General features: G+C 50.3%; 3 protein-coding genes and 2 long non-coding RNA genes across 11 annotated transcripts; 3 read left to right on the top strand and 2 right to left on the bottom strand.

The window, feature by feature from the left end:
• Positions 1-12524: 12524 nt before the first annotated feature.
• On the bottom strand, positions 12525-17722 carry LOC140708595 (uncharacterized). Its single transcript, XR_012088730.1, has 2 exons — positions 17259-17722; positions 12525-15045 (listed from the first exon to the last, which is right to left on the bottom strand). It is a non-coding gene; the product is annotated as an uncharacterized lncRNA (long non-coding RNA).
• Positions 17723-17859: 137 nt separating this feature from the next.
• PITPNM3 (PITPNM family member 3) lies at positions 17860-124298 on the top strand. The gene is made up of 20 exons (XM_008010041.3): positions 17860-18031; positions 37305-37400; positions 50307-50414; positions 71262-71309; positions 91081-91157; positions 91615-91850; positions 96677-96866; positions 97302-97424; positions 98183-98367; positions 100809-100981; positions 102590-102760; positions 104039-104233; positions 104985-105133; positions 107055-107171; positions 110623-110739; positions 111077-111225; positions 111514-111663; positions 113772-113955; positions 117583-117711; positions 120012-124298. The coding sequence occupies exons 1-20, from the start codon at positions 18010-18012 to the stop codon at positions 120315-120317; spliced, it is 2925 nt and encodes a 974-aa protein (XP_008008232.3). The 5' UTR covers positions 17860-18009; the 3' UTR covers positions 120318-124298.
• Positions 124299-124498: 200 nt separating this feature from the next.
• PIMREG (PICALM interacting mitotic regulator) lies at positions 124499-131142 on the bottom strand. 2 transcript variants are annotated; one of them, XM_037987385.2, is made up of 6 exons: positions 130997-131142; positions 130112-130440; positions 127758-128053; positions 126152-126247; positions 125486-125530; positions 124499-125196 (listed from the first exon to the last, which is right to left on the bottom strand). In XM_037987385.2, the coding sequence occupies exons 2-5, from the start codon at positions 130403-130405 to the stop codon at positions 125500-125502; spliced, it is 717 nt and encodes a 238-aa protein (XP_037843313.1). In that variant the 5' UTR covers positions 130406-130440; positions 130997-131142; the 3' UTR covers positions 124499-125196; positions 125486-125499. The 2 variants fall into 2 exon arrangements, with proteins under 2 accessions (XP_037843313.1, XP_072860746.1); XM_073004645.1 differs by having other exon boundaries at positions 124499-125207; positions 130997-131133.
• An 8637-nt stretch (positions 131143-139779) lies between these two features.
• AIPL1 (AIP like 1 HSP90 co-chaperone) lies at positions 139780-149611 on the top strand. 6 transcript variants are annotated; one of them, XM_073005528.1, is made up of 6 exons: positions 139780-139875; positions 140856-140969; positions 146402-146590; positions 147850-148026; positions 148151-148292; positions 149076-149611. In XM_073005528.1, the coding sequence occupies exons 1-6, from the start codon at positions 139780-139782 to the stop codon at positions 149408-149410; spliced, it is 1053 nt and encodes a 350-aa protein (XP_072861629.1). In that variant the 3' UTR covers positions 149411-149611. The 6 variants fall into 6 exon arrangements, with proteins under 6 accessions (XP_072861629.1, XP_072861628.1, XP_072861630.1 ...); XM_073005527.1 differs by having other exon boundaries at positions 140826-140969; XM_073005529.1 differs by having other exon boundaries at positions 140790-140969; positions 148223-148292.
• Positions 149612-158575: 8964 nt separating this feature from the next.
• Positions 158576-178543, top strand: LOC140708745 (uncharacterized). The gene is made up of 3 exons (XR_012088962.1): positions 158576-159158; positions 159303-159357; positions 177742-178543. It is a non-coding gene; the product is annotated as an uncharacterized lncRNA (long non-coding RNA).
• The last annotated feature ends 48046 nt before the right edge of the window (positions 178544-226589 follow it).

The raw sequence follows: 226589 nt of genomic DNA, 5'->3' as shown, positions 1-226589 counted from the left end.
CCTTTCCCTATCCCCACTCAACGTGTGCTGGACACAGTCCTCTGGAGCAGTCCCTTTCCTCACACTTCCTGCTGCAGCCCATGTCCTGAAAGACCGAGCCCAGGCTTTGCCTTGTTTCAGGATCTTCCCACTCTCTCTCCTGCTCCTCCCACCAGGCGGATCTGCCCTTCTCTGACTCATGGGTGGGGCTTCAACCAGCCCCAGTGTCCAGGTGTCGACTTTATATCCCTAGCCCATCGCAAACATCCGCAGCCAGAGCATTCTCCAAAGACACAAAAATATACTGCAGGAAATAAACATTTTTATTTGAAAATGGAAGCTAAATCCTTAGAATATAAAAGTTCCCATTTATCGCCTCAGAGCCAGCCCAGACATCTAGAATTTTTGTTCTTCATGAACAAGGGCTGACCGTACATCATTCTGTAATTCCCTTCAGCTTTCTCCCCAACTATTCATGTACCATTTTCAGAAGCAGAAACACACGAGTTCAGTGTTTTTGTGTTGCATAGGCCATTCCCAATGTACAGAGACATGAAAATACACTCCGAGCACTCCACCGCCACAGCTTGGCCACATGAGATTTCTGTCTCTGTGCTTACTTCTAGACCGTTTAGCTCCTTGAGGGCAGGGACCCTGCCTAGCTTGTAGTTCGTGCTCAGTAAATTCTTATGAATTAATGAAAGGTGAAGGGCAGACTGATTGATTTTATACAGGGGGGTCTGTCACATATAGTCCACAGAAATCTATGTTGTCCTTTTGTGATCCCGAGATAGAATGCCATTGAGAACTATAATTCCATCTTAGAGGTACTGCTGCCATTGCAATTCCAGCTCAGATGGCAAGAACTTGCTTCCTCCTCCTAGAGCAGGGGATGGGCCTCAACCTAAGGCTGCTCCTGACCTTGAGTGAGCCTTGGCCAGAGTGCTCCTGGGGACTAGGCTGGGGCAGCCCAGGGACTAGAGAAGAAGACAGGAGGATGTGCATGGGAGCCCCTTTCCTCTCATGTTCTGTTACTATTTCAGCACTGTGATCCCTTCTCCCTCTGCCCGCTGGTGCTAGGGTTTGGAGGAGAGATGGTGAGGAGAGAAGGGCTCTCCTCTCTCCACTTCCTCCCTGGGCTCACGCTTCCTGCTTTCCTGAAGGTGGTCTGAGTGTGTGTGTGTTGGGGGAGTGGGGGAGGTGGAGGCATGAACTGTACTGTGGCTAGTGGGTCTGAAAGACTGGAGGAAGGGCCTGAGGGAAGCCCCAGGGCCAACAGCAAGGGGAAGGGTCCAAGTCAGAAAGTCCCCCGCGCTCTCTGTGGCAGTGTAGGTTTCCATCATGCTTCTGTGTTTGTGAGAGGAGCTCTCTTTATTTTGGTCACGTGAGACAGTAGTGAGAATTCCCTGCAGAGCCTGTAAATCAGGGGTGTCCGCATCATCATGGGCTTGTTATCACCATGGAAGTGCCCTCTGGAAGGGGCCGGCCTGTGAAAGCGCTCCCGGTTCTCTGGGCTCTTGGAGAGCTGCAGAAGGGCAGTGGCCTTGCCCCACTCAGTCCGTTCGTTCAGGAGCCGAGATCTCAGATCTGTTTCCACACTGGCATGTTGACTGAGCCCAATAACCTGGGCCTGGATTGGAGGGGCTTCCGCCTGACATCCTGTGTACTTCCTATCAGTCCTCAGGAAGGGCCCCAGGAAACCCCAGATAGGGACCCTAGGCTGGTTGTCAGGCCCAAGTGAACTCAGGCAATAGACCCAGTAGGGTCCTTCCCCGACCTGGAGTGCACAGCTGGCTTCCAGAGTCAGGGCTCCCCTCCCAGTTCAGCTCCAGTGCTGGTTCCCCTCTTGCCAGCCTGCCCGGGGCCTTGCTCCGCCCTCGCCAGTCTTCTCCCCAAGCCTGCACCTGCCTTCCCAGATGACCCTTTTATCCTTTATCTGCTGCTCTCCCTGGAGTCCCCTTGGCTGTTCTTGTCCTCATATACCTGGAAATCCTTTCCTTAAACCAGACCTCCAGTCTTTTACTGTCTTCCCTGGCTCGCTTTCCATCCACCCAACTGGACTTCTGCCTGTGGCCTGGAGTTAGGTCCATGCGTTCCCACCACCGAGGCTGCCTCCCAGCCCCCAACCTCGTCACGGCTGGCTACTCCCCTTGGGGAGTCGAAGCCACTCGCATACGCTGTCGTCTCTCTCCCTGGTGGTGTCATTTATTCCCCATGACACTCTGGGTCTCATAGTTTTATCCCTCCCTCCACTCATTCCAACACCTCAAAATCCTTTCTGGAGAACCTTCAAAGGTCTTACCCAGTCATTTCTGGAGCATCTTTACACTATCTCAGGTGAGAAGCCGTCCACCTCCATGTCCTCATCTCTAAAACCCCTTCTGGTCACTGCTAGCCCTTTGCTTTCACTGCAGCCCTCCACCCTGTCCCCTTTTAGCCTCCCCACTTGGGATCTCTCATCTTGTGTTGCTCTGTGGCCTCCTCCACCCCCACCCTTCCTCTCTGCCTCCCTCCCTGAATTTAGTCATGCATTGCCCTTCTGCTCTGCTTGGCTCCCCCAGAATCTCCCACCCGCACATCGTCCCTCTGTCTTCACTGTGGGTCTTGGCCAGGTCAGCCTGAGGCCTCTCACTCCTGGGCTGCGGAGCCCTGCAGAAGGTCACTGGGCCTGTGTCCCAGAAGCCCACAGCACATTCCCGCCACCTGCCACAGGGAGGCCCCCAGCGCTCCAAGAGAGCTCTGTCCATGCCTGGCAACTCTTGTGGACTGGGGAGAATTCTAGGGAGACTTTCAGCTCTGAAATGCTGTGATCACGAGGGGCAGGAGCATTCAGATCCCAGACATGTGGGCTCTGCCGTCTGCCCCACAGCCCCAGAGTTCCCTAAGCCTGAGCTGAATTTGACCGAGGAAGCCTTCAGCAGATACTTGTTTCTCAAGTGCACATGGGAAGCAGGGAGTCCAGGGAGCCACGGAGATCAAACTGGCCACCAAACTTGTGCAGCCACCATCCTATATGGCCCTAAAGACCTCCGGGGGGAGAGTGGCCTCTCCAGGACCAGGCTCAGTAAGAGATGTGACTTTTCTTAACCATAATTAGCCAACGCACTGCTTCTGGAGACTTACTAAAGGTCAAGAGAAGTTCCCCGAATGCTTTGAACAACAGCTCACCTATTAGCTGGCACTTTTGAATGTATAAAATGCGTTTACGTATATTCTTTCCTTACGTCACTGTAACCACTCCTGTTTTGTAGACCAACAGTAATTCGGCTCATTAAGAACTGGAGCCACTCCTGTGTGATTTTCATGCCTTGGTTTCCTAATAGGTGAAATGGGGATGAAAAAATAGTACCCACCCAAGGTTTTGGTGAGGATTAAGGGAAATACCCATGAAACCACTTAGAATAGCGCTGGGCAGACAGTAAGTGCTCAATAAATGTTACCTATTAGACTCCCCACTGAGAACCTCCTAAGAGGGACCCTTTCAGCTTGTTCGCACAGGCTTGGTTCCGAAGTGTGTCCCTGGCTTTCTTCCACCCATTGCGCGCTCTCTCCTGCTCACAATCCTGGGCCTCTCCTCGTCTCGCCTGTCACACTGGACACTCGGCAACACTTTTCCTGGCCTGGCCTTTGGCTGCCCTGAGTCACACACACACACACACCTGGCTTCCCCCTCCAGCTGGTCTGCCTGGGCTGCCTCAGATGGACGCCCTTGCTCTAGGGCTTCCGGTGCCACCAGAACTTTCTGAACTGGACCACGTCCTTATGGGGTAGTTGAAGTATTAGCCCCATTTTACAGATGAAGAAACTGAGGTTTGTAGAAATTAAAGGGCTTGCTCCATGTCACGCAGACACGGGGACAGGGCCAGAACTCAACCTGGATCCTTTGACTTCAAGTCTAGTAGCCTTTCCATTCTGCCACACAGTTTGATCTTTCTGCCAAGTAGATGATTCTTAGATGGCCTAGGAAATCTTAGCAGATGTCAAACATAAGGGCAGTCTCCAATTTTTAAAAAATCAGCAAATATTTTCTGTGGTCCCGCTCTTCGCCAGGCATGATGGTACTTAGTTCTGGGCGTATAAAGAGGACTGACATATCTGTCTTCACTTTCTTTTTTTTTGAGATGGAGTCTCACTCTGTCCCCCAGGCTGGAGTGCAGTGGTGTGATCTCAGCTTATTGCAACCTCTGCCTCCCTGATTCAAGCGATTCTCCGGCCTCAGCCTCCTGTGTATCAGGGATTACAGGCGTCTACCACACCCTTGCTTCACTTTCTAACACGGCCCCGCACAGTGACCAGGTCAGAACTGAGCTGTAGGCTCAGTTTCCAGCCACTCCATCAGGGTCTGCTTTCCTGAGCCCCTACACTCCTGCTGGGCTAGAAACCCTGCCCACAGAGTAGCGATCACCCCACTGCTTGGGTGCTATGTCCTAGGTGCTTTATTTACATCACCTCATCTGAATCTCACACTAGTATTGAGATACAGAGTATCATCCCATTTTACAGATGAAACGGAAACCAAGCAACGTGCAGATTTTCCCTTCTGGAAAGCGGTTGTCACCGGGTCTCATGACAGATTTGATATTCTTCCCAGCATACTGCAGTGCTGCTCCCTGGGCCCTGGCATCCAGCCTGCTGCTGGCCAGGCCCTCCCGTCTCAGAGTCTCCTGCCAGGAGCTGGGGCTTTGCTCTGAAGGCACAAGTCAACTAGCGGCTGCATGCTGTGCTGTGGTCTCACCTGTGGCCTTGCCCACCTGGGCCAGGTGACTGTGAACTGGATGTGCCAGTACCAGCCCTAGCCTGGGCTGTCTCTGGGCCGGCTGTGCCCATGCAGTGCTGTTCCCCAGATGACTTTCTGCGGCACCCAGGCCAGCCTCCGCAAAGCCAGCATCCCCAGTGCTCCTGTCTGGTTTCCTCCCCTGCCTCCCAAAGGCAGCATTTTCAAGCAGCCTCTCCCCATGTGGTGGCAAAATGGGCCCAGCAGCCTCAGCCTGATGTTCTTTCTATTTAGCAATCACAGTAGAAAAGAAGAACCTGTGATCCCCAAGAGGGCCAGCCAATGCCCCTGGGTTACTGCTCTCTGCCTCTGATTGGCCCAACTTGAGTAGCAAGCCCATTTTCCAACGAATCCCTATGTTCTGATTGGTCACATGGGAGTCATATGTCCACCCCCGGAAAAGGGGACGGATCAGCATCATCTTAGCTACTGAACATGGGGCAGGCAGCTCCACCGAGGAAGATGGGGACCCTGTACCTGAAGCGGAGGGAGTTGACGCTGGACAGGCACAAACTGCCACTGCACATATAAAAAGCAGCGTGCCTGGTCATAGACAGTTTTCAATTTGCATTACCGTTCATTTAAGTTTCACTACACACTACAGAAATGCAGAGAGGCCGGGTGCGGTGGCTCACACCTGTCATCCCAGTACTTTGGGAGGCCGAGGCGGACGGATTACTTGAGGTCAGGAGTTTGAGACCAGCCTGGCCAACATGGTGAAACCCCGTCTCTACTAAAAATACAAAAATTAGCCTGGCATGGTGGTACACACCTGTAGTCCCAGCTACTCAGGAGGCTGAGGCAAGAGAATCACTTGAATCTGGGAGGTGGAGGTTGCAGTGAGTTGAGATCGTGTCACTGCACTCCAGCCTGGGTGACAGAGTGAGACTCTGTCTCAAAAAAACAAAAAAAGAGAAAGAAAAGAAATGCAAAGAGAGTTTAGACAGAGACCTTTTCAAAGCAGAATACAAACAAAGCGGGAGGAGAGGGAAGCTAGCGTACTGTGGTTGTACATTGAAAGGGGCGAGTCACTGTAACTGAGGGTTGTGGTTTTGATGGTCTTCATGGAGGAGGTGACATTTGAAGTAGGCCTTGAAAGATAGTTGATGCTCTTTCAAAGCATGAAGTCTTGAAAGTGGAGGACATATGTGTGAACACAGTGTGATGAGACAGCAGAGGTGCTGGTGGGATTTACCAGAGCTGATAGGTCCACACAGCCATCTCAGCCCTACACAGGTGAGCAGGAGAGCACCCTGTACCCGAGGAGGCCGAATGCATTGGAGGCAGTGAGGAGTGGCCTCAACAGCTCATTACTCCACCAGGCAAAGAATTTTGTTCAGCTTCAAGAAGATGCTCTTGAGTAGGAATAGAAAACTTCCCCCATCCTGTCCTCCCTCCCTCCCTTTGAAAGCAAGACTTACCTCGGATTGCCCTTGCTCACGCTTTCTAATCTTTATTCTGTTTCTAAATGGGGGAGTCTACCGGGAGCCCCAGGCCCTTGCCAAGTGCTCCATCTGTATTTAATCAATCCCTCCTCTGAAATCCAATCCGTCATAAATTCCAGCCGCACAATAAATGTGCAGAGAGGTCTGCAGGCATGGGCTTTTATAGTCAAAGAGAAGCAGCATTGGTGCCCAAACGATTGAATCAAGAACAATGGGACTCCGAGAGAGGTGCGTGCAGGAGGGGCAAATACCGGAGGGCGAGCGGCTGTGCCCGAGAGCCTGCTGTTCTTGGCCTGAGTGTGTGCCCTCCCAGCAAGCCGGGCACGTCCTCTGCCGGCCTCCCAGCAAGCCGGGCACGTCCTCTGCCCGCCTCCCCACCTTTATTAGCTCTTGGTAATGGATTTTATATCTGCTCAGTGTGATGAAGGAGTCTTGGCAGTTCTCAAAGACCTACAGAATCTCCTCCCGGCCCTCCAATGAGAAGCCGGCAGCCTTCGTCACCCTTGTAGGTGGCTCTCTGGCCAACATTTACTTTAAGGTCAAAAAGAAATCCCAGGCATGGGATTTGAAACAGATGAGGGGCCGATCGGGCGGCCGGGTCTTTGTGAGGACAATCCGGGCAGGGCCTGGGGGCCTGGGCTCTTTCTGTCCATGTTGATCGTGGTCTAACCTCTGGAGGAGCAAGTAGTGGACTCCCCATTCCGGGCTGGGGCCTCGGGCTGGCATGCATCCCTTGTGACCTGCAGCGTGTGTGACAGAGGCCGCCTGGGCATGAGTGGGGGGAGCTGCTGGCTTGGCTGCCAAAGCTTTTAATTAACTCAGATAATTGTTCACAGCTTTAGGCATGACCAAGCCCCAGGCTCCTCACAGTGACTTAGGGGGCCTGTTTCCCATCCGAACAAAGGAATTGACTAAAACTGGAGTTCTTGCTATTTTGAAGGGTCAGGACCCCTTTAAAAACCTGGACAATGCTGTGGACCCTTTCCTCAATAAAGACACACACACAGGGCCCGGGCGCGGTGGCTCACGCCTGTAATCCCAGCACTTCGGGAGCCCGAGGCGGGTGGATCACCTGAGGTCGGGAGCTCGAGACCAGCCTGGCCAACATGGTGAAACCCCGTCTCTACTAAAAATACAAAAATTAGCCTGGCATGGTGGCAAAAGCCTGTAGTCCCAGCTACTCAGGAGGCTGAGGTAGGAGAATGACTTGAACCCGGGAGGCGGAGGTTGCAGTGGGCCGAGATCGCACCATTGTACTCCAGCCGGGGCAACAGAGCGAGACTCCATCTCAAAAAAAAAAAACAACAAAAAACAAAAACAACTATCTGGAACAGTCCATGTAGATAGCAGTGTCCTCGTCACAATGCACTTTCCAATCTCGGAGGCAGGCAGAGAAGGATTTACTACCCCTTTTTCTGTGAATGAGAGCAAAAACCCAAAGTGGAAACAGGTCTCACAGGAAATCAGGAGCAAAACTGGGATTAGACCTAAGGTCCTCTGATTCCCAGTCTGGTGCTCATTCGGCTGCATCACTGTTTCCTCTTGCTTTTTTAGCCTGTGTTCCCTTTTGATGCATGAAAAAACCCCAAACGAACCAAAACAGAAACCCTCATCCCCCCACCCCAGGAATGTCCAATAACTCTTCCCCAGCGTGTGTGGAGGGGAGCAGAAATCCACTTCCCCAAGTGGAGCCTCGCTGCATCTCAGGCTCAGAAGGCTTTTGTTAAGTATTACTTTCTACGGCTTGAAATAGAATGTCAAGAAATAGAACTCTGAAAATCATGGTTGTTCTTACTTCCCAAGTATGAAATACTGCAATGTCGAAACATTGAAAAGCACACAGCCTGCGGCAGCCCCGACAAAAAAGCACTACGGGAGGACCAGCAGCAGCCTCTTCCTCCCTGGGAAGGGGGGAGGGATCGATATGGGAGACCCCCCCAACCCCTTCTGTGCAGTTTCCTGCAGAGGATGTTCTCACATCCTCATGCCGGGAGGAGCCATCACAGCTGGCCAAAAAGTCCCTCACTCACACACCCCTAAATAAAGGCAGCTGCACCCTTCTGGAAGTTTCTGGAACCCTTAACTTTGGCCAGGGTCTCGGGGTGAGTTCTGGGGGAATTCCTGGGTAGGCATGATGACACAGCCCCTACTGTTGAAGTCATTTGGAATTCATGATGCAATCCCTCACGAGAATTGTCCAACCCTCAGAAGTCTATTGCACTCTCCATGCCCTTGGAATATGGTTATGTGGATACAGAGCCCTGCCTCCCAAGACAGGACCCTCCAATCCTTGTCTCCCACACCTGGAAGCTGGGGCATGCATGTCCCAGGTTTGCCTAATCATGCTTGGTTGGAATGAATGATTCAAAACTGATGTTTCTTTAGAACCCATTCATTCAGGGGCTGGTGTCTACAGTGAAGAGAATGGCCATCAGACTGAAGTCCTTCTGCTAAAAGGTGACTGCTGTGCTTTCTAGAAAATTCTTGGCCTTCTCCAGCAGCCTCAGTTCCCATCTGCTTTTCTTTTTTGTTGTTGTTGTTTTTGAGACAGAGTCTTGCTCTGTTGTCCAGGCTGGAATGCAGTGGCGTGATCTCTGCCCACTGCAACCTCTGCCGCCCAGGTTCAAGCGATTCTCTGGCCTCAGCCTCCCGGGTAGCTGGGGCTATAGGCATGCACCACCACACCCAGCTAATCTTTGGTTTTTTTGTTTTGTAAAGATGGGGTTTCACCATGTTGGCCAGGCTGGTCTCGAACTCCTGACCTTAAGTGATCCGCTCACCTCGGGCTCACAAAGTTCTGGGATTATAGGCCTGAGCCACTGCACCCAGCCCCATCTGCTTTTCTAGCCTATCCCTGCAGGCTCCTCTGATTCTCTGAGACCCTGATAGCCTGCCAATAAACTCCCTTTCTGCTTCGGAGAGACTGGGTCTGTGTCTGTTACTTACAAAGGGAAGCAACCGGTGTTGTATACACATTGTCCGGACCTTCTATGACATCTGCAAGCAGCTGCGGTCTGTGTACCCGCTACATGCTGTTCCTTCTCTTGACAGTGACGGCTGGAAGGGAATGATCCTCAGGGGGACAGAGAGAGAGAGAAAAGACTTACCGACACAAGCCAGGGACAGCTGCCTACATCTCCATGGGAGGGTGGGAGGAGGGAGCCTTGCATTAAGAGCCTGAACCCTCTTTCAGTCCCAGTTGTACCACCAAACGCCCGGTTTTTGACCTCCCCACCCCCATTACCCAGCACTGAGCTTCCCCGTCAGTACAGTGAGGTGCTGGGGTTGGAGCCCGTGAGCAGGTTCGGGGAGGCCTTCCTCTGTGCCAGGTTCCAAGTCCAGGAAATCCTTCCAGCTATTCTGCTTCCTCATCTGCACAAAGGAAGCCCCCACCCATTTGAGACTCCCTCCCCAGGTGCTCTGAACCTGAAAACAGAGAGCAGTTGTGAGCCCCTCCCGGTCCATCACTTTCTCGACCCCTTACACCTCTCTCCCTCTCTCTCCCTTATAAATTGCATGACTGAAGGTCAGGGCTTCCCAGGAATACTTTCCTTTCCGCCTTTGCCTTCCTGCCTTTAGAAATCGATTTACATAAAACCACCAGAGTGGATTTCTGGAACTGCCTCTTCATTCACCAGCGGCCCTTCTGGGCCGAGATGTTTCCTTGATGGACTGTGTCCTTCAGCCGGTAATTTAATCGGCACCTGCTTGGTGCAACGTCTCCCACTGTGGTTTACCAGGAGCAGCCCAGAAAGGGAGGTTTCCATCTTCATGAAAGGCTGTGATGCCTGGAGTCCCCAGAGTGTCCTTTCACTCAGCGTGTAATCTAGTATATCTTTAATAAGTGGAGTCAATTCAGTTTCAAAACCCTTGTAAAATTCAGCCTTTTAGTCATTCTGACCAGAAGCATTCAAATTGCAATATGAATAGATAGCCCCCGCAGCCCTGAGAGATCTGCCCGGGATACTAAGTTGGCAGCCACAGAGGAAGGAAGCATTGATAGCCTCAGGAGGCCCTGCCCAGGCCAAGGCAGCTGCCTCTGGGCCCTGGAGAATCCTGCCAACTCAGCTCCTCCCTTGCCGCCTCTACTTGCCAGGGCACCTCGTACAGGGATTAGGAAAACCATAGGATCGTAGCCAAGCCGCAAAGGCTCTGGGACACCGGTGAGTCTAGCAGGCTCGCCGTGTAGACAAGGAGGGGCTTGCTTTGGAGAATTGCCTGAGGTTGCACCAGCTCTTAGTGGTAGAGCCTCAGCCTCTTGGTTTTCTGTGTCTGGTTTTTGTCTTATTTTTTCCTGTCTTCTTCTTCTCTCGTGGCTAAGGCAGGAGTGTGGACGTTAGAGGGACTGGGTTTCAATACCTGCTCTACCATTTATTAGCTGTGTGACCTAAATACTTGCTCTTCCACTTATTAGCTGTGAGGCCTCCCTAAGCCTGTTTCCTTATCTGTAAAATGGGAATGGTTCTAAGAAACCCCCGCTCCTAATGTTGCTATAAGGATTCAAAGAGGAAACACATGAAAAGCACTTGAAACACTTCCAGGCACATAATAGTCACTCAGTGAATAGATATTCCTGTTATTCTTCTGGCTGGTATTTTTCTTAGCATGCTGCTGTACAGCAGGAGAGAAGTAGAGCCGGCAGGAAGAGCTTCCCAGCTGGTAAAGTTAAAGAACTGGAATGGCCTAATAAGTGAAAGGTTTCTCCCCTACAAGCTTTAAACCAGAAGAGGTCTGAAGCTTTTTACAAAGTCCGGAATTGGGGAGAAGGAGGGAAGGACAGAATGACCCTTTGTTGTTGTTGTTTTGTTTTTGTTTTTTGAGACAGAGTCTTGCTCTGTCACCCAGGCGGGAGTGCAGTGCTGTGATCTCAGCTCACTGCAACCTCCACCTCCTAGGTTCAAGCGATTCTCCTGCCTCAGCCTCCCAAGTAGCTGGGATTACAGGTGTCTGCCACCATGCCCAGATAATTTTTGTATTTTTAGTAGAGATGGGGTTTCACCATGTTGGCCAGGCTGGTCTCGAACTCCTGACCTCGTGATCCACCCGCCTCCGCCTCCCAAAGTTCTGGGATTGAGCCACAGTGCCCAGCCATCATCTATTATATCATTGTTTTACATGATCTGATTGTGTTTTTTGTCCAACACTGTTGTGTTAGTAGTAATCGGGCAGCTTTCCCCCCTTTATCTGTCTGCCTTATCATCTACCACTGTATTTGATTTTCTGAGTTTTGGAATCTGTCAGAAACAAACAATATTGTGTGTGAGGCTGGGGCAGGGGAGGGGCACAGCTGAGGTCAGCGCCTCTGGATTTGCTTGCTCCTGGGCCCCCGGCGCTGGTGGGAATTCGCAGGAATGCAGACACAAAGAGCCCATCCTGCAGAGAGGTTGAGATTTTCACCCAGTTTCTAATTTTAATTTGGTCTAAGTGTAACTTGAAGACAACTGGGCTTGCTTGGGGCCAATCTCAAGCCTTGACAGCAAACAAGCGCAAAACGCAGATCCAACTGCGAAAGCTTCGTGAGCGAGAAAAATGGTTGCTGACCTTTTTGGGGGCAGATAGGAGGGGTCCACAGCAGAACCTATTGGGCAGCCTGGTGAAGCTCTTTCTCCATAATTCCTCTCCTTACAGCAGCTGGTAGATCTCTCCTTGCCTCTACCCTACCACCCCTCAGCCTCTCTAGATCCCCTCTCCAAAATCCCACCTACCAGCACACCCCATTCAATAAGGCAAAAGAAAGCTACACAGCAACTGAGAAAACGCAATCTAGGCTTGGGCCTCAACTTGTTTCAACACCTCATATAAAAATCTGGGCCGGACGCAGTGGCTCACGCCTGCAATCCCAGCACTTTGGGAGGCTGAGGTGGGTGGATCACTTGAGGTCAGGAGTTCAAGACCAGCCTGGCCAACACAGTGAAATCCCGTCTCTACTAAAAATACAAAAATTAGCTGGGTGTGGTGGCGGGCGCCTGTAATCTCAGCTACATGGGAGGCTGAGGCAGGAGAATTGCTTGAACCTGAGAGGCGGAGGTTGCAGTGAGCTGAGATAGGGCCACTGTACTCCAGCCTGGGTGACAGTGCAAAACTCCGTCCAAAAAAAAAAAAAAAAAAAATAGATGGTGACTTTCTCTGGGTGACAGAGCGAGACTCTGTCTCAAATTAAAAATAATAAATAAATAATCTGATGAAGTCCAATTCGACAGATTCTGCAGATGTCTCCAGACATGTTTTGAAAACACAGTGGACACCTCCATGCCAAGAGCAGCTCGGTCGGGGAGACCCTAACCCAGCAGTGCTAGAGGAATTAAATAAAGGCACACACACAGAAATACAGAGTGTGGAGTGGGAAATCAGGGGTCTCACAGCCTTCAGAGCTGAGAGCCTCAAACAGAGATTTACCCACTTATTTATTGACAGCAAGCCAGAGATAAGCACTGTTTCTATAGATTATAGATTACCTAAAGGTATTCCTTACAGGAAACAAAGGGATGGGCCAAAATAAAGGGATGGGTTGGGCTAGTTATCTGCAGCAGGAGCATGTCCTTAAGGTACAGATTGCTCATGCTATTGTTTGTGGCTTAAGAACGCCTTTAAGCGGTTTTCCGCCCTGGGCCAGGTGTTCCTTGAGGTGGGCAGATCACTTGAGGTCAGGAGTTCAAGACCAACCTGCCCCAATGTGGTGAAACCCTGTCTCTACTAAAAATACAAATATTAGCTGGGCATGTATTCCCCAGCTACCCGAGAGGCTGGGGCAGGAGAATTGCTTGAACCCCAGAGGCGGAGGTTGTAGTGAGCCACAATTGTGCCCCTGCACTCCAACCTGGGTGACAGAGTGGGACTCCATCTCAAAGAAAAGTAAAAAAAAACAAAACAAAAAAACAAAAAGCACATACTAGATAAGCCACAGCCACCAGCAGGTAGAAGGAAAAGGAGGAGGAGGAGGAGGAGGAAGAGGAACAGGAGGGGAGGAGGGAGGAGGAGGAAGAGAGGGGAGGAGGCGAGGAGGAGGAGGGGGAGAAAGAAGAGGAGGAAGAGGAGGGGAGGAGGGGGAGAAAGAGGAGGAGGAAGAGGAGAGGAGGAAGAGGAAGAGGAGGGGAGGAGGAGGAGAAGAACGAGGAAGGGAGGAGGGGAGGGGGAAGAGGAAGAGGAGGAAAAGGGCAGGAGGAGGAGGAGAAGGAGGAAGAGGAGGGGAAGAGGCAGAGCAAGGAGGAGAAGGAAGAGGAGGGGATGAGGAGGAGGAGGAGGAGAAGGAAGAGGAGAGGAAAAGGAGGGGAGGAGGAAGAGGGAATGAGGAGGAGGAAAAGGAGGAGGGGAGGAGGAAGAAGAGGATGAGGGGGAGGAAGGAAGAGGAGGAGAAAGGAAGAGGAAGAGGAGGAAGAGGAGGAGGAGGAAGAGGAGGAGGAGAAGGAGGAGGAGGAGAAGGAGGAGAATGAGGAGGAGGAGGAAGAGGAGAAGGAGAATGAGGAGGAGAAAAAGGAAGAGGAGGAGGAGGAAGAGGAGGAGGAGGAAGAAGAAGAGGAGGAGGAGGAGGAGGAAGAGGAGGAGGAGGAAGAAGAAGAGGAGGAGGAGGAGAAGGAGGAAGAGGAGGAGGAGAAGGGGGAGGATGAGAAGGAGGAGAAGAGTAGTAGTTCTGGATGGAAGGGCATGTTCCACTCAGTGTTCTGGATGCTGGGTGGAACTGGGGGCATCCTGGGGCAAGAAGGAGTTGGTGAGAAGAAACCAGCTACTCTCAGAGCGATTCTGGAAGGCTCCAAGGAAGAGCAACTGTGTCTGGGACTACTTGTGTGATTGGAGGTGGTTCCTGTGGCAGCAGACAGCAACCATGAGACTTTACAAAGCATAGGAACCAGAAAGGAGGGGGTGAAGAAGGGTGCAGGGTCAGGCTGGGAGCACCTCAGGAGGAGGTGCTTCCAGTGGTCCAGGTGAGACATAGTGATGTGATATTGACCGGGGAGTGGGACTCAAGGATAGAAGGGGCTGTGGAAATTCTGAAGTGGGAGTGAACACTCCTAGCTGGGTGTTTGTGTTTGGCCTAGGAGGATGGCCTCTCTTGCTTGTCCGTGTTTATCTCATCCTCTTGGCTTTGGCCCGTGGTCCCAGCTCATCAAGGCCATGGTGAATGACTTTGGCCCATGGTCCCAGCTCATCAAGGCCATGGTGAATGACTTTGGCCCGTGGTCCCAGCTCATCAAGGCCATGGTGAATGACTTTGGCCCATGGTCCCAGCTCGTCAAGGCCATGGTGAATGGCCGTGCTTCTGTCCAGTCTACATGAGCAGCATCCTTCTTATGCAGCTTATTCTCTGTTGTGAGCACTTTTGCTGAGATGCTTGACATGGCTCAAGTCCTGGAGGGAGGTGGAGGCCCCATCCACTGGAGTCCATCAGGGAGTGGACCGGGGTAAGCCGCTGGACCAGGCTATCATCCTGCTCCTGACTCCCTTTGTTGTTTACAAAGTTACCATCAGAGAGCTGGGCAGCAGCTGTGCCCCAACCCAGACCCAGACGGCACGGCAATGTCCAACTCCACTGGTCGTTATAACTGTGTCCAAATAGGAAATGAGCTTTGCCTGGCATGACTGGCTTTCAGGGGGGCCATGCTGGCTCCTAAGAACTGTCACTTAGCTTTCCAAGTGCTGACACCAGCTGTCCAGGCTGGATAGCCAGGCCTGGGGTCTGTCATGTCGAGGAATTGTCTTGCAGCCAGCTCCCACTTCCTACCTGCCTGGAGCTTTCCAACCTGTTCACATCTCTGCACACGTCCTCCACGGCCATTGACAGGATGGGCCCCCGCTCACTTTTACTGGTTCTCTGGGTTAAAATGCTGGCCTGGGCCCGGGAGCAGCTGGCCACTGTGAAGGCAGGAGCAGAACAAGCTGTGGTCAGAGGAAAGGGCCTGGGTGCCAGGTCTCAGAGAAGGGATTCGGTCTGGACTCCTGGCGCAGTAACTCTGGTCACTGGGAGCTGGGAGGCCCTGGAGGCCCTGGCTAGCTCCTGCCTCTCTTTCTTCCGGGCAGCAGAGGTCAGCGTGGCTAAATTGCTAGTTATCCCTTTCTTCAATTAAGGACAATTCTTCTGACGCAGGAAGTTAACTCCCACCAGTTAATCTAATGGCCTTGAGTTCTGATGTGTTTGCTCTGTCAGAAGGCTGGGCTGGAACTTCCTTGGCAGCTGGTAACAGTCAGTGCCTTCAGGAGCTGCCTTGGGGGCAGACAGAGGCTGGGGTGAAGGTTTAAAGAGGGGAACCATGGATCTGGGCCTCTGAGTGGTGGTTTTCGGGGGACAGACCTGGCTCACTGTCTTCCCATCTGAGAAGTGGGGTGTGGAGTGGTCTGGAGATTTCTGAAACTCCCATCAACTTGGCACCTCCCCTTAACCACTCCACCCAGGCCCTCCTGGGTGACTAGTTTAGGGTTTGTGAGGACTAAGTGGTGGGAGGGGAAGGGGTCTGGGTGCCCACCCAGGAAGCATCTGTCAGCAGGTGTTTGCCCGTGTCTGTGTGTACGAGTGTGCCTATACACACCCATGCATGCTTCCCTGAGCACACACAAGCAGACACGCATACATCCCATGCACACATACCCAGGCACACACACAAACACGACGTGAAGCTGTGCCCAGAAGCAGGAGGGCCCCTGATGCCCTCTGGTCACTGCTGCTGCTGTGAGCCAGGGCTAGGGAGGAGCTCAGGCCCGGGCGTGTCCCCTCTGTGGCAGGCACATTGCTTCTTCTGCAGTCAGTGTTCTGTCTCCTGCATGACCACTCACGCCTCCAGACCAGGTGGCCAAGCCTGGACATTGTCCAGGCTATCAGGCCTCTGAAGTGCCTCCTGCTTCAGGGAAGGGTGAGGCTAGTGAGGCCCATCAGACAAAGCACAGGGGCCTGAAATTGAATCCCCCATGACCGCAAGCACCGAACTTTCTCAGCCCTCCACTTCCTTATGTGTACACTGAGCATAATGCAGTGCAGCTGAGAGAGTACATGAGGGTAAATACCACCTGTCCAATCAATAGTCCTTGCTATTCTCATCCCCACTCCCATCCCCGTAATGGGGAAAGGCTGAAGAGTCCATTCTTGCTCTCCCAGCTGGTGACCAATGGCAGGTGCCGGTGAACAGCGTTGGATCCAGGAGCCCAGAGCTTCGGAAATTCCACATCTATTGGAGGTGGTGCTGGCATCTGGCTCTAGGATCCAGAGCTCTTGGAACTCTTGGGTTTCCTGGGAGGTGAACCCTGACAAACCTGGATGGTTGTTCTCCCTGGGCGAAGCCGTACTAGGGGGTTTGGGTAGAGGGCCCTGGGAAGCCCTGGTTTTGTCGGGTGAGGTGTCAGAAGGCAGAGCAGAACTCATGGATGGGACATGTGGGATACAGATTTCAGCTCAAGCGAGTAAGAACATTCTTAAGGCCAGCACTGGCCAAAAATAAAATAATAATAATAATAATAAAATAAAAAATGTAAAAAAGAAGAACTCTCACTTAAGATACTGAGCTTCCTGTCCTTGGAGGTAACCAACCAGGAGCTGAAGGACTGCTTAGCAGGAATCCTGTGAATGGAGTCCTAGAGGAGGAGACTCCAGAGGAGGAGAGGAGGCTCTGGACTAAGAGCTCCCATCTAACCCCATGTGTGCCCTGTTTCCACAGAGGAGTTTGCGCGACCCTGGAGCCTGGACCATGGATGAAATTCTCCAGTTGACCTTTTCCCTGTTAAGTGGAGTGGGACAGGGTGGGTTGGGTGCCTGGCTATATAGATGGTAACTGGGCTTCAGCCTTACCAGTTTCCCGGGGGAGGCAGGGCACCGTCTCAGTGGAAGGTTGCTACCTCTCAGGCACGGCCAAATACGATTGGCCATCTCCTGCCCTCTGTTGGGGCTGGACTATGGATCCCTGCTGCCCCTAAGCAGAGGTCATAACCCAAATCTCCGCGGCCCACGAGGCCTGTCCACTAGCATCTCTGCATCCCGGTTTGGGAAGTGGAAGGCGGGTACTGCTCACCACCAGGCCACTGGGGTCCACAAAGCCTGCCCCAGCCTGGAACCCAGGTGGATGTGCAAGTGTTTTACTTACCCCTTGAGGGTTAAAATCACGGGAATCCCTTCTCTTTTGAGGTTAGGTCAGACGCTATAAATGATTCAGAGCCCCTGGAGTGGGGGCTGATGGAGGGGGTCCCTCTCTTGTCTCTGATCCCACAGCGACTTTCCTCTTGGCTTCGTGGGAGCCTCCCTGGGTCCCTGTCCTCCTTCCTCTCCCCGTTCCCTCTGTCCCTCTCTCCTGGAGCCGGGCTCTGGGTCTCTGGTCTCCTCTGAATTTCTCTCTCTCTCCCTCTCCCTCGGCGGCGTTCCGGCCCTAGGAGCGTCTCTCTCCAGCGCTGTCTCAGTCTCTGCGCCCCTCTCCCAGTCCAGGGCCCCGTCTCTGTCCGGCCCGCAGTGTCTCGGGCTGTCTCCGCGTCTCTGCGCCCCTGGGCTGCCGCCCTTCGCGCGCTGCGGTGGCCGCGCGGGCCGGAGCGGAGCGGGCTGGAGCGCGGCGGCCGCGGCCCGGGGCGGGGGTGCGGGCCCGCGGGGGCGGCGTTGGGCGCCTTCCTTCGTCAGTCCCTCCCCGGCGGCGCGGGGGGTGGGGGGGGCGCGGCCGCCGCTCGGCGCCTTTAAGGGAGCGGGAGGGAGCGGCGAGGCGGCGGCGGCTGCGGTGGCGGCAGCCGAGGCGAGCGGGGCGGGGGCGCGGGCGCGGCGCTCGGAGTCCGTTCGGGGCCGGAGGCGGCCGGGGCCCGGCCCGGGAGGCGCGAGGAGCGCGGGCAGCGCCGCCGGAGCCCGCCGCCCGGGACATGGCTAAGGCGGGCCGTGCAGGTGAGGGCGGGCGCGGGGAGGGCAGGGCCGGGGCCCGGGGGAGGGACTCGCGCGTCTCGAGGAGGGGCCGCCGGCCCAGGTGAGCCCCTCACGCAGGTGGACGGAGGTCCTGGGAGGGCGGAGGGGGCGGTGGCGGGGCCGGACCTCCTGCGCGTGGAGAGGGGGCTGTGCGCGCCCCCGGTCCTTCCTGCGCCCCCGGTCGCCTCACGGGACACCGCGTCCCCCTCTCCACGGCCCCGCCGGAAAGGGCCAGGTCTGCGGTGCCCCGGGCCAGTCCCGCCGTTGGGAGCCCTCTGCACCCTCCGGAGGCCCCGGGCAGACCCGTGCTCCCCCACCGAAGGGGATGTCCCGCGGCCGCCGCTTCGTCCCACACCCCCAACGCAAACCGGGACGCGCCCCCTGGTCCTGCAGCTCTCTCCATCCAGGACGCCACAACCCCCCGCCCCAGCCCCCGTCACCAGCTCAGTCCAGAGACCCAGATTCCTTCTCGGGAAGAAGGGGAGCCCCGCGCCGCCCCGGCAGCTGGCCGCCCCGCCCCCTCCCCCATCGACCCTGGGACCCAAAGCCTCGGCTGTGGAGGCCTCTTCTGGGGTCCCGTGGGCTCTGCCCTCCCCCAGGCTCAGAAGGTGTAGCCCGTGGTTTGAGGGAGCTGGCATTAGTCATTCGTTCATTCATCCAGCCCGACGTTCATTCACTAGCATCTGCTCTGTGCCAGACCCTGAGCTGGGCACCGGGGCTCAGGCGGACTCAGCCCCCCTGCTGCGCCCATGCTGGGGAGACCCAGGCCCGTGACTCATCGGGCACACTCTGGGCCCGATGGTGCCTTGGGAAGCGGGTGGAGGACAGCTGTGCCCACAGGGCCGGCCATACAGTAGGCGGCAGCAAGCCTGGTCTCGGCAGTGCCTCTTGTGAGGCTGGTGTATGAGAATCTACCGTGAACTCACACCCAACCCGTGACGGTGGCAGGTGCCATGCTGTCCCCCAGGACCAGGTTCGACGGTGAAGGAATGGGTGTGAATTCACCCGTATGCACACTGGGTGTGAACACCACCAGGCTGTGTGTCAATCCACCCCCACGCACGAAAGCTGCCTGGGACCCTGGGCTGGGGACCCGTCTCCCTGTGCAGGCAGAGTCTGTAAGATTTAGGTGCCTGAGAATGCACTCCCGTTCTGTCCCCAGGGAGTCACCCCTGTCGGGGTGGGGCCGGTTGTGTGAGACACAGCCAGTATGGAACACAGCTAAACAGCCTTCTCACTCCCCTCCCTTTTCCCCTCCTGAGGGAGGCACTGTGAGATGACGCCAGGGAGGCTGAAAAAGGCTTCTTGCCTCCCTCTTCCCTCCACCATGCCTGGGTCCTCACCCACCCCGAATCCTTAAAATGGCCCCTAGCAGGGCGTGTGTTCCGTCTGCTGCCCTACCCTCTGTGTGTGTGTGTGTGTGTGTGTGTGTGTGCGCGCGCGCGCGCGCACGCACCTGGACGCCGTGAGCACAGGTCACCTGCCAGGACACTGTCTTCACAACAGCAGTGAACAGTTCTATGTACTGCTTGTTCTATGTACTAGGCAGGGTGCTAAGCTCATTACTGCACTGTGATCCTGGGAGCAAGGAATTGCGACTCTCCTCCTTTTAAAACATCTAGAAACAGATACTCAGAGAAATAGCAGTCTCAAGGTGGCTCAGAGGGTCTGAGCAGAGCCTGGACTCACAGCCAGGTCTATTGGACTTGAAGGACTCTCTCCGTCACTGCCCTGATAGGTGACCCCCTTACCAAGTGGGGGTACCAGTCTCAGTCCCTCTGCCTGAGCCCATGGGTCCTTTGGTCCCTGGGCTGACAGTCTGTGGGAACTGGTTCCAGTGACAGGTGGAAAAACTGCCCCGCTCTGAGCATCGATGCCTCGTGCTGTTCTAACATTTTTTTTTTTTTCTGCTGCAATTTCACGCTTGGCCCTTTCCCTCGAGGCAACACAGATTCACCACGTCTGTGGATCCAGTGCCTGGGCTCCTGCCCCCCACACTCAGCAGTCACCCCAAGGAGTCTGGTTACCTCTCTCTTCTCAGCTGTCCCAGGCTCCTCTGCATTTTGTAAATGTCCCTTCTCTTTTTCTTTCTTTTTCTTCTTCTTTTTTTTTTTTTTTTTTTTTTTGACACAGAGTCTCGGTCTGTCTCCCAGGCTGGAGGGCAGTGGCTTGATCTCGGCTCACTGCAACCTCCGCCTCCCAGGCTGAAGCGATTCTCCTGCCTCAGCCTCCTGAGTAACTGGTATTACAGATACCTACCACCACACCCGGCTAATTTTTGTGTTTTTAGTAGAGACGGGGTTTCACCATGTTGGCCAGGCTGGTTTTGAACTCCTGACCTCAAATGATCCGCCCACCTTAGCCTCCCAAAGTGATGGGATTACAAGTGTGAGCCACTGTGCCCGGCCTCCCTTCTCTTCTTGAGGCTCCTAAGCCTATCGAATCGAAAACAACACACAGTAATGTGGCCATGAGAATCACATATTCCCCATTGGCAACATCTGTGAAGAACAGATTGGTGAGCTTCAGAACAGAGGGATCCCTTGGAGGTCAGGAACCCGTCTCTTTCTTCACAGCTGGGGAAACTGAGGCCCAAGCAGACCATGTAACAGAGAGAGGGGTGGCTGTTCAGTACCACCTGCCTCGGATGGGCAGACTGATGGGCAGGAATGATCAGGCCTTCACTCTGGGGGGTGACATGGGAACAAAGGGCAGCTAAAGGCCAGGAGTGGAGGCTGTGGCACCTGACCTGTGAGTGAGGTGTGTGAGGGGTCTGCACCGTGACCTTCCAGGTGTTCCCTCTAAAATCTGGCCAGTAGATCACCCACGGAGAGAAAAGACAGAGGTTTGGGCCCCAGGGCTGCCATGGTACCTGACTTTAGGTCATCACATGTGGTCTAGTGAATAATACCCCTGGAGTTGTGCAGTGCACAGCCTGAGCAGCAGGTCATGGCTGTGCCAGATTTGTGACACGGCTTGTGTCAGACAAGAGCTAAAGGGAGGCAGTGAAAGGACTTTCACACTGCCAGGAAAATCCAGGTACAAGAGAAATTGTTATCAGGGCCCAGAGAGGATGAGATAAATCTTGAGAAGATGAATCCAGATGGGTTCCAGTTCTCAATCTCTAGGGGAGGTTTCAGTTACACAGACAGGCATCATTTATGGTGGCCCCAGTCTAGCCAGCGACAGGGAGGTGGGGGCAGGGGTGGGGAGGATTCAGAAGCTCTGTGTAGGAAGGGATAATTTACAGTACAGAGCTCCCCATGGAGCAGAGAGGCCAGTGGGTGGCTTGAGACAATGAAGGCTGGGTTTCTCTGGGAGATGGGCCCTAAAGGCTAGCAGAGTTTGGATAGAAAGGTGGCCAGGGGGCTGGGCGCGGTGGCTCACACCTGTAATCCCAGAACTTTGGGAGGTCAAGGTGGGGGGATCACGAGGTCAAGAGATTGAGACCATCCTGGCTAACACGGTGAAACCCAGTGTCTACTAAAAACACAAAAACAAAATTAGCCGGGCATGGTGGCGGGCGCCTCTAGTCCCAGCCACTCGAGAGGCTGAGGTGAGAGAATGGCGTGAACCCAGGAGTCAGAGCTTGCAGTGAGCCAAGATCGTGCCACTGCACTCCAGCCTGGGCAACAGAGCAAGACTCCATCTCAAAAAGAAAAGAAAAGGAAGGTGGCCAGGGGCTGGCATCCGGGTGGGGGTAATGGCTTGAACAAAGGCTAGGAGGATGGAAGGGAGGAGGCACATGTGTAAATGTGGAAGGACTGCTATGGGTAGGCGTGGAGGGTGGGCAGGAAGGGCCCAAGAGTAAAGAAATCTGGCTGGCTGGAGTGGAAGAGTGCAGAGGGCCAAAAGGAACTCCAAAGAGCATGAAGACAGGAGTGCCGGGGTGCGACTTGGGTGTTTCGACAGATCCCTCTGGCTGGGACGCGAGGGCTCCTGGGAAGCTGGAGAGAGGCCAGCCGGGTGGAGCTGCCTTTGTTGGGAAGGGTTGGTTCTGATGCCTGCCAGCCACACTGCCCCTCCCTTCCTGTCTACCTCCCTGTGCCCCTCCCCTCTGCACCCCAACAGGCTGCCCCTCTCTCCCACTGGGAGAATGCGAGTTTTGGGGTGGGGGCAGGTCCTCAGGGTAGGCAGGAGCAGAGTGAGCAGCCTAGAGGGTCTTGGCACCTCTCAGGCTGGGCCAGGAATGTCTGCAGAGAAAGAGCCGAGGCCACGGGGCTGGGCCTCCCGGGCCGGAGGAACCAGTTTATTCTCCTCTCAGGTGTTAGCCTCTGCTCTGAGGGGTATAGCTGGCAGGCTTCCGTGTGGCAAACCGAGTAATTTGAGTCAGTAAAGTACCGATCCTACAGTGTTCGGATGGGAGCGAACATTTCATACTCATGTTCCAAGTCCTCCTTAACAATGGGTCGCTGAGGGCCCGTGAGGGGTAGGTATTTGGCCAACGTCACAGAAGAAGGTGACGACAGAGCCTGGGTTTCCAGAGTGTGGACTTTGCTCTGCTGAGTCAGCCTCCTTTGGGGTCCTCCTGGAGTGGGGCGTGTGCTGTCACATCCTCCCAAAGCTAGACCTTCTCCTGAGCTCTTTACTCTGTGGCTCCCAGGGGCAGGGACTAGTGGCTGGGAGGAAACATCTGGAAGCTTGGAAAGGGGACTAGTGCAGATTTTTTTTTAAACATTTTTTAATACTTTTTTTTTTTTTCGTAGAAACGGGGGTCTCATCATGTTGCCCAGGCTGGTCTCAAACTCTGGGCCTCAAGTAATCCTTCCTGCTTTGACTTCCCAGAATGCTGGGATTACAGGCGTGAGCCATCTCAACTGGACAACGCTGGGATTCTTAAATCTTTGGGGAGGTGCCAGGGGATTTGAGGCTTGACTCTGAGAAACTCCCAGCCTAGGGCACTGATTGCTTTACTGTGTATCTTGGGACGGGCATTGCATTCTGCAAGGAGATGGTAAACTCACTTTCTCTGGTCCCCAGTGGGAAGGCTATGGTCAAACCATACGCCAGTGTCCAGACTCCAGGCTTTTCAAAAGCTTTCTTTTGCAGTCTGGTGTGTGCTAGAGCTCGGATGTACCTCATGTTCTTGTGCAAATACGCCGGCCTCTGTGAAGTCACCTGTCACAGCAGCAGACCCGGCAGGTCCTAGCCTGAGATGTGTGTTGCCTCTCAGTTCTGGCTGTGGTGTCCTTGTTTGAGCCAAGGATGGTGCAGCTCAAACAGAGAGGTTCCGCCTCAAGCCTGTGACCCTGGGCCTGGAACCCCTTATCTCCCATTTGAGGCCTCTATGACTTGACCTGTGTTTGGAAGTCCCGTGTGGCAGGACACAGAATACGAGGACATGGCTGGACAGTGTCCCTGCCCCAGCCACTTGCCTGGGCCATGTCTGGGTCAGACTGGCCAGAAGCTGTGATGTTTTCTCACGTACATCTTCATATGAGACTTCACGGCTGGAGGTGGCCTGGTGATCTCTCAGTTCTACCTGTTAAGCAGGTTGGGAGACAGAGACCAGACCCTTTCGTTCAAGGGTCCTTTTCTGAGGTCTGACATCCTTTCCCCTTCAAGGACAGAGAGAGTGAACTTTCAGAGACCACGGAGGTTTTAGGGATTGGGGACTTCCTGGTAGGACCCAGCTGCCTTCCAGGAATTCTGAGATCCTAGGATCGGGAGTTTGCATGCTGGGACCGACGTGGCTCAGATCTTATAGCAGCTCTCAGCATGCTTTTCTGTCCAATGGCTCAACAGCATCTCTGAGGTAGAGCCAATGTTATTCTCATTTTATGAATGAGAAACTGAGGCCCAGAAGGGTGAACTGTCTAGTTCTAGAATCACACATAAAGTTAGAGGCAAAGCTGGAATTAGAGCTTATGTCTCTTCTACTGCTGGAGTCAGTATTCGTGGGAGCTGACTTGTCTAACAGAGCAGAGCCCTGGCTCTGGCACTGGTTGACCTTGAACTGCCCTCTTTGGGCCTGAGTTTCCTTATCTGTAAAAGTGAAAGGGAAGAGTTTGGGGGTCAGGGTGAGCTTCAGGCTCTTTCCAGCTCCATCCCTGCTCTCTACTTTTTGGTGGCCTCCCTGGCTGTGGGTTTTACTGTGCCTTGAAGAGGCCTTGCCCCTTCTCAACTCTGACCTTGCATTGATCCTCCCAGACTTGAGGGTCAGTGAATCAATGGGGAGCTGAGGACGTGGACGTGGAGAGCACGTGCCTCCTGGCAGCCAGGTCTGCAGCCAGGAGCCTGGAAGCGGGTGGCCAGGGTCCCCAGGGGAAGGACTTGGTGTGGGAGGGGGGAGGAGAGAATGCATAACAAATGAGTTTGGAAATCAAATGAGATCTGAGCTCCCCACCCACTCCCTCAAATCTCTGTCTACTCTCTCTCTTTTGAAATTCCTGTTTTCTAAAGAGAAAGAAAATGCTAAATTGCACCCCCTTTTGCAAACGGAATAGAGGCTTAGTGAGTCACTCCGGAGGTAAATGCCACCTCCAGGGTCCCACGTGTGCCTGTGGAGGCCTGCACAGCTGTGTGGCCACCAGCCCCCACTGGGTACGTGTGTGGCGAGGGTAGACAGGGGGCAGGAGCCTCCTGTCTGTCCACGACTCTGGAGTGGGAGCTGGGTCCCAGCACTGGGGCCCCACCCAGCCAACCTGCTTCCTCCAGGCTCTCCCAGGGCTGGATTTGTGAGGCTCACACGTTCATGGGGCCACAGCTCAGACTGGGCCAGGCTGGAAGCCTCTGTGGTCACTGTCAGTGCTCGATTTGAGGCTAGAGATGGGGTGCAGGGTGTGGCATGTTGGGGTTCAGTCTGTGGCTGGAGTTGGCACAGTGTGAGTGAATTTGGGACTCCATGGGGTGTAGTCTGTGTGGCCAGGGCTGCGGGGCTTTGCATCTGCCTCTGGAAAGCAGGCGTCTCGGGTTTTGTGAAGCTGCTCTCTCTAGGTGTCTTGGTGAAACTCTTCTCCAGGGCTGGTGAGCAAGACAGCTTGGAGCGAACCACCTACCAGGGGAAGGTTCCTGGGGGTGCTGGGAGCCTCGTCTCTCTCTGGGAGGGTCAGCCTGTTTGTTAGAAGACCTGGGACATGGGAGGCGAGCGAGGAGGTGTTCCTCTTCCCAGATGACCCATTCTTCTGGAAGGAGGGGAAGTAGCCGTCTGTTAGCTGGTAGCAGGGATGCCAAACAAGGGTTGAAAGCAAAAATAGAAACGCGTTGGGCTCTGTCTGGGAGGGGCGTTGAGTTCTGGTGGATCTGAGAGGCCTCTTCTGAGCTGTCTGCTGCTGACACCGTGTTTGCTTGGCTCTGGGTGTTTGCAGAGCACGTCACGTCCTGCGCTCCTGCCCTCCTCGGGGAGACACCTAGGTGTGCAGGATGTGGGACTGTGAGCTCTCGGGGCTGGCAGCTGGAAGGCTTTCACTTGTTCTAGAGTCTGTCTTTCAGAGATTCTGAGTGTCTGTGGCCGCGCCTCACTCATGCACCACTGACCTTTTCTGATTGTTCTGGGTCGGTCCAGATGATCACCCTCAACAGAACTCCTTTTGGCCCTGATGTTGCCCCTGTGGGTTCCTTCTCTTCCCCTTGCTCCTACTTCCTGCCCCCCATGAGGCTAGTCCCAGCCGAGCAACTCTGGAATCATCCCTTGTGGTAAAAAGAGCTATTTTCAGCTTTCCCATTACTGCCCAGTTCGGGTGTGTGTGTGTGTTTATCCCTCGCAGCCTCTGTGTTTCCTTCTTGCATAGTATAATCTGGAGCAGCGATGAGAGCTCCGCCTCTGGGGCTCTGGCTGGCAATTCCTGGCACTGTGCTTTGGCACCAAATGGAGGGGCCTGGGGGCAGAGGCAACCTTGGGCCCCATCTTTGCTCAGTTGCAGTTCAGGAATGGCAGGTGGTATGAGTTGAATCACCTGCAGGGGGTCACCTTGGCTCTTGCTGGCATGGGTGGGGAGCTGCTACCTTCCTACTATTTGCTCCAGGTTAATGGCAGCCTCTAATGCGCTTCTCAAAAAGCTGGCCGTTTCATTGAGGTGGTGGTCTTTGAAAGAGACCCCAGACGGGCGCGGTGGCTCACGCCTGTAATCCCAGCACTTTGGGAGGCCGGGGCAGGCACATCTCCTGAGGTCGGGAGTTTGAGACCAATCTGACCAACATGGAGAAACCCTGTCTCTACTAAAAATACAAAATTAGCCGGGCGTGGTGGCACATGCCTGTAATCCCAGCTACTCAGGAGGCTGAGGCAGGAGAATTGCTTGAACCCGGGAGGTGGAGGTTGCGGTGAGCCGATATCGCGCCATTGTACTCCAGCCTGGGCGACAAGAGTGAAACTCAGTTAAAAAAAAAAAAAAAAACAAGCCGGGCGCGGTGGCTCAAACCTGTAATCCCAGCACTTTGGGAGGCCGAGACGGGCGGATCACGAGGTCAGGAGATCGAGACCATCCTGGCTAACACGGTGAAACCCCGTCTCTACTAAAAATACAAAAAAAAAAAAAACTAGCCGGGCGAGGTGGCGGGCGCCTGTAGTCCCAGCTACTCCGGAGGCTGAGGCAGGAGAATGGCGTAAACCCAGGAGGCGGAGCTTGCAGTGAGCTGAGATCCGGCCACTGCACTCCAGCCCGGGCTACAGAGCAAGACTCCGTCTCAAAAACAAAAACAAAAACAAAAACAAAAAACAAAAAACAAAGAGACCCCAAGCGTCCTTTGAGGAGTCTGGTTCCAACCTGGCCTCCCGTTGCCTGGGTAGGTGCCTGGACCTTGAGGCCCTGTTCTCAGCTCTCTGCAAGGGGGTCCTGGGATGAGCAGAAGGATTGCCACCCGCTGTCCTGTCTTTCGGGCTGCCTTCCTGGGGAGCCTGCAGGTGGCAGAGCCTGTCGTGGCACAGTGGCAGGTGCTATGGGGAACTCGTTTTAGAGGGAGGAGAGAGCCTCCTCCTAATGGAACAAGAGTCTGGCGGGACATAGGGGGGACAGCTGGGCCTTGGGAGGATTGTTCGAAATAATTCAGAACTGTTGGGAGCCTAATTGGCAGAGCAAATGAAAGTACAATAGATAGCCAAAGCTATTAATCACTAATTATCTCCTAAATAAGGTAATTAATGGGTATTTAAGTGGCATATTTATGACATACCAGCAGGTCTTCAAAAAGCACATTTTCCCCAGAGCAACTGGTTTGGCCAACTGTGCCCTGCTTGGAGACCCCCCTTACCCCTAGAAACAGGCGGCGTGACAGGAGGCACATCAGTTGTCTTCTCTGAGCTTCAGTTTTCTCATCTGTCAACAAAAATCCTGAGTCCTTTCTTACCGACCTCCCTGGGCTATCATGATGACAACAGGCAGCGGAGGCTGTGGAAATCCCAGGCAACCGTTTGCAATGCCGTGCAGAATTTTTCTTTTTTTTTTTTTGAGACGGAGTCTTGCTCTGTCACCCAGGCTGCTCTGTCTGTCACCCAGGCTGGAGTGCAGTGGCGCGACCTCAGCTCACTGCAACCTCCACCTCCCTGGTTCAAGCAATTCTCCCTGACTCAGCCTCCCGAGTAGCTAGGATTACAGGCATGCACCACCACGCCTGGCTAATTTTTGTATTTTTTAGTAGAGATGGGGTTTCGCCCTGTTGGCCAGGTTGGTCTCCAACTCCTGACTTCAGGTGATCCCCCTGCCTCCGCCTCCCAAAGTGCTGGGATTACAGGCGTGAGCCGCCGCGGCCGCCCTGTACAGACTTTAGAGTGAACATATCTTTCACGTTATTTGATACAAGTCCTTGATTGTGCTGGGTGCCGTTCCGTGGCCAGGGTCAGGGCTTGGTCTGTGGCTAGTAGTGTTGTTGGTCTGTGACTGAGTCAAGCTGGGTCTGTGGTCAGGTTCGTGGTGTGGTTTGAGACAGGAGTTGTGGCACGGCCTGTGGCCATGGTCATAACTCAGTCTATGGCCAAACCGAAAGTCGAGGCTGTGGTTGAGGTTGAGGTTTGGGCCACGGCTCGTCTCAGACCTGAGCTGCCCTCAGGACAATTCTACAACCTGAAGTCAGCCTCGGTCTTTAAGCGCGTTCCTGGTGGATGGCTGGACCCGCCAGGTTGCCCTGGAAGCTGGATTTCTTCCTGGCTTCTCCAGGATGTTGGCTCCAGATGCTGCGTACTCGGGGCGGAGAGGCCCTTCCAGGGCTCCTGGCATGTCCCCTGAAACAGACGAGCACATGAGCTCATCAGTGGCACATATAGCAGTTTGGGAGATAGTTAGGACATGTTTCTATAGCAACCAACCCCCAACCAGCACTGGTTTCCTTCAATAATGCCTTTTTCTGGAAGCAGCTTCTCCTGGCCTCTCATCTCTCCCTGGACAGCCCTACTTCAAGGCTGAGGATGGGCTGGCTGGCCCTGGACTGGTCTGGTCTCCAAATTCACCCTGATCCAGAGAGGAAGCCTGAGGACATTCCCTCAGGGATGCTCCCCTGAGAGGGGGCCTTGCTAAGATCTCCCCTCTGCTGGGCCACACTGAGCATGACAAGAGCCTTCCCCGTGCCCAGCCCTGACCTGGCAAAAGATAGGAGCCTAGAGAGGATTCCTACCAGGTGTCTGCCCAGGGGAAACCCGCAGCCCAGTGGAGCAGGCAGGCCTGGACCCAGTCTGTAAATAGGGACTCTGAGGGACACAGATGCTGGACATGAAGGACACACAAGGAGACAGGCGCCCAGGCTGGCCTCAGGAGCCAAGAAAGACTTCCAGCTGATGCTTCAGCATCACTAGGAATTGGGGGTGGAATGGGGAGATAGAAGACATTTCAGGCTTCAGGACCTGCAGGAGGAAAGGCCTGGGGAGGAAGAGGAGCATGGCGTGAAGGCCCTCCTGGTGGTAATGTGCTGCTGAAGCCCAGGATGCTGGAAGGAGAGGCTGGGAGGGGAGAGCAAGTCCTGGCCAGCAGTAGTTCAAGTTTAGGGGGCAGACAAGGCAAGCCCCAGGGAGCTGCGATGGGAGGGAGGAGAGAGGGACTGGCCCCATGAGTGTGGGCAGGGGCAAGCATTTCCAGCCTTTGGGAAGTGGAGAGGCTCCCATTCCAGGGGCCTGAGAAGAAGGAGAGGGGCCTGCCCTTGGAAGCTACCACGGATGAAAGAACCAAAGAAAAGCTCTTGGAGAATCACGGTTTATTATTTTATTTAACACACCCTTTTCTAGCACTGATGGAGTCTCAGGCACTCTGCTGAACCTTTTAAAGTGTTTGTTCATGTAATCCTCACTGTGACACTATGTAAGCATGATTATCCTCCCCATTTTACAGAGCAGGAAACTGAGGCACAGAAGGTTTCCTGTCGTTTAGTAAGATCACGAATCGGTAAGTGGCAGAACTGGGGCTGGAAGCAGTCAGGTGGCAGCGGGACAGTGGTTCCCTTGAGGGAGGAGGAGGCAGACCGGAGGTGGGGCTTGACAGTCACCTGCCTGTCCGCGGGAGCCTCGGCCAGGCTGTGGGAAGCACTGCACTCCACGTTCTGCGTTTGGACCCCAGGGACCCCAGGGCAGAGCTGAGAGCACTGAAGTGTGATTCTAAGTGTGTGTGTGTCTGTGTGTGTGTGTATCTGTGTGTGTTTGTGGGTGTGTGTGTATCTGTGTGTGTGTATGTCTGTGTGTGTGTCTGTGTGTGTGTCTGTGTGTGTGTGTATCTGTGTGTGTGTATGTGTGTGTGTGTGTCTGTGTGTGTGTATCTGTGTGTGTCTGTGGGTGTGTGTGTATCTGTGTGTATGTATGTCTGTGTGTGTGTCTGTGTGTATCTGTGTGTGCGCGTATCTGTGTGTGTCTGTGTGTGTGTGTGTGTCTGTGTGTGTATCTGTGTGTGTTTGTGGGTGTGTGTATCTGTGTGTGTTTGTGTGTGTGTGTGTATCTGTGTGTGTATGTCTGTGTGTGTCTGAGTGTGTATCTGTGTGTGTGTATCTGTGTGTGTGTGTGTCTGTGTATGTATCTGTGTGTGTGTGTGTCTGTGTGTGTGTATCTGTGTGTGTCTGTGTGTCTGTGTGTGTATCTGTGTGTGTGTATCTGTGTGTGTGTATCTGTGTGTGTGTCTGTGTGTGTATCTGTGTGTGTGTGTGTCTGTGTCTGTGTATCTGTGTGTGTATCTGTGTGTGTCTGTGTGTGTGTATCTGTGTGTCTGTGTGTGTGTCTCTGTGTGTATCTGTGTGTGTGTGTCTGTGTGTGTGTCTCTGTGTGTATCTGTGTGCGTGTGTGTCTGTATCTGTGTGTGTGTGTGTCTGTGTATCTGTGTGTGTGTGTCTGTGTATCTGTGTGTGTATCTGTGTGTGTGTCTGTGTGTGTGTGTGTATATCTGTGTACGTGTGTGTGTGTGTCTGTATCTGTGTGTGTGTGTGTGTGTCTGTGTATCTGTGTGTGTATCTGTGTGGGTATCTGTGTGTGTGTATCTGTGTGTGTGTGTATCTGTGTGTGTGTGTCTGTGTGTGTCTCTGTGTGTATCTGTGTGTGTGTGTATCTGTGTGCGTGTGTGTCTGTGTGTGTGTGTCTGTATCTGTGTGTGTGTGTGTGTGTGTGGCTGCATGAGCCACATGTGTGTTCTGGGCTCTATGTGTCTACAGGGCTCTCACTGCCGGTGGGACATCCCAAGGCCTGATTATTTTCACCTGCATCAGCTACCAGGAGTTCGACCCTGATGCTTGTGCTTGTAGAACCTGCTGTTCTCGTGTAAGAGAGTGTGTGTGTGTGTGTGTGTGTGTGAGAGAGAGAGAGAGAGAGAGACCATTCAAATGAGCCTCAGCCCTGCCGCCAGGCACTGCTCTCACTCTTGGCTCCTCTCCTTTTCTGTTTTTTATTTTATTTTTATTTTTTTGAGACAGAGGCTCACTCTGCCCCAGGCTGGAGGGCAGTGGCATGATGATGGCTCAATGCAGCCTCCACCTCCTGGGCTCAAGTGATCCTCCCACGTCAGCCTCCTGAGTACCTGGGACTATAGGCACATGCCACCCTGCCAGGCTTATTTTTTTATTTTGATTTTTTTGTACAGATGGGGTCTCACTTTGTTGACCTGGCTGGTCTCAAACTCTTGGGCTCAAGCCATCCTCTTGCCTTGGCCTCCCAAAGTGCTGGGATTACAAGTGTGTGGCACCATGCCTGGCCTCCCTCTCCTCTTCTGAGGCACAGATTGCTTAAGTCCATCCAGCACTGGCAGGCTGCAGTTTCTGATATAGCCATAGGCAGGGCTGGGCCTGGAAGCTGTGGCCACAGGCCAGTAGGTACAGGTGCCGGCCCAGCGTTGTGCACCCACCAGGGCCTCGCTCAGGGGCACCTGTTCCTCCCTGGAGGTCTGGAAATTGCACATGTTATCTGAATGTCCCTGGAGACACAACTGCCAGCGGACACCCATGTGCCCTCCTTTGCCCTGATGCTCCTTACCCTTGAGGAGAAAGTTCTAGATCCAGCTTTGCCTGGAAAGGGCTCCATTGTTTTGGCCTATATCTCTCCCTTCCTCCCACCTGCCCCAGCCTGGCCAACCCTGCCAACCCCTTCCCTGGAGGCTCGTCTTGGCTTCCCCTCCCCCAGAAACCCTCTGGGCACCCTCGCTGGTCCCTGCTTCTGGGAGGTGCAGTTCCCACTTGCCACGGGACAGACACTGCGGGTGTGGAATTTCGCACGGGCCAGGCCGCCTGCTCCTTTGTTCCTCCCGTGCTCTGTGCAGGGAGCAGTATAGGTCTGTGCCCCCAGGGCTGGCACTTCTGAGGGCAGAGACTGTTCCAGTTCAGCTCTGTCCCCTACTCCTTCCTCCTGGGCACCATCTGGCCCAAGGTCTGGCCCAGGAAGCATCGGCCAATACCTTTGTTCTGCATCTTACAGTCAGGGCGTTCCTCACTGTGAACCGTCTTCCCCTCAGACAGAGTTCCTGAGCACGGGGGTGGCATCTTCTTTCACCTGAGGACTCTGCCCCTGCGCTGGGGCTGCCTTGGGGTCCCTGATGTAGAGGAGAACACATAGGAGATGCCTATCCATCTGTCTGCCTGTGTGTCTCTCTGTCTGCCTATTCCTATGTCCCTGTGTGGGAAAGATGGCCAGGAGGAGCTGTCGACCTGAGCGGGGTCTTTGGCTGCACCCATGCTAGGGAGATCCAGACGCATGACAAGCTCCCGGAGACCACTCTGGACCTGAGGTGGGGGGTATCGGGGCCAGGAGAGGGAGTGGGGATGGCTTCTAGCAGCCCCTCCCACTGAGCGGCCCAACTCGGAGCTGTGCTGGCATTGCTGGGGTGAAGGGTCATTTGTTTCTCTCTAAATTGCTAGAGGAAGAGTTGGGATATTCCCCTTCTCTTTAATCCTGACTTCACATTTTAAATAAATGTGGGGCTGGGTGCGGTGGCTCACACCTGTAACCCCAGCACTTTGGGAGACCGAGGTGAGCAGATCGCTTGAGCTCGGGAGTCCAAGACCAACCTGGGCAACGTGGCAAGACCCTGTCTCAATTAAAAAACAAAAAGTAAAAATAAATCAATGTGGTAGTGAAGGTGGATGGAAGGAGGGTCTTCAGGAGGAGGTGGGCTGGGCCTTGGAGGACACAGATAGAGCTCTGAGGCCTTGGGGAGGGCCCCTGGCAGCTGCCTGGAAGCCCCTCAGGTGACTTACTTTGCCTCAATCCTTGGTCCCGTAGCTGATAAGGCCACCATTTCCAAATGACATCTGGGGGCTGATGTCATTTAAATATCCTAACAGTGGGGTGAGGATTATGATGCTCATTTTCCAGATGAGAAAAGCGAGGCTCAGTGAAGTTAACTTGCTTCAGGTCCTAGATTAGCAAGTGGTAACACTGCACCCAGATTTGTGTCGTTCCAAAGCCCGTGTTTTAACCTCTACTAAATTTTCACCCGCGGCTGGAGCTGGAGTACTTTGTGTGTGAGGGAGAGAGGGAGAGAATTCTGGGAGTGGGCATGCATGCATGATTCTTAGGAACAGTATTAGGAAGGGGGGTGGCAGGTAGGTAGGCTCCAAGGAATGCAGGCAGACACACACACAACAGCCACGCAGACACAGGGACAGATGCTCGTGTAACACTGGACACCTCTACATAGGAATGTAGACATCCATTTAGATTTTTCCCACAGACACAAGATGCCCAGACACTGATTTGTAGAGCTGATGTGCAGATGATTCTAGAACTGGGACAGCTGAGCCCCCCAGGACTGGGGCCCCCATGAGGAGCCAGTGGCAGGCCTCTGGCCTCTTGCCCAGCTGGCCAGCAGCAGGTGGAAGGGTTGCTATTTCCAAGAGAGCAGGCAATGGAGAGAGGAGGAGACTGAGGTCCCCCACCCTGAGCTCTTCCGCAGAGGAAATGCCTTCCTGAAACATCCCTGAGGCTCCGTTTCCTTAGCTGTAAGGTGGGGATTCATTGTATCTACTTTGCTAGGCTTGGTTAGGATGACCTTAGCTAACGTCTGAAAAGCAGCTAGCAGACTGCCTGGCACGCTGTACTCACCAAGCAAATCATTTTTATTCATTTACTTGTTTGTCAGACACTTCCTGGCCCTCTTCTGTGTGGGAGCTTTGTGCTGGACCCAGAAAATGCAGAGAAGCGTAGGGCAAGGACCCGCCTCAAGGACGCTGCTTCTGAGCCTTTCCCTGTTCCGGGGTCATCATGCCCATCTGCTCTGACTCTCAGGAACCTGCGTGGCCTCTAGCACATCTGACTTGTGGTCCTCTCCCCCAGGAGACTTTGTGACCGTCTTTGGCAACTGTATTCCCTTCCTCTGGAAGTTTGCAGGTGACAAAGGTTGGGCAGTGGGAGGAGCCTTAAAACTCACCGGTTCCAAGCTTCCGTCCATGACAGGTCCTACCCTACCTGGTCAGGCTCCATTTCCCCTATTCCCGTCCCCCTTCAATCATTGAACCCAGCCACATGGATTTCTTTCTACCCCTTGGACACACCAAGCTCATGTAGGAATTTCTTTACCCTTGCAGTTCTTTCATCTAAGAAGGCTCTTATCCATGGATTCTGCACGGTCCATCCCACACATGTGTGTGCATGAGCAGATGTGCATACACACAGACACACACACACACACAGACACCCACACACACACATGCTTAGCATGTCTGGGTTTTCTCATTATTCAGGCCTCTGCTCACCTGACACCCTTTCCACAAAGGTCTTTCCCTCTAACCCCTCCTGAGACACTGCCCATTGCTCTTCTCCTTGTTGGAAATATGACCTTTGTTGTTTTCCAAAAAATCTGCGTGCTGGAGGAAGAGATGCAGGGAACAGTTCCCATGTTCCATCTTAACTTATCTGTTTTTACAGGTTCTTTTTATACAAGTGTGTATAACTGAGGTTCCCCACACCCTAGCACCTTTCCAGAAGTTTGTTGGGCAGCCCCTGCTGGTGGGGGGGAAGACCTTGTATACAGTATACATTTAAAAACCAAGGTGGGGCCAGGCACGGTGGCTCACACCTGTAATCCCAGCACTTTGGGAAGCCGAGGCGGGTGGATCACCTGAGGTCAGGAGTTTGAGACCAGCCTGGCCAACATGGTAAACCCTGTCTCTACTAAAAATGCAAAAATTAGCCGGGCATGGTGGCAGGCACCTGTAATCCCAGCTACTCGGGAGGATGAGGCAGGAGAATCTCTTGAACCCGGGAGGTGGAGGGTGCAGTGAGCCGAGATCGCACCATTGCATTCCAGCCTAGCCGAAAATCGCAAAACTCTGTTTCAAAAACAAAATAAAACAAAACACCAAGGCAGGTATGCATTTTGAAAGCAAGTAGAATAATAGTAAACAAGATAAAATATGCATTTGAAAAGAAATCTAAATGTATATTTTAACCACAAAAGAGAGTCACAATAATAAACGGGAGACATCGCGTTAGTTCAGCATTTATAACTACAATAGGTGACAAAGTTCTTTTGATGTCTGAGGCTGTTTCCCCACCATTTTCTCTGTGCGGAGGTAGAGATCCACACGTTCAAGCCTGTCTATTCTTTAGGCTGTAATTACCACATAAGAGACACTTGAGGAAGGAGGACGTAGTGTAGGAAGGGAGAGGTTTTAGGTTGAAATTATCTGGGTTGTTTATTTGACCCAGGCTGGCTTTTCCTTCCCCGCCTACAGAAGGTAAACTTTGTAAGCGTCCAATCCTGTCCTTTCATTTCCCACAGTGTTCCCGTACCCACCGTAGGGTCTGTGGAATGAGAGGCCCCCTTTGATGCCCACCAGCCCCTTCCTTTTCTGCTCACCTGTAGCTGGGAGAACCTGCTCCCTCAAATGGAGCTAACTGGCCTCCCTGTAGCTTTTCCCTCTGCCCCAGACCTCCCCCTGGGACCTCTGCACATGTCATCAGAGAGAATGCCTCTGTCTTTGTTCTCAGATGGATCCAAATCATGCATGTATAAGGCCACGGCATAGAGGAGCTTGCTGTTCAAACTCAGGAACCAAATGGATCCAGATACATCCTCAATTGACTCCGTTGCTACTTAAACTCTTGCTTCTTACTATCTAAAACTCAGGAGCTGAACAGATGGGGATAATAGGACTTTCCTGACTATCCAAATTCTTACTTCTTAGGAACAGAAAAGATTTGGATAGCAAGGGAGGTTTGTATATTAATATAGCATGTTCACATAGTATGCAAATATAGTAGATATGATAGATTTTATACCTTTAGTATCTGTCGATTGAGAAAACACACCGTTAATATAATTCAGGAGTAATTTTAAGTGATTGTAGTTTTTGAATCACGGAAATTTTTACATACATTTGCTTTATATCTAAGTATTTTGTGTGTGCTATTTTAAATGGCATTGTCATTTTCAAATTTCAGTTCATTTCTTGTACCTAGGAATGCAATTGACTTTTGCATGTCGATCTTGTATCCTACAATCCTGCTATACTCAGTTGTTGGTTCTGGTGGTTTTTATTAGCATAGATTTTGTAGGCTTTTTGTTTTCTGCATAGACAATCATGTCATCTGTGAATAAACACAATTTTATTTCTTCCTTTCCAATCTATATCCCTTTCATTTCTTTTTTCTTGTCTTATTGCAATAGCTAGAATGTCCTCCATATACCTTTGGAAAATAGTCCCGTATCCATGTTAGGAACACACAGTTGTGGTACATCTGGACTCTTGCAGTAAATCCAGGGCCCAAGGGTGGGACATCGGCTCACACTGGTGGAGGCAGAGATTCAGAAGCTTAGGGAATCAGCCTTGTACCTAGAGGTGACCACTGAGTTGGTGCTCACCATAACCTCTGACCTTTTGATGTCTCAGAATGTGCTTCTCACTGGGCTCCAAGCCATGACGCACAAACTGGGTATGTGTTTGGGAGTTTGTAGTGGGCCAGGCAGGAATGACAGGCAGGAGGGCTGTGTCCCTGGATGGCCTGGGCTGGCCCTCTCCCTTCAGGAACAGTTTATGCTCTGGGGTCTGGAATCAGGGCAAGGAACAGTGCCAGCATCCTGCAGGGTAGGGGGTGTGGTGAACTGGGACTGTAGCAGGTATCTCTAAGGACTGCACCATCAGGCTCACCTGGCAGTGGCTGGGGAGGATGTCTACCCCCGCTTGTTTATTGACAGCTACTGCTGGCTGGGTGGACTCCTCCAATATCAGTCAGAGTAGAAGAGTTTCAAAGGACAGTCTCTGCCAGGATTTTCATTGTGCAGATGGGAAAACGGAGGCAGGGGCATTGCTGATACAAGAACGCAGGTCTCTGAGGGACAGGATGTGTGTGCCTGGTAGCCAGGGCCAGTGAAATGTGAGCAGAAGTGTGCGATTTCTGGGCAGAAGCATTTAAGACTGGTGAGATTTTCTGAGCCCTTCTCCCCTGCTTGGCTAGAACCTGATGTCTTCTTTTGGACTGGTGACATTACAAAGTGGTGGCACCTTTGAGTGACCACGATGATCAGAGCTCTCTTCCAACCTGTGTGTGAGTGAGAAATGAACCACTGCTGTTTAAACGTCTGAGCTCATTTGTTAATACAGCAGAGCTTCCCCTGTGCTGACTGAGACACTGCTTGGCAAAGTCACCTTGGCAAAGGCTCTTAACTACCACCAGCCTCGGTGTTAGGACGTGCAAAATGGGCACACTCATTCCTGCTCTGCTGTGCTTACTCAGAGAAGCTTTTGAGCTTCAATGACAGCACAGGAGAGGGAGGTCTCTATGAGGTCTGAGGCCTCGGAGGGAGAGGGCGCAGCTGTGCAGGATGCTAACTGGCCTTTAGTCCGGAGGGGAAGGGGGTCCTGGGTCACCTCCCTCGTACCGGGGCACCATCTCAGGCTTAGTCAACAGATGTGTTCCCTTTAACAGGTGGCCCTCCCCCGGGCGGCGGTGCCCCCTGGCACCTTCGAAATGTCCTCAGTGACTCCGTGGAGAGCTCCGATGATGAATTCTTTGATGCCAGAGGTGAGTGAACACCAATCTCACATCACTGGCTGGGTGACCTTCCTAGAAGCCTCAATAAGAGGATCCTGTTTGGGGGTTCGCATCCCTCCCCACTCAGATGTGGTATCTGCAGCTCCACACTCCGTACTTACCCATCCTGTGCGTGTGCCGAGAGCAGGGGCTCGGCCTTCGCCTGTTTGCTGTTTGAAATATTTGCTGAACCTCTAACATGTGCCAGGAACTCTGCTAGGTGCCAGGGATCCTGTGGCAGTCAGTTGCCATGTTGCTGCTCTCATCAAACTTATAGCCTCACAGGAGAGGCAGACATCCAAGAACAGGACAGGAAAATACAATGACGAATGGGGAGCATCGCCACTAAGTAGAAGTGCCACCGCTAAGTAGAAGTGCCAGCTGTTGTAAGAGAGAACAGTCAGGCCAGGCGTGGTGGCTCACGCCTGTAATCGCAGCACTTTGGGAGGCCAAGGCAGGTGGATCACCTGAGGTCAGGAGTTCAAGACCAGACCAGCCTGGCCAACATGTGTGTTCCCTTAACAGATGGCCCTGTGAAACCCTGTCTCTACTAAACATATTTTAAAAATTAGCTGGATGTAGTGGTGGGCGCCTGTAGTCCCAGCTACTTGGGAGACTGAGGCAGGACAATTGCTTGAACCCAGGAGATGGAGGTTGCAGTGAGCCGACACGGTGCCACTGAACTCCAGCCTGGGTGACAGAGTGAGACTCTGTTTCAAAAAAAAAAAAAAAAAAAAAGAGAAGAGAAAAGAGACGTTAGAGGGGCACCTAATTTAACATGGTGAGAAAGTTGTTAACACTCTCTCTGCAGAGCTAAGGAGGAAGGCATTGACAAGGTGAAGAGAGGAAGAAAGAACCTTCCAGACAAAGGGCACAGCCAGTGTGATGGCCCTGAAGTAGGAGAGACAGGAACATTCCAGGAACTGGAGGAAGGCCGAGGGTCTAGGAGGTGGCAGGCAGTGGGGAGGGGGCTGAGAGGAGATGCTGCATGCACCTGTGAGCCGGTGCAACTTAAGGTCAACCTCGGCCGGGGGGCGGGGGCTCACACTTGTAATCCTAACACTTTGAGAGGCCGAGGTGGGTGGATCACTTAAAGTCAGGAGTTCAAAACCAGCCTGGCCAACATGGTGAAACCCCATCTGTACTAAAAATACAAAACATTAGTCAGGTGTGGTGGTGGGCGCCTGTAATCCCAGCTACTGGGGAGGCTGAGGCAGGAGAATCGCTTGAACCCAGGAGGCAGGGGTTGCAGTGAGCTGAGATCGTGCCACTGTACTCCAGTCTGGGGGACAGAGCAAGACTCTGTCTCAGACAAAAAAAAAAAAAAAAAAAAAATGAGCCTCATATAAGCAGGGAGGGTCAGAGTGTTCGAAAGACTGTTGCCAGTGTTCAGGTGAGAGACAAGAAAAGTGGGGAAATGACCTCTGCATCTCATCATGGCCAATCCACGACATAGCAAGGGGCATTGTTGACACTGGGATTGAAAAAAGGGGGCATCCGATGGGGTGGGCATTTCAGGCAGAGATCAGCCGGCAGGTGCCGGGGCATGGGAAGGTGGAGTCGGTCTGGAATTGAGCAGAGAAGGCAAACGGGGTCTTGAAAGAGAAACAGACGACATGCTGGGAAGACATCCATGCCCAGAGCAGGCACTTGGGATGTGGTCTCAGCCGTGCCGTCGACTAGTTCTGTGACCTTGGCGGGTCTTTCATCTTCTCCGGGCCTCAGTTTCCCTATCAGCTCTGTGCCTCCAACAATGGAGAAGACTCAGTTTGGGTGATTTTTAGGAAGCGTGGCTGGGAGGTGGGGAGCTGTTCTGACTTGAGCCCCCCCCGATTCTTGGCTCTGGGCGGGGAACCCCTTCCCTGATGCCAGCCCTAAACCAGCCCATTTGGGGCCTGTCTCCCATGGGCGTCTGATTAGAGTGGCTGCCGGGGCTGAATTTCTCCATAGCAACTAACCCACAGTGAGACAACAACGGCTTCAATATTTTGATGCTTGGAAGACTTTCATTTAAAACATTTCTGCAGTTCATCAGGGCTCTGCGTTCCCAGCTGACGACAGAGGCATCTGTGGGTGGCACGAGGGTCAGCTCCATCCCTTCGGGCCCTGCTCACCTGCCGTCCGTGAGAGCAGCTGCAGTGCTTCTCACGCTGACGGCTGGCTCCCTGACCCCTCAGTTGTCTCCATCCTCTCCCTCCCATCTCACGGCTCGTTCTGCTGTGACATTGGCCCCACTTCTCACTCCTCCCGTGTTGGTGGCCCTGCGTTTTCTTTCTCATCATCCCCTTTGTGTGTGTGTGTGTGTTTTTTTTTTTGTTTTGTTTTTGTTTTTGTTTTTGAGATGGAGTCTTGCTTTGTAGCCCAGGTGGGAGTGCAATGGAACGATCTTGGCTCACTACAACTTCCCCCTCCCGGGTTCCAGCCTGCCTCAGCCTCCCAAGTAGCTGGCTTACAGGCGTGTGCCACCACGTCCAGCTAATTTTTTTTTTTTTTTTTGTATTTTCAGTAGAGACGGGGTTTCACTATGTTGGCCAGGCTGGTCTTAAACTCCTGACCTCAAGTGATCTGCCCGCCTCGGCCTCCCAAAGTGCTGGGATTACAGGCATGAGCCACCACGCCTGGCTAATTTTTTTTTTTTTTTTTTTTTTTAGTAGAGATTGGGTTTCACCATGTTGGCCAGGCTGGTGTCGAATTCCTGACCTCAAGTGATCTGCCTGCCTTGGCCTCCCAAAGTGCTGGGATTACAGGTGTGAGCCACTGCACCCGGCCACTTCCTTCTTTTCTTCTCCCTTTCTTTCAGGATATCAGACTCTCCCCTGTCTTTCCCCATCTTCTGCCTCTCCATACACGCTACAGGACCTCGTATATCTCTGCAGCCTCCCTCCCATCTGCCCTCTTCCAGAGCATCTGCATTCCTAAGCCACAGGATCCGCCCCACAGGCTGCTGGGATCCTCTTTAGTTCTGATTTGCCGACTCCTGACCTCCTTTCCATTCTTCCCTGGACCACCGCCTTTGTGTGTTTCCTTGGCACAAGGCAGTGAGAGGTGAAACCATCCTTTCTCTCTCTCCCAGGGGTCTGGTCCAGCACAGCCCAGCTCAGCCAGTGCTCGGTGTCTGGGGCCAGGTCATGGGCTTCTGAGCATCCCCTGAGGGGGAGGGGCTGCTTCCCTGCCCACTGCTCTCCAGCCCAGGCTGCACCCTGACCCTGACCCTGGGTGTGGTCTCTGTCTTCCACTTGAGCAGGGCCTGGCACCCTGTGGCCTCAACATTTCCAACTCTATAGTTGTGGTGAGGCCAACACCATTAAACCCAGCCTGACTCAGTCATCCTGCACCAAAGCCTTCAAAGCTCGCTGGGTTTCCCCCATGAGTCCCTCAGATGACTCCTTGGATGCCATGGATGTCTAGTCCCATGGTTCCTGCACGCGTGGAGGTCTTCACAGGTGACCTTCTCTGTGCCTCTCCGCAGAGACCAGCTGGGCAGTGGGTGTCACAGTCTCATGGCTGCCTGGGCAGCCTTCTGGCCCTGAGAGCTCCTGCATTTGTACTCCCTCCTCTGCCCATAACCCCCATTATGATCCCCCACCCCAGCCCACCTCAACGGATACAAAAATGACCAGCGGAATGAGAAACCCAACGGCGTCTACACTGGAAGAAACTGCATTGCTAGGTACCAGTGCTGACCGGGCCTGGGAACATTGTATCTCCCTCCTCAGTGCACTAATGGGGAAACTGAGGCCACAGCACAGAAGGGACCCCCCCCCTCAGATCACACATCAAGGTGGGAGTGCAGGGGCTGGAACCAGGGGTTCAGCGTCCAGGTCAGCCCTTTCCCTTTGACGTGTTATGAATATTGGGACCATCCTACTTCCCTTGTGGCCATCAGCCCAACCCATTGGCCCAGCACTGGGGTTCACTGGGAGAGGTCCTGGAGCTCATGGTCTGGGAGCAGAGGGGAGTTCTGGGTTCTGGGGGTCTCTGGTTGTGTATGGAAGGCGTGGGAGGGATTAGGGAACAGTCAGGCAGGAGTATTGAGCTCTCTGGATCCATAACAGCTCCTCGGCAGGGTGCCAGCTCCTCTGGCTAAGGTGGCAGGTCTGGGGCTCAGGAGTGAGTAGGTGCTGCAGGGTGGGGTATGGCGTCCAGGCTCCCAGATTCAAAAGAAGTGTCACTCCCTCTGCTGCCAAGACAGGATATCTGGGGGACCATGGCCCAGCGGTACCGAGGTTGGAAGATGCAGAGTAAGGGAAAACCCAGAGCAGCCAGAAGGGGATGTGGCCTCCAACCCATTACAAGCCAGAGCTGGGAGGCTCCTCAAGGTTTCTGAATCCAACACCTCTGACTCACTTTACAAGCTGGGAAATGGAGACTGGGCAACCTTGTTCAGGGCCACACAAGGAGGCAGAGCGGGAGCTAGAATTCAGCCTCATTCATTCACTCTTTCAACAGTATTCATGGCGCATCTGTCCATCAAGTGCCAGGTGCTCTTTTGGGTGTGGGGGATACAGGAGCAACCTAGTCCTGCCCCAGCCAGTGGAGCTTATAGCCCAGTGGTGGTGGTAGGTGACAAATAGAAAGACAATACACAAGCAAATACATTCTATTAAGAACTACCGTAGGCTGGGCACAATGGCTCACGCCTGTAATCCCAGCACTTTGGGAGGCCAAGGCAGGTGGATCACGAGTTCAGGAGTTCGAGACCAGCCTGGCCAACGTGGTGAAGGACCCCCTCTACTAAAGATACAAAAAAGTAGCTGGGCGTGGTGGCCCACACCTGTAATCCCAGTTACTTGGGAGACTGAGGTAGGAGAATCGCTTGAACCCAGGAGGCAGAGGTTGCAGTGAGCCGAGATCATGACATTGCACTCCAGCCTGGGTGACAGGACAAGACTCCGTCTGAAACAAAAAAAAAGAATTACCATAAATAAAATAACACAAAGGAATAAATGCTGCACCGTATCAGATATATACATGGCAAGTAAGCACGTGAAAAGATGCTCCATGTCATTCATCATTAGGGAATTATGTCATTATTGTAAATCAAAATCAAAACTGCAATGAGATACCACTACCTACTTATTAGAATGACTGATTAAAATAACTTACAAGGGGCCGGCTCATGCCTGTAATCCCAGTAATTTGGGAGGCTGAGGCGGGAGGATCACCTGAGGTCAGGAGTTCGAGACCAGCCTGATCAACATGGAGAAACCCTGTCTCTACTGAAAATACAAAATGAACTGGGCATGGTGGAGCATGCCTGTAATCCCAGCTACTCGGGAAGCTGAGGCAGGAGAATCACTTGAACCTGGGAGGCGGAGGTTGTGATGAGCTGAGATCGTGCCATTGTACTCCAGCCTGGGCAACAAGAGTGAAACTCCATCTCAAAATAATAATAATAATAGCTTACCAAGATGTGGAGGCACTGAGACTTTCAAACTCGACTGGCGGGAATGTACGATGATACAATCATTTGGGAAAATCTATTGCAGCTGCTTAAGAAGCGAATCATACTTCACTACCATGTGACCCAACCCTTCTGCTCCTTGGCATTTCCCCAAGAAAAAGAAAGCATTTTTCCACCTGAGGACTTGCTCATGAATGTTCCCAGCAGCTTGATGGATTATAGCCCCACACTGAAAATGCCCAAATGGGCATCAGTGAGTGAACAAATTGTGGTACAGTTGAGAAGGAATGGATCATGGATATATGCAACAATATGGATAAATCTCAGAATAATCATGCCAAGTGAAAGAAGTCAGACTGAAGCAGAGTACATCCTGTATGGTTCCATTTATACACCAGTCTAGGACATGAAAACCAATCTGTGGTGCCAGGAGCAGATCAGTGGTCGCCTGGGGATGGGGAGTTGGGGGAGGAGGGATAAACAGGGGCAGGAGAGAACTTCTAGAGGGGATGGGTCCTTGTTCACTAGCTTGGTTGGGGTGACGGTTTGACAGGTATGTACATACGTCAAAACTTACCCAGCTATGTGCTTTAAAGGTGTGTAGTTGATGGAATGTCAATTATGCCTCAGTAATGCTGTTTAAAAAATGGAGACTGTCCCCACCATATAACATAAAAGGATGCGATAGAGTGGGTGGCTGTCGGAGGCTCCCTGGGGTGTGGCCCTGAGATGAGAGCTGAGTGATGAGAAATGCACCACCTGCGAGTCTCGGGGGAAGAGTGTGCTGGACAGTGGGAACAGCCAGCGCAAAGTGATGGGAGGAGTGAGCTTGGCATCTTTTTTTTTTTTTTTTTTGAGACGGAGTTTCATTCTTGTCGCCCAGGTTGGACTGCAGTGGCACAGTCTCAGCTCACTGCAACCTCCGCCTCTCAGGTTCAAGTGATTCTCCTGCCTCAGCCTCCCAAGTAGCTGGGATTACAGGCATGCACCACCATGCCCAGCTAATTTTTTAAAAAATATTTTTAGTAGAGATGGGGTTTCACCGTGCTGGCCAGGCTGGTCTTGAACTCCTGACCTCAGGTGATCTGCCTGCCTCAGCCTCCCAGCTTGCTGGGATCACAGGCATGAGCCACTGCGCTCAAGCTTGGTGTCTTTGAGCAACAGCAGGAAGGCTGGTGTGGCCGGAGTGAGCCAGGGAGGCACTGGCTCAGTGTTCACTGTGGGTTCACAGCCCCAGCAAGGAGAGAGAGGGCGGACTAGACCCAGTAACCCGTATTGTGGAAGGCAGTGGGTGTCCTCTGGACATGCTTTCCTGGCCAGGCTCAGGGTTGGCCCTGGGTACCTCTGTCCCATTCCCAGAGAAGGCCAGAGATGCAGAACTCAAAATCTGTAGTGCAGGATGGATCCTCAGAATGGAACCATGCCTGGACTTTGACTGAGCTCCTTATTGTGAGGGATGAAGATTGCTGGGTGACAGGTAGTCCGGCCAGAAGCCATGGGTAAGAAAAGCTTCATGGACCAAGGAGGATGGGTTGACCTGTTAGAGCAGCTCAGGTTTCCCAGGGTTCCTGGCTATGAAACGCTAAGTTCTAGAGAGAAAATGAAACTGTCTTTTGAGGTCTTCATCCCTGAAGGGACGCAAGGTTGGGGCTAGAGCAGTCACTGTGGCATTGGGTGAGTTTATTTGGGATTTGGCTGGATATACCAAGCCTAGCTCACTTTATGTTCTGTTTTTATAGCAAAATGTATGTCTTCATTTAGAAAATATCAGCTGCATCCTTCACTTTAACCTTCTGCCTAGATGGAAAGAACACTCCAATTAGAGCCAGCAAACATCTAGGTACAAACAGAGGTGGCTTCATGAAATTAACTGCCAGGAGATAGTGTTACTGGAAGTCCTTTTAATTGGCAGGATGTGGATTCTTAGCCCAGCCCTTCCTCTGAGGTTCTGCGTGGCCGTGGGCCAGTGGCACAGCTCTGCACCTGTGAAATGAGGATGCTGGGCTTCACCTCGAAGGATCTGTCAGTGAGGCTCCCCATGGCCTTCCAAGGCTCTGTTGGCTATGGTGTCCAGGTCCGTTCCCTCACTTGAATGGGAAATACTTCTTTTCTTTTGGTTTCCCCACCCACTCCAGCATCTAAATAGCCCTCCCTCCATGACTATGCATAAGCAGGCCAGGCCCTGACAGCTGCAGAGACAAAAGTGCCATCAGGGCCAGGAATGGGGTGGGTATGGTGGTGGTGGTGGTGGTGGTGGTGGTGGTGGTGGTGGTGGAGCTAGGGTTTACTGTCAGGGCACGTCTGGCACTGGGTAGCTGGATCAAGAGCAAAGCACAAGACTGTCTCCCTCGGCAGGGCTAAGGGAACTCTCTGATCTAGAAGCTGGGGGAGTCCTCCTTTCTGCATTTACCCCCCTGTCTGTTGCGTCCTTGGTTTCTTGCTGGGCACTGAGGTGCCCAGCCTGGCTGGTCCTCCCCTCCCCCACTCCCCAAAGTGGGAGGCTGGGGCCTAAGGAGCTGGGCTCTGTGTTGCGGAATCTGCTTGTGCCTCCAACTCCTGGTTTCCCATAGCAACTGGCAGAGGAAGGTCGTGCAGGGCTAAATCATCCCATTTTACAGACAGAGTCTCCAAGTCAGGGTCAGGTCTCACAGAGAATGGGGGGCACATGCCAAGCCTTTGATCTGAGCTTTCCCTGTGATCACTTAGCCTCCCGGGGGTTTCCAACCCCAAGGGTGAGAGAGGGGGGAGTGGAAGAAAATGCTATGTGTCCTCTGGGCGTAGAGGACCAGGCTTCCGTGGTGCTTGTGTCACTGACTGGCTGCCATCTGATCTTAGGCAAGTCTTGGGTCTCTGAGCCTCAAGTTCCTCATCTATAGAATGGCAGGGGTAGAAGTGTTGTCTCCTGGAGGGAGTGGAAGGATGTCACTGTGGGAAGCGGCATGATTATTCCTGGGCCAAGGAGGCATCACAGAAGCAAACCACAGGTGTGCCGTGGGCCCCCACTCTCCCCCTACCTTTCCCCCCATTGGGGGAGGGGAAGTGGAAAACAAAACACCATGGAACCAGGCCCAACACTTCTAGGGATGAGCTGTTCGGGGACTGCCCCTCACAAGGAAGAGGGAGTTGTGGTATTGACTATGGGGGGCCATGGTGGCACGTGATGGGCAGTGCAAGGTGAATGTGAGCAATCTTGTGACCCAGAGCCCCAAGCAATGCATATCTAGGTCCTTGGAAAAATCCATGTTGTGGGCCTGATGATGGGCGGTACTGGATGGGTCGTCTGCAGAACGTGACCAAGCCCTCGGCTCCATGAGCTGGAGGTGAAGCCTTCCTGGCATGAGAAAAGGAAATTTTTTTTTTTTTTTTTTTTTTTTTTTGAGATGGAGTCTCACTCTGTCACCAGGCTGGAATGCAGTGGTGCGATCTCAGCTCACTGCAACCTCTGCCACCCGGGTTCAAGTGGTTCTTCCACCTCAGCTTCCCGAGTTGCTGAGATTATAGGCACCCACCACTATGTCCAGCTAATTTTTTGTATTTTTAGTAGAGATGGGGTTTTACCATGTTGGTCAGGCTGGTCTCAAACTCCTGACCTCGTGATTCGCCTGCCTCGGCCTCACAAGTGCTGGGATTACAGGTGTGAGTCACTGCACCCGGCGAAGACAAGGAGATTTTTTACTCTGGAGTCCTGTCAACAGTAGAAACAGAAGCTCCGGGGTAAGAAGAAAGGCTTTCCTTATAGCATTGGAGGTTGTGCTTACAGGAGTATAACCAGGTTTTGGCCAGGGTCAGAGTCAATCTGTGGTCAAGGCCAGGGCTATGGTAACAGTGGATGAGGCTCAGCCCGGAGCTTAGTCAGAGCTGGGTCAGGTCTCAGCAGGGTGAAGTACATGTTAAAACCATGTCCGCAGCAGAGATCACCAGGACAAGAATTAGCATTCAAGAGACAGTCACCAGAAGGTGAAAAGCAAAATCAACCAGGGCATTTATACAAATGAGCACGGTGTGGCTCCACAGGTCCTGTTGGAGGCTTGTCCTACAATGTGGGAAGCAGAGCAAAGACTTCAAGCTGAGCCCTGCAACTCCCCTCTTTGCCTGAATGGCTCCAAAAGGAGATATTGCTGCTGCTGCTTCCGTGTGTGTGTGTGTGTGTGTGTGCGTGTGTGTTCTTATTGCTTCTCAGGGGACAAGCCCATTGTTGCCGGAGTGAAGACGTAAAGGTTGAGTGTGGGAGAGAAAGCATGTTGGGGAGTTGGGAGGGTGCACAGAGCAGCGGAGAGACAGGGATGGGCGGAGGGGCAGGGAGTGTGAGAATGCCAGAGAAGGTACGAGAAAGCAGAGAGTGAGAGGGAGCAGGAGGGAGAGAGGGCCACACACACATGCACACACATGCATATATGCACACATTCACACATGCATGTACACAGTCACACATGCATGTACACATATGCACACAGTGTACATATGCACTCACATGCACACACATGCACATATGCACACACTCACACATGCACATGCACACGTGCACACACACATAGCAAGAGAGAACAGGGAGGGGAGGGAGAATACCCTTAGGGAGCAGGGGGCTGGAGAGATCCTGAGGACAGGGACCCAGGGAGACAAAAGAGAAATCCATAGAGAATGAGAGAGATCAAGAAAGAAACATACCCGGTCCAATAGAGTGAGACCCAGAGAAAGGAAAGAGAGAAAAGTGCTGGGGTGAGAAGAGAGCAAGGCAATGCATTCGTGTTCCACCCAGAGAGAGGTACAGATGTGGCAGGCAGCACGGGGGAGCCAGGGAGAGGCCAAGAGAACTCCAAGGACCAAGAGAGACACAGACCCATAGAAAGGGGTCCAGAGAGCTCAGATCTGAGTGAGTCAGGGCCAGATGTAAAGCGTGAGAGAAGCATGCTGAGACTCTGGGAGAGAAAGACATATTTGATCGGAAACAGACAAAAACCCAAGAGCCAAAGATGGAGCAGAGTTATACTGGTGATTAGGAGAAAAGGGGAAAGAGGCCCGGGCCGTGCAGGAGTAGGCATGCTCAGACCTCCAGAGCCCTGGGAGACCCCACAGGGTTCCACTAGCCTTGCATGCACCACTGGGGCAGGACTTACGGCACCGTAGAAGAAATGGGAGCTAGGATATGCTGAGCGCCTGCTGCATACCTGCCTCTCCCAGCTCATGTCAGAGGTATTTCTATCATCTTTTTCACAAAACTGGATTCCAGCAGGGGGGAGGTCGTGTCTCACCCTGCACACAGTAGGTGCTCAGGAATCTATTCACCATAGATTGAATACTAGAATGAACAAACGGATAGCTCCATGCGTGAGTAACTGAACCAGGAGATGAAGAACTCAAGGTGGTAATCAGACTGATCCTGATTACCTGACTGTGGAGCTGGGCTAGCATGTCACAGGGGCCGACAACAGCAGGAGTGGAACCAAGAGTGAGCGTAGGGCATAACACCGTGCTCCTGCTGCTGCTGCTGGTGGTGATGGTGATGATGACACCATCGTGCAATAGCATCTCAGCCTGTGCTTTTACGGTGTGGGGGGCACTCTTATAAACACCTTACCTGCATCATCTCACTTAATCCTCACCACAATCCGATGGCATAGGGACTACAATGATATCATTTTTTAGATGAGGAAACTGTAGTTGTATTGCTAGCAGATGGTGGGTCCAGGATCGAAAGCAATCTGTCTAACACCAGAATTGAGCTCTTAACTTCTTCATAATTCTGCTTCCCGAAGAATAATATGACCTTATGTCTGTTTCCAGCACCTCAAATTGTGTTGTATTTTCAAATTTGTTGTATTATTTGTCCTCACAGCAGCTTGCTAGACAGAGCTATAGAGCCAGAGTCGTTATTGTTGTTTAAAAGATAGGAAAACAGACACAGTGGTGGAGGGTGTGGAAAAGCACACAGCTCACATGCAGCAGGATCTGCACTGGAACCTGGTCAGGGCTCTGCCCAGTACGGAATAAACCAGTTCCCAGATGGAACACGCCAGGCTCAGGAAATTGTCCGAATGTGTGTGGTGCCTGGCTGGAGTGTGCGCAGCCAATACAGGATGTCCAGGGCAGGCTATCAGGATGGCAGGATTTCAGGACTCTTGAAACAGTATACCTGGTTTTGAATCCTGACTCTAGCCAGTGACCTTGGGCAAGAATTCCTCAGCTACTCTGTTCCTCAGTTTCCTTGTCTATAAAATGGGGATAACAATAATTGTACCTTTTTTGTATTGTTATGAGAATTGAGTTAATATTTGTAAAGCACTTATACTAATCTCAGTGTGTGGTAACGGTTAGATAATTGTTGTTAAGTCAATCAAATAGATGCATAAAATAAGACAGGAGGAGATGTCCTAACAAGAACTGGGGGTCTGGTCAACTGAGCTCTAGAGTGAATCAGAACTCTGGACAGCTCCCAAAGCTTCAGATCCACCATATTGATTCCTTCTGTTGGTAAAGTTCTTTGGCAGTGAAATGGATCTCAACCCTTTGTTCTTAATTATCATAAGGTTGGAGATTGTCCTCAACACCCTTTGATGTCTGTTCTGTGAGGGAGGGCACAAAGGTCTTCACCAGAAAGGCACATCTGTTTTTGGGCAAAGTGTGGGGAGGACAGCACACGTGCCTAAGGGATTGTCTTTGAAGAAATGTCCCTTTGTAGGATGAGGGACGGTACCAGATGTGTGTATGCGATGTGTGGGACCCAGGGCCTTGTTTTCAGTGTGGTTATAGAATCTTGCCCCACTGGTTTCTCCCAGAGGAATCACTATGCTCAGACAAGGAAAGAACAAGGATAGAGACAGGGTTGAGGGGAGGAGTGCGAGAGAAGGGAGGCTTTAAGAGGGACATAAAGTTCAGATGGGGGCTAAAGGTTCCATACAGCTCAAAGCTTCCTTAGAACCAGAAGGTTTCTTCTCCTCCAGTTACTCCACGCAAATCCTTATCCACTCAACTCCTGGTGGTAAGTTACTTCTCATGTGATGACATCACCATGATGGCTGTCATCTGTGAGCACCTGCTCTGCACCAAGACCTTTACATCCATTATCTCATTTAATCCTCACAACACCTCTGTGGCCAGATCCATTTTACTGATGGGAAAATCGAGGGTCAGAGAAGTCAGTAATTTAAGGAAAAACTGCTTGCAAGTGACAAGGTTTTGCTCTTTCTTCCCAAACACACTGACTTTCAAGAGATACTGCCCTCAGTGCTAGGAATGGTACTTTTTATGGGGTTTCAGGCTTTTTGTTACTTTCTTTTGCTGTAGCACATGGAGGTCCAGTAGGGTACAACAGTACCTTCTTGCAATGGCAAATCTCTGAAAGTCTTGTAACTGTCTAGCTACAGTACCTAGTTGAGGTACACCTCAACTCAAGGAAGAAATAGGATAAGAGAAGATATCTCTCAGACATAAGCTCCTGATAAGGCTACCTATCCCTAGCTGCACCTGCTCATGCTCACCACTGCTTCTTCCCACAGAGGAGGTGGCTGAAGGGAAGAATGCCATCCTCATTGGGATGAGCCAGTGGAACTCCAATGACCTTGTGGAGCAGATCGAGACCATGGGGAAACTGGACGAGCATCAAGGTGAGATTATGCTTCTCTCATGACCAGGATGTGCACATAGGTGTGTTGCAGGGTGGGGTGTAGGGCTGGCAACTGGGGCTGGGACTTGGGTCTTCTGTGAAGAGTCCATCTGCCTTGGTTCCTCCTTCATAGCATCCCTGAGATTCTGCCACCTACAGGAACTCTCATGGGGACTTCCATGGGGTTTTCTGTGGCAGAACAGCTCCAGGGTACTTCAAAAGATCTTCCTTTGTCCATAGAATGACCACCCCAGTGGCACGGGTGGTAAATGGCAGGTGCCTGGGTCCAAGCTCCTTGGACTGCCAGGTCTTTGGTACTGGAATCTGCTGAGTAAGGAGGGTGACAGTTGGAGAAGCCTTTGAGCAGGACAGGAGCTGAGGTCTAAGGGGAAAGAGAAGGACAGCAGTGAGAATCAGGATTTCCTCTGGCTGAGCTGTTGAAGAAGGAGTATATGGCTGGGGATTAATCCGGGAGGCTTTCTTTGGAGAAGAGTTTTGACCAGGAGTTTGATCAGCCTACAAAGCAGGCTGATTCTTTTTGGCATCCATCTATCCATCTGCTTGGCTATTGTTCATCACTAACAGGCTCGTTGAGCACCTACTGTGTATAAGTGCTTGGCAGGAGCAACCAAAGGTGATTCATCTGAGACCTCTGTCTTGTGATGTGTGACACTGTATAAATCAAGATATATGCATCAGGCTTAAGCTGAGGGCTGTTAGCTCAGAAGGGAGAGGCATGACTTTCAGGAGGCAGGAGAGGGGATCCAGGAAGGGCTCCTGACAGTGAAGCAATGGGGCAAGGCTTTAAAATGCAAATGGACAGCGTGGCTGAAGAGGTCATAAACTCTGAGCTAATATATGGGAAACTGAACCTCAGAGATCTTCAGTTGAGGGCTGTATTTGATTAATGTTACAATGGAGTGAGAAGCAGAGCCAGGGCTAGAACCACATCTGGGATGCAGGGTGCTAACCTCTGTACCTGTTACCCTCAGGTTGGTTTCTTCCATCCCTCCTTCCCCACCCCACATACCACTCCTCCTACTTTATTTCTTCCTCATCTTCTCTTCTCCTTCCTCTCTTGCTCCTGTCATTTGCAGTTGTGCTCTGGCCCAGAGTTGCCAAGTGGGCAAGGCCATGCTCTTAGGAGGTGTTCAGTGAGATGGTCCTGGTCCAGCTCACAAGAATGGCTGCCTTGGTGGCAGCTGTCTTGGTGGTGACCATCTTACCCTGTCCCTGTTCCTTTTCTCATCCCCATCCCTGCCCCCTTGGTTCAGAGCTCTTCTCATGCCAAAGCACTCATCCTGAGAAATGGGCAGGTTTGGTGTGGTCATCCCATCTAACCAACAAAGAACCCAGGCTCAGAGGAGCCACATCTTGTCCGAGGTCCCCCAAACTGGTGGCAACATTAGGCTCAGATTCCTGGCCTTCTGATTCCCAGTCCAGGGCTTCACCTCCCTGACTGGACTAAGGCTTGGCACAGTTCTGGGCCCTAACAAAGTCAGGCTCAAGGAACCATGAGTCTGAAAGGAAAGGTGCCCTGTACCACTGTCCCATCCATGAGAAGGGGCGGGAGGCTCTGAGTCTGGCCCCCAAGGGCAATCCAGAGACAACGTGCCAGTCTTCATAGCCATGTATCTGCCAATGGGTCCTTTGCTGCTCTTTCCTTCATCCTGAGAACCCAGAGGGGGCCTAGAAGGGGTCATGGATTCTACGTCCTGCCCCACAACAGTGCTTGTAGCCTTGAAAAGACAAATCTGGATTGGTACCACCCATTTGGCCATCCCCTTCCCATCCCTCACCCCCACTTGTCTGCTAAAGAGTGTATGACTCAGACCCAATGTGAACTAAGGGCTTTCGTGTGAGCAAGAGGCAGAGTGAGTTGGGAGCGCACGGGAGGGCAGGGGATGAGGAGGCATAGCAGGAAGTCCAGGAGAGAGGCAGAAGCTGCAGTGTTGGAGTTAGAGAAGCCTGGGTTTGAACTTCAGCCATGCCACTCCACGACTTTGTGGTCCGGAAAAGTCACATCACCTCTCTGGGCTTCCGTTTCTTCATCTGCAGAGTGGAGGACTAGTAAAAAAGCTGCGATGATTAAATGAAACGATATTTGCAAAGTGCTTTCGATAGCAGGTCATTCTTATAATGATGGAAGGGGGAGAAGCATGGCCAGTCTTGCACAAGTGGCAGCCCTCACAAATGCTTCCTGATGCTCAGGCACGATTGAATGAAGGGCAGTGCTTGCCTGAGTCCGAGGGTTGGTGGTGTTTCTTCCCAGTACAGAATGGGGAGCGGGAAGAAGAGAGGAAAGACGGTAAGAGGAAGAGGAAGCCAGCTGGATTTCCAGCTCCTTCCGAGTCCCGTTCTCATGCGGATTCATAATGTGAATTCCCACAACACGACAGAACACACACATTCATTTCAATAGTCATTTATGGAGCCATCACAGGAGCTCGACCCTGTGCCCAGTGTAGGGGGAACAGAGACAAGCAGGATGGCCTTGTCACTCCTTAGAAGCTTACAGCAGAGTGGAAGCGACAGATCAGAGCCAGGGGTTACTATACAGTAAGACAGGCTGGGTCCAGGCTCTGAGAGGCTCTGGGAAGTGTCTTGGGGAAAGGCAGATCCGTGAACGCTTCCTGGAAAGGAATGCAATCGAAATTGGTGGCATAGACAGAACGGATCCTCCTGTCTTCTTCAAGTTTCCTGCCCTTAGACACAGGGCTCATTCCAGGCACCCGCCGGCCTCATGCTGGACACTCTGGTCAGTCACACTGCCTCCATGGGGCTCCAGCCACCTCGATGACAACTCCCTGCTGTATCTCCAGCCAGGACCTTTCTTCTGGGCCCCACCCTCACATTTTTGGTAACCTCCTGCTAACCTCTACCCGGATGTCCTAAAGACTCCTTATGCTCCACACATTCCCAAGGGAGCCGACCTTCTTCCTTTTAAGCCTGAATTCTGTTTTGTATTTCACCTTTTCTCTCCCTCACCATTTAAGTCATATATTTCATCAGCACTTTCAGACTGCTCTCATCCCTCCAGTTCTCAAGGGTGCTAATTCTGCTGTGTGTGTGTGTGTGTGTGTGTGTACGCTAAATGTACCTCATGGGTTTTGTTTCTCATTTGTGATTTTGAACTCATCTTGGTCACACGTACCTCTCTCTTCTTTTTGGGGGTAGTCTTGTGTGCCCTAGGTTGGGAAAATGTCCTCATAAAGACCGGCCTTGTTTTCTTTCCTGCTGGGCCTGAGTGTTTCACTAATCTTGAATATTTTATAGGCTAAATTTATAGTTTCGAGTTTCCATTCTACATGGGTGGTGTAAATTTAGACCCTACACCCAGAAGTGGCACAGGCTTAGGGTTTTAATTACTCATGTGTGAATTTTCTCTCTCACTGTCTGTGAATGGTTTCTTTGCCGCTTCCGCAAAGAAGGTTCTTTTTTTAAGTTCCTGTAAGGATGGAATGGCCCTTCAAGGGTCCCTGCTGTAAAGTGGGTGCCACATCAGCTCCTTGCCATCCACAGGCTGAGGTCAGGTTGGTGGAGTTCACAGTGTGGTTTTTAGGCTCTGATCCCGGAGCCTCTTTCTTTATTCATCTGACTCATGGGATTCACGGATCTCCTCTATCTCAGCTTCTGCTTTCGTCTCTGGATTCCTTTTTTTGTTTCTGGCACTGTGTATCATACATTTTTTATTTTAAGCTTGGTTATATATTTATCTTTTTGGCAATATATGGCCCAGTATATATGTATATATGTATATATGTATATGTGTGTATATATATATATTTTTTTTTTATGGAAAGGGATCCTTTAGCATGAGCTGAACACCCAGAAGCATGTTGTTATTACTATTATTTTACAATTGTTCAAATATTATTATTTGTTATACTGTTATTATTTTTGCAATTGTTTGTCTTATTTTTGTGTAACATTTCTTATTGTAGTAAAATATGCATAACATAAAAGTTACCATTTTAACAATTTTTTTTTTTTTTTAAATGGAGTCTTGCTTTGTCGCCCAGGCTAGAGTGCAATGGCACAATCTCGACTCACTGCAACCTCCGCCTCCCGAGTTCAAGCGATTCTCCTGCCTCAGCCTCCCGAGTAGCTGGGATTACAGGCGCCCACCACCATGCCCAGCTAATTTTTGTATTTTTAGTAGAGACAGGGTTTTGCCATGTTGGCCAGGCTGGTCTTGAACTCCTGACCTCAAGTGATCCACCTGCCTCGGCCTCCCAAAGTGCTGGGATTACAGGCGTGAGCCACCACACCCGGCCCATTTTAGCAATTCTTAAGTGTACAGGTCAGTGGCATTACGTCCATTCACATTGCCCTGCAGCCATCACCACCAACCATCGCCAGAACTTGGTCATCCTCCACAACTGAAACTCTGTGCCCGTCAAAGACCAACTCCCCATTCTCCTTTCCCCAGCCCTTGGTAAACACCATTCTACTTTCTGTCTCCATGAATTTGACTTCTCTAGGTACCCTACATATGTGGGATCATTCAGTATTTGTCCTTCTGTGCCTGGCCGATTTCACTTAGCATAATGCTGTCAAGGTTCATTCATGTTGCAACATGAATCAGTACTTTATTCCATTCTGGGGCTGAGTAACTTTCCCTTGTATGGATATACCACATTTTGTTTATCCATTCATCTGATGATGGACGTTTAGGTTGCTTCCACGTTTTAGCTACCATGAATAATGCTTCTACAAACATGATAAATATTCATTTGATTTCTTAAATGTATCCTTACCGGAAAAAATCAAATGCAACAAATAAAACCAAAGTCTCCTTTAGTTATTCCTTCAATTACAGACCTCCTTGCAGAGTTGAACAATGTGGAGGGTATCTCTCTAGAGGTCGATGGTATTAGACATTAGTGCTGCAACTTACCTCTTCCCTCACATTTAACAGAAGATCTTGGAGAGCTTTTCGTATGAGTATATATAGATTCACTTCATTATCTTTACCTATACTATAGTATTCTCTACCATAGTTGTACCATAATTTATTTAACCATTCTGCAGTGATAGGCATTGGAATGTTTCATTATTGTAAGAATGCTTTATGGGTTTAAAGTATAAGCATTCAAAATTGCAATAGGTATTGTCAAACGGTTTACCAAAAAAGGGTGCAAATGTATATTTGCACACCAACCATGGATTAAGTTAGCCATTTCCCCACAATGTGTTACCAGATTTGATATTATCAAACTTCCACATTTTATCTAATGGCCGGGTGAAAATGTTTTCTTGTCTTGCTTTGTCTTTACCTGGTTTCCAGTGAGATTGAACATCTTTTCATAAATGTGTTGACTGATCCTATTTTATTTTCTCTAAATTTCTTAAACACCATTTTTGCCCATATGCTATTGGATTGTTTATCTTTTTTATTGGATTTTAGGAGATCTTCATATATATATTCTGGATGTAAATTACTAGTCTGCTATGTATTTGAAATATTGCTACTTCGCTGACATTTCTTGTTGGTTTTAGTAGTTTGTCGCTTGATTCTCTTGGGTTTTTCCTAGTTAGAGCATCACATCATTTAGAAATCTTTTCTTTCTTTCTTTCTTTTTTTTTTTTTTTTTTTTTGGAGAGAGTCTTGCTCTGTCACCCAGGTTGGAGTGCAGTGGTGTGATCTTGGCTCACTGCAACCTCTGCCTCCTGGGTTCAAGCGATTCTCCTACCTCAGCCTCCCGAATAGCTGGGATTACAGGCGCCCGCCACCATGGCCGGCTACTTTTTGTGTTTTTAGTAGAGATGGGGTTTCACCATGTTGGCCAGGCTGGTCTCAAACTCCTGACCTCAAGTGATCTGCCCGCCTCGGCCTCCCAAAATGCTAGGATGACAGGTGTGAGCCACTGCACCCAGCCTTGTTTACAAATCTTAACAGTTATATTTTTTGCCAGCATTTACTCTCCGGTCTTATTTTTCCTTTTAAATTGCATTGCATGGGATCTCCAGGTCAACGTAGAGTGACAGAAGTGGTCGCAGGCTTTCTGGTTGGACTCAGTACTTCCTGACTGAAGTGCTGTGATGGAAACGTTCCAGTGTTTCGCCAGTAAGCATGACCCTCGCCCTAGGATTCCAGAAATACCCCTCATGAAGTTGAAAGCAATTAACTTCGAAAGTTATGACTTCTTTCTCATTCCCCTCATTGTTCCTTTGTACTTTGTATTTTTCCCCTTCCCTCCATCCTTCTCTCTTTCTCTCTCTCTCTCTCTCTCTCTCTCAATCTTAGTAAGTTTTGCCAAAGGCTTACCTATTTCAAAGGTCTTTTCAAAGAAATAGCTCTTACTTTTATTAATCAGTTCTATTGTCTACCATTTTCTCTAGTTTTATAAATTAACATTGCTTTTATTTCATTATTTCCTCCAGATTTATGTGATTTGTGCTTTTCTAATTCTAGAGATAAGAGCTTTTTAATCCTATTTTTAAAATGACACACACACAGTTCCCTTCCAAGAGAGGTTCCTAGCAAGGTTACTTTTTTTTTTTTTTTTTTTGCTTTTTTACCCATTACCTTTTTTTGGTAAAATTTACAAAAGTAAGCTTTTTTTGGGGGGGATAATCTTTTCCTTAAAAGGGGACCCCAAAATTGTATAACCTTCAGTCCCCAGAAAAGCTGCATCCAGCCATATTGGCCACGTTACACAGGGTTAGGATAAGTAGCCCTCTCGCTGTCCGTCATGTCTGCAGAGTTCAAAACCTCCACGTTTCTCCTCTTTACACAAAGAACTGTTGAGAGCCATGTACAAGAATCCTGACAAATAGATTTTTTTCTTGTTAATTAGCAATTTTATTCCACTATGATCAGACCATGTGACCCTAAAGTGATATCTTTTTGAAATTCTTTCTTGTCTAAACCACAGTCTTGTGTGTGTGTGTGAACGTTCCTTATGAGTTAAAAAATAGATACATTATCTACACCGTATATGTTGGGTTACAAATTCTCTATAAAATTTAAGCTATTATCAATACAGTTTTCTCCTTCCCTTTTTCCTGTTTTTTATTGACACAATCAAATTTCTTATATATCTCCTTTTTCTGCAGTTCTAGAAACCTACAGTTTTCACACACATTTGAAAACTGGTATTTTTGGCCAGGCGCAGTGGCTCATGCCGGTAATCCCAATACTTTGGGAGGCTGAGGTGGGAGGATCGCTTGAGCCCAGGAGTTTGGGACCAGCCTGGGAAAGAAAGTGACCCCCGCCTCTGCAAAGAATTAAACAATTAGCTGGGGGGGGGGGGTGGCATGCACCTGTGTTCCCAGCTCTTCTGGAGGCTGAGGTGAGAGGGTCGCTTGAACCCAGGAGGTTGAGGCTGCAGTGAGCCATGCTTGCTCTACTGAAACACAGCCTGGGTGATAGAATGAGCCCCTGTCTCAAAAAATAAATAAGTAAATAAAAATAAAAACTGGCATTTTCTACCAGAGTTTGGATTAAGTCAGTAGCTCTATCTATCCCATGGCTGAACAGGGAAGGACGTTGGTACCTTTCTTCTTCCTTCTCTTCCTAACTCCCCAGCTCCCATGGCCCCTGTCCGTTTGGTTTCATGTTGTCAATTCTTATTTCAACTTAATGATAAGTTTTGCTGTTTTACTTTTGGGGAGGGTTTTGTTTTCTCATCATGGCGGCTTTAGCAGTGACAACTCCTCCCCCACCTCCTCCTCCTTCTCATTCTTTTTGGGTTAAGTATTTTGAGCTACGATTTATATTCAGTAAAATTCGCCCTTTATAGCATATAGCTCTCACTGCTACTTCCTCAATTCCCTGACTTCCTCTTGGATTTACTTTCTTTTTTCACCAGCATGTCTCTGCTAGTAATTCTTTCAGGTAGGAACTGTGGATAGCAGTTTTCTAGGTCCTTACATTGCTAAACATGTCTTTATTTTGCTTGCTCATTTGAATGCAAGCTTATCTGCCTCCGTAATCACATTCCCAACTATCTCCGCAGCTATTCCTCCATGGCCTTCTTGAATTTAGTGATGTTGCTGAGAAGTCTGAGATCAATTTGATTCTCATTCCTTTGCGGGTAATACGGTTTTTACTCTTCCTGAAGATTTAAGTTTTTAAAATTGTTTTCTTTCTTGCTTTTTTAATAGAGACAGGGTTTCACCATGTTGCCCAGACTGGTCTCGAACTCCTGGCCTCAAGTGATCAGCCCACCTCAGCCTCCCAAAGTGCTGGGATTACCGGCGTTCGCCACTGTGCCCAGCCTTTCGGTTTTTAAGTCTTTCTTCCTTGTATTCTGAAATTTCAAGCCATGTTTCTGAGGAGGTGTTTGTCGTGGGGGTGTTTGTTGGTCATGTTGCACCTGGTTGTACCCCTTCCCTACTGTGAAGCCCTCTTTTCATTGTTTCTTTAAGTATCTCTTTCTCTGTTTTATCCTTCCAGAGACTTTTCTAACCACATGTTACCTTGTTCTTCTTATTCATATTTCTTGGTCCTTCGTGCATTCTGAGAATAGGCCTTGGCTCTAACCAACAACTTACCCATTTTCTCTTCATCAGTCTCCATTCTGCAGGTCAGCTCTTCTGTATTGTGTTTTGTTTTTAGAGATTGGGTCTCATTCTCCTGCCTCAGCCTTCTGAGTAGTTGGGACCACAGGCTTGCACTACCACACCTGCCTAATTTTTTGTAGAGATAGGCTCTCGCTGTGTTGTCCTGGTTGGTCTTGCTCAAGCGATCCTCCCACCTCAGCCTCTCAAAGTGCTAGGATTACAGGCGTATGTCACTGTGCCAGGCCTGGGGTTGGTTTGTTTATTTTTTAAAATCATCTTTTCATTTTCATGTGCTCTGATTGATTCTTTTGATTAGCAATGTGATCTTAATTCATGGAAGCATGGGCTGATGCTACATTTGTAAAAGTCTCCATCTGCATGTTTTAGAACATTTCGGAGTTTTCTGGTGGGTTAGAGATGGGTGGGAATAACTGCACACTTAAGACTGGATTAGTCAGCCAAAGATCATAGGTGAGATTATAACACAGAGCAGGAGACATCTTGATTCGAATGATCTAAGGAGGCACACAGCTGCCATTAACACTATTCAAGTGAAGCAGGCCTTGCCAAATTCTTTTTTAAAAACTGAGATATAAATCCCATACCATAAAACCCACCTTTTTGTAAAATGTCCAATTCAGTGGTTTTGGTATATTCATGAAGGGATGCAACCATCACCATTATCTAGCTCAATAATATTTTTTCTTTTCTTTTCTTTCTTTTTGTTTTTATGAGATGGAGTCTCACTCTGTTGCTCAGGCTGGAGTGCAGTGGCACGACCTCGGCTCACTGCAACCTCTGCCAGCAGGTTCAAGCGATTCTCCGTCCTCAGCCTCCTAAGCAGCTGGGATTACAGGTGCCCGCCATCAGGTCTGGCTAATTTTTGTATTTTTTAAGTAGAGACAGGGTTTCACTATGTTGGCCAGGCTGGTCTTGAACTCCTGACCTCAAGTGATCTGCCCACCTCAGTCTCACAAAGTGCTGGGATTACAGGCATGAGACACCGTGCCCAGCCCAAGAACATTTTCATTTCTGAAAAAAAAAGCCCCATACCCATTAGCAGTCATTCCCCATTCCCCTTCCCCCAGCCCTTGGTATTTCATATAAATGGAATCAAACAATATGTAGCGTTTTGTGTGTGACTACTTTCCCTTAGCGTAATGTTTTTGAGATTCATCCATGTTGTAGCATCATGAGTCAGTGCTTCATTTCATTTTATGGCTAAGTATTACTCCGTTGTATGGATATGCCATGTCTCATTTATCCCAGTTGATGGACATGTGAGTTGTTTCTACTTTTTGGCTATTACGAATAATGCTGCTCTAAGTATTCATATGCAAGTTTTTGTGTGGATATGTTTTCGATTATCTTGCTGATATACATAGGAGTGGAATTGCCATATCATATGGTAATTCTGTTTAACTTTTTGAAGAACTGCCAAATTCGTTTCCAAAGTAGCTGCCCCACTTTACATTTCCACCAGTAATGTAAAAAGGTTCCAATTTCTCTGCATCCTTGCCAACCCTTGATACTGGCTGCCTTTTTGGATATGGCCATCCTAGTAGGTGTGAAGTGATGTCTCATTGTGGTTTTGATCTTCATTTCTCTAATGACTAATGATGTTGAGTATCTTTTCATGTGCTTATTCATCGTTTGTTTATCTCCTTTGGGGAAATGTCTACTGAAATCTTTTGCCAATTTAAAATTTGGGTTATTTGTCTTTTTATTGTTGAGTTGTAAGGGTTCTTTAATGAATTCTGGACACCAGACCCTTTTCAGATATGCTTTCTCCCATTTTGTGGGTTAACTTTATACTTTTTTTTTTATAATGTCTTTTGGAGTATAAAATCTTAAAATTTTGATGAAGTTCAGTTTATCTACTTTTTCTTTTATTGTCTGTGCTTTTGGTGCCATATCTAAGAAACCATTGCCCAATCCAAGGTCATGAAGATTTACCCCCATGTTTTCTTTGTAAAGTTTTATAGTTTTAACTCTTATATTTAGGTCTTTGATCCACTTTGGATTAATTTTTGTGTATGGTGTGAGGTAGGAGTTCTTTTGAGCGTGATTAACTAGTTTTCCCAGCACCATTTATTGAAAAGACTCTCTCTCATCCATTGAATTGTTTAGGCAGATTTGTCAAAAGTTAATTGATCATAGACAGATGGGTTTATTTCTGGACTCCGAGTGCTATTCCACTCATGTGTATATGTTAGTATGCCACACAGTCTTGATTACTGTACACCTGCAGTAAGTTTGAAATCAGGAAGTGGGGGTCCACTAGCTTTGTTCTTCTTTTGCAAGATTATTTAGCTATTCTGTGTTTCTTGCACTTCCATATGAATTTTAGGTCAATTTCTGCAAAAATGCCAGTGGGGATTTTGATAGGGATTGTGTTGACTCTGTAGATCAATTTGAGGAGATTGTCATCTTAACAATATCAGTTCCAATCCATGAACGTGAGAAGTCTTTACATTTATGTAAGTCTTCTTTAATTTCTTTCAATGATGTTTTAAAGTTTTCAGTGTACAAGTCTTGCACTTGTTTTGTTAAATTTATTCCTAAGTATTTTAGTCTTTTCGATGCTAATGTAACTGGAATTGTTTTCTTAATTTCATTTTCAGACCATTTATTGCAAGTGTATGGAAATATAATTGAGTTTTGTATATTGATTCTCTATCTTGCAACCTTGCTGAACTCATTTATTAGTTTTATTTTGGAGGGGATTCTTTAGTATTTTCTATGCATAGGATTACATCATCTTTGAATAGGTAGTTGAACTTTTCCCTTTCCAATCTGGATAGCTTTTATTTCCTTTTCTTGTCTAATTTCCCTAACTAGAGTCTCCAACATAATATTGAACAGAAGTAATGACAGCAGACATCTTGTTTTATTCCTGATCTTAGGGGGAAGGTTTTCAGTCTTTTACCATTAAATATGATGTTAACTATGAATCTTTCGTTGTTGTCCTTCATCTAGTTGATGAAGTTCCCTCCTATTTCTAGTTTGTTGAATGTATTTTTTACCATAAAAAGGTGTTGGATTTTGCTGGATTTTTTTTTTTTTTTGCAGACATATATTGAGATGCTTATATGGTTTTTGTCTTTTAGTCTGTCAACATGGTATGTTACATTGATTGATTTTCACATCCTGAATAACTTTGCATTCCTGTGATAAATTCCACTCAGTCCTTGAGAAATCTTGTTATCTCACTATTCTTTTACGCTTGGGGTTTATATATCTCTTCCAGGATAATGTATACTAACAATCTATGAGCTGTTATTTAAGGAATGATTTACAATCTAGGTTCTTCTTGTTCTTAAGACAAACTTAGTGTCAGCAAGGTCACGTTCTTGTTGACAGGAAGGAAGCAGTCACTGCCTGGGTATCCCTGATCAATTTCTCTGCCTCTAGCTTTCCAGAGAGCTATTTTTTCCTACCATTCACCCCCTGACTCTGGTTTATGACCTTGTATCTAGATACATGCTTCTCAAAGAGTGGCCCCTGGACCAACAGCATTAACATCTCTTGGCAACTGGTTAGAAATGTGACTTTGGGGGTCATATTTCTAGACCCCTAGACCTACTGAATCAGCCAAATTCTAGGAGCAAGGCTCAGAATCCACATTTTAACTAGTCCTGTGATTCTGATGCATACTAAAATTTGAGAGCCACTAATGACCGTGACACTAAGTGGGTTTAAGGACTCCACAGGTCCAATTCCCTCTTCCCTTCAGTCACTGAGTTGGATATCTTCCTTCCACATTGTTGGTTTTTATCTAATATTTAGTAATATTTGTGCATAAGCCAGTTTGTGTTTGCAGTTCCCTGTCAGCCCATCTCTGAGTGATAGGAATATGTGTGTTTAATGAAACCTGCTGTTGTCGAATGATTGGGGAAGGTAGAAAATGTCGCTGGTGTGAGTTGAACAGTTGCTTCTGCTTTATTCCTCTTGGGTATTTTCAGCTTTCCATGGTGTCCTGTCCTTCAAACAGTCATCCTTTCTCACACTTGGGGACAGATGCTTTGCTTGGCATAAGCAGGGGTTGGGGGAGGACCAAGACACCTGGCTCCTCTACTATGGAAGCCCAGATGATCGATCACAAGAGGTTTCTTTGCTTCTGTATATTTCACCCATGAGCCTGCTGTTCCTTCTGTGCTGCCTCCATCACTGGCCACAGATCTTTGTTTTTTGAGATGGAGTCTTGCTCTGTCGCCCAGGCTGGAGCGCAGTGGTGTGATAATTCCTTGCAACGTCAGCCTCCTGGGTTCAAGTGATTCTCCTGCCTCCCACGGCTAATTTTTAAAATATTTTTATTAGAGACAGTGTTTCACTATGTTGGCCAGGCTGGTCTCAAACTCCTGACCTCATGATCCACCCACCTCGGCCTGCCTAAGTGCTGGGATTACAGGTGTGAGCCACCGCGCCCCGCCAAGCCACAGACCTTCCTTTGCAGGCTTGAGCTTATGGGTTTTCTTTCTCCTGGGCTAGCCTTATGGGCATTTGTCCTTTGCAGTCACACAGGGCTCCACACACTTGATTTTCTACTCTACTGTTGCCATCTTGAAATTTTTAATTAGGTTGAACAAAGGGACCCACAATTTTCATTTTATACTGGACCCTGAAAATTATGTAACCAGTCCTGCCTCCTTCCTTAGATCTCTCTGCCTTTTAACTTTTGCGGATGCCACACATTTTCTGGTCTGCTAAGGATACTTCTTATTTTACAGTGCTACTAAAGATTAATTCACAGAAAAATGCTTGATGTCATTTTCTAGGGATCTGGAGGAGGAGAAAAAGACTAGATCATGTAGTCAGTTTACCATCTTTATCCAATCCTACCACGATGCTTCTAAAATAGAAATCCAGTCCTATCATTCTGCCACGAAATTGGCAAGTAGGTCTTTGTTGCATGCAGTATGAAGTATAGATCCCCCAGCCTGGCACAGAAGGCCATCCACAATGTGGTTCCAGCCTTCCTTCTAACAATCATAAATTTCCAGAGTTAGCGAGTTTCCTATCACTACAGGAATCAAAGCCCTGGAAGAGCTACCATGAGAGACATAAAGGGGCTGTCAAATTGTTGCTGAACCCAATAATTCCAAGGTTATCTCTGATTCTGATATTCATGGCTTCCTGGTCATCCCTCCCCTCCTCTTCTACCCCCTACTGTATCCTAGTCAAATGGCCAGGGGGCTGCTTGCAGAGAGATCCCTGAACTCACGTGGAGCTCGTCAGCTTCCTGCCTTTGCCCCAGCTCTTCCCCTGACTTCATCTCTAGCTCCCACAATCCCAGGCACTGCCTCTGGGAAGCCTCCTTGATACTCCAGCCTCTCCCAGACCACTGTCCTCATGCCCAGCACAGCTGAGTTGATCTCTTATCTATAGCACGGACCATTCTACTGACAGCTGTGCTTTTCTGGGTGTGTCCCTTTCCTCTCTGTGTGAGCCCCAAGCGGTGAGGGGCTCATTGTGCATTCATACGTTCCTTCCCTCACTTATGCATGCAGTGCACAGGAATGGACACTTACTCTGTGTCAGACCCTGTGCTGGTCACCGCAGGGGACACACAGATGACTCAGAAGTAGACTCAGAATTGACTGGCTCCCAGACGGGGTTGGGTCAGTGACAGTCCAGTGAGCTAATTGCTCTGACAAGATGGGGAGCAAGGCACAGAGGGCTCAAAGAGGAGGTAGCGCTGGAGCTGCTGCATGAGGAACTAAGGAGGCTTTGCTGGGGTTGGGACAGACCAGTGAGGGCAGAAGGAGCTGCAGGGACAAAGGTGCAGAGGGAGGTGAGGGAAGCAGGGAGAGTTGGAGAATTTGTCCTGACTGAGGTTGGACAAGCTATGAGGTTGTCATTCCTTAAATGACAGCTCGTAGATTGTTAGTATAAATTGTCCTGGAAGAGATATAAAAACCTCAAGCATAAAAGAACAGTGAAATGACAAGATCTGTCAAGGACTAAGTGGAATTTAGGTGTGCGAAGTTATTATGTGAAAATCAATCAATGCAACATAACATATTGATGAAATAAAAGACATGGAAAAGACGTAGAATAAAAGGTATGGGAAGCAGGGAGATTTAGGGGAGTTTGTCCTGACTGAGGTTGGGGTGTGAAGCATTGGGCTGGGGGTGAGGTGCGGAGCTAGGGGATGGTAAAAAGCGGTGGGAGGTCTTGGAGAAGAGGCAGGGGTGGAAAAGCTGGAGATGAAGACCTCGAATGCCAGGCTGAAGAGTTGGCTGCCTTCTCGGGAGTGTCCCTGTGGATCGACTGAATGGTTTAAGCAGGGGGGAGCGAAGAGCCACTTTTTAGAAAGATTATTCCAGAAGCCAATGTGGAGGAGAACAGGAGGGACCAGGGAATGAGTGTAAGGGCTTATGCTGGGCCAGGTGAGGGGTAATGAGCGTGAGTCTCAACCTGCAGCTCACCACGCTCCGTGCTGGGAATGGTCTGAGCAGGGAGGAGCGTGCAGGTCTTCCCTCCTCAGCCAGCCTTCATGAGCAAAGTCACCAGTCTGGCCCGGAGCCTGGCCAGGGCTCCCAGTGCTGAGTAAGGGGAGAGCCCAGGGCAAATGGCGGCTTTAGCAGCTCCTGTCCCTGTTCCACAGGGGCTGTCCCTGACACTTTCTGGTTTATCAGGAGAATTCCCAGTTCTTTATTCTCCAAGGCCCCATCTGGCTGAACCACTCTCCCCGCAGCCACCAACTCTCCAGTTTGGTGCAGGAAGGCTCTCCTGTTTCAGAAGTTTGCCGAAAGGGCTTCTGTTCTTGGCCACACATTTTGCTTCTCTTGCTCTCGGGGAACTCACGATTTGTTGGAAGGGGATTGGAAGAAGAGATATAAAATTACTCAGGAAACCATTCGCGGGACTTAGGAGTCTCTTCTCAGAAGAGATGACGTGACTCAGCCTTCCAGGGCTGTGTGAGTTCAGGACAGGCAAGATTCCTGGGGCCCAGAGCTTGGGGTGCGCGACAAAACCCCGGCCTTCCCAGTCCTTAGCCCTCTCCACGTAGCCCATCCTGTCTGCGGGAGTTTCTGGCAGCTCCTCCGCTGGAAACAAGCTCCAGCAGAGGCAAAGCTGTCGGGCCCATGAGCCCTGCAAAGCTCCAGGCTAAGTGGGGTCTCATTTAGGCGGCAGCTGAGCCAGCTGCACAGTTGGTTAATCACCCTCGTCCTGGGAGCCTGCTAAATCAGGAAGCCAGGTTCAAGCCGGCTCCTCCCTCGCTGGCGGTTTCCAGGGAAGATGGAGCCGGCTTGGACTGGGTAGGCAAGGGCGGCTTCCTGCTGTCCGGGCCCCACACTTACCTCGTCAAACAGCAGGTTTGTTCCTGACCCCATCGGTGTCTTCAACAGCCCTGGGATCCCCGGGATGCCTGGCTCAGGCTGCGCTGCAGGAAAGATGAAGCCCAAAGCAAACACCAGCCAGTCCCCAAGCCTCTGGACGCGTCCTCTCTGTGCCCCTTGTAAATGTCCCCTTCTCTGCTTCCCACCTCCCCACCCCTCAGACCCTGACTGTGGCAGCCTTCGCCTGTCCCATGCCTTCCTCCTCCAGGAAGCACTACCCAGGCTGCCTGAGCCGCCCTGGGAAGCCCCTGCTCTAGGAAGCCCCCCACCAATAGAGGGCATGGTGAAATTGTGGGAAGAGCCCTTGCCAGTACTGGGGTGTCCGAGGGACCAGATCCCAGCGTTGGGGAAGTGATTTTATCTTGCTGAGGCTCAGCAGCCTTATCGCACAGGCGTGGAATCCAACGATTTTGTGTGCGGGAAAGCACTAGGCAAGCCAGAAAGCACCTGCGTGCCCAGGCACAGCCTTCACGGCGGGCTTTGAGGAGACCCAGAGCTTGGCCCCGACCTCCTTTCTGACATTTTCCCTCTTCTTACCCATGTGAAGCCTGTGCACTGGCGTTTCCAGGACACTCACCTCATGGCCTCGTCTCACCTGGGTCCTTGAGCTTCTTCCGGCCCCTGAACTCTGCATTCCCAGCAACCCCAGCTGCATCCTCAGCATCCCCAGCAACCCCAACTCTCATCCTTGCCCACCTCCCCAGCTTGCCCACCTCCCCACCTCTGGACATCCTGCCCAGGCTAAGTCATATTTCCACCCTGGTAATGAAAGTATTGGATGGTCTGGAGAACTCGTAAATTGTTTCTGTGAGTACCAGCGCCGGGCCTGGCGTGAGAATGTGGAGGTCATGACTCAGACCTGGCCCCTCCCTGCGCTGGAGTCCTCCCCTCCTCCAGGGCCTGACACATAGTAGATGCCCGAGAAATGCCAGAAGCGTCTGTGTTACAGTCAGGCTCAGGGCCGGCGCTCCAGAGGGCTGCAGGTATTGGGTTTGCTGTTCTGAAGTCTGAATAGTGTTATCTTCAAGTTTGTTTGTTTGTTTGTTTGTTTGAAACGGAGTCTCGCTCTGTTGCCCAGGCTGGAGTGCAGTGGCACTATCTCGGCTCACTGCTACCTCTGCCTCCTGGGTTCAAGTGATTCTCCTGCCTCAGCCTCCCGAGTAGCTGAGATTACAGGCGTGCGCCACCACACTCAGCTAATTTTTGTATTTTTAGTAGAGACGGGGTTTCACCATGTTGGCTAGGCTGGTATCGAACTCCTGACCTCAGGTGATCCGCCCACTTTGGCCTCCCAAAGTGCTAGGATTACAGTCGTGAACCACCGTGCCCGGCCAAGTTTGTGTTTTGTAAGTGAAGTCTGATGGGACAGTGCATACGTGCAGGGGTACTTGGTGGGCAATTCTCACATGGTTCTGCCTCCTGCTGCCTTGAAGCCTCCTGGGATCTTGGCCTCCGACTCTCCTGACCTCTGGCTTCTCAGCCCCACCCCCACCCAGCTTTCTTCTCCCTACCCCTGCCCGTGAACAGCCGCTGGCCTCCCTGCATGCCAGAGCCTGGGTGTAGGCAGGGCTGAGGTTAGGTGCTCATACTCCAGCATGTCTTGTGGTGAGGCAGCTATCCCCACCCTGGGCTGGCAGTGCCATAGAGCATTCCAAGGGTGATTCAGAGGGGAATAAACCTCTCACTCACCTAGTGCATTTCAGGTTGCAAGACTCTTGTCTACCCTGGATGGGGCCAGCAGGCCTGTGGGAGGGGCACATGCTTGGCTCCACTTTCCAACTGTCACTCACAGCATGGTTTGTTAGCCAACAGGAGGGGGATCCTGGGTGCTGGTGGGGCCTGTGTGTGTATGCCAAGCTAAGGAGCAGGGGCCCTGGGGCCTGGGAGGGCCTGCACTCATCCCTCGAGTATCCCTGGGCATGAGGAAATAATAGTAGCAAATAGAAAACACCGGCTGGGCACGGTGGCTCATGCCTGTCATCCCAGCCCTTTGGGAGGCTGGAGTGGGCGGATCACCAGGTCAAGAGACTGAGACCATCTTGGCCAACGTGGTGAAACCTCATCTCTACTAAAAATACAAAAATTAGCTCGGCGTGGTGGTGAGTGCCTGTTGTCCCAGCTACTCAGGAGGCTGAGGCAGGAGAATCGCTTGAACCAGGAGGCGGAGGTTGCAGTGAGCCGAGATGGCGCCACTGCACTCCAGCCTGGTGACAGAGCGAGACTGCGTTAAAAAAAAAAAAAAAAAAAAAAAAAAGAGAGAGAGAGAAAGAAAGAGCGAAAGAAAGAAAACACCATAATAGGTTTTAGAGCATCCTCAGGGAAAAGGAAAAATGTTATATTTTAGTACCTTTAGCAACATTTTTTTTTTTTTCTGTTTGAAAAAGGGACCCTGCATTTCCTTTTTGCATGGGGTCTTCCTCATTCTACAGCTGCTTTTAGGTGGAGTGTGATAGAAAAAGCAGGAGGTTTGGATTTGGAAAAGCTGCAAGCCCCTTCACCTCTTCAGGCCTTGGTTTTCTTATCTGTAAATGGTCTTCCTTCCCAGGGCCGTGCTCTCTCACACCCCCGCTTTGCCTTGAACTTGGCATTCCATAAACGTGATCTTGCTGGCTGGTTTGGAATGCCAAGCCTTTTCCTCTACTGTCAAAACTGAAATCTCTCCTCTGGCACGGGCTTCCTTGGGGTCCTCAGTCAGAATGAATCTTTCCGTGTCCCTCTGTCTCTGCCGGTCTTGCCTGTCATTGCAGCCAGCGATGCGCTGCCCTGCACGGAGGTGTTCTTGCTCCTTCCTCACCCTGACTTCCTCATCTCTGCATCCCCCCTAGTAGGGGGCTTGGCCCATAGGAGGTGCTTTTTCGAATGCATGTCTCCATTTCTCTGCTAGGCCCCAGTTCTGCTGGGTGCTCAAAGTTGACTTTCTTTAGGGGCAGCAAAGTGTGATGGGCCCTAGCTGGCGCTCAGACATGGTGCGGGCCTTCGCTCCCTGACCTGTGTATCGGACCCGGGGTCATTCCTTGTTCCTGTCCACATCTGTGCTGCTCTTACACCTGGGAAACAGTCTGTGCCCATCCTGTTGTGCTGTGTGGGGACTGCTCTATGATGGCATCCAGGTCTCTGTTCTCTATCTGGGCCCTTCTTGGGCCTAGGTTTCGTCACGGCCCCTGGGTCTGGGGAGTGCTGTGAGCTGGCATCTAGCATTAACCATTGATTCTGTCTGTCTGGCTCCACCTGGGATCATGATGAAGACAAAAGGGACAAGGTCTTGAATCAATTGTTAGAGGTAAACAAGTAAAAAACCAAGAATCAGAATCATCCTCACTTATTGAACACCTGTTATGTGCCTGACTGTGTTCTGAAGGTTTTACATATATATACATATATATATGTATATATATGTGTGTGTATATATATGTATGTATGTATGTATGTATGTATTGTCTTCTTTTTTGGAAACGGAGTCTCATTCTGTCACCCAGGCTGGAGTGCAGGGGCGTGATTTCGGCTCACTGCAACCTCCACCTCCTGAGTTCAAGCGATTCTCCTGCCTCAGCCTCCCGAGTGGCTTCGGAATTATAGACATGCGCCACCACACCCGGCTAATTTTTGTATTTTAGTAGAGACAGGGTTCCACCATGTTGCCGGGCTGGTCTTAAATCCCTGACCTCAGGTGATCTGCCCACCTCCATCTCCCAAAGTGCTGGGATTACAGGCATGAACCACCGTGCCCAGCAGGCTTTACGTATATTAATCATTTAATATCCACAGTAACCCTCCGAGGCAAGTACCAGTACTGTCCCCATTTTATAGATTGGAAGACTGAGGCATATACAGGTTGCGTAACTTGCCCAAGGGTGCGTGGTTCGTAAGTGAAGAAGCTGGCATTTGAATCCAGGTATCCAGTCATAATTCAGTGTCACTCAAGGGCATTCAGGACTTGGAGATTCTTAGCGAGCACTGGATCCCTGCTATCATGTAGGAATGAACCCAGAGAGGGAGAGTGCTGGACCCTAGGAGACACAGTAGGCCAGAGGGAGCCTAAAACGGGGTCAGCCTCCCGATTCCAGCTGGACGCTCTTCCCACTGTTTACCCCTGCCTGCTTTCGAGAGGGCCCGGGGGCCATGATCCCAGGATTCAGGGGACATGGGCCATGAAGGTGGCCCTGGCAGGCAGAGGGCTGCAGAAACAGGGTGATGGATTCCGATGGACACACCTGGAGAAGTTTCATGTGAGAGGCAGGCACAGGGTCAGGAGAGGAGTCATCCACCAGGCCCTGGAGTGTGGGCTGCGGAGATGGAGTAGGTTCTTAGACTGGAGTTGCCCTTCAGTTCTGCAGGGGAGGAAATGAGGTAGCTTTGCATGGGGAAGGATTCTCGAGTCCCTTGGGGAGACCAGGAGGTGACTTCACTTTGTGCCTTGGAACCCTTCCTCAGAGAACTGGGGCCCTAGAGGAAGCCGCAGACACATTTTGGGAGGGGCCGCAGGCTTCTAGGGAAGCTTTGGGCATAGGCGGTGTGCAGTGTTTGGGAGTGGCCACAGAAGACATCTGGGAGGCAGTGGGATACGCAGATCTAGAGCTAAGGAGAGAGGCCTGGGCCAGAGGCAGAGCCCTGGCAGTGGTTTGTGGGCTTGGAGTTCAGTGTGGACCCTCGGAGGAGAGAGTGAGTATAGAGAGGCAGGCGGCTCCTGGGAAGCCGCTGCTTTGTAGAGAAGGGAGGAGAGGAGGGGCTGGGGGACAAGACAGAGGTGGAAAGGCCTGAGGAGGCAGAGGAGCCAGGCTGTGCTCTCCCCAGAAATGGCATCAGGTGTGGCATGAAGGGCCAAGGGCTAGGTCAGGGCATGGCAAAGCAGGGCATAAAGTGGTGGGAGATACCTCCGCCCATCCCAAGCTCTCAAGTGAGGGCCAGAGGCAGCTCCAAGCAGCCTCCCTGGGAACCACAGTGCCTGGCAACAGTGACAAGGATCTGCTCACGTTTCTTTTCTTTTTCTGCAGGAGAAGGGACCGCACCGTGCACATCCAGCATCCTCCAGGAGAAGCAGCGTGAGTCAAGCCTGACCCCGTGGGGTCATTTCTTCCCCTTGGATGGGTCCAAGCTCGTTGAGCCTGGGTCCCCTCTCATCCATTCAGAGTCGGGTAGGGTGGCAGGATCCCTGCCATCTTGCCTGCAGGCAGGACCAGAGAGCCTGAGGTCACTCAGCCTGAGTTTGGGCCACTCTCTAACCCATGAACTGAGCCCCTCGGATTCCTGAGTTCCTGTCGCTGGGCAGCTCAGGCCAGCTCACGTCTCCCTCTCTGGGGAATCCACAGGGCCAGAGGGAGGGGTGCGAGGCTGGTGGGTTGGGAGCATGAGCTCAGCAGAGCAGATGAGATCATGGCATGAGGACAGAGAGGAGGATGGGAATGGGGAACATGGCCCCTGTGTCCATCACCTTTGGGTGACACAACTTCCAGGAACCACGGATGGTGTCATGGTGACTGACATGACTGAGTGAGGTTCAGAGACACCTCATTCCTGGATGTGCCTGGGGTAATGATCCTCAGTATTGCTCCGTGAAGAGGCCACCTCTCTGCAGAGCTCGTGGCCCTGTGGCTGAGTCCCTGTCCTCTGTGTTATACAGGCGTCTCCAGGTTTCCTTCCCCCTGTGTTTTCTCAGAGAGATGAGCACAGCATTGGACCCAGGAAAGACTTGGTCGAGATGTGGCCATTTGCTGACATAGTGACCTCAGGATGTCTTCCTTGGACATTCTGGGAGGACTCAGTGGCCAATGTCTGGGCCAAATGTCTTTGTTGTTGGCAGTATTGACTTCCACATGCGGCTGGGTCAGGAGAGGAGTCCATGTGTGTTTGGGGTGGTGTTGTACTCAGAACTTTCCTGACTTCTCTCTCCTGCTCCTTTGCTCTATAGTTGCAGCTTTGGGGGGCTCAGTCCACTCTGCCCACCACTTCCTCAGGCTCAGGCCTGCGGCCGCTCTGCAAACTCTTCCATCCTTCAGTTGCTGTCCTGAGGTGGAGGCGCCTACGACACCAGCCTTCCTATGGCCTGGAACCCAGCCTTGAGTGGGTACACAGGCATCCCCTGCCAGAGAAACTTTCTCTTATTGTTTTTGAGACAGAGTCTTGCTCTGTTGCCTAGGCTGGAGTGCAGTGGCATGATCTCGGCTCACCACAGCCTCTGCCTCCCAGGTTCAAGCGATTATCCTGCCTCAACCTCTTGAGTAGCTGGGATTATAGGCACCCGCCACCATGGCCAGCTATTTTTAGTAGAGACGGGGTTTTGCCATGTATTTTTTACCATGTATTTTTAGTAGAGACGGGGTTTTGCCATGTTGGCCAGGCTGGTCTTGAACTCCTGACCTCAGGTGATCTGCCTGCCTCAGCCTCCCAAAGTGCTGGGATTACAGACATGAGCCATTGCACCTTACCTGGAGAATATTTTTCTGCTTCGAATAATCAATGGCAATTTCATAGACAAAGCCCTTCAGGGGCCGGTAGGTGTGAATATCTTTGTCAGGGGCACCCCAAAGCCCAGGCCATAAGGGCATCAGGCCATGGAAAGGACAGGGCAGAGACAACGGCAGTTCTCTTTCCCGAGCCCTTGTAGGGGTGTAAGGAACTGAGCTCAGCACAAGGGAACTGTGTTAAAATATATCTGCGGGTCTTTAATGTATAGAGGTGAAAAAGAAGATGTTCAGCACAGATTTTGAGAGATGGGGCCATGCCACGCCACGCAAGGCCATGGGGGAAGCACTGGGTTTGGTCAGGAGACAGAAGGGCCAGGAAGCCCACTCAAGGCTGGGTTCCAGGCCATAGAAAGGCTGATATCATAGGCGCCTCCACCTCAGAACAGCAGCTGAGGTATGGAAGAGCTTGCAAAGTGGCTGCAGGCCTGAGCCCGGGGAGGTGGTGGGCAGAGTGGACTGGGCCTCCCAAAGTTGCAAGGCCCAGAGCCCTTGTTGCGTTTTCTGCTGGAAAGACAAGGCAGAGCAGGAGAACTACATAGGGCCGGCTGATTTGCATGTCGAGGGCTCTGGGCTCTGGGCTGTAGGGCTGGTGTCCCGTTGTCTGGTAGCTGGCCCTGGATTGATTTAGGGCCAGGGAAGTATTGGTTTGGCGGGTGAGAGTTAGACAGAGAAGGTGGTTGGGGATATGGGTTTGGGACTGGTCCGTTTGCCTATGAAAGGCGCCCTCAAAGGGAGTGGTTATTACCTCTAGGAATTAGCCAGCCCTGGGAGGGGCAGTCTCTTCCTGGCCAGCAAGGCCCCTGAGATGCCAAAACATTGTAAAATAACAAGCATGCTGAACACAGGGGTGTCACCACATTCCCCAGGAATGCAGGAGAGGAAAGGAACCCATCATCTCCCCTTCTGAGCACCTGGCCAGAGGAGACAGCGGCAGCCCCGAAGCACAAGCAGCCGCCCGACGCGGGGCTTGTCTCCGGGATGCCAAACCACAGCTCTGTTTTCCACAGACACAATTGAATTGACGAGATGTTTAGTGACCTCTGAACCTGACTGAAGAAAAATGTGTGTTTAAATAGTTAGAATTCTATTGCTGAAGGCTGTCATCAAATTCTGCTCCTTCTGAATGTTCTTCTCAGGCCGGGCACGGTGGCTCATACCTGTAATCCCAGCACTTTGGGAGGCTGAGGTGGGTGGATCACCTGAGGTCGGGAGATCGAGACCTGCCTGGCCAATATAGCGAAACCCCGTCTCTACTAAAAATACAAAAGTTAGCCAGGTGTGATGGTGCATGCCTGAAATCCCAGCTACTGGGGAGGCTGAGGCAGGAGAATCGCTTGAACCTGGGAGGCGGAGGTTGCAGTGAGCCAAGATCGTGCCATTGAATTCCAGCCTGGGTGACAGAGCAACACTCCATCTCAAAAAAAAAAAGTGTTCTTATTTAGCAAAGAATGACAGCGTACGTGCAGGTGCATTCTGGAGCTCAAATGATACCTTGGAGGTCGTCTAGGTTGGGGATGCCCAAATGAGCCTAAGATTTTCAGCAGTGAGAAAAACAATAATACTGAACTGTGTTTTTCTATCGCGTTGAGCGTATTCAATTGAGAGGACTCCTTTTCATAGAATTCTACAATTACTTCCTGCCTAGTTTTGGCATTAAAATGCTTTTTATTTTATGAAATGATGGTGATGATCGATGGTAATGTGTTTGTTTATTTTTAAGGCAAAATTGGCAGAAGAAAAATCTGTGACCTGAATTAAAAAAAGAAGAATCGCAATGGCTTGCATTTATAATGGTGCTTTTCCACATAAAACGTACTTGCATGCAAATTATCTTCTTTAATAGTTCCACTGGGTTTTTGAAAACTCACTAAAAACAAGTTGCGAGGTGGTGAAAGTTGCCCTGGCACCAGGAGTCAGAACATCCTGGGACTGGTGTGATGGTATCTGGGGTTGCAGGGTGGTAGGGCCTGGGTTTGACACTCAGCTTCTCTCGTTTAGTAGCTGTGACATTTTGGACAAGTTACTTGATGTCTCTGAGCCTCAGTTTACTCAGTTGTGGAAAGATGAACATACTATCATGCTGGGCGCAGTGGCTCATGCCTGTAATCCCAACACTTCGGGAGACCAAGGCGGGCGGATTGCCTGAGCTCAGGAGTTCAAGACCAGCCTGGACAGCATGGTGAAGCCCCATCTCTACTAAAATACAAAAAATTAGCCGGGCATGGCAGCGTGTGCCTATAATCCCAGCTACTTGGGAGGCTGAGGCAGGAGAATCGCTTGAACCCAGGAGGTGGAAGTTGCAGTGAGCCGAGATTGTGCCACTGCACTCCAGCCTGGCAACAGAGTGAGACTGCGTCTCAAAAATAAAATAAAATAAAATAAAAATAAATAAAGAAAAGAAAAGATGGCCATACCATCTACTTCTTAGAGTTGCTGAGGGCACCAGAGATGGTATCTGTGAGATACTAGGATCCGTGCAGGGTGGATAGAAAGTACTGATGGTTCTCACTTGTTACTGAACGGATGTGCCTTGGAAGCTGGAACACCTGGTGCCCATGTGATGATGAATCTTATCAAGTGGGGCTCAGTCTTGCTGGCACTCTGCTGGTCCCGCGGCTGCCTCAGTTGCCATTGTCGCAGCAGTGTTTCCCCAAGCGTTGAAGTCCCCAGAGAGGAGGACACGAGCCGGCCAGAGAGCATGGGGCCTCCTGGGTTGCGAGCGTGGGGAGGGAGGCCGCCATGGGCCTCTCAGGGCATTTGCAGGTGTAAGGTTGCAAGGGCTCGTCTGCAGTGGCTATGCAGGGAGGGTTGTCCTGGACACTTTCTCCTTTGCGGCTGCCAGGCAGCCCCAGCCTTCACTGTGCAGTTGGACAGGCGACCTGGCAGCCTGCTGTCACTGGTGCGAGCCTGCTATTTGAAACCAAACTAGAGGAAGCCAAGGGAGCCATTGTGTGTGGGGGATCGGTGGGGGCCAGAGAAGAGAGAGGGCCTTGAACTTGGGGGAGGAGACCTGAGTGACCCTCTGCCGAGTTGCTGTGCAGTCTCCGCTCCTGCCTGGGGCCTGTCTGTCTGTACATGGAGTCCCTCCTGGGTCTGACATTCTCAGCGTCTTCTGTTGCCGCTTCTCTGTCCCCTGGCTTCCTCTGTCTGTGCCTCTTTCTGTTTCCGCCTTGTTCGTGCTGCTCCATTAGTTAGCACAGTGACCATTTCCAGAGTGCTTCCACCACACCTGCCATGGTGCTGGCTGTAGGGACTCAGAGATCTTATGTGTTTCCATGGAACCTCACTCCTTCTGTGCTTCCATCCAGTGTGCATGGCACCATCCTCCATGAATCCAAGCCAGAAACCTTCTAGACTTCTCTCTCTCTCTGTCATCATCCACTGTCAAATCAGCCTCTCCTAGTGTCATTCAACCTCCAGCAGTGCTATGAGACCCACCCACTCCGCTCTGTCCCCATCCCTTCTCTAGTTGAGGCCCTGTCTTCTTTCTCCTGGACCATTGCATCCTCCTGTGCACTGGCCTCCCTGCCTCCTTACCTCCCTGCCTCCCTGCCTCCCTGCTTCCCATCTCACCCACTCTGGTCCTCCCTTCAGAGTGTCAGAGAGACCTTTGGAGGAGGAAAGCCTGGTCCTCACAGCCCCTGCTTCCCCTCCCGTGGCTCCTCTCCAATGAAACGTGAATCTTGCCCCCATATGACCTTACCTGCCCATTTTCTCCTCTTCCTGTCAGCTCTCCCCCTTCCCTTCCACCCCGACTCTGGGAGGGGCGTGGACTCTCTAAGCACAGTTTTCTTGTGGGCTAATTGGGAAGCCTGAGCAGCCCATCCATCTCTGTAGAGGGGACAGAGGCAATTCCTCTGCACCAAATGGTGGGAAGGACCAGGGTCCCTCTGTACCCCTCACTGTTGGCCTCTGCCCTGTGGCCCCATTCATGGCAGCCGGGGTCGCTCATGCTGAATCCAGCAAGCCCAGCCCCCCCGTCCTGCTGCCATATGCCACCACCATAGAAGAGGCAGAGGGTAGGGCTATTGTCTCAAAGGGGCAGTAACTTGCCTTCCTCTGTCTGCACCCCCATCCAGGAACGTCTGGTGGGAGGAGGCATGACATTCTCCCAGGAGACCTGCCGCTGCCTCACCCTCTCCATGCCTCTCCCTTCCAGTCTCAGCAGCTCCACGAGGTGCAGGGCTCTGCAGTGCACAGGGCGGGAAAAGTGAGAGTGGAGAGGAGGCTCCCTCTGTCCCACCCCCACGCAGGATGGGTTGAGGGGCAGATTCTACAGCAGGAAGACCTGTCCATTGTGGCCCTCAAAGTTGGACCCGGCATGTGTGGATGACAACAGCCACCTGACACATGGGACCCAAAGCCATGCTGTTGCCTCATGGCTTTTCCAGGGCCAGTGCCTGGCATTAGCTGCAGGGGTGGGGACAGCAGGCAGCTGTCCCACGTGCAGGGAGGGTCTTCCCACAGCCACGTCCACACATTGGAGCAGATGCTCTGTGGGGCTGTGAACTTCCTCTCGTCGCCAGAAAAAGACCTGACAATGGTCACCGAGTCCCAGCTTTCCTCTCATCCGCAGAAAAAGACCTGGCAATGGTCACCGAGTCCCAGCTTTCCTCTCATCCGCAGAAAAAGACCTGGCAATGGTCACCGAGTCCCAACCTTCCTCTCATCCCCAGAAAAGGAAGTGGCAATGGTCACCAACTCCCAACCTTCCTCTCGTCCCCAGAAAAGGACCTGGCAATGGTCACCGAGTCCCAACCTTCCTCTCATCCCCAGAAAAGAAACTGGCAATGGTTCACAGAGTCCCAACCTTCTTCTCGTCCCCAGAAAAGGACCTGGCAATGGTCACTGAGTCCCAATCCTAGCGCCAGTCTGACCCTTTATCTTCATCCTCTGCTGAGCCTCTCTCCTGGCCACCACCTGAGCCCCAGTGTATCCCCAGCTGGGTCCTAACTCCAGCCCCTGGTCCTGGACTGAGCTTGGGTCCTCAGCTCAGACATAGAGAGATGTAGATGGCTCAGCTCACCTCTCCCCATCGTGAGCATGTGGTTTGATGTCACACCCCGCTGCCTAGGGTCAGTGACCAGAGGAACAGCTCTGAATGCCCTGACCAGCCACCAAAGGGCTTCCCTTCCCAGATACCCTCAGCCCCTGGCCTCCCCAGGAAGATCCCCCACCACAGACAAGGATGCGTGAAGCCCCTTGCCCACGACTGGCCTCTCCACTCCTCTGCCTGGTAACCGGTGTCTTTTCCTGGCCTGTGTGGGCAGCTTGCTGAGCACAGCTGCAGACAGGCTATATTTAGCCAGCTTTAATGAGCTCAGGGTGGCAGACGTCCGCCTTGGGAGCACTTTTCGTGCATGTGTGTGAATGTCTCTGCTTGGCATGGTTCCTTCTCATTGTGTGTGTGTGTGCCCTTGCACTTGTATGTGTGCATTAGCCTCTGCCAATGCATGGGTGCATTCACTTTCATGAGGATGTGCATTAGCCTCTATGCCAGTGCATGGGTGCATTCACTTTCATGAGGAGGTGCATTAGCCTCTATGCCAGTGCATTGGTGCATTCACTTTCATGAGGATGAGTGTGCGTCTCTGTGCATATAAGCAAGTCTATCTATGTAGCATCTGGGTTTTGCTGGGGCACGTGCAGCTTCCGACACTTATAGGGGTGCAAAATGGGAACAAATGATTAGTTCATTCACCCATTTGTTTAAAAAATATTTAATGAGCACTTTTGTATGCCAGCATCGTGATAGTCTTTGGGGATAAAATAGAGCAAAATCAAACCCAGTCCCAGCCCTTAAGGATCTCATCATCTGGGAGATGGAAGAGCGGGAGATAATAATCAAATAGTCATAAAATGAAAAGCATGAGGATTAACCCCAGGAAAGAGAGGACCACGGTGCTTTTGCGGAGAGGACAGGAAGAGTGGAAGTCCTCCGGAAGAAAGGAACACTGAATTTCCTGTGGGAAGTATCTGGGCACGGGGCAGTGTAGAGAAGAGCCCAGGCCTGGGGAACATTTGCAGGGACCTGCGGTGAGAGGGAAAGGGGATGTACGAAAACTGGCTGAGTTCAGAGAGGGAGGGGTGAGTGTGGGAGAGCGGAGCAGAAGGCATGGGCTTGGTCAGGATATGGGAAGCCTGGAGAGGGGTGGTGTGGGAGGAGGTGATGGGATTTGCATAGAGCACTTAGGATCCAGCCCATGATGCAGTCAGGGTTCTAGCAGGAAACAGAAGGTTCACAAACCACAGGTGGAGGAGGGCTTAGCAGAGAGACTTCATTCACAGGTGAGTGAGGCTTCAAGGAAACCAAGAAGGCGTCAGCAGTACCCTGGGGCTGTTCCCACCCCTGAAAGAGAAGAGCCCAGAGAGGCTCCTGCATGAGCAGCAGCCTCCAGCGGAGATCACCTTACAATGACCCGATGACCCGGCATGGAGAGGGCTCCCTTGTCCCAGTTCTCCTACTGGTGCTTTCCATCGGCTACACCCAACCAGTAGCAAAGGGGCCTTGGCCTCGGGCTGAGTCGGGCAGAGATGGGGCACTGTGGCTCCGGAGGGGCAAAGGGAGACCTCACTGCACAGTCTACTTACTTCCACGTGGAAGAATCACCCTTTCTTTTGTTTTAATGTAAGCCACTTTGATTGACTGTGCATTCCCACGCAGCTGTGCCGGTGAAGGACTCCTCCTCTTCTGTGTGTCCAGGGGCTTCTCTTTCTTCCTTCTCCTGCCATTGCCCCAAAACTCCAGGGGTCTTCCCAGCACTCTGGTTGGGGAAGGGTGCCTGCAGCATGCACACATGTGCAAGGAGTCCTCCATCCACAACAGTGAGGACGAGGACCCCGGAACCCAGCCTAGTGATCCCTTTTGTCCTGGGCTTGCAGCTCCTAGCCTAGGGTTCAGGCTCCCTAGAGCATGGGATGGCCAGGTGTTCTTATGTGGTTCTCCTCCTTCCTGGAGTTGCCAAGGGACCGGTACAGAGGACTCTCTCCTCCACTCAGGGCCAGGGCGTGAGGATCTGTTTTCACCCTGAAGCATTCTCTGTCTCCTCAAATCCTTTCCTCTTGGGAACAAAAGAGCTTTTGGAAACAAAAGCCAGGAAGCTCTGCCACAAACCTTCCCGGAGGCAAAGGAGCCAGAGCTGGGAGAAAATATAAATTGGTATCTAAAAAAAAACCCCACCCTGCTACATGCACTTTAAACAAATTCTTATTTTTAATCTATCTTTTGAGTAGGTAGCACATGTACATGGTATAAAATGCCTCCCGCTCCTGTCTTCCAGCGCACACAACTCTCCCTAGAAGAAAAGATGAGAACCGATTTCTTAGATCCTATTTCCGAGATAATCTCTGCATACGTGAGTCTATCCATAAATATGCATTTATATATATTTTTATATCTATATCCTCACACAGAAGGGAGCACACAGTTCCTTTCATCGTGCACCTTGCTTTTCTCAGATGTTGGTACTAGATCAAGATTGTCTCCTTAGCTCGGTACACTTAGAGCTGAGTTGTTTTTTGCAATGGGCGTGTGCGATTTCACTGTGGTACAATGTATTCAATCTGTCCCCTGCTGGTGGACGTATAGGTGCTTCCTGTCTTTTGCTATTGTGAAAGCACTGTGGCAATGGTGAGCCTTGTGCCTACGTCCCTTTGCACGTGGGCTTGGAATTGCTGGGTCAAAGGCATTTTGCATTTTGAATGACGTTGCCGGATGGCCCTTCACAGAGGCTGTTTTACTCTCACCAGCAATGAATGCACAGGGTGTCACAGCTGCCAATCCGACAGGTGGGGAAAAAAAAAATGTTGTCTTAGGGTAATTTCAATGAGCCGTCCTCTAGTTTAGGGTTCTGAGGTTGAGCACCTTTTTCCTATGTGTAAGAGCCATTCCCAGGCCCTGTGCTGGACGCCGCACACACTCGGCGGGGGTTACTGCAGGTGTGCGTGGGCTGGAGTGCGCCACTGCATTCCTTTGTGTTTGTGCTGTTCCTGGCAGGGCCAGGATGGACTTGACAGGGGATCATTAGGGCGTCAGGCCTAACAACCTAAGAAGTCCCTGCTCCCCATAGTAACCTCTCCCCACTCTTTCTTCCCTGCCAAGAGTCTCCCTGAGGAGGCAGGGCTGTGGCGTGAAGGCATTAGTAAGAGCAAAGAGACCATCCCTTTCTTACTCCCCTCCTTCAGGATGATGAAGAGCGGGGAAGAGCCCTGACCTGGTGACCTGGGTTTAAGTCCCCAGCCCTCCTCTTACATCCTGAGAGAAATCACTTCACCTTTCCAATCCTTGGTTTTCTCATCTTTAAGATGAGGAGAGTACTCCTGGCCTCACAGGATGTATGTGAAGATTGCCTGAGACACCGGGCGAGGACTAGAAACTCAGGACCAATCTTAGGAGGGCTGTGTTTGTTGCAGAGGAGTCTGCAGGGGAATACCAGGGTTTGGGATGTCATGTCCCTCTAGCATCCGTGTGTCGTGGTAGCAGAGTTTTCTCATGGTTGTATACCTGGAAATTTCACTGGGCCCGATTCAAGATGGCACCTCTGATCTGAACTGGGATTCCCCAGGAGAACGGATCCTCTGAACTAACCCCGTGTTCACGTGGGGTATCTAACAGCGTGTTCTCAAGGGGCAGGGTTTGGGGCATAGGCCCTCGCAAGGGCCAGGCCCTGGTCTGGGGTAGTGTCTGTGTGAAAGGCTCACTGGGCCATGGAAGGTTTGAACACATCACCTTAGCCTGGTTAGTCAGATGAATCCAGGTGGACGTGATTAGATTCTGACCCTGAAAGGGTTAAGGAGTCACGGAGGGACCTCAGCTGCCAGCTCCCCACCACACTGGATGAAACTTCCCTCCCCAGCACCCTGCTACGTGGCCACTTATATAACTTGCTTGTCTAACCTCAGTCAAGGAGAACAGCCTGTCTGCAGGTCAGCACAGGTCACTCTTGAACTGTTGTAAACATTTCCTAGGTTGTGCTAAAACTTGGAATGACTCTCCAGAAACCACCCCAACCCTTATTCACCCTGGCTCTGCCCTCTGCTCCCTTGACCCACACACGCTCAGCATAGATTTGCAGGCAGCCGCTGTGTCCCTCTGAGCCTGCTCTTCTCCAGGCTGGGTCTCTCAACTTCCTGAGCCCCTTTCTATAGCTTTCCTGTCCTGTTATTGGGCATCAGACATACCCTCCGCAGGGCCTGAGCTGCAGGGGCAGGGCAGGGATGTCCCCCTCTCATTTTGAACTGAGATCTCTGGTTTGTGCAGCCTTAGAGGTTGAGAAGTAACGGTGGCAGCCCCACGACCCTGACTGAGGCTGTTTGTAGCCTTTGGTCATGTGACTGATCTGAAGCACATGACCTAGGTCTTTGTCATATGACCTGACCTTGGTCACATGACCTACTCTTGGTCATGTGATCCCAGGGGCTTGAGAGATATTTGAAGGCAGGTGCTGTGTCTGATTAGTCTTGGTGTTTTCAACCCTGACACAAGTTTGGGCAATAACCAATAGGGTAGGAATAGGCAAGTGGTATCGAGTTCTTTTTTTTTAAGTCCTTGGAAGGCTTTATTTTTATTTTATTTTAATTTTATTTTTTCGAGATGGGGTTTTGCTCTTGTTGCCCAGGCTGGAGTGCAATATTGGGATCTCTGCTTACTGCAGCCTCCACCTGCTGGGTTCAAGTGATCCTCCTGCCTCAGCTTCCCAAGTAGCTGAGATTACAGGCACCTGCCACCATACCTAATTTTTGTATTTTTAGTAGAGACGGGGTTTCACCATGTTGGCCAGGCTGGTCTCAAACTCCTGACCTCAACTGATCCACCCACCTTGGCCTCCAAAGTGCTGTGATTACAGGTGTGAGCCACCATGCCTAGCCTCAAGTTCGTTTTTAACCCAAACACACGATCTTAATTCACTCATCATGTTCCACATTTATTCTTTCCTTCCGCAAGTATTTCTTGTCCTTTTATACTCCCTCATTAGCCTGTCAGCTCTCAGAGGGGAGGACATTTCACATCTTTTTCTTTGTAGTGTTTATATTAACTAAAATAGGAGGTTGTGGCTGGTTTTAAAATGTTCCTTGCATAGGCCGGGCGCAGTGGCTCATGTCTGTAATCCCAGCACTTTGGGAGGCCAAGGCGGGCAGATCATGAGGTCAAGAGCTCGAGACCATCCTGGCCAACACTGTGAAACCCCGTCTTTACTAAAAATACAAAAATTAGCTGGACGTGGTGGCGCGTGCCTGTAATCACAGCTACTCAGGAGGCTGAGGCAGGAGAATTGCTGGAACCGGAGAGGCAGAGGTTGCAGTGAGCTGAGAGCACCACTGCATTCCAGACTGGCGACAGAGTGAGACTCCGTCTCAAAAAAAAAAAAAAAAAAGTTCCTCGCATAAACATGACCATACTTGTATTATCTATCCAATAAACATTCACAAATAGTTTTAAACTAAAAGAAATATGGACTCCTTAGAGAAAAATTGGAAAATAGATGAAAGTAGAAAGTAAAAAAACCCATATATATATATATATATATAAACCATTGTCCCAGCATCTAGAGAAAACCACTGTAAACATTTTGGTGTGTTTTCTTCTAATAGGAGGCCCCAAGCTCCTTCCCCCACCTCCCCCACCTTCCCCATCATTATTTAGATTGTCGTTTTTCCTTTTCTGCAAAGCTAGGGGCTGGGAACCTGCAGAGGAGGGTGGCCTGCAGTCTGGCTGCTGAACAAACTCAGTGGCTTTTAAGTTTCACTCTCTTGGAGCCCTCAGGAACTGCCTAGAGACAGGGACGTGCTGGAGTGAGGAAGGTGGGCTCTGGGTCCCCCAGCCTGCTTCCGCCAGAGCCAATCCACTTTTATCTTTGCAAATTGGGCTCCTAAGGAAACTTTCATTGGCTAAAATTTTCCCCTGTTTTTAAAAAAGTTCAAAAACCTTCAGAAGAGGGCCCATCATTTCCCCAGCTTCGTGCTGCTCCATCCACATCAGCTACTGGCTGTTGGTCCCCACACCTTCCGTCCCCATGTCTTCTGCAGGTTCCCATTCATGAGCCCACATTCCTTGAGCTCCTGTGGTGAGAGCTATGGGTTCCTTAGACAGTTTGTTATTCTGCCGGTGTGTTCCCCTCCCCAGATGCCCCTAAGCCCTTGGCATTCCCTTCAGCTGCTGGTCCAGCGACCCTATCTATGCCACATACTATGATGCAGGGTTAGCGAGCTGGTTCCAGGCGAACTTATTAGAGCTGTGGGAGCCACTGCTCCCCTCCCCTTCCCCAACTTCCCCTCCCTTCTCCCCCCCCCCCTTTTTTTTTTTTTTTTTTGAGACAGAGTCTCACTCTGTCTCCCAGGCTGGAGTGCAGTGGCACGATCTGGGCTCACTGCAACCCCCGCCTCCCAGGTTTAAGTGATTCTCCTGCCTCAACCTCCCAGATAGCTAGGATTACAGGTGCCCACCACCACGCCTGGCTACTTTTTGTATTTTTAGTAGAGACAGGGTTTCACCATGTTGGCCAGGCTGGTCTCGAACTCCTGACCTCAAGTGATCCGCCCACCTCAGCCTCCCTCGGTGCTGGGATTACAGGGGTGAGCTACCACGCCCGGCCCCACTGCTTCCTTTTCGAAGGGTCCTCAAAGCATTTGTTTATTAATTTGCCCCAGGACTTGCCTAGGAATTAACACCGAGCTCCCTAGTTGGAATCAACCACTTTGAAAAGCAAAGCGAAATTTGCTGCCTGCAGCTTTTTGGTGGTTCTTCCTTTCTCCATAGCCTCTCAAAGCGGCTCCATCCTTGTGACTGTGGGTCCCCTTCAAGGTCCTAGTGCCGAATTCTGCCCAGTCCGGAGGCTAGCACTCCCAGAGGGCACTCACGCTTGGACTCATAGAATCTCAGACTGCCTGACTCTTACCAGGGAATGTAGGCAAACCCCTCCTTTTGCGGTGGTTTGCAGAGCGTGTCTGAGGTCACCCTCTGAGTAGGGGGTTAGTTTACCATCCGAGGACTCTATCTGTGTCCTATCTTCCCTGTAAGTCTCTGTGTGTCCTTCTCTCCGCCTATGTGTGTCACGTGGGCTCACCTGGGGAGTTGGGGCTGTAGGCTGAGCCCCCGAGATGCTACTGAATGAAGTTATAGTTCTTCCCAGATGTCACCTAGCTATATGGATGAATCCCACATGGCAGCAAAATAGCAAAGCCTTTGACTTCCAAGCAGGGCCAGGGTAGACTTGACAGGGGATCTTCAGAGCGTAACATGTCTTTTTTTATTTTTTATTTTTTTTTGAGACGGAGTCTCGCTCTGTCGCCAGGCTGGAGTGCAGTGGCGCGATCTCGGCTCACTGCAACCTCCGCCTCCCAGGTTCAAGCGATTCTCCCGCCTCAACCTCCCGAGTAGCTGGGATTACAGGTGTGCGCCACAACGCCCAGCTAATTTTTGTGTTTTTAGTAGAGATGGGGTTTCACCATGTTGGCCAGGCTGGTCTCGAACTCCTGACCTTGTGATCTGCCCACCTTGGTCCCCCAAAAAGTACTGGGACTACAGATGTGAGCCACAGCACCTGGCGAGTAATGTGTCTTTTTATTTATTATTATTTATTATTATTATTATTTTTTGAGACAGAGTCTCACTCTGTCCGCCCAGGCTGGAGTGCAGTGGCACGATCTTGGTTCACTGCAACCTTCGCCTCTCAGGTTCATGCCATTCTCCTGCCTCAGCCTCCCGAATAGCTGAGACTACAGGCACCTGCCACCATGTCCGGCTAACTTTTTGTATTTTTACCAGTGACGGGGTTTTACTGTGTTAGCCAAGTTAGTCTCGATCTCCTGACCTCGTGATCCACGCACCTTGGCACCTCGGCCTCCCAAAGTGTTGGGATTACAGGCGTGAGCCACTGTGCCCGGCTAACGTGTCTTTTTAAATGGGGGAGGAGCTCGACTGAAAGGGCCTAACAGTCTGAGCAGTTCCTGCCCCTCCTAGTAGCCTCTCCTCACTTTCTCCTCCCTGCCAAGAGTGCCCCTGAGGAGGCAGGGCTGAGGCGTGAAGGCATTAGTAAGAACAAAGAGACCATCCCTTTTTTACTCCCTTCCTTCAGGACGATGAAGAGCCCTGGCCTGGTGACCTGGGCTGGTTTATGCAAAAAATAAATAAATAAATTGTGTTTCTACCCATGCATGAGCTTCCACTAGCTCACAGAGGATTAGATACCTTTGTAGCTACTTCTCAGCATGTGCCACATGATCTCAAGGTGGGCCCAGCTCTGCTCGGTTGACTCCAGGGGTGGCCAACGGCGGGGTAGGAGTGACTGCCGAGGATGGAGGAGGAGACTGTTCGGCTTTAGCCAGGGGGCCCCTCAGCATCCACCCCTGTGGACCCCAGAGGCTGGTAGCAAGAGAGAGGGAGACAGCCGCGCTCTCCAGCCGAGATGGGGTGATCCTTTGCTTGGGGTGCTGAGTGTGTGGGTGATGACCTTGGCTTTCGTCTCGAGAGCAGTGTGGCTCATTGGCAATTAGAGGGGATGATCACAATTGGTACCTCACCAAGGCTGTGATTAAGCAAAAATAGGCTCCATTCTTCAGGCAGCAAGAGCAGCCAGGGTGAGCTGGGTGGACCACCTCTCCTGACGTGGGGCTAGCGGGGTACTAGGAGCTGGTACTGTGGTAGCTGGCCTGTCTCAAAGCCTGTCAAAAAACACTGTCACGAAAACAGCTGTGGGCTCACCCACCCCAAACCTGGGCACTGCAGGGACCCGGCCTGAATAGGGATGTGCAAACAGAAATTAACAGGAAGTGGGAAGAAACAGGCAGCCCAATGATGAGGTCCTGGGGTCCCCTGTATGTGGCTCTCCACCCCGAGGACCCCCTGCCAGCTGCTTTTATCACCAGAGCCCCTGAGGAAGCCTCTAGGGGTGGAATTATAGAGCCCAGACCAGACTCTTCTAGAATCCCTAGAGGTTCCTACATACCAGTTCCCATGAGTACTTTCACGAAATGTGCTTCTCAGTGGATGATGCTTCCCTGAACCTGATTTCTCCTGAGGGTTTAATGGCACGGAGATGTCTCACAGGCTGTGTGCATCCTGGGATCTTCCAAAAGGTTTTCACAAAAATGCCATCCTAGGCCCTGAAAGCTGATGAACTCTATTCTTAAGGGGCCTACCGTCTGATGGGGAAATAGACAAGTATGCCAGCACCAGCGCCACCTACTGTGGGATAACCATCTTTGCCTAGATAGATCAAAGATGGCTTTCTGGAGGTGACAGCAATTGAGCAGGGTTTTGCAGGATGAGTAGAAGTTTGCCAGTCTGCAAAGGGAGGAAGGCCTTGTAGGCAGAGGGCTCACATGAGCAAAGGCAAGGACGAGTGAAAGAGTTATGTCTTATGGGTGAGTCAGAGCCAATGGCCTCAATCATCATGGTAGGAATATCTGGCTTTTAGAAGAGCAGAGACCTGTGGGGAAGGTACGGGGAAGGTGGCCTACGGCTGCCCCTGCTTGTCTACAGGGGCCTCTGCTAAGATGAAGATGGGGGATGTGCCTTTCTGTGGGGAAGCTCTGGTCCTGCCAGTCACCTCTCAAGGGGCCAGAATCTAAATCTGGCAGGCTAGATCTCCCTTCCTCCATCTCCCAGAGCAAAGCATTCCTGGCTTTTGTGCATGGAAAGGAACCAAGGCTCTGTCCCCAAACAGCGTAGGAGGCGAGACTCTTCCCTCCTGCTAGGGAGAAGTGAGGGATACTGAGGACAATCCTGCCCAGTCTCTGGCCCGTGGCTCCCATCCCCACGGAACCAGGCATGGCCTCAACATCGTTGGTGGCCAGGATGCAGCAGTCATCCGCCAATTTGATGCCCAGAGCATCACATGGGTCCCGAGGGGGCTGGCTCCAGACAGATCAAAGATGTAGACGCTCCTTGGCTTTTGTAATGGGTGAGGGCGCAGGGTCCAGCCCCCACCTAACAGAGGGCATCGTGCCCAGGAGACAGCAGGACCCTCATGTCTTCCCTGCAATGTATTTATAGCCTTGCCATAGTAATTTGTGGCAATCACAGCATTTAATCCTGTAATCACACTGCAAACAGGCGCCCAGCCCAGCAAGGCCGAGGAGCCTGCCAGGGCTCAGGGAGGGACTTGGCACAAGGGAAGGCAAGTGTGGAGGCGGCAATGTCCCCAGCAGCCCATCTTGTCAGCTGTGGCCCTGGCTCTGTGCCCTGGATGTCCCCTGGATAGTGATAATAATAACAATAGCAGCTAACCCATGTGACACTTCCTGTGTTCCGCACCCTGCTCTAAGCCCTTTATGCATACGAACTCATCTATCCTCACCACCACCCCATGCGGTAGCTGCTTTTATTATCCCCATATTCCAGATGAAGAAACTGAGGCACAGGTCACACAGCTGATAAAAGCCAAGATGTGAACTCAGGTGAACTCAGATGTGATCCAGGGTCCCTGGCTTTAACCACGCTCCTCCCAGCCCTAGAGCCAACCTCAGCCCTGCTGTCACTCCTTGTTCTTCTTGACTCACAGCCTGCCCCAGAGTCACACACGCAGCTGCACACACCATGAAGCATGAGCGCTTTGTCTCAGGGAAGCCACACTCAGACCGTCTCCCTCCTGGTGCTAGTTCATGGGGTGGAAACGGGCCTGGCAGCGGCAGACCTGGGCTTGAACCTTTAAGGTACTTGGGGCAGGTGACGTAGGTTGAGTCTCGGTTTGCTCATCTATAAAATGGGGCTAATTACAAGACCATTCAGACTCAGAGAGAAATTGCAGGGATCAGACAGGATGAATCATGTAAAGCACATAGCGCCCAGGACATAATAAGTGCTTCATAAAGCTGAGCCGTTACTGTTGTCTTGTGTTATCATCCTGTCCTGAGGGGAGAGCCTGGGTCTCCTCTAGCCAAGCCCAGGGCAACGTCTTTAGTAACTTAGAAATTAGGCAGGAGAGCTGAGCCAGTGGGAAGAACTAGGAAGTGCTGGGCACAGCCAGGCCCCAGGATGGGTTTTCCCTCCTCCTGCATTTAGGAAATGATTTCCTGTCTGTGTGGGCAGCTCGGAGCTCATAAAGCAGTTACCCTTTGACTGGGATTGTGTCTGGGAAGACCGAATATTTCAGAAATGCTCTTCCCCTGCTGAGAAAAGCTTCTCATGTGCAGTTCCTTGTAGAGGTACCCTCCCCTGGGGCTGGTCGTGGTGAGGGGATGTTGACAGGGTGCCTAGCGTTGCCCACAAAGCCCCCGGAAGGACCCTCCCCAGACGTGACTCCTAGAGGGGAGCAGCAGGCTGTGGTGGGGGTGCGGGGGGTGTGAAGAAGGCAAGGACCATCTTCATCTAGAACCTGCGACTTTAAGAGAGAGATGAGCCAGTTCCTCCTCCCTGAAGACAAACAGGTGGTTCGGCTTGGCTGTAGGTTTTAGCCACACACGGGAGGTAGCATCCATCTCACGGGAGAGGAAGGAGAGGAGCTGAAGGCAGCCTCGTGGCAGGAAGGAGTCCTCAGAGCGGCAGGTGTCATTTGGGTGGGGGTTGGGGGGTGGCCGTTGGATGCTTTGAAGTGTCTCCACCCAGGAGTCCAATGTCATGACATTCAGGGGTGTAGGTGTTAGGTCAGGGGTTGACAAGCATTTCTGGAAAGGGCCAGATAATAAATATTTCCAGCTTTGTAAGCTGTAAGGTGTCTGCTGTGACCGCTCCTCTCCTATGGCACAAAAGCCGCCTGCCATAGACAATCTGTAAATGAAGGAGCCTGAGTGTGTTCCCATAAAACTTTATTCACAAAAAACAGGCAGTGGGGCAGATTGGGTCCATGGCTGTGGTTTACTGAATTCTGTGTTAGGGAAATGAGGCTCAGGGAGGGCTGGGAGCGAAGAAGGACTTCTTGAAGGAGGAGGTGTTGAGCCCAGGCTGCTGAGAGGAGCAGGGAGAGATTTCTGGCAAAGGCCAGCTTTACCCTAAAACTCATGGGGGGTACCAAGAGTGTTTCAAATGCTGACCTTACCTCTCTGGGCGTCTACCTTCCCTAGAAAGTGGTCCCGTAATTCAAGGCTCTATTATCTCTCTGATAACTTCAAATATATATATACATATATATACACATAAAAATATATATATACACACACACACATATACACATATATTTTAAAAGTATTTATCCAGCTGTATTAGGGTTCTCTAGAGAAACCAACTGAAAGGATATATACACAGATGTATAAAAAGAGACTTATTGGCCAGGCGCGGTGGCTCGTGCCTGTAATCCCAGCCTTTTGGGAGGCCGAGGCGGGCAGATCACTTGAGGTCAGGAGTTTGAGACCAGCCTGACCAACATGGAGAAACCCCGTCTCTTCTAAAAATACAAAATTAGCCAGGTGTGGTGGCGCATACCTGTAATCCCAGCTACTCGGGAGGCTGAGGCAGGAGAATCGATTGAACCTGGGAGGCGGAGGTTGCGGTGACCTGAGATTGCACCATTGCACTCCAGCCTGGGCAACAAGAGTGAAACTCCGTCAAAAAAAAGAAAGAAAGAAAGAAAGAAAAATAAAAAAGAGACTTATTATGAGGGACTGGCCCTTGTGATGATGGAGGCTGAGAGGTTCCCTGATCTGCAGTCTGGAAGTTGGGAGGCTCAGGAAAGCCTGTGGTGTAGTTCCAGCCTAAGCCCAAAGGCCGGAGAACCAGGCGAGACAATGGTATGAATCCCAGTTCAAGTCCCAAGGCCAGAGAAGTGGATGTGCTGATGTGTGAGGCCGGAGATGGAAGGTCTGAGCTTGAGAAGAGTGAACCCTCCCTCCCTGCACCTCTTTGTTCTACTCAGACCCTCACGGACTGCACGGTGCCCACCCGCCTTGGCAGGGCAGACCGCCTTCGTTCACTGCTTCAAATGCCAACCTCTTCCCCAAACACCTCACGGATAGACCCAGAGAGTGTGTTTTACCAGCTCTCTGGGCACCTCTCAGCCCCGTCAAGAGAGGGTGCATACAATTTGCCGTCACACCAGCAATTCGAGTTGTTCTCAGCGGGAGGCTTGGCTCAAATCGCCGTCCATAACTGGCAGTGGAAGTCCTCAGGCGGCACTCAGCCTTGCTGCTGTCTGTGGTGGAGAAACGCAGGCTAGTTCCTTTCGAGGAAGCCCTTCCTTTCAGGAGCACCATCCGCGATGGCCTCACTCTGCCACCCTCCCTTTCCTTGTGAGGAGAAAGGGTTTCATGTTGTGTTGGCCTCAGAGGCAGGGCCTGGATGGGGTGACTCTTCCTAGCTCCAGACTCTAACTAACTTGAGCTCACCTATGATGTAAGCCAAGGCCTCACCTTTAGGGCCAGCTGGGCCCAGGGAGTGTCTGATCACCTGAGGATGCTGAGCTCTCCTTTCCCTCTGCAGGAGAACTGTACCGGGTTTCCTTGAGAAGACAGAGGTTCCCGGCCCAGGGAAGCATCGAGATCCACGAAGACAGTGAGGTGGGCTGGGTTTCGGAGGGTGTCTGGGCCCGCCTCGGAGGCCAGGATTTTAGGAAGAGCCCTTGGATACTAGGCGGCCTCATTTTCTTCCAGCTCTTCATCTGACTTGCTGTGTGACCCTGGGTGGGTCCGTGTCCTTCCCTGGGCTTTGGGTTCCCGTATGAACAGGAAGCGTCTCTTGGGACGCTTCCTGCCCTGCCATCCCTCCTGGCAGCCCCTGTCCTTCCCTCACTCTGAATGCCCCCGAGGTTCTGTCACACAGCGGGGGGTATTCGAGCTGAGACTACTCCTCAGATTGCAGTTAAGACAGGGTGGACATAGTGCCTGCTTCTCTGGCCTCAGTCTCCTCGTGTGTGTGGGCATGCGCGTGTGTGTCCCTGTGTGTGTGTGTCCCTGTGTGCCTCCCCCTACCCCAGCTGCCTTTCTCTCTCTCTATCCCAACCGCCTTGGCTCTCAGGAAGGCTGCCCGCAGCGCTCCTGCAAGACGCATGTCCTCCTGCTGGTCCTGCATGGGGGAAACATCCTGGACACGGGCGCCGGGGACCCGTCCTGCAAGGCAGCCGACATCCACACCTTCAGCTCCGTGCTGGAGAAGGTCACACGAGCCCACTTCCCTGCTGCCCTGGGCCACATCCTCATCAAGTTCGTCCCCTGTCCTGCCATCTGCTCTGAGGCTTTCTCGCTCGTCTCTCAGTGAGTCCATTTCTGCTTGTTTGGACTGGTTGGGGTTAGTGGGGGGACTACGTGGAGGGGCTTCCTCCACAACACGGACCCCATGGGCAGGTGGGTACCTGCAGGGACTCTCCAGGATGTCAGTTCCTGATGAAACACAGCATCCCTGGTGGAAGGTGTTGGGAAGAGTCCTCCGCCTGGGCCTGGGTGTGCTGGGGTCCTGTGAAATCTTGAGCCACTTCCTGTGTTCAGCAAGCCTGCTCTGTTTGGCCCAGATAAAGACACTGAGTGTCGAGAGGTTGAGCAGTTTCCCCCAGGGTGGCCCAGCCCATGGAGACAGGAGTCAAACTCGGCCACACAGTTGCAGCCAAGTAGGAATCTGAAAAACACGAATGGTGTTTCTCCTTTGCTCTCACACCGTAACGGTCAACACAGGAGACTTCCGGGGCCACATGTGAGGGGCTGTTTCTGTACACAGCAAGCAGTCAGTTCTGTTGTGGGCACCAGCTGGGTGCCCTGCAATTCAATTCTGCCACTGTCTACCTGCAGATAGCATCAGATCCACGGAGTGAGAGCTTGGTCCCACAAGACTGCCCCAAACTTCCGACACCGATACTGTGCCCCAGTTTGTTTTACCTGCACTGCTGACAGCGCAGCTTCCGGCTGGGGTTCTCGCAACCCTGTCACCGGGTTCAATTAATTGCTAGATGGCCTCACAGAACTTAGGAAAATGCTGAATCACATTTACTGGTTTATTAGAAAGGATACAGATGAAGAGAGGCATAAGGTGAGGTATGAGAGAAGGGGCGTGGAGCTTCCCTAGGTGTGCCGGCCTCTAGAAACCTCCACACGTTCAGCTCTCCGGAAGCTCTCCTGTCCTTTTGTCTCCTGAATGGAGGTGTCATTGGCCAGGCATGATTGACAACGTAGGTATGTGGTTGGACAAAAAGGGTCTGACATTCAGACCGAGTGGGGAAACCCAGAGGGCCTGTCTGCTCAGATGCTTCTTGGCCTCTCCACAGCATTCCTTCCTCCTCGGTATGGGGCAGGACCCCTTCTGAAACGAGGGTCTCATGACCTCAATCCGACAAGGGAGGTCAGAGAATTTCTTCACAGCCAACTCCAAGACAGAAAGGTGGGGGAAAGTTCCTGCCTGGGGAGAGAATTAAAGGAGGGCAGGAGAATGTCAGAGAGAGAGACAGAGAGAGATTGATTCTGTTTTCCAAGGCCTAAATGCCCCAACATTATAACAACGGCTACAGGAGCCAGGAACTTTGGACAAACCTATCTATCGTCTCTCTCTCTCTCGCTCTCTCTCTTCTATTCTATTTATCTAGGTATTCATCCATCCATCCATCCATCCGTCTATCCATCCATCCTCATCACTCTATCCATCCATCTATCCATCCATCCATTATCTCTATCTGTCTGTCTGTCTGTCTATCTATCTATCTATCTATCTATCTATCTATCTATCTATCCGATCTATCTGTCTACCTCATGATATCACAGTGCTGTGATGAAGGAGGAACAGGGCACTGTGGGCTCTCCGAGAAAGGCCAGAGAGGACTTCCTGGAGGAGTGACTTTTGGGTTTGCATACCATGGCTAAGTGTGTGGGCTCTCAGGCTGCATGGATCTGAATCCTGGCTGTGTGATCAGGGGAACGTGTTGAACCTCTCCTTATCTCAGTTTCCTAATCTATACAATGAAGGTAGCCTTAGTAAATAACCTCTCAGGGTGGCTGTGAAGAGTCTGTGTGCTAATGTGTGTGAAGCACTCAACACAGTGTCCAAAACGTAGAAAGCACCTAGGGATGCCAGTCTTGGGGATGCCAGCCTTGGGGATGCCAACCTTAGGGATGCCAGCTGTGGGGATCCAGCCATGGGGATACTAGCCTCGGGGATACTAGCCTTGAGGATGCCAAGCTTGGGGATACTAGCCATAGGGATGCCAGCCTTAGAGATCCAGCCATGGGGATGCCAGCCTTAGAGATCCAGCCATGGGGATGCCAGCCTTGGGGATACTAGTCTTGGGAATACTAGCCATGGGGATGCCAGCCTTAGGGATGCCGGCTGTAGGGATCCAGCCATGGGGATACTAGCCTCGGGGATACTAGCTATGGGGATGCCAGCCTTGGGGATGCTAACCTTGGGGATGCCAGCCTTGGGGATGCTAACCTTGGGGATGCCAGCTGTGGGGATCTAGCCATGGGGATACTAGCCTCGGGGATACTAGCTATGGGGATGCCAAGCTTGGGGATACTAGCCATAGGGATGCCAGCCTTAGAGATCCAGCCATGGGCATGCCAGCCTTGGGGATACTTGCTGTGGGGATCTAGCCATGGGGATGCCAGCCTTGGAGATGCGATGCTAGCCTCAGGGATACTAGCCATGCGGATGCCAGCCTCGGAGATGCTAACCATGGGGATGCCAGCCTCGGGGATGCTAGCTGTCACTCACGTCATCTTCCTCCTGGCTGGAAGAGGGGCTCTCTCTGCAGGTGGAGAGTGGGCTGGGGAGGGAGACTTCCAGCTCGCAGTAGCGAACCCAGCTGGTGGGGAGAAAGGAGGGAAGGATGTGTGCACAGAAGGGCTGGCTGAGCGCCGGGTAGTTTGCTCACTGCTGACGCTGCCATATCCTTGCCCTCCTTGCCCACTGTGGGCCCTGGTACCTGTGGGGGACAAACTGAGGGGACCTCCAGGGTATGGGCCCTCTGGGAGCTCCACCCACTGCTCCAGGCCCTGGGGACTGCAGTGCTCCCCGTCTACCTGTCTGGTTGAACTAGCTAAAGGTAGAAGCCTGGGGCCGGGTGGATACCTGGATTCTCAGCAGTCATATGTGTAAAAAGTGGCCCAAATGCCTGCAGGGCCAAATCCTATAGTTATGTGGTAGATCGCTGGGGCTGGCAGCTGGGAACTTGCAGTCGGGGGCAGGAGGGAGGCCTCTGCACCTCCATTCTGCCTCTCCCCCTCACAGGACCCTGCCAGAGACTTGGAGCCGCTGCAGAGCCCAACCCTCAGGCGGGGCCCTCATACCCTGGGGCTCCGGAGCTGGGGAAGGTGGGAAGAGGCCCCTAGCAGGGTGCCAGGTTTGTGGGGCACACTGCACCCCTGGTTCCCCAGGAGAATGGGGGCCACTGTTCTCAGCCAGATGTGGCTCTGAGGAGGGCTCAGTGCAGGGAGGGCCAGAGTCCCCTGCCCTGGAGCTTCCAGCTGGTCAGGAGAGAGCATGGGCAAGCCTCTTCCCTTCCCTGGGCCTTCCTTTCCCCCTCTGGATAGGGGGAAAGTCAGAGACTCTGATTTATCTGCATTCCTTGGACACCACCAGGAATTGCGGGCAGATCTCCATCAGAGTTGGGAGGAAGGAAGGAGATTAGGTCCGTAATTCCACAAACTGGCTAATTGCCCAAATCCCTGGTGTGATTCTTGTTAAACTGCGAGATGTCCAGGCCTCCCCCGGGCAGTGGCTGATTCAGGAGGGAGGTGCCCCGGAATCTGCATCTCTGACACCTGGTCACTGCCTAGCTGGTGGCATAGCATGTTCCCTTGTCACTCTGCCAGTCCAGGACTTCACTGTGCAAGTTCATCATCCATCTCAGGAACCCCTCTACCTGTCCCCAGGACATCTGACCTCCAGAGCTGGGTCACCTCTATCTCCAGGAAGATGGATGGCCCAGCCATTCGTGGGGCCGGCAGGAGGGAGCTTAGTTCTCCCCCAGGCAGCTCCTTGCCAGGGCCATTCATCACCCCGTAATCACGGCTGGGAGGGAGCTCTTTCTCAGCTAATTAAAATCTCTCCGCTGCAATCGAGGCCTGTTTCCTCTAATTTGTGTTCTTTGGAGATGAGGAATGGCTGACAGGGCCAACCTTGTACACCACGAGGACTCTGCCACCTGCTGAGAGTGCTCGAGCCCTGTCACCTGCCCCAGATTCTGTCGAGTGCCAGTGGGATCTGCATTGGGCTCCATCAGCCTGAGCTTGGGCTAAGGGGGAAGGGCAGGCTCTGGACAGGGGTGGAGAGTTCCCAGCCTCCCAATATGGTCCTTCCTAACCAGCCAGGTCTAACAGTGCACCTGGGTCGGAAGCCCCAGGGAACAGAAGCAGAAGTTGGGGCAGAGGCAGGGGCAGGTGACTCAGAGGCACTGGTCTCAAGTGAGTCTGAGCTGCCCAGAGAGGGAGGCATTTCCTAGTAGGAAGGTAGGGAGTTGAGGGCACCAATGCAAAGTCTGGACAATCTGCTGACTGGACACTGTTGGGCAGGCTCTCAGCCCCCTCTGGGGTCACAGATCTTTCTGCAAAGCTGATGAAAGCTCTGATCTTCTCCCAGTGACACAATGAACACATCATGTCTGTAGCCGTGTGCCCAGCTCCAAGCTGTGGCCAACATGTGAACCCCAAGCCTGGCATGCCCTGTCTCCTCCTTTCCCAGCTTCTTCAAAGCCTTCCATGAGGCCTAGTTCAAGCCCCACCTCCTCCAGGAAGTCTGCCATGATGATATGTTCCACACTAGCTGACTCTTCAGTTGACTTCTTCCTTTGTGATTGGGGTGTCCTTTGGGGCCATGCAGAATAGGGCAATAGAGACCACAGTCACAGGGACCCCAGGACCCACACCCATGGCCAACACAGGAAGGACACACAGGGAGTCAGTGTAGGCTTGAATCCTCTTCCCCTTTCGTCCCCACACTGCCTGTGTTCTGTGTCACCAGGCTCCCGCTTGGGTCTTCCTGAAGGGTCCCGGGAGCCCAATTCCGGGCCAGTGTGTGCTCTCTTCTGCCTGATTCTCAGCCCCAAACCTGCCTACCTACCCGATCCTGGCTGGGCTCACCTTGGGCCCCCTGTCTGCAGCCTGAACCCCTACAGCCACGATGAGGGCTGCCTCAGCAGCAGCCAGGACCACGTCCCTCTGGCCGCCCTTCCCCTGTTGGCCATCTCCTCCCCGCAGTACCAGGACGCTGTCGCCACCGTCATCGAGCGAGCCAACCAGGTCTACAGAGAGTTCCTGAAGTCCTCCGATGGGATCGGCTTCAGTGGGCAGGTAGGACAGCCCGCCCTCCCCTCCTCTCCCCTCCCCTGTTCCGGCCCCTGCCTGGGAGAGAGGCTGGAATCTACTGAAAGGACCAAGGCCAGGCTGTTCTCGAATCAGCCTCTGAGCTCAAAGTCGGCTTTTGAGATCTCTGAGTTTGCCCTCATTTTACAGATGGAAAAATGGAGGCCAACAGTCTGAGTTCTGATTCTGAGCCCATGCTGCTCTCCAGCCCAGGTCCGACCCCTGAGAGTAGCCTACTCCCCGTCCCTGGGCTGACCTGGGCCGACGTCAACCCTGACCCCCCAGTTTGCCAGTCGGGCTCTCTCAATGCCTCCCAAGAACGAGTTCTCATTCTCCTGTGAGGAGGCAGCACTGCTCTGGCCGGGTGTGGGGCTGAGGGGTCAGCAATGGGCAGGCCTGCAGTCCCAGCTGCATCTCTTCCAGGTATGTCTCATCGGGGACTGTGTGGGGGGCCTCCTGGCCTTCGATGCCATCTGCTACAGTGCGGGGCCCTCAGGGGACAGCCCTGCCAGCAGCAGCCGGAAGGGGAGCATCAGCAGCACCCAGGTACGGCTGGGGGGCAGGACTGCGGGAGGGCTGTGCCCACAGGAGCAGGGCCCGCCCCTCGGGGAGACAGTGCTGGTTCTTCACGTTGGCATCATGACATCCAAGTTACAAAGAAGTGTATCATAATCCGGCTGGGCGCAGTGGCTCATGCCTGTAATCCCAGCACTTTGGGAGGCCGAGTTGGGCAGATCACTTGAGGTCAGGAGTTTGAGACTAGCCTGGCCAACGTGGTGAAATCCCATCTCTACTAAATACAAAAATTAGCCGGGTGTGGTGGTGCACGCCTGTAATCCCAGCTACTCGGGAGGCTGAGGCACGAGAATCACTTAAACCCAGGAGGCGGAGTTTGCAGTGAGCCAAGATCGTACCACTGTACTCCAGCCTGGGTGACAGAGGGAGACTCTGTTTCAAAAAAGAGAAAAAAAAAAAGAAAAAGAAGAAGTGTATTCCTAATCCCATAAGAGTAGCAGGGGATTATTATGACAGGTGTGGAAACTGAGGCCCGGAGAGCTGGATTTGGCTCCTCCGACAGCCATCCAGCGTCCCAGTGGGAATGTCAATCCTGTGGATGCGGGAGGGAGCCTGTGCCTAAAATCCTACCATGATTATGACGTGGCTTCCTGTGTCTTTTGGAAGAAGGGTAGCCCCTCACATCTTAGGATGAAGGGATTGGTTTGTGCTTGAGGGGAGGAGACAGGGCCCTAGAGTCTCCTGTGACAACAGTCCTTTTCTCTCCTGTCCCCTGTTCGGTCCCAAAGGACACCCCAGTTGCGGTGGAGGAAGATTGCAGCCTGGCCAGCAGCAAGCGTCTCAGCAAAAGCAACATTGACATCTCCAGTGGGTTGGAGGATGAGGAGCCCAAGAGGCCGTTGCCACGGAAACAGAGCGACTCCTCCACCTATGACTGCGAGGCCATCACCCAGCATCATGCCTTCCTCTCAAGGTAGCCCCTCCCTGTCCCCTGCTTGCTTTCTGTCAAAGCACCCAGAAGCAAGAAGACCTTGGCTCAGAGTCAACTGGGAGGGCTGTGACCAGTCATATGTCCCAGGCCCTTCCGTGGGGGCCCATAGATAAGCATTGAAATGCTGGGACCGAGGCCACTGGCCGTCCGCCCTGCACTGAGGGACTGAGGCCACTCGTCGTTGGCCCTGTACTGAGACTCTGGAACCTGGTCCCTGTCCCTGCCTTGCTCGGACTTGCAGAGAGACTGGGAACAGTCGTCTTTTTCTGAGCCTCGGCTTTTCTTCTGCAAAAAGATAAATGCTGCCCAGCCTGCTTCACTGCATGGTTTTAAGAACCTGGTGGAATAACGGCTGTGACTATCTTTTGTGAGTCACCCCAGGTGTGCGTTGTTATTTCTCACAGGGAAAGAGAGGGCCAAGCAGGGGTCACGCAGCCAGTAACGGAAGAACTGGGATCATCATTCTGGTCTCCCTATCCCACGTTCAGTGCTTTCTAATCCAACACACTTTTGTTTGTGGACCAGGCAGGTTCCTCTACAGAACTGTCTACCCTTTAACTTTCTAGAAGAGACGTGTTCATCAACATGGGCTAAACACATTATCTGCACATTAATTCAGCTTACAAATTAATTGAATTTGGACCCCAATTGGAAGGAAAGCCTCTTTCTTTTTCCTTTGTGCCTCAGCACTCTTCTTCCTTTCTTTCTCCTTCCTCCTTACCCAAGTGGTATCTTGAGGTCATTACAACATTTGGAAAATATATCATCTCACCACCCAGAGGAAGCCAATCGTCTCACTGTTAACATTGAGACTCTTTCCTTCTACATGCTTTTAAGATCGTTTTACTTAAAAAAAAAAACAAAAAACAAAAAACCCTTTACATTGTGATCTTTTCCTGATATAATTAAAAATACTTGATAAATATTCTTAATGGCAATATAATATCGAGTGAATGGAGATCAGTTTACTTAATCCCTATAATTAGGCATTTTGGCTATTTCCAATTCCTTAGCAGTATAAATAGCCCTACAGTGAACATCTTTGTGCGTAAACATTAGCGTGTATATTAGGGTGATTATATTTGGATGGACTCCTGGAGGAAGAGTTCAAAGGCTCTGCCCATTGAAATCTCTGAATGTTTAAAGCTCTGCTGACAGATGATCCTTCAGAAAAGCAGCTACCTTCTACTGAGGCTTGCAAGGTGAAAAAAATCTCAACATTCCTGGTTCATCCTTGAAAAATCCTTTAGGAGAGCCCCAAATTGGGAGAGTGACGAGAAGTCGGAGGCTTCCAGGAGCTGGTCTGACACAGCCAGCTTTCCCCTCTGGTGTAGGGACAGATGGTGGTTTCTCTGGCAATTAAGTAGTTGGCGTGTGTTTAGGGACCACGCTGTACATGAAATATGTATTGTTAAACATCAGAGTCATCGTCTCACTCTGAGATGCTCACACTGCGAGAGGCAGGAGGGAGTGTGGGGACTGAGGATTCAACTTTGCTGACTCGCTCACTCCCGAGGGTAGGGCCCTTGTCCACACGATTTCAATGGCTCTTTCTAAAGTTTGTTCTCCTCTAACTCAAGTAGTTTAGTTGCTTTGCATTCAGTTAATCGATTCACTTTAAGCTGTAGCTAACGCTGGCTGGAAGGTAACGAAGGTGCCCAGGTTTCCTTCTGATTCTCAGTGCCCTACTCTGGGTCTGTGGCTGAACGTAACTCGGATTCTTCCCGCGGCAGTGGGCACCTGGGTTGGAAATGGTTGGAATTCTGTGTGTCTCACATTTTTCTCCTTAAGCTGTACTTCCTCTGTGGGCTGGGGCTGGGGGTGGGGAGACCAAGCTGTTTGCATCTGTGTCTGCGGGTTGCCTGGAACGGGAGTTAGGATGAAAGCCCTGATGCCAGCAGAACAGAACTGACGTTAGCCAGCTGGGTGCTGGGCAGGCCGGGCTTGTCTGATACACAGTGCAGGACTCCTCAGCGTGGCCATCACAAAGCCAGCGTGATGAGGCAGGCCTGCCGGTGTGTAGGATGCTCGGGCGCCCCAGGTGCTCATCCTGTTTTTGTAAGTAACATTTTATTGGATCCAAGCCATGCATATTTAATCACTGTCCAAGGGCGCGTTCGTGCTGCAACGGCAGAGTTAACTAGATGCAATGGAGACCACACGGTTCACGAAGTCTGAAATACTGACTGTCTTGCCCTTTGCAGAAAAAGTTTGTTGATTCCTTTTCTAGTCAAATATCAGCCAGGCCTTGGTGGCCATTGCTGACTGTGGGTGGTGTGCAGTAGGTGGACTCTCAGCCCCGTCCCAGAGATGGAGGGTTGGGCACTCCGTGCTCAGAATTCAGGCTGTGCTGCTGAGTGAACACTCCCGCATTCTCAGTCCTTCCCTGACCTGCCCTGCTCTGCATCCTCCTCCCTCCACAGCATCCACTCCAGCGTGCTAAAGGATGAGTCTGAGACCCCGGCGGCGGCGGGGCCACAGCTCCCCGAGGTCAGCCTGGGCCGCTTTGACTTCGATGTGTCCGACTTCTTCCTCTTTGGCTCGCCACTGGGCCTGGTCCTGGCCATGCGGAGGACGGTGCTGCCTGGGCTGGACGGTAGGGATGGTGTGGGCGGGGGCCTGAGGTGCCCGTGTGTCACTGGGGCCACCGTGTCAGGGCCTCGGAATGAGGGGAGTGGAGTCGGGGATGGGGACAGGAGGGTCACAGAGTTGGGATAGGTGGAAAGAGAGGAGAGAGGGTGGAGGGAGAGAGGAGCCGCTTCCCTCCCGACACAGGACCACAGGACGAAGGTGAGGCAGCTTCAGATGGATTTCACTCTCCACATCAAGTGCCCCTGGCTCTTTGTGGCCCCATTGTCCAGTGGTCATACCCTATGGGGAAGAGAAGACAGAATATTCACCCTCTTGCCTCCCCCCGTCTCCTTCTCCTGTACTGAGGCAGACACGACTGCCAGGTTGGTCTCACCACCCACCCCCGCATGGCCCCAAGCCCACCTCAAGTGCCTTTGCTCTACGCAATACCTGCAACCTTTTATTATTTTTGAGACGGGGTCTCACTCTATTGCCCAGGCTGGAGCGCAGCAGCGTGATCTCAGCTCACTGCAACCTCTGCCTCCTGGGTTAAAGCAATTTTCCTGCCTCAGCCTCCCGAGTAGCTGGGATTACAGGCGCCCACCATGACGCCTGGCTAATTTTTGTATTTTTGGTAGAGACGGAGTTTCACCATGTTGGCCAGGCTGGTCTCGAACTCCTGACCTCAAGTGATCCGCCCGCCTCGGCCTCCCAAATTGCTGGGATTACAGGTGTGAGCCACCACGCCCGGCTAAGCTAATACCTGCAACCTTGAGTGCCTTTTCCTGCTCCTCTAAAAATGTACACACCAGCTGATTGGCACCAGCGGGCATGGGGGTGGGGAGGGTAGCCGTGACTCTTAAGGACTGAAGCACAGACCATCTGAGGCTGCAGGGCACCTTGAGTATCCACAGATCCATGCTTTTGGCCAGAGTTTACTGACGAACTACGATATGGAACAGATAAAGTGGGAAGGGTTCTGGTAGAAATGGAGGCGTGGAGGCAGAACTCCATGGCTGCCCTCAATGTCACTAGTGAACCCTCGGGCTCCCGGGATGCTGAAGGGTCCAGTCCCTGTTCTAGAAGGACAGGGAGGCCCGCCGATGAAGTGGAGGCCTCAGTGGAGACACCTGCTGGTCAGCGAGAGACTTGTTCCACCAACTCTGGCAAACCTGGAACTCGGTGGCAGCAGGCCTGGGAACGGAGTGCTTACAGCCGTGAGGCCTGCGGAAGGGGCAGCTGACCTGCCTGAAGGAACCTGGGCTGGCTTCCTAGGTCAGGTGGTAACTGAGTGAAAACCGGAAGAATCTAAAGGAGTTGCCCCATGGAAATGGTGGAGGGAAGGCCCGCAAGGAGAAGGGATGGTTTGAGCAAAGGCACAGAGAAAGGAAAGCTGCGAGCCTGATTGAGGAAGGGCAGCTGTGCCCCACGGCTGCGGTGCTGAGTACCTATCACTGCACTCCTGGGTGGGGAGACAAACAACGTAACGGCTTTGTTCCCGTGGGGAGCAGGGAGCCCGGGGAGGCTCTTGAGAGGGGAGTAGGCTACTCCAGGCTACACTCCAGGGAGCCTCCTAGGGTCCAGGGAGCAGGTACTAGAAAGGGGCTTCCCTCTGTCTTCCCACTCACCCCAGGCTTCCAGGTGCGTCCTGCCTGCAGCCAGGTCTACAGCTTCTTCCACTGCGCAGACCCCTCTGCCTCACGGCTTGAGCCACTGCTGGAGCCTAAGTTCCACCTGGTGCCGCCTGTCAGCGTGCCTCGCTACCAGAGGTTCCCACTGGGCGATGGGCAGTCCCTCCTCCTCGGTAGGTTCTTGGGGATGGGAGAGAGTGTGCTGAACTGGAGGTGGGGCCCCAGCCCGTTCAGCCCCTCCAAGCTCTCAGTGAGCTCACCTGAGCAGGGGCTGTGAGAACAGAACGTTAGCTGACTCCCCTGTCTTCAGAGTCGCCCACCTGTGCTAAGCACCTGCTCCGTCTGAGGCATATTGGGGCTCAGAGACCCAGGCTCTGTCCCCCAGCAGGCTCCTGGACACACTACTGTGGCCAGGGCTGGTGTAACACTTGAGCTTTCAGACCTGATGGCAGGTCCAGGGATCCGTGCTCTAAGCTATTTGTGAGTGCCCAGCCTGGACTCTGGAGGGGTAGGGCAGAAAGTGTGCCATCCTGGTGGGCTTGATGGAAGAGGTGGCCTTTGATTGGGGTCCAGACAGGGGAGGTGCATTTGGACAGGTGGAGAAGAGCTAGAGGATGAGGACTGAGATCTTCTAGGTGGGGAGAACAGAAGGAGTGAGGGTTTGGCGAAGAGCCAGTGGCCTCCAGGGTCAAGTGGGGTGATCCGGGCATGAATTGAGGGTGTCATCGATGAGAGGCCTGTAATGGACAGTCAGCAGCTTAGAAATCGGAGCCTTGGCTCCACGCCCTACTTGAGGACGTTTAGCCTAAGCCTGCTCAGGTTTATGTCAGGGATGGGGGAGCTGTGCTTGGGGCTGATTCAGGATTAAAAACCATCCCTTCCTCACCCCTAATTCAATGGAGCCTTTGTTTCCAAATCCCTGCCTTCCTGGAGCTCCACTAGGTCAGCTAGGCTGGAAACCCCTCTCCCCCACGGGTCCCTCTTTGGTCAGGGGACTCCCCCCCTGCCCTGAGGCTATCCTAGCTCCCAGGCAGGAGTCCCCGTTCCCTTCCAGAGGCAGCCTCAATCCTTTGTGGTGCAGGGGAGGAGTTGGATAAGAGAGAACATGGCTGTGAGTCACTCCTGGGACCTCAGCTGGTGCTTTTGGGGCAATGTCCCAGAGGCTCCCTCTGCAGCTTTACTGGGGGCAGAGGTGATGGCTGGGACTCTGCGTAACTCACAGCTGCAGGGAGGTAAATGCGGCGATGTGTGGCAATGGGGTCCCTTCAGGCCCAGGGGGCTGGTGGGGTGGGCACAGTGAGAGGGGCAGGTGCCTGCTGGGCTGGCAAGTGAGCAGGGCCAGGGCTGGCTCTTCCAAGTGCCCAGCCTCCCACCTAGCACAGGGCTGGCACTGAGTGGGCAGCTCTGCTGAAGACACATGACTCAGCCTGACCTTGAAACTCCCCCTCCAGCTGACGCCCTACACACGCACAGCCCCCTCTTCCTGGAGGGCGGCTCCCGGGACAGCCCGCCACTTCTGGACGCCCCTGCCTCGCCCCGCCAGGCCTTGAGGTTCCAGCGCCCAGGACGGAGGATGAGCGAGGGCAGCTCCCACAGCGAAAGCTCGGAGTCCTCGGACAGCGTGGCACCCGTGGGTGCCTCCCGCAGTGAGTGAGGTCCTTTTGGGGCCCTGCCTGGATTCGTGGGAGGGGAACCTTCCTCTGGGTGGTTGCTGGGTCACTGCTAGAGCTGCTGAGGGCAGGTCCTTGGGTGGGGAGAGGGTGAAGGAAGTCCTGGGGGCTGCTTCTGCCTTTAGAGAGCCGGGCGTCTGCTGGTGGAGACCTGGCATCGGTCCACATCCTCACTCTGGCCCCAGACTGAGCTCTGACCTTGGAGGAACCTTGACCTCTGACCCTGGACAGAGCCCTGAACGCTGACCCTGCCTCAAATCAGAGCTCTGACCTTGAAGAGAGCAGTGACCCCTTATTCCTGACAGGGTCTGAGCTTTGACCTCAAACAGAGCCCTGACCTCTGAACCTGGGCAGGGCTCTGACCTCTGACCATTAAGGAAGTCCTGAACCCTCCAGACATAGTCTTCACCCCGACTTTAGGCAGAGCCCACTGGGAACTGCCACTGAGCGGCAGCCCTGGGTGAGACTGTGGACGTCTCTGTGGGTCTGGCCCTCCTTCCTGGGCACAGGCTTGGTGCGTACATCTTAGCAGAGGGCTGGTGGGTTTTGAGAAGGAAAGAGGAAGAGCAGCGCATTCCCCAGGCCTCCTTCAGGCCAGGGTGCGCCAGCCTAAACTTGTGCCCCACGCGACGCATCCACCACTGGTCTGGGCAATGGGAGACCCCACTGCCCCTCGAGGGAGGCCCTGGGCCGGCCACACACCCTCACCTTCCTCTCCGACCCACAGTCACAGCCAAGTGGTGGGGGAGCAAGAGGATCGACTACGCCCTGTACTGCCCTGATGTCCTCACGGCCTTCCCCACCGTGGCCCTGCCCCACCTCTTCCACGCCAGCTACTGGGAGTCCACGGACGTGGTGGCCTTCATCCTGAGACAGGTACCACTGCGCAGTCGCGGGCCTGCCCACAGCCACCGTGAGGGGGTACCGCCCTTCTCCAGCTGGAGAGGAGGCTGTTCTTGCAGACCCTGTTCAGCTTTTGGCCTTGATCCTAAGAGCATGGGGAAGGCACTGGAGCACCTACGTAAGTGGGGAGTGACATGACCAGAGAATGGGCTTCATAAAGACATTGGCTCCTGGGTGACTGATGGTACATTCTCGAAAATTAAATATAAACGACATAGGAGAATGTCCCAGTGTTTCAACTTGGAGACTGGAGTAGTCAGTTCCCACTCCTCACTGGGTCTCAGTGGTCTCGTCTGCAGAACAGAAGGTATAGCAGAAAGGCCGGTGCCTGAAGGACAGCCTGGTTGGGAGGGAGTCTGGGGAGCTGGTAGGGGTCATGACGTTCATGAACAACCGCGATGGCCAAGATCGGGGGTATGGTTTTATATTGGGTTCAATGGGAAGCTGTTACAGGGCTATGAGCAAGGGAAAAGTAGCAACAGGCTTGTGTGTTTTGAAGGCAACCCTGAGGCTGAAGTTGCTGTTTTCAGGGCAGGAGAGGAGCCATGAGGCCTGTTGTGAGGCCATTGCAGGGGTCCAGCTTAGAGAGGAGGCTTGGACTAGGACAGGGAGTGAAGGCAGGATTTCCACAGAGTGGCACGATTTGCGTTACAGTGCGAGCGCTTGCGGATGACCGCGTTGTAGGAGAAAGAGGGGAGCCCAGTACGTCCTGTTTCTCACTTGAGTGACTAAGGTGGTACCATTTCCTGCACGCGGGGAAGAGCAGGGCTGGGCAGGGGGCGGAGGAAAGTGAGTTTTGTGTGTAGGTTCTTGGGGGTGGGAGAGAGTGTGCTAGGCTGGAAGTGGGTCCCCCGCCGGTGGCACCCAGGCCAGGGTGCTCCAGCCCAAACCTGTGCCCCACGTGGCACATCCACCACTGGTCTGAATATGTGAAGTGTGAGATGCCTCTGAGGTGCTGGGATGGAAGGGGAGTAGAGGAGTCTGGAACTTAGAGAAGACATCAAGATTCCAGAGAAAACTATGGGTGTCATCAGAGCTTGGATGGCATTTAAAACTGGTGATGGGTGCCAGACCAAGGGAGCTCCTACAGAGAGGGCAGTTCCGAGATGAGTCCCGGAGCTCCCCCAGGGAGAGGAGGAGAAGCCACTGAAGGAGAGAAGAGGACATCCGTGAGGTTGGAGCACCCAGAGAGTGCAGGGAGAGGACCCCGGAGATAGGTGGGGTGGGAGTCACTGGGGCCTTGGCAAGAATGGCTTCCGTATAATGATTGAGAAGAAGCCTGACTGGAGTGGGTGGAGGAGGGATCAGGTGAGGAAGGGGTTGACAGTGTATGGGCTAAGCCCTCTGTGAGTGCTGCTGTGAAGGACAGCAGGAATGTGGCGGTCACTGGAGAGGCATGAGGAGTCCAAGAGAGTATTTTTTTAAGATGGGCAATATTGTGCGTATTTGAATGCTAAGGAGAGCGATCTAGCAGAGGGAGTCTAATCAGCGCTGCGGAATTGACAGGGGAGCATGGCTGGAGCAATGTCCTCAAGAAGCGAGGAGGGGCTGGGATCAGGACTCGAGCCGGCCTTAAGGAAGGGCCACCTGTTATAACAGAGGGAGGGCAGAGAGTGGGGACAGATAGAGGTGGCTGCCAGGTTTGGGCACAGGGGGGCAGAGATTTCTTTCAGGAAGAGAGACAACGGGGCGACTGCTCTGGCCCCAGCTGTCAGGACACGAATGCAGGGACACAGGTTCTGGGGTCTGCAGCCTCCTGACGGTTCCAGGCTGTGAGGTTGTGGGGTGGCAGGGGCAGGGCTCAGCTGGCCACAAGCTGGTGAGCGCTGACACCCTGGGAGGGAAGCAGAGGAGCCAGAAGACCTGACCGGGGCTTTGCTCGGCTCTTGGCCAGGTGATGCGCTACGAGAGCGTGAACATCAAGGAGAGTGCCCGCCTGGACCCCGCAGCGCTGAGCCCCGCCAACCCTCGGGAGAAGTGGCTTCGTAAGCGGACTCAGGTCAAGCTGAGGGTGCGTGCATGCTCAGTTCGCATGCGGCTGGGACTGCGTCCTCTGGGAGGTGGGGCTGGCCTGGGGGTTGGGGCGTCCGCATGGCAGGTAAGCACTTCGGCTTGGGAGCTCAGCACCCAGACAGGCTAGGGCTCACACTCAGATGAGGCCTAGGCGCTGCAGCTGCAAGCGGTGTGATTTGCTTCCCCAAGGCCTGGTTCCACAGGAGCCCTCAGGGCAGGGGTCCAAGACACTAGGGTTGGTGAGGAGATACCAGTTATGGGGCAATTGCTATATGCCAGGCTACAGTAGATGTGGACTTGAATCAGAAAGAGTCCTGGATCTCAGTCTCAGTTACCATTGCGTATGGCCTGGTGTGATATTTGACAGAGGAAGGCACAGATTAAGACAATTATGGAAAGGATTGTCAGGGCAAATCATTCAGGGATTCTCTGAAGAGGCTCCTCTGTGGGGTATTGAAGGATGAATAGGAGTTTGAGGTATATACGTTTATTTATTCACTCAGCAAACGATCATCAGTGCCTACTCTATCTCAGTCATTCTGGTAGAGAGTGGACCATAGGGTTGTACAGACACAACCATTGCTATGGTAGGTACCTCCAGTCTGGTGAAAAGGCCAGACATGGACCCCAAGAACAGTCCTAAAAGGTAGAAGGAGATCAATCCTTCATGAACCAACTCTTTTTCGGTAAACATATTTATTGAGATAAAATCCACATATCCTATCATTTACCCATTTAGATAGTACAATTCAGTGGATTTTAGTATAGTCACAGATGTGTGCAACAATTACCATGGTCAGTTTTAGAGCTTTTTCATAACCTCCAAAAAGAAGCTCTGTACCCTTTAGCTGACACTCCCTCACTTGCCCCAGGCACTCAGTCACTGACTTTCTGTGCCTGCAGATTTGCCTATTCTGGACATTTCATTTCAATGAAATGATGTAATATGTGACCATTTGTGTCTGACTGTTTCACTGAGCACACTGTCTTCAAGGCTCATCCACGTGGTCGCTGTGTCAGAAATTCCTTTCTGAGGCTGAATAATATCCCGTTGTATGGAGATGCTGTGTTTTGCTTATCCATTCACTGCCTGATGGACATTTGGGTTGTTTTCACCTGTTTGGTTTTTGTTTGTTTGCTTTTGTTTTTGTTTTTGTTTTGTTTTGTTTTTGAGACGGAGTCTTGCTCTGTTGCCCAGGCTGGATGGAGTGCAATGGTGCAATCTCAACTTACTGTAACCTCCCCTCCCGGGTTCAAGTGATTCTTCTGCCTCAGCCTCCTGAGTAGCTGGGATTACAGGTGTTCACCACCACGTCCGGCTAATTTTTATTTTTTATTTTTTGTATTTTTAGTATAGACGGGGTTTCGCCATGTTGGCCACGCTGGTGTTTTCACCTTTTGGCTGCTATGAATAATGCTTCTAGGAACGTCCGTGTATAAGTTTTTGTGTCTTTCATTTCTCCTATGTTTTCATTTCTCTCGCGTATATGCCTAGAAGTGCAATTTCTGGATCAGATGGTAACTCTATGTTTAATCGTATAGCGAACTGCCAGACTGTTTTCCACAGTCACTGTACCATTTCACATTCCCACTGGCAATATATGAGGATTCTGATTTCTCCGCATCTTCAGCAACCCCTGTTATTATCTGTCTGTTTGATTCTAGTCATTCTGGTGGGTATGACGGGGTATTTCATTGTGGTTTTGATTGCATTTGCCTAATGACTAGTGACGCCAGATCTTTTCAGGTGCTTATAATCATGAACCAGCTGCTCCCTGTCCCCTGTCAGTGCACCTGTAAGGCGGCCTGCGTCCCCTACCTGGCTGAGTGTCTCCAGTTTATCTCAGGGACCCCGTGCACATGAGGTGTCTGCAGATATTTGTTGGATTGAATTAAAATGCGTGGGAATCGAAAGGAGGTTGAGAACATGTCTTTGAGGAGTCCGAGGAGTGTTTCTTGGCGATGATGACGCAGAGTCTAGTCACAGCGAATGGGCTGGAATGTGGGGGAAGAGGGCCAGGGATGGCACCTAGAGCCAGTGTGGGGGGCAGGGCGGCGGTGTGAGCGAAGGTCTGGAGGCTGCTGCAGAGCTTGGCAGAAAGGACCAGAAGGTGTGGATGGGGAGCAGCAGGAGACAGACTGAAGAGGTCATTCAGGCAAGGCTTGGAAAGCTAAGCTCAGGATCTGGACTCTACCCAGAGGGCACTGGGGAGCCCGGGAGGGTGTTAATAGATCTGTGCTTTATAAAGACAGAGGATCTGTTGCAGGGACTGCCTTTGAGTAAGGAGCTCCATTAGGAAGCTGTTAGCAGCATCCAGGCGATGTCGTTGTGGGATAGATGATAATGTGGCCAACACAGTAAAGGAATGGTCACTAGATTGAGAGACTAGGGTCTTGGAGGCCAGGCTGGGAGTGGGGGCTGGTCGGGGCCAACACAGGCTGCAGAATGAACTGAAACCAGAAGTGAAGAAGAATAGGGAGGTTGAGACAGTCACAGATAAAATGATGCAGCATCCAGGATTGCTCCAGGATAATCCCGGCGAGGCTGGGGCCAAGGCTGGGGAATTGGGCAAGGGAAGAATGAAACCAGGATGGCCATGAGTTCATTGCTAAGTGGTGGAGCAGGTGTCGGGAATACGAGGCTTTGTTACACTCTTCTTTCTCTCTCTATGCTTGTGCATTTGAAATTTTATCTTTAAAAAAAAAAAAAAAGATAGTACATATCCGTTGGATGTGCGCCGTGATGTAGAAGAAAGAACCAAAGAAAGCCAGTTTCCAGCTCAGGGATCTAGAAGAGAAGGACAGGCTGTGAGGCCAGTTGTCCCCTCAGGGCCAAGCAGAGTCAAAAGCAGAGAACAGGCCAGGCACAGTGGCTCACACCTATAATCCTAGCACTGTGGGAGGATAATCCCAGCACTGTGGGAGGCCAAGGCAGGCAGATCACCTGAGGTCGGGAGTTCGAGACCAGCCTGATCAACATGGAGAAACCCTGTCTCTATTAAAAATATGAAATTAGTCAGGCGTGGAGGCACACGCCTGTAATCTCAGCTACTCGGGAGGCTGAGGCAGGAGAATTGCTTGAACCCGGGAGGCGGAGGTTGCGGTGAGCCGAGATCGCACCATGGCACTCCAGCCTGGGCGACAAGAGCAAAACTCCGTCTCAAAAACACAAAACAAAACAAACAAACAAACAAAAGCAGAGAACGTACAATGGCAGGAAGCCCTGTGCGCCTTTGGAGGACTCATGTCAGACAGCGTGTGGGAGACTCACGGTCCGTTTTTCTCCCACGTTCCCTGGGAACACGTCTCTGAAACTCTAGCAGAAGTTAGTAGGGAGACATGATTCAGCAGGCTGATATGCCTCCAGCCAGTCTGAGGCACACTGCAATGATAAAGGAAGGTTGAGCCTCCCTTGCAAGGACTGAGCCAGCTTCTTTCTGTCCTTCCAGAATGTCACGGCTAATCACCGGGCCAACGATGTGATTGCTGCTGAAGATGGCCCCCAGGTCCTGGTGGGGCGGTTCATGTACGGTCCCCTCGACATGGTGGCTCTGACTGGAGAGAAGGTACCCGGGGCTAGGCCTCCCCTCCTCAGCCAGTCCACCTGCACCAGGTGCCTCGTGGAACCACATGGCGTGTGGGGTGAGGGTGCCAGGAGGGCCGAGTTACCTGGGGTGGAAGCACAGGGCCAGGAGTCACTCACCTGCTTGGGCGGGCCGGGAAGGGCGAGCAAGGAGGAAAGGATGGGCTCAGAGTATCCGAGGATGAATGAGGAGCCAGGGTGGCAGGAGCCAGGGAATGTCAGGCAGGGACCTCAGCCCAAATTTCCCTTGCCCAGCCCCTCTGCCAAGCCTGTAGCCCCTCAGCCTTCAGGGAATCCCCTGACCCCCTTCACTGCCACAGGTGGACATCCTGGTAATGGCAGAGCCATCCTCAGGCCGCTGGGTACACCTGGACACGGAGATCACCAACAGTAGCGGTCGAATCACATACAACGTGCCGCGGCCCCGGCGCCTGGGGGTCGGCGTCTATCCTGTGAAGATGGTCGTCAGGTAAGACCCAGGGGCCATTCTCAGGGGGGTTTCTCTCATTTCCATGGCCCTTCCAGCCAGGCCTGTCTAGAATTTGGGGTCCTCGGGGTTCTTTTTGGGCCCCCATCTCTGTCTGCATGGACAGAAGTGGATGGGAGAGGTCACCAGCCGTGGCATCAGGAGATGCCACCCAGGTGCTCTCTGACCTTGACCCAGACTGAGCTCTGACTGCAGCTACAGGCTGACCTCTGGCTTCCGGCTAACGTCTGACCCTGACCTCACGGCTGACCACAGGCAGGTTTCTTTCAGGGGCGACCAGACCTGTGCCATGAGCTACCTCACGGTGTTGCCCCGGGGCATGGAGTGCGTCGTGTTCAGCATTGACGGGTCCTTTGCGGCCAGCGTGTCTATCATGGGAAGCGACCCCAAGGTCCGGCCGGGTGCAGTGGACGTTGTCCGGTGAGTGCCACCTTCCACGAGGGGTATGTCTCCCTAGGGGGCAGGAGCCAGCAGCCCTGGGGGAAATATGTTGTTTTTCTGATTTGCTCCAGGAATTCTACTGGTCTCTGGGGCTGCAAGCTGGGAAGCCCTGGCTTTACCTCCAATAGTAATTTATTGAGTGTCCCTGGGAAAATTTCTCCTGCTTTCTAGACCTCAGATTGTCTGTTTCTTCCTCTCTCCCTCCCTCCCTCTCTCCCTCCTTCCTTCTCTCCCTGCCTCCCTCCCTCCACTCATGCACGAATCCATCCCTTTCTGAGGCCCACTGTGGCCAGGCTGTGTGCTGGGCACTGATGCAGAGTGAGCTCTTAAGTTGGAGGAAACTCAGGGTCTGGTGGGGAAAATGAGTCACAGGCATGAGAAAGTGTAACCCAGGACTCCAAGTGATCAGAACCTCAAGAGTAGGACAGATGCCAGGCACTGGAAGTTCTTGGGGGCTGGAGACTGCCCTGCCTCACCCCAGTAACAGTGATGGCTTTGGGGAGAGAAGACGGGCCTGGCTCCTGGGCTCCCGGGAGACTGCTGCCCTCGAGATGCCCAGCAGCTCCGTAGGAACAGGCCTAGTCAGGCTCAAGCCCATTTCAGGGGGCTAACCTTCCCCTTGTAGGGCTAGGTCGTTTGTTGCCCTTATAACAAATCCCTCCAGCATCACGGTCCCCCTCCCACTGCAGGAAAGGGGAGGCTGTGGTCCTTCCTCTCTGGGGGTCCATGGTCCTCCCACTGCCTTCCATGGGCTCCAGGGGCCACATGGTGCTGACCAAACCTCGACAGTCATCAGAAACTCCCCTTTTCGTAAACATATCACTGGGCCCCACATCAGAACTAACCAGAATCCCTGAGGTGACCCCTGTACCCCTGCATTAGTGTAAAGCATCCCCAGATCCCTCAGACCATCACCCAGGTTTAGAACTCCCCATCTCTGTTAGCCTGTTCTGGTGGCAGGTGCCATATAGGTGCCCAACCAGGTCTGGGCTTATCTGACATCTTGCATCCAGGATTCTGCATGAAGTCAGCCAAGAGAGCTATCCCCCTGTGCTGTGAGAGCACAGAGGAAAGAGGCTGATTCTGCCCGGGAAGCAGGGAAGGCTTCCTGGAGGAAGGGGGGTCTTGAAAGATGGAAGATGTGAATATCAGGAGATGGAGCCATGAGAGCTGTCTAGGGGAGAGCTATGTAGCAGAAAAGCCCAGGGCTTGTCCAGCGGCCGCAAAGCAGCTCTGGGTGGGCTGGGGGGATCCCATATGCAAGGGCAGAGCAGGGACATGGCCACAGAGGCAGAGAGAGGCCTTGAGGCTCTACCTCAGGGTGCTGGGGAGCTGGAGATGCTGTTGGGCAAAGGAGTGGTGGGGTTAGATTTGTGGTGTACAGAAATCACCATGAAAACACTGTGGAGGATGATAATAAAGCCAGCCACACCAAGCACACCACCTTGCTACGCATGTTTGGGATTAATTCCTTTCATCTTTAGGACAACCTTATGGGGTAGTTCATATTATTATGCCCGTTTTACAGAGGGGGAAACTGAAACCCTGGGAGGTTGGGGAGGGTTGAGTAATCTGCCCAGGGTTACAGGGCTCAGGTTAGATATGGGTAGGAGCGGGGGTGCAGGGAAAGAGGCCGACCAGGAGGCTTTTGTAATGGCCCAGGAGAGAGATGCGGCCTGGGCTAAGGATGAGAAGCAGGGCTTAAGTGAGAGGGCTGGGGGATGGCGGTGTAAAGAGTCTGGCCTGGTGAAACGGAAAGGCTTTCTTCCTGGAGGAGGAGGGAGGGAGGCACAGGGAACAGGGGGGAATGAAAGGCGCCTATCTCTGGCTCTGAAGCGGCTGTGAGCAGAGGGGTCAGGGGTGAGGAGATGAGTTTGGATGTGGGCCTGCAGCACCTGGAGGCCATCCAGGGGAGATGTCCAGGGCTCAACCGGGAGAGGGGATTCGGGATCCCCCTTGTTCTCCCTAGCACGCCTCAGACTCGTCCCTCTGACGTCTCAGGAGGGCAGCTATGGTCAGGGCAGGCTTCTGGGCATCAGGTGGTCTGCACTGGGCAGGGCTGGACCCTTCTAATGCCGTCTCGCCAGGCACTGGCAGGACCTGGGCTACATGATCCTTTACATCACGGGGCGGCCGGACATGCAGAAGCAGCGGGTGGTGTCGTGGCTGTCCCAGCACAACTTCCCACAGGGCATGATCTTCTTCTCGGACGGGCTGGTGCACGACCCGCTGCGGCAGAAGGCCATCTTCCTGCGCAACCTCATGCAGGAGGTGAGTGGCCAGCTCGGGGCAGGGGCGGGGCCTCCACAACTTGAGAGCCCAACCCTCCTCTTCACCACTCCCCGCCTCCCTCCCCCGGGGTGAGGCCTCATGATGTGCAGTCTACAAATCCCATTCCTGTGGATCTGGTGGGTCCTCTAGCAGCCCTGTGAGGTAGGTTATTAGTCTCGTCATTTACAGAGGAGAAAGGTGAGGCTGCAGCGACTTGCCCTAGATCTGAGTCAGACTTTCGTCCTTGATCTCCTGACTCTTGTCTCTACATCTGGCCATTCATCCAGTAGACATTTAAATGGCGATTGTTCCTTACTCTGTGCTTGTTGGGGCTGCACAGAGACAAACAGAACCAGGGGGGCAGAGGATGTGCTTTCCGTGACCCAGATGTGCTTTCCGTGACCCGGATGTGCTTTCCGTGACCAAAGCTGTGGTTCCCATTAGCAGCACCAGGGAACTCAGGAGAAGTGCAAATTCTCTGCCCTGCCTCGCCCCCCACCCTCTTAGACCTACTCAATCAGAAACTCTGGGGAGGGGCTCAGGAACCTTTTCACAAGCCCTCCAGGGGATTCTGATGCACAGAAAAATAAATCAAGAATCCCTGACCTAGAGCAGAGCAGGCATTAACATATAATGACCAAACCCAGCCCACAGCCTGTCTTGTTGTGACTGGTCAGCTAAGGATGGTTTTTACACTTTCAAATGGATGGAGAGAATAATCAAAGGAATGATACTTCATGACATGAAAATTACATGAATTTCAATGTCTCTAAATCAAAAACGTTTGATTGGAACACAGCCAAGCTCATCTGTGTACATATTGTCTATGATTGCTTTTGCAGTACAACAGCAGAATTGAGTAGTGGTGACACAGTGCGAAGCCTGAGATCGTTACTATCTGGTCTTTCAAAGAAAAAGTCTGCAAATCCCTGATCTAGAGGAGGAAGGACATGTCAATTGATAACTAGTGGTGTGTGGTTGAAAAAGGCTCTTTTAGTAAACAGAGGAGAAAGGACTTCAGTTTGTCCAGGGAGGGCAGGGAAGGCTGCTAGGAGGGTGGTAACTTTTGAGCTGAGTCTTGAAGCATGAGTTTGTCAGGTAGACAGTGAAACGGCATGTGCAAAGGCATGGAGGCAGGAGAGAGCTTGGGACGTTCTCAGAGCTGCGGGCATCCAGGCTTGGGGTAAGTGCAGGCAGGGTTAGACCCAGGGCAAGTGGGAGCTGAGCCCTCAGAGGTCATCAGGGGCCCAAACTTGGCAGATCTTGAAAACATTGGAAACCAGGCCAAGATCACAAATTCTCTGCTGAGGGTCATGGAGAGCCACGGAAGAGTTTAAAGCAGGGAAGTGGTCCTGTCTAACTTGGCGTGTACAAAGATCCCATTGGAGAACAGACTGGCAGGAGAAACCAGAGGCAGGGAGGCCAGTGAGGGGGCTGTCGCCCAAGCAAAACACAGGAAGACCATAATCCAGGCGATGATGAGCACGGGATGGAGAGAAAAGCATGGACAGGATTAGGAGGTGGAATAGTCAGGACTCAGGGATGGCTGGACGCAGAGAGCGAGGAGTTCTAAGTTGCCCGTGCTGGGTGACCAGGAGGGATCCAGGTGCTACACACCTGACCAAGGTCTCCATGGAGGCAGAGCCTGTCCGTTCTGCTCACCAATATAGCTTCTGGTTTGGGGGCGATGATGCTGCGTGATAGGGACTCGATAAATGTTGGTAGAATTAATCAATGAATGAGTGAGTGAATGAGAGGGGACACGAGAGGAGGACCAGGCTGGAGGGAGATGAGCTCAGCTGTGGACACGTCAAGGCTGATACGGCCATGGGACCTGATATGGCTTAGGGTAGGTCTGGGCTGCAGGTGGAGACTGGGAAGCAGACGCAGAGGACGGATCAGTGGAGCCACGAGAAGGGAGGCGAAGCATGAGAAAAGGCTGTGCTGGGCCTCTGAGAGCAGCACAAGGAGCGGCTGAGGAACCAGGAGGAGAGTGAGGGGGAGGAGGGCTAGGAGAGAGAGGCTACAGTTATTGGGAGGAGAGGGCTTCAAGGAGCTAGTGCCCCTCTTGCCAAGGGTGTGGGATGCTGAGAACTGTCCACTAGACAAAGATTGGCCACCAGATGACCTTGTGAGGAAAAGACAATTTGGAAGGATAAGGGGGCAAAAGTAGTAGGGAGAGGAGCAGAGAAGGTGGGTGTCAGCTGGGAGGGTCATGAGGCAGCCAGGCAGGGTCCCCTGAGCTAGAGGATCCCAGTTATAGGAGTGATCTCAGGTGAATGAGGAGGTGGAAGGGCCAGACGAAGAGGCGCTGCTCCACCCTCTGAGCCAGCTGGGGATACACCAACCACTGAGGTGAGGGGCAGCGGGCTGAGGAAGCCCTCTCCTTGGTCCAGCATCGAAGGCAGCCACCTGCAGGACAGGGTAGGGCTCAGGGAAGGACAGGAAGAAGATGGAGGGTGACAGCTGCGTGGCTCTGTGTTTCTTCAGCAGCTCTCAGTGAGCAGCGTATACAAATACACAAGGTGGATAGTGGAAAATTTCCAGGGCTGAGATTTGGGGCTGGGCGGGTGTGGGAGGAGGATGAAGAGGTGAGAGAATCTGGGGTGGAGGCAGAGGACACAGGGACGCTGCGGGTCACTCAGGCAGGATGAGGAAGGGGTGAGGCAGCAGGGCTGGTGCAGAAAGCACAAGTGTCGGTGAGGCTGAGAGCAGCCAGCTGGGGGCTGGCGGAGAAGTGGCAGGGAGGGGGCAGAAACCCTGGGCGCAGCGGACTTGTGGAAGTTCACAGTTAGAGGGGCAGGTTCTGAGTTCGGTCCCGGAAGTGACGGCCACTGACGTGAAAGAAGGTGCAAAGCTGCGAGGCGGGGTGGGAGGTGGTAGATCCCTCGCGTCACTCTGACTGTGGCTCATTCCAGCGATGGTGGGGATTGGGAGGGAGGAAAGCTGTGACCCAGGACCAAAGTCTCCAGTGGCTTCAGAGGAGCGTGAGTGGGAGAAAAAGAGGATGACAGGGACAGGAGGCAGCTGGGTGGCCAGCACCTCACAGGAGGAGGCAGTTTGATCCGGTGTATCCCAGGGAGAGGGGGGGAACGGTGATGGTCTGGAAGTGCCCTGGAGCAAGGCAGACCTTGTGCAGTTCTCTGAATTGAATTGGGGATTCTGGGGGGCGGTGTGGGGGGAGACAGTCATTACACCAGCCAGCGAGAGGCAGTGGGCGCACGGCAAGCTGCAGCGTGGAGCGGTGTGGACGGTACAGGATCAGAAGCCAGGCAGAACTGGCCTCCAGTCTTGGCCCTGTGAGCCAGAAACCTGGAACTCAATTTCCTTATCCACAAAGGAACGTTTGGCTTCATCATTACTTAACCTGAGCGTACTGCTGGAGGCGGGACCGGTAAATGGTGTGGTCACGACTGTTTACCGGGCAGAGTCCTGGGATGGGCCTGGGGTGCAGGGAGGGGCAGCCACTCTGGGGGTTCATTCCTGACACAGGGTGGCCCCATGGCTTGGAGTCTACCAGAGTGCCCATAGAGGGTCCCCAAGCGGGGGCTCCCTGGGGTTGGCCTGGGAAGGCTTTCCGGGGGTAGGCTGGCCTCACTCTCCCTCCGTGCCTGCCCTGTGTTTCAGTGCTTCATCAAAATCAGTGCGGCCTACGGCTCCACAAAGGACATCTCTGTGTACAGCGTGCTGGGCCTGCCTGCCTCCCAGATCTTCATCGTGGGCAGGTCCACCAAGAAGTACCAAACCCAGTGCCAGGTGGGTGGAGGCGGGGCTGGAGGCGGGGGGTTGTGAGGGAGGTCAGGGAAAGGGATGGAGGGAGTGGGCACTTCATTCATTCATTTGTTCATTCCCACATTGGCTCATTCATTTATTCAGCAAACACTTCGGGGTACCTGCCTTGGGCCAGGGCCTGTGTTGGGTGCAGGGAGAGAATCCCAAGTGGAGTCGGATGCAATGAACTTCAGTGTAGTGGTGAGATGGCACACGTGCAGTTGGTGACAGTGGAGTGTAGCAAGTGCCATGATGTATGATGGGGGGCTCAGGGAATTGCGGGGCCCTGGAGAGGGACCCAGACTCCCGGGCAAGGTTGGGTTTCTGGAATTTGAAGGAATGGTCCAGGAAGGGCCTGAGACTGAGAAGAGTATCTGTGGCAGAGGCAGCAGCAAAAGGCAAGGTCAGGAGGTGACAAAGAACATGTATATTCTGGGAACTGCCAGTGACTCAGCTTGGCTGCGTGGGACGTGAGCTGGGAGGGGACAGAGGGGGCTGGAACGGTCAGTGCAGCCACGATGGCCTGTGTGGGGACTCTGCAAGAGTGGGATGAGCAGGTGTGTGATTCAGGAAGCTCCCTCAGGCTGTCGTTGGAAGGTGGTTCAGAGGAAGGAAAGAAAAGCTGAGAGGGAGCTGAAGAGAAAGTGGAGGGTCTGAGAGGCATTGTTTGGTAGGAGATGGATTGGGTTTGGTAATGCCCAGACGGATGGGCAGGATGAGAGAAAGGGAAAGCGGAGGACAGCGCCTTGGTTTGTGGCTTGGGTGACCACGTAGGAGGTGCCACTACTGGAATCGTACAGCAGGTGGAAGGGAAGGAGGTGACCTCCCTCTGGGGCACGTCAAGTGCGCAGTGCCTAAGAGTGACCCTCGGGTAGAGGGTCCGGAGATGGTGGTGTTTCTGAGTTGGGAACTCAGGACCCGCTTCTCAAACTCTAAAGTGCCCAGGCGTCACCTGGAGATCTTGTTGATGTGCCTATTCTGATTCCATAGGCCTGGGGCGGGGAGAGGGCCTGAGGCTCCGCCTAACAAGGGGCCAGGTGGTGGTGATGCTGCCAGTCCATGGACCACATATCGAGTAGCCAGGTTCTGGGCACAGCCGAAAGGACTGGCAAGGAGGGCAGCCGCGGGGCTCAGAAAAGTGACAAGAGGCATGGAGAGGCCACATGGTGGGAGGGACTTGGCAGGATTCTAGTGAGCCAAGTGACAAGGATGGGTGCTTCCCCACCCTCAAGCAACCCATAGGCCAGGTGCCCTGGCTCATGCCTGTAATCCTGGCGCTTTGATATGCAGGATTCCTTGAGCCCAGGGTTCAAGGCCAGCCCTGGCAACACGGCAAGATGCAGTTTCTACAAAAAATTTAAAAAATGAGCTGGGCGTGGTGGCATGTACCCGTGGTCCCAGTCACTTGGGAGGCTGAGGCTGGAGGATTGCTTGAGCTGGCGAGGCTAAGACTGCAGTGAGCTGAGACTGGGCTACTGCACTCCAGCCTGGGTGACACAGTGAGACCCTATCTCAAATAAATAAATAAATAAATAAATAAAAATAAAATAGGAATGAAAATCCAGAGAACTCTGGTGTGACCCACGGGTACAGGTAGACATGCATGGTTGTCCAAAGCGGGATGGGGACTCGGGGACACTAAAGAGCTCAGGCTTCCCCGGGCTTCCTCGGAGAAGCTGGAGGTGCCTCCATAGAGTGTTCCTGGGAAATGATGGGGACAGGATCAGGATCAGGGGCCTGCCCCGCCCCTCCACCTGATGCCTGTCCCCTCCCCGCCCTTCTTCCCCCTCACCTCTTCTCCCTCCCCTCCTCCTCTCCTCCCCTCCCCTCTTCCCCCTCCCCTCCCCTCTTCCCCCTCCCCTCCCCTCTTCCCCCTCCCCTCCCCTCTTCCCCCCTCCCCTCCTTCCCCTCCCCTCCTCTTCCCTCCCCTCACCTCTTCTCCCCTCCCTTCTTTCCCCTCCCCTCCTTCTCCCCCCTTCCCTCCCCTTTCCTCCCCTCTTCTTCCCTCCCCTCTTCTCCCTCCCTCCCATCTTGCCCCCTCCCCTCCCCTTTCCCCTCCCTTCCCTTCCCCTCTTCCCCCTCCCCTCCCTCCCCTCTTGCCCCCCTCCCCTCCCCTTTCCCCTCCTTTCCCTTCCCCTCTTCACCCTCCCCTCCCTCCCCTTTCCCCCTCCTTTCCCTTCCCTTCTTCCCCCTCCCCTCCCCTCCTCCCCCTCCCTTCTTCTCTTCCCCCTCCCCTCCCCTCTTCCCCTGCCCTGCCCTGCCCTGCCCTGCCCTGCCCTCCGCAGTTCCTGAGCGAGGGCTACGCTGCACACCTGGCCGCGCTGGAGGCCAGCCACCGCTCACGCCCAAAGAAGAACAACTCGCGCATGATCCTGCGCAAGGGCAGCTTCGGGCTGCACGCGCAGCCGGAGTTCCTGCGGAAGCGCAACCACCTGCGCAGAACCATGTCGGTGCAGCAGCCCGACCCGCCCGCCGTCAACCCCAAGCCCGAGCGGGCCCAGAGCCAGCCCGAGTCCGACAAGGACCACGAGCGGCCGCTGCCCGCGCTCAGCTGGGCACGTGGGCCCCCCAAGTTCGAGTCGGTGCCCTGAGGGGTGGGCTGTGCTCAGAGCAGGGGTGGGGGGCCCAATCAGGCTGCCTGCAGGGACGGGAGGGGGCTGCCCTCTCCCTGACACAGGCGTTTTCCTGCTTTTTCCCTCCCGTGTCTGTCCAGCAGTGTCCGACCAGAGCGGGGAGGGATCCTGCCCGACCCCGGGGGGGCTCCGTGAGCTGCCACAAGGGGAGATCCGGGGGTCTCGGTGCAGCCGCTGCTGCCTCCCACGTGCCTGCGACTGCAAGCCCAAGTCAGGGTTCATGTTTGTGTCATCCTGGGGGCAGGCTTGCCTGGAGCTGGAGCGTTTGGGCAAACTCGACCACCCTCCTGCGTCCCCAGGCTTCACAGCCAGCTAGGCAGGCCCTCAAGGGGGCAGCCCCAGCCTCGGGACCAAACGCCGCTGGCAGGCTCAGCCTCTCCACTGTCTTGTGGAGGCGTGAGTGGCATTTGTGCCCGCCCTCCCTGTGGTCCTGGATCACCATTTTGGGGTTGGCGCTCTTACGGCAAGATGGCCACTTTCTGGGAGTGAGAGCACATCCCTGGTCTCTGTCCACAGCCCTCGGGGGGTGGGGTCTGGTGCTGACGGTCTGTCCTGCAGCTGTCCATTGTCCCCAACCCCCCCTTGTCCTCAGTGTCCTCACCATTTCCCTGTGGCCCTGGAGGCCAGGGGTTCCTCTTCCCGGAGCCCTGCCTCATGCCCTCCCTTGGGAGGCTGCAGCCTTGGGCTCTGGCTCAGCTGGGCTGGCTGTGAGCCCCTGAGCTGGTTGCTTGCCCTCTCTGGGCCCCGTCTTCCTTCTGTTATTGGAGAAGTCCCCCTAGCTGAGATTGGTGTGAGTTTTTGACTCACAAGATGTCCTGCAGTTTGGCCCATTGAGGCTCTTCAGGCCTAACGGTCCCTCCGTGTGTCCTGTGACCCGTACCTTTCACACAGCCTGCGAGAGGGGGTCTGGGTGGGCTGGAAAGGAGGAGCTTTTAAAGGAGCCTCTCTGGGTGGGCTGGGAAGGGACCCCTACTCCACGGAGAGGCGCAGCTGGTTTGCCTTGCACTGATGCTCAAACCGGGTGTCCCAGGGACAACCCACCTCCATCTCCTGCCAAAAGGTTAGTGATCTGGCTCCCCATAACCCCAGCTCTGCCAGGACCCTTCTATCTTTTTTGGCTCCTGGAGGCATAGAGCTGAGATTCCAGGGTTCTAGGGGTTCCTGGAAATTTGGCTCCAACTGTTGTATTCTCTTCCCTTTCCCCTGCTGCTCAGTTTGTGCCCATAATCTCCTCCTGGGTAGTCCCCTGAGGTTGGCAGGACTTGGCCCTTCTGGGGCCCCCTAAAGCCTGCTCAGGCCCTCCTGCTGCTGAACCTTGGCCTGGGCACTGGTTTCCTGCATCCTGGAAAACCCCGACTCCCTGGCCCAGGCCCACACCTGCTGTGTGGGGTTGCCCAGGTGGCCGCTGAGCCCCCATGGGCTGCCACTGAGGCCGGTCCCAGCAATTTCAGCCAGGCTGCCCCAGGGCCCAGACGTCTGTATACACAGCAGGCACCTGTGTCAGCTCAGTGTCGCTTCTGCTCAATGTCTACCTCTCGCGGCTCCCATGCAGCCCATGACGCTGCTGACGGGGGCGGCTGGCACCACCATTGTGAATTGCCTGGCAAATTGGGTGCCCTCCTGGGGCTGGAGGGGTCTGGGCTCCTAGCCCCCATCCCTGCTCTCTCCCCTAGAAATGTGTCTTCAGTCTGCCAGCTCTTCTGCTCTACTTCCAGTGCTGCATCCTGCACTCAAGCCCAGGGCTGCTGGCGAGTCTGTGGGGAGGAGTGCGGATCAGGCTCAGCCTCAGCCTCAGCCTCCACCTCCTCTATGGTCCTGTCTCCTGGCGGTTTGCAGGTGCCCATCCCCCCTTTAACATTTCACAGTTCTTGGCTTTCCAAAGGCACCAGCTCATATGGCATAACCACCTCAACCCTAATCCTTCCCAAAAATATCCTGATTTAAACTTGGGCAGATTTAGTCTGATTCTTGAAAACTCTACCATTTCCTTTTTGCAGAAGGCACCGATTAAACTGAAATGATAAAATAATTAGTATGAGGTACTTTGCTCCCAGTTAGATTCCCTCTTCCCTGAGAACCCCAGGCTAGGCGAGAGAGGGAGAGAGAGAGAGAGAAAGAGTGAGAGAGAAAGAAAGAGAGAGAAAGGAAGGCAGAGAGAGAGAGGAAGACAGACAGAAAGAGAAAGGAAGACAGAGGAAGACAGAGAAAGAGAAAGGAAGACAGAGAGAGAGAGAGAGGAAGACAGAGAGAGAGAGAGAGTACATGAGTCAGGATCCCTGGGGAATTTGAAGTCAGTGTGACCAGGATTCTGTGGCTCTGGGGTCAGAGCTGGGACACAGGACCCAGCAGGACGGCCACCTGTTTTGGCCCTTTGTTTTGGAAGCAGCTCTGGGTCCAGGCAGCAAGCAGGTAGGAAGATCGGGGCTTTGGCTGACGATGCACACATGCGATGCTGATGGTGTACAGTGAGAGACTGTGAACACAACAACTGGAGCTGTAGTTGGTGTGTGTGAACGTGTGTAGATGCGGTTCTGTTTAGTGGCGAGACAACGTATGTTTCAGTCCTGCTTTCACGGCAACTGTGTAATGCATATGCACTTTCTATACTAGTGGTTTCTTCAGTTTTGTCCGTCCAGTTAAGTTGGAGAAAGAACCAAGTTGTGTTGTTCTTGGGAGCGGGTGCCGCTGCCTCTCCTTGAGTAGTTCTGTGACCCCCCCAGTCCAACTGTTTTCTAGAGAGTTCTTCTAGCTTCTGGTATGCCTGCACTCCAGCAGCTGGAGACAGATCTTCCCGCCTGACCAAAGCTCCTTGTTTCTTGAGTGGCACGTTTGTTCTTCCCGATCCGGCGGCTGTCGCGACTGAGGGCCTGCCTGCCACCCTCCTGTATCATTTGCCCTGTTAGGGTTCAGGGTGTGTCCTTAGCCCAGGACCTGCTCTTCCAGCATCGTGGGTTTTTTCCAAAAGAGTTCAACGGCTCCCTTGAGCTCCGTAAAATATTTCTTTTTTTTAAAAAAAGACTCCTTTCATGCATTGGGATGAATGGTCCTCTTGTCTGGGTGCTGGGCTACAGCAAACAAATGTGTTTGAATCCCAGTATTCCAGAGTTTTCCGGCGGTGGGCTCTCTGGAAGAGACGAGGCTGGAGTTCACATTTTTTAAACTGCGTTTTTACCCCTTTGGGACCCATTCCTGTGTCCTGGAGTCTTTCATGAGGCACGTGGGTCCCCTGCATCCTCACACTCCCCCCCAGCCCAGGTGCAGCCCCAGGAGGGGTGCCCTGACCCCGCCTTAATCAACCACCTTTCCCACCGAATCCCATCTGGGGGGGGGTTTGGGTGCCAAGTGCCCTGGAAACCTATTGTCTTTTGGCTCTGCCAAAAGAAACATTCCCTCCTTCCTTTCCTTCCGGGCTTGGGGGAACCTTCTTAAAAATCATAGTTAGGGTTAAGTCCAAGCACTGAGGCCTGATCTGGGCTCTGCTCTCCTTGTTGAGAAACTAACAGACAGTTGGGAGGAAAATCCGAATTTGACTCCACCCTCTTTAGGGCAAAGGAGAAGCAGGTGACCCAAGGAGGGGCAGGCCAGAGGAGGGTGACTCCTGCACAGGGACCCCCGCCCTCAGACCCCGCTGTCCTTTTCTATTTGTTTACTTGGCGGTGGCAGCCAGTCTGACCCTGTCTGTGGTCTGACTGTTCCTAAGTGTGTAACTTTCAGTATTATCTGTGACAGACGGTTCTGTGGTGAAAAAGGTTTATTATATTCCTTATGGCTGCCTTGTACAAAATCCGTTAGAAACGCTAATGTAAGATATCAGATTTCTAACAAGACAAAAACAGCATTATGGAGTTAAAAGATTTTTACAACTGGTCTTGATTTTGATGTGAGCTGGTTTTTAGCTCTCAAATGTTGTCACTTAAATAAAAACCTTATTTGCCTTTATGGTGTGTTTGCGTCCGAACTAAGTTGAGAAGCCTTTCCCTTTATACATGTTCTCCCTGGGATGGGTTTCGGGGGCAGACTGGCTCAGAGCAGAGGTGGATGAGGGCCAGACCCCAGACCACAAGTGACAGATCTATGGCCCAGAGTGGTGTGGGAGGGCGGGGAAGGTTGGAGGTGGCCGGTGAAATGGAACAGATGTGAAATGCAAACAGTCTTTATTATGAGAAAGCAGTGTTATCTAGGAAAGTCACACGCTGGTTTCTTATACAACGACAAAGCAGGTTTCTTAAATAATTTACAAAGGGCAGAAATTGCTTTTGAACTGGGCTACCCCTCCCGGCACACCCACAGGACTCCGCCTTGAGCGTATAAATAGAAACCCGTGAGCCCAGGGTTGGAAGCCTGGAAATATCTCCTGTGCCTTCTTCCGAGTCCCTGGTAGGGAAAGCAGGGATGACAGTGGGGCCCCCAAGAGCCTTGGCACCAGAAACACGGTGGGTGAGTGACTCTGCGGATGATTCCCCAAAAACCAGACACCTGGGTACACAGCTAAGAGCTCTCAAACATCTGAGGCTAGCACTTTACGTTATAGCTGAGGCAAATAGAAGGCTCAAGGTCAAGTGTACGATGAGTTTCTAAGCTCAAGAGTCCCCTGGGAAAGCAGAAGGAACAATTTTCCCCCTCTGCAAGGTCTCCCCAAGACACTCTGAGGCTATGGCAGGCAGTCACTGATGGGTCCAGATGTGGCCGGAGCTGGGGGCTCTGGGCCCCTTGTTAGATGCTTGTTAGCAGTGGCCCGGGGGTACTGACAACTCCTGGGGGTTTCCTCCGGGAAGCTCACGGGGAAGCATAGACATCCTTGAGTACGAAGACCTGGCGGTCACACAGGGCTTGTTTCCTGCAAGACAGCTGCCTTTGTCACTGTGCTTAAGGTCGGAGAAGTAGGGATACCTTTCCCTGCTCACTGCGGGGTGGGGGCTGCTGGAAGGTGGCTGTAGCTACTCGGGGCCCCCAGCATGCTGTTAATGATGGGGTCCGTGAGGTTAGCAGCTCTGGCTCCAAGCAGCAAGCGGGTCCTACCTACTCTGCTGTGCCCATCAGCTCTGTGGGTTTTTCTTTAACTTGCTCATGCATGAGGTGGTGGAGGAGGAGGACAGTGACAAAGACGCTTGGGAGGTGGGCATTACCTGCAGGCACTTCCTCAGTCATGAATGAGAGAGACGATGTCACCACTAGAGAGAAGGGGAGGGATTGATGCCACTGGGTGTGGTGGGCTCTGAGAGGGCCCCTCCCAGCCCAAGCTAGACAAGATCAGACCCGGAAACGTGGTAGGAATATGGCCCCCCAGCACATAGAGCTGGCAGGGCTCAGCCTTAGAGCCCATCATGGCCATTATACAAGTGAAATGGAGAAATAGCCCCAAGTTAGGGGAGATCCACAACCGAGGCCCTGCCCCTAGGATGGGGCCATGAGCAGAGGGACCAGGAGCTCCATAGCAGTCAGGTTGCTTTTCCCTATTCCATAGGCAGGCAGGGCACAGAGGAGCCACGGAGAGTTCTAGAGGAAGGGCAGGCTTTTCAGGAACCAGCCACGTGTGAGGTTCCAAATGATGGACAAACGTGGGGGCCCAAGGCCCAGAAGACCATACACATTCAGGCTGCATCCTTTACCATCAACCCAGTCCAGGTTTTTGTCCCTTCTCATGTTTGAGATGAGGGAGACTGAGGCCCAGAGAGGGGCAAAGACTGGCCAGGGTCACACAGCAGGTCAGCACAGAACCAGTGCCTGCCTACAAAGATGGCCGGAGGGGCCCTCCCGGCCACTTCACTTTGAAGTATGGAACACCAGCTCACCTCTCTTCCGCCATGATGGCTTCCTCTAGCTCTTGGGACAGCTTCTGGAGATGCTGAATTCCCGCCCCCACAGGCTCTGGGTCACTGTCAGACTCGCTGAATGAAAGAAAAAGCCACACCAGTGACTAGCTGGAAACTCCTGGCAGGAGCCCCTTGCAACCCAGTACCGGGGTCTGGTCTGTGGGCCCAGATGACCCTGGCGGGTGGAAGTGACCTCAGAGCGACAAACAGAGAGAAGATCAAGATCCACGAGGCCAAGGTCATGGGCAAGTGATTTTGCAGCGTCCCCACTTGGAAACTGAGCCTCAGCCCTCCAGGTGGCTTCAAAACTTGCTCGTGGGCTCACTAGGAGGCTTGGGTGAGTGGGATTGTGTCAGAGCTAAGCTCAGCTCTTCCTTTGCAGAGAAACTAAGGTCCTGAAGGATTTTCTCAGGTCCTCTGCTAGCTCTGGGGGCGGAACCAGGTCAGAACACAGATGTGGAGAGTATTTTTGAAGTGTACACAAGCCTTATTTTAGCTTCCAGGTTTGCAAAGAGCCACCTGGTCACTTACATGCATCCTGGTGACCACCTGCCACGACACAGGGGCAGCCGCTAGGCAGCCTTCCCCGAGAGCCCCGAGATGGGAATAGGAAGCTGCCAGGAACTGTGGACTGGGATGAGCTTCACCCTCTCCCCTGAGCCAGGCCACTTGCTGGGCCTGTCTGAGAACTAGAAGATTCTGCAGGGCAGGCCAGCTTGATCGGTGGGGTAGGACATCCACATGATCTGGACCCCAGCCTTTACTCCTCTGTTTCCTATGGGATGGCCCTCGTGCTAATCACCAAAAGCCTCCGGACCTCCGTTTCCTTACCTGTCAAACGGGACAAACAGAGCCTGCCTTCATTACAGCTCAAGGTTCCTATGAGACTAAAGAAAGATGCTAGCCCTCAGAGAAATTTGGGGAAAAATTCAACAGCCCAAAGCTACTATACAGCCTTAACTAACACACTCCATTTCCCCCTAGAACTCAGCCGGAAAGTTGAAATACAATCCTTAGGAATCTAGTTGTTGTTTTGTTTTCTCTTTTTTTTTTTTTTTTTTGAGACAGAGTCTCACTCTGTCACCCAGGCTGGAGTGCAGTGGCTTGATCTCGGCTCACTGCAACCTCCACCCCCTGAGTTCAAGCAATTCTCCTGCCTCAGCCTCCCAAGGAGCTGGGATTAGAGGCGTGTACCACCACGCCCAGCCAATTTTGTATTTTTAGTAGAGATGAGGTTTCACCATGTTGGCCAGGCTGGTCTCCAACTCCTGACCTCAGGTGATCCACCCGTCTCAGCCTCCCGAAGTGCTGGGATTACAGGTGTGAGCCACCATGCCCGGCCAGTTTTCTCATTTTCTAATGAACAAATACATGCACTGGATAGCTGCTAAAGCAGGACACACATTTAACAGTAAGAATAATTATAACATGATATGATGCTGCTCAGGGTACCCCTGGCTCCAGGTAGCCACAGGAGGTGCCAAGAAGCCCCTGGGGCCCAGTTGGTGTCTGGGAGGTCAGAGAGCAGGGACTGTGCCCAGGCTAAAAGGTCACCAGTGCTGGGGTGAGGCACTATCCCACTTGCCTGGGAGAGCAGAGGGGCTCTGTTGAGGAGTAGGGGCTCCGGAAGGCAGCCTCCCGCCTTGACCGCCGTGATGGGTGGGCACGTGAGCCCATCCGGGCAGAGAGGTGGTGATGCTCCTTCTCCCGGGGCTCTGTGGCTGAGTGGGCAGGGGCGGCTCCAGACAGCCGAGTGCTCTTCTGGCTCAGGCTGTGAGCTGGGGATCCACTGCCCTTCTGTGCTCCTCTCTTCCGCCTCCTGGCCTTCACGTGCGTCTCCACCAGCCACTTGGTGCCACTTTGGCAGGACTCCTGGATTCTCTGGAACAGGCAAATGGAAAGGTTAGCACAGACAAAACCAAAAGTGAGGCCGGGCACAGTGGCTCACGCCTATAATCCCAGTACTTTGGGAGGCCGAGGCAGGTGGATCACCTGAGGTAAGGAGTTCGAGACCAGCCTGGCCAACATGGTGAAACCCCATCTCTACTAAAAATACAAAAAAAAAAAAAAAAAAAGCCGGGCACAGTGGCGGGTGCCTGTAGTCCCAGCTACTTGGGTGACTGAGGCATGAGAATCGCTTGAACCCGGGAGGTGGAGGTTGCAGTGAGCCAAGATCGTGCCCCTGCACTCCAGCCTGGGCGACTGAGTGAGACTCTGTCTCGCAAACAAACAAGCAACAACAAAAAACCCAAGGTCTCCAGAGCCTGCCAGCGATCCCTAGACCCACCAAGTGTCCTGTAAATACAGGCTATTTTAGTCTCCAGGGTGAAGGATGTGAATGACTCCTCGTGGAATGAGTCCACGGCAGGGACCCAGCTCAGAGCTCCTGGACATGACAGCAGCAGTCAGCAGCCGGAGGACCCCCCGGTGCCTGGAGCCTGTTTGTCTAAGTCCAAACTCTCTTTCCAGACACAGATTGACCCCAGGACTGAAGGAGAGGGTCCAGAGTAGAGCAGGCTCCCCTGCCCAGCACCCCCTGCACACCAGGAGAGCACCTGTCTTCCTGCCTCGGGTCTCACTCACTCTATCCACCCTCCACAGTGATCCATACTGATCCTTCTAAAGGGCAGTTCTGACTGTGACGCTCAACTGCTCGAAACCCTTCTATGGCTTCTTGTTGCACATAGGACCAAGCCCCCAACTCTTGGGGCCTTTCACACCAGCTGGGTGACGGCTGTGAAGGCTCTTCTTCATCAGCTCGACTGTCTTTGCCTTGGCAAGCCAGAGCCCAGGGGTTGGAGCCCAGCCCAGGTTAAATCTGATGAGTTACGTGACCTTGGACAAATTCATTTCATTTCTCTGATCCCTGAGGATGGCGAAAACAATCAAAAAGTTCTTCCAAATAAGGACTAACATTTGGCTCAGAGAACTCTCTGCAGAGGGTCCAGAAAGAGCCACCCTCTTTCTAGAGAATTCGCTCGTCTTCAGAATTCCCAATGAGACACCGAGGAGAAACCTCTGCAGCCCCCAGTCCTCTCTCTGGAGGTCCGTTCATCCTAATGGCTTCTGTCCTTTCTAAGTGACACGTCTACACCTCCAGCTCTGGGTTTAAAGATGCATCCGTTGAAGGACCCATAGACGCTTACATCCCATATAAGGACGTCTTCCTGCCAGCACCTCTCATTTGACAGCAAATACCTTCTAACTGACCTTCTCAGCAGCTCCTGAAGTTTATCCCCTGCAAGTCCAGATCCTTAGTCTCCTTCAGGAGCACCTCTGCTTCTATTCCCTTCTCCATCACGTAGATAAAGGGCAAATTCTAATATGCTAATTAGACCAGACTTTCCACTGTTTAGAATCCTCCAGACTCCTGATCGTTTCTGGGAGAGTCTAAGCTCCTTCATGTCCTTTCTCCCGGCGCTACCTTGCTCTCTGTCCTCTGCTTATACCCAGACTACAATTCTGGCTCTCCTCAGGGGTACATGGCTGCGTTGGCAGTACACCTTGCTTTCCCTCAGCTCTAGGCCTGGACCTGAGGGGCTCTGGACTTGCACTATTTCTCCTACCCTAAATACCCCTTGTCCTTTGCTTCCCTGGGTGAACTCTGGAATCATCTCCTCTGGGAAGCCTTCACCGGCTAAGTTTGTGTTTGGCGAGCCCTCGCTATTGGCCACTTGCTTGCAATTTCCTATCACGTACAGCTCTTATCACCTGGTATTGTGAGCATCTGTTTCCTCCAAGACATGTTTTCACTAACTCAACTATTTGTTGAGTGCCTATATGTGTCAGGAACTATTTGAGGTGCTGGGGAAATAGCAGTGAACTAACCAAAGTCCCTGTCTTCTTGGAGTCTATGTTCTTGAGGCTCTTTGAGGGCAGGAACTGTCTGGCACCAAGGAAACACTCCATAAAAAAGATGATTAGTATTGTCAGTATTACCTGGGACATGGCACCCAAGGCACTCTTAGCTGAGCGAGCTGCAGCCTGGAGGCCCTGCTGACCTGGCTCTGGGGTTTCCAGGCGTTTCCAGGAAGGGCCTGCGCAGAGGTTGAGGTTGACGGCTCTCAGGGGCAGCCTCCTTTGGAACTGTCTGCACAGAGACCCCAGGGCCCCTGCAGAGGTCTCCTGATGGCTGGCCACAGGCTGCAGCTCCTTGCTGTCCTCCAGCTGCTCCTGGTGCCGGAAAGATCTCCGGCGCACAGAGGTCCCCATGCTCTGCCACCGAGAAGCCATTTGCCTGGCCAAGAGTCTTCTCTGTCCACTAGACCCTGGGGAGGAGGGCAAAAAGCAGGTCAGCAAGGCATTCCCCATCCCCGTTCCCAGGCCCCACAGAGACCCTGGACACAGGGGAAGAGATGGGATGCAGCGGGGTGGCGAGGGCGAGGGGGGAGCGGACGAGTTGGCAAATGTGGGTGCAGGAAGGAGGATGCTTCCTGGAAGAGGGGTCTCGGGTCAGCAGCATTTCTGCTGTCCCGCGCTTCAAATTTCCAAAACAGCTGTCTTTTCATCCCAACCTCCTTCCTCTCTCTGGCTCAGGCGAGGAGGGGAGGCGGGGTCAAGACACGCGGTAGCCGAGCTTCAGCGCTGGGCCCAGGACACCATCATCATCTCCTTCACCAGCTCGCCCAGACCAAACGCGCCCCCACGCAGATCCCGGCCTTCCCACCAGAAGCCCCGATTTTGATCCGACGCTTGTAGTACCCAGACGCCTCCACGGGCGATGCCCTCTCCTCTGAACAAAAAAATTGTTTTGAGCCGAGATCGCGCCACTGCACCCAACCTAGGCAACAAGAGCGAAATTTGTTGTGCCCCGCCCGCACTCACCGGACAGCACCAACGCGGATCACACCGCGAGCACAGCTGCTCCTCGCCCACCGCAGCCGGTTTGAAACTCTGCGCGTCTCCGCCCCCGGCCCCGTACTCACAGCTGATTGGTTCCGTCCGCGGCCCCGTCCCCGCCCCAGGGATCCGATTGGCTTTCTCTCTCGAGGCTGTAAATGCTGCGCTCGGATTGGCCCGGCCGTCCCCATTCATCTCTTCGGCCCCCTCCAGGCCGCCAGCCTCGTGGCTCCCGGCTTTGTATTATGCGTCCCGCCTGCGCCACCGCCCTTGCCCGCCCAGCCCCCGCGCATCGCGCGCCGGGTCCCCTCCCTGGAGCGCGCACGGGGTTGAGGCTGCTCTGATCCATGGGGTGGAGGCGGAGGTCCTGGGATCTAGACCTCCTGGCTCAGGCCCCAGGCCCCGCAGTGGGCAGGGACCCTGTCCATCCTGCCAAGGGGTCTGGCTTTTCCTTCTTGCTCAGTGGTTTTCTCCGAAGGAGCCAGGGGCTGGCAGTGCGGAACCCTGGGTTCCCAGAGACGTTTTCTTTCAAATTTCCCTCTTGACCCTCCCTTCCTGTGACAAGACACTGTCCCTCTCTGAGTTCCCCATACTCGCCATCCATGCTCCGCCCCCCCTAGAAAAAGCGTCCTGGAAGCGGGAATAGACCAGAGTACCCGTCTGCCCTCCTCCCGCCTACACCGGCTCCCCGTCCCCGCCTTGCCCCACGCATCCCTCCCTCTCTCCAGCGCAATGCCTGCCTCTCCTCTCCTTAGCATCCAAACACAATCAGCCATTATAGAAGCTCATCCTTCTCCTTTAGGTGACCTCAGAGCAGTGCTGCCCACTCCCCCGGCTGGTTTCTTTGTTACCTCTCCCGCACAAGAGCCTGAGATGCTGACTTCTTGAAAGTCTGTCTTCAGCCCTCTTCGTTTCTGGGTGGTCTCACCCACTCCTTTGGCCTCAGTGATTTCCAATGAAAGGATGATGATAATGATTAACGTGTATATGACCCTTAGTATGCACAGGTACTGGTGTTGCAGTTTATTAACTGATTTGACCCTCTGCTATGGTTTGAATGTGTCCCTCAAATTTCACATGTTGGAAATGTAATGCCCAAATTCATATATCGGTGGCATTTCTTTGTTTGTTTTTGAGACGGAATTTCGCTCTTGTTGCCCAGGTTGGAGTGCAGCGGCGCGATCTCGGCTCACTGCAACCTCCGCCTTCTGGGTTCAAGCGGTTCTCCTGCCTCAGCCTCCCTAGTAGATGGGATTACAGGCGCCCGCCACCACGCCCAGCTAATTTTTTGCATTTTTAGTAGAGATGGGGTTTCACTATGTTGGCCACACTGGTCTCAAACTCCTGACTTTAGGCAATCCACCAGCCTCAGCCTTCCAAAGTGCTGGGATTACAGGCAAGAGCCACCACGCCTGGCTATCGGTGGCATTTTTTTTAGACATATAAATTGTTATTTATTCAAATTATAGAATATTATACAGTACTGAAAAATAAGCGAATTGTAACCAGATGGTGTAACTTAAGTGAATGTCAGAAATACAATGCTAGATTTAAAAAAAAGCAATATGCAGACAAACATAAAGTATGACACCATATAAGTTCAAACACAAAAAATCTAAATAATATGGTTTAGGAATATGCACACACATTTGTGGACAAAGCTATTATGGAAAGCAAAGGAATTGTAAACACCAAAATAAAATAGGTAGTCATTTTTTGGAAGGGTGGCAGGAGAAGAGGATGTAATGAGGAAAGGGCTCAAAGGACTTCAAAGGTAATGTTCCATTTTGTAGGCTGGGTGGTGGCCACATGAATGTTTACTTTCCTCTTTATTATTTTTTTCCTTTTAGACAGGATCTTGCTCTGTTGTCCAGGCTGAGATGCAGTGGTACAATCATGGCTCACTGCAGTCTCAACCTCCTGGGCTCAAGCAGTCCTCCTGCCTTGACTTCCCAGAGTTCTGGGATTACAAGCGTGAGCCACCTTGCCCGGCCTTTATTATCCTTTAAACCATATATATATGTAATTTTTTATGTATCAGTTTATATTTGTGTGTGTATACACATACCTGTACATATATTATTTTGTAAGTATGAGCTACTTTGTAATTTTTTTAAAAAAGTTTTTAAAAATTGACAAGTAATAATTAAACATTTATGGGGCACACAGTGATGTTTCGATACATATAATGTAGAGTGATCAGCTCTGGGTAATTGGCATATTCATTATCTCAAATATTATCGTTTCTCTGTGTTGGGAACAGTCAATATCTTCCTTCTAGTTATTTGAAACGGTATATTATTGTTCACTCCAGTCATCCCACAGTGCTATAGAGTACTAAGCTTATTACTCCTATTTAGCTGTAACTTTATGTCTTTTAACAAATCTCTCCTATTCTTTCCTTCCACCTACCATTCCCAGCATCCAGTATTTTGATGAGGTGAGGCCTTTGGGAGGTAATTAGCATTAGATAAAGTCAAACAGGGTAGGCCCCATGATGGTACTGGTGGCTACAAAAGAACAGGAAGAGAGACCTGAGCTGACAGGCATGATTTTGCCCTCTCACCATGCGATGCCTTCTGCCATGTTACCACACAGCAAGAAGGCCCTTACCAGATGCCGACCAGATGCCAGTGCTATGCTCTTGAACTTCCCATCCTCCAGACCATGAGCTAAATAAATGTCTTTTCTTTATAAATTATGCAGTCTGTGGTATTCAGATATAGCAGCAGAAAATGGACTGACACCTTCATTGTACCTACACTTGGTGAGGAAACTGAGAATAAAGAATTTGGTTGGGCCCAAATTTCACTCAGTTAGTCTACACCAGGGCCAAGGATTCAAACTTCAAGGTTCAAGTTTGAAGTTTGAACTCACTATATTCATTTTACAAGAGTCACTAATGGGGTATGGGTTGTGGTTTGCAAAATATTGCTCTAGTTTGCCTGTCCTTCATTTTTTAGTGGATACAGGGTTTCATCACATTGGCCAGGCTGGTCTTGAACCCTGGAGTTCCTCCAGTCATCAGAGCCGTATCAAAACTACAAAGGAAAATAAAAGTGTTTATCATAAAAGTCTAAGGAGAGAGGGAGAGCACACTATCACTTGCAGGTGGCAAGTATCTGCTTCTGGGATGCTGGCAATGCTCACCCTTGACCTAGGTGATGCTGTTTATCAACCTAGTGAAGTTGTTTATCAACAGTCAGAAATGCTTGTTTTCAAACCTGTTTATAACAGTTGCATTTGTTACTGTAATTAAGGAATTTAATTGATGTCGTTTACCAATGAAATCCAAGGGGGAAAAGAAAGAGTTGTTGTTTCTATGAAAACTAAGTTGAAAGTATGGGAAAGAGTCCATGAAGGGGAAATACTTAGAAACAAGCAAAGTCTCTCAAACCAGAGTGTCTTATCACAATTTGCCTCCCCAGTGCCTGCCATGTCACAGGCATCTGTAATAATAGCTTATATTTTTTGAGCCCTCACCATGTGTCAGACGCTCTGCTAAGTGCATTTACTTTCTTTATTCTTTCTTAATCCTCAAGCAATTCTATGAAGTAGGTACTATTTTTATTTTCATTACAGATGACAAAAGTGAGATGCAGACAGGTGAAATATCTGGTCCAAGATCGTGTGGAATGTCAGAACTGGAGCTTAAATCCAGTGACTGACTTCAAAGCCTGAATTCTTACCCTCAGATTACACAGCTTTGTTAAGTATCAGGGGTGACACAATGAATGCATGCGTGCATAAAGAGGCCCTCCCTGCTTGGAGCTTTCCATCCTCTTCCCTCTCTCAGAATGGTAACTGGCAGGTCAGGTTAATGAAGAACAGTCTCCATGGCAACAAGTAAAGGAGGAAGAAACATTTTCTTCTGAATGAGAAGCCTTTCCCTTTTGCCTTGCATGGAGTGGTGGCTGGAGGGAGGGAAGGAGGCTGTACTCAGGGGAAGCAGGCTCCTAGTCCAGAGGTCAGTATAGGGGCTTCTATTCTTGGTAAGGAGGAGAAACCAGTCACTTGTTCCTAGCGGAGGCTTTTGGAGGGGGAGGGAATCCAGCATCACCCTTGCCTCTGTTGGGGAGGGGGATAAAGGAGAAACTCCAGCCCTGCTATCCAGGGGCTCTTTGTCCAAGAGCAGACATTCCACTAGTTTCCTTGACCTCCTGAAACTGTCAATCTGATGGAAGACGTAGACATTAAACACATAATTGTAAACAATTACAATTAGGCAAAGTAGCATGAATGTGCAGTGCTAGGGAGAAGTGACAGGGGGCATAAGGGGGATGGGGAGATTGACTGGAGCTGGAGGTCAGGGTAGTCTTCCCTGAATGTGTGGTGTTTGAAGTGAGGAGCTAGTGGGCCAATGGTTGGGAGTCTGGAGCATTGCCAAGTGTTAGGACTGGGGAAAGCCTGGGCAAAAAGGGTAGGGCTGAGATCAGGAGCTGAGGGTAGGGGATGGGGTGGCAAGAGACAGGGTCTGTAGGCCAGAGAAGGAGCTTAAAATTTGTACTGAAGGTGGTGGCACCTCTTTGCTGAATGTTAAGAGGGCAGTAGGTTATTAGAGTGGCATTTTAATGAAGTCCATAAGGAGACTGGTTTGGGAGCAGCAATAGTTTTAATGTGTCCCCCAAATTTCATTTGTTGGAAACTGAATCCTGAAATTCATATGTTGATGATATTTATGGGTGGGGCCTTTGGAGGGTAATTAGGATTAGATAACATCATCAGGGTAGGACCCTGTGATAGGATTGGAGGCTTTACAAGAAGAGGAACGGAGACCTGAGCTGATGTGTATGCTCTTGTCCTCTCACCATGTGATGCCTTCCACCATGTTATGATGTAGCAAGAAGGCCCTCACCAGATGCCAACACCATGCTCTTGGATTTCCCAGCCTCCACAACTATGAGCTAAACAAATGTCTTCAAAAAAAAAAAAAAAAAAAAATTATGCATTCCATGGTGTTCAGTTACAATCACAGAGAATGAACTAAGACAGCAGGCAAAGGGTTTCTGGGGCATCAGTCTGTAGCCTGTGGCCCAAGCCCAGGCACAGACCAGGAGCGATCATCATTCTTCTCAGCAGGGAAACCAACACCCCTGGCATCAGCTTCAACATCCCCTTTCCTTCTTGCCCCCACCTCCCCCAATCAACCACAGGCTACATCTATCAGTTTTACTGTTTAAACGTCTCTGCAATATGTGTGTGCCCTTTGACCCTCTACAAAGGGAAGCAATGGAAACAGTGGGAGAGTTTTAAGAAGTGTGAGAAGAGACATAATTGGATCTTTTTCATTGTGAATTATATCACCGACAGAAAACTGCCTAAGACATAAAATCTAGTGTCATGAATACAGTGAGTCCGTCCTTAATGCTGTCAATAGGTGTTTGAAAACTGACTTTAGCCTGGGTGTGGTGGCTCACACCTGTAATCCCAGCACTTTGGGAGGCCAAGGCGAGTGGATCACCTGAGGTCAGGAGTTCGAGACCAGCCTGGCCAACGTGATGAAACCCTGTATCCACTAAAAAAAAAAAAAAAAAAAAAGCTTGGCGAGGTGGCAGGCACCTGTAATCCCAGCTACTCGGGAGGCTGAGGCAGGAGAATCACTTGACCCCAGGAGGCAGAGGTTGCAGTGAGTCAAGATCACTCCATTGCACTCCAGCCTGGGCAACAAGAGCAAAATTCCATCTCAAGAAAACAAAAACAAAAACAAAAAAAAACTGACTTTCAGTGAAATGACATATAAGGAAACCACCTTTTTTTCTCATCAACATTATAACAAAATGATGACATTGATTGAAAGGATGTTATTTGAGGACCTGATGTATGTCCTTTCATTTCAGACTGCAGTTTCCAAGAACCTAAAAGGACATTAAGTGAGGACTTACTGTACTTATAAAGCCAACACCCGTGTAAGCATCACCTAGGTCAAGGGTGAGCATTGCCAGCATCCCAGAAGCAGACACTTGCCACCTGCGAGGGATGAGTGTGTTCTCCCTCCTCCTTAGACTTTTACGATAAACACTTTTATTTTCCTTTGCAGTTTTGATACAGCTCTGATGACTGGAGGAACTCCAGGGTTCTTGGTCTTGCGCCAATAGGATTAACGACACGGACACACATGGAGTGGTTTTAAGGGGCAAAAAGTTTAATAGGCAAGAAAGAAGGAAGGAAGAAGAGAATAGCTCCCCCATACAGAGAGAGAGAGGGAAGGGGGAGATTTGAACAAAGAGAAAACCCCCTGCTCAGGGTGGAGTGGTGGGAAGTGGCTGCTTACGTGAAGAGGCTGAGGAGGTGGTGTCTGATTTCCATAGGGCCCAGGGGATTGGTTTGACCAGGTGTAATTTACATAGCCCGCAAAAACCCTGCCCTCCCACCTTAGCCCTCTAATATGCAAATGCGGGTCACCATGATGTTCTGAACACATGCTGTTATCTGGAGGTGACCATGACACTCCGTACACCTGGTGACAGGGAAAAGACAGCAGGAATCGCCATATGAGCGAACCCAGTTTCTAATTGCCGGCATTTGCATATTGAGGCTTGCCAGCCTGGCCCTTTAAGCGGCCTTTTCTGTTAGAAAAAAGATGGTTTCGGGGGTTGTTTTTTATTGCAGGAAAATTTCCACCGAGAACCTTTACCCTTTCTATCTGCCTAAAAATTATTTCTTAAGAACTCCTGTATTAGTTTTACTAAGTATCCATTTTACCTATGCGTGCGGACCTCTCTAGGCTGCCGTGTGGCTGGAGAAAGGATGGAAGGCAGCAGGGCAAGGTTTACTGCGGCCTTCCACCTTCCAGGGATGGAAGACTTTCAGGGGTGCTAGATTTCAGGGTGCCATTCACTGCTGCAGCCCTCCCAACTTCCCCTGAGAGGGAGGAAGGAGAGGTCAGTCTTCCCATTTCAGTTGGGAAAATACAGTGAGAGAGAACGAGAGACATCCAAGGCCATAAGGTCAGTATATAGGAAAGGGTCAGCCCTTTGAACTCAGCTGTATCTGGCTTAGCCCAGTGTTTCCCCCTCCCCTCCCCTCCCCTCTCCTCTTCTCTCCTTTCCTTTCCTTTCCTTTCCTTTTCATACACAGTCTCACTCTATGGCCCAGGCTGGAGTGCAGCCGCACGATCTCAGTGCACAGCAAACTTTATCTCCTGAGTTCAAGTGATTCTCCTGCCTCAGCCTCCTGAGTAGCTGGGATTACAGGTGCCTGCCACCATGCCCAGCTAAGTTTTATAATTTGAGCAGAGATGGTGATTCATTATGTTAACTACTCCTGACCTCAGGTGATCAACCTGCCTTAGCTCCCAAAGTCCTGGGATTACAGACATGAGCCACCGCACCCGGCCTAGTCTAGTTTTTTTTTTTTTTTTTTTGAGATGGAATCTCACTCTGTCACCCAGGCTGGAGTGCAGTGGTGTGATCTCGGCTCACTGCAACCTCCGCCTCCTGGATTCAAGTGATTCTTCTGCCTCAGCCTCCTGAGTAGCTGGGATTACAGGCGCGCACCACCACGCCCAGGTAATTTTTGTATTTTTAGTAGAGACGGGGTTTCAGCACGTTGACCAGGCTGGTCTCGAGCTCCTGACCTCAGGTGATCCACCTACCTCAGCCTCCTTAGTCCAGTGTTTTCATCTCTCCCTGTAGCAGAGTCCCACACCTCTTCCCTCTGCAACCAATGAGCCTGGTGTCAGGAAGAGAACGGTTTTGTGGCGGTGAGTCCAGTGCCCTCAGGGTGCGGAGGTGTAGGAGCTTGAACTGGCCACGCGGTGGTGCCAAACACCAGGTCTTCGCATTTGTGTTTCCCAGCCGGGAAGGGCGTCCCTGAGGTCCTGAAAAAACTCTGCCTGCTTCCCAGAGCACAGGGCTAAGGCCCTCAAAGGGGACGGGATACCCACCCTGCCCGCAGCCAGACCTTGCAGGGGAGGCAGGAGCGGGGCTGGGGAGGGTGCCTCAACTTTGCCCAAACCCACCATGCCTTTCGTTGTCTGTCTGCCTTCCTTCCCAAGCCAGAAGCCTGTCCCCTCTTCCCTTGGGCCACCATCGCAGGGCCTCCTGAAGGCAGATCCTGGAGAAGGGACGGGGAACAGTGAAAGTAGGAAGGTGGCTGGAAGGCAAAGGGCAGCTGCCACCCCAGCTGGCCTGGAGTCCTTGGGGGCTTAGAGTCTGTGGCCTCCAGCCTCTCTCCACATCTCCAGGCTGGAGTGCAATGGTGCAATCTTGGCTCACTGAAACCTCCGCCTCCCGGGTTCAAGTGATTCTCCTGCTTCAGCCTCCCGAGTAGCTGGAACTATAGGCGCCCGCCACCACGCCTGGCTAATTTTTGTATTTTTCGTAGAGACGAGGTTTCATGACATTGGCCAGGATGGTCTCGATCTCTTGACCTCGTGATCCGCCCGCTCAGCCTCCCAAAGTGCTGGGATTACAGGCGTGCGCCACCACGACCGGCCCCCTGTCTTCTTTAAGAAAGCTCAGTGGACCTTTTTCCTTCTTGGGGTAGAAGAAAATCCAAGCCTAGCACAACCCTGGCATGTAGAGGGCAGGGGCCCAGAATCACTGGAAGGAGCGGTGGATGGGATAGGCGAGGCTGTCTGCGGACCACAGGCCTGGCCCGAGTGGCTCTGATGAGAAACTGGGGCGCCTGGGGCACCGCCCCCACCATCTGCCCTTCCCCCACACTCCTCCTGGCTGGGCAAATCCCAGAGTCTCAGCCGCCTAAGTGTCTTCCCGGAGGTGAGATTATCCCCGCCTGTGCCAGACACCGCCTTTCCTCCTGCAGCCATGGATGCCGCTCTGCTCCTGAACGTGGAAGGGGTCAAGAAAACCATTCTGCACGGAGGCACGGGCGAGCTCCCAAACTTCATCACTGGATCCCGAGTGAGTGGGGCCCCTCCGGAGCGGACAGGGTCCCCTACAGCCGCCTTCCACATTCCAGGTGTGCCCCAAGGCACTGTAAACAGCTTTCAGCTTTGCCAAAAAACAGCCAGGCATCCCCAGCCCTGGGCCTCCGGGGAGCTCCCAGCGTCTACCCAGTCACGGGGCATTTTTGGTACTTTGCAGATTCAACTTTAGCATGGGCTGAGGGGCAGGGCTTTTGGGAATTTTCTGGAGCCCTAAATGTTGAGAAGAAAGGGGGTCCCAGAGGTCTTGGTATTTGTCCCCAAATGTCTGTTGGGCTTCCCTGGACTGAAGGGTGCGTCTGTGGCTACAGAACTCTGGCTTTGGCCAGGCGAGGTGGCTCACGCCTGTAATCCCAGCACTTTGGGAAGCCAAGATGGGCAGATCACGAGGTCAGGAGTTTGAGACCAGACTGACCAACAGGTGAAACTCCGTCTCTACTAAAATACAAAAATTAGCCGGATGTGCTGGGCACTTGTAATCCCAGCTCAGCTACTCAAGAGACTGAGGCAGGAGAATCACTTGAACCCGGGAGGCGGAGCTTGCAGTGAGCCGAGATCACACCACTGCACTCCGGCCTGGGCAACAGAGTGAGACTCTGTCTCAAAAAACAAACAAACAAAAACAACAAAAAAACTCGGGGCTTATTTGAGGAAGGATTTCCGGACACACAGGACTGTGGGGAGTGAAATGGGGTTCATAGGGAGGGGGTGGGTCCCTCCTCCCTGGGGGGTGCAGGCAGGGTGGAGGTGCTCAGGGGGTCTGAGGCATCTGATGGGGTGTACTGAGTGAGCTGACCCTGGGGACAGCCCTGAGTGTCAGTGGCAAGGGGGTGGCTTCTGCCGGGCCTTGAGCGGTGTGTCTAGAGCAGAGTGCACTGTCTCGGTGACCAGGTGATCTTTCATTTCCGCACCATGAAATGTGATGAGGAGCGCACGGTCATCGACGACAGCCGGCAGGTGGACCAGCCCATGCACATCATCATCGGGAACATGTTCAAGCTTGAGGTCTGGGAGATCCTGCTCACCTCCATGAGGGTGCACGAGGTGGCCGAGTTCTGGTGCGACACCATCGTAAGTCGGCCCTGCGCGCCTGTCCCCTGGGACTAGTCTCTTCCGGCTCACCCACCCGCTTTGCAGGGCTGCTGTGTTTCAGGAAAGCTGGGACTCAAGCGAAGCTCTGCAAAGGCAATCCTGCAGCCTTATTCCCCACCACTGTGCATGTGAAGATGGAGGGGACAGGGCTGGAAGGGGTGACGCATGCCATGGCTGGCTGGTGGGGAGCAGGGCTATCCTCAGCAGGAGTGAGCCGGTCCACTTCACAGTCCTCACATGTGTGTGTGTGTGAGAGAGAGAGAGAAAGAGAGCGAGAGAGAGAGAGATAAGGTCTCGCTTTGTCACCAGGCTGGAGTGCAGTAGCGTAATTATGGCTCACTGCAGCCTCAACTTCCCGGGCTCAGGTGATCCTCCCACTTCAGCCTTCCAAGTAGTTGGGACTAAGGCGCGCCACCACACCTCATTTTTGTATTTTTTGTAGAGACAGAGTTTCGCCATGTTGGCCAGGCTGGTCCTAAACTCCTGGGCTTAAGCAATCCTCAGACTGTCTCGGCTTCCCAAAGTGCTGGAATTATAGGCATGAGCCATCATGCCGGGCCAACTCCTTGCTTTTTATACAGCATGATTAGACCTGGAGATTTTATACAGCATGATTAGACCAGCCTTGGTCTAATCCCCCCTCCTCACATTGCAAGGTTTTTTTTGCCCTCCTCCTCACATTGCAAGTTTCCCCTCCTATTTACAGCACTCCGTAAATTACCCTTATAAGTTAGCTTCCTTGCCTTGTGGGAAAACTCACTGACCTTTAGGCAACGTTTCTTGTGGGAACTTTCAAACATACACAAAAGTCAACAGGAAGAATAATGAACTCACAAGTATCCATCACCCCGTGCCGGCCACCATCAACCCGCGGCTGGTCTTGCTTCATCTCCCAACCCATCCATTTCCCTTCCTTGTCCTGCCTGGTTAAACCAAATGCCAGACACCATATCATTTCATCTGTAAATACTAAAATTTGTATCTCTAAAATATGAGGATATCCCGGCACTTTGGGAGACCGAGGCGGGCAGATCACGAAGTCAAGAGTTCGAGACCAGCCTGACCAACATGGTGAAACCCCGTCTCTACTAAAAATACAAAAATTAGCCGGGTGTGGGGCGCATGCCTGTAATCCCAGCTACTCAGGAGGCTGAGGCAGGAGAATCACTTGAACCCGGGAGGCAGAGGCTGCAGTGAGCTGAGATCGTACCACTGAACTCCAGTCTGGTGACAGAGCAAGACTCCATCTAAAAAAGAAAAAAAAAAAAAAAACAGAGGATATTAAAAAAACTTAACCATGATATCATTATGAAATCTTTTAAAAACTCTAGTAATTCCTTAAAGCCATCTAATATCCAGTCACTGTTAAATTTTCTTTGGTTGACTCTTATTCTTTTTTTTTTTTTTTTTGAGACGGAGTCTTGCTCTGTCGCCCAGGCTGGAGTGCAGTGGCCGGATCTCAGCTCACTGCAAGCTCCGCCTCCTGGGTTTACGCCATTCTCCTGCCTCAGCCTCCCGAGTAGTTGGGACTACAGGCGCCCGCCACCTCGCCCGGCTAGTTTTTTGTATTTTTTAGTAGAGATGGGGTTTCACCGTGTTAGCCAGGATGGTCTCGATCTCCTGACCTCGTGATCCGCCCGTCTCGGCCTCCCAAAGTTCTGGGATTACAGGCTTGAGCCACCGCGCCCGGCGACTCTTATTCTTTATAGATGAATGAGTTTGGTTTGTTTAAATCAACAACCAACCAAAGTCCCTGCATAGTGCTTTGTTGATGCATCCTTCAAGTCCCTTTTTATCTATAGCTCCACCTCCTTTTCTTCTTTTCTTCCTTGACACGGAAATGTTGAAGGAACTGGGTCGTTTATCCTGTAGAAGTCCCACATTCTGATTTTCCTGGTTGTTTTGCCATGGAATTGTCTAACATGCTCCTCTATTCCCCACATTTTTGATAAATTGAAAGTGGGGTCAAGAGGACCTGATAAGATTCAGATTCTTCTCTCTCTCTCTCTCTCTCTCTCTCTCTCTGGTTTTTGGAAGTCTGCCATGGATGGTACCATATACTTCCCTCTGGGAGAAGTACATCACACTTGGTTGTCTTTCTTACGACGACGTTAAGAGTGATTGGTGGGTTTAGGTGTTGACAGCCTGATCCATCTATTCCAAAGCTCCCCCTAGACTTTCACCATTGGTGGCAGATACCCAGACTCATTATTTCGTCAGAGGCCACTGACCTTTTAAATGAGCATTTTGGGGACGGTTTGAACTCTGTTCTGTTGTTCATTAGTTGCATGACCTGGGGAAGTCCCGTCTTCTGTCTGCTACTCTATTCCTTCATTTATAAATAAACAAAACTCTAAGTTAAGGAGTTGTTTTGGAGATTACATGATATAACATATGAGGGTGAATCATAATACAGAGCAATTAAAAATGAGAGCTATTATTTTGAACTAGAATTTTTTTTTTTTTTTTTCCTGAGATGGAGTTTCACTCTGTCACACAGGCTGGAGTGTAGTGGCACGATCTTGGCTCACTGGAACCCCTGCCTCCCAGGTTCAAATTATTCTCCTGCCTCAGCCTCTTGAGTAGCTGGGGATTACAGGTGCCCATCACCACACCCGTATATATATATATATATTTTGTTGTTTTGTTGTTGTTGTTGTTGGTATTTTTAGTAGAGACGGGGTTTCATCATGTTGGACCAGACTGGTCTTGAACCCTTGACCTCAAGTGATCTGCCTGCCTCAGCCTCCCAAAGTGCTGGGATTATAGGCATGAGCCACTGTGCCCAGCCTAGAAAAAATATGAGATTATCTTCTCCACTTTAGTAATGAGGAAACTTAAGACTCCAAAAGGGAAAATAACTTGCAGTGGCTCAAACAAGTTAAGGGAAAAGATCTGGGTGAGATGCCTGGTTCCCTCTTCATCCTGCACATGTTTCTCACAATGTCTAATATAGCTGGGCTGCAGCACCATCCTCTGCCAGTAGGTGATCCCACTCAACATGTTATTCATTTATTAATTCATGTAGCAAATATTTGTTGAACATCTTTCCTTTGTAGCAGTCTCTGTGTTTTTCTTCATTTTGATATTTTTATCTTAAAATCTGTTTTTGTTTTTTTTTTAATCAAGTCAAGGCTTCAGAAAATTGGCTTCTTTGTGATTTCAGTTAGTTTAAAAATATATCTATTGACTTTGCTTAGAGTGAGGGGGTCCTGTACTTTGATTCATGCCATACGTGAGGCAAGGCTTGGCTGCCACTAAGAGTCCCCTCTCCACAGGATACACGTTTGCTAACACATGACAGCTGAGTGCATAGAAGCTGTCAATAAATTCTTGATTAGTTGATTGATTTGTTGTTTGCAACCCCACAAGCTGTTGTGATTCCCGTAATGTGGGCATGGCTCTTTGTTTCCCGTGGAGTCTCTGTTCCTTTTTCCATGTTGATAGTCACATGAGTGTATTGCCTATATCACAGGCTGGTAACTGTTTGTTTTTTCTTTTCCTTCTTTTTCTGAGATGGAGTTTCACTCTTGTTGCCCAGGCTAGAGTGCAATGGCGTGGGCTCGGCTCACTGCAACCTCTGCCTCCGGGTTCAAGTGCTTCTCCTGCCTCAGCCTCCTGAATAGTTGGAATTACAGGTGCTCACCACCACACCGGGCCCATTTTTGTATTTTCAGTAGAGATGTGGTTTCACCATGTTGGCCAGGCTGGTCTTGAACTCCTGACCTCAGGTGATCCACCCACCTTGACCTCCCAAAGTGCTGGGATTACAGGCGTGAGTCACTGCTCCCATAGTAACTACGGGTTTTCCCAATCTCCATGCCCCCCACATCTCCTCACCCCAGCCCATGGCTGTCGTGATTGTGTGCACATGCACACACACACACACACCCCTTCTAGAGTTAGTTCTTCACCTGCACATCCACCTCTTATCCATCCACCCACCTGCCCAGGCATCAATTCATCCATTTTTCCCTTCGACCAATCTTCATTCATAATTCAGGCTTCCATCACTGCATGCATCCATCATGTTCTATCTATCTCCTATCATTCATCCATCCTATCATTCATCCATCCATCTATCTATCTATCTATCTATCTATCTATCTATCTATCTATCTAGTTAGAAAACATTCACTGGGCACCTGATTTGGCCTGTGCTGTATGTTAGGAATGAAATAAGCAAAGCCCCTAGCGCTTAGAGAACTTGAATTCTGGAGGAGGAGCAGACATCTAAACAATTGTAATGCAGAGCAGCCAGTGCCACAACATAAGTAAGTGAGGGCAGTGTGCTTTGGGGCCACAAAAGCATGCTCAGCTTGCTGGGGGCCATGGCGTGCCAAGCTGGGGGCTGCTGAGTCAGGGCCAGAGGTGGCCCCCCTGGCAGCAAGCTGGTTCTGGGGCCTCTCCCTCCCTTGGTCCAGCTCTAATCCCAACAGGCTCAACAGCCATCTGCTCGTCTCTTCCACAAAGAGGCAGAAGGCATTTCAGGCTAATCCTGGCCGGTGGGGCGGGCGGGGTGACCTCTGCCTCTGTGCTGGTGGCCTGGAGGCAGAGCTGAACTGCTGCACAGAGTTTTAGCCCCTTCAAGTCACATGTTGCATGTGGAGCCAGTGCTGGATCGTCTCAGAAGCTGGTCCAAGGAGATGGGTTCTCAGGGAGCCTAGTCGGGGAAACTGAGGCCCAGCATACATACAGCGGGCCTCGCTGAGGCTGCATGGCTGATTTTCCCAGCCCTCCTTCATCCCAAGGGTGGCAAACTCAGCTCCCGTGCTGGCTGAAGCTGTGATGAGCCAGACCTATATCTGCACCATCTCATTTAATCCCTACAGCAGCCCTAATACCGGACAGGAGCAACCTAGGGAACTGGGGTTCAGAGAAGTGCAGAGACCTGGGGTCACTGCTAGCCTGCAGCACTGCCAGGAGACCAAAGCGACTCTCTTGGACCCTGGAGTCCTGCTCCTTCCATTGCCTCACACTGCCCTTCCTGCGAGTCATAGGCTTTGCCGAGCTCAGGGTTTCCTTGGGGCAGAGATGTGTTACAGTGGACCACAAGGGCCAGACGAGGCAGCCGGAGGCTGAGAGCATATGGCCTCTGGAGCCAGGTTTGAATCCTGGCTGCGTCATTTCCTAGCTGTGTGACCTTAAGCAAGTTGCTTTGCCTCTCTGGGCTGTAGTTTCCCCATCTGTAAAATGGGGATAATGATGCTTCTTTTGAATTGTCGTAAGGATTGAAGAGGCTCATAACAGTGTGAAGTGCTTTGCCTGGCACACAGTTAACCACAGTTAGTATTAGCAGCATAGTGAGGGAGCAGGATTCCTGCCAGGAGGGGTTCTGAGTGGAGGCCTTTTGTGGCCCACCTAGCTCTGAGCAGGTAGCCCAGATGCCATCCATCTGTTTCTCCCCACAGCACACGGGGGTCTACCCCATCCTGTCCCGGAGCCTGCGGCAGATGGCCCAAGGCAAGGACCCCACGGAGTGGCATGTGCACACATGCGGGCTGGCCAACATGTTCGCCTACCACACGCTGGGCTACGAGGACCTGGACGAGCTGCAGAAGGAGCCTCAGCCTCTGATCTTTGTGATCGAGCTGCTGCAGGTGGGGCTTGGGGTAGGTAGGGCTGGAGGGCTGTGCCAGCACTGGAGAGGGACAGCGGGCATCACAGGCACCCCCACCCCTCTGGCCACTGGACAGTGCCCTGTTTCTCTTTAGAGAACAAGAAAGGGTTCATAAGCCAGGGGACAATACGAATGTGAAACGACAGTCCTCTGATTTTTCCACAAGAAAGGTCCAATTGGTGCTGGGCGTGGTGGCTCACGCCTGTAATCCCAGCACTTTGGGAGGCCGAGGGGGTTGGATCACCTGAGGTCAGGAGTTCGAGACCAGCCTGGCCAACATGGTAAAACCCCGTCTCTACTGAAAACACAAAAATTAACCGGGTGTGGTGGTGCACGCCTGTAATCCCAGCTACTCGGGAATTTGAGGCATGAGAATGGCTTGAACCTGGGAAGCGGAGGTTGCAGTGAGCTGAGATCATGTCAGTGCATTTCAACCTGGGTGACAGAGTGAGACTCCATCTCAAAAAAAAAAAAAAGTCCGCTTGGAACCACTTTTTAAAAATGTGATTTGTTTTCATTTTGGAGGCATTTTACTTCTATTTGTTATTTACTTCCACTTTCATTTTCAAGAGTTGGGGATTATAACCTCCTCGGTTCCTGTGGTTTGTGGGTTCAGACTTGGTTCTCTAACCAAGCAGGAGAGGCTGCATGGAACTCCACATATCCTCCCACCCAGAGCCCCAGAGTGATTGACAGCGTGTGTTTGCGGGTTGGTGAGAGAGGGTTAGGGCCAGGGTCAAGGTCAGGTCGGGATTCAGCTTATGGCCAAGACTGAGGCTCAGCTTGAGAGCTATGTGAGTGAATAAAAATAAAATAAGAACTGTGTCAACCAAGGGCCTCTACAGGCTTGCTGTCACAGTTGCGTGGTCTGTGCACTGCACGAGGTGCACCGGCACCTCCTCCAAGGTGCCCATTATAGACATTTTACATTGGTATTTCTATAATGACAAGTTTCCAGCAGATGGCAATAGTGTATTGTTCTAACAAAATGAGTATTCACGACAATTTTCTGAATATTAGAAGTGAAGTGTCTTGATGAACGGGCACCTTTTCCTAGTTTGCACAAAGGCATGGATTTAGGGAAGGGTTTTTGGCATTTTTGCTTCTTTCCCTTGTCTGTATGCACTTGACCAGCAAGCATGACTTCAGGGAGCTGTGCCAGGGTCCAGTCTTTCGGGTCCCTGATGGGGTGCAGGCCCCTGGGGTCCCTGCCTCACTGACCTGCAGCTCTGGGGCCAGGTTGACGCCCCGAGTGATTACCAGAGGGAGACCTGGAACCTGAGCAATCATGAGAAGATGAAGGTGGTGCCCGTCCTCCACGGAGAGGGAAATCGGCTCTTCAAGCTGGGCCGCTACGAGGAGGCCTCTTCCAAGTACCAGGAGGCCATCATCTGCCTAAGGAACCTGCAGACCAAGGTCAGAGGCCACTGGCCAAGGGTGGGAAGTGGGGCTGACTCTGGGGGACCTGCCCAGCGCTGGCCAGGGTGGGGCGGGGGTTGGGCAGCCGCCTGAGGTCATGGCTGACCTTCTCCCTGGGCAGGAGAAGCCGTGGGAGGTGCAGTGGCTGAAGCTGGAGAAGATGATCAACACCCTGACCCTCAACTACTGCCAGTGCCTGCTGAAGAAGGAGGAGTATTACGAGGTGCTGGAGCACACCAGTGACATTCTCCGGCACCACCCAGGTGCGTGGGGCTGCAGGGGCAGGCAGCGAGGGGGCGCCCGGCCCAGGGCCACGGAGACACCTGCCATAGCCTTCCTGGACTTTTCTTCCCACCCCACCGGGGCACCGAACCTTGTCTCCACCCAGCCGGGTTTCCCCGAGTGCGTAATTGAATCGTGGGTGATGGATGGGCAGTGCTTGGCGTGGGGGGCCCTTTATTTTAACGTGTGTTTGAACACTTACCCAGGAAGCTCAGCAAGCTTGTGTTTTCAGTGGAACGGTAAACAGGCTTTTAAAAAAGAGGGGCAATCAGTATAGAGAAAAATATTATGCCTGTACTAGTACAGGTGTTGCGAGGATATGGCACCTCCAGTACTACTAGTATTGACTTACCGCTCGAATAGTGCTCACGGTAACACCACCCAGGCCCTGGCGCGTGCATCGGGCTCAAGTCTTCTGTGTTTATTATCTCATTTAATCCTCGTAATCCTCATAATCACCATGTGGGGGAGGTGCAGGGAAAGGGACTGAAGGTTATCTCATTTAGGGAGTGTCTGTAAGAAAAAGAAAACAAAGTTATGAATATAAAATTAGTCACAGGGCCTTGAAAAGGAGAGAAGGAGGTACTGCCATTATGATCATCATCTCCATCTTACAGTTGAGGAAACTGAGGGATCGGGGGTACAGAGAGGTTAAGGATCGTGGCGGGGCTAAGGGTCTTGGAGGCTGGTGAGTCCCAGCTAGGTGGAGGCTGCCTCTGAGGCTGGGCAGGGAGCTGCAGCTGGATGCTCCCTGCTCCCCACAGGCATCGTGAAGGCCTACTATGTGCGTGCCCGGGCTCACGCGGAGGTGTGGAACGAGGCCGAGGCCAAGGCGGACCTCCAGAAAGTGCTGGAGCTGGAGCCATCCATGCAGAAGGCGGTGCGCAGGGAGCTGAGGTTGCTGGAGAACCGCATGGCGGAGAAGCAGGAGGAGGAGCGGCTGCGCTGCCGGAACATGCTGAGCCAGGGAGCCACGCTGCCTCCCGCAGAGCCACCGGCAGAGCCCCCCATAGCAACACCTGCGGAGCTGTCCACAGGGCCACCTGCAGAGCCACCCACAGAGCTCCCCCTGTCCCCAGGGCACTCACTGCAGCACTGACCCCCCTGAGACCCACAGTCAGCCTGACACCTAGGCAGGGAGCAAGTGGCCTGGTCACTTTTGGTTCCACTGACCAGGATCGTGGTGTCACTTTTTAAAATTTAAAATTAATTTTTGAAATCAAAGTCAGACACGCCCATGGTAAAAAAAAAAAAAAAAAAAAAAACCAAAACACACAGAAGAGCTCATGAATAAAGTGGTTTTCTCCCCTACCCCTTCCATCCCTTCCATGCCATGGTTTTAATTGACCCTGTTTTTAATTCTTCTGGTGGTTTTCTCTGTTTCCAAGTAATCTGTTTAAATCAGTTTCCCCACCTGTCGATTTTACCCCATGTCAATGACAAATGAGGATTTGATGCTCTGATCCTTTCTCATCCCTGGTACCCCTCCCTGTCTCCCCATTTGTGATAGTTAGATTTGGGGGTCATCTCTTGGTTATTTTTGTAACTTTATGCAGGACACTTAGAACTCTCTAGAATCCCACTGATTTTAGTGGGTCTTGATGTAGGGTGGGCAAGCCCCGAAACTTGAGCTTAGCCTGAGAGGGTTCTTGGCTTCCCCCAGGAAAGATTTCAAAGGCAAGCACCAGTGGTAGGGTAGAAGAAAACAGCTGTGGCCGGGCACACTGGCTCACGCCTATAATCCCAGCACTTTGGGAGGCCGAGGTGGGTGGATCACCTGAGGTCAGGAGTTCCAGACCAGCCTGGCCAACATGGTGAAACCCCATCTCTACTAAAAATACAAAAAAACTAGCTGGGTGTGGTGGCAGGCATCTATAATCCCAGCTACTCGGGAGGCTGAGGCAGCAGAATCGCTTGAACCTGGGAGGCGGAGGTTGCAGTGAACTGAGATTGCGCCACTGCACTCCAGCCTGGGCAACAAGAGTAAAACTTCATCTAGAAAAAACAAACAAAAAAACCAATAACGAAACAACAACAACAAACAAAACAAACCAAGGAACAAAACCAAAACAGCTGTATTGAAGCTGCAGTGTTGCAACTCTGTGACTGCCCTGCAGAGCAGGGCTACCCCATAGGCAGGGAGCAGCAGCAGCTCAGGGCAGTTCTGCAGTCAGATTTACACCCACTTTTAATTACATGTAGATTAAGGAGCGGCGTATACAAAACTTTCTAGGGAAGGGGTAGTAACTTCTGCGTCCTGGGGTCTTTGCCACGGAAATGGGCGGTATGCCAGGGTGTTGCCATGGCAATGGTAAACTGACGTGGCACCCTGGAGGGCGTGTCTTAGGAAAAGCTGCTTCCACTCATCCCTGTTTTAGCTCATCTTCAAGTTAGTACGGTGTCCAAGCCCTACCGCCTACCTCAGTCTGGTGACCTCCTTCTGTGTCTGATGAGCATGGCAGCGTTGGGATCTTCCCCTTCCAACTCTCTCCCTCCTCTTAGTCCTCCCTAAAGAAGGACGAGTACGAGGAGGTGCTATCACACCAGCGACATCCTCTAGCACCACCCAGGTATGCGGGGTAGGGCAGGGGGGCAACGGAGTATCCGGCCCAGGGCCACGTAGTCAACTGCCAGGGCCTTCCTGGGCTTCTCTTCTGCCCCAAAGCTTGTCTCCACCCAGCAGCGGTTCCCCCAGCGCTAACTGTATCCCTAAAGTTCTGATGTACTTTACTTCTGCATCATCCCTGTTGTTAACATCTACCTTCTGTTCTATAAGCGAAACTAAGTCTTCTGTGCTTTGTCCATAGGTTGACTCTACAATCTGAAAATCAATAAACAGCATTTGCATGACTGTGGCCGTGTAGGCGTGCTTCCCCGCCGGGCCCTGCGCAATGCTTCGACTGCATTACTTTCTCTGTGGTTCCAATTTCCTGACCCCTGGGACACCAGAATGAGGGCATTTCTGGCATCTGGAGTGATAATGTATATTTTAACATGGCAGTGTTTTATGTTTTTCTTCTCTGCTTCTCCTCTTCCTTTTTTCTTTTTCATTTTTTTTTTTTGAGATGGAGTCTCACTCTGTTGCCCAGGCTGGAGTGTAGTGGCATGATCTCAGCTCACTGCAACCTTCACCTCCCAGGTTCAAGCGATTCTCGTGCCTCAGCCTCCTGAGTAGCTGGGATTACAGGTGTGCGCCACCGTGCCTGGCTGACTTTTTGTATTTTTAGTAGAGACGGGGTTTCACCATGTTGGCCAGCTGCTCTCGAACTCCTGACCTCTGATGATCTGCCCACATTGGCCTCCCAAAGTACTGGGATTACAGGCGTGAGCCACCACGCCTGGCCTCTTCTTCCTTTTTTCTTGCAGTACTAGAAGGTTTGATGTGTAAGCCTTCCTGCTCTTGGAGAAAAGGGGTTTCAATTGTTGGATGATTAGGCTCAGTGGTCCAGTGGGCCACATGGTGAGAAGGAACCACGTGAGAGAGGAGGTTTCAGAAGAGGTCAGAGGAAGGGGATGTTATGGCCTGCAAAGGGAGCAAGGCAGGAGTGTCCTGAGGCCATAGCGAGTCCCTCGAGCTGCAGAAGGTGGAACAGGGAGGGAGGCTGGGGCCAGAGAGCCAAGGGACCTCCACTGCTGCCTCCTGGCGGCACTGCCTGTGGGGAAAGGCCTGGATGTTGTCTGGGCAGTCAGAGTTGAGTGTGGCTCAGAAACAGATGAGGGGCCTGGCAAGAGGCATTATTTGGGGGTCAGGGACTGTGGCCCGCAGACTTCCCAGTCTCCCTTGCCCTGTCCATTCTCTGAATGTAGCTGTCCTACCAGCTACCCTTTCTCTTGGGGACAACGAGCAGCGAGGCCCCCCCGCCACTGGTGGTGAGAATGTGGCCTGTGGGCTCCCTGGCAGGACGGAGGCCCGGATGCAGCTGACCTTCTGGCTTGGTCCTGTCTGGCTCATCCTGTGTGGACAGCTCCCCTTATGATGCCTCTGGATGTCTGAAAACAGGAAAAAGGGGATCGGGATTAGGAAGCCCATAGCATGTGGTGGGAGATACCCTGGAGAGAGGGTGCCCAGGGACCCTTGTCCTATTGTTACGATCCTCCAAAGGCAGAGGCTGGGCCAGTAGAACCACTGTTCAGAAACTGCCACATCCCATACCCCATCTTCCTAGTGCAGAGGAGGTGGGCGGCAGACACGGGGAGAGACGCAGACAGCCTCCCACCCAGGGCTCTGGCTGCTGCATGGGTTTCCTTCTGCTCCGTGAAAACCAGCCTAAAGGAAGGGCGTGGCTGGCCAGGTCTGGGCGGGCAGTTGCAATAGGTTTCAGGGCCTCTCTTTCCAGGGGTAGGGGAGAAATCCACTTTTATTCATAAGCTCTTCTGTGCCCTTTGGATTTTTTTTTTTTTTTTTTTTTTTTTTTTTACCATGGGCATATCTGACTTTGATTTCAAAAATTGATTTTAAATTTTAAAAAGTGACATCACAATCCTGGTCAATGGAACCAGAAGTGACCAGGCCACTTGCTCCCTGCCTGGGTGTCAAGGACCACTAAAGTCAGTGGGATTCTAGAGAGTTCTAAGTGTCCTGCATAAAGTTACAAAAATAACCAAGAGATGACCCCCAAATCTAACTATCACAAATGGGGAGACAAGGAGGGGTATGTACCAGGGATGAGAAAGGATCAGAGCATCAAATCCTCATTTGTCACTGACTTGGGGTAAAATTGACAGGTGGAGAAACTGATTTAAACAGATTGCTTAGAAACAGAGAAAACTACCAGAAGAATTAAAAACAGGGTCAATTAAAACCATGGCATGGAAGGAATGAAAGGGGTAGCGGCTTCTTTACCTGAGATCCAGCCGGAAGGCTTTGTTTTCAAGTTGCCAGCAGGGGGCAGCAGAGAACAAGCAGACGGGTCCCCAGGGCAGGAGATGGCCGCTTTGGGCACCGGATGTGGAGGTTCTCCATCAGCCCCAATCATCCCTGACCCCTGTAGGTCGCCAGGTCAGGCAAGCTGGTGACAGGGAAGGCGGCATTTAGAACTAAGGAATGAGGCTGCCAGCAAACTAGGTCCTTGGAGGCAACTCAGTCCCAACCCCTTGTACAGATGGGGAAACTGAGGCTTAGAGAGGGCCAGTAGCTCCTGGATTAGCATCAGGTTTCCAGGAGTCTGGGATGGGGCTTGCTTTTCTTTCTTTTTTTTTTTTTTTTTTTTTTTTTTTCCTGCACTGTGCTGCCTCCTTCACTGGATGCTTCATATGTGGGGATGATGCATTTGTTTTTAAAAAAGGAGAAAATGTGAAACTTATATCAGGCAGCAACCAGGGGCATGCCAATAGCCTTTGTCTGGGGGCAGTTGGAAGGGTCAGCATGAGACAAGCTTGTGTGGGTTTTGCAGCCCCCTTTGACCTGGCATGTCTTCAGGAATCGTTACTAGTTAATCAAACCAAGGCATTTGCTCCCAGTTGGGAGCCACCATACTGACCTCTGGAGTTGACAGACACCCTGAGACCAGAGAGTCTTTTGGGTCGGCCATAGGGGGCTGAGTGGCCCGAGGGACACCTCCCTCCCTGGGCATTGTGCAGGGGTAATAGTTTCCCATGGTGGCTGCAGCAAATGCCACAGACTTAATGGCTTAAAACAACACACACGTGTTCTCTTATAGTTCCAGAGGTCAGGGATTCTAAAACGGGTGGGCAGGGCCGTGTTCTTTCCGGAGGCTGGATGGGAGAATCCATTTTCTTTCCTGCCTGTTTAGCTTTTAGAGGCTGCTTGTATTCCTCGCCTTGTGGCCCTTTCAAAGGCAGCAATGGAGCATCTTCCACTCTGCATCCCTCTGCTTCCATCATCACGAGGCTTCTGCCGGTCCCTGACCCTCCCGTCTCCCTCTGATAAGGACCCTTGTGCTTACATTGCCCACACCTGCCGGGTAATCCAGGCTCACCTCCCCACCTCAAGGAGCTTAATGTAATCACAGCTGCAACATTCCTTTGCTTTAGAAAGTAACCTGCCGGACGTGGTGGCTCACGTCTGTAATCCCAGCACTTTGGGAGGCCGACGCGGGCAGATCACCTGAGGTCAGGAAATTGAGACCAGCCTGACCAACATGGTGAAACCCCGTCTCTACTAAAAATAGAAAAATTAGTCGGGGGTGGTGGCACGTGCCTGTAATTCCAGCTACTGGGGAGGCTGAGGCAGGGGAATCACTTGAACCCAGGAAGCGGAGGTTGCAGTGAGTGGAGATCGTGCCACTGCACTCCAGCCTGGGTGAAGAAGCAAGACTCCGGCTCAAAAAAAAAAAAAAAAAAAAAAGTAACCTATCCACGGGCTCTGGTGATTCAAATGTGGGTGTCTTTCAGAGGGTGCATTATACAGCCCTCCACTGCTACTTAGTCTCTGTGGGTCTCTGATCTGTCCTCTGCCTTGCTGGTCTGTGCCCTGGAGGCTCAGCCTACAGATGTCCTGGCTCCCATGCCCTCTGCCCTCCCGTTGGGTTTGGCCAGCAGGAGGCAGCAGCAGGAGACCTGCTTGCGAGAGGAGGGTGCTGGGCCATTTGCTTTCCTGATTCCCTCCTTGCTGGGCTGCAGTCTGGCCAGGGTTGTGCTCTTTACCTGTGGTCACAGCAGGTGTCCCAGGCCACGGCTCTCACTGGTCTCCAAGCAGTGCCTGCCCCAGGTCCTGCAGCCTCAGCACGGCAATGGTTTCCCACTCCCGCTCCTCCTCGCTGGCTCCCCCCACTCCTTGCTGGTTCCTCAATCCCTCCCGTATCTTCATTCTGCCTCTGTGGCTACCCCGTTTGCATAAGCCACCCATTGGCTGCCAAGACCCTGCCTGAGCAGGTATCACATCTCCACCAGGATGCAGGGAGTAGAGGAGAGCTGAGGAAACTGAGAACATACACGCTGTCTCCAGTTCCTCAGGGGTGTGGGCAGAATTTGAACTTAAGCCCAGATGCCACAAATGGGTATTAGAGCTGGCATTTTCCAGCCCCTGGGGCATGGCTGCCTCCCACCGCCTCAGTTGATGCCCTCCACGGCAAAGCCACCTGCTGGGAGGTCTAACCGGAAGTGATGTCTAAGGGCCTGCGTCTGGAAGTTGTGTGATCTGGGCTCACTGCAACCTCTGCCTCCTGGGTTCAAGTGATTCTCCTGCCTCAGCCTCCTGAGTAGCTGGGACTACAGGCACCCGCCACCATGCCCAGCTAATTTTTGTATTTTCAGTAGAGACGGGGTTTCACCATGTTAGCCAGGATGGTCTCAATCTCTTGACCTCATGATCCACCCGCCGTGGCTTCCCAAAGTACTGGGATTACAGGCGTGAGCCACTGTGCCCGGCCAATGGTGTGTTTTAACAGTGGAGAGGGGAGGTTCCACAGCCACCACAGGGCATGGTGTTTGTGTGGAAGAGCAGCTGGGGACCAGGTGACAAGTCGTCTTTGTGATGCAGTCCACAGTCTGTTGTAGTGCTGCTCTGACCGTCTCTCTGGACGCCACCTACCTCCACGTCACAGGCCACTCTTGCGCTGCTTGAGCTGCACGGTGAGTAAACTTCTTTCAGTTTCCTGCAAGGCCTTTGTTTCTATAGGATCTCAACAGTAGTTTAGGGTGGAGGGGTCTTAGGATGGAGGGTCTGCCTGAGCCTTACCCGTGTCCCAATTTCCCCCCAATAACAGATTCTCACCATGTCAGCTGCCTGTGAGGACACTGGGGCAGTCCGGGTGTGATGGCCCTGATAGCCGACATCTGCATGCGGGTTTCTTTTTTTTTTTTTGAGACAGAGTCTTGCTCTGTCGCCCAGGCTGGAGTGCTGGAGTGCAGTGGCACGATCTCAGCTCACTGCAAGCTCCGCCTCCCAGGTTCACACCATTCTCCTGCCTCAGCCTCCTGAGTAGCTGGGACTACAGGTGCCTGCCACTACGCCTGGCTAATCTTTTGTATTTTTAGTACAGACAGGGTTTCACTGTGTTAGCCAGGATGGTCTCGATCTCCCGACCTCATGATCCGCCCGCCTCGGCCTCCCAGAGTGCTGGGATTACAGGCGTGAGCCACTGTGCCTGGCCTGCATGTGGGTTTTTAATCTTCCTCCCTGGGCTTGCCAAGTTTTGTACCTGGAACGTCCCTCTTGAATTTCACCTTGATCGAAGGGTCCATGAGTGAGCCGTCACCTTGACTACCTCTGAGTGCTTGGGATAGGGGGCTGCTTCCTGCTCAGCCTCTCTCCATTCCTCTCCCGCTTGAGGTTTTAATGGAAAGGTTAGGTAAACCTGCATTCTTATTTACGGTAGTTTCGAGTCTGCAGAGTTCCTGGCCTAATTACAATTGCTCCATTACTTCAGGTATTCTCATTAGTGCGAGAATCTGATGAACAAAGAATCTCGCCTTTCCTCTTGCCACCAGTAAAAATATCATTTGAAGATGTAGGGGAGCGTTTGTCTTTTCTCAGCAGTCTTGGGGCTGGCAGCTCTTACAGAATATGACAGTCTCTGGAGGGCAGAGGATTTTGCCTGCTGTGTTCACTGCTGTATCCTCAGCAGCTAGAAGTATGCCCGACCCATTCCGGGGGCTCAGAAATATTGGCTCAATGAGTCCGTTTCTCTCTGAAAAACATGCCTCGATTCTTACAAGGGCAAGGGCCTTCAGAAATCGTCTAATTCAACATCTTATAGCGCAGATGGGGACACTAATAGACTACTTTGCTGGTGGCAGCTTCAGCTGTGGGCTGGTCGTCCTCCAGCTGGATGAGATTGATTAAGCTCTCCAATCAGTTATCCCTCCTTCTTGACAGCATTCCACCCAGAGCAAAGCCCTGCTCCCTTACCCTCTCTCAGGGCATATAACATCAGCCCAAACCGAGGTTCTTTCTAGCACTCTCTTACTGGGACACCCATGGTTGCCATAATGTGTGTTCTCTCACTGCAAGGGCCCATGAGCCCATGGGTTCAACCAGAGGTGTGATCCTGATGGTCTTCCTCTGAGGGTCATTAATCATCGTCTTGGTGCGTTGAAGAAAGCCACAGCCACCATCGTTCCCACCATTGCAAGTGCGATGAGGTCTCTGTGGGAAGGCCCAGGGCACTGGGGGAGCGTGAAATGGGCCCCCCCTCCCCGCTGGCCTGAGCACTGGGATGGCCTCTCTGGGAAATGGATGGACTGGAAGTGACGGAAGCAAAGGGCAGGATGCTTGTTTCAAGAAGACTCGTGGCTGCAAAGGCCGAGGTGGCATCATGAGGATTCTGGTTGCTTTCCTGAGAGCAATGGGAAACCAGGGCAGGCTGTTAGCTGGAGAGTGGCCTGATCAGACCTGTATTCACAGAAGCTGACCTGCCATTGTGGGGAGTGGGCGAGGGGGACAGGACGGGAAAGCAGACACCGCAGAGCAGGCTGTTGAGGTGAGGATGAGGAGGGTGACCTGAACCTGGACAGTAAGCAGAGCCTGGGGGCTGTGGGGCCCACACCTCCTCCAGGGTAAGGTGAGGGGGTGTGGCAGCTCCTAACCCCTTTGAGTGACCCGGGCATATAGGGAGGGCTCTTAGGGAGCTGCCGGGCGAAGAAGGGGACGGAGCCCTGATTCTGTGTCACTTGCAAGGGGTGGAGGCACTGCCGGGTGAGGAGCTGGCACTGTTTTCCTTGTGAATCTCCTGCAGGCAGGCCCCGGGGAGCAGAGCAAGGCTGCATGCAGGGGGACAAACCAGCCCCAGTTTGCTTAGGATGCTCCTGGCTTTTGCATTGAGCATCCTGTGGCTGGGCAGCTCCCCTAGACCCATGCAGACTGGGACTGTGGCTTACCGTGGTCCCAGGTGAGGCTGTGGAAAGGTGGGTCTTTTTGCTGTCAGGCTTGCCCCCCGAAGGATGGGAAGTTCTGGGGGATAGTGGGTGAGAACCATCCCTGGAGGTGGTCACGAGGCCCCATTGATGCCAATGTCACTTTCTCTGTTGAAATATTGCCTGACCCTTTACCTGTCCTTAGATCAAGGCCGGGGCGTCCTTCCCTGGGCCTGAGCCTCAGGGGCCTCCTCCACTTTGGAAAGTCTTCCTTGGCATTTTCTATTCTTTTCTTTTTTTCTGAGACAAAGTTTCATGTCGCCCAGGCTGGAGTGCAGTGGTGCAATCTTGGCTCACTGCATCCTCTGCCTCCCAGGTTCAAGCGATTCTCCTGCCTTAGCCTCCTGAGTTGCTGGGATTACAGGCACCTGACACCATGCCCAGTGATTTGTTTTATGCGACCACTGGAGCAGGCGCCAGAGATGAGGCAAGTAGGCAAGGTAAAAAAAGCTTTATTAGCTAGCCAATGTGAAGGAGGAAGGCGGCGAGGGTCACCAGTCTCCGGCGGTGGAGGCCGAGGAAGTCGCTCCGGCATTCTCCGGCGAGGTTCCTAGGTCCGCATATGAGGAGGGGCCGAGGAAGTTGGCGCCGCGCGCCTGCCGGGAGCGGCTTCTCTGTCTAAGGCTTGGTAGTGGGAGAGCAATAGGCGGGACACGGGCGTGTTGGGGGTGTTCCGTAGGTGCGGCCAGGTGAGTTTCGGTTTCCTCGATCGGACGCCATGTTGCGCCTGCGCAGTTGGTCTGTATTTTTCCCGGGCGTGGGCTGCATTTTCCCGCGCGTGCGCTGCATTTTCCCGCGCGCGGGTAAGTTGGTGATGAAGAACCCGGAAATGCGCCATCTTAGTCGTCTTTGTTCTCTCCCCCCGCGTCCAGACACCCAGCTAATTTTTGTATTTTTAGTAGAGACGGGGTTTCACCATGTTATTCAGGCTGGTCTGGAACTCCTGACCTCAGTTGATCCACGCGCCTCGACTTCTCAAAGTGCTAGGATTACAGGCATGCGCCACTCGCCCGGCCTTTCCTTGGCATTTTGTAAGTGCCCGAGCCTGGACATGGGTCCTAGTACCCTCTGGCGAGGGAGCCCCAAGACCAGACTGAGACCTGGGTGGGCCCTTGTCTTAGTGCCCTAGGGCTGCAGTTACAGAGCCACAAACTAAGAAGCTTCTTGTCTTACAGAATTGAAGATGGGAAGTCTGAAATCAAGGTCTCGCCAGGGCTCTGAAGATCCCAGGTAAGCGTCTGCTCTGGCCTCTTCCGTCTTCCGGTAGCTTCAGGCGTGCAGTGGCTTATAGATGGCTGTCTTCGCCCTGTGTCTGCTCACATTGTCTTCCTTCTGTGACTGTCTTTGTGCCCGAACTCCTTCTTTTTATAAGGACACTTATATTGCGTTAGCACTTACCCCCAAATGACCTCATTTTAACTGGATTATCTCTGCAAAGACGCTGTTTCGAAATTAGATCACATTCTGAGGTTCTAGGGCTTAGGACTTCAACATATCTTTTGTGGGGAGGACACAATTCAACCCAAAATAGTCCTGGTTTGGTCCCTGTTCTTAGGGGCACTGTCCTATCCTCTCTCCCTCCAACCCCTTCCCACCCTCCACTGTCAACCAGATGGCGAGAGCCAGGGTGCGTACCCATGGGGCCGTCCCAGAGCCCTGTGGCGGGACACTGGTTCCAGAAGGGAAGCCGAGAGAGCAGGTTGCCCCAGTTGGCTGGGGTGGTATTTCTGTCATGGGATTGTGCAAGCCTAGGCAGCCAGCGTGGTGGGACATGCTGAATTTGGGGTGACTCGAATTTCTGATATAGATGTGTATTTCCATCTTAGATAACATTTTCCTGGTCCCTGAACACCACGGCTTGGCCCTGTTCTGCCAGCCCCTCCCACCCTGGGGAATGGCCCTCCCAGGGCCAACGTCTGCAACCCCAGGGATGTACCCCAGGGACGTACCCCATCATTCCCTGTCTTTCCCCTATGTCATGTCTCCACCTCCCAACACTCCCTGAAGGACTGTTGGAGTCGAGTGACCCCAATGAGAGTATTAATTAAGCAGCCACAGTGAGCCTCTCTCTGGGTGATTGGAACGGAGGCACCGAGATTGCCCTTGTCTCTGAGCAAGAGGAATTACTGATGGTCCTCAGAACACTGCAGCCCGGTCCCTGCTGCCACTCCTGCCCAGACCAGAGACAGCACACCTGGGGACTGGCCCTCCTTATATTGGGAAACTGCTTCTTCCACCTGTGGGAGCCTGAGCAAGGCCAGGGTCGGGGGCTGGGGGCCGGGAGCCGGGGGTGGTGGGGGGTGGGACTCGAGAAGGATCCTCAGCTGTGCAGATAGGGCTCATTGTCCCTGACGAATGGGAGCGGCCCAGACAGGAGAAGAGTTAAAAAGTATAAGGGCACAGCTGGGATGGGGAGGCTGAGAGTTGAAGTTAGACCAGAGTGGCATCTCATATTGTCCAAGGTTGCCACAGCCCTCACTTGGGAGGGGGCTATTGGCACCCGACCTGGAATTTGTCCTGCCTGGGACATGGGTTGAAGGCCAGAGCAGGCGCTGAATATGGGGCTAGTCTGTGGCCAGAGTAGGGCTCAGAGAGAGCCCAGGTGGAGGCCAGTATGTACCTGTATAGGACAAGAGTCGTGGGAGAAAAAGCTGCCAAGATTGAACAGGACCACATCCAGGGGACCTGAAGCGCTTCCACTGGCAAGGGGCGTGATCAGATGAATATTCTAGAAAGATGACTCTGTGGTAAGTGTAAGGTTGCATTGAAAGGGGGAGACCAATTTGGAGACTACTGTAATAGTTTCGGCAAGAGAGCAGCATTGGAAGAGAAGAGGCCCATGTAAGATGCTGGTGCAGTGGAAATCCCCTAACATGGTGGAGGGAGTTTGGGAATGGCGGCCACTTACAGTTGTGCAGGTTGTGCACTGAACAATTCCAGCACTCTCTCCTCCACCCCCTATTCCCACAATTTCATTGTTATCTATCTTAGCTATGTGTAGTTACTACAAGTTCCAAATAGATGGCAAGAAAGTGTTTTGAGGAAGGGGGTACCTTTTTCTAATTTGCAGTCACCATACTGGCTAGTGTTGAGGCTGTGTTTGAGCTAAGTTGATCTGTAAATGTTAGTTTCTGAGGGCGGGGCCTGAGGATGTCCAGATCTGACACTGGACAGTATCAGCTGGCCAGAGCCCAAACTAGGAGCAATGGCCAGCCCAGCTGATGCCTGGAACCCTGGGCTTTTCTCTGTACCCAGCAGAATCTCATCCATGAAGGGCATGGCATTGAGGAGGGATGGCCAGGGTTGGGATTGGGTGGTTAAGATAGGATAAGGGGTGGTGGTCTCTGGGTTGGTCACCCTGCTGGCTGGCCTCCAGCATGGCTATTAGGCTCTTGAAGGACCCCTTTCCCGGGAAGCTCTGGGGGGATTTCCATCCACTGTGCCCCAGATCTGTGTCTGTCTTCTTGGATTCTGTCCTAAGGGTAGGGTGAGTCTTAATTTCCAGCTGGAGTGCAGGTTTCATGCTCCTCCTTCTTGGGACCCGGCTCAAGACTCCCATGTAGCCTCTTGCTCTTGGGTAATTAATACATTAGCAAGCAAAGAGTTTGGTCAAGCTGCCGTGCTGTGCTGGTTGTCTCCCGATGGTCTCTTCAATCCACTCTCCACCCTCCTTCCTGCACCCTGCTCTGGAAGATGATCCTGTGGGTACACCGATGGCTCCCTCTGGCTTCCAGTGGGTTCTTCCCATGGAAGCCCCCATAGGAGATTTCGGGCTGGAGGAGAGTGGAGTCAGGGCTTTTGTTCCCTCAGCTTTCTTCCTTGGGTCGGTGGGGTCTTCTGTCCTGACTATTTAATACACTGATCTTCTGTTAGGCAGCCCTCTGCAGCCACTCACTGCCTAGTTCGTTTCTTCCCTCCTTTCCTTTCCTTTCTTTCCTTTCTTTCCTTTCCTTCCTTTCCTTACCTTCCTTTTCTTTTCTCTTTTCTTTTCTTTTTTTCTTTGTTTCGATGGAGTTTCGCTCTTGTTGCCCAGTCTGGAGTGCAGTGACATGATCTCGGCTCACTGCAACCTCTGTCTCCTCAGTTCAAGGGATTCTCCTGTCTCAACTTCCCGAGTAGCTGGGATTACACGCAGGCGCCACCACACCCGGCTCATTTTGTGTCTTTAGTAGAGATGGGGTTTTGCCATGTTACTCAGGCTGGTCTTGATCTCCTGACCTCAGGTGATTTGCCTGCCTCGGCCTCCCAAAGTGCTAGGATTACAGGCATGAGTCATTGCACCCAGCCCGTGCTGGTTTCTTATTGCTGCTATAACAAGTCTACATATCCACATTTATCATCTTATAGTTCCAGAGTTCAGAAATTTGAAATGGGTCACTTGGGACTGGAATCAGTGATTGGTTGACTTTAGTCCTCTTGGCAGGACTGCATTCCTTCTGGAGGTTCTAGCGGGGAATTCGTTCCTTGCCTTTCCCAGCATCTAGAGGCTCCTGCATGTCTTGGCTCATGGCCACATCACTCCAGCCTCGGTTTCTGTTGTCACATGTCCTTCTCTGACTCTTCTGCCTCTTTTTTTTCTTTTTTTGAGATGGAGTTTTGCTCTTGTTACCCAGGCTGGAGTGCAGTGGCGCAATGTCAGCTCACTGCCACTTCTGCCTCCTGGGTTCAAGCGATTCTCCTGCCTCCGCCTCCCAAGTAGCTGGGATTACAGGCACCCACCACTACATCCAACTTATTTTTGTATTTTTAGTAGAGACCAGGTTGCACCATGCTGGCCATGCTGGTCTCGAACTCCTGACCTCAGGTGATCCACCTGCCTTGGCCTCCCAAAGTGCTAGGATTACAGGTATGAGCCATCGTGCCCAGCCCCTCAGTGGTCCTCTTGCATGGGACATTGAGGCCATTGCTATCATCAGTTTAGTTGTCAAATTAAAGCCGACTGTGGCTGTTACTCATTGGTGATAATGGCTACTCAGGGTTTCCCTCAGAGATGATCTCGGAGGTATCTGTCTTGTTATCTCTAAGGCCACATCAGAGGTCAAAATAGAATGAATGCTAACAGAAAGGGCTTTGGAATTGGGTGGGCTTGGATTCCTAACCCAGTTTGACTACTCACCAGCTGTGTGCTTTTGTGCAAGTTACTTAACCTCTCTGAGCAATTGTTTCCTCATTTGGATAATAGAGATCATAACTGTTGCTACTTCAAGAGGTTGTCAGAGGCTTCAGTGAGTCAATGCACATAAAGTCCCTTGAAGGGCTGACCATGACAATACACTCCAGCGGCTTCTCTCTCTATATATATTTTTTGAGACGGAGTCTTGCTCTGTCGCCCGGCTGGAGTGCAGTGGTGCGATCTCGGCTCACTGCAACCTCTGCCTCCTGGGTTCAAGTGATTCCCCTGCCTCAGCCTCCTGAGTAGCTGGGACTACAGGGGCATGCCACCATGCCTAGGTAATTTTTTTGTATTTTAGTAGAGACAGGGGTTTCACCATGTTTGCCAGGATGGTCTCGATCTCCTGACCTTGTGATCCCCCCGCCTTGGCCTCCCAAAGTGCTGGGATTACAGGCGTGAGCCACCATGCCCGGCCCCTGTTCTTAGAATCATTATACATGCTTCCACCCTGGGGTCACTTCTGCACACCCCTTGGCTGCACCCCGGCAGTCCTGGCCTTCCATTACCTTCTGGGTGTCCTGTGTTCAGGTGCCCTCTGTATTCTGGCAGAACCTCCACTTCCTGGCTATAGATGAGAGTGAATTTTCACAGCCTTCTCGTAGCCCTGGCAGCTCCTGCCAGTGTGGGAGTGAGGGATGCGTAGCCTCAGGAAGCCTGCTGCATACTCTGTGTCAGTGTGAACACCACGACCTTTCACAGACGTCCTTTTTTTTGTAATAAATATTGCAAACAGTCAACACTGAGTCTTCAGTTCTTTCTCAGCTCCTTTTCAGGACCCCTTTGGGGAATTCTAAGCAAGGCAAGTGACACTGATCTCAAAACTTTGTACTCATCCTGCTGACAGTTTTGCATTTGTCTCTTAGAAATGCCTTTTCTTGTTCTTGGATGTTGCATCTTTGGCCGGACCCTCAGGGCTGCCCAGTCCGTTCTTGGGGCCAGCATCAGAAGCCCCCATCTCTGGGACTTGCAAACGGCCCCAAGTTCAGATCTGAGGGAAGAACATGAAAGATGTCCTTTGGCCCATCGGGAGCAGAGGCTTGGCAGCGGGATGGCAGCAGCAAAGAGGCTTCCTCTGATTCAATGAAGCCATCAGCTGTCTCTCCAAATGTTTCTTCCCCTCTAAGCCTTGTTTTGGTTAATTTAAGAACAGCTGCCCTCAATGGGAACCAATTTTTGACAGTGTGTGGAAGCAGCTTCCCAGGAAAGCTGCCGGAATGGGAGTGGAGGATTAGCTAGGGATTTAGAGGTGGGGACCTCTTGGGGTGTGCCACTTAATTGCTTTCCTCCCTTAGTGAGGAGCCCCCATTATGGAGGACGAGTAAATAAGGTTGGTTATTCCCAGGGAGCATTCAAAGCAGCTTGAGAACCTGGAACTATGGTGGAAGGAAACTTGCGATGGACTAGGTAAGTGGTCAGCAAAGCCATTTTCTTTGATCCCTGGACAGGGCTGGCCTGTGTTTCCCAGCTCCCTTGAAGTTAGGTGGGCCCCTGAGCCTGAGCACCAGCAGGGAGAGTGGGTGTGGAAGCGACGCATGCTGCTTAAGGCTTGGCCCTAGCAGCCCTTTGCTCAATTCCTTCCTACCTGGTGACTGATGATGCCAAAGTATCAGTGAGGCCCTTTGTGTGAGACGGTAGAACCCTAGCATGGAGAAAGCCTGGACACCTGAGGGTCTACTCTATTTTTTTTTTTTAGATAGGATCTTGCTGTGTTGCCCAGGCTGGAGTGCAATGGCACGATCTTGGCTCACTGCAGTCTCCACCTCCTGGGTTCCTGTGATTCTTCTGCCTCAACCTCCCGAGTAGCTGAGATTGCACATGAATGCCACCAAGCCCGGCTATTTTTTTTTTTTTGTTATTGTATTTTTAGTAGAGATGATGTTTCACCATGTTGGCCAGGCTGGTCTCAAACTCCTGACCTCAGGTGATCTGCCCACCTCAGCCTCCCAATGTGCTGGGATTACAGGCGTGAGCCACCATGCCTGGCTGTTATTTATTTATTTATTTATTTATTTATTTTTTGTATTTTTAGTAGAGATATATTTTCACCATGTTGGCCAGGCTGGTCTCAAACTCCTGACCTCGGGTGATCTGCCAGCCTTGGCCTCCCAAAGTGCTGAGATTACCGAGGGTCTACTCTTAAAACTGTTACACGAATCAGAGAAAAGCCTGTACTATTTCCAGTCAATACAGTCTTTTGAGATCTTTCATGTGGTTGGTTACAGTAGTTAGTGTGCCGTGATGAATACTGGCACTCGAGGTCACGGAGTCCTGCTCTTTTATTTGGGATGTGGTAGGATAGACTGGGAGACGTTCCTCCTATAAGGGCATAGATTCCAATAGCAGAGCGGGATTATTTGGGCTGGCAATACACTCATATGTACAGTGGGTACACACAGAATGCAAGGGGCTCCACTGGAGTCCAGTATGCCAAAGCTGGGATCGCAATTTGCATTTAGCACTTTGAGTCCTCTTTGTAGAAAGATGTGCTTGTTCTTGGGTAATTCAGGGTAAAACCAGCTGCAGCTCTTGTTGGTGGAGGGACAAAGTCAGCAACCAGAGCTTTCCCATCTTACTGCAGTCTGTAAGACTGGAGCCCACTTCTCTATTCTTTGGAACAGTAGAAATGACTTGTCTCCCTCTCTGACCTGACGCCAGGAGACCTTTTCCCTCCCAGCTGTTAGGAGGGAGCACGTTGGATAAAGCCTGAACTCCCGTGTTCCTCGGGTGTGGGGTCTTAGGGTGCCCGCCTTGATCCTTTCCTCCAAACACCTGCTTTCCCACCACTTCCCAGGGGCTGTGATCTGACTGAGGATTCCCTGGTGAGTTCAAGCCCCCATCCTTTTAGTAAGGAAAACACCCATAGAACCAAGTGGGCAGGCTGCCCGCCTCGGGTCCTGAGGGAGAAGAGACTCAGACCCTGTGGGAGATGGACCTTTCCCAAGGTCACACAGCAGGTCCGTGGCAGAGCAGACACAGGTCCAATTACCCTTGGCCCCTTTTTTATGAGTGATCACTCCCCACATGTGTGGGTCATTCACGGGATGGACACAGGACAGATAGGGGCCCAGAGGTCCCCGATGGGATCGCACAGAGCTGCCTGCTCCGTGATTGGCTGGTTCTCCTCACCAGCATGTGGTGGTTTCTCAACATCTCACTCACTCAAGGGAACCAGAGTGGAATGTTAGGTTTCATCAGCCCAGCTACAGGGAGTGATGATGATTTTATTTATTTATTTGTTTAGAGACAGAGTCTTGCTCTGTTACCCAGGCTGGAGTGCTGTGGTGCGATCTTGGCTTACTGCAACCTCCGCCTCCTGGGTTCAAACAATTCTCCTGCCTCAGCCTCCCGAGTAGCTGGGTTTACGGGCGCCCACCACCACGCCCAGCTAATTTTTGTATTTTTAGTAGAGAGGGGGTTTCACCGCGTTGGCCAGGCTGTTCTTGAACTCCTGATATGAGGTGATCCTCCCATGTCAGCCTCCCAAAGTGCTGGGATTACGGGCGTGAGTCGCCGTGCCTGGCCAGGAGTGATGAACTCTTGTCCCTTCATTCATGTTGGGCGGTGCTAAAAGCCTGCTGCATTCCAGGATCCGAGGCCCTGGGTTTATGGAGGTCGGGGAGAGACAGATTATGTCTTGATCTCACTGGAGTTCAGAATCCAGTGGGGATCTTGGTCAGGCTGAAGACCTAGCGTGGTCTTACCTGGAGGAGAAGATGGCCTCATGCCAAGTCAAACATGTGGAAAAGTGAGGAAAAATGAGAGCTACAAGGCCATGTTGGCATGGGAGGGATCTGGAGCTTAGCTTCAGACCAAAGACAGAATGCAAACATTGGTAAGTGAGGGAGGAGTGGTGAGCAGTGGAGGCCGTGGGTTAGGGGAGCTCACCAATGAAGGGGAGTGGAGAACTGGCTCATGGATGCTCCACCATGGAAGGGGAAGTCCATACCTGCTTGTGGGCAGAAGGAAGGAGGCCGGGAAGTGCATGTGTGTGAGAGATGGAGAATTGACAACTAGGCAACGACAGATCATCAGAGGGTGACTTGTTTGAAAGAAGGGACCTACCAGAAGCAAGTACCAGCTGCCCTGCCCACCCTATGAGGTAGAGAATAATTATTATCCCCAGTTTCCAGATGAGGAAACCAAGGCTCTTATCAGGACAATGAAGTCAATGCCTATAATAAATGTAGCACATAGTGCAAAAACTGCAGAACTCTTCAATCAATCGGGTTTGCTTTCTCACTAAGGGATCACCAGTAACCCTGCTAATACCAGGTGTTATTCCCGCATCATACTGTTGTGGAAACTGAGGCTCAGAGAGGCGAAGTAAGAATGTTGATTCGTGTCTGATGTTCTGCACCTGATTATGGGGAGACACGGTGTTGAAAGGAACAAGAAAGCTTTGGGGGTGTTTATTGCGGCACTGTTCACAATAGCAAAGACTTAGAACCAACCCAAATGCCCATCAACAACAGACTGGATAAAGAAAATGTAGCATATATACACCATGGAATACTATGCAGCCACAAAAAAGGATGAGTTAATGTCCTTTGCAGGGTTGTGGATGAAGTTGGAAACCATCATTCTCAGCAAACTAACCCAAGAACAGAAAACCAAACACCGCATGTTCTCACTCATAGGTGGGAATTGAACAATGAGAACACATGGACACAGGAAGGAGAACACTGGGGCCTGTCGGGGGGGTCAGGGGACTGGGGGAGGGATAGCATTAGGAGAAATACCTAATGTAGGTGATGGGTTGACGGGTGCAGCAAACCACCATGGCATGTGTATACCTATGTAATAAACCTGCACGTTCTGCACATGTATCCCAGAATTTAAAGTGTAGTAAATAAATAAAAATCTTTCTCTTGTGTATTTATTCTCTTTACGTGTTCACTTTTTACCATCTTGTTTTTCTTTTTTCATGATGAATCCCTTTGTTAGGCTTTCAGATGAGACTCTAGATGGGTAGAGTCATCTGTGTCAGTCAGTAGCATCGGTAGAACTTGCCACCAGAAATCCTCTTTCCCATCTCCATATTTGGTTGAGCTACTTCTTTGAGGGAGGCGTGGTCCAGACCCCATTATTGAGGAACTGGAATTCTCCATGGTAGGCAAGAATCACGGCCTCCCAAAGATGCCCATGTCCTAATCCCCAGAACCTGCAAGTAGGGCAGGTTACATGGCAAAGGAGAATTAAGGTAGCAGTTGGAATTAAGTTTTCTAATCAGCTGACCTTAAGGTAGGAATATATGTTGGGTGGATCCAACATAATCCTGAGGGTCCTTAAAAGGGGAAGAGGTTAAGGGAGGACCAGAGAGATGGCATCAGGGAAAGGACTCCCCCAAGAAATGTGGTCAGGCTGGAAAAAACAAGGACAAGGATTCAGTCCTAGAGCTTCCAGAAAGGAATGCAGCTCTGCCAACATCTTGATTTTAGCCCGGTGAGACCCCTTTTGGGATTCTGAGCTCCAGAACTATAAGATAATACATTTGTGTTGTTTTAAGCCAGTAAGGTTGTGGACATTTGTTAGAATAGCCATTGAAAACGAATTCAGTATGGTGGTGTATGTGAAGGTGATGGTCTCAGGGGAAAAGAACAGCCCTCAGATGGAGAGAAACATCTCTGACAGATTCGTTTCCATTTCAGTTGCAGCTTTTAGAGGACAGCAACACCCAGGGGCAAACCAAGGCCGAGGATTTGGCCTGAGCTTCATCCCCCAGTGAATCTCTTATCTGGGTTCACTTCCTTCATAGGCCATGTAAACAGATGCTTCAGTTAACATGACATCTCTGCCTTTCTCTCTCATCCTGCTTATACCTGTATCTTCATCCTTGTCCTTCCATTTTTCAATGGTCTCCTACAAAATGTTTTACTCCTTAACATATGAGATTCTTGACTTTCATACTACTCAAGACTGATACTTTCCATATCAGTCCATATATTCCTACTCACATTGCCAAGAATCAGATCAGCAAAGCCATTTAAATCCCACATAGAGGACCCCATACTTCCAGAATGAGAATATCCAGGTACCCTTGTGATAGGTAAGCCATGGGCTGTCTGCTGATGACATCGTTGCCTTCCAGGTGCAATTCCAAGCAGTCCCTCAACATGGTGAAGAATTAGTTCCCAGTTGTCTTTGGACTACCCAGGACATCTAAATTAAAGTAACATTACTTCAGGCCAGGAGTTCAAGACCAGCCTGGGCAACATAGTGAGATCCTATCTCTACAAATACATTAAAAAAAAAGAGCCAGGCATCGTAGCACATGCTTATCATCCTAGCTACTCAAGAGGCTGAAGCCGGAGGATTGCTTGAACCTGGGAATTTTAGACTGCAGTGAGCCATGATAGCCACGGCACTCCAGCCTAGGTGACAGAGTGAGATCCTGTCTCTAGAAAGAAAGAAAGAAAGATCCTCTCTCTAGAAAGAGGGAGAAAGAGACAGAGAAAGAGAGAGAGAGAAACAGCTATTTAGCATTTCTTAGTAAATTCCATTGCATTCTGGGCACAAGAGTTCCAGATGGTAGCAAGGAAGAAGGACTCTACACCTGGATCCCTAACTTCCCATTTTGTAAGGCTTCATCCTGTAGCCGCCAAAGGCAAGTAAGAATCCATAGCAGTCATCAAATTCATCAATAAGCATTTCTTTCCATTACAACTAAGATTGCTCTGTAAGTAAATCTCAAACAGGGGAATGCATCTAATTAGAATTAAAATAATATTGCCCAACCTGCTTTCTCCCATTGCACTGTATATTCTGAACAATTTTATTCTTTTTCAAATTGCCAATTTAAAAAATGCATCCATTCGAAAGGTACACAAAGATTAGCTCTCAATTTTCAATGTTGGCTTCAATCTTTCTTTAATGGAGCATCTTTCTCCAGTGGGGTTTTATTCTGCAGCCTGCAGCAGCTGCGTTAAAATTCACTTGGGAAAGGAACGCCCATCCTGGTTTTGAATAAAGGAAAAGCAAAATTGCTAAATAAAACATGAGCATCTATTTAAAGAAATACGTGAAGCTGGAAAACAGAGTGGAAGAAGAAATTCAGTTATCTCCTGTTCATTATCCCTGCAAAGCTCAATGGGTCACAGGTCTGTGTTTCATTAAAATAATCCATCTACCAAATGGTTTAAGTTAATAAAATCTGAAACCTCACATCATCACTTCATCTTAGTGAGTGGCCAATTCATAATAACATTTTGTTTCAGACAGTTCTGAAGTTTATTTTTCTGTTGTAGAACTGTTCGTAGCCTTGAAAAAGTACAGAATCACAGGAAAAAAGTTGTACTTTCGGGAATGAACTTCCTAGCAATCAGCATGTAATGGAAGAAAGGGTGTGTTTAAAACCAAAGTATCCCTTTGATATGACTTGGATCTGTGTCCCCACCCAAATCTCATGTTCAGTTGTAATTCCCAGTGTTGCAGGTGGGGCCTCGTGGGAGGTGATTGGATCATGGGGTGGGATCCTCCATGAATAGTTTAGCACTATCCCTTTGGTGGTGGTCTCCTAGTAGAGTTCTCACGAGATCTGATTGTTTAGACGTGTGTAGCACCTTCCCCACTCTCTTTCCTCCTCCTGCTCCAGCCATTTGAGACTTGCCCGCTTCCCCTTTGCCTTCCACCATGCCTGTAAGTTTCCTGAGGCCTTCCCAGCCATGCTTCCTGTACAGTCTGCAGAAACATGAGCCAATTAAACCTCTTTTCTTTATAAATTACCCAGTCTCAGATATTTCTTTATAGCAATGCAAGAATGGACTAATAACACCCTTTAATATATATCCAAACATGAATTCCAACTTAATTATTCAACTGTGTGTCCAGTAGTGGTATTAGGCCACTGAACAAACACGGTATCCTGACACAGGTTTACTTAAATAGTAATGCTAGACGTTGCAATCGCTGAGTAATTACAGCACACACACAATCACATTGCCAGAAATGTGCCATTTACCCAGCTAGAGCTCTCCCGGCTTTCCTCCCAGGGATCTCGCCACCCACAGGTCTGGACAGAGCTGTTGAGGGTACTCAGCGCACACGGAAGGGGAACTGCAGTGCTTTCTTTTAGGGCACTTTTCAGCCTGCTCTGAACCAGGTGTATCTTTTACTATCCAGTCTTGAGTGACAGATTTCCAACACGATCTGTTTCTTTTCTAGTATAAAGACCAGGCATTGGCACTCTTAGATCTTACCTCCCAGCTCTTCCTTTATTTTCTATCTTCATTTTTCCATCTTCCCAGCACAGTGACATCACAATTTTGGTTAAGTCACAGTCTTGTGTTTCTATTATTATGACTCTATAACTGTTGTTCACTGTCAAGCCAGCGATACGCTATGATGAGGCTTCTTTTCATGTAATTGTTTGCGTTTTCATTTTCTTCCTATTTTGTTCAATCTCATCCTGTCTCTGTGGCTTTGAATACCAAGAACGTACTGATCACTTCCATATTCCCTTCTCTGCCCACACCTCTACCTTGTGCTCCAGACCTCTGTACACAATGACCTCAAATTCTTCACTTGGGTGTTGTGTTAGTCAGGGTTCTCCAGAGGGACAGAACCAGTAGGATCTATCTATATACGAAAGGGAGTTTATTAAGAAGAATTGGCTCACATGGTTACAAGGCAAAGTCCCACAGTAGGCCATCTGCAAGTTGGGGAAGAGAGAAGGTGGTAGTGACTCAGTCCAAGTCCAAAAGCCTCAAAACCAGGGAAGCTGACAGTGCAGCCTTCAGTCTGTGGCCAAAGGACCAAGAGCTCCTGGCAAGGCACTGGTGCAAGTCCCAGAGTCCAAAGGCTGAAGAAACTGGGGTCTGATGTCCAAGGGCAGGAGGAGCAGGGGAAAGCATCAAGCACAGGAGAAAGATGAAAGCCAGAAGACTCAGCAAGCAAGGCTATCCCATCTTATTCCACCTGCTTTGTGCTAGCTGCATTGGCAGCTGATTGGATGGTGCCCACCCACACTGAGGGTGGGTCTTCCTCTCCCAGTTCACTGACTCAAATGTCAGTCTTTTCTGGTAACACCCTCAAAGACACACCCAGAAACAATACTTTACCAGCCATCTAGGCATCCTTCAATCCGGTCAAATTGACACCTAATAACCATCACAGGTGTCTGATAAGCTTTGTTAATATGCCTAAAGCACAACCTCTGTGCTCTCCACCATCCCACAATATTCACAATATTCACCTGCATCTTTCTCTAGCTTAGCTACCAGTCACTCCAGCCTGCAAGTTCCTTTGAAGTTCCTCTGACGCTCTGCTTGCTCTTACACTCCACATCCAATCTTGGCAAATTCTCATTACCTCTACCTGCAAAACACAGCCACAATCTGTCTCTTACCCTCTCTGACTGCTAGTGCCTTAGCCCATGCCACCATTGACTCCCATCCACATATTTACAATCTGCCTCATAATTGGTCTCTCTCTACTTCCACCATTGTTCCCTGACAGTCTATTTCAGCACAGAAGCTGGAGTGACTGTTTTAAAAGGTAAGTTAGATCATGTCATGCTTCTATTGCAATGTAAATCTCCTTCTCTGGTTCAATCCACTCCAGCCACACAAGCCTCCTTGGTGTTTCCTGACCTGCCAGGTATGCTCCCTTTGCAGAAACTTTGCATTTGCTATGCATTTGCTTCCCCAGGTATCTGCATGGTTTTCTCCTTCCTCTCTTTCAGGACTTTTGCCGTGGTGCCTTCCCTGACTATCTAAAACTGAACCTCAAACCTCATCCTGGCATCCCCATTCCCATTTTATTTTTCTGTGTAGCACAATGATCATCTAATATGCTATAGATTTCACTTATTTCCATTATTGTCTGATTTCCTTCACTAGAACATATGCTGCATGAGGGCAGGGATTTTTATCTGCTTTATTTACTGCTGTGTTCCCAGTGCTTAGAATGATGCCAGGCATCTAGAAGGTGCTCAATAAATCATTGTCCAACAATGCATTTGCTGAGTTTTCTAGGCATCAGTCAGTGACGTTTTCCAGATATTCCTTTGATACTGTAAAATTCTTCTCAATATTATTTTCCATATGGTCGATAATTAGTTAATGTCTCTGTTTTTAATGTTTTTCCTTCTGATTCTGGTCCTTTTACATTCTACTGTTTTAGTCTGGACTGCTTGGTCTTCAGGCTTCCTGCCCAGTTGCAATTCTGGGACATCTTTTTGCCTCCTATGTGTTATATTCCTTATTTTGTGGAACTTAAATCTTCCTCTTTCATGATCTACTCCTTTGTTTGGTGTAGTACATCCTCCAGTAGTTTTCTGAGAAAAGGTGCATGTTAGGTATTCTTATTTTTTGAGATCCTACATGTCTGAAAATGTCTTTATTTTGCTTTCACACTTGACTGATATTTGGCTGGTTATAGAATTCTAGATTAGAGATGACTTTCAGAATTTTGAAGTGGCTCTTTATGGTCACTTCATTTGTTCACATAATATATTCATTCCCTAGGGCTGCTGTAATGAAGTATCACAAGCTGGTTGGTTTATGCAACATAAATTTGGCTGGGTGTGGTGGCTCATGCCTGTAATCCTAGCACTTTGGGAGGTTGAGGTGGGAAGATTGCTTGAACCCAGGAGTTTGAGACCAGCCCGGGAAACATAGGGAGACCCTGTCTCTACAAAAAATACAAAAATTAGCCAGGCACGATGGTGTGTGCCTGTAGTCTCAGCTACTTGGGAGGCTGATTTGGGAGAATTTCTTGAGCCCAGGAGGTTGAGGTGATTGCTCCACTGCACTCCAGCCTGAGACAGAAGGAGACCCTGTCTCAAAAAAATCCAAGTGTTTTCCCTCCACTAAAACAAACAAACAAATAAAACAAAAAAACTAGAAATGTATTGTCTCACAGTTCTAGAGGCTATGAGTCCAAGATCAAGGCGTCAGCAGGGTCAGTCCGTTTTGAGGACTGTAAGGTAGAATCTGTTCCACGCCTTTCTCCTAGCTGCTAGAGGTTTGCTGCTCTCTTTGATTTTCCGTGGCTTCTGCTGCATCACCCCAATCTCTGCCTTCCTCTTCACATAGCATCCCCCCATGTGCATGTCTGTGTCTAGATTTCTATTTAAGGACAGCAATTGTATTGGATTAGGGGCCCAGCCTGCTCCAATGTGACCTCATCTTAACCAGTTACATCTGCAAAGACTGTTTCCAAATAAGGCCTCCTTCTGAGGTATTGGGGTTATAACTTCAACATATGAATTTGAGGAGAACACAATTCAATACATAACATATACAAAAGTCATTAGTATTCTTGACCCTTTGTATGTGACTGTTTTCCTCCTCTTAGGAGCTTTTGCAATCTTTATTCTTGATATTCTGAAATTTCATGGTGATATGATTTGACTGTGTCCCCACCCAAATCTCATCTTGCGTTGTAGTTCCCATAATTCCCACACGTCATGAGAGGGACTAGGTGGGAGGTAATTTAATCATGGGGTCGATGACCCTCATGCTGTTCTCGTGATAGGGAATGAGTTCTCATGAGATCTGATGATTTTATAAGGGGCTTTTCCCCCTTTTGCTCAGCACTTATCCTTGCTGTCGTCATATGAAGAACGACATGTTTGCTTCCCCTTCCACTGTAACTGTAAGTTTCCTGAGACCTCCCCAACCCCGCAGAACTGTGAGTCCATTAAACCTCTTTTTCTCTCTAAATTACACAGTCCCAGGTATGTCTCTTGAGAATGAGCTAATACACATGGTAACATGCTTTGGTGGGCCTTTTAGTTTCCTTGCTATGGGCCCTCAGTAAACCCACTCAATCTGGAAATACTTGTAATTTGATTTGGATAAAATTTCATTTAGAATTTCTTTGATCATTTTTCTTATGATTTTTTTTCTGTTCCCTCTGAGACTCCTATCAGCTAAATATTGGCTCTCATAGATTAATATTCTCAATTTTATATTCTTTATTTCCTATTGACCGTCTTTTTTCCTGTCCTGTTTTTGGGATATTTGTTCAACTTCATTTTCAAACCTTTCTACTGATTTTCATATTACTGATACCGTATACTTAATTTCTTTTTATTTTTTTGAGACAGAGTTTCCTTCTGTTGCCCAGGCTGGAATGCAGTTGCATGATCTCAGCTTACTGCAACCTCTGCCTCCTGGGTTCAAGCAATTCTCCTGCCTCAGCCTCCTGAGTAGCTGGGATTACAGGCATGCACCACCATGCCCGGCTAATGTTTGTGTTTTTAGTAGAGACAAGATTTCACCATGTTGGCCAGGCTGGTCTTGAACTCCTGACCCCAGGTGATTTGCCTCCCTCGGCCTCTCAAATTGCTGGGGTTATATGTGTGAGCCACCGCACCTGGCCTCTGTATTTTTAATTTCTAAGAGCTCTTATTTTCTGATTGCCTCTGTCTTATGAGATCTTGTTCTTGTTTCATGGGAACAATATCTCTTTTTTAATCTCCCTGAGGATATTCATTATAAGGTCTTTGAAGTTTTCCTTTTGCTTCCTGTATTGGCTCTATTTCAGCAGAGGTATTTTTTCTATCTATGTCTGTTTTGCTCTCTTATATTGAAAAATTTCCCCAAATGTCTAGAGATTCTCACCAACCCATGCATATTTAAGAGCGAGACACTAAAAGGTTGGTTGGACTCTCTGCAGGTGGGCTAGGCTTGTTGATGGGTGAGGGGCTTTACTGTAGAATAAAGGAGCAGGGGCCCAGCCATTTGGGGGACTCTCAACTTCAGCATCTGGTAGGGGTTTTCTCATGGGTCTTTTATTTCACCAGAAACAAATAATCCAGTGTCCTGTTTGGAGATATGTGTTTGACTGGCAAACAAGCAAGCCGATGGAGCTGGAGAACTTAGCCTTTAGGATGCATCCTTTCTCACGCTGGCCCTCTGATGTGCCCGTATCCCTGAGTCAGGAGCTCTCCTGGTCCAATTCCCTAATCAATTGCTTCTACCTTGCAGGGAGGGCAAGTGAGGTCCCTGACTGCTGGGGGTGAAGGACAAGACCTGGGAGACACCAATTCCTTTTTTCAGCCTTGATCTGAGCCACCACCCTCAACATTACCAGATATCCCTGATTCCTGAAGCTTCCTGGGGCATGGCAGGATTAACATTTGCTTGTCATTGATCTTCCCTCTGTAGCAACTGAGGCTTCGGTAGAAATGAACTCTCTCTCATTTCCTGGGCCAGTTGTCACTGTCCCACCTGTCTCACATTGGCCATACTCTCTCAGCTGCTCCTTTCTCCTTCCTCCTTGTCTGCCCAGTCATGTTAATGGGGTTTTGGGGAGGAGCGGAGATTGTTGCACCTGGTCACTCTGGCTGTGCACACTCCTCCCTCGGGCTGGATGCATCCATGGGCCTCTCCATTCTTGTCCACTTCTCTCCGCCCCTTGCGAGGTTGACTCTGTGAGCCTAATCTAGACGATCCTATGCTTTCTGGCTTCCAGTTGGGTTTGGCCAGAGGCAGGGCTTGGCAGGCGATCCAACGGTGGGGGAAAGAGCATGGTCAGTGTTTGCCTCCCCAGCTTCTCCCCTGCTGGCCGCCTTGGGCAGGTTGTGTGTCTTGGTCCCAGCAGCCCTCTCTCCCTGCAGTTCCCTTCAGAGGCTCTCTCCTTTCGATGTAGGGATAGGAGGGGCTCCTTACTGTTACAAACCCCAGGGGACTGCACTATCCCTTTTTGGTTTCTTTTGACTCTTCTCTCTTCGGTGTAAACAGTGCTCTCACCAGGGGCTCCCGCATTATCCCATTGGCTTGTGCTATCCGTTTCCAGTGCCACCCTCCTGATCAGTTTCATCCATCTAGCACCTCCTCAGCATCCCCATCCCAGCCCCAGTGCTACTCTTCTTAGGAAGTTCCGCTGAACCCCCAAGACATGATTGTTTGCTTTGCTTTACTTAACCCTAGAGCCCTCTTTTTGTCCTTTAGGGCGCTTTTGTTAGGTTTAATAGATGACTGTCTTCTCTACCAGATGATAAGTTCCAGCCTGCAGGGACCATGTTTTGTTCATCCTCAGATCCGCAGGCCCTAGCAGAGTGTCTGTGGGGACTTAGTCAATATTGCCTTGGTGAGGGAGTGAGTGACTGAGAAGGCCCCCTCCTACAAGAAGCCTTCCAGGATCTCCAAGAGGAGAGCCACGTTTCTCGTCTCTCAACATCAGCAGCAATGCCCCCTCTCTGCTCTTGTAGCATTTGCCACTGTTGACCTTGCTCTGTGATTGCTGACCGCCACCCCTGTCCAGTCTCCTCACGCGGATCTCCCTCTGCACGATCCAGATCTCATCCAGTTTGAATCTCCAGTCCTCGCACAGTGCCTGGCCCATAGTAGGAGCACAGTAAAAAGTTGACAGGCAAATAGCGACTGATTGGAGTTTGGGAACAGACCTTGTTTATCTCGGGAGAAAGACCAGATGCTCTGGGTGGTGTATTTAATCGTCATTTTCTTTGTGAATTCATGATTGTTTTATTTCAGTGTTGCTTTTCCAAAGGTCTGCTTCTCCCCAGACCTACAGAGATTGCTTGAGCCAGGCTGATCAAATGCCGGGCAGCTGTGAGAGGAGGGAACTCATGGCTCAGGGGAGAAGGAAGCTCGAGCTGGCAAAGCTGGAGCCTTGGAAACAAGAAAAACCTCAAGAAGGCAATGGTAACAGTGTCACCCTGCAGATGCCACAGGCAGAGAGGCGAGCTGAGCCTGCAGCCCTAAGACCAGAGTTTCCTTTTGGGGAGGCTCAGAGAGAACAGCTTGGCAATGCCACTGGAGGTCCCTGAGACATCACCTTCTCACCACTGCCTGCCCCTGCCAGGCAGCTGTCTCCAAATCCAGCGGATTCCTTCCTCCAGGGGCAACATGGTAGCAAAAGCGTGGGCTCTGAGGTCGAATGGGTCTGAGTTTCCGTCTTGGTTCTGCCACCACTGGTTGTGTGACCTTGGCCTTAATCTCCCCAAGCTGCAGCCCCCTCATCTGTGAAATCGGAATTATAATAATGCTTGCTGCAGGCTGTTGAGAGGGTTAGGGGAGGTCACACATAAAGAGTGACTAGCGCTGCGTGTGTGACACATAGGAATTATCTGCTGAAAGTAAGTTACCGGTGCTGTCTCCCTGTGGTCAAGGGTAGAACACTGAGAACCATGCCTCTGTAAACCATAGATGTGATTAAAATTAATGCTATTATCAACCTTTGCCTTTTGGTACTTATTTTAGCAGCCTGAACCCACGCCCTCATGGTTTTCTCCCCTGATTGCTAAGACTGACCCATTACTGAACCTTCATGTCCAGCCGGTTGGAATGAGTTCCCCATCACTGGAGGTATTCAAGGAGCAACCTGATGCTTTCTTGTGCTTCATGCTCTGGGTGGGAGGAGTGAGGGCCCAGGTGGTCGTCCCGGATGGCCTCCAGTTAGAAACTGAGGAGAGGTTTGGATCCTGTTAAACCGCGAGCCGGGGGACTCCATGTGTCAGCGTGCTGCCTGGCAATTAAAATTGGGAGCGTTTAATCTGAAGAGAGTTCCAGCTTCGTTGTTTGCCCTTTTAATCTTGTCTGTTGCCATGGGAACAGCGAGTGATTGCAATCACCACTGTTTGTATTGTGAGCTTGTTCCCATCAATGCAGCTTTTGAAAAATAAGAAATAAAAATCTTGACTTTGGCATGCCACTCATTACTCTTCAGAACAAACCCCTGAGAAGTTCCGTCCAACGCGTCCTTCCCAGCACACGGGCTCTCGTTTGGAAATTCCCACCAGCCCAACTTCTGGCCGGATTTCTTTCCTCCCCTCTTAGTCAGGTGGCTCTGCAGAGGATGTACTCGAAGCACCGCCTGCTGGGGCAGATTCTGGGTGAGCCGGAGGTGCAGCTCTCTGTGCTCGTGGGGAACTGGCTGCCCAGCTTCCCTCCCTGTGTGACAGCAGAGACCCAGGGTACTGCCTGGGCCACTCCATTGCCTGCTAGTTATTATTACATTAATAGCTCATAATCACAATAATTATCACTTTCTGAAGATGAAGAAAAAGGGATGTTGCCCAGGGTCAGAGTCCTTGCAAAGTGATAGTTTGGGAATAGCAGCTTGTGATGTGGATCTGAGGAGTCTACGCAATGTTCTGGCTCACAGCAACCAACTTAACTGAAAACTCAGCAGCAACCGACCTACCTTCCCGATGTCCCCAGCTCTATCTGGCTGGACACTCAGGTCCAGAGGTCACCTGCATGGCCTGGAGGGAGATCACCCGGGCCTCCTTCCAGTGCACCGCAAATACCTTTGCCTTCCCTTGAAGCCTACAGAATGGGTTATTGAGAGAATGTAACAATGTTGGCCGAATGCCCAGAGATAATTGATTATAGCATTTTTCTTTGAGTTGAGAAAGACTCCAGAGATCCGGGCTCCCACCCCCTTGTAAGAGCTGAGAATAAACTCCCGAGTGAGGAAGTGGCTTGCCAGAGGTCAGAGTATAAGAGAGTGTCTCCCAGCCCCATCTCTTGATTTTGTGTAAATTCAATCTCATTTGTGAGACATGCTTTAGGGTGTTTCATAAAGTTTACAAAATTAGAACTCCTTTTATTTGAAATACACACATGCCTTGGACCAATTCTTTTCAGAGAAGATGCAAGTTGATATAAAAGTTTTAAACATGATCAAGACCATCTGGCTAACACAGTGAAACCCAGTCTCTACTAAAAATACAAAACAATTAGCTGGGCATGGTGGCAGGCTCCTGTAGTCCCAGTTACTCAGGAGGCCGAGGCAGGAGAATGGCGTGAACCCGGGAGGTGGAGCTTGCAGTGAGCCGAGATCAGGCCACTGCACTCCAGCCTGGGCAACAGAGCGAAACTCTGTCTCAAAAACAAAACAAAACAAAAAACAACTCATACCTATAATCCCAGCACTTTGGGAGGCCAAGGCGGGCAGATCACGAGGTCAGGAGATCCAGACCATCCTGGCTAACACGGTGAAACCCGTCTCTACTAAAAATACCAAAAAATTAGCCGGGCATGGTGGCGGGCGCCTGTAGTCCCAGCTGCTCAGGAGGTTGAGGCAGGAGAATGGTGTGAACCCGGGAGGCGGAGCTTGCAGTGAGCTGAGATCGTGCCACTGCACAGCAGTCTGGGAGACAGAGTGAGATTCCGTCTCAAAAAAAAAAAAAGAAAAAGAAAGTTTTAAACATGAGCTAAATTCTAGAAACCCATACTTACTGGCTACTTTGTTCTCAAGCTAGAGCTGCAGGTACAGGAGAGGAGAAGGGATAGGACCTCTGTGATACAAGATCAGTCGTGGCCTCCAGGCCTGGTTCAGGGACCTTCTAGTTGAGTTTCCTTGAGGGATCCACTTTATCTCTCAGGGCTTCAGTATTCTCTTCTGTAAAAGGGGGAGAGTGGAGCTTATCTTGTCCACCTAAGGTCATGCATGAGGTTTCACATCAGCACATGGGTATAGGTGCATCTTAGAAGCTGCAAAAAATTGTATAGTATTTTGGCTGGGCATGGTGGCTCACGCCTGTAATCCCAGCACTTTGAGAGGCAGAGGCTGGTGGATTACCTGAGGTCAGAGTTCGAGACCAGCTTGACTAACATGGTGAAACCCCGTCTTTACTAAACATACAAAAAAAAAAAAAAGTTAGCTGGACATGGTGGCAGACACCTGTAATCCCAGTTATTCAGGAGGCTGAGGCAGGAGAATTACTTGAACCTGGGAGGTGGAGGTTGCAGTGAGCCGAGATCATGTCACTGCACTCTAGCCTGGACGACAGAGCGAGATTCCGTTGCAAAAAAACCCACAAAATTGTGTAGTACTATGCTGTGGCTATTACTGTCACAGATCCTTTCAGTGAGGTCTTCTGGACCAGAATTCCTCTTACAGACCAAATGTCTACATGATGGATCTAAGTTTTCACTCTTCTGTTTGGATACAAATGATCCTCCTTTGATATTTTGACATTGCACAGATCTAAGACAGATTCCCTGGTTTAGATTCTAAACCCGTCGAGTACGAAGAGTGTCCCGCACTCACCCTCAAGGTTCCAGCTTTGCAGATGAGTCACGATTTCATTTGTTCATTCAGCAAATACTGACACCCCTCTGTATACCTGGCCCTATACTGAGCTCTAGGATTCAATATATATATTGAATATATAAATATATAAGTATAGAAAACAGAATGGCCCCTGCCCTGTGAAGAAGCCTCTACCAGTTCTCTACCTCTTCTTTTTTTAGAGATGGGGTCTTGCTCTGTCACTGAGGCTGGAGTACAAGTGGCACAATCATAGCTTACTGCAGCCTCAAACTATTGGACTCAGGAGATCCTCCCACCTCAGCCTCCTGAGTCGCTGGGACCACAGTTACGTGCCATCATGCTCGGCTAATTTTTAATTTTTTTTTTTTTTTTTTTTTTTTGTGGTGACAGGGATGGGGGTGAGATCTTGCTGCATTGCGCAAACTGGTCTTCAACTCCTGGCCTCAAGTGATCCTCCCACACCTGATTACAGATGTGAGCCACCTGTAATCAGCCTGGCATTTTTGGGCACCTGTTTGAAAGGTAAAAGCAGAAAAAGAGCTGAAATCTTAGGAATAAGATCTTTCTCTTTTTCAGTTTAAATTAGACTCTGATCCCTCTAGGGCTGGAGCATCTTTTGAACCCCTGTATGCCCAGACAGAGCACACAAGCTGCCACACACGGGAGACACTCGGTAGGTGTTAGCTGGACCTAAATTCCCAGAGGTAGCTGGCCATCTGATCACCAAAGATCCATGTTGTCCTCCCACAACGTAGCTCTGCTGCTGGAAAGTGCCTGCCCAGCCAGAGACCATACTTCTCATCTAGACAGCAACATGCAGACAGATGTGGAAGTGCTGTGTGACCCTCTGGGTGAAGGAGTTTCGGTTCTACCCCCCTGCTCTCCTTTGCCAGTTGGAAGAAGCAAAAGACAGCCCATGGGCCAAATTGGGTTTGCTGCTTGCTTTTGTAAAAAGTTTTCTTGGATCATGGAGCTGTGTCTATTTGTTGCTTGTTTTTTTATAAATAAAGTTTTATTGAAACATTGCCATGCCCATTCATTTAATGTATAATCTTGTTGTGGGAAGTCAGGGACACCGAACGGAGGGACCAGCTGAAGCCGGGGCAGAAGAACATAAATTATGATGATTTCATGGACATTTATTAGTTCCCCAAATTAATACTTTTATAATTTCTTACGCCTGTCTTTACTGTAATCTCTGGACATAAACTGTGAAGATTTCATGGACACTTATCACTTCCCTAGTCAATACTCTTGTGTTTTCCTATACCTGTCTTTACTTTAATCTCTTAATCCCGTCATCTTCTTCGTAAGCTGAGGAGGATGAATGTCGCCTCAGGACCCTGTGATTGTGTCAACTGCACAAATTGTTTGTAGAGCATGTGTGTTTGAACAATATGAAATCTGGGCATCTTAAAAAAAGAACAGGATAACAGCGATGTTCAGGAAACTAGAGAGGTAACTGAACTGGCCAACGGTGAGCCAGACGGAACAGAGCTATATTTCTCCTCTTTCATAAGCAAATAGGAGAAATATCGCTGAATTCTTTTTCTCAGCAAGGAACATCCATGAGAAAGAGAATGCGCCCTGAAGGTAGGCCTATAGACGGTTCCTTTTAAGGCGTCCGTCTTTTATGGTCGAAGCTGAAGGGATGAAATAAGCCCCGGTCTCCTGTAGCGCTCCCAGGCTTATTAGGACGAGGAAAATTCCCACCTAATAGATTGTAGTCAGACAGGTTGTCTGCTCTCAAACCCTGTCTCTGATAAGATGTTATTAATGACAATGCGTGCCAGAAACTTCATCAGCAATTTTAATTTCTCCTCGTCCGGCGGTCCTGTGATTTCGCCCTGCCTCCATTTGCTTTGTGATATTTTATTATCTTGTGAAGTATGTGATCTCCGTGACCCACACCCTATTCGTGTTCTCCCTCCCCTTTTGAAAATGGCAAATAGGCCGGGTGTGGTGGCTCACGCCTGTAATCCTAGCACTTTGGGAGGCCGAGGCGGGCGGATCACAAGGTCAGGAGATCGAGACCATGGTGAAACCCCGTCTCTACAAAAAATAGAAAAAATTAGCTGGGCGCGGTGGCGGGCGCCTGTAGTCCCAGCTACTCAGGAGGCTGAGGCAGGAGAATGGCGTGAACCCGGGAGGCGGAGCTTGCAGTGAGCCGAGATTGCGCCACTGCACTCCAGCCTGGGCGACAGAGCGAGCCTCCATCTCAAAAAAAAAAAAAAAAAAAAAAAAGAAAATGGCAAATAAAAACTTGCTGGTTTTACGGCTCGGGTAACATCAAGGATCCTGCCAACATGTGATGTCTCTCCTGGACACCCAGCTTTAAATTTCTGTCTCTTGTGCTCTTTCACTTTATTTCTCAACCCAGCCGAGACACTTAGGAAATAGAAAAGAACCCACGTTAAACATCGGGAGCGGGTTCTCCTGATATAATCTGGCTGCTTTGGCCCTGCAAGAGCAGAGTCGAATAGTTGTGACAGATGTGATCCGGCCCACAAAACCTAAAATATTTACTATCTGGACCTTTACAAAAAAGTTTGCCTTGGCCAGGCTCGGTGGCTCAAGCCTGTAATCCCAGCACTTTGGGACGCTGAGGCAGGCAGATCACCTGAGGTCAGGAGTTCAAGACCAACCTGGCTGATATGGTGAAACCCCATCTCTCCTAAAAATACAAAAATATTTAGCTGGGCGTGGTGGCGCACGCCTGTAATCCCAGCTACTTGGGAGGCCGAGGCAGGAGAATCGCTTGAACCCAGGAGGAGGAGGTTGCAGGGAGCTGAGATTGCATCATTGCATTCCAGCCTGGGCAACAAGCATGAAACTCCATCTCAAAAAAAAAGAAAAAACTTTACCAAGCCCTTCCCTAGAGGGTGATGGAGACATTGTATGGAAGGAACCTGGAGCTCTGAATCTTTATGTGGAGAGAATTTGTCCACCAACCAGGAACACCCATGCTGAATGAGAGATAGTCTTTTATTGCACTAAAACCTTAAAGTGTGTGTCCTTTTTCAGCAGTCGCTGGTGTCTCCTAATTAATACACAAGCCAGTATGGAAATAGGGAGGTGCTCTGTACTGTTGAATTGGTGTTGGTAATGGTTTCTAGATTTCTTGATGAGTCTACGTTAGAATCCCTGCAGAGTTGATTCCCTGAGGTCATTGGAACAGAAATGTCAGGGACTTCAAGTGGCAGATACAAACTTTACTTCCCTCAAGTGTTGTGGGGAGGGTCCTTGAAAGGATACCCAGGGCAGGTGGAGAGACAGGGGTTACATAGCAGCCCAGGGACAAGAAAGGTGAACGGCAGCATCTCCTGAGATCTGGAATGGAACGCAGGATGCTGTGGCGAGGTGGGTGAGGACATGCACTCTGGATTCACATGACCCAGGTTTCAGCCTCCCGCTTACTAGCCGGGGGATCTTGGGCAAATTTCTTCATTTTTCTGAGCCTGAGTCCTCCAAAATGGTCATAATAACAGATCTAACTTCTGGGATTGCTGTGAGGATTACGTGACCTCTGCCTCTGAAGCGCTCGGCACCGTGATGAATTGCTCATCAGGACATTTGCGCCGGAGGGGCCCTGGGAGAGCATCGCGCCAGCCTCTCGGTGTACAGAAGGGGAAACTGAGGCCCTGGGAGGCACCATGAACTCTGCCTCAGTCCGCGATGCTAGTGATCCTCCAGAGACCCAAGGCAGATAGGCCCTGACCCCTTCCTTTTCATTTGCCATATCCGACCACATCCTGTCCATTTTAGCTCCCGTCCCATCCATTTTACCTCCCAAACTGCTCTTGGATCTGCCCATTTCTGTCCACCTTGTCCTGGTGTTGTTGCTTCCTGTCTGGACTTGCTGCAGACTCTTCTGTCTGTTCTCACTGGAGGCCATCAGTGGCCTCCCTAAATCTCTTCTCTTTCTAAACCAGAGCAATGTCATGTCTAGATGCACACCTACTCGTGTTACGTCCGCTTTAAAGACCTTCCCAACAGAGACGGAGCTTCCTTCTCTGGCTCAGGGACCCAGGGGCTCTGCCCTCCTCTCCCACATCGCCCTTCTCACTCTGCTCCGCCCTCATGTGAATTTCCTCGGTTGCTTGTGACTGTCACAACTCTCACTCTCCACCCCCTCCCTGCAGGGCTTGATACTGACTGTTCTTTCCTCTTAGAACGTCCATTCCCTCCTTCTTTGTTTGCTTTGTGTGTCCTTGTCCTTTAAATCTCAGAAGAAGCATCACTTCCTGGGAAGGTGTATCTGACCCTTTGGTTGGGTCCTGGCCCCTCTGAACTTACCCAAAGTCACCCAGAGAGGTGAGCAAGGAATGAAGACTCAGTCCCAGACTTGGGCCAGGCTCCCTCTGGCTGTGGCCTTGTTCCACCATGGGCACCTCATTGTGGATTCGCCTCACAAGCATTGAAGAACACCCAATGCGAGCAGAGAGTGCTGAGCTCCTTGGCTTCACTCCCCATGAACTCCTACTCATCCTTCAAAGCCCAGTGTAAATGTTCCTTTTTCTGCAAAGGCTCTTCTGACTTTCTGACTGCCTGGCCTCCTCATCCATCAGCGTGCCTATTTCTTCCTCTTCCCTCTCACTCTGCGACCTTGTGGGGGTAGGAATCCTGTCTTATTCATCTCTGCAATCCCAGTGCCAAGCATATGGCATGTTGGTGAAGGGGTCACAGAGTAGTTCACATTGTGGCAGACAGAGAAGGCCAGGTAAGGGCCGGGCATGGTGGCTCATGCCTGTAATTCCAGCACTTTGGGAGGCCGAGGTGGGTGGATCACAAGGTCAGGAGATCAAGACCATCCTGGCTAATATGATGAAACCCTGTCTCTACTAAAAATAAAAAAATTAGCTGGGCATGGTGGTGGGCACCTGTAATCCCAGCTACTCGGGAGGCTTGGGCAGAAGAATTGCCTGAACCTGGGAGGCAGAGGTTGCAGTGAGCCAGATTGCACGGCTGCACTGCAGCCTGGGCGACAGAGTGAGATTCCGTCTTAATAAAAGAAAAAAGGAAGGCCAGGTACAAGCCACCATGAGAGGCAGCAGGTGGGGACGCGTGCCTGGGGGCCAGGCCATGCTTCAGGTTCTGAGTGAGAGAGTGATCTCCAGGAGCAGGGAGTCAGGGAAAGTTCCCAGCCGGGGTGGGAGAGCACATACCCCAGGCAATAGTACCCCAGGCTCTTGGAATTCTGAGGAGGCACTCCAGGGGCTGCTGGAGAGGAAGGCAATGCTGAGTAAGCAGGGCTTCCCCACCATGCTGTTCCATCTGTTTGAAAACCTGGGTTTCCAGGCAAGAGGTTGTGGGATAAAAAAGTTCTCATGACTTATTTTTTACAAGTCAGGATCCTTAGAAACAACCCGAGACAGGGCTTCTGGAGCGTGATTTATCGTGGAAGTGCTCCGAGAAGAAGGGGAACAGGATGATGAGAGAGGGCAGGGGGCAGGAGCCAGGCAGACAGCAGCTCTCAGCTGGCTCTAGCCTCAGCCTGACCCCGTGGGGCACTCTGGAGTGTGAACCGCAGTGCACAGCTGCCCCCACCTTGAGACAAGCAGGTGGGCTTTTCAGATCCCTGCGTTAGTCATGCCCTGGGCTGTGGGCAGCAAGACTTTTAAGAGGAGGTGCATTGGCAGAAGCTCATTCTCTAGAGCCAACTTTTTCTGTTAAGGGCCAGGTAGTGTATATGTTATGCTTTGTGGGACACACAGTTTCTGTTGCAATGACTCAACTCTGCCATCGTACTGCAAACTCTGTCACAGACAATTAAATGAATGGGCATGGCTGTGTTCCAATAAAACTTTATTTACAAAAACAGGCTGCTCTGGAGGATGGGATGCTGTCAGCCATTAGCATCCGATATTCACAGCACTGGCTTTAAAGGGGATCTAGGAGGGCACAAAGAGCAGCCGTGTCTTCAGCAATGGAATATGCAGACTTCCCTCACTAGATTCTGAAGCGCTTGAGGTTTTCACTGGGTCCTGCCAGCTGAGTGAGTCCCTCTGGCACATGTTCTAAGGGGATCTCTTATTTCCCTCCGGGGGAGAGGCACATAGTAAGGTGGTCTGAGATGGAGGAGCATCCTGGACTGCAAAAGGTGGTGCTTTGGGCCAGGCGGTGGCTCACGCCAATAATCCCAGCACTTTGGGAGGCCTAGGTGGGTGGATTACGAGGTCAGGAGTTCGAGACCAACCTGGCCAACTTGGTGAAACCCCGTCTCGACTAAAAATACAAAAATTAGCCAGGCATGATGGCGGGTGCCTGTAATTCCAGCTACTCAGGAGGCTGAGGCAGGAGAATTGCTTGAACTCGGGAGGCAGAGATTGTAGCGAGCTGAGACCGTGCCATTGCACTCCTGCCTGGTCAACAGAGTAAGACTCTGTCTCCAAAAAAAAAAAAAAAAAGGTGATGCCCTGACAGTGCAGCCTTGGGTAGAACAGGAAGGGGGATGAAAGTGTTCTGAAGAGTTCTGGGAAGAAGGGGCTGCCAGGTCACCAGCCCTGCTGGGAGCGGGGAGGAACTGCTGGCTTGAGCCGTCTCTTTCCAAGGCAGCCCATATCCCTCTTCTCTGCTAATATCCAAATTATACATGATTAGGAAAAAGCCACGGAGACAATTTGTTGTCAAAGTGGCCAAGTTCACTTTGGGTATGTTGGAGAAAAAAAGCTATTTCCTGGTGTCTAAATCTCATTAAAAAAGCAATTTTGCAATCAATTACAATGCAATTTAGCCACTAACTGATATATATATATATAGAGAGAGGCGGGGGGGAATGAGAGAGCAGCAGAAGCAAGTTTGTTTTTCCTACCCTCATATTTAAGAGCCACGCTGGAAGAGGCCGTCTTTGGCGGAGCTCTTTGGAGCACAATGAGTGGCCAGCTCGGCCCAATGACACTGCAAGTTAAACTTTCAAAGTCAATATATTATGTTGCCGGAGGAGGTGGTCTCATTCTGAGCATGGGAGCGGGAGAGATTCATTTTTATACAAGAGTTCCGACTTTTCTTGTTCGGTCATGCACTATAAAAATTGTATAATTCTATGTGGCTTTTATTAAAGGAACATTATTTCTATAAATTATTTTTTAATGCTGTGGAGGAATTTGCCTTCTGGAACCATCTCAGTAAAAGAATTGGGGGGTGAAATAGAGACTCGAGTCTACAGAGTGCAGGAGAAATCAAGGCTTGGAGAGAGAAGCGGAGAAGGCTGTCTACAGGCAAGGCTGCTTTCCCCACAAAGGAGAGGATGTGGACTGTGGAAGGAGGAAGAGGTATCTGGAGTCATGGGGTGGGGAGGGCTGATGTGGCCCTTGCACAGCCCTTGCCCGGAGGAAGAGGGGACCAGCTCCCTTCCGGGCTCTGTCCACTGCACCTTCTGTCCTGGTTCTTGTCCCTGGCAAAGTGCATGGGGTACTGGTTGCCAGTGAAGCAGAAGCCTTGGCTGCCACTGCTGACTCCTTTCCTGCCACCTCCTCTCCAGGCCCATTCCAACCCCTGGATCCTTGGGCGGCTCTCGTCTGCTCTCTAACCTATGCTTGACTCACTCCCTCTGCTCCTAGTGCCTGCCACCCAGTGTCTGCGCCACAGCCACGAGAAATACCCACTGTGGCCCTCTGTCCCAGGGTCGCCCCTTCTGGCCAGGCTAGGGGTGTTAGAGACAGAGGGCCCAAACCTGGATCTTTGGAAATATTCAAGGAATATTTATTTTTGCTTTTCCTCCTGCCTGTCTGGCATCACAAGACACAAAGATATGGCTGTAGCAGGTGTGTTTCGGCATCAAGGGGAGAGTGGTTTTGGCAGACAGGCTGTTTGCAGAAGACAACTTGCTAACATCAGTCTTTTTGTTCTTAAAAACGTCCACATTCACGTTGCATGTGGGCAGGAAGGTGCCCTCACGTCATGGAGAGGAATGATGCATTTCAGTCACAGCATGCTGAGAGCTGGATGCCCACAATGCTTCAGCCATGGGTTACGTTTGTAGAAATCTTTGAACTTCACATCAAGAAACTCTGCTCCCTGCCCTTGAGCTGAGTCTCCATTGTGGCCCCGGTGTGAGCCCAGAATCTGGCTATAGGCTGAGGGCTGATCCCAGGGGTGGATTGAGTTCTGACCCCATTTCCAGACCGAGCTCTGGCCCTGGCCCAAGACCCAGGTCCAAAGGCAAACCCCAGACTGAGCTCAGGTCTTCACATGGCCAAGTTGTGGGCCAGTTGCAGCCAAGACAGGCTCCTCCATCTCACAGGCTTGTGCCATCGTCACAGGGAAGCCCCAGAAGAACATGGCGTCATCCACTGGGACATGACTTGCCCCCAGGTCCTCTGCCTGTGAAGCCTGGATCCTCCTACAAGTGGAGGAAAGAGGGCGGAGGCTCCCAAATCCTCAGGACTGTAATGAAAATGTGTGGAAGGAGGCCTGGAGAGGATGAAGACATCATCTGCAGCGAGAAAGCCGTTAAAAAAAGATGATGATAATGACGTTGATCATGATGATGATGATGATGGCTATTACTTACATGGTGCCTACTCTGTGCCAGGTTTGGCCCATATCATTTTCTAGAATCCTCACAAGCAACTCTGTCAAGGCAATACTCTTATTTCCTCCATGTTACTGAGGGATACAGTGACTTGATGAGCATCTTTTGGTGGCCCAGGCTATACTCAAACCTGGGTTTTTCTAACTTCATATTAGATGCTGTCAACCCCGGGCTGCTTCCTGAGAGTTCCTTTATGCAGACAAATGACGTGGTCGTATCTGCACCTTAGGAAGATCATTTGGGTTGCTGGTGCTCAAGCTGGGTAGGTTAGAGGGAGAGAGAAGGGAGACAGGGAGGCAGGTGAGGAGGCTGCTACAGAGTCCAGCCCCCTGTGGATGCAGCAAGGAATCAGAAAAGCAAAGGAGCCAGTGCCCCTGACTCTGACTGCTTGAACTGGTCCCAGGACACGGACGCTTCAAGCGGAAAAGGCTGTGAGATCCACACAGAGGCCTGGTGGTCGGTCCTTGGTCCCCACTTCTTCCACCCTGCCAGGGCATATCTAGATGCTGGGCTGGACTTGACCACTCTGTTTTCACTTTCTCTAATTCCCAATCAGCCTGGCTCTGGGCCATGTGGCAGACAGAACACATAATTATGTACTGATTTCCTTCCAAAGATGCCTGGCCTTGAGTTAACGTGCACTTTCGTGGCCCTGCGTACACACAAGCTGAGGAATAAGAAGGTTGGATTTGGAGGGAAAGTCAGAGGAGCCTGGCTCCCGGGTGAGTAGGAGGCACAAGAGTGAGGGCTGCCATTGTCTGAGCTTTGAGGCTGCAGGGAGCGGCACATGGTGGCTTCTGGGGGATCCCGATGTGGCCGGAGGCTGGATGGGTTGGTTGGCCATTGGAGCGGGGGAAGGAAACCTGCTCCTACCCTTGATCTTTGATAAAGTGAATAGAGAGCCTGTGCGTTGATTTGTCCATCTATCTATCCCTCTACTGTTAGTGCAATTTTCTATGAATTCCCCCAGGTGATTCAATTTCATGGTGCTTTGCCAGATGGCATATTCTCCCACTTCCCCAGTCCTCCAGGGACGGTCTGAAATACAGGCCAAGCATTCTTACCTCAAAATTATATTGAAGTGTTTAATTAGCAGAAATGACTGGACAACCCATAGATCACACTCTAAGTGCACATGCCATATGCACACTCGGGCAGGCCCTTGGCTGAATCTCTTTGCCTCTGGAGACCCAATCCACAGCCATCACATCAACCTGTGACCTTCCCTCCTTCCTCATGTAAAACTTGGGGTGGCGGGTGCAGCTTTAAAATGCTAAATCTTGTGGTGTTCCCTGGCCCAGAATCTCTACACAAAGGCACTAAATTTGTTTGTCTTTAAAGTCCAACAGAAGCAAGTTCCCCCAACTTAGCTTCAAATCTTGGAGTTGGGCAGACAACTGCCAGCTTCCTATCCTCATGCCCTCAAGGATTGGGTCTGCAAGCCCTTGGTAGGGTGGGCTGCCTGGCCTGCCCTCTCCCTGAGGGGCCATAAGACTGAGTCTTGCATTATTCTGATGAGTCAGAAACACTGGGCCATTCACGTCGTGTGTGCGCTGGGAACTCTATCTTCTTCTTTCATTAGTCTCCTCCTGAGCGCCTCCTCTGTTGTACTTCCTTTTCTCTCTGGAACCTCACTGGTGGTTCTCTTGGGTGGTGCTTTGTCTCTGATGATGCACTGCGGGGAAGTGATGATGCACTATATATTTATATAGGTCTATATCTCTGTTATAACAACCCCCCATCTGATGATTCTCAACTGGCAGTATGGCCCCCTAGGGAACAACTCAAAGTTTGGAGTGTGGCTTTGGTTAAACCAAAGATGGTGGGTGGCCTAGTTTCCTGAAATGTTCTCAACAAATTATCCCTTGTCCTGTTGAACTGCAAATGTCCAGCCAGATATTCTTGTCAGTGTATTCTTTTTTTTTTTTTTTTTTTTTTTTTTTTGAGATGGAGTCTTGCTCTGTCACCCAGGCTGGAGTGCAGTGGCAGGATCTCAGCTCACTGCAAGCTCCACCTCCCGGGTTCACGCCATTCTCCTACCTCAGCCTCCCGAGTAGCTGGGACTACAGGCACCCACCACCTCGCCCGGCTAATTTTTTGTATTTTTTCGTAGAGAGGGGGTTTCACCATGTTAGCCAGGATGGTCTTGATCTCCTGACCTCGTGATCCACCCGTCTCGGCCTCCCAAAGTGCTGGGATTACAGGCTTGAGCCACTGCGCCTGACCAGTCGGTGTATTCTTATTCATGCTTATCTGAATGTAGAGCATAAGAACTTTTTGCTCAGTTTTTAACCCATACTGAATAGTGGAGGAATACAGCTGTGGTATAAATCAAGGGAGTTTTATATTTTGTTTGTTCTGAACATTACAGTTCTTCCCCATTTTGGAGATCATTCCTGATGATAATGATGTTCATAATATGAGTCACCAGGATAACACTCCTGTGTCATGCTGTGTGTGTCACTCTGCGTATAAATATAAGAGGCTGATTACTTCATGATGTCTTCCAGTGCAATTATGCCCAAGTATTTACATATTGAAATACATATTGTTTTATTACGAATTATTTATCTTCCATACCTCCTTTATATTATGGTTAGTGAATGATTTTATGTTTTTAAGCATTTACATTTAGGTTAGCTCTATTTTCTATGTTTTCATTTTAAGGACAGTAAAGGGTATGTATCCGTCTATTCTTGCATTGTTATAAAGAAATACCTGAGAGGCCAGGTGTGGTGGCTCACGCCTATAATCCCAGCAGTTTGGGAGGCCGTGGCAGGTGGATCACGAGGTCAGGAGTTCAAGACCAGCCTGGCCAAGATGGTGAAACCCCATCTCTACTAAAAATGCAAAAATTAGCCAGGCACAGTGGCAGGTGCTTGTGATCCCAGCTACTCGGGAGGCTGAGGTAGGAGAATCGCTTGAATCTGGGGAGGTGGAGGTTGCAGTGAGCTGAGATTGCACCACTGCACTCCAGCCTGGGTGACAGAGTAAGACTCCATCTCAAAAAAAAAAAAAAAAAAGAAAGAAAGAAAGAAAGAAAAAGAAATACCTGAGAGTGGGTAATTTATAAAGAGGTTTAACTTGTTCATGGCTCTGCAGGCTGTACAGGAAGCATGATGCTGGTATCTCCTCAGCTTCTGGGTAGGCCTCAGGAAACTTATAATCATGCCAGAGTGTGGAGAGAGAACAGGCATATCACATGACCAGAGGAGGAGTGAGCGAGAGAGAGAGCAAGAAGACCATCTTTGCTCCACCCTTATGATGCAATTACCTTCCACCAAGCTCCATCTCCAATACTGGGGATTACAACTCAACATGAGATTTAGGTGGGGACACATATCCAAACTGTAGCAGGGTGCTATGGTAGACTGTTTAATGGCCACGAAATCCTGTTAGCTCTGTATGCACATCCCTTTGCAATGTGACTTTTTAACTCCTTTCATTCAGAGGTAAAATCTATTTTGTGACTTGTGAATAACAGATTATGGCAGAAGGGATGTATTAGTCAAGATTCTCCAGAGAAACAGAACCAACAAGAGATTACACACACACACCGCCCCCCCCCGCCACACACACGGGTAGTCCCCTGTTTATGATGGACACACACACACACACACACACACAGATGGTCCCCTATTTATGACAGACACACACACACACAGAAGGATGGTACTCTATTTATGATGGTTTGACTTTATGATGGGACATAACCCCATTGTGAGTCAAGAAGCATCTGGACTTAATAATGGCATGACTTTCAGTTTTTTGACATTACAATGGGTTTTTAGGGGTATGATATTTTTTACTTACAATGAGTTTATCAGGATGTAGCCTCATTGTAAGTTAAGGAGTATCTGTATATGTGAGTATGTGATATATATAATTAATAATTACATAGCATAATTGGGTAATATAATTAATTAATTATATATATTCTCTGTGTGTGTGTGTGTGTGTGTGTGTGTGTGTATAGTTGGTTTATGCAATTACAGAGGCTGACAAGTCCCAAGACCCACAGTTGGCAATGCAGGAATCCAAAGGCCTGAGGGGCAGGACGAGTCTGTCATGTTTCTGTTCAAGTGTGAAGGCAGGAAAAAGGCAATGTCGCAACTCGAAGGCAGTCAGGCAGGAGGTATTCCGTCTTACTTGTGGGAGGGTCACACTTTTTGTTCTATTAGTCCTTCAGCTGATTCTGTGAGACCATCCACATTGGAGAGAGCAATCTGCTTTATTCAGTCTGTCAATCCAAATGTTGACATCATCCAAAAATATCCTCACAAACACACCCAGAATAATGTTTGGTCAAATGTCTGGGCATCCTGTAGCCCAGTCAAGTTGACATATAAAATTAACCAGCACAAGGGATATTGTATGATTTTCAAGGTTAGGCCTTAAGATGCCTTGAAGCTTCTGTCTTTACCCTCTTGGAATACTATTTTGAGCCCACCATGCAAGGAAGCTGGTCTAGTCTACAGGAGGTTAACTAAGGAGTCCTGGCTGACAGGCAGACCACTGCCAGACATGTGAGCAAAGCCATCTTGGCTCTTCCATCTGAGAGAGGTTTGATGGGCCCTTGGACCTTCCATTAGGATCTCAGGAGGGCTACACTGGAGGAGTGAAGACTGTGTCCCAGGACTAGGGATTTGCTCTAGGACAAAGGGCAAACCTGAAACAGACCTGCTCTAATAACACAAAACCAAGCCTCTAAGAGTTCAAGGTGATTAGCTAGTAATTTAACTTCATATTACAACAAAAACATATATATACGGAATACATATATACATGGAAAAATATACAGAATCCAAAGTTTATCTACATTTTTTTATCCACAATAATCAGTATACAATTAAAAATGGCTAGACATGAAGTAACAGAAAAATGTGATCCATAGTCAAAAGAAAAAACAGTTGAGAGGAACAGATCTCAAAATGACCCGCATGTCGGAATTAGTTGGCAAAATCTTTATAAACAAGCTAATAAAATACATGTGGACTTGATCATAATGATGAGCAGATGGAGAAAAGAAGATAAAAGTAAGAACCCAATGAAAATTCCAGAATTGAAAAGTAAAAAATTCTAAAATGGAAAATTTACAAATGGACTTAATATCACATTAAAGATAGCAAAAAAAAAAAAAAAGGGGGGGGGTGAGTGACATGGAAAACACATCAAATCATCCAATCCATAGAGAAAAAAGTTAATTGAAACAAAATTGAACATGGTCTCAGCAATTTGTGAGACAGTATCAAGTGCCTTATCATATGTTTAGTTACAGTCCCAGAAGAGGAGAGAGAAAGAGAGTTGGACAGAGAAAATACATGGAAAAATCAATGTCCTGATTTTCCCCAAATTTCATGAAGACATAAACTTACAGATTCAAGAAATTTAGCCAACCCCATGGCTGAATACATACAAATGAAACTGTACTTAGGCACATCATCATCAAACTACTGAAAAGCAAAGAAAGAGAAAAACGTGAACCGGAGAGAAAAATACTTTACATGCAGAGAACAATGATACAAAGGATAACTGACTTCCCATCAGAAACAATGGAGAGCGTAAGACAATGGAATGGCATCTTTAACACACTGAAAGAAAAAAGCAGCCAACTCAAAATTCCATGTTCTGTGAGAAACACTCTTTTCATATCAAAAATAAAGGCAATATCAAGACACTTTCAGATAAACAAAAGCTGAGCAGACATGCAACGTAAAATGCTAGAAGCAGTTCTTCAAGATAAAGGGAAATGGCACCAGGTGGAAACCCAGATATAAGAGAAAGAGTAAAGAACATTAGTAATGGCAAAATGTAGGTAAACATCAAAAACAATGTTTTTTTTTTTTTCTTCTTCTTTTGATTCCTTTGGCAGATAATGACTGCTTCAAGGAAAAAGAATAGCATTGTATTATAAGGTCTATAATGTATGAAAATAGGAAATATATGACCGAAATAGCACAAATGACAGGAAATGAGTAAATGGAGTTACACTGTTGTAAGGTTCTTTAAGGTTCATTGAAAAAATACTCTGACTACTCCAGCTTTCTTGGTGTCCTGGGTATCCACACAGTGTGAGTGGTAGGGACCCTGGAGCAGCTGTAGTGGGAGAGAGAGAAGAAGGGGGCAAGGAGTCCCTACAGCAGATGCTCTGCCTGGGATTGAGGTGGTCCTTGGGCTTAGGGTAGATCCCCCAGGGACAGACTACAGGACTGTTCATCTCTTATTGCCCCAGAGAGCAAATAATGTACTACCATTTGCTGGTGGAAGGAGATCCCTAGGACTCCTGATACAGCTAGGAACACAGCACAACACCTTTATCTTGTTACCATCAGCATAACCTGCTTGGAACATGAAATAAAGCTTCTCCCTGACACTTTATCACTAATAGGATCAATCATTTCAGCAGGGCGTGGGGAGCTGCCACGCGCACGCTCAGCATGCCTGGGAAGGTGCGGTTGCCGGGCTGCGGCTCAGTTAGCTGCGGAATCTGTCTGCAGGGGAGAAGCTTTCCTATTCAGGAGGGAAAACAATCCTCCAGGGCCGTTTCCTTTCCTCTGAGGCAGGCATTTTCTCAGCCTGCCCCACTGTCTGGAGGTCATGAAGGGCATGGCATCCCCCAAACTGGGCCCTCTTTGTCCCCCACCTACAGCCTCAGGTAGGGGCTGGGGCTCCAGCTGTGAAGCCGTGACTCGAGAAGGAGGCACAGGCAGTGCCACTTCCAGGCTCCATCAGGCTTTCACCACCTTCCTCTGGAAGCTTACCCCATCATAGGTAGCACATACCTCACATGAAATGTGGATTTTTGTTTTTCTTTCTGTAAATAAACTGAAGATGTGGCTGGGCACGGTGGCTCACGCCTGTAATCCCAGCACTTTGGGAGGCCGAGGCGGGCGGATCACCTGAGGCCAGGAGATCGAGACCATCCTGGCCAACATGGTGAAACCCCGTCTCTACTAAAAATACAAAATCAGCCGGGCGTGGTGGCAGGTACCTGTAATCCCAGCTACTCGGGAGACTGAGGCAGGAGAATCGCTTGAACCCGGGAGGCGGAGGTTGCAGTGAGCCGAGATTGCACCACTGTACTCTGGCCTGGGTGACACAGCGAGACTCCACCTCAAAAATAAAATAAAATAAAATATTGAAGATGTTTAATAATTTTGCTTTTGAAATGATTTGGTCACAGTAACTAATCTAAATTAGCATTGCTCAGCGTTTCTCAGGTACCCGCAGGAATTCTGCGAGGTGACAAAAGCAAATGTAGATATGGTTTTCAAATGTAAGGATGTGTTCTACATATTCTGCATGTCACCATTTATGAAGCCAACTTGTCGTACTGTTTTTTGTTTGCTAGTTTGTTTTTGAGATGGCATCTTGCTCTGTTGCCCAGGCTGGAGTGCAGTGGTGCAATCTTGACTCACTGCAACCTTGACCTCCTGGATTCAAGCGATTCTCCTGCCTCAGCCTCCCAAGTAGCTAAGATTACAGGCATGTGCCACCACACCCAGCTAATTTTTGCATTTTTAGTAGAGATGGGGATTCACCATGTTGGCCAGGCTGGTCTCGATCTCCTGACCTCAGGTGATCCACCTGCCTCAGCCTCCCAAAGTGCTGAGATTGCAGGTGTGAGCCACCATGCCTGGCCTCATTGGACTCTTTTGTAATTTTTAGTTACACATTTTACTAAACGTGATTTTGCAGTTTGCTTTTCGTATATTGGAACCAATTGTTCTTTTTCAGGTCCTACATATTTCATGGGCCCTTGGTGGCACTTTCCCTATCACACCTGATAAGTAAAAATATCTTTTTTCTTCTTCTTCTTCTTATTTTTTTTTGGAGAGGGAGTCTTGCTCTATTGTCCAGGCTGGTGTGCAGTGGCACGATCTTGGCTCACTGCAACCTCCACCTCCCAGGTTCAAGCAATTCTCCTGCCTCAGCCTCCCGAGTAGCTGGGATTACAGGTGCCCGCCACCACACCTGGCTAATTTTTGTATTTTCAGTAGGGACAGGGTTTCACCATGTTAGTCAGGCTGGTGTCGAACTCCTGACCTCGTGATCCACCCGCCTTGGCCTCCCAAAGTGCTGGGATTACAGGCGTGAGCCACCACGCTCGGCAAAAGATCTTTAATACCTTTGGAAGAAGCCCAGAGGCCTTCCTGTCTGTCTTCTGCCACTTGTTAACTGTGTGGCTTTGGGCAAGGCCTTGGTCTTTTGGGGGCTTTCTTCCCTCAGTGGGACAGTTGGGAGTGGGATGCAGTGGACACTGTATCCTCCATTGGGAGGTGTTTCTTTTGGGAATAGGCTGAATGGCAGGTGAAGCCAAATCTAGGTAAGTCTAGACCTTTTTTTAAAAAAAAAAAATTTTTTTTTTTATTGTACTTGAAGTTCTAGGGTACACGTGCACAATGTGCAGGTTTGTTACATATGTATACATGTGCCACATTGTTGTGCTGCACCCATTAACTCATCGTTTACATTAGGTATGTCTCCTAATGCTGTTCCTCCTGCCTCCCCCCTCCCCACAATAGGCCCCGGTGCGTGATGTTCCCCACCCTGTGTCCAAGTGATCTCATTGTTCAATTTCCACCTATGAGTGAGAACATGCAGTGTTTGGTTTTCTGTTCTTGCAATAGTTTGCTGAGAATGATGGTTTCTAGCTGTATCCATGTCCCTACAAAGGACATGAACTCATCCCTTTTTATGGCTGCATAGTATTCCATGGTGCATATGTGCCACATTTTCTTAATCCAGTCTGTCACTGATGAAATACCATTTGACCCATCCATCCCATTACTGGGTATATACCCGAAGGATTATAAATCATGCTGCTATAAAGACACATGCACGTGTATGTTTATTGCGGCACTATTCACAATAGCAAAGACTTGGAATTAACCCAAGTCTAGACCTTGGACGTAGAGTTTCTGGGGTCAGATTCCCCGTACTTGGGAAGGGAAGGGTTAACCAGGCCAGAGTCTGAAGCCAGGAGCTGGGGCCTGCCGGGACCTCCCCTCCGTTGCTGAGCAACAGGTGCCTTTTCTGTGCAGTGACTCAGACAGGAGTGGGGTTTGTGAGTGGGCTCCAGCCACACACGGCTTCCTGCCTGTGACGTTGGCTCCTCCATCCGCCTCTTTCCTGGAGTGCAGCCTGAGTCATAGCTCAAAACTTCTCCCACCTTCTCCGGGTGGAGGGGGCTTCCCCGGTCTTCAGGTGCGCACCTCAGGCAAGGACCCCCCCTCACCCCCCAGTGCTGGGCCTGCATGGGAAAGCTAAGCAACGAAGTGCTGTGAACAGTGTGGGGGCTGTCAGAGCTGGAGCTTCCCTCCAACCCTCCCAGGGTTCTGAGGGTTCCCAAGAGACAGCTCCACAGCTTCTCCCTTGATCTTAGAGACCAGAATCTCCATCACCCACCACTCTTTCCAACCTCTCTGTGCTCCCCATGCAGCACTTCCCAACCCAGTCTCCAAACATCTGCTTTCCTGTTCCAAGCTTTTGTGGACACCATTTCCTCTTGCTTTACTCCTCTGGAAAGGGCTTTTGGGAATACTTCCTCCTCCAGCCGCCGCCTCCTCCTCTCTGTGCTCAGTCCTGTGTCCCAGCCTCATCTGCCTTGCTGTAAACCTTGGGACAGCCCCGCTGTATCTGCCTTGGAAGGGCTCTCCAGTAGCCGTCTGGGCAGCAGACAGGGTGTGACAGATGCTGCTGCTATTACAGCGGTTCTCCTGCCTCAGCCTCCTGAGTAGCTGGGATTACAGGCATGTGCCATCACGCCTGGCTAATTTGTGTATTTTTAGTAGAGATGGGGTTTCACCATGTTGGCCAGGCTGGTCCCGAACCCCTGACCTCAAGCGATCCACCTGCCTCAGTCTCCCAAAGTGCTGGGATTATAGGCTTGAGCCACTGCACCCCACCAATGTATTTTAAGTTGTTTTTATTAACTAGAAGTTGTTTTATTTATGTGTTGAGTAGAAACAAAATAATATTTATAAACTAGATAGAAGTTATAAGACATATTGATACAACGAACACTTTTATACCACCACCTAATATAGGGAAAAAGATTACCAATACCTTCAGCATTTCTTCTTCGCTGTTATCACTTCTCATTCCCCTCTGTCCCCCTCGTAGGTAACTATTCTCCTGAATTTCATGTTTATCATTCTCTAGCTTTTCTTTACAATTTTACTACACGCTTGTATCTTTCAATTGTGATATATGGTTTATCCCTTCAGTAGCAATGTATGAATATATTAAGGAATAATTTACATATAAATGTCCGCCATTGTGAAGGCATAGTTCGATGATTTTTCGTAAATTTATACAGTTGCGCAACCATCACTACAGTCTGCTTTTGGAATATTTCCGTCGCTCCAGAAAGGTTCCTTGTGTTCATTCTCCATCATTCAAAAAGTACATTCCAGCTTCCAGCCTGATGGAGTTTTGGTATGGCGTACCAAAGGTGCGGTTGAGGTGTCAGCTTGGAGGTGGTCCTCTGCAAGGATGGAATGCCATCTTGTACGACAATTAAAAGGATGCATGGGTCCAGAAATCAAGCAGTAGAAGCAGAAGTGGACTCACTATAATTCTCATGGATCCCCTGGAGGAATAAGAAACCTGGCCATTTGGGCCCCAAATGGGACATCTCTAAACAGCCACATATACACAGACTAGATTGTGACTGCAGTGCAGTCCAGCTTCTTTCTGCCCAATCCTGCTTCTTTCCCCTCTTACATAAGTGTAGGACTTTAATAAATACCCCACTTGCCAAAAAAGAATACATTGTAGTGGGTATGAAAGGTATCTCATTGTGATTTAAATTTGCATTTCCTGAAGAAAACTGATACTGAGCATTTTTCACATCTTAGTGACCATTTACGTATCTTCTTTTGTGGAATGCCTTTTCAAATCTTTTACCCATTTTTAAAGTTGTGCTACTTCTGTTTTTGTTGATTGGTAGGAATTCCTCATATTTTGAATATGAGTCCTTTGTTAGAGATACACACATTGTGATATTTTTCTCAGTGTGTGGCCAGCCTCCTTGTTAATTTTATTAATGGCATAGTCTGATGTGCAGACATTTAAATTTTCATTAACTCCATTTGTTAATTTTTTCTTTTTTGATGACTGACTTCTGTGTTCTAAGAAATTTTTGTCTATCCCTAGTCTTTTTTTTTTTTTTTTTTTTTTTTTTTTTTTTTTTTATTTTGAGGCGGAGTCTCGCTCTGTCGCCCAGGCTGGAGTGCAGTGGTCAGATCTCGGCTCACTGCAAGCTCCACCTCCCGGGTTTACACCATTCTCCTGCCTCAGCCTCCCGAGTAGCTGGGACTACAGGCGCCCGCCACCTCGCCCGGCTAGTTTTTTGTATTGTTTTTCAGTAGAGACGGGGTTTCACTGTGTTAGCCAGGATGGTCTCGATCTCCTGACCTCGTGATCCGCCCGTCTCGGCCTTCCAAAGTGCTGGGATTACAGGCTTGAGCCACCGCACCCGGCCCATCCCTAGTCTTGAAGATTTTATTTTATGTTTTCTCTGGAAGCTTTCTGGATCTAGTACTACGTTTAGCTTTATGATGTCCTTCTAATAAATTTTTGCATATGGAGTGAGGTAGAAGTTGAGATTCTTTGTTTTTAAATAGAACTTCACAATTATTCTGACACATTGTAACAAGGCTTTCCTCTCCTTTATTGAATTGACTTGGCTAAAAATTAATTGACTGTGTGTGGGTCTATTTTTGGACCTTGTATTCTGCTCCATTCACCTATTTTTACACTAAGACCATACTGCCTTCATTTGCTGTTACTTTCTAGAAAGATTTGAAATTAGTTTCAGTCTTCCAACTTTGCTCTTTTTCAATTCTGTTTTGGCTACTCCAGGTACTTTGCATTTCCATATATATTTTAGAAATACCTTGTCAATTTCTTCAAAAACTCTTCTTGGAATTTGGGATTGTGATTGATAGATCACTTTGGGGGCAGATGATATCTTAAAAATATGAAGTTGTTTAATCCACAAACATGATATATGTTTCCATTTTTAAAATTCTTTTAAATTTCTCTCAGCAATTGTTTTGTAGTTTTCAGTACAGTGCTTTTGCACCTTATTAATTAGAATCATGCCTAGGTATTTGAGTTTATTAATTCTATTGCCAATGGCAATTTAAAAAATTTTTATTGCTTATGCCCATAATCCTAGCACTTTGGGAGGCCAAGGCAGGAGGACTGCTTGAGCCCAGGAACTCGACACCAGCCTGGGCAATATGGCAAGACCCCGTCTCTACGAATAATAAAAATAAATAAAATTAGCCCAGCATGGTAGTATGCACCTGTGGTCCCGACTACTCAGGAGACTGAGGTGGGAGGATCACTTGAGCCCGGGAAGTCAAGGCTGCAGGGATCCCTGTTTGTGCCACTGCCCTTTAGCCTGGGTGATAGAGCAAGACCCTGTCTCAAAAAAAAGGTTTTTAGTTTCTATTTTTTGGTTGCTAGTATGTAGAGCAATAATTGATTTTTTAAACATAATGACATTGTATCCTGTAAGATTCATAAATACAATTACTCTAATATATTTTTGAAGATTCCATAGAGTATTCTATGTATATAACCACATTGTCTGTGAATACAGCTTTACTTTTTAATTTCCAATATTAATGACTTTTATTTAGTTTTCTTGTCCTAGGACATTATCTACAGCTTACTACAATGTTCCAGATATTCTCTATTGACATTGTTATTGATCTCATAAGAAAAGCATTCAATGTTTCACTGTTATGTGGGATATTTTTAACTCTAGATATTAACAGATGCCCTCATTAGATTAAGAAAATTCTACCCATAGTTTTTTTTTTTTTTTTTTTTAACTGTGATGAGTATTGAATTGGCCCAATGTTTTGTCTGAATTATATTATTTTTCTCCTTTATTCAATCAATGTAGTGAATTACATCAATCTTTTTCTCCCTTATTCTGTTAATTTCGTGAATTTCAGATTTTCTCAAAAAGTTTTCAGCTTGATTTATTTTCCAGATGTTAAATCAACTTTGCATTGCTGTGATAAACACAACTTGGTCAAGTTATATTATACTTCTCTATACCACTGTTGAATTTGCTAGTAGTTTAACAAGAGTTTTAAAAAATCTCTTTAATTATGAGAAATAATTGTCTTGTAACAATCTTTTCTAATATTTTTGTCAGTTTTTGATGTCAGGATTATTCTGACTTCATTAAATGAGTTGGAAAATATTTCCTTCTCTTTGACTTTCAGAGTTTGTTTAATACCAGTGTATTGTATCTTCCTTATATGTTTGATGAAATTCACTGGTAAAGCTGCTTGGACTCAGAATTTTCTCTGTGGGAAAGTTGTTGACTATGAATTAAAATTACTTAATAGATACAAGATGATTTAGATTTATAATTTCATGTATTTTGTTTTTGTGAGTTACCTTTTCCAAGGAGTTTGTCCATTTTGTCTAAGTTGTCAGTTTACTGACCTAAAGTTGTTCATAATATTTCGTATCATTTTTTAATAGATATAGGATCTGTAGTGATATGCCATATGTAATTTCTCATATTGGTAATATGTGTTTTCTGCCCTTCTTTTCTTTTTTGGCTTATAAACATCAGAGATTTAATTTCTCATAGTTCTAGAAACAAAGCAGAGTCCAAGACCAAGGTGCCAGCAGATTGTCTGGTGAGGGCCCATTTTCTGGTTCATAGATGATCTCCTTTTTTTCTTGGCAAGTCTTCTTCAGAGGGTCTGTCAATATAATTTCTATATCATCGATTTTTCTCTCTTCTTCTTGTTTTCCATGTCCTGTTTACACTGAGTTTCATTTGCTGTCCTTTTTTTGTGTCTGGAGGTGGGTGCTTGGATCATTGATTTTGTGTCTTTTTTTCTTTATAGATCTAGGCATTTAAAGATCCAACTTCCCTTCTAATCTCCACTTCAAGTGTATCCTACAAATTTTGATATGTGTTGCTTTCATTATCATTCAGTTTGAAATATTTCCCAATTTCCCTGTGATTTCTTCATTGATCTACGAGTTATTTAAAAGTGTTTTATTTAATTTCCTGATATTTGGTGATTTTCTAGTTGGCTGTTATTACTTTTCAATTTAATTCCACTATAATAAAATAACTTGTATGATTTCCATCTTTAAAAAATTTTTGAGACATGCTTTTTGGCCCAGTATATGGCCTATCTTGGTGGATACTCCTTGCTACTTGAAAAAGATGTGATTTCTGCTGTTAGATGGAGAGAGCTGTAAATGTCAATTAGGTAAAATTGGTGGATAGTATTGATCAAATCTTCTGTATTCTTACAGGTGTGATGAGGTTGAAAACATATTATGAGGATATATTTTGTTTTGGAGTGGTTGGCTGGTGAAGGTTTATTTGCTGGGAACTTTGTTTTGTTGTAAACACTTAAGGCCATGTTTGTCATAATCAGAATCTATAGAACTCAAGAGGTGAACAGAGACAGCGTGGCTAAGATTACTTGACTTGTTTAATTCAACTGGTTGCTGTGGGCCCACTGTGTGCCTATCCTATTTCTGGGGAGCCCAAGGAGAGAAGATAAGCTTTCACCAGCAGACAGTCTACTGCCCAGTAATTAAGCATGCCTAGCGTCACTTTTCTTTAGAACTGAATGTGCTCCCTGAGAGGGGATGTGCTCTGGTGCCTTAGGGAACTTGATTGCCTTGGCACGGAGCATGCCCAGTGGGTAGTACACTTTGGGGGGGACTGAGCATGCTCAGTGGGTAGTACACGGGGGGGGGGGCGGGGGGGGGGATGAGCATGCTCAGTGGGTAGCTCACCTGGGGACTGAGCATGCTCAGTGGGTAGCTCACCTGCGGACTGAGCATGCTCAGTGGGTAGCTCACGTGTGGACTGAGCATGCTCAGTGGGTAGCTCACCTGCGGACTGAGCATGCTCAGTGGGTAGCTCACGTGTGGACTGAGCATTCTCAGCAGGTAGTTCTCCTGAGTACTGAGCATGTGCAGTGGCTAGCTCAACCGGGGATTAAGTATTATGCATGCTCTTTTTAACTGCTCAGCTATAATACTTGATGCTGCTGCCCTGTGTGACTGTTGGTGCCCAGGAGTTAAATCACAAAATGTCAGAGTTTTGAGTTATCAGAACCAAACCATTCATTGTACACATGGGGAACCCACAGCTCAGAGAAGGTTGAGGAATTGGTCAAGATCATACAATAAATCATTGTTAGTGCGGGAATAAGTTGCTGTCCTATCTCTTCTTCATGGCTTGGCCTACTGCAGTATTTTACGCTCTGGCCGGAACCTCAGGTAATCCACTATGGCAACTTTCCGTGGGTAATCACATAAAGAGGATCAAGATGAAAAGATTTTTCTCCTCTGGCTTTTCTTTTCAGGCATGCTTCTTCGTTTTCGGGATCCCTGATAGGAGAAGAGGTGAAAAGAGCGGTGAATGTCCGTGGCCCACTTTGTTTCTTGGTGGCACTGGGTACTCAATGAGTTGTTTCCTTTAAGGGCTGACTTATTTAGGGCTAAGGTCAGAGTTTAAGGAAAGGAGCAGAGGGGAACTCTACCCAAGGATTTGTGGTTTAATAGCCCCGAGCAATTGGGAACGCAAGGAGGAGAGGAAAATCCTCCAGAAGGGAATGAGTAATTGTGTATAGAAATTATATTGAGCTTGTTCCCAAATGTTTGCAAACTGTCATGTATCGGCGGGTGAGCGTGCGTACGTGAGTGTTTTAGTTACAGCAATTTATTCGGCCTATCTCTCAATGTGTCGGGAAGTCGTGTTGCCACCAGGGTCTGATGGTTTGTTTTTTCTGCTTAAGCAAAATGTAAATTATCTGGCCCATTAATATCTGGGTGCTCTAATCCGTTATTAGAGGAGAAAAGTAAAAATTCTGCACCAAGATGAATGTTTGCTTTTAAGGTGATTAATAATGCTCAGCCACTGTGCATTCATCACTCTGCCAGCGGCTTCTGCAGGGAAAGCAGGAAGGAAACAGACTGGAAATAAAACAGACTGGAAATACTGTGCACCGCTGCTCCGTGCTCATCCGAATGACGCCTTCTGCCATGTCCCTCCTCCAGAACCTTCACTAGCTCCCTATTGCCTTCGTTATAAAGGCCAAACTTGCAGCCCTCAGTGAACAGACCATATCCTGCCTGCCTACTGGAGCAACTATGATGTGCCTATCCCTGCACTGTGTGGGAGGCAGGAGAAGAGGAGGAGGTGCTTCTTGCTATTGGAGAATTTTCTGTGCATTGCGGGGGCGATAAAGAAAAGTTCCTGGAGAGACATCAGTGCCCAACCTGAGAGAGTGAGAAATCAAGTGTTAGGTTGATAGGGCGGATTGCAAGGATCGTCAGAGCCAAGAGAGGGAGAAGTCTGTGTTGGGTTGGGTTGTCAGGAAATGCTTCCTGGAGGAGGTGGGCTGCAGCTGGGCCTTGGGAAATGAAAAATTTGTGGACAGCCCCAATCACAGGTACTGACTATTAAGCACCGACTTTATGCCAAGCACCATGCTAGGAGCTTCTTGTATATAACTGTGACTCCACCTCACAGCCCTGCAAGGTGGGTATTGTTATCTTGTCTTTGTGGATGAGAAAAACAAGGCTCAGAGAGGTGAAGACACCTACTTGGTGTCACACAGTGAGTGAAGGGCAGAGCCAGGATGAACAGGCCAGACTGGGAGGCTCTGAAGGCCGTGAGTCTGAATTCAGTGCTTCTCTCACCGCTCTAAGCAGGAGGAACTCTTAAGAAGCAAAGGACCTGGACAGAGTGTCTATGTAAGTGTGTGGGGTAAGGTGCCACATGGGCAGAGGCTGGCCTGCCTGGAAGAAAGGAACCTGGAAGGATGTAGGGGAAGGATGTGGGGGAACTGTAGGACCACCTCTTGGGACAGTCTCAGTGCCAGGCAGAAGGGATGCTACTGAGAGCCGTGAAACAGGCTGGTCTCCCACCCTGGACTGTACGTTAGCAGGGAACACTGTCTCCTGAGTGTTGGGGCTTTCTCCTTCCATGTCGGAGAGAATGTATGATATGATCTCTTCTCTCCAGCCCTACTCCTCAGATCATCATATCTCAGCCCAACGCTGCAGCATCCCCCTGGGCTCCAGTGACTTCTGTCCATGGTGGCTGCCATGATGACCTTCGTAAAACGCAGATCTGGCTAGGGAACTCCCCTGTTGCCAGTGTTCCAGAAGCCCCTCCCTTCCATAGGGAGAAGTCCAGGATCTCAGCAGGGATGCTCCAGCCCTGCCCACATCTCAGGCCTTGGCACTTCCTCCTGCTTTCTGCTTCCTCGTCTGAAATGTGCTCCCTCTCCCTCCCCCATCTCCTGACTTTTTCTGATCTGTGAACAGTTCTATTCAGGAAGAGGAATCACCCTTCTGAGCTCTCAAAGGGTTTCCATTCTTTCTAGCTGCCTGAGAACCTAGTCCAGTCCTCTGAGCTTATTGACTGTTGGCATCTCTTCTAATCTCAGAGAAAATGGACTGAGAGAGACACAGATCTGATTCACGTGGATGGCAGCCGAACATAGCAATGGAGGTAGACAGGGGATCTGCTATGCCTGCTGGCAGCATCTTATCCAACCATCCAACAAGTATTCCCTGAGCGCCCATTTGGTGCTAGACTCTAAGCTGGGCATTCTGGGCACTGAAATAAGTGTGCCAGAGATGGGTCATGCCTGCGTGGAGCTTACAGTCTGGCAGATTAGCAGAGTTTGGGCAAATCACGGCTGCCCTGCTGGAGAAATTGTCTGAGTTGTCTGAACTGAGCAGGAAGACTGCTGGGAGCAGGTGCTGACCAACCCAGGGTCTGTCTCTGAGGCCCAAGGATACAAAAGTTAGAGGAGAACTTACCAGTGAGTGTCTGGGCAGGGAGTATCCATGCCCTGCCCCAACACAACAGGCTCCTGATGCTGGCTTGATGACCCCCCGGAAGTTATAGCTGGTCCCATCTCAGCCTAGGTGTAGAGATTCCTTCTTTTTCTGTTTTAATGAGACTACTTTGTTTCTGGGGGTTAAGAGTTGTTCCTGCCAGACTCTAGTGTGTCCCTCTACTCGGTGCTCCTTCTGCTGGTTTCAAAGCCACCCCTGATTGAGAGTTGCTTCAGCAAGCTTACACTAACCAAAGGGAAGGAGTCTCGAAGCCCCTGCCTACAAAACGGTACTAAGAGGCTTCTGCCTTGAGAGGCAAACCCTTTGTTACGGATAGACCTGCAGATTGCATATTTTTATAATTTCCCAGAGAGCTCATTTTACGCTCTGCTAAGATCTAAATGAACTGGTGCAAATGCTCGAACTTCCTTCTGCGTCTGGCGAGGTGAGGTCTGCAGGGCCAGAGAAGGTGCATGTGCGTCTGGGAACGAGCTCTGCTCCGGAAGGGGTGAGGGCAGAGCAACACGTGTAGGACAGAAAACAACTTTTCACCCAGGATCCTTACGATATCTTTGCTCCTAGGATGAAGGGGCTTATTTCTCAATGGGGATCACTTTTGGGAACCTCTGAGCTGGTAAAGGAGCCAATAAGAAGCCTTCCATTTGGGCGTATGAAAAGCTTCGTCAGGAAGGAGGCATGACCTCATTGGAAAATAAAAAACCTCTATAGTTAAAGGGAGATTCTGTCTGGAGTGACTGGGATGAGACATTGTGAGGTCTGGAGATGTACAGTGGCTGGAACCTGGGGCATGTGGGGGTAGAGAGAATACTGAGGCCTGGCTGGAGGGGTAGGCTGGGCCCCATCAGAGAGGCCTTGAATTTGGTCTGAGGGATTTGTCATTTTTTTCCCCCTAGTTTTTTTTTTTTTTTTTTTGACTTTTATTTTCTGAATTATAAAAGTCATACATATTTATCATGGAAAAAAGTTAGAACTTCAGAAACATCTAATAAAATAGAAAATTAGAAGACTATTATTTCACCATCTAGAATCACTGTTGTTAGCATTCTTGTTTCATTTATTATTATTATTATTATTATTATTATTATTTTTTGAGACGGGAGTCTTGCTGTGTAGCCCGGGCTGGACTGCAGTGGCCGGATCTCGGCTCACTGCAAGCTCCGCCTCCCGGGTTCACGCCATTCTCCTGCCTCAGCCTCCGGAGTAGCTGGGACTACAGGCGCCCGCCACCTCGCCCGGCTAGTTTTTTGTATTTTTAGTAGAGACGGGGTTTCACCGTGTTAGCCAGGATGGCCTCGATCTCCTGACCTCGTGATCCGCCCGTCTTGGCCTCCCAAAGTGCTGGGATTACAGGCTTGAGCCACCGCGCCCGGCCCATTTATTATTTTTTTCTATAAATTGTTTAGATTCTTAAGTTCGTATTACATATACAATTTTAGATGCTTTTCTTTCTTTTGTTTTTGTTTTTGTTTCCTTTTCTTTTTTTTTTTTTTGAGATGGAGTCTCGCTCTGTCACCCAGGCTAGAGCGCAGTGGTGGGATTTCGGCTCACTGCAACCTCCACCTCTCAGGTTCATGCCATTCTCCTGCCTCGGCCTCCCAAGTAGCTGGGACTACAGGCGCCCGCCACCTCACCTGGCTAATTTTTTGTATTTTTAGTAGAGACGGAGTTTCACTGTGTTAGCTAGGATGGTCTTGATCTCCTGACCTCGTGATCTGCCTGCCTTGGCCTCCCAAAGTGCTGGGATTACAGGCGTGAGCCACCGCGCCCGGCCCCCATTTTTTTTTTTTTTTTTTTTTTTTTGAGACAGAGTCTGGCTCTGTCGCCCAGGCTGGAGTGCAGTGGCGCGATCTCGGCTCACTGCAACCTCTGCCTCCTGGGTTCAAGCAATTCTCCTGCCCCAGCGTCCTGAGTAGCTGGGACTACAGGCGCATGCTGACACACCCGGCTAATTTTTTTGTATTTTAGTAAAGATGGAGTTTCACCATGTTTCCCGGGCCAGTCTCGAACTCCTGAGCTCAGGCAATCTGTCCACCTGGCTTCCCAAAACACTGGGATTACAGGCGTGAGCCACCATGCCTGGCCTACGTGCTTTTCTTATACTTACCAAAGCATTCTATGTATTTCTTTATATTATCAACAGCTTAAATGATTTTTACTCCAACTATGTGCCCTAAGAAGATGCTCTCAAAGCCTGATATTCCCTCCTTATTGCTTCATTCTCTTAGACAGTGGTTCTCATCCTTGGCTGCATATTAGAATCATCTGGGGAGCTTTAAAAATTCCTAGTGGCCAGGATGTACCCAGACCAATTAAATCAGAAATCTACATATCAATACTTTTTAAGGATTCCTCAGGAGATTCTAATACACCGCTGAGGCTGAGAACCACGAAGTAGGGCTCAAACACTCCTTTCCATGCTGGCCAAGTTGACCAGTGAAGTTTCTCACCTCTCGTGTGGCCGAGGTTATCAGATTCATCATGCCTGGATGGACTTAGCCTAACCAGGAACATCCGTTGTCTGGGGGAATCTAGTGGCAGAAAAAGAATGAGGCAAATAAAATGAGGATAAATAATACCACAGCTACCACTACCACCAACCTTCAGTAAACCCCAGAGTTGTAGTTGTTTCTTGTTTTTATTCATTGACGATTTTGTTGTTGTTGTTGTTTGACAGAGTCTCGCACTGTCGCCTGGGCTGGAGAGCAATGGTGTGATCTCAGCTCACTGCAACCTCCGCCTCCCGGGTTCAAGCCATTCTCCTGCCTCAGCCTCCCGAGTAACTGAGATTACAGGTGCACACCACCACACCTGGCTAATTTTTTGTATTTTTAGTAGAGATGGGGTTTCACTGTATTGGCCAGACTGGTCTCGAACTCCTAACCTTGTGATCCACCCGCCTCAGCCTCCCAAAGTGCATTGAAGATTTTTACCTTCACTGGGAACCTCTCTTCTTGCATCCCACGCCATTCTGGTGGGACTATCAATCTCAGTGCTTCCTGTACAACCTGGCTACAGGGCAATCTCAATTCTGTCCACGGGAATTTGTCCAAAGTGTAGGCACGTGACTCAAGCAGGACCAATCAGGTTTCTCCCATATTGAGTTGCCGGGTAAAATACAGAACATCCAATGAACTTTGTATTTCAGATAAACCACAATATTAAGCGAAGCTGCTTGTGGCCAACTTTGCTGGATATATCCATTTACAGTTGGAGAGAATGAAGGTGATCTATAAAAGGAGCGAGATGTAACCAGGGTGAACAGTGAACGGGTCTTGAGAACACTGAGTTTCTGACCCTGGCCAACTCTAGGTCCGGACGTCCCAGTGCTGTGAGCCAGTAAAATTTCTTTCTTGACTAAGTTCTTTTGAGATGCATTTGTGTTACCTACAAACAACTCCTAAAAGTGGCAGAAATTGATACTTGGAATTGGCGTTGCTGAGCTGAGGAGGAATGAGGCACAGGGGAATCCCCCAGCTTGCAGCTGGGAAGCCCCTGTTATCAGTAGCAATGCAGCTGGTTAAGTTGTTACTGTATGCTTACTGAGGATGGCACCTCAGTGGATTGGTAGATATTTGGGGGATATTAGAGTATGTTGGCTACTCCTTATGGCCTCTTGGGAGGGCGTAAATGTAGTCCACAATAAACATGGTCTAAGCAGCTCAGTTGGAAAATAGGGAGGAGCAAGGATGTTGACAGAAAAACCCTCCCTTCCGCTTTCTTTAGACTAGGTCTTGATGGGGTAAGCCATGTGCCTTGCAGAATTGCAAAAGTAGAATTTCCTGCCTCTAGGTAAGATAGGAAGGCCGAAAAAAACATAACAGAGAAGATTGGATGGGGAGGAGTCAAAGGAATGGAGGAAGCTGATCCCCCAGTTCCTAAGCAACTCTTCAAGCACCCTCCCGTCTTTTGGAGGAAATTATACGTTCATTATAAAGTGCATCCCTGGGATATATCCTTGAGGCAAAGGGCAGATAAGATCTACCTTAGAATAATTTTTTTCAGATTACTTTCCTCCAAGCTTACAAGATATTGTTCAATATTCTAGTTCTAGCCTATTTTTAAAATTCCAGTGTATTTGACATTGTGATTATTGTTTTGTACAAAACAGTCATTGCTTAGACTTTGCCAACTATTTAACAAGATTCATCTCGTTATTCTACCTTGCATTTTAGACCTTTCATTTGGGACCATTTCTCTTCTGTGTGAAGCATGAGTTTTAGAATTTCCTTTAATGGGCATCCGATAGTAGTAAATGATCTGTTTTTATTGTCTCAAATGTGTTTTTAAATCCTCATTATTGAAAGAAAAGTTTCTGGATATAGAATTTTACATCGACAGTACTTTTGACATGAAGATAATCTTCATGTTTTCTCTTTTCCATTGTAGTGTTTGAGAGGTTGATTGTGATCTTAACTGTGGTCTCCTTTTTCTTTGATATTTTGTAATTTCACTGTAATGTGTCTAGTATACAGATTTAAAAAAATATTATTCTACTTGGAATTCATAGGTTTTCCCTAAACTGAGAATTGGTGTTTTTCAACAGTTCTGGAAAATTCTCAGCTATTATCTCTTCCTATATTGCCACTTTCTCATTCTCTTTGTTATTTTCTTTTGGAACTATGATGATAATTATGTTAGACCTTCTTGACATATTTCGTTTGTTTAACTTCTCTTCCATAGTTCCATTTTTTTGTTCTATGGGCTGCATTTATTCAGATCTTTTAGTTTACCATTTCTCTCTTCACAGGTGTTTAATCTGTTAGTTAATATGTTTAGTGAATTTAATTTTTTTTTTTGTTTTTGAAACGGAGTTTCGCTTTTGCTGCCCAGGCTGGAGTGCAATGGCACGATGTTGGCTCACCACAACCTCTACCTTCTGGGTTCAAGCGATTTTCCTGCCTCAGCCTCCTGAGTAGCTGTGATTACAGGCATGCGCCACCATGCCCAGCTAATTTTTTTGTATTTTTAGTAGAGATGGGATTTCTCCATGTTGGTCAGGCTGGTCTCGAACTCCCAACCTCAGGTGATCCACCACCCTCGGCCTCCCAAAGTGCTAGGATTACAGGCGTGAGCCACTGCACCTGGCCTTTAATTTTTATTATTGTATTTTATTTCTATTTAGTTTATTTTCAGTTTTTTCCTGTGTCTATTTATGTGTATGTTATATTCTATACTGAAAAATGTCAATGTCTAAAGTTCTTGCAAATCTTTTTTTTCTCTGAAGCTTTTTACTCATGATACTTTATTTCCTCATATGTTTTTATTTTTTGTGATTTTGGGCTGTAAGCTGCTTATTGTCCTTGGGACTTTATTTGTGAGAATTCTTGGGGACTTCTTTGAGGTTGAGTTTCTCCAGAGACAACTTTTATTCGCTTCTGAACAGGGGCACTGCCTGAGGTTTTTTGGATCTCACAATTAGTATAATTTTGGATCTCAAAGTTATGTAAGAAGTGGCCTATGTTTACAATGTTTTCCCCCTCTAACCAATGCCAGAGTGCACTGTTTATGTTTCCTTGTTGCCTCTTTGTGGCGTTCCAGGTTTACTACCTTTTTTTTTTTTAATTGTGATGGAGTCTTGCTTGCTCTGTCACCCAGGCTGGAGTGCAGTGGCACGATCTCAGCTCACTGCCAACCTCTGCTACCCGGGTTCGAGCGATTCTCCTGCCTCAGCCTCTGGAATATCTGGCATTACAAGTGCATGACACCACACTTGGCTAATTCTTTTGTATTTTTAGTGGAGACGGGGGTTGTGGCACGTTGACCAGGCTGGTCTCGAACTTCTGACCTCAGGTGATCCGCCCACCCCAGCCTCCCAAAGTTCTGGGATTACAGGCATGAGCCACTGCTCCCGGCCCACTTTTAGAGCGTGGCCTCTGTCAGCCTCAACCTTATGCAGGGATTTCACATTAGATCGCCAGCCTTGGGCTGTGATTGGCTTTGGTTTCCTGTCCCCTACACCTCAGATAGCCATCAGAGAAGAACCTCAGCGTCTCCAGAGGTTAACAGAAGCCTTCAGGGAGAAAGCAGACTTTGGCACTCATTTTCCTTCCCGACTTCTTATTTCACTTTGTTTTAGGACTTTGCAGAGTTCTTACTTTTATGCCAACTCGGTAATGCATTTACATTTTAAAAAAGTGTTTTATTCAACCATTTAGTAGTTTCACTTGGGAAGGTCCTTCAGGGCAGTCAAATCTACCCTGCTGTTGGAAACGAGCCATTATGTTATTCTTTACAACTCAAGTTAATTTATTATTAAAACCATCATCAACTTTATCTCTGTTGATTTACCTCTGTTACCCCTGCTCTGGCTAGGTGGGAAGGGTTTTATAGGGTCAAGGCATGGGTGTGGGAGCAGGGTGTATCTGATCCCAATATCCTCCTCCCATGTGGGCATAGGTGGAGATGGTTCACCTGAATGACGACGGAGCCATCCCTCCGGCCTTACGACATCTTCAGGTCTGTTGGCTCTTACCAGCAGTCCTGTACCACTGTTAGGGGTTGTGTAAACACCCCACTAGGACCCGGATCATCAGGTCCTTCTACAAATTAAAAAGAAATGCTTGTTCCTGCAGGGCAGGGTGGGCAGCAGGAATGGAGTTGGGGGCTCTCCTCCAGTGACTCTGATGCAGGGCCTGGCCTGGACCACCTGGCTTCTGGGGAACAGAGGAGATAAGGCAGTCTTGGCTCTTGGGCTGCAGCTGAGCTGAGATAGATCTAAAGGGGTTGAAGGGTTTGACCCAAGGGTACAGGAACCTGGTAAGTGAGTAGATCTAGGGGGTCAGAGAGCCCATCCATGGCCTGGGGCAAGAGAGAGAGCAGCTGTACAGGAGAATCAGGAAAGTAAGTACAGGGTTTGCATTAACTGAGGATTTCCATAGCCCGGAAGATTTCCTTCTGTTAGTCTCTGGGCCTCTTGGGAGACAGACCTGGGATTCAAACTTAAGGTGGCCTCATTCTCCCCCAGTCCTCTCTCCTGTCTCTCCCCTTGCCTCCGACTTTTCTTGCTACCTTCCTGTTTCTTAAAGCATCCATTATGTGCTTATTTGTTTGAAAAATAATGTTCATTTTTCGTTTATTTAACAAAGTAATACATGTTCGTGATAGAAAAGGCAGAAGAACGTATGAAAGTGCGAGGAGGTAATTAATGTTTACCCACAATCTCGTCTACTATTACTTATAACCATTATTTATATTTTGCTATACACATTTATATGTTTGTCATATATAAAACAGGAAATACATAATTCAGTAATTTATATTGTAGAATTTAGATGATATTCTGTGGCATTTGTTTTTACAGACTTCTTTGCCCCTTAATGATGTATTATGTTGAGTTTTATTGCTTTAAGCATTCTTTGAAAAGATTATTTTTAATGGCTCATAGATTCCATTTTATAGATGGAATATCAAGTATTCCATCAAGTATTATGCCTTGGTATGTTTTCTGATTTCTCAGTTTTATAAGTTACTCTTTAATGAACGCAATTATGTATAAATTTTTGTGTGTACCTGATTTTTTTCCTCTATGTTTATTACTGAAGGCGAAATAGCTGGGTTTTTTTTTAGGCTTTTGATAATCATATAGAGGTGTACTACAATAATGTGATATATATGTATATACGTGTCATATAAAATGCTAAAAAAAAATATTGTGTTCTGCAAAACTGTGCACTAAAAGTAACATGACTTAGGGGAAAATATGTTTGAGTCAGATCACTCAAAATTTATTTTATGTTGTAACCACAACACTAACAAAAAATAACAAGCCCCATAAAAATGCTATTTAAAAATTAATCAGATTTCTAATAAATAGAGTAACAATTACATTATATACTGAACTTTTAAAGTTGTTTGATGGAAAGGGATGTAAAGAAGAATTGGAGATGAGATGCTGAGTTTTGGAGACAAGGACAAAATGCCTAAAGATGGTGAATTATCAGGTAATAAGCACCTCCGTGGCAGAACAAGTGGCCAAATCTAGCCAAAGGAAGAATGTGGGTGAACAGGCAGCGTGAACTGCATCCCCCTGGGGCTACCCACACTCAACTGTGGGAGTGGGCATTGAGTTTAGCTGCTGGTACTTGGTGGTTTAAAACACAACGTTCTGGGAAGAATTGCATAGGTACCAAGGTATGAGTTCTACTGACGTCCTTAACTTTCTGCAAATCACGTATGACCTCATTCTCATGGCAGAAGCATATGCTGTCGCAAACAGACTGTATTGCAGAACTGCTGTCCAGAAAGGTGGTTTTTATATACGTCCACTATTACTTAATTGGACACTACCAAACACAGAGTATTTAAGGCCTTTAAAATTTTGCCAGTTTGATAAATTAAACATGGACTCTCATTTTAAAACGTGCATTTTTTTAATTATCAAAGAAGATGACTATTTCTTTCTGCTTTCTTTTTTTTTCTTTTTTTCTTTTGTTTTTTTGAGATAGTCTTGCCCTGTTGCCCAGGCTGGAGTCCAGTGGCACGATCTCAGCTCACTGCAACCTCCGCCTCCTGGGTTCAAATGATTTTTCTGCCTCAGTCTCCTCAGTAGCTGGGATTACAGGCGCCTGCCACCATGACAGGCTATTTTTTGTCTTTTTAGTAGAGACAGGGTTTCACTATGTTGGTCAGGCTGGTCTTGAACTCCTGACCTTGTGATCCACCTGCCTCAGCCTCCCAAAGTGCTAGGATTACAGGTGTAAGCCACTGAGTCCGGCCCGGAAGATGACTATTTCTTATATATGTTTTAGCCAATGATATATCCCTTGTGAGTTGTTGGAGTCTGTCTGTTGCCCATATTTTTATTAGTGTTAATGCTTTTCTTATTGATCTTTTTAATATGTGAAGGTTATTAATCCTTTGTGTGGCATACTTATGTCAATTTTTTAGCTTGTCATTTACCTTTCAATTTTGTTTATGATTTTTTTGAGGTACAGAAGTTTGAAAATGTTATTGTCAAATCTATAGCTCTTTCTCTTTACTATTTTATCCATTGCTTTGTGCTTGGAAAGTTTTTCCCTACAGAGAAAGCCGTTAAATATTTACACATATTATCTTCCAGATTGTTTCTTTTTTACATTTAATTGTTTTAATTAGCCACTAATTTATTTTGATATATACTGTGATGTAATGATCTAATAATTTATTTTTCTCCTCCTTCAATTTTCCCTAATATTTTAAAAATTGTATCTATTCCCTTAAGTTTCTGATGCTTCCAATACTATATATTTATTTCTTATTATGAATTAAGCCCATTTAAGGGTGATACAACATATTTCATTGATTTGTATGCCAGTATTTTCCTTAGAGTCCTTCTATTTTAGTTATTGTGGATTTTTTTTCCTAATAAGTCAAGAGCTTTATTGATGCAGTAGGCACTTTACAATGAGACCCGGAATGTCTGTCTCCTCTGGGAAGATGGGATGTCTGTACAAACCCTTGGGTTCTTCCCCACTTCAAAAAAACAAGCTCTCCATTTTACCACAGTCCTTGGATCTGCACCTGCCCAAACTATCCCATCCCCAGCGCACGCAGGTGCACCAGACCAATGCCAGGCAGGCAGCCACTCTGGTACGGCCTAAATGCGTTTTGCAGTACTCGTAGACAAAGGCGTAGACTATCAGACCCTGCACAGGATTTAGTAAACAGACAATTTTCCCCTCCACCTTGAAAATAAAATACATTTCAGCAGATTACATGTCCTGAAATAGTGTAGTTGGGAGTTCCTAGGAAGAGGGTCCATTGTCCAGCCCTTCTTCACCAGCCTGGGCATCAGAATTCTTCTCAAGGTAACTTGAGGCTTTTTATGTATTTATGTATATGTTTAGTTTGTATTCTTTTTTAAAATTTTACTTTAAGTTCTGGGAAATGTGCTAAACGTGCAGGTTTGTTACTAGGTATACAAGTGCCATGGTGGTTTGCCCGCACCTGTCAACCCATCATCTAGGTTTTAAGCCCTGCTTGCCTTAGATACTTGTCCTAATGCTCCCCCTCCCCTTGACCCTACCCCACTGACAGGCCCCAGAGTGTGAGGTTCCCCTCTCTGTGTTCTCATTGTTCAACTCTCCCTTATGAGTGAGAACTTTTTTTTCCCAAAGTTTTCTTAGCTAAGAATTTCACCTGTGTCTTCTTTCAGATCAGCTGAAGTTTATCCACAAGAATTTTTATTAGGGTTGTTTTAAACCAGGGGTCAGCAAAATTGTTTTGTGGCCAGCCAAATAGTAGGTATGTTGCTTTGTGAGCAACATATAATCTCTCTCTTTTTTTTCTCCTCTGCCTCCTCCTTCTTCTCCATTCCCTCCTCCTTCTTGTTTCTTTTCTTTTGTTTACACACAAATATAAAATATAAAAACCATTATTGGCCGGGAGCAGTGGCTCATGCCTGTAATCTCAGCATTTTGGGAGGCTGAGGCAGGCAGATCACCTGAGGTCACGAGTTCGAGACCAGCTTGGCCAACATGGTGAAACCCCATCTCTACTGAAAATACAAAATTAGCCAGGTGTGGCAGGGGGTGCCTGTAGTCCCAGTTATTCAGGAGGCTGAGGCAGGAGTATGGCTTGAACCTGGGAGGTGGAAGTTGGAGTGAGCCAAGATTGTGCCAGTGCACTCTAGCCTGGGCAACAGAGTGAGACTCTGTCTCAAAAAACGAACAAAACAACAATAACAACAACAACAACAAAAAACAATCCCTATTTCCAAATAAGGTCACATTCTGAGGTACTGGTGGTAATAACTTCACCATGTCTCTTTTTGGAAGGACACAATTTAACTCATAACACAAATTAATTAATTTTTAAAAAGTACAATATAAATCTTTTCAATATTTAATATTTCCATCTAAACATTACGTATGTATTCAATATTAATTTTATAACATTAAACCTTTCAGACAAACCTCAAAGAATACCAATTTATGTATTCATATGATTTTAAATTTGTCTTGCCACTATTTATGCAGGAATTTATGTCTACATTTTTAAGTGAACTTGGTTTTTAGTTTTATTTTCTTTTTATACTATATAAGTGTTATATGACCATGCTTCCTCGATAGAATGAAGAACTTAGCTTTCCGTATTTGTCTATACATGAGAACAGTTTATTTGGAAAGGGAATTAATGCTTCCTGGAAAGTCTGAAAGAAGTCACCAGTAAAACCATCAGGCCCTGTAACCCTTTTTTTAAGATAATTTTTTTATAACTCTATATTTCCTCCATTGTTACTTCTCCCTCTTTCTAAGTGGACAGAATTATCTGAGCATCTGACTCAGAGGTCTTGAAATGCTTTCCTTCACCTGGATGCATGAAAAGTAGACAGGTACTGCTGACTCTGAACTGAAGATCAAGCCGATGGGCTCTGACTGTGGGAGGTTTCTTCAGCAGAAGAAATTCACCGATACAAGTTTCAGGAGTTTGTCTGTGAGGGCATTGGGCTATCTGTTGATGACCTGGGTACGTCTGTATGCATTGGAGTAAGTGTGTAGTGACCAGAAAGAGCAGGCATAGAAAAGCGAGTGTGTCTATTTTGCCGAGGGATGGTGCCATTAGCAATCACCAAGGCAGCAAAGTGGGTTTGCAGCCAATGGCTGCTGTTAGTCACCGTCTTAGCCTTCACAACAACTCACTAACTCAGACAATTATCTTTCAGCCCAGGCTAGCACACTCAGGGATCACCTGTCTTGACACTGCTCCTCACCATGTTTCCACGTTCCCCACAAGGCAGGGAGCACACCTGCTCCCCTTGGGCACCCACAGGCAATACCGTGTGGGGCAGCCCATTAGAGTATCAGTTTTCTGGCTATTCTTTGGAGCTGCTGGATCCAATATGTTTCCCCATATGCTTGAACCTTTTTGCAATTCTTCCATCTGTTTCTGGGAAATGTGAAGGAATTTAATGATCTTTTCTGGGGTTATTAAACCGACAGCTGTTGTCATTAATAGAGGACATTCTTTACTGCAGCGAATAAACGCTAGTCATAACTCCAGCCTGTCTTCTGCGCTCTCATTAATGACTAGAGCATTTGTCTCAAGACTGGGGTGATGAACACGGGGGGTTCTGATGCCAGCTTTGGAGATGATTCATCCTCAATGTGTGAGCACCCTCACTTCTTTTTTGGACTCTGGGCAGCTTTCGAGGCAGAATGTATAATTGGTAAAAAAACAAAATCCAATCCAACAGCCGTTGGCTTTCTTCGAAAATGAAGGAGCTTGGGTGTTAAAAAGGAAAGATTACTTTTTACTGTGTGTTTCAAATTATGGTTCATTTTCTAGTAGAATGTTAGAGGCAGAGAAACTAACTTTTATGGCTTGAATTGGAGGTTTTCTACACTGTTGTAGATTAGAAACAGAGATGCAAGGTTGCGCTCACACAGAAAAACAGGGAAAAGGAACTAGACCGTAGAGGCCCTGACTTGGCCTCCACCTGACCCATGGACAGAGTGGGTTTTGCTGACTAGTAGCCTTAAGGATTGATCTTTGGGGTTCAGATAGCCTGGAAAGGCCACAGAGCAGAAGGGTGGGGGATTTTTTTTTATCTTACCAGGGAGTGATTTCAAGGTGCATGAAATGGGGAAGGTGAGGAATCTGGAGACAGCAAAGCTCGGTCATCCTGGCAGTCGCCTACAAGTCTGCCCTGGCAGCAGGTTCTCCAGGCTAGCTTCTGGCAGAGCTGGGTCGGGCAAAACCATGTTCGGGCCCCATTTTTATGAGAAATTGGGGTGCACGGCCAGACATGGTGGCTCATGCCTATAATCCCAGCACTGTGGGAGGCTGAAGTGGAGGGATAGATTGAGGTCAGGGGTTTGAGACCAGCCTGGGGAACATAGTGAGATCCCAGAAGCTACTTGGGAGGCTGAGGTGGGAGGATCCCTTGAACCCGGAAGTTTGAGGTTGGAGTGAACGATGATCAGGCCACTGCACTCCAGCCTGAGTGACAGATTGAGATTTTTTTTCAGATCTCTGAAAAAAAAATAGTTGGGGTACACATGGCCAGTGATCAGAGAAAGAACCAAGAAGGCCACCCCTAAAAACTTGGCGGCACTTAGCAGCTTGGGTCCTAAGTACTCTTCTTCATCCTCTGCCATTCAGACCTATTGAGAGTCCTGTGTTGCAGAGATGGGGGCTTAGCAATTTACTGTGGATACTGGATTAGGTCAACTGGGGGGATATGGATGTATGCCAGGAGGCCTGACAGGTTAGAGACCTGGATCTCTATCTACTTTAGTGCTTCTTGCTTAGGGAATGAAGATGAGAACCCAGGGCAGCAGGGTAAGGGTGCCCAGCAGTTGTGGATCTGGGAATGAACGAGGCAGGGGAGAAAGGGGACGTCTGACACCACAGGGTCACGGCTATCCTCTTTGTCTAGTCATAAGCGTTTCCTCTGAAACGTCATCCATCCACCCATTCAAAAATCCTTCTCGAGTACCTGCATATACTGGACATTGTGCTGCACTGTGGAATCTAAATGGCTCCAAGGCCCTGCCTCTGAGGAGCTTGCAGTCTAGTGGGGAGATAGCCACATGGCACCATTGTGTGATGGCTACCAAAGGGGGCACACACAGGTCCCACAGGGCACAGGGGAGGGCACTAATTCTAGGCTTGGTCTGGGTAGGGGAAGATTCTGGAGGAAGTAGCATCTCGGCTGAGGGCACAAAACAAGTAGGTTTCAGCCAATACAGAGAGGGTAGAGAAAATTCTAACCATCAAGGTCAGCAGTACAAAGGTCCCACAGCGAGCAAGAGACTGGAGCTGGGATGTAGCAGGAGAGGTGAAAGAAGTAAGAGATGAGGTCAGGCATGGTGGCCCACGCCTGTAATCCCAGCACTTTTGGAGGCTGAGGCAGGTGGATCAGCTGGGGTCGGGAGTCCAAGACCAGCTTTGTCAACATGGTGAAACACCGTCTCTAGTAAAAATACAAAAAATTAGCCAGGTGTGGTGGTGCATGCCTGTAGTCCAAGCTACTCCGGAGGCTGAGGTAGAAGAATCGCTTGAACCTGGAAGATGGAGGTGGCAGTGAACCAAGATCATGCCACTGAGCTCCAGCCTGGGCGACAGAGTGAGACTTCGTCTCAAAAAAAGAAAAAAGAAGTAAGAGATGAGGCTGCAGAGGGAGGTATGGGAGGTCAGTTCTTGGGTACACTCTGTGGTTGATGAAACATTCCCTGACTTTCCCAGGCTTGCAGATTACAGCCATGTTTATAACGGCCTCACTGATGCATTCGCTGAGATTTTCCCACCATCTTTATGCTCCACCCCATACACCAATTAAAACGGAAAATTCAGCAAAGTGAAAGATAAGTGGCTGTGTGGTGTTTGCCCAGGAACTTGGTGCTCTGTTAAGAGCTTTAATAACCACACAGTGTCTCCATATCTTCTTCTTGTGGGGGACAAGGAAAGAAAAAACCTCTTGGGCATGGCTGTATTTGCTGGCATCAGGCATAGAGAGAAATGCCAGCACTCCCTGGGGTAGATAATTTAGGGGTGTCCTCCACATCTGTCCTGTGGTCTTTCACCGCTCATGTTTTCTCAGAACGATGGCCCCACAATGAGGTCCTCATATGGTTTCTCAGGCAAGTTTCCAGTGAACATGACTTTGTCCCATTCATTTGTAACTGGGTAGAAGCTGGGTCTTGGATGCTTCCGGGTGGAGACATTCAGACAGCAACACCCTGGCCTTAACACACTACATATCTTTGAATTGCACACAGGGGCAGCCTCCTGGGAAAACCACTGACAGATTTCTCATGAAGGAGTCAGCTGTGGTTGGGAGGAGTTGAGCACTCATGATCCTCTTTTGGGAATCTAACATTAAATAGAATATTTCTCAAACCCTAGCAAGGCTTGGATCTTCTTTTGAAATGAAAATGCTTTCAAAGAACTTCTCCCTCTTTGTTGACACAAGTAATTTCTATTATAATGCTATTTAAATATGTACCAACATGAAAGCTGGAGTAAAATCTTTCTGCTGATGGCTCTCACATGACCATAAAAGCAAAACAAATGGACAAATTACAGAACGGCAAATGAAGAAATCAATAAAATTCAAATTAACAACATAAATTTAATGGGATATCGTTTAACCAAACTTAAATCATGGTCCTCCCTGTGGCCATAGGGTTGACCGTGGAGCGTGGTTCTTGGGGAGCCTGGCAGGCCATTGGAGGAGCTGTGCCTGACTCTCCTCTGCTGTAATGGTCATGGGAAGGATGTCCATCTACAGAGCATGCACATTGTTGTTCTTTTCTTCTTAGCTTGCCGTAATTAAAACAACGGAACAAAATGTGGTTCTTGAAATCCTGGAGCAGCATTTTTTAAGCCCTGGCCTTCACACACACACACACACACACACACACGAGCATGTATACCTCAAAGACTCAGGAGGGCACAAAGGCTACTGTGAAAGAGGCACATCTGGGCATTATGGGACTAAAGGGGCAAACCAGATCCACACATGGAACAATCATGTCACCAGGACTGCGAAATCCCATGCACCTCGATCCCAGCTGCTCACATACCCAGGGTCTGAGAAAGGAGAGGTCAGAGAGACATGGACAGTCAAGGAGCCACAGGGGACATCAGCTTTGCAAGACATGTAGGGTGTAGCATACGGGAGGAGGGATGGCTGGAGAGGGCAGGTCATTGGGGATCATCTTGGTAAAGACCAGCCTTGGTTGAGAACGCAAGCTCTTCCAGGCCTGATCAGGTCCCGGATGATGCACCGACCCTGGTTTTAGGAGAACTGGGGAGAGCAAGCTGCCAAGAGTGGCACCTGCCCGGCCCCACTCCCACTATGATGTTCTCACTCATCTCCTGGGCCCTTCACCCAGTGCACAATGGGATGACTTTTAGACAAGGCTGCCCCTCAGGGAAGGTAAATCCTAAGAGAGTAGTTACACCAGTAGCATCAAAACTGAAAAACAGAGTTTATTGAGTCAAAAAACATGTTGCTGAGTACCTATATGAGGTGCTGGGTGGGAAACAATATCAAGGAATCCAATGAGGAAGATAAACCAGGAGTACAGATCATTGGAGCACAAGATACAAACATGATACGTGTTGTAGGAGAGGGAGGGCGGGTACCTCCAGCTAGGGTAGTGGTAGAATCTTGGCAGGCTTCCAGAAGGAGGTGGTCTCTGAGGGGTGACTGCAAAGAAATTCTGAGAAGATGAGGGCTGGTGGCCCGGGAGAGAGAGGCCAGGGTATGGAAGGGCACAGTGGGAGATGGAGCTGGACATAGAAGACGTGGAAAGCCAGGCACAGGAATTGGCAATGTCTCCAGGTTTCTTCGCAGGGATGGCTCCAAATCCCATCTGGTCAGCAAGTCGATTCCATCCCTCTGGAGGGAATGTGGGAGCGGGACTGAAAAAGAAGACTTAGGAGATGATGGCAACCGTCTAAGAGAAGACAAGGCCATGGACCAAGACGGTGGCAGAGGGAATGGAGGGAAGGGGCACAGAGTGACTGCCCCCATGACAGGCTTTCTCTAGCCCACTTGAGGAATGCATGCAGAACTTTGTACTCCACTGGCCCTCAGCTACTGGAGAAGTCTCCCAGAAGCAGGGTTTTCTTGCAGGAGGCTGGTGCTTGGAGAACATCCATGACAATCTCCATCTGTACTTCCAACTCCACGTCCTACCCCCTAGAAATTCTCATACATGCTGCTCGCTCGCAGTTCCAACCCTAGATTGCTGCTGTCTAATGGGTCTATCCTATCTGACATTGACCTGGAGGTCGCCTTTGGCCAAAGAGTTAACTGAGATTGACCTAAGCCTTGAATCCATAACATGAAATTGTTTATAGTTAGCGTACTCATCTGCATATTCAACTACAGGTAATACTCCATGAGGTCTGCTGTCAATTGCGGATCCAGCAACAATCAGGAATTAGGAAGACTAATTCCCGAGAAAGGGGGTTCTCTGGGTCGGTCTCAGGCATCCTCCTCCTGGTGTCCTGCCCCAGGCTGTGGTAGGAAGACCAGTTGGTAACAGGCACTGCGGCAGCTTGGGCACTGCAGGCATCAGAGTCCGGCCACACCGTACTGTTGCCTATGTTCTCCGTCCCTCCACCTTCACCAGGAGCTGTCTGAGACTGGAGACAGCCGCATGTGTCTTATGGGCTGCTGCCAGCACCTGGCACAGAGCGAATGTCCAGTAAATGTGTGCTGAGTTGAATCAAACTGAAATTCTTTGGATGTGGGTGATGGCTTCCAGCTTAGGCACCAAGCAGAGAGCCTGCATTTCCATGGCTCAGTGTTTTAGTTTTGGGCAGGCAGTCGCCAGCCACGTCCCTCTGCCTTCCAAGCCCTCCCCTCCACATAGTCCCTGTCACTCATCTTGCCCTGGAACAGCCTCTCTTTGCTTTCCTGGCACTGTAGCTGTCTCTGCTGTCTTGGCCTGTGCATTTCCGTTCTGGGTCTGTATTTCCATGACTTGGATTTTAGCGGTGATTGGAGGTTTCCCGCTCCAGCTTTCTCACTGAATCCACAGAAATGTGGATGCTGTACTTAGCACAGTAAACAGTCTCTTCTGGCGCAGCTGTGTGTGTGTGTGTGTGTGTGTGTGTGTGTGTGTAGGGGGAATATTTGCTATTTAACCATGTTCTGTCCACTGCTTTCTTCGTTGCCTCTTGACTTTCTATATGAGGAGAATTTAGGTGTAGCAATCCGGAGGGAAGCGGTGCTGGGACTCCTTAAAGCTTTACAGCAGAGCAAATACTCTTAAAAAACACTTAGTATATCACTGAGGTGAATAAAAACATTTTTCTAAATACGCTTTTATTGGCCGGGCGCAGTGGCTCACGTATGTAATCCCAGCACTTTGGGAGACTGAGGCAGATGGATCACCTGAGGTTAGGAGTTCAAGACCAGGCTGGTCAACATGGTGAAATCCTGTCTCCACTAAAAATACAAAAATTAGCTGGGTGTGATGGCGGGTGCCTGTAATCCCAGCTACTCAGGAGGCCGAGGCAGGAGAATCACTTGAACCCTGGAGGCAGAGGTTGTAGTGAACTGAGATTGCGCCATTGAACTCCAGCCTGGGTGATAAGAGCAAAACTCCTGTCTCAAAAAAAAAGTACTTTTATTTGGACTTTGCCTAAGATTGAGAACATATCCATTGTCCATCTCAAAAAATATGAATATCATTCCTGCTTTTATTTGTGGCAGAGTTGCGGGCTGCCAGTCCTTGCAGGGAGTAGCTAAACCCCCTCTTGAAACCCCTTCTTGACTCTGCCATGTCTGTTGATTGGGCTGCATCCAAGCAGTGTGTAGTGGGCTCAACAGAATGAGCCTGGCCTCAGGAGGCTGGACTGCTGCTGGGCATATGATCAGAGATGGGAGGGTTTCCTTGGAATCCATTTATCCCACCCTAGCTGTGTGTGTGGTCCAGAGTTGCAATTTTGTTTGTACACTCAGTCCTGGCTAGGTGCTCAAGAATTTTATTTAAGCTCCCATGAAACCAAGTTTTAGCCCGAGAGCTGATCTTAGAGACCAAAAACTCAATTCCTATGAATCTGACCCCCACATAGGGTCATTCATTTATTTATCCTACAAATAGCTTTTGAATATCTGTTACGTGCCAAACATCCTTCTGAGCGCCAGGGGAACACAGCCAGTGAACAAAGCAGATAAAGATCGCTGTTCTGTGGAGATAAACAAAGAAGGGGCATGAGGGAATTTTCTGAGTGAAGGTAATTTTCTGTATCTTGGTAAAGGCTCGGGTTACACAAGTAACATTTGACATTTGTCAAAACTTCTTGAGTGGCACACTTAAGATTTGTGCATTTCACCTGATGTAAATTTTGCCTCCAAAAATAAAAAGGAGTTTTATACCAATCCCGAACTTTAGTAGATGACGCACATGCTGAAAAAGTTTAGTGGTGGAGCATAAGGATGTCTACAACTTACTT

The sequence above is a fragment of the Chlorocebus sabaeus genome, chromosome 16, assembly GCF_047675955.1.
Source record: "Chlorocebus sabaeus isolate Y175 chromosome 16, mChlSab1.0.hap1, whole genome shotgun sequence".
In the NCBI taxonomy this organism is placed as follows: Eukaryota; Metazoa; Chordata; class Mammalia; order Primates; family Cercopithecidae; genus Chlorocebus; species Chlorocebus sabaeus.
The sequence above is the reverse complement of the archived record's forward strand: the minus strand, read 5'-3'. Positions and strand labels throughout refer to the sequence as shown.

Excerpts from the sequence above, each read along its gene's own strand:
- PITPNM3 (XM_008010041.3), top strand. The coding sequence starts at position 18,010 with ATGGCTAAGGCGGGCCGTGCAG. Across the intron at positions 50,415-71,261 it reads GAAACTGGACGAGCATCAAG|GAGAAGGGACCGCACCGTGC; the intron begins GTGAGATTATGC and ends CTTTTTCTGCAG. Across the intron at positions 96,867-97,301 it reads GGATCGGCTTCAGTGGGCAG|GTATGTCTCATCGGGGACTG; the intron begins GTAGGACAGCCC and ends CATCTCTTCCAG.
- PIMREG (XM_037987385.2), bottom strand. The coding sequence starts at position 130,405 with ATGGCTTCTCGGTGGCAGAGCATGGGGACCTCTGTGCGCCGGAGATCT. Across the intron at positions 128,054-130,111 it reads CCTTGGGTGCCATGTCCCAG|AGAATCCAGGAGTCCTGCCA; the intron begins GTAATACTGACA and ends TGCCTGTTCCAG. Across the intron at positions 125,531-126,151 it reads GCCATCATGGCGGAAGAGAG|TGGTGACATCGTCTCTCTCA; the intron begins GTGAGCTGGTGT and ends CCTTCTCTCTAG.
- AIPL1 (XM_008010040.3), top strand. The coding sequence starts at position 139,780 with ATGGATGCCGCTCTGCTCCTGAACGTGGAAGGGGTCAAGAAAACCATT. Across the intron at positions 139,876-140,789 it reads ACTTCATCACTGGATCCCGA|GTGATCTTTCATTTCCGCAC; the intron begins GTGAGTGGGGCC and ends CTCGGTGACCAG. Across the intron at positions 148,027-148,150 it reads TAAGGAACCTGCAGACCAAG|GAGAAGCCGTGGGAGGTGCA; the intron begins GTCAGAGGCCAC and ends CTCCCTGGGCAG.